At 45.5% G+C, this 205,088-nt stretch overlaps 6 protein-coding genes, 2 long non-coding RNA genes and 1 other non-coding gene across 18 annotated transcripts in view; 5 read left to right on the forward strand and 4 right to left on the reverse strand.

The window, feature by feature from the left end:
• Positions 1–69,971: 69,971 nt before the first annotated feature.
• AMOT (angiomotin) lies at positions 69,972–129,914 on the reverse strand. Of its 3 annotated transcripts, XM_027662332.1 has the most exons (14): positions 129,740–129,914; positions 109,013–109,123; positions 104,012–104,177; positions 100,626–101,544; positions 93,804–94,257; positions 91,871–92,015; positions 90,418–90,510; positions 87,641–87,786; positions 78,086–78,235; positions 76,381–76,571; positions 74,353–74,475; positions 73,470–73,702; positions 72,420–72,644; positions 69,972–71,378 (listed from the first exon to the last, which is right to left on the reverse strand). In XM_027662332.1, exons 4-14 carry the CDS (start codon positions 101,495–101,497, stop codon positions 71,278–71,280), a joined length of 2,733 nt encoding a protein of 910 aa, XP_027518133.1. In that variant the 5' UTR covers positions 101,498–101,544; positions 104,012–104,177; positions 109,013–109,123; positions 129,740–129,914; the 3' UTR covers positions 69,972–71,277. The 3 variants fall into 3 exon arrangements, with proteins under 3 accessions (XP_027518133.1, XP_027518130.1, XP_027518131.1); XM_027662329.1 differs by lacking the exon at positions 109,013–109,123; XM_027662330.1 differs by lacking the exons at positions 109,013–109,123; positions 129,740–129,914 and adding an exon at positions 117,433–118,086.
• Positions 129,915–132,767: 2,853 nt separating this feature from the next.
• On the reverse strand, positions 132,768–144,396 carry PGK1 (phosphoglycerate kinase 1). The gene is made up of 11 exons (XM_027662309.1): positions 144,216–144,396; positions 141,654–141,704; positions 140,813–140,968; positions 140,560–140,704; positions 138,306–138,409; positions 137,465–137,584; positions 136,397–136,511; positions 135,907–136,086; positions 135,197–135,374; positions 134,830–134,928; positions 132,768–133,225 (listed from the first exon to the last, which is right to left on the reverse strand). Exons 1-11 carry the CDS (start codon positions 144,278–144,280, stop codon positions 133,185–133,187), a joined length of 1,254 nt encoding a protein of 417 aa, XP_027518110.1. The 5' UTR covers positions 144,281–144,396; the 3' UTR covers positions 132,768–133,184.
• Positions 144,397–144,444: 48 nt separating this feature from the next.
• Positions 144,445–152,510, forward strand: LOC113956192. The gene is made up of 2 exons (XR_003530774.1): positions 144,445–144,775; positions 152,191–152,510. It is a non-coding gene; the product is annotated as an uncharacterized LOC113956192 (long non-coding RNA).
• Positions 152,511–154,564: 2,054 nt separating this feature from the next.
• Positions 154,565–183,393, reverse strand: ATP7A (ATPase copper transporting alpha). 7 transcript variants are annotated; one of them, XM_027662257.1, is made up of 23 exons: positions 183,320–183,393; positions 177,217–177,360; positions 173,811–174,300; positions 172,335–173,066; positions 170,812–171,018; positions 169,650–169,813; positions 168,852–169,013; positions 168,166–168,242; positions 167,767–167,992; positions 167,111–167,344; positions 166,730–166,821; positions 166,193–166,320; positions 165,888–166,042; positions 165,487–165,621; positions 163,487–163,681; positions 162,039–162,221; positions 161,529–161,742; positions 160,728–160,874; positions 160,121–160,263; positions 159,642–159,845; positions 158,939–159,056; positions 158,318–158,420; positions 154,565–157,963 (listed from the first exon to the last, which is right to left on the reverse strand). In XM_027662257.1, exons 2-23 carry the CDS (start codon positions 177,322–177,324, stop codon positions 157,687–157,689), a joined length of 4,494 nt encoding a protein of 1,497 aa, XP_027518058.1. In that variant the 5' UTR covers positions 177,325–177,360; positions 183,320–183,393; the 3' UTR covers positions 154,565–157,686. The 7 variants fall into 7 exon arrangements, with proteins under 7 accessions (XP_027518058.1, XP_027518059.1, XP_027518062.1 ...); XM_027662258.1 differs by having other exon boundaries at positions 183,279–183,392; XM_027662261.1 differs by having other exon boundaries at positions 177,217–177,353; positions 183,238–183,387.
• Positions 183,394–184,449: 1,056 nt separating this feature from the next.
• Positions 184,450–186,764, reverse strand: LOC113956083 (cytochrome c oxidase subunit 7B, mitochondrial). Its single transcript, XM_027662265.1, has 3 exons — positions 186,634–186,764; positions 185,195–185,319; positions 184,450–184,649 (listed from the first exon to the last, which is right to left on the reverse strand). The coding sequence occupies exons 1-3, from the start codon at positions 186,668–186,670 to the stop codon at positions 184,575–184,577; spliced, it is 237 nt and encodes a 78-aa protein (XP_027518066.1). The 5' UTR covers positions 186,671–186,764; the 3' UTR covers positions 184,450–184,574.
• A 37-nt stretch (positions 186,765–186,801) lies between these two features.
• On the forward strand, positions 186,802–187,203 carry LOC113956084. Its single transcript, XR_003530743.1, has 2 exons — positions 186,802–186,904; positions 187,081–187,203. It is a non-coding gene; the product is annotated as an uncharacterized LOC113956084 (long non-coding RNA).
• TRNAL-CAA lies at positions 186,939–187,055 on the forward strand. The gene is made up of 2 exons: positions 186,939–186,976; positions 187,010–187,055. It is a non-coding gene; the product is annotated as a tRNA-Leu (tRNA).
• A 1,758-nt stretch (positions 187,204–188,961) lies between the features above and the next one.
• On the forward strand, positions 188,962–199,074 carry MAGT1 (magnesium transporter 1). The gene is made up of 10 exons (XM_027662264.1): positions 188,962–189,072; positions 190,266–190,435; positions 191,288–191,405; positions 192,372–192,512; positions 192,944–193,084; positions 193,396–193,485; positions 194,869–194,932; positions 196,049–196,123; positions 196,586–196,676; positions 197,592–199,074. Exons 1-10 carry the CDS (start codon positions 188,974–188,976, stop codon positions 197,605–197,607), a joined length of 1,005 nt encoding a protein of 334 aa, XP_027518065.1. The 5' UTR covers positions 188,962–188,973; the 3' UTR covers positions 197,608–199,074.
• A 5,907-nt stretch (positions 199,075–204,981) lies between these two features.
• ATRX (ATRX, chromatin remodeler) overlaps positions 204,982–205,088 on the forward strand; it is a 78,661-nt gene continuing 78,554 nt past the window's right edge. For both annotated transcript variants that reach the window (XM_027662455.1, XM_027662456.1), the window contains exon 1: positions 204,982–205,088. In XM_027662455.1, coding sequence (XP_027518256.1) covers positions 205,071–205,088 — 18 coding nt within the window. In that variant the 5' untranslated portion in view covers positions 204,982–205,070.

Raw genomic sequence — 205,088 nt, forward strand, 5'->3', positions numbered from 1 at the left:
GTGTGTGTGCGGGGCGGGTACACCCGCCCCGCACACACACAGATACACCCGCCCCGCACACACACACCGATACACCCACCCTGCACACACACACCAATACACCCACCCCCCCCACACACACACGGGTACACCCGCCCCGCACACACACAGATACACCCGCCCCGCACACACACACCGATACACCCGCCCCGCACACACACACCAATGCACCCACCCCGCACACACACACCGATACACCCGCCCCGCACACACACACCGATACACCCGCCCCGCACACACACGGGTACACCCGCCCCGCACACACCCCAATACACTCACCCTGCACACACAGAGATACACTCACACCGCACACTCCCAATACACCCGCCCCACACACACAAATACACCTGCCCTGCACACACACAGGTACACCTGCCCCACACACACACAGATACACTCACACCGCACACTCCCAATACACCCGCCCCGCACACACAGATTCACCTGCTCCACACATCCCCCAATACAGCTGCGCCTCACACAGTCACCCACACACATCCTCCTGTCACACACTCACATGGATGCAGTCACCCCTCACACATGTGCATACACAAACACATATACATCTTCCCATCACATGCACACAAGTATCCTCCTGTCTCTCACACACACACACACGCACCCTCACACTCCCTACTCCCACCCAGAAACACACCCTTGCACATCCACACTCTCACACACACGCCCACATCCACCCACCCACACCCCCCTACACACCCCCTGCACATCCACACACACACACATCTGCAGACTCACACACATCCACACTCACATCCATCCACACCCAATTCCCTAGTTTGGGCTGGGATGGAGTTAATTCCCTTCGCAGTAGCTGGTGTAGGGATTTGTGTTGGAATCAGTGTAAGGATTGTGTTGATCACACCCTGATGCTGAGTTGTTGCTGCTCAGGGCTCACCCAAAGCCAAGGGCAGTTCAGTGTCCCCATGCTCTGCCAGCAAGCAGGTGTGCAGGGAGCTGGGAGGGAGCATGGACAGCTGACTCAAACTGGCCAAAGGGATATTTGATTCCATAGAGCGTTCTGCCCAGTATAGAAACTGGGAGAGCTGGCTGGGGTCATCGGTCACTGCCAGGGGATGGGCCGGGCATTGGTCAGCAAGTGGTGAGTGACTGTATTGTATATCCATCACTTGTGTTTCTTGGGTTTCATTCCTGTGTCTGTTTTGTTACCTTTCTTTTCATTACAGTTGTATGATGATGATGATTATTACAATATTTTATTTTATTTCAATTATTAAGCTGGGTTTATCCCAGCCCACACATTTTGCCTTCTTTCTAATCATCCTCCCCATCCCACTGCAGGAGTGTGTGAAGGTGAGTGGCTGAATGGTAATTTGTTGCTGGCTGGGCTTAAACTCTAACTCCCACGCCCCCACCCCCACATCCAAACCCCCACACCTCTCATGCATGTGTTCTCTCACAGCCTGGGTGTGGGGTTGGTCCCACACCAGCCTGGCTCATGGGAGGCTGAGGTGTGTGTGTCCAGGGCCGTGAGCACCTGTGGGAACAGCACCGAGTGACAGCCAGGCCAGGGACCAGCTCCTGACCAGAACTCCCCAGGCATCCTGGGGCTCTGAGTCTGTATCTTCCTCTTGTTTCCCAGGCACTTTGACACACAAGTGTCAAGTGAGACAACCGAGCAAGTCTCCTAACTTTTTTAAATCCACTGAAATCCAGCTTTTTTCTTTTCCCTGGCCAGGATAGCTTCCCTATGGCCAGCAGGGCCTTTTTCTCCTTCCTTTTCCTGCCGTCTCCCTCCAGGCACCACTGGTTATGCTGGGGTTCACTTCACCCCCTTCAGCACCTCAAGCTGAACACAGAGTTTTCCTTGCACTAGGAGAGAGGAAATCCAACTGCAGCACCAATCCAGCCTCCACACTATGAGTGCCCACAGCCAGATCCATTACAGAGAGGGTCACACCCATGACAGCATCCATGGGGGAGCATGTTCAGTTTCTTACTCTGTTGCCCCCTGTCAATCCTCTGTGGTTCTGTCATGGGCACAACATTATTGCTACAACGAGCCTTTCTTAGTCACTTCATGCTCGCAACTGAGACTTTACGCAGAAGAAAATTTGTAATTGGCCTTATAGACAAGTCAAAGCCACGTCTTTCCCTTTTAATGATCCAAATTGCCACCAAACTCCCCTAAAATTTGCTGAGATATTATTAAAAGATGAGTAATACATACAGTCTGAACCTGCTGCACCTCACTCGCACTTCTCATAAGGAAACAGTTTACTTGCTACAGCCTGTGTACAGGAAGCACTTTTTCTGACCCAGAGATGCACCCACCTATAAGGTGAAAAATGCAACAATGGCTTTAATGGGGCACAAAAACATTGTGCAGACAACAGGCTTCATGTCTCAAAGTGCCAGAGCCCACTGGCAGCCATGGCAGGAACACACCAGCTAAATGGGTCAGAGCACTGGGGCAAACACTTCTTCCCCTGCAAACAGCACAGCACAGAGTCAACTCCGTATTTTATCGTGCAGATGTTGAAATGCCCTCTTTGTCCTCTGAGGTTCTCTGAGTAGCGGCGAGTAAATAATTCACAGCAAATCATTTATTCAAAACTTCTGCCCGTGTTTTGTGTCAGTCCAAGAACACAAAACCATGTTCTTCTTGCTCAGATTCAGTCGACCCGTGCTTAGAGTTTGGGTTTGAAATCCGAAGGCTGGGACATGTAAGGAGCTGCTGCAGGGGTTTCACTGCAGTCTACGTGCTGAGTGGGTGAGGTTGGCTTTGTAAATGACATCCATTTGTCCCTGTTCCAGTGGGATGAGCTGAATTTACTGCCAGGGGATGGCCTTGCACCCAAGGAAAGAGTCCCTTTAGCGGAAAAGATTAGGTTCAGATCGTGGACAGAAAATAGTTTTAGTGAGAAAGAAGGTCATTTTATAGTGACAATATAGGTCAGGGCTTCTCTAGCCATCCCTTCTGAGTGGCGTTTTTAATGTCCTCTCCTATACTTTCTGTAGGATGTTTATTCTCCTGCATTTTAGTGCAAATCCTGGCCCTGGGTTCTGCCTCTTACAGGCTGACCACAGCATGGAAGAGCAAATGGTGCACATGTTACAGGGTGTTCTGCCATCCCAGGGGATAACAGGAAAAGCTGATGCTGGTGGCACAGCCACCCTGTGAGCTGCAGCAGCACTGCCTCTGTCCTCAGGCTGGGTCAGGGTGCTGGGCAGAAGGGAGCTTCATTCAAAAATCAGTGCAAAACACCCCCAAAAGCCCAGAAATGCACGTGATTAAAAAGCAGGGTCATGTTTAAAAAGCCATACTAATCCAAGCTCCATTAAAAAAGAATATGTATGTATATTCCGTTTGGGAAGTCACTCCTTTGGAGCCACCTGAGTGATTCTATAATTCTATGTATCTGTAAGTTCCCTTTGGGAATTCGCCCCTCTGGAGCCACCTGAACTAAATTAAACATCAAGGGCTGGATTTCCACATACACCAAGCTCTGGCAGTGATATCAGTGTCAGTTAAAATCATGCCCAGCAGGGCACTGGTGACCCATTTTGTCTCACAAAAGCTGTCTGGTGCCAGCAATCTCAAGAACAATATCAGTTAAAATGGACACAACTGTTTATTTCCCATTTCTTTGCCACAAACTGAAACAGGACAGTTGCTGAGCCCTAAAAAATGGAAAGGGAAGCAATTATCCTTAGAAATAAAGCCTCTGGAAAATGCCTTTTATCTCACTGTATTCCCCGTATGAATTCCTCCCTTCATGCAGAAAGGGAAATTTTGCATGTTTTAATTAGATCAGCTGAAAACTTGGGAAAAAAGAGAACCTGCTTTGCTGTGAAGCTCCTTAGTGAAGAAAAGTTCTGAAAGTTCAGGAACTTGGAGAGAGATTTAAATTTCCATGGCTAAAAATAATTTGTCCCTTAAGAAAATGCCATAGTTTTTTTTTTTAATCTCTGCCTTAGATGACTTCAGGTCATCAGAACATGGAAATTAAAGTAGGAAACTGGAAATGTTTTTCTTTTCAACTTTCTGCACTTCAGAATCTCTTTTTTGCTAACTGGGCAGGGGGTAATCCCTGCAGGGCTGCCATTCCACTTGGATTTGCAAGAAGTGGTGCAGCTTGATGAAATATAACTTGACAAGATGTTTGGAGCTACAGCTGGTGATGCAGACTTGAGCAGATTTCTGCACCTCCTCTTCAGTAGTTTTAATTTTTCTCTGGATTACCTTTATTAGCCTTATTTTGGATTCTATCTTTTTTTTTTTTTTTTTTTGCTTCAGTGAACACACACTGAGCAAACACCCCAGGCCAGCTGCTCCACTGGTGCATGGCCAGGACAGCTCGGTCCATGTTAGTGGCAGAGCACCAATTCACGTCAGGGGAAGATCAGGCCTCAGGGCTTACACCTGCTGCTCCCACCAAACTGTACAGGAAAATCAGTGTAATGCCCATTGTCACAATATTCCTTCCATTCTGCAGTGGACTACAGGGTCACAGAATCATTAAGGTCATAGAGTCCAACCACTAAGGCAAAACCACCATGTTCACCACTAAACCAAGTCCCCAGGTGCTACATCCACACACCTTTTGAACACTTCCAGATATAGTGACCACACCACTTCCCTGGCCAGCCTGTGCCAGGGCTTCACAATCCTTTCAGTGAAGAAATTTTTCCTGATGTCCAACCTAAACCTCCCCTGTTGCAATTTGAGGCTGTTTCCTCTCGTCATGTCACTTGTTACCTGTGAGAAGAGACCAACCTCACCTGGCTCCAAACTCCTGTCAGGGAGTTGTAGAGAGAAATGAGGTTCCCCCTGACTGTCCTTTCCTCCAGGCTGAGCACCCCAGTTCCCTCAGCCACTCCTCATGAGACTTGTGCTCCAGCCCCTTCCTCGGCTCCGTTGCCCAAGAGCAATTTGTCTCCATTTACTTGTTAGGCTCGTGGTCCTTTTTCCATTTTGCTAACACAGAATTCACACCTTTGATTCCTGCCTGCAGACAGACACACCCTCGGGCTGTTCGGCTGCCCAAATCGTGACGGGTATTTTCTGGCAAGGCTGACGCTGAGCCGCATCATTTCACAAGTGCTGGTACCTGCAGGAGCCGGCAGGAGATAGATAACCTCGAGCAGCGCTCACATCGATCCTTAAGTTGATGCCATTTGCTCCTTCTGTGTGTGCGCCTCTATCCCCCTGCAAACAGAGGGCGTGATGTGTTTGCTGAGCCCTCCCAGCGCTCCCTGTGCGTGTGGCCCGTGCACGGAGCCCTGCAGGACCTGTTGGTCCCAGCACGGCTCCCCTGCACCCGCCGGCAGAGCTCATGCTGGGGCACCTGATGTCTGTTCTCAGAAATGCCCCATCAATTCCCCCCACAGGCACAGATGTGGGTTTAGTACAGGTTTGAATTGTCAGAAAGGAAGCAAAGGCCTCAAACTGGCAATAAATATCCTGGGCAGAGTGTGCTGTAACAGCCCACAGTGCCAGGGACTGTGGAGTCAGGGGCACTCAGGGGCACTCAGGCATGTGGGACTGTTTGTATGAGACCAAAGGGGTTTAATTTCATCTTCCCACAATTCGCCTCTAATTTTAGCCTTTAGGATGAATACTTTTCAAGCTCTTATGCTCTCTTGTCCTGGATATCTGTCTTCAAACCTGGTCTTCTGCTTTGTATGCAATTTTTAATTCTTTAAGAAAGATAGTTTCAGATATTAGGAAGAAATTCTTTCCTGTGAGGGTAGTGGGGCACTGGGGCACAAAGCTGTGGCTTCCACATCCCTGGAAGTGTTCAGGACCAGGTTGGACAGAGGTTGGAGCAACCTGGTCTAGTGGAAAGTGTCCCTCCCTATGGCAGGGGGTGGAACAAGACGAACTTTAAGGTCCCTTCCAACTCAAACCATTCTGTGATTCTATGATTCTATATATAAATACCCTGAAACTGGTCACAGTTTACTTTGCATTAAGTGACTGGAACTATCTTACATTCCATCACTGCCTCACATTATTTTTGCTATGTTTGGTCCTTGGTTCACAGACTTCCTTTCCCCAGCATCTCTGAGCCACCCTGCATTTCAATAAAACCACTGAAATCTGTAGATAGAACTGGAAACTTACTGGCAAAGTCACTGCTTTCATGCCATGTCAGCTGGGCAAAAGCAAATGCTCTCAAATGCGGGTCTGAGAGGGCAGTGAGAAGGGTTTGCTGTCATCTTTACCTGCAGCAGCTGCAGCGTGTTTCCCCTGGCATCATATTCCCCATCCACAACTTCAGGACGAGCCCAAGGGAGACCCCAGAGGCAAGAGAGGTGTGGGAATTTGGAGTGCAAACTGCTTGAAATGCCAAGTAGGAAGGTGATCCCTTCTGTACTGGGTGGTTTGTGCCCAGCACTTTAGAAATAGAGGGGTCATTGCAAAATCCATGGTTGACTCTGGTTCAGACACTCAGCACTGTCAAAGCAAAGGTAAGGGGAAAAAAAGGAGGAGATCTGCTGTGGGTGGTGGCTGCCCAGTGACCTGGATTGGAGAGTTCAGTCAGAACTTCCCAGACAATATCTCAAAATGCTGTGGAACCACATAGCTCTGTACTGCACCTGTCCCAGTATAATTTATATATATATTTATGCTGCAATTGGATGCAGCATAGCCTCATCTCTATTCAGTTAGGATTTGCATATTGGGGATCTCAAATTTAGTCCCTCATCCATGTCAGAGCTCTATTCTAGCTGAGTTAGAGAGAAAAAAAGGTAGAAAAACATATTCTGGATGTAAGGGGAATAAACAGCCTGGAAAAAAGGCATCCTCCAATCTCTGCTGGCAATCAGCTGCTGTGCTGGAGCAGGAGGGATTAAAGCCCTTAGAGAAAGATAAACGTCCTCTATCTGACACAGTGGAGAAAACTCTCACAGTACAGATAAAGCTCCATCTTCAGGGCTGTTTATCCTTTATGCATCTCCCAGACTAATTTACAGGCAGTGGCTTTCTTTGAGTGCAGTGTCCTGCAGTTTTGATCCTTGTGCTCTTTGGTTTTACACACCCTGAAAATCATGGACTCAGGAAAAATCTGCAAATGCAGAATATGCAATAAACTGTTCATGTCCATCCTTCCTTCTGTGCATCTGAGTATCACCTCCTCATCATTTCTACCTTTTCTCTCTCCCCCTCAGCAAATACATGTATTTTAGTTCAGGATTTTGTTGGTTTTTTTCTTCAACCCTCAAGTCTTTCATACTGGAGGTTGCCCAGGTCCCACCAGTAAGACTGCTGGTGTACTCTGGAGTTGATGACCTGCAACCAGACTCTGATATCATTTATACCCAGGTTGAACCTAAACAAAATATTGATTTCAGTGGTATTTCTCGTGATTTACATCTGTGTGACAAAGTTGTTTCTGTTGCCAACATCCAATTTCTCTTCTACTTAAAGGAAATGTGGTTCTTCATGTGGGAATAATTTTGTTTGGCTTCTAAAACTGGCTGCACTGGGGATTGAGTTGACCAAATAAGAAACCCCCTGACTTTTCATAGTTCAGACTGCAAGTTATTCATTGGGAATAGGAACCTCTTATTTTTCCTGTGGCAAACTTTTACAAAAGGAGTTCATTAAGTCATATTTTCATACTTTACACAGTTATTAATGAGCTCAGAGATGGAGTCATAGTAGAGAGGTAATATGTTGATGATCACTTTTCAGTTTTATTGAAAACCTGCTAGCATCATGGGATTTAATATTGCATTTGAGGACAAAAAATTGTTTTTGACAGGAATCAGCATCTATCTGCAATTTCAAGCCATGGTATCAAAATAGATCCTTCAGTAGAAACCTTTACAATTATTTCCCTTTGCTTGTGCAAAGCCTCCACTACTTTACCCTTAGTGTTTCTATCCGTTATCTTTTACTGCCTTCTTTCCTTTTTATGACCCCATTTTTATTTACAGTACAGCCCTTAATTTAGTAGTGCTGACACAGTTACATTTGCAGCAATAGCTTAATTACCATATATTCATGAATAGAGTGGTTAGGGATAGTAGTTACCAACATGACAGATTCATTTGCATCATTGTCATTAGCATGCTGTACAAATGAGTTTATGTTTGTGAAGTAACTCTTTAATGGGGCTATATTGGTTCCATAAGAACCTAAGTCTGGAGGAGAACAGGGTACTGCCACTAGCACTGTGCTGGTCTGAAACTTCTGCAAATTGCACTATGATCATGCTGACAGATGGCATGCAATGCCATTTTCCAACTCAGCAGAAAATGGAAAAATATAATAAGGACATGACAGAGATTAGAGTCTTTATCAATGGGACTTGAAATCTAGTGCACCATATGCTTGGTATAAAAAGAAACATTCATCTGAAAAAATGAAAGCAGAGCATAGCCTGAATTTATCTGTTATTCTTTGTAGACCTCATGGATAGGTTTGGATCCATAATTTTAAATATAAATGTAACTGTAATGAATGATAACTTGGTGCTTTAACATCTTTGCTCCCTAGTAGTGAGACCCTCTCTCACTGTTATGAAAATGAGACTCTCCCTATGCTGAGGTGATTTTGCCAGCAGGAAATGAGCCGGCACCGGCTGGTGCTCCCAGACCTTCTCCCCATCCCATTTATTGATGGCAGACCTGATCCAATGCCCTGGGGCAGAGGGATCTCATCCAGCAGCCTCTGACCTTGCCACTGGCAAAGACCCAAAGACGCATCTTCAAACATTCACAGCCAGTGCTGGTGTTTCCACAAGGATTATTGTAGCTGCTTTTTATTGAGAGTTCCTTGGTGGCAACAAAGAGCTGCTCAACAGCCAAGAAGGACTTTGTATCTTCACACAGTGCTTGAAATCCAGGCTTAAAAATTCTGTGGATAAATATCTCCCTTTCAGGTAGCATGCAGGGATAGCCATCATTCCTGACAAAGTGCCCTTGGCCAGTTCAGGTGTAGTTCAGGTGTACAGGAAATGCTGAACTGTTTTTGCCTGCACATGTTTCATTTCTGCACAAAGAAAAAACTGCAGATCTTGAATCTCTGAGATACTCAGGTACATGCCTGATCCTTGGCACAGGAAGAGTCCCACTGGAGTTATTGCACTTGCTGAAAATCAGGTATTTACTGAAGTGCATCCCCTAATCTGGATCAGGATCAGGTCTGAGGGAACAGGGAAGCCAAAATACCACTGTGACTCTCCCTTGAGGACATGAACTCTATTTGTGTAGCCATGAGATAAAGGTGGTTGGGAAGGCTAGTGATAAGGACAGGAATGTAACGAGTGATGAGTCTGGTCCCCCCAAGGGCAAGGGGAGATTTATGAATTTGTGATACACAAAACTAGTACTTGGAAAATATATTCATTTTCCTTTCTCTTATCCTACCTGTTAGCTTGTTCTTTGGGGTAGACACTAGCCTAAACAATATCTGCTTTCAACCACTGCATGAGAAAACAGGAATTTGCTTGGAATAGACAGAGAGGCTATTTAGCTCATTTTCATTCTCTTCTGATATGTGAGAATAAGATGAGAGAAAATGAGAAATGTGTTCAGTTTTCTTATTCATCCAGATGAGATTGTTGAGGCAGCAGGACTACAAAACCCCAAAACTGTGTCTGGCTGAGCCCTAGGAAAGCTTCATCACAGAAAATAAATATAGAGACAGAGTATAGCTTGTGTGGAAAACTGGTCTGGGGGGAGGTGAGCTTGTTAAAAACTGAGCTCATCTGTGTTAGGGCACAGCAAGATGCTGGGTCTGTGCTTTCTCTAAGGTCACTCTCAAGTCGCTCCGTAAGAGAGGGCCTCCAAGGCATCACTGCTTTAGGCACCATGTATTCAAATCCTGCTTGCATCTGGTCTCCATGGCATGATACTAAAGATATTAATTCCTTATCTGCATCAGAGGTCTTATCAATTTAACCCAAACTCCTTGTTCTCTTTGTCCCTGAATCAGAAAGACCTGAATACTCAGCAGTGATAAATCCCATCATTTCTCGCTATTTTAGGTCCATACTGGTTGTGTGCAGCACAAGTGACAGAGGCTACTGAAGTCAGCAATGTCCATGCTGGACCCTGCTGGGCATCAGATTAGCAGACTGGAGAGACTGAAAATGTGGCAAGCAGACAGAAACACCTGCCTAGGAAATGGTCCCAGACTTCTACAGCTTTCAGCCCTGGCACTCCCCAGTCCAGAGATGTAGTCTTTGTGTTTTAGATCCAGCAATTATGTTTTCTTTCTCTAACTTTCCCTGCTTGCTTTCAAATTCTGTAGTATTCTAAAACCTGCAGCATCCTATTAGCAGTTACACAGCTAATTCACATTTGCTGAAAAAAAATAAATATTGTTTTTTAACTGATTGTCTACTTGTTATCTTCCATTCCTGGAGTCTTGATTGACTCCCACATAGGCAATCTGATGGCCCTGGTTGTTCATGGATTTAGGATGTGTCAGCAGGATGCACTTGGCAGGGTTGCAAAAGTGTTCCATTGGAATAAGACTTGGTCTCTGTGTTCCCAAGCAGCAAACTCCACTGTATTACTCAGCAGTATATTCATGCTATAAATACACTTTTTTTTGGCATTAATTCATCCTTATTTACCACAGCAGATAACAGAACTCCAGGCTCAGATTCATGTGGCAATAAGAAACGACAGAAATTTCTCCCAGATTATACAGATTTGTCATGTTGTCACTACGTTTATTTTCTCCATCTATTTCTCTCCGTTCTGTGCATTGCTTTATGCTCTGCAGGGCCCTCAGGGGAGGAAAAGACGGTATTGTTTTGAAAAATATAAGGGTTTTCTGATTAAAGGATACAAAATTAATTTGCTTCACAGAGCCTGGAAGCACATTATTTGACAACTGTACTCCACTGAACAAACACAGCACACATGGCCAAATTCATCATGTTGATTACCAGACCCTGGCCATTTGTTCTTCAACGGTGGCGTCTCTTTTGCAGTCAGAGAATATGAATTTGGTAAAACACATGGAACCACAAGTTGTTATTTTTTCACTAACTTGCACGAGGTTAAAGCCATGGTGTGGCTACAGCTCTCAGTGAACTGGGAAGAGCAGCAGAGCACAGCATTGACCACACTGCTGATACAGGACACTGTGAAGACCGGTGATGTCTGAACCCCTGAACTTAGACTGAACCACTTCTACTGGCAAACCCAAACTTACATTTAGCAGCAAGGCCCTAACCTTAAGAGCAGAGAGATCAGAAGAATCACAGTGGTTTTCTCTGAAAAGTAGATTTTTCCCATTTGAAAGACTGGGAAGCACCGACGTTCAGAGTGACATCTGGATGGACACCAGAGAACCACCAGTGCTCTTGTGCTGGTCCACATCAAAGCTCCTAGTCACTGTCCTCTGAGGTTATTTTGGTTATCTGATGCTCTCAAAATAGGGCACTGTCTGTCCTTTGGGCAGATACCACTATTAAGCTGGGAAACAAAGCTGAACACAGTTTGCTTTCTCGGGTATTTATACACCAGAAAACAGGGGACAGAAATCTGTGTGCCTGCCCTGCCCCAGGAAGGCAGGTTTGTACAGTGCTGTCCCCATGGATGCAGCTCCACTGGTCCCAGCTTGGGCATCCACTTGATGCACAATAGTTACATTGCCTGTTACACCTTCCCTTTGCACTGTGTTTTTGAGTGTTATAAGGAAGAGCCCAACGTTACTCATGCAGGCAGAAATGTCACTATGGAAACAAGGAGACGGTTTAGCCTGGTTTGGCCTGTATTGACAGAGCTGCTCTGATAACCCAGAAGATGGTGAGACCCTGGGTGTCAACAGGAGAGCTCCTGAGAAGAACAGATACTTGAATCTTCTAATATATGTATATATACTGGCTGTAAGAGACATTATCAACTTTTTCCTATTTTCACAGCTCCTTCCCATATTTAAAGGACTTTGGGAGTGCACAGACAGGATGAGACCTGAGCAAGCCATGTAAAGACATCATGTTTTGCCTGACTCAGCCTTTCTAATGGATCAGATATGACTCTCTGCATCAGCATGAGTTTAGAAATCATGTTTTGTTTATATGTGCAGAGCAGCTAAGGTCTGTTTTCTGCAGCCCCAGCGGGGCTGTGGTCCTGGGCTCAGGATGGAGAGTGTCCCATGTACTCATAGGCAAAAAACACAAAGGTAAAAAACACAACCAGCAGAGACTTTTGCCACAGCAAAACATCTCACGTGTACAGTGCAACCAGTTCTGTCAACCCAAGTGAAATTAAAGTTATAAAAACAAGTTGAAATCCTGCTGCTTGTGAGCCCTGGAGAGAGTGCCCTCCCACATCTCCCTTCTCCTTCTGCCATTTCCCTCCATTTGCTTCAATCCATGAAGAGTGCTTTCAGAAAGATGCTGCTGTAACCATTTTCTCTGTAGCTCTGTTCTCTGTGGGGTCTTACTCCATAGTCACTTGCCTGAAAGATGAGCATGAGGAATACATGGAGATGAGACTCTTCCTACAAATCAGCACCAGCTCTCCCTGCCAGCACAGACTCTCATACCTCCTGTGATATAAAACCAATTTGAGTTAAAAATACAATGAGAAGCAGTAAGAGTGTAATGCCAGTGTTTTAAATACCTTCCCCCATAGCCAGGGAGAAACTCAGTGTGTCATCCAACTGGATGGTCCCTGTAGGGTGAGTGGGAATATGCTCTCCAGGACCACCTTAGGGAAATTTTGGATAGTTATTCCTGCCAAAGGTAGGGAACACACTCGTGTCTCCCACCACATCTCAGACACCCTCAGCTTGAGGCAGTTTCCCTGTGGCAAACAAAGTAATTACTCTGACAGGGAGGAGTTTGCTGGTTTTTTTGTTTCCTAGAGGCAATTATTGATGAAGAAGGAATAGAGAAGGAAAAGCCAGTTTTTAACCACCTGTATCTTCTGCGGATCAAACCTTCTCTGTCCTAGAATAGCAAAAGTGCTTGATGGCCCTAGGCCTCCTGCAGTGAACCAGGACCTGGGAAGCATTTCCAGTAATGGTGGGAGCCACAGGGGAGACCTTCAGGGGAGGTGCTCTTGTCTTAATCCCAGAGCAACCCTCAGCTTCAGGTCAGCCTCTGAACACAAAACTTGATCCAGTGCTGTCAATCCACCGTCCATCCCTGAACAGCAGGTAAAAGCAAAAGTCTTCTATCTTTTCAAGACTTCCCCCAGCTCAAGTCAAGATTAACTTGGACAATTTTTCTCACTCATCTTCTCTACCTGAAAGCAGCTAAGCCCATTCAGCCATGGGAGCTGAATCTGGGGAGAGGTGTAAGAGACACACACACAGACACACTCCCACCCCTGATTTCCTTAGCATGCATTAGATGATACTTCCAGTACAACCAGGGAGTTGATCAAAAGTCTTTCAGAAATCATGTCTTTCAGAAAGACACGATATCCTCCAAAAATAGTTTTTAAAGATAATGAATTGATCCATTTCAGCTTTTTCTTTTATTCTTTTTTCTCTTGTCTGCTTTTTCCTCAACCCATCGTTCCCCATCTGTCATCCTCTACACAACCACATTTCTTTCAACAGGCAGCTTAAAAGAAAATTAATCCTAAAGAGTTAAATGTGTCTTGGTTCTTTTTGGGCTCATGTCTCTGATCTGACCCATTTTTTCCATGCTGCTCAAAAGCAGTGGAGACAAATCTTCCTGCAAATCACTGCCTCCTTCAGCCTGTAATTTCTATTATATGATTCATTTAGTTCTGTATATGAAATAAAATGAGGAAAGATGATAATTTTCTTCCCACTAAGGCAAGTTTATATTGGGACCTCTTAGAGTCCAGCACTTCTTACTCTTCTTATTCTCACTGTGGGACCATTAGAAACACACAGGGCAGCAGGAAGGTGAGCTGCCAGAGACAAGAGCTGTGAACAATATCAGGGAATCTGCCAGGTTCCTCCATGTTAGAAAACACAAGCATTTTGTCTCAGGCTGCTCTAGTAAACAAAATGTATAATACGTCACCCTAGAGCAAAAGATGGAATAAGTTCCCACATATAATATAATTTCTGTGGGAGGAAGATGTCTGCATCGTTAGTTATATTGAACATGTTCTTGTTTGCTTGCGTTGTGCTTCCCTTTCAAGTCTTAAGTCTCAGAAAGATTCCTCTTGGAGAACATCAAAATTAAAGAGTGAATTAAGAATGAGTTAGCTGCGTTCACTAATTGCAATGCTCGCGTTACCCGGTCCTTTGGAGCTGTGGGAAGAGCAGCTGCTGCTCCATCATGGCAAGGTTCTGCTCCCTGCAGCCAGGGAAGAATTCAATGTTTGATTTTAATGCTTATTTCAGTCTCCAGCATCTTGTGAACATGTGAAATGTTTGCTGATGCCAAAGTCGTCCCTATCCTGGGATGAGCCTGGGCACACTGCAGGGCCTGCTGAGCTCTGCCAGAGCTTTCCCAACACCTTCCCTGCTGTAGAACGACTTCAAATTTAGCCAGGAAGGCACAGGTGAAGGAGTGCCACATAAAATCTAGCTTTTCAGCTTCATTACATCAGCTTTCAGTCATGCTTCAGCTTTCCAAGTCCCTTTAAAGACTGGAGGTCACCCTGACTGGTTGACCAGGGTTGCCAGCAGTGATCTGGTTAACCTGGCCTCTGGTGACCCCTTCCTATTTCAGCATACCACAGCAGTGAAAGCTGGTGGCTGCAATTTAACATCCAGATAGTGCTGTGACAGCTGCACTGTGCCACTAAATATCATCCTTCCCAAGTGTAAGTTGCTTGCCACCACCTGGGGAAATTAGTCCTCTTTGTTAGACACAGTAATGTGTGTGGAGCTGGTGCCCTGGGCAGCTGTGGCAGGCTGCTTCTCCTCTTGGAGCACCATTTGGATTCACACACAGTACTCTCTGCACCTGGTTTGTGGCCATGAAACAAGTGGGAACATCTCTGGTGCGTGGCGAGTCTTCAGTGTCCCTCATGCTGGGGAGAGACTGCAGTGTCCCTTGTCATTGGATGTGCTGAGGAGCACTCTGTAAAATTGGATGTGAAAAAAAGGATAGTACCAAAAGGCATTTATCAGTATTATTCCTCACTAATCCTGCCTACTCTTACTTTTGGAAGTGTTTCTGCTATGCATGCTGTCAGCTTATCAGCTCTTTTACTCAGCACAGGCTGTCTTGGACTAGTCCAGAGGTTTCTGCACCGCTCAGGAGGTGCAGTGGGGGAGAAGGAGAGAGAAAAGATGTCTGTAACTTGAGTACTGCCTGCAAAGAAATGTTGTCTCTTACCCACAAATCAAGTGCTCTTTGAATTTCCAAGGTTCACCTCCTCTTCCAGAGTGGCACACGAAAGTCCCCAAACTCTCAAGAGAGTCTTATGTTCATTAACTTTGCAACACATTGGAGAGCAATCATAATGAACAGAGATTGTCAAAAAAGTCACAGAGTAAACATTTTGGTCAAGTCAGAAGATAAGCAGATACACACAGCCCAGTTTTTTTCATAAGAGTGTACTTTATATGAATGTCATCTCTATAATGTTTTTTTAGCTTTTAATGAGAAGTTTCACCCCTTTGAAATCAGCTTCACCTTTGACATATAGTGATGCAATTGTTCATCACATCTTTGATTCTACATTAGTTGCTGAAACAGAAAGCATTCCCTTTTCCTCTTTTTTGAGTGTCTCTTAATAGCTAAGTTCAGTTAACAAAAAAAAGAAGTTTGTCTTCATATGCATTTCCAATGCATGTGTAAAACACACAGCCTGCTTCAGAGCTGCCTCCTGAACTAAAAGCCCTCCATGATTTTTTATAAACTCTACAATATATCTCTGTCACTTTGTATTTAACAGCAGGTGCTATTAAAGGACATAAAATATGTCAACGTAACCCCCGGAGGAAATGGGAAAGGGGTGTCTTGGTTGCAGAGCTTTGTGAACAGAGGGAGAGTGACAAGTGGTGGGTGTGTGGTTCTGGCACGTTCCCCTGGCAGGCTCCTTGCCTTGGGGGGTGGAGAGTTACGGTACCACTCATGTGGCACCAGCTCTTTATATCTAAATCACAAATTTAGATCCTCCTTTTTTGGGGTAAGTTTTTTTGGGGGCAAAAGCCAGGGTGCTACTTCTAGTTCAGCAAACATTTCTTCTGATGTTCCCAAATGGGGAGAGGGGAGGGAAAGGAAATTCCTAATGATACAGGAGTCATCAGTCACTGTTTACACTGAATCAGCCGGGGTGCAAAGGCACCATTATCACACCAGTGTTACCCCTGGACTCCAGGGAGAAGGTGGTGACAGACATTGTGATGACATCAGAGAATCCTAGAATGGTTTGGGTTGGAAGGGACCTTAAAGATCATCTCATTCTAATCCCTCTGCCACAGGCAGGGACACCTTCCACTACACCAGGTGGAAGGTGTTGGAAGGTATTGGAAATCAGATCAATGACTTGTACTGAAACCTGGAAAATTTTTTCCCATGTAGTAAACTTTGAGCAGAAAGAAGCAGGACAAATTCTGAATTTAGATCCCGTCTCTGAATGGCACTTGCTGAATTTCACTGGATCTGATATATCCCCAAGACTTGGCAGAGCACAAGGTGCTGATATTACCTGCATTTCCTAAGTGTAGGATCTCTTATCTGCAATTAAATTTCAGACATACACTGTGATAAAAAAATTCTCAGTGGTTCTGTACACATGCATGTGTATATATACATGAATATACATATGTATATACACTCATCCTGTAAGTATTGCTCAGCCCTACTGTGAATCTGGAGCATGATGTGCCTGTAGCCCAAATTTAGATAAAGGGCAAAACAGCAGGGATTTTGTAGAATCATTGAAAGGTTCAGGCTGGAAAGGAACTTAAAGATCATCTTGCTCCAGCACCCTGCCAGGGGCAAGGACACCTTGCCCAGAGCCCCATCCAAGCCAGCCTTGAACACTTCCAGGAGTGGGGAAGTGTTCAAGTGTTCATGTCGTCTTGGCAATATCCAATGAAGAAGGATTTACACCTTTAGGAACCTTCTGTTACAACTAGGCTCTTGTTTGTACAGCACACAGAATGCAAGTTAATGTAAAATACTCAATAGAATTAAAAGCATCAAGGCTGTGGACCTGTAAAGTAAAGGAAGGAAAATGTTGGTTTTCTGGTAAAAAGAAAGAAGGATTAATTTCTGATTTCATATGTATTTAATCACGGATAGTATCGATGAAGACAAGATGGAAATGGCACCAGGAAGACTAGAAATTTCCCCTAAATCAGAGTTTCTTACCCTTTCAGAGGAGAGCAGTTCCCTACCTGAAAATTGTCGTGATTTGCTACAAGAAAAGAAAGTGCAAAGGATGGCAAATGATGTCAGTGTACCTGAGGCATGGGGTGTTCTGAGAGCACAGGAGAGGGAGGGTGTGTGCTCTTGAGCTGAAAGGTTGTCAGGAGATGGGGAGTGAGGGTTATAACAGCTGGAAACCTGCTCAGGACTGCCATGCTTTCCAGTCTGGTGTGAATCCTACCTCCTGTGCTCAGTTTGAAGTAATAAAAAGTAGGCTCTGGAGGACATTAATGACATTATTAGTTGTTTCTCACTCACTAGCTCTCTGTGCCTCAAGATTGCTGTCTCCCATGGACAGGAATTAGGAAGCATCACTCTAAAGAGATTGGGTGTGGGTGGCATATACATGTATGTATACACACACGTGTATATGCACATTTATATATACTTGGGCCTGTTAAAATGTAGAAACTAAATGCTGTTACAAAAAGATATTTTGTGATGTCTTATGTTCTCAATATAATACAGAGAACAACAGAAACAGGGCAGGAAATGGGTTTTTTTGCTCCAAGTGAAATAGCTGCAGCCCTTGACGTATATTTAACTGGGAAAAGGCAGAATGATATTTAAAAAATAATAAGAACAGAAAAGTAAAAACCCGCTTTTCAAGTTAATTAAACACATATAGCAGCCCACCTTCTTGGTAGACTCCTTTGAAATACACAGAATTATCATGAAATACACAGAATTATCACTCTTGCTTTAAAGCTGACTGTAAAGCACATCCTTTATCTTTACTCTCCCAGCCACCTGCTGTCTGTAGATGAGTCCAGCTGCAGTCCAAGGAATTTCAATAAAGCACTGCAAGTGGAGTAAGAAAAAGAGGATGACTCCGTGTCACATGTCCAAGGATCTCCTGGCACAATATGAGGTGTCACTCATGAGACACCGTGGGTGTTAGGTGCAGCTGCGTCCTCTAAAAGCCCCAAATATTTCTAGTGAAAGTGGCCCTCAAATAAAGTGGTCCCACTTTTACCTGTGCCGGGGTGCATCCAGAGCCATCGGGGGTGTTCACAACGGAAAAAATGGCGTTTTCACTGTCACTTACAAAAGCGATCTGTTTAACACAGTCTGCTTCATCTGAGGCTTTGCAGATGCTCCTGCTGTGCATTAATCACCTGCAGAAACCCTGAGGATGACTGGAAGAGCTCTCTGCTCCTGAGGGAGGCAAAGGGAAAGAGCTGGAGCGGACAACTGGAAGGTTTCTGCAACACAGCTTGTTTGCATCCATGCTGCAATTTTCAATGTATTTGTGATTTCAAATCATAGAGTCACAGAATGCTTTGAGTTGATAGGGACCTTAAAGCCCATCCTATTCCCACCCCCTTGCCACTGGCAGGGACACCTTCCAGGTTGCTCCAAGCCCCATTCAACCTGGCCTTGGACACTTCCAGGGCTGAGGCAGCCACAGTTTCTCTGGACAACCTGTGCCAGGGCCTCACTGCCTGCACAGTGAAAAAAACCCTTCCTAATATCCAGTCTAAACTTACTGCATGGTTTGTGCACCAGTTTGTCTCACAGAGTAGTGGGTGATACTGGGATTGGTGTTGGTAGGTGCCTAGCACTTCTTCTCTGTGGTGACCAGTGACAGGACCCAAGGGACTGAAGTTGTGTCAGGGGAGGTTTGGCTTGGATATGAGACAAAGGTTCTTCCCCCAGAGGCTGGTTGGGCACTGCCCAGGCTCCCCAGGGCAGTGGGCACAGCCCCAAGGCTGCCAGAGCTCCAGGAGGGTTTGGATGATCCTCTGGGGCACAGGGGGTGACTCTGGGGATGGGCCTGTGCAGGGCTGAGGGTTGGACTTGATGATCCTTGTGGATCCCTTCCAACTCAGCATGCTCTGGGGTTCTGAGTGCTTCAGACCAGCATTTGAAGCAGCAGATGATGTCTTGCCTATTCCTACAGCTTTGCACTTGGGTCATGTATTAGAGGCATGGTTACATGGTCACATCTGTCCCTGGTCTCATGGGAAGAACTGAGTTTGAGGGTGTCTGCATAAAAAAATAGGTGATGCTCTGGAAGTCGTCTCTGTCATTTTGTCTATCCCTGCCCAGCAGCTGGTGGGTGCAGTGAGCAGGTATCTGAGTGAAGCAGCAGTGACAGGAAGTGATGTCCCCTTAGGAAACGTTCCCCACCCTGCCCTCCTCCCTTCATCTAGTACAGCCAAGTGAAGACTCCCAAGTTTGTAATCCAGAGCCTATTTTCAGAGCAGCAGTTGACAGGGTCCAGAAGGGACAGGGGTACCACAGGTCAGGAGCTCTTCTCCTCTCTAAAAACCAGAAGGTCTTGATAAAGACAAATTCTTTCACTCACAATAGTCAAACTTGACTCTGCTTTACCTTCAATGCTGATATTTTCAGAAGTTTGCAGGCACCCTGTGAGCCCTCACAGGCCCTGTGGATAAAGCTCAGGGAGGAGGAAGCCAGCTCTACACGCCCAGCAGCCAGGCACAGGGCCATGGCTCCGTGCACACAGGGGCGATTCCCTGTGAGGATACCGACAGCCAGGGCAGGGGACTGGAAAGAGAGGAATTATTTAAGGGGTGGGAGAGGCACAGGAAAAGCCTGGCAAGGTCGGGGGGTGGATGCTTTGGCAGGGATGGAGCTGTGGGCAGAGCCCAGGGCACTGCTCGCGTGCCTGCAAACAGCCATTTATCCAGGTGGCAGCTTCTGCAGCTTGGCAAGGCAAGATCTTCATTATCCAACTCCGCTGAATTCCGTGGAAGAAAGCCAGAGGCTTTCTGGCTCAGCGGGTGCATATCACTGGCTCATGAAATGTCTGGGGGGGAATGTTGGCTTGATAATGCTTTCTATGCACGCTGGCAAGAGATATTTTAATAGGGTAGCTACCTGGAACAGCTGTAATGATACACTGTATATCCTGAAGGTATCATTTCTTGGAATTGTCACATTTATGGGAAAATCGATAACATTTTGAAACTGCTTTAATGTTTTATGTCACATGTACAGCTTAAGTAAAATAATGGAATTTATCCTCATTTACTAAGAATGATATCTTATTGGAAACCAATCTTTTAAAAAATTAATTTCCACATCAGATGTGAAGCTGGATATTTGATACATAGATATTAAGGTTTTTGATTAATATCTTAGTTCCACTATTCACAGAGCAGTGTTATTAATAGCGACAGGGAATATGGGGGCAGTCTTTCATGCAGGGTTTTTAATAGAAAATTTCACTTGAAATTTTATCTTCAAAAAAACAGGCGTTTCATACGAGAAGAAAAATTGGTTAATTTGCAGCCAGTTATTCTGCTAAAAACCTGTTGCTCAGAAAGGTTTTGCTGAGCTAGGGGCTGTTTCCTTCATCATTTCTCCTCGGAGGCAAGGGCATGGCAGCAAATTCTGCTGAAGAAAGCACTGACAAGAGATGTGGATTGACATTACAATCCAGAAAACTTCTACAAGCAGCTGTCACAGCATGTCCTTATTATCAAATCTTATATTTCATTATCATCCAAAACCAGATGAAACTTCTATGGCCCTCTATGACAACATTCTTATATCAAATGGGAGGTTCCTACTCCCGTATCCAATGAACCACAAAATGAGTTTGAAACCTGCTAGTGGCACTGGGCACAACATGGCCCAAGCTGGATTTCAACATGGAATTTTGACAGAAGATGTTACTTTTAGGTGGGAAGATGGGCATGTTTCTGTGAAAAGTGTCCTTTTAAATAGCCAGAGGAGAGGAAGCTGGAGAAGGAACTGGGAGTGCTGGGCTGGTGAGCTGCACACTGCTCTGGTGGTCAGAGGTGCATCAGGCATACAATCAAGCACATGGTTCTATAATTGACTACACAAATAACAATACAGGATCTGAGAACAAAACCAGCTTAGCTGTGATTTATATCTCCCACAGAGCCCATCACCACCAATTCACCATTCCTCAAGACACCTCTTTTTAAAGGTGGTGGAATCCAAAACCCTCACTTTGCCAAGAAAGTTTGCAAACTGGCACAAACCTTTCTTAAATCTCTTCTCTGCAGCAGATTTCCTGTATCCTCCCGGCCAATGCCTCGTGTGCTGTGAACGTTTTATTGGCGCAGTCCCTGGAGCAACCCACACTCAGCTCCTGTGCATCCCTGCTGGCTTCTGTGCCCCGGAGGAACGTGCCTGGAAATGCAAGAAAACCCATGTAAGGTCTCAATCAAGTCACCCTAGCATGTGTTCCATTCAGTTACACAGAGACAGGTGAACTGCCATATGAGTGGAACAGGAAAATGATAGAAAATGGTAAAGAAGTCCTATTTTTTTTTTTTTTGCTTAAAATACATTTCCAGGCTAAAACACACCAGGCAATATTGGTCTGTTAAAATGGCTTTCTCTCAAATTTTCTCTTGCTGGACCATCCTGGCTTGCTGGGTGCTGGAGATGCTCCTTGAGCAGCTTTGTCACAGGGTGGATGCAAGCCCAAATCCTGACAGCCCATCCTTTTCCTCACTGCTGCAGGAGGCAGGCTCAGCTGCAGAATTCAGTTAAATGAGGACTATCAGCCACACAGAGGTGATTGCAGCCAGAAGGAACAGAACAGAGATTTAATCAGGACAACGTGCTTTTAATTTGCCTTTTTTCTCCTTGTAACAGGCCCACTGAACAGCCTGGGAAGAGGAATAATTAATACATGAAGCCCGAGAGCAGCCTGGGTAGCAATTACAAAAATTTCATTGAAAGCCAGGTTTAACTGTGCCTGCCAGCAATCTTCCAGCTAATCACTGCCACACGAAGCACTTTGGAGGAAAAAGGGGACCATTTGCTGAACTACTTTGATGATCTGGGCTTTTTCAGGCTGCCCCAGAGAACATTTCATAGAATCACTGGTTTGGGTTTAAGGCACCTTAAAGCTCATCTCATTCCACCCCCTGCAATGGGCAGGGACACCTTCCACTAGCCCAGGTTGCTCAAAGCCCTGTTCCAACCTGGCCTTGGACACTTCCAGGGATCCAGGGGCAGCCACAGCTTCTCTGGGCAACCTGTGCCAGGGCCTCCCCACCCTCACAGGGAAGAATTTCTTTCCAATATCTAATCTAATTGGTGGATTTCTCTCTGCTGGGGAGCCACATATGGATCTAGCTTCTCTGCTTTGGTGTCTGAGCTGGAAAGGAGTGAGACAGGGGACATAAACCCAGAGCAGCACAAAGCTTTAAAGCATGAAGATAATGACCATAGGCTCAAAGAAAAAAGCTGATGTTCCTCCAGTCTTTTTGAAAACTAAACAATCACTTTTCTGTAGAATAATGTGTTTAAGTTGATGAAAATCTTGAATGTTTTGAACTCCTTCAAAAAATATAAAATTCTCCATCTCTGTTACTGCATGCCAGAGTTACTAGATGCACTCAAATGAGATTCACCAACATCAGCCCTCTGATCTGTTTTTATGATGAACAGACTATCTTCAAAATCTCCTGGGTCTAGGTGAGCCTGTAGGAAGAAATCAAATGAGCAGAAATTATTGCCTTCTGATCGTTATGCCATCATTGATGTGCTATTATAATAAAATAATGACCTGTGAAAACTAGATTGCCCTCCATCTGCCATGGCAGCTCCTTCTGGGCCCTGTTCTCAGAGACCTTGGGAAGGGATCTCCCATTGCCCTGCTGTGTTTGACCTGCAAATACTGTAAGTCTCCAGAGCACTTAAATCATGAAAGAGAGGAAGAAGGCTGGGAGCATGTTGTGCTGCACAGAGAATGCTGTGTTTCTTTGCACGATTTTCTTCAGACCCCGGGGAAGGCCCTTTGCTCACCCTTCAATTCGTGTGTCTCATAAAATTTCTGCAGCTATGCTGGAACAAAAATCACGCCCCAAAAGACATTTTAAGAGTAAAAGGTCCCAAATACATTCCCAGCAGGAAGCCATTACCCATAACAGAACAGCTTCCAAGCCCATAGTGCTGGGTTTCAGCTTTACTCGGGGCTGGGCATGAGCGAGGAGGCACTGCCAGGAGGCACTGCAGGAGCAGCATTTTTCTCTGATCCCAGAGGAAGCTCCCCCCAGGTCTTTAATTAACACCTGGATAATGAGAAATCTCATTGTGCAAACCCTCCAGTAGCACAGGGCAGAGCTAACATTCATCTCCCAGCGATAAGTCGTCCCAGTGTTGGGTCCTCCCAGCTGCACAGGTCCCACCACTGCTTGCTGCTTATTCCTAAAACATTTTAAGAATTGGCACATTGGACTTCCCAGTCAAGGCATTCCCATCCCTTGTGTTGGCAGCATGCTGATGCTTGGTCAGGCTCTAAGCCAAGCAGGGCCAGAGTAAAACTCAAGCTGGGAGGGGAAGACCAGGACAGGAGACACCAACTGTGCTGGCACCCTGGAGGCAGGTGTATCATCCAGGGAGGAAATAACATTCAGCAATGAAGTGGTTAGTCTGGGGACACCATCCCAAATTCCCCTGTGCTGCCTGAACTCAATAACTGATGGTAACAAATATGGCATCAGTTTTTTCCAACGTTCTCCAGCCACTTTGTGAAGCGTGCCCTGCTTCAGATGGGCATCAAAACCCAGACCAAGGCTGACTATTTGATACTCCTTTTCTGAAGAACTGGGGAATTATAACAGTGAAAGAAATGACAGGGGAGAGAGAAAAATGCACTTTCTGAGCAAGACATTGTCACCTGCAAGACCTGGGTGGGACTTTCCCTCCCCCACCACTCTCACTATAATGCACAGTCTCCTGCTGTAACAATAATATGATTTCGTGTTCAAACAGAACTTTTTAAAGGGGGAAACAGCTACTTGCCACCTTCAGGAGAAAATGGAGGTCAGTTGTCCAGGGTTGCATGGTGAGACTTGGCAAAGACAGCAACAGATGAGGGACATGGGCTGCCAGGTCCCCAGTTGGAATCTTGTCTCTCTCAGCCAAATTGCTGGTGACTCAGTATTTTTTTTTCCATTTTCTTCTGAACCTTCAGCAACTGTGAGCTGAGAGGCTAAGGGCAGTGTGACCCCCGGACCCAGAGTCTAATCAGGTTTTTTCAGTTCCTAAATTCTTGGGTAGATTAGAAAGCAATTTTTGTTGTCATATTTAGGTTCATTAGTAGCCTGTCAAATAAATTATGTCTGATCCTGCTGACGACACTTGGCTGGGCTCCAGCTTCCAGCACACCATGATGCTGCTGGTGGCTGCCTGTGTTATTCCCAGCCACTTGTCAGCAGGAGAAAAAAAATCATTACAAATTTTGTCACTGTCATTTGGTCCAGATTGGACAAATTATGATGGAAACCTTAATGTTTCATGAAAATAGACCGATTGAATATAAGTGGTGTTTGTTGGTGCTTCGTCTCTCTGCTCTTTAGAGCCATCTCTGAGTCATTTCCAAGCAGTAAGTGTTTGAAAGGGCTGTCTGATGGCAAACATGATCACAGGAGCTTTACCTTCACGTGGAGGTTCCTGTGGGAGAATGGATTTAAACTAAAAGAGAGACTTAAATTAGATATTGGGAAGAAATTCTTCCCTGTGAGGGTGGGGAGGCCCTGGCACAGGTTGTCCAGAGAAGCTGTGGCTGCCCCATCCCTGGAAGTGCCCAAGGCCAGGCTGGATGGGGCTTTGAGCAACCTGGGCTAGTGGAAGGTGTCCCTGCCCATTGCAGGGGGTGGAATGAGATGAGCTTTAAGGTCCCTTAAAGCATTTAATGATTCTATGATTTAAGCCACTAGCAGGTGGTTGTTCTCCACAGCAAAGACCTTGAGAGCAGGGAGACAAAATGAAAGTCAGAAGTGATCAGCACCAATGCCTCATGCCTTTCAATTTATTTGCCACCAATGACTGACTTGTTGTTACAACCTGCTCACACTTCAAACAACATTTTGGCGTGTTCCCACCCCCTCATATCATACAGATAATTCTCTCACAATGTACCAAATATAATGCAATTAGCATGGAGTTTCCATAGGCATGTTTTATATTATCTACTTAAAATAATCCTATTTCCTTGCTGTAATCTAATCTAGCTGTGACTTGGTGTGCCCTGAACAAATATATGGTTGAATATAAATAATAAACACAGGGAGGATAAATGTATCATTGTGTTTCCACTGAGACACTGTGGATTTGGAGTGGGTTCAGTACTCCTTTTGGCTTGGGGTGGTATCTTTGACAGTGCATATTTTAAAAGTGTTGCTGGTACAGAATCATAGAATCATTACGGTTGGAAAAACCCTCTAAATCATCAAGTCCAATCATTAATCTGACACTGCCAGGTCCACCACTAAACCACATCCCTAATCACCACACTTCTGAGTACTCCCAGGGACCGTGACTCGACCACTTCCCTGGGCAGCCTGTTCAGTGAAGAAATTTTTCTTCTCCAAATGCAGGAAGACCAAAGCATGCTGCTGGAAGAATGTGACTGAGCCCTTTTGTCAGCAGCTCATGGCTTTGGGAAGAAGGCAACGGGATCTGTGGATCTGATTCCTGTTTCAGAGGTGTGCATGACCTGCCAAAGTCTGCAAGAAAATAAGGACCTTAACTAATGTTCATGGCCTTGGCCATCGCCTCGGCCTTCCTCTGGCATCCAGCTGATCCTGTCAGTGTCCAGGGCATGCAAAGTGGTGAGCCCTCAAACAAGGAGCATCCTCAGCACTACCAGAACACAGCTTCCCCATGATAAACATGGCACAGGAAAGGCACGACTCAAAGTAAAATAATAACAGTTATTAATATTGGAACAAGATTTGACAATATGACTAGCAGGTTAAATAAGGATTAATGGGGCTTAGCTGACAAACTGTGTGTGTTTGTGATGGAAAACCCACATTCTCCACAACACTTGGGCTCCAAGCCAAGGACAAGTGAGCGGGCACATGGAAATGCTGTACAGAAATGCTGAGTTCATCCCTCACACAGCTCCATCACAAATTAATTACTGGGGAAGGGGACGCTTTGCTCTGCGTGTCCCTCTCTCTGGCAGGGGAGCTGTGAGAGGGTCTCAGCCCTTCTCCACGTCCCAGCCAACACTGTGTCCCGAAGGCAGGACCTAATGGCAGCATTTATCACTGCCATCACACTTCATTACAGCAGTTTAGCGTTTAATGGAGCGAAAAGTGCTCTTCGCTGCGCTTGTCCCCCGGCTGCAGCTCGCTGGGCGGGAGGGGGAGAGGCTCATTATGGGCTGAGGGGCTTTAAGCATTAATTTAAAGAGCCTGTCAGCAAGACAGAACTGTTTATCTTCATTTCCCATGAAGCCAGAGCCACAGCACCCCCGGGTGGGATGCCCAGAGCCCCGGAGTGATGGCACACCCGGGTGGGACGTGCAAAGCCCGGGATCCATGAAAACCCTGGATGGGATGCACCCCAGAGAGATGGCAGCCCCTTGTGAAACGTGCAGAGCCTTGGAATGATGGCAGCCCCAGGTGGGACAGGCAGAGCCCTGGAGCCACGACAGCCCTGGGTGGGATGTGCAGAGTTCCAGAGCAATGACAGCCTCCAGTGGGATATACAGAATCCCAGAGAAATGACAACCCTGGAAGGGATGCACGAAGCCCTGGAACGATGGCAGCCTATTGCGAGGTCCATGGCACAAATGAGGCAAAATCTGGCAAAAAGGGGATCAGGAGCCAGACATGGCACCCACTGCCCAAAGGGACCAGGGAGCATGGAGCTCGTGGTGCAGGTCTGCAGGTCTCATCTCTACCCCCACAGGAGGGATCGGAGCGTTCATGGCTTTTGCAAGTCTCCTCTCTGATCAGAGCAGCTTTATAAGAGTATTTATAAACATGAACACTGTGATGAGCAAATAATGAAAAAGTCTCGCTAAAAATAGAGAATAATATACAAACGGTTAAGCAAACAACAAGTGCTTTGGAAAAGTAGAGGCACTAGCCAAAAATCCTGCTGTGTGATAGCGTTTTGGATCCTGGCTGTCACATGCAAAGACACAGCCAGGTAATTTGCTGCCTCTAGAACTGAAACAACTTTATTTTTATTGCTTGAAATGTTATCTTGGTGCCAGTTGCACTTGTACTGCCTCTGTTGTGCTCTGCCTGCCCCAGCCACGCTGCTCTGCCGTGGGGTGATGTCAGTTTGAGAGATCCCATGATCTTTGATCTATTACTCCTTCAATTCATCCAAATTCTTCCAGCTACTTTGATCATAGGACCAAAGAGGGCATAGAGAGCCTCAAATTTGATATCCACATCATGTCATAATGTAAAAGAGCTTGGAGAGTTAAGCCAGGCTCAGCTATACTGCTTTAATTTTTCAAATGCCAAAGCTCCCCAGAAAGCATCCTTTAGAGGAGGATATGTACTTAAATCCTAAACACTCTAATAAAAATGCTATTTAAAGCATTGGGATATATGAAAAAGAGGCACTGGAAAGTGCATAAAACATTCAGCAAAGCTATTGTGCACACACATAAAACACTCACCCAGTGCACACTTCCCTGGTTTTACATTCTAAGCTTCAAATGATAATCCAAGATTTAATGCTGAATATAGTGTGAAGGTTACAGAATTAAATAAAATACAGTAGCAAAAAAAAAACCCAACCCAGAAAATAAACCCTGCCTCCTGTCCTGAGCTGTCCCCCAAACACATGTTCTTGTTTCACCCATGAATTGTAGTGCCTGGTGTATCATCTGACAGTGCTTTAATTTCATTATTTCATTGAGGGAAGATCATAAAACCTGATTTTACAGCTACTGTACAGAGACTGAAAAACACCCAGAGAAGAGATGGAGTACACTGTTATTCCTGATGGACTTGAGCCAGTTAGATTGATTTCGTCAGGAGGAGAATATTTATTAACATTTCAGCCACTAAATTAGCAGAATTATTTAGTGTCTGTGACTGTGATACAGGAGGTCACACACATCCTTGCCAGCATCCTGCCCTCCCTGGAACAGAGTTGGTGATGCTGAGGAGTCTGTTTCTCTGCAAGGGTGAAATTGTAATTTGTAGCACATTTAGTATAAAATATCAATATATTCCCTGCCCCATCTTTGCACTCATCCCCTTTTAGAGTCCACCTTGTGTATAAAATGAACTTCCATCCCATCTGCATCTTCTTTCCACCCTAGTGGCCCCAGCTCTCATCTCAAAGGCATCTTCATAAATAAATTGAAATAAATAAAAAAGAAAAGCCAGCCCAAACCAGCTCCAAATCAAGCTGCTATTGAACTACTGGGAAAAACTTAGAACCTCAGCCTTTTTAAAATAAAATCAGACACCTAATTTATTTATATTTTTTAAGTTAAATAAACTGTTCTAAATGTTTTGATCATTTCTGCAACTAAAAAACACTTAATAACTGCTGGTGTTTGGGTGCTGTGTTCCCCACATATGCCCTCCTCCTGGGACAACCTGGATGTGTCCCTGTGTCCCTGGATGTGTCCCAGCCTCACATCCTTGGAAAGCAGTGATGGGATGCTGCTCACAGCCATCACCTCTGCCTTCCTCCAGCTCGGATCCCAGAGGTGATGGATCTTGTCTGTCCCTGCTGCTCCCTCAGGCACAGCCTGCAGGAGACAACGCACCAAACTGCAACTGGCCTCGTGCACCAGGTTTAAGCTGAACCTCTTTTTCCTCTGCCTTTCAAATTATTAATGCCAATATAAATACTGGGTCTAATTTTTAGGCTTCTTGTTCCCTGTTTCCCAGATGCAAACTGGACTGGACCAGAGCAGCAGGTCAGCAGGGTAGAGCTCAGCTCTTGCCCTTCCTTCAGTCTTCATAACTGCTCCATCTTTCTAGACGGGATTTTGTTTCCTGCCTGTTGGCATACAATAAACTGGCTCCTGAAGGGAATTAACGAGGGACTATCTTCCTCAGTCACTTGAGAGATTTTGCCCTGTCCCTAATCTGTTACAGGCTATAGTGCCACAGCATTATCCTCTCTTCCATGGGAAAGGCATGATCCTGTTCCTAAACTGAAGGATGAGATTCGTTGCTTGAATGGCAAAATGGAAAGTTAGAAAAACCACCGGCTGATCTTCATTCCTCAAGGACCTCTTTAGGGTGACACTGAGAGAGGTTCAGGGCCACGCCTGAGTTCTTCAGCTCCAAGCCAAGTCCAGGCACTGCCAGTCCAGAGATGTCTGTAAGGGTTTGCTTGACTCACAGACAGAAACCATGCAAGAAATCCTAGCAGAACCCCCTGCTTTTATATTGAAAAGTGTTGGCTTAGGGCAGTGTTACCAACCCAGCTCTATTTTAGAACCTCCAGATAAGCTGGTGCCATTTAAAAGACTGAGCTGGATCTATGCTCTGCCAAGGTTCCATTCCTGTCTGCCCCTGCAGTTAATGTTTCCAAATATTTCTATATTTCTATCAATCATTGCAAGACTTCTTGTTTCTCTTAGCCTGCCATACGCTGGAAACATCCCCTTAAAGGGGAAAGCCAGAGTGAATTCAGAACCTAATCTTGTGGTGAAAATGCTTTGTAATGGCCTCAGGTTTCAATATATCAAAAATAAAGATCAAATTCTTGTTGACATTTGGATGTGCTAGCTTGATCCCTGAGTCACACTGTGCCCACAGCTTGCCCCGTAACTAGATTTTTTTCTCCTTTACTCATAGAATCCCAGACTGGTTTGGGTTGGAAGGGACCTTAAAGACCACTTTATTCCAACCTCCTACCATGGGCAGGGACAACTTCTACTAGCCCAGGTTGCTCCAAGCCCTGTCCAACCTGGCCTTGGGCACTTCCAGGGATGGGGCAGCCACAGCTTCTCTGGGCAACCTGTGCCAGGGCCTCTCCACCCTCACAGGGAAGAATCTCTTCCCAATATCTGACTGGGAAGAAATTCCTCCTCCCCTCTGCTCTGAAACTCACTGTGAAATTGTTAAACCAGATCAGGTTTTGATTCAGGTTTCCAACCCATCCACCCCTGTGCATCCCAGCTCCCAGCTCTGCAGTGGATTCTTTGTGATGATGGAAGAGGTGTATTTTTTTTCTGGAATGAACAGTACTTTGGTATTAATGTCTGGCACATACTTTCCCTCCAAAGGATGTGCTTCCTCTAGTAATAGGACTACATAAACAAGAGGGATCTCTAAGGAGAGCTATCAAAAATGAGAGGTCAGAAGGAAAGCAGAAGAACTCAGATAACTCTAAGCAGCCTATGGCATGGGGTGTATTACACTACAGCTGGCAAGATTAAACTGTTCAGAGAGGACCAGCACTTCTCACTTGCTGTTTCTCTGCACTGAGGAGCAGAGCTGTGACTCCTGTCTAACCCTGTCAAAGGAAACAGACACCCAGCCTCTCTTCCCAAATAGGTTTCTGCCAGATTAAAGGATTCTGTGACCTAGTGCTGGGATTTAGTTGCTGAGGTGAGCCTCACTGCCACCCCACCAACCCTGGGGATGGTTAGTTCAGAAATGGGGCATTTATGTCTTGTGGGATATCCCAGTCCTCTGAGTTCAAACAGCCTTTCTTCTCCCTGTATAAATTCTGAGGCCCCCATCCATTCCAGGAGCTGGTGCCCTCCTTCCTGGGTGTTCTGCTCTTCATGCACCACATGCAAATCAGCATTGGACTGTGGAGTTCATATCCTCCAGTGCCTCTGACACACCAGGGGTGGTGTGATGCCACGGGGTTGGGCATTTGGCCATGCCTTGGGTGAGAGATGCAAAAAGTTCAAAGAATCACAGCATGCCCTGTGTTGGAAGGGATCCACAAGGATCATCAAGTCCAGCTGCAAAGTTTAGTGCTTCTACTGAAATCTGAACCATGAAAATGGTGTGATAAGGGAGAAAACCTTCGGCCTCTCACCTCAATCTGCTGAGGAGAAAAGTTCTTTGATCTGTTTTTCTAGCATTTGCAACAGAAATGCAGCACAAACCTACTCCTGCAGGAATTTTCTACTTGAGATATTAGGCTATTTGAGATAAGCTGGGGCTAAGCTGCCTGGAAATCAACACAACAGATGCAGCTCAGCTCTTCTTTGCATTGTCAAAATACTCTCAGACATGATTTTGGGTCAGGAAAAGGTGTGATGGAGCAGGCAAGAGTCTCCAGCCTCTCCATCGTGCATGGAGGGGCTGCAGGGTGCCCTGTGATGGATGTATTACAAATCACCCCAGAGAAAACAATTGCAACCCACAATATTTTAGCTCCAGCTCTCACAGGAGTGGCTGGCAAACCTCATACCTCATCAATCCTTTCCAGTAGCCCCCACCGACCTCTGCTCTCAGCCCTCTCACAGCCTGCTGGGAGAATGGCACCAATTTGATCCCACTGTTCTTTAGTCTCTTGACAAACATTATTTCCAAATTACAACCCTGGAAAAGATTTTTGACATCCTCATCAGGAGCAGGGGGAAATGAGGGGGAGATTGTGAGCCCAGCCTCACACAACTGTTAATAGGTGATGGGGAAACTGCTGCTGACGACATTAAACCTGGCACTCACCTTGGGTGAGTTACTGTGCACGTGGAACTCCAAGGACTGGGAAAATTGATTTTGAGCTTCGTGGACTGTTTTCTCTGAAAACAAGTTTCGTAGTGTTTAAAAGTCTAAATATTATCGATAGATGTATGAAATTACCATCTCTGCTTACCAAGTAGAGAAAATCACAGTCCTCTAGGAGAAAACGATCCCCCTCTGCCCTAAGAGTGGGAGATGCCAACCTCTCTGTTGGCATCACGCTGCTGGCTCCTCCAGGTGCTCACCTCCCCCAGGGGACGCAGCTCAGGGACTCCGGGGTGTGACACTGCACCTCTTCACCTTCCTCTTAAACCTGCAATTCTTCCTCTTGCCCGACCAGGTTAATGTTTCTTAGCTACTTCCTCAGTTCTTGAATAATTGATACAGCTGGAAAATAAAAGTTATAGGTGTTTGTTTTTCTTCATGGGAGACTGTTGTTATTCCGTGTCATGGCTTTTTCACCCAAGCTCTGCCCACTGTACATGTGGGCTTTAGAAGCCCCCCTGCACATCCTGGAGGGACTGCAAACATGTTCAGGTGCTTAATTAGGGGCCTAATTACCTGGAAATCTAGCCTCATTTCTATTTTTTATCAGTAGCCCAAACTTAAGGTATTGCTTAAGGAAAACTCAAGGCAAAACCATTTTGGTTTCCTGCTAGAAACTGGAGGGGAATTGACTGAAACAACCTGCTAAACTGGGCTTAAAATCAGGGATAACTCATCTGTAGTGTCACTTCTGACACATGGAACACAGCAGGTGACTGCACATCCCAGCAAGGCAGGTCTGGAGGACAAGCATCGTTGCTGCATCAAGAGTAGAAACCCTCCCAATCACTCCTAATAGCCAAATAACTTTTAAAAAAACATTAGTGCTTTCTGGAGCAACGCTGGAGCTCCATTTCTCTGTCATCTTCTCTAGTCATTGTCACTTCTATGGGCCTGTGGTGGGTCAGCAGCAAGGATGGGTAGGCAATAATGTAGCAGGTTATTAATTGTTCTACTTTGTAAACTCTCCATCTTATCTACAAGCAGATCTTGACTCTGATGAGAAGCCTTTGCACACAGGCACAGCGAGTCACAAGGTGTTATTAATTGTACCACATCACTGTTTACAGAAATACAACCCTGTTTCCACCTAGAAATGGATTATACGAGACCTCTTCCATAAGTATGTGTGGAAAATGGACCTAAAATGAAATTCTTCACCGGGATGCTATTTTTAAGCCAGAATTGCATTTTCACTCTGCAAACACATCAGCCCTGCAGAAGGGGCATTAGATGAAACTGCAAAATTTAAATAAATGGCACTTTAAAAATGCCCTGAAGTCATTCAGCTCCCAGAGATGAGATGTCTGCAGGGAGAGATCGTCGGCTTGGCTGTGGTGTGGGCATCTGTCCTGGATGGGGAAGCTTCTCTGCCCGCCCCAGCCCAGTTCAGGAGAGCCCCATCTGACCCAGGGGTAGGGCAAAGCCTTGTCTTTCCCTGTGACTGTTTAGACATTCTTTACACATCACAAAGCAATTGGACAAGATGGAAATTTGCATTGAAGGTGGCCATGGCTCACGTTTCTCAGGTCAGAAATCACTTGGCACAAGAGCTGGCAAAGCTTCCTCTGTCCTGTCCTGCTGGACCAGGAGCCCATTGCCATAGTTTTCCCAACATAAATCCATAGAGGTTTTATTTCTGCTCCAGTCCATTATTTGGGTTTTGCACAGGCTCAGAAATTTGGTTGAAATATGGGAAGGTCCTCAAGACACAGAGAATATAATCTCAATAAACCTCTTTGTTCCCATTAGCATTTTACCAAGAAATGTTTCACCCTCACTGTTGGGCAAAGTGTCCTTATTTCCCCCAAAATACCCAAGCCAACAAGCAGGCTCCCCTCAGCCCCATCCTCCACACCTTGTGCCATCGTGATAACACAGATGCACTTTAACATAACAACTCACCGTTTCTGATGTCAAATGTTGCTAAAATAATCTTTTTACAAAGTTGTTCGATTTATGGCAATTTTTTACTGTTGGGCTTTTTTTTTTTTTTTTTTTTTAAAGAAAATCTATCCTTTTGTATTTTCCTCTTTGGAAAATTCTTTTGGTAAATTTCCTCCTCTGAATATCTGTGACAGAAATCCTGCCCGTTCTGCTTTTTAAGAAACGGGAAAATCAGAGACAAAAAATTACAAACCTCTGAGCCTCGTTGACAGAAATATGATGGTTCCGAAGAACAAATACTATTTATAATTATCACTATTTTCCTAATTTGTTTCTGTTTTTCACCTGTGTCTCCTGAGCCTGTGATACATCTCTGGGATGGTGTTTACAGTTTTTCTCATGCTGGCACTGCTACACGTGGGAATGGCACCAGTATTTTCCAGCCCTGTTTACAGAGGGGAACATGTTGGTAGGATTTGGCATCAGAAAACAGATGCAAAAAGAAAAAAAAAACAGTGTTTAAGGGGAAAAAAAAGCTAAAGTGAGTAAAAAAAAGATGTGGGGAGATGATTGCAAAATCTCGGTCCAACTGGGAGCTCTGCTGCCACGTCCTTGCAAGGAAAACCCACGGATTTTTCCAGGGAAGGACGAGGAGTGTGGAGAGCTGGGCACAGGCGGGCTGGAGAGAGATCGTCTGGTCGCAACATGATGATTTGGGTGTTGTGGTGCGAGATGAGGCTGGTGCTTAACACGAGGAGAGTTCTCACTTGCTCAGCACGGTCCTTCCTCGGGCTCCATCCCCTGCTCCCCTGCTGGTTGTTGGCAGTGACTTGGCTGAGGTGGTGTGGCATCTCACAGCCCTATTTACATGAGCACCCAGCGGTGCTACGCAGGAATTTCCCTCCTTGCTGCTGCTGGGGGAAAAAGCAAGTGGTTAACTGGGATTCCCAGCAGCTCCAGAGGCTGGAGGATGACTCAGTGTTTGCATCGGGCTGTGAGAGCTCAATTGCTTTTGTCCTTGTAGGGAACCAGTGTTATCAGCCTGGCTTTTGCTCATGACAAGCAGTTTTTCAATCATTTTATGCAAAAGTTCACAGTAGGACAGTTTTATTTTTGGATCTCGCAAAATTTGGCAGAGGGAGGCAGAATTTGGATGGAGGAAATCAGACAGGGCTCCACCCCACGTTTCTCCAGCTTGGGCAATTTTGGATTTGAGCAATGATGCCTTTTTTTTCATTGGACTGGGACTGAAGGCCCACAGTAGGCATCCATAAAACCAACACTTAGGAGGCCTTTGGGAAAGCCATGTTTCTTCCCCAGCCCCCTCTAACAGCCCTGTGGATGTCACTGGGGAGGGAGGACCCCCACCCTATCCCTTCCAGCTCACACCAAGTGTGAGGTCACCCCAAATCCTACCAACCAAACATCCCTGCTGGGAGATGATTGCAAAACCTCCATCCAACCAGGAGCTCTGCTGTCACCTCTATATCCATCAGATGCACCTTGTTGGAGGGGGAAAGGCACGAGATTAGATTGCACTGCAATCTTCAAGAAAAACTGCTTTTTGATGACAAAAATGATGAATTGCTATCCATCCTGGGAAGATCCTATCCATGTGCAGCAGCAGACAGCAGCCAGAGCTGTTCAGTACCTGTGGCTGAGGGCGATGACTCAGTGGAGTGGAAGCTGATATTCATCTGAGGAAGGAAAAATCGCTATTTTATGTATATATGCACATATATATATGTATATATATATATATGCATACACATACCTCCACACATAGGTATCTTGAGTTTGAAACCCACTTTCTGCTGCCCAAAAAACACCTGCTTTTTCCGTTCAGCAACCCTTTGCAAAATAACCCAAGATCTCACATACACCTGCTCACGGCTTTTTTTCTATTTGGGGGGTACAGGACAGTATGCTGTGATACAGGATGATGTAGGCAATTAATAATGGCCCAGATAATGAGGTTTCATTAACAAACTGTGGCAGCTCAGTGACAGATTTCTCTCAAACTGTAACTGGTCTAGATTGGGTGGGGCTTTGAGCAACTTGTTCTAGTGGAAGGTGTCCCTGCCCATGGCAAGGGGCTGGAACTACATGGGCTTTGAAGTCCCTTATGCTTCTGTGATTCTATAATTCTATGATTTTGTGGAAACAGCCCCTTCCCTGCCCAGCACTGTGGTTGATATATTAACGGAGAAGAAAGAGCCAATCTACTAAAAGACATCTGCCTTTAAAGATAGACCCAGCTCACGCTGCTATTTCCAAGGTCACTCTTTTATTCCCAATTTATTTCAGCCACCAGCTGAAAACTGCTTGAAGGTGGTGGGGGAGGAACAGGGGAGATCATTCCTCCTCTGCCTCAGCCCTGTGCAGCTGCTTCCCTGTGGAGAGGTTTGGCCAGGAAAGGGAAGGTGCTGCACTGGCATCTGCTAGAGCCTCGGCAGGTTTTAGTGCTGCTCCTCATCCGTGGTGGTGTTTGGCTGGTGGCTACAGGACCAGCTCTGGCTGCATAGTCTGTTTGCTGTCTGGGCAGGTTGCCATGTGAGAAGGGGTCAGGATATGCAAAATGTCCTCCAGCATCACTACAACAGCTTGTGAAATATTTATGGCACCAGCAAACCATGCAAGACCAGGATCTGACATGACACTGGTATTTCTGTTTCCCAAATAGAGGAAGAAACCAACTCGCTGTCAGGGCCAAATGTCAGGTTTCTTCACATCTTTTCAATGGCCTTAAATAATGCCTGGAGGTGGTGGTCTGTTTTTAAGCCATGTCATTGATCCCTTGGACAGAAGTGGCCAGGAGCATCTCCCAGGGGCACCTCAGCCCACACTCGTGGAAGGACGTCGGTATCTTAATACAATTCTTGTGTTGGAAGGGGCCTTAAAGATCAACTTGTCCCAATCCCTCTGCCACGGGAAGGGACAAATTCCACTAGACCAGGCTGATCTAAGCCCATTCAACCTGACCTTGAACACTTCCAGGGATGGGTCATCCACCACCTCTCAATGGGAATAATCCCATATGGATGGGAATGATCTCACTGAAGCCCGTCAAGTCCTTTGGGAAGCCACAGAGCCCACTAGAAAGGGCAAAGGTGGCCTCAGGTGATGAAGAGAAGCAAAGCTGAGCCCCTCAGGCTGAAGGTGCCACTTGCAGCATCAACACAGTCTCTGGTTTCCCACAATATACCAATCCCACTTGCACACACTATGCAAATGCCAGCCACAGCCACAAAACTATTAATAGTAATCATTTTCTCCTAGCTAATATAACTATTATTTGTGTGAGACTGATAAACGCTGTTCTCACTCTGATGGTTCTGCGCTGAATAATTGATTTGCCATCACATTCAGAAACACACAATGAAGGAGTTTTCACCTGTGAGATGTTCACAGTGGTTTCTTTAGCGCTTCCAACAGTGGCCTGGCCACACATCCCACGTCCCACTCTGGCATCTGTCCTACCCTGCACAAGACCTCCCTGGACCCCTGTCACCCCTTGCTGCACCTGCCTCCGTGGGCCAGGAGGTGCCCTGGGTTACACCAAGAGTCACTCATGGCAGCCTTGCTCTTACCCAGGCCCCACATACACCTGTGCATATACCTGGGGGGGCTGTGTGTACATACATACAAATAGACCAGAGGTTACAACTCTCTGGTGATACTTCAGAAGCATCCTTGCTGATCCTGTGTGCCACTGACACAGCAGGAAGCAGTGCCATGTCTCCAGGTACTGTCACAGATGTGCCCCACAGCCGGTGCAAGGGCAGGTGCCAGTCTGACCCAGAAGCTCCTACACCATCTCCACCACCTTTTCTCCCACATGTGGGCAAAGACTCAATTCCCTTCACTACCTTAAACACACTGGGCCTGTAAGCAATAAATCCTAAGGATTCAATCAATACTCAGTGTCTTAAACTCCCAGATTACTGAGGCAGGAAATCTTGGTCTGCTTATGCACAAAAGCCTGTTTCCATCAGGATGGGATAGCCCTGGGTGCCCAAGGAGGGGCTTAGCTTTGCTTTGGGTGATACTGGACCCCAGAGCCACCTTGGCTGCAGCCCCATGTCACTGGTGGGGATGGAGATGCTGCAGGGACACGAGGTCCCAGCAGCTCCATCACACTGGTGTCACCAGCGTGGCATTGGCCTCCAGGTGTCCCCTGTGGTCCCTCTGATGTCACCCCCAAAGCACTACCACCATGCCCCTCTCTGTCATCTGATGCGTTTTTCTCCCTGTAAACAGGGATAGGGGGACAAGGACAATGGCTTCAAACTGACAGAGAGCAGGTTTTGATTAGATATTGGGAAGAAATTCTCCCCTGTGAGGGTAGGGAGGCCCTGGCACAGGTTGCCCAGAGAAGTTGTGGCTACCCCATCCCTGGAAGTGTCCAAGGCCAGGTTGGACAGGGCTCGGAGCAATCTGGGCTAGTGGAAGTTGTCCTTGCCTGTGGCAGGGCGTTTGGAATGAGGTAATATTTAAGATCCCTTCCAACCTAATCTGTTCTGTGATTCTATATAGTGGAGGTGCCACTCTGTGCTGGATACCCCTGAACCCTATTTTGCATCATGTCCCTTGAACCAGCTTCTGGGTGGTGTCATTGCACCCCTCGGTTTGACCAAGGTTTTTGAACTGTTTACTTCACTAGACCAGGAAATTCCATGTCTTTGGAATGCAGTAGATCTACATACAGGCTGTCTTTATCGACCCAGCCAAGAGGTTTGGGTGGATAATTTATAAAGGACAATAATAAAACAGACTGCACAGTTTAGATCTTAATAAAACTGCAATGCCTTTTGTCTGATTTTATAGACAATTTTTATTAACTTAGTGCCTTTGTTCCAGAAAGGTCTGACAGGTTTCTTATGGCTGAGAGCTCTCCTGAGCAGGAGTGTGTCTTTTGAAGAATATCTGAAACATGTAGTGCCCAATAGCAGGAGATAACAAAGCCCTTGGAAACCCATCCTCCTCTGATGGGTCAGGGCTCTGATGGATCTGCAGGGAGGGGGCCATGCTGGGGAATCACAGAATCATGGAATGGTTTGGGTTGGGAGGCACCTTAAAGACGCTCCAGTTCCAACTGCCTGCCATGGGCAGGGGCACCTTCCACTAAAACGAGTTGCTCAAAGCCCTCTCCAGCCTGGCCTTGAACACGTGCAGGGGTGGGGCAGCCACAGCTTCTCTGGGCAAGCTGGTGGTCACTCCCTGCCCCTGGCTGCCAGCCAGCTGCTGCCCAAGCCTGGCACTGCACAGGGGACAGCGGGTGCCTGAGAGCACAGGTAATTAGAGACAGTTTGCTAACAAACTTCATTCCAAGCCATAGTCAGCAGTAGTGAAGTGTCCAACCACAGCATCCCTATATCCCACCCTCCAATTCACATCAAAGAATATTACCCAAAATTATGAGGATAAGTCCTGGCCACGTGGCTGTGACAGAGAAGGATATCCCTGCTGGAGTACTCATGGGGACACACAAGTGTGGGATGAGATCACGGCAGTCCCCTGGTCATGCTGTGGGTGGGAACCTCTCGAGGACACCCCAGGAACAGCCATACCTGTGCTGCCCATCCCTCCAAGGGATGAAGTCAGGTGAGAGCAGCAGGTTGCCATGCAGTGCCTTTCCTCCTCCCACTTGGTGCATAGATGTGTTTATCTCCTAATAATTATCCAAACTATTTGCATCTTCCCTAAGACTCAGCCCAAGTCCCCTTTGCGAGTGATTTGCTACCCATTTTTGCCTCACTTGATAAATCAGTTGCTCTGGTAGGTGAATTTCTGCAGTGCTGATTCTGACACTTGTGTATAAGAACTTGCACCCTCCACCCTGGCCATAACCATGGAATGGGGGGAAATGGCCTTGGGGAGTTTTCCCACCAGGAACAGCTATTGTTTTCCTTGGATAGCCTTCATCCAAGAAGCATAGGTCTGCTGGGGGAGGATGGGGCAGTACGAGGTCCACCGGGTTTAGCATGTTCTGGAGATTCACTAACAAAAAAACCAGAACAAGGCATGAAGCAGGGCTGATACAAACAGCTCCCAGCAAAGGCAACTCTTATCCCCAACCCATCATCCCTGGCTCATTTTCCTGCATTCACAAGAAATACAAGTATGGATTTAAAAATAGTTATTAACTGCATTGGCAGCAAATCTATAACCCCTAAACCTTGTGCTTTCTCCTCCCTCTGCCTCCCTGGGTACAGGCACAGTGAAAGGGTAGATTAACACAGGTCTTGATAGATCATTTTAGTCACTTTATTAAAGTAGATTTATGTCTGATCTATTTATGCCCTGCTTCAGCTGCTTCCCTGGCCCTTGCCAGGGATGTGTGCTGGGTTCTTATTTTACAGCAGGGTTTTAGAAGGTTCAGCACCTCACAGGTAAGGGCAAACTCTCCAAGACTGTGTTTGGGACACAGCAGTAGAACTCTCCTTAAAAACCTGGCCTGGGTAAGGAGGTCTGTAACTCTGGCTGGTTTTCCTCTCAGAAAATAAGAGAATTTGTGTGTCCAAGATCTTAGGAGGCCACATCCTGGAAGTAGCTTTTCATGAGTGGAGACAGCCTTGAAGAGCCCCTCACAGACCTTATTTCTGTGTCTCACTGGGTTTTGTGTCCTACACGAGCTGTTGGCTAATTCCAGCCAGATTTAGGCCTTTATTTCATTCTCTAATTTTTATCCCCAGATGACACAGAACAGTTAACATTCAAACTACTGGAAGAAGTTTCTACATGACATACATGCCTTCAGTCCTGAAAGATTAGGTGAAGGACCATGCTCCTTGATGCTTAGCTGGCTTCCTATGGTAGTAGCACAAAAATGAGGATAGAAATGATCAGAACAGAGAACAAGGCTGTGAGAGCACTGCTGTGAATGGTGCATGGTTGGGTTAACAAGGCAACTAAAGCATCTAGGGGTTCAGGAGAGGGAAAGATGTCCAGAGGGGTGTCAGTCTTGGAGATTCCTGGTGGACTCTCTTAGAGAAGTTTCTCTGTCTGCAGAAATTCATATTTTCCCCAAATAGGCGGAAGCTGCTCTTTCAAGGCCCTGGGTGCTGCCTGTGCCCCTTGCAGTGGGACAGTGCAGGATGCTTGGGTGGGATAAAGGGATTTTCATCCAGCCAGTGATAAGCAGCTTTTCATTTACCCCCTCACACATGTTCAGTGTAAAAAACGTCACATCCAGCCTCAAAACCAGCATGGCACAGCCCGTATAAAGATGTCATCTGTGTGTTTGCTCTACTCTTTCCTGCAGATAGGACAATGCCAGCAGATGTGGAAAGGTAATGGGGTTTGATCAGGACTCAAACCCCATCCCAAGGCATCCACGCTGCTGAAAAACACAGCCAGCATCCTTCCCCCTTGTATTACAGGGTTAAAAAAGGGGCGGGGGGGGGAAGCAAGAGAGAGAAACTGCATTCTCATTTTGTTGCCATAGCAGCCTTCTGGATTATTTAGACTGATAGCATTTGTAAAAATTCAACAAAGGGTAAAGAATCACTTGGAAATGGGAGTAGATATAACAGTGCATGCCATATGCCACTGGGAGAAAATCTATTGGCAAAGGCAACATCATCAGAATGAAAGCCTAACCCATATTGTGCCATGGAAAATGTCACTTTCCCTAGATTACAGGGTAGAGCTATAAAGCAGAGAAAATTGTGTTCACATGTGTAATTGCTGAAAGCCGTGCCCAGCGCAGAGCCGAGCGCTGCCGCCGGGAGGTGGGACCTCCTCCCCCCCACGACTTGATGAACCGTCATGTGATACAAAGGAAAGGTTGTTAACATTAAAAATTCATTAACCCTCACACGCAGCTTAATGGAACTCACTCCTGAGAAATCCTGCCTGCACAATAGATGAATTATAAGGGGCTCTGTGGGCGGGGTGAGTAATAGAGCCCTCAGAAAGCCACTGGCTTTACACCCTGAGCTGCTGCTGCAGCAACTGCTGGAATAATGACGGACCCTCTTGGAGCACAAGATGTAACCAAAGAGCTGCTAAAGGGGTTCAAAGACCTGGTGGTGCTTCAGAGAGTTATTCTGAACGGGAAGGGGGGGGACAAAAGACTCCCAGTGCAGAGGAAGGAGGGAATCAGGTGAAGGCTGGCAAGGAGTGGGGAGGTTGTGAATGAGGGGAGGCTGCTCCTTGTCTGCACCATCACCTCATCACTCATGAAAAGCATGGCCCAGTGCTGCCCTTATCCCCAGCTAACACGAGAGTCATGCCAGAAAGGTACACAAGGGCTGAACTGAGGCTGGCATGTCCGATAGAGGATAGAGGAGGTTGGATGGGGTTTTGAGCAACCTGGTCTAGTGGAAGGTGTCCCTGCCCATGAAAAGGGCATGGAATGAGATGGTATTTAAGGTCCCTTCCAACACAAACCGTTCTAGGATTCTATGATAATACTTTGGAGGGTGGAAACCTGGAGGGGGAAAGCTGTGGTTGCACCTCCAGAACCCTTCTCCAAAGCTCCCTGTGATGGAGAGGCAGAAAAGCAAGAGTTCTCATCACCGCTCTCCCAAGGCTGCAATAATCAGTTACTAAATGCAAATATTTCACATCTTACCAGGAGAATAAATAAATGGGTGAAGCAGCAGAGCCTTATCAGCCAGTACTGGGTGCCCACTCCCTCCTCATTGTACACCATGTACCTGGGGTCATTTGCTCCCAAACCAAGTCTTCCAGTTCCCTGAGATCACAGCAAAGCCACCTGCTCCCAGGCGTGATGTGATTTCACTCAGTACACGAGGAAATATAAGCTGATGGGGTTTTTGGAAGTCAGGTGGAGTGATGAGAAACCCTGGGGGAACACCACTGCCAGTTCCATCCCACCCCAGGTGTCATCATCCCACATGCAGAGCTGGGATGAGGCCAGCCAGGAAACCAGTAGCTGTGCTGGAATTACCAGTCTCCACATGAACAACAGCCCTGTGTCAGCTGAGGGCAGATATGATTAGTTGCTTTGTCCTACCTGTGTGTTTTTAGGAATCAATAGCCATAATGTAACCAGAGCACACTTCGGCAAAGCCTAATAAATCATTTTTTCCTTGTAAGAAACAAAGAACAGGTGTTTTCTTGCTGCAAGGACCATCCTGAGCAAGCCTAAGCAGGGGAGGTTCTGGACCACCACACACCACTAGCATCCCACAGGACCCCTACTGACCTTCCACCCTGGAGGGAGCAGCTTGGGACCTGCTGGGCCAGCAACCAGAGTTGGGGACAACCAGGAAAGGGTGTGCCCAGGACCACAAGCCACATGCCAGCATGTCCGTGGGCAGGAGCTGGAGGGACAGGCCCTTCTCAGCTTTCCCTGGGTCCACTTTCTGTACATTTCTTTCTCAGCAATGAATTTTTGAACCTGGATTTCATCTGGACAAGATCCCCCAGCGCAGTGTCAGCTCAGGTGATGCTCCTGCTGTGTCTTCAAACAGACAGACCTGGACAAAGCCAGGCTGTGAAGAACACAGGGATGGCCTTGGCAGCCTGGCAGGTGTCAATGTGTGTGAAGAGTAAAAGTTAAATCCCCACTGAAAGGATGGAATTGTCAGTCAACATGCACTGGATGGATGGGATGTGGGAACTGTGGGCATGAGCAGTGAGATGGGCACAGGGAAACTAAGTCAATAAACAGAAATCTTTTTCCTGCAAGAATATGTGCCTTTTTCACTGCTCAGATGAGCTGTTCCATGTGTCTGTTCCCTGGGAAGCAGGGTGACAGCAGCAACACAGAGGCTGACAAGTCCTGTCAAAGCAGACCCCATGGTCTGGGACCTAAAAGTGCCACTGTCACCCACTCTGGGACTTTGCTTCTGGGGCAACAACTGCAGACCTACAGGAGGGCTCTTGGGGAGCCCCCTCAGTGCTGAGGGACACGGGGCAGGCAGAGGTGGGCAACCAGGAAAATATTGAACCCAATCAGATCAACTCAGTGGAACTGAGGTCAAATAAAATAGCTGCAGCATTTTCTGTGGGGACACTGCAAGGGCAAGGATTAAGTTGAGGATAATTGGGCAGTTTGTCCCATATACAGACATGGACAAGGAGACATAGACCATTTACTGCAGAGGAGCAGGGGGAGAGAGCAGAACCACTCCCTTGGCCCTTGCAAAGCTTTAAACAATGAATGACCCTCAGGAAATATTTTCTTTGGTGGGTTTTATCCCTTTTCCCCAGCTCGGCACACACCACTCCCTCAAATGCTTTTTGAGCTATTTCCATGTACTTGTTTCATAAATAGTGATTTTAAAATACCTTTAGCATGTGACCCCACTGACTGCACTCTGCCATCCCTCGTGCTGCTTCCCAGGTCTGTGAAGAGTGGGTGAGAAAATCAGCCATATCTCAGGCCAGGAAAATCCTGGGCATGTGTGGAGCTGCACACCCCCAAACTGTGGATGCTCGTAGCCCATTGCTGTGGTGCAGAGACTCCTGCTGTCTCAGGTGCTTTACTGGTGTTAAAGGGATGCTCTGCAAGTGGAAAGCCTCTTTCAAATTAAAAAAATTAATTCACTCCCAATCATCACCACTCTTAAAGGGTTTTTCCATGGAGTGGGTAGGTTCTTGGATGGCCCCATGTGCTGGCAGGTAAAGGGCTCAGATCTAGAGGAGGGGTTGGCTCATCCCCAGGGCACTGCACTCCCATCAAGGGGAAACCTGACAGAGCAGCTACACACCATGAGGCTTAAAGGGTATTTATTGTCACTTATTTGTCAGATCCTCATTACCAAAGGGGCTATTAAATGCCCAGACCTTCCTGCTGCAGCTTGGGCAGCCGTCTTTGCCCTGTCCCCTTTCTTTCTGCTGTGGCAATTAAAAAAAAAATTAATCAGAATGGCCATGTAATTACATCAAATGAAGACACGTGTTAAGCTGGAGCAGTGGGGAATAATTATTTGCTGTCCTTCAACACTCAGCAGCAAACAGGAGTGGAGGGGAAGCTTACTGTGGGTAGGAGCAGGGGATGCCAGCTCAGCTCTCTGCCTGCCCAGTGTTGGGGCTGATCCCGGGGTTGCAGGACGTGTTCCCCATCTATGGCACCAGTACAGGACCAAGCACAGGCAGCCAGGAAGGGGAAGCAGCCACCAGAACCAGGGAGTTTGTTTCAACCACCAGAGCCAGAGCCACGTGCAGAAGGAAGGAAAGGACATGGGGGCACAGGATGGGCAGAGATGGGGAAAGGAGCTGGAATATTCCAAACTGGTGCACACAGAGCCCCTGAGCCATCCCGGGCAGGGAGCTCTCCCCAGCACCAGTCTCTGCACAGGGACAGCCCAAGGGCTCAGGGAGCAACCCCCACACCTGTTTGGGGTGTACATCAGGGTAATACAATGACAGCCTGAAGGCCAGCAAAAATTACTTCATCTGCACTTTCGATGGAAAAAGTTGCTTTATTGAATTACCAGTTTGTGGAAAAGGTATATCATGTTCCTCTCGACAGGAGAGAGGTACATTAAATTTAGGCTCATTTTGACAAGATAGCTTGAGTTAGTGTAAATCATTTGTAGGTTGGTTAACTGTCTTCTCCAGCAATTCTGCCAGTTAAATGACAAAGCTTCCCCTCATCCTAAAGGCTTTTACTGAACTTGTAATGAATCCAGGTATACTAAAGTCTTTTTTTTATTATTATTATAGAGCCAAAGCAGCACAGTGCCATTACTGCCTGGGGGCTGTTTGCCACCAGTACACTTGCTGTTTATCTTGTTTTCTCCTCAGATATCAGTAAATTTTAAAAAAAATGGAAAGAGAATTTTGTCAGCCATGACAAATAATGCCATTTTTAAATGCATATTCAAAGCAGCAAATTAGGCATTTTCTGATGTTCTTCCGTTTACGATGCAAAGGGGACAGGATGCTGGATATGGCCTCTGGCAGTGGCACAGGAGGGAGGGGTGGATGGGGTCACCAGAACCAAAATACGGCAAGAATATCAGAAATGCCCAGAAACCCCAGAAATTCCCCAAACTGGCCAGAGCCAGTTCATATCTGCGATAACAATGGCACCAAAAGCTCACGGGGCTGGGAGATGTGCAGGGCCCCCACCCATGGGATATTTGCCTCCCAGCCCCGACCAGCGTGGCTTCTCCCACTGAGACACCGAGGCACTAAAGATGAAATGCTTTGCAGGCTGCTCAGGGGCTGTTTTAATTCAAGCCATAATTATTTGAAATAGCAATTATGTGCTCGGTGGGACTCAGACAGAAACGTCTCCAAAGTCCTGTCTGAGGGGAACACTGAGCGTCGCAGGTTGTCACCCATGGCATTTGTGACCACCCTGATGGCCACAGGAGTGTTGTTCCCTTTGTGACCAAAGGAGGAGGATGAACATCCCTGTTCCTGGCTCTGCACACCTTCATCCCAAGGGATACAACCAGTGTTTGCCCCTGGGAATCTGTCCCCAGGATGGAGGAACCCCCTTCATCTCCTCAGCTTCACCTGCAGCACTTTGCCTGTGGAATCACGGCAGCACCATAAAAAAATCTTTGTGACCTTAGGTGTCTTATGTCTCATACCCTGCAATGTAAAATATAATAATTTGTAAGTCCACTTGTAGCAACATTTCTCGCATGCAAGGCAGAGAGCTGGGGCTGGGGCTGCTCCCCTGCTTCTCCTACCTGCAGAAATTCAGATAAAAGGGGGAAAAGAAATCCTGCAGCTTCCTACAACCAGGCTCAGGCAAATCAGGGATGTGCCATTAACATAGAGGCCTGATCCTGTGAGTGGCTGGAATGTTTTCTTGGATTGGCTAAGAATAAAAGCTAATTTTTCTGGGCTCTTATAAGAGCAGGGACTGCAGGAAGGAGGGAGGGATGAGCACCTGCCCTGACAGGAGCCGTTCCTCAGCAAGGCTGGCAATGCCTCTTGCACTGCATATAGAAAGTCCAAGTATCTCTGTGATATGTCAGATAAATGATAGAATACATCCTTTAAAATAAGTGCTGTCAAGGAAGGCTGATAGCAATAAAGGAGTTAGGAGAGGAAATTTGCCATTGAGAGAAAGATAACCTTGCAAATACTCTGTGTTCTTGCCACAGAAAGAACAGAACTGACACGCTCCCTGTTCTGCCTATTCATCCCTATCCAAAAAATCTGAGGACTTCCACAAGCTGCAAAAGGATTGTGTTTTATCTGCTCCTTCCCAGGTTCAGCTGAGGTTTCAGCAGGAGCCTGTTGAACTGTTGGTGCTTGCAATTAACACAACTCTTTTTATAGCAGGATCTGGGCTGAGTGCTGGGTCCCCAGATAGATGTTCAGATGAGCACTGCAGTGAGCACAGCTTTGGGGAGCACACTGCCCTGAGCCCGCAGGCTTCTCCCTCCCTTCCATCCCTGTGACGCTCATGGAACCCCGGAGGAACCCTGAAAATCTTTGATCTCAGCCTAACTCTTAGGCACCCTAACACTGGCCACCCCAAAGCCGGGGCTCACCGTGGTCCTCACACCCTGCTGTGAGCACAGCCAAGCGCTGCTGCTCTCTGGATGTCATCACCAGAATAGAGCAGTCTGTGACCTCCAGAGCCTTGAGCTGGAAATTTGTCAAAAAGGTGTTCTTTGGACTGCAAGGGAGCCAGCCTAGAAAGAAGAGGCTGGAGCCCAAGGGCTCTGCCATGAGCTGGGGGGCAGGGGAAAGGCTTTAGGCTGTGCAGTTATAAGCTCTCCTAGCAGAGACTAAATGTTTTTGAGAGCAGTAGGAGGCTGTGCAGGATAGCTGAGGGAGGCTATGAGAAACTGTCCTAAGAATGAGATCCTGATTTATTTTGTAGCAGAGTCAACCCAATGCAGCTTCAGCACTACTCTGGCTCCTTCAGCCCAGGACATGATGCCCACTGCAGGTGCAGATGTGTCCTCTTGTGACATGTTCACCTCTGCTTCGTCTGACATGTCAGATACTTTCTGTAAGCAGAAACAACAGTCTGGAATTGAATAGACCTTTGGCATTCCGAGGGCATTTCTGCTGTGACCAGGGCAATGGTGACCACAAACCCTGTGGTGATGTCCAGTGCTGTTGGCCAGGCTGAGGATGTGAAGCACAGCATGTTATTATTTTATTCCTAGAGTGACCCAAGTGTAGATGGCAGGCCATCCTATGGGTCACTCATAGCCAAGACAATGACATTTTTAACTCTTTCTCTACTGCAGGCTCTGCAGAGCCAATGACCACCCACCCTGCCCCAAAGGGTACTTGCTGGAAAACCACAAGCCTAACAAGAGTAAGTAAAAAAGCTTTCAATACAGGTTTTATTGGTATAAACCCAAGAGAAGCTGTACTGCCAGTGGAAGGAGACAGGATGGGAGGCACAGTATGGGAGGAAGGTCTTGGGGCTGCCACAGGCATTTCTGTCCCCCAGGAAAGCTCCGTGCACCAGCCTCTAACAAATGTAATTTGGAGAGAATAGGGGCTAGTTTTGTATTTAAAGCAGTATTTCACTCCCCTCTGATGGCAAGAAGGTACTCATTCTCCTCCCTCAGCAGTCTTATTCCCTGGCAGCCGCAATCCAAACTTCTGCTTTTTAATCTGCCTGGGAGAATGGGGATAATTAGTAATGAGGCACACGTGCTAGGAACATGCAATTATAACCACTGGGTAATAATTTATGTCTTGTCCTTCTGTGCAAAGTAATTAATATAGTAAAAGATTATTTGTACCTAAGTGAGTAGAAGGCAAAGTTGGCTCTGCTTTGGTGCTGAGATCCAGCTGAATGACTGCACTCGAACGTGGCCGGAGGCTGGAGACCCAGCAGGGACAGGGAGAGGCAGAGAAATTCCTGATGGAACAGGAACTGATGTTTAGGAAAACCTCCTCTTCTGGGTGCCTTATAGTGGAGGAAAAGAGAGATATAGCTGGTCCTGCTCTGCCTTTCCTCTGCTCCCACTGCAGCTCCTCTTCAGGGCAGGGGCTGTGGTGTAGGATGGGTCCATTGACCCTGATGAGGTTTTGGGTTTTATTTTGGGTTTGAGATTTGTTAAAGAACAATTTAGAGGCTCTGTTCCCCATCCAGTAGCCACTTTTCCTTGTCTCCTTTCCACAAGCCTGGAGTAAGCAAATCAAAGGCTGGCCTGTCCACAGGCTTAAAGCATCCAACAGCAAGGTGGGGTAGGGCAGAGTGTGGGGCTGCAGGGACAAGGGACCTCAGCCAGTGCCTCTGGGAAAGGAAACTGAGACCAGATTTCAGCTCTAAAAACAGTCATGTCTATGCCTGTGCAACAGTTTGAGTGAATTAGCAGGGACTAATTTTTTTCTGAGGATTCACAAGCAGTCAGGACCCTGCAGTTTAATGAGTTTTCACTCCTCAGCTCTGACCTGCGGCTGGTCCCCACCATCATCAGTTGGACATGCATATTTTTATCAAAAATCACTGCAAACTCCTGCCAGGTTACAGAAATAGGGAATTATTAACCTTTAGTGTCCAAGGGAAGGTTGCAACATGCCCAGAGAGCTCAGGGATGAAGTTTCTTTGCCCTGTGCCTGCTGTTTCTGGATCTGAAAGCCTCAGGGACTACGGATGAAGGCAGCAGGGATGAATGAAGCCCCTCCCCTGCCAGGGCCACCTCGGTCCCTGCTCACAGACGTTTTGTGTGCCTTGGCTCTGTTTCCATGGCAATTTGCTTGGGAGCACCATTGCAGAGGGAGCATCCACAGGGGATGCTCCCGGGAGCAGCATGGGCTGCAGTGCTGGACACATGGTGAGGTGAGGTGGGGCCACTGGGTCCAGCCCATCAGGCTGCTGAAGGCCTTGTGCATGGAAACTGTGGGAAAATAGCACGGACTTGGACTTCAATTTCAATTTTTGACTTCAGTTCAACTTTAACTTCAATTTGACTTCCAAACTGCTGCTCTTCTCCTGTGCTGGTGGGATTTAGGGCTCTGTGTTACCCCCAGCTCCAACCCATCTGGTCTCTCCCACCTGGGCATTAAGGAGCTGTTTTAGCCAGTAAGTCCCAAAGTAAAGGACCAAATGCTGCTGCCAGCCTTTGGAATGTACAGACCAGCCAGGCAGGAGCATGAAGACTTGGGCACCAAAACAGCTGAGGGCTTCACCACTGTCATAATCTAATGTCTATCCAAGACAAAACCTGCATGCTCAGAGAGCTGGGTCTGTCTTGCACCGCCATAACAGAGCTGAGGGTGAGCACGAATCCTCCCTCATGCAGAACCCCTCAGAGAGCTGTGATCAGGATGTGTGCAGGTCCTGCAAACAGGTTTGAATCTATCTGAGCTGAGAAAAGAAGCCTCTGCAGGTGGTTTGGTGGCCAGAGTTGGCATGAGAGACCTGCTGAGCCATGCTGGGGAAAATGTAAAAGACCAAGGTGTTTCAACAGCTTAACTGAAAATAAGAAGCTGGAGAAGTATTCCAGGGTTTGTCATGCAAAATAAAGCTGTACCAGAAACAAACCTTATCAGCAGAAGCTACATTTTACAACTACCAGAGTCCCCAGCTGTGAGGACAGAGCTGGAGCCTTCCCCCAAAATGCACATGCACAGTTGGTCCAAGGGGTGGTGGGTTTAGCCCATTTTGGGAAAGAGTGGAAGTTTGAGAGTTGCTCAGGTGTGTCTATGCCTGTCCTCCAGCAGCTCTGGCTGCTTTCTGATCCACTCAAGCCCCTCCAGCATCAGCCCCAGGCAGGATTCTGCAGGGGAGAGAAAAGAGGGAAAAAGGAGGGTGTGTGCTGAGCCAGCTGGCACTGTGCCAGATGACAGGTGACCCAGGGGAGGTCATGGCCCAATGCAGGTGGCAGGTCCCCCCATGTCCTGGCTGTGCAGGAGCCTCTCCAGCCTCTCTGCCCGTGGGCTGCTGCTGCTGATGTCACCCCAGGGGAGGATGGACACAGTTGTAGCCTGATCACTGGTTTCTGCTGCTGGACCAGAGCTGAGCATTTAATCCCTGAAGCAGGAACAGGTATAAGAAAGCAAAATTAGGTTGGAGCAAAATTAAGTTACTCAGGTGGCTGAGTAACAGCAAGGTTTAGCTATTTTTTTTTTTCTTGGTCCAGCCTGTATCCAGAGTAATTGCAAAGAACATTTTGACAGTCATTCATCCTCCAAGGACATTGGATTGTTTATGAATCATTAAAGGATTATTGTCCTTTGACAGTGCTGTAAACACGCAGGTGTTGCTGGTGATGGTGCAGACAAACAGTCGTGTCCATCTGGCTCTGAGGCCTCTGCCTCAGCTTCACCAGCCCTGGGATGCAGGGTTGGTCTGATGAGTGTGAGCATCCTCACCTGGTGGAACAGCACTTGCTCCTTGGCTTTGTCCACTGTGGCTCTGGGAGCTCATTGGCACCATGGCAGCACTCATCTTTTGCCTGATCCCGTGGCAGCAAGACTTCATGCATAAATATCTCATCTGAGGCACTTGTGCTCATCCTAAAGGTCACTGCTATGAATCAGGGGGATTACTTCTCCCTCCAGGCAACATGAAAACTCAGACAGGCCTCGAGAAATGCTTAAAGCTCATTCCACAGGGAAAGAGGAGCATTAATCAAGGCCAGAAGGATGTGGCAAACGCTGGCAGTGAAATTTATATTTTAAATTCTTTCCAGCATTGTGAAGATGGGGAATTCAGCAGCGGGCTCTCAGGGGCCCTGGCTGGTGGTGGGTTTTGCTGCTCTGTGATGGAGTGGGATCAGCAGAGAGACAGCTGCTCCCCTCTCCACCTTCCCTTCTCCTGCTCAGCAAGGAAGGATCAGCTCCAGCTCTGTGAAGTGCCTCTGCTCAGCTGCTGCCCTGGGCTCGAGTGCTGCTTGACAGTTCTGGTGGCCATGGGAGGTATTTGTCAGCAGATGCTTCTCACTGCTGCTTTCAGAAACTGTATTATAAAGCACTGTAATGAAAAATGAATAGATAAAACCCTCCAAACACCACTCTGACAGCAAATGCCTGCTTTGGGGTTTTTTTCTCCAGCCTCTTTTTGGAGGAGGCATCTGAGACAGTGATGGTGCAGAACTCTGCAAGGACCCAGATGCCAGCACTGGTGCCATGAAGGGTCCTTGCAGCCTCCTGGCAGGGCAGCAGGAGCTCTTTGTTCAGCTCTCCAGAGAGATGTTTAATCACAGGGAACCTGTGCAAACCCCTAAAATTTCCCAGCAAGTACCTGGCTTTCTCCTTGCCAAAGAGAACATTCCTGATGAGAGGCCAATGACAGGAAGAAGTGGAGCTTAAGAGAAAAATTGATGTGTCAAAGGAAGATCTCTGACTTAAAATAGAGTAAGTCACAAGTCCTATGAGGAGTGGCTGTGGGGGCTCAGCCTGGAGAAAAGGAGGCTCAGGGGTGACCTTCTTGCTCTCTACAACTCCCTGACAGGAGGTTGGAGCCAAGTGGGGGTTGGTCTCTTCTCCCAAGTTACAAGAAACAAGGACAAGAGGAAATGCCTCAAGTTGCATCAGGGGAGATTTAGATTGAATATCATGAAAATATTCTTCACCAAAAGCATTGTCAAACATTGGCAGAGGCTGCCCAGGGTAATAGTGGAGTCCCCATCCCTGGAAGGATTTAACAGTGCTGGCAACATGGGTTAGTGGTGGGCTTGGAAGTGCTGGGGGAACAGTTGGATTCAAAGGCCTTAGAGGGCTTTTCCTACCTTTCCGTGATCCTATGATTCAATGTCCAAGATAATCACAGCAGGACTTCAAGTTCAAAAATCCCTTATCCTGCAGCCTTTGGCAGGCTCTGGGCAGACTTCAGGAAGCGGTACATCCCAGGACCCACACCCAGCATGGGAGAGCCACTGCATGGGAGAAGCCTGTGAGCATCAGCTCCCTGTGACACAGGGTCAGCAAGGAAGAAAATCAGCTCAGGTGCGTCTTGCCTCTGGTTTAGGATCCTAGATCCCAACACTTGGTGTTGTTTGCGGGTTCAGGTTGGGGTTCAGTTTGCTCTTACCAGATACCAGTGCAGGGAGCTGTGGGGGGAGGTCCTGCCCTCTCACTCTGCCTCCCACTGTGGACACCTGTGTTGAACAGAGAATAGTGATGCAACAAGCTGTGGACAAGGATAAACCCTCACTTTTCCAGCCCATCCAAGATGTTGGATGAGTGGCAACTTTCCCTCTGGGTCAGTTGTCAGTCTTGGGTATTTAGTGCTGCAGAGTTTCTTTAAATGCCTGCTGTCCTCTGAGACAAGGGATGTCCCTGCAGTGTTTGTGGCTCGTCCCTGCCTTGGGGCAGGGAGGGCACCACTGCCTTTGGCCCCTCGAAGGACCATTCAGCCTCACAAGGGCAAACCTGCTGTGGCTTCTGCTGCTTTACAGCTGAGCTCAGCACAGGGCAAGCTGCAACCTGTGGCATAAAACCCTCTTTCCATTCATAGCCCTGCCAGGAAGCTCATTAGTCTGCTTTCTCCTGGAATAGATCTGTGGTAGAGCCTGTGGGCTGTGCGAGCTCCAGTGGGTGAGTAGGGAGTAAATGACTTGGTGATGCTCCTGCTGAGCATCAGCTTCCCTGTCCATCATCACCAGCTGGGTTTTTCCCACGTGGAAACTGAGGCAAAGTAATCAGTGAGCCTGGGATGAAGGAAAAGGAAGCAGAAACAGTGGATGAGCCCAGAACAGCCTGTCACTCCTGATAACAGATAAGCACTCAGTGAATTGATCCATAGAGAGAGGAAACTCTGTTAGGTCTGGGGTATAATGGTCTAATTTTCTCAGCTCTGCTGAGACTGCCCTGACCCCAGAGGACCTGCTACCCTCTCTGTCCCTACCAGTGCTGTCCAGGACCTCCCTGCAGGACCCATTCTTCACCCAGGTGCAGAATCTGGAACCAGTGGGTGTGGATTGGTGTCTGGGACCACACAGGTTGGGCACATGTCCAGCCACACCTGGGGCAGAGCACCCCATGTTGGGAGGGATGCGATAGGGTTTGATCCACAGCCAGAGCCTCCTCCTCTCCTGCATCCTCTGCTCTGACCAACGCATCCCTGCACATCCAACACCCAGATATCCAAAAAAACACTGAGAAGGGAAATATTTTGGAATATCATTTTGGCAGTGGCTGTAGGAGAGGCTTTGAGGCACTGAGGGTGAGTGCAGTGGGGACATGGGCAGGGCTGGGAGCGCCGGTGGCTCAGTCCTGGCAGTGCCAGTGGCTCAGTCCTGGCAGCACTGACAGCCACGTCTCCAAGAGGGTTCTCCAAAGCCAGCAGCTGCAGATGTGAGGGCAAAAGCCAAGCAGCACTCAGAGCTGATGGCTTTGCGTCTGGCTTCTGCTTCAAAGGAAATAATTAACAGGAATAATCACCCAAGAGCAGGAGCACACCACAGAGTGCAGCACGGTTTATCAATGCCAGCTGATGCTGGACAAGGGGACATCTGCCTTCTCCAGGGGCAGCAATAGCAAAAAGTAGATGAATGTAAAAAAGCTCTGGAAAAGGAGAGAAAAGGAGGCTCCAGGCAGAGCTTGGGGAGTTTTCTTCCACACCAGGCAGAAATTAAATAGTTCAGTGGTGGCCTGGCAGAGAAGCAACACTCTCATGTTCTGAATCCCCTTGCAGAGCAGGGATAAACTGCCCCAGTTCCTGGTGTGGTGACCAGAGCACCAAGAGGAAAAGTTTCCCTGTGGGATTGCTGCCTGTCCCCATCACTGTGACCCTTGAAGCACAGCAGGGCCAGCTCTGGCACCCACTACTACTTGTCCCATTTGTTCTGCAGCACGTTGGCATCTCCAGCTGCACGGGCCTTGCTGTGTGGTCATAAAATTCCTTCCCACCTGGGTGACATTTGCATCATCTACAAGGAAGCTGAAAAATCCTTATAAAGTGAAATGAAAGCACTGAAATCATTCCTGGGAGCTTGCAGGAGGGGCTCAGACACCACTGTTCCTTGCTGCCAGCCACACTGGGAGGTGGGCACACTCCCCACATCCCCCCCAGGGAGGGACACTGTCAGCAGGACCCAGCCTCCTTCATGGGAACATGGAGCCTTCTGAGCCCAGCAGGGAGTGGCAGCCACTCTGACTCCTCAGCCTTGCCAGAAGACTTGCAGATGGATGTAAAGGCATTCAAGTTTAAATTTTTTATGGTGTCTGACAGTTTATTTTTTAATTAAAGCTGCGCTGGCACAGGAAGGGCTGGAGCTGTTGTTCCTGCACTGCCCTGGCAGATGTTCATGGTCATGTTTCACCCACAGGTTTGGGAAAAGGAGTAGGATGGCCTCTGGGGGCACAGCCTTTTCCTATTTATTTTAATAAAAATGCTCAGAGTGCCATCTGTACTAAGCCAATTTTCTAAGAAGTGAAGAAAATTCTCCAAGCTTTATCACCTCCAAAATGCCAGACACAACAAGTCATTAAAATACATCTTTACACTTACAAATGACATTACACATGGTGCATCCCTGGAACGGCCTTTCTAGTACTTCTGGAGGGAAACAGGATGAAAAATCAGCCCAGGGCACAGGAGCTGCTGTTGCAGGTGAACACGTGTGAGCAAGTGCAATGCTGAATGGTTTGGCTGCCCTCAGGCAGCACGGAGCTGGCTGAGCTGAGTGGGGGCTGCAGGTGAGGATGCTCCACATGCCATGCTCTGGGCACAGCTGCTCCAGACCAAACCAGCAGCGACTGGGGAAGCTCCTGATGCAGCTCCCGATGCAGAGGTTGCCGGTCAGATCCAGACAAAGCCAAGCTGACTCATTTCTGGGAAAGAGAAGCAGAAAAGCTCTTGGTTTGGAAGGACCAACAAATGACAGTGGTGACTGCTGGAATGGTCCCTCCTTGCTTTGCCTGTCACACCAGCCCTGCTCTCAGCCAGTTGCTAAAACCAGGCATGAAAGAGACTTAATTACGTTAGCAAATGGCTCCCAGGAAATAATTGCCTCTTTATGGAAGTGACCTCATTAGGCACCGTTAAATCGGGCAGGAAGGGAGCCATCTGGTGCCTCTGACATCACTGCACCAGCAAGGGCTGGGATGCAGCCACGTCCGTGCTGCTGTTCCCAGGGTTCAGTTGGGGGTTGGTTTCTCTCCCAACAGCCTGATCCTGACCCACGTGTCCACGTCTGCACCGAAGGACACCCGAGTACCCAGCGCAGGCACGGGAAGGTCTGTGCCAGGGAAGTACAGGACTAATTTCTGGTCCAGGAGCTGTGAGCCCCACACAGACCTGCAGTTTTAACAGAGGGAAGATGGAACAGCACAGATGAAATCCCGGGCTGCCTAGGTTGGAAACACATCTAATAACCATGCAGCATAGCATAAATAGAGATAATTAATTACCTCTCACTGTATTATTTATTATTGCAGGGATTTATCATTTTCTACTTGCTCCCTTCTGCAGCTCTTTGTCCCTGGTGCTGAGTCAACTTTCAGCCCTCGGCAAATGTCTCACCAGGGAAAAACAGTCCTGCAAAGCTGCTATGAAACTCTTTGATGCTCAGCATGCCAGCAGGTCATCCTGTTTCTGAGCTGGGGGGAATGAGCAGCCTCCATTTTTTGGGAAGGTAATTGGTGATTGTGCCCAGCCGTGCTGGGTGATACACAGGGCTGGACGTGCTACACCTTCACCTGCAAATGGTCCTCAGAGAGTTAAAAGAGGGGATGCACCTTGGGGTTAGAAAGAGCCCAGACAGCTTCCTCGAGAAATCTGAACATACATTTGTGGAAAAGTTGTTACCTGGGAAGCTCAAGGTGGAGGGTGGCAGCGGGATGAGCCAGGGCTGCAGGATGAGCTGGGGCTGCAGCATGAGCCAGGGCTGTGGGATGAGCCAAGCCTTGTCCTTAGTTGGAGAAAGGATGCAGCAGATACAGCAAATCGAGGGTCCTCCTGGGAAAACCTGCTTGGCTGCCCACTCTGTAAGCAGCTCAGAAACCTGCAGAAAGCGGAGATGGGAATTAGGGAGCAGCAGTGCCCAAGTGTGAGCCTGAACACACACAGCTGGAAGGTGACTCCTGCTTTTCCCCATCTCCCATCGCTGAGGTTGAAATCAGCTGTGATTATATTCTATCAGAGAGAACAGCAATATTTTCCGTATTACCTGCCCAGCAGCTGCTGTGAGCAACGCCCGGGGCTGGGAGCACTCTCCTTTCGAGACAATAAATGCCATTTACAGCGCCCATCGCCGGGGACAGCCGATATTTGCAGTTTCCCAGCTCAAAACTTCTCCAGTCCCAGCGTCCGCAGCAGGATCCAGCTGGTCCCTGTCCCTCATGGCCCCACGAGGAGCACCTGGCGAGTGGCGAGTGGCCGAGGGCAGACAAATCTGGGGTGCCCCGGGCTCAGCCCACCTCAGCACCCACGGCAGCAAGGCAGCCAAGCCAGTCACTCTGCACTTAAAAAGACACTTTTAAGTTCGGATACAGAGGGGAAAGCCTTTTCCAGCCAGCTAGGAATAAAATGGGTGATTTAATGATTATTTTTCTCCAGGTATGTTGTGCCCCTGCAAGCCACAGGTGCTGATGTCGGGGCTGATGGCTCGTCCTTCTCGCTCCCGAAGCACCGTGTGGGGAGAGGGGAATCAGAAGGGATGCAGCGTCGGGGAGCTGCTGTAGCCCCCTGCACGGCGAACCAGCAGGGAGCAAGACATAAAGGATGCTGAAAATAACCTCGGGCTCTGAGCGGTATTCTTCAGGACGCGATAGCCAGGGTTTCTGGCAAGAACAAGGGGTGGCTCCAAGAGCCTCAATTTTTCCAGCGAGCTCCGGAAAGCGGCGGCTCAGCAGCGCTGCGAGCGATTGCCATCTAGAGGCTTTGGGGGAAGCTGAGCCCTCAACCCCAAAACCGCAGCCCGAGCCGTCAGCACCCGGCCAGATTGACACGGGTGACACGGGTGGCTCCTCCAAGGCTGGAGGTGGCCGGGATGTCCCGTGACACCCTCCCCGAGCACCGAGGCTCGGGATGGGGTGAGGAGGCTCCAGCGTCAGGTTGTGCCTGGTCAGACGAGGAAAGAAAGGATGACTGTGGCAGGGTTTGGCAGCCCCTAGGACAGAATTATACAATGTTAAGGGTTGGAAGGGACCTTAAAGATCATCTCGTTCCACCCTCGTGCTGTGGGCAGGGACACCTTCCACTAGCCCAGGTTGCTCCAAGCCCTGACCAACCTGCCTTGGACACTTCCAGGGATGGGGCAGTGTTGGAATAGGTGCACTTTTGGAAGAATTTGTAACGGGAAGGTAGAACTTCTTCTCTTCTGTATTTCAGAGAAAGTTGCTGGGAGAGCTGTGTGCTAGTGCTCTCTCTCTGGAATGCAGGAGAGATAATGTTTGCAGACATGTACAGGGACTCCTCGGGCCACAGAGGGTGGGGGAAGAGAGAGAGAGGACAAAAAAGCCCTGGAGGAGCACAGGAACTTGCCTTTCCCCTGATGCTCGGTGCTGTCTTGTGGCACTGCGGGGTTTCATAAGTTTTTAGTGTCCTTGCCTCTGGAATAAAACTTTTTGAATCCTTTCCACTGCCTTGGCACTTTTGAGAAAAATACCTGCATATATTTGTTTTACAGGCAGCCACAGCTTCTCTGGGCAACCTGTGCCAGAGCCTTACCACTCTCACAGGGAAGAATTTCTTCCTAATATCTAACCTCGATTTTTCCTCTTTCAGTTTGTACCCATTACTCCCTGTCCTACCACTACAGTTCCTGATGATGAGGCCCAAAGGGCTGCATGGAGAAGAGACAGGCTGGTACGAGCCCAGGTGATGTGGCCACAGCCTGTGTGCCCTGTTGCAAGGATGTTTTGTGTTTGTTCCCAAGCCGTGGGCAGCTGCTGTAGCTGGGTAACTCTGCCCAGGGATGGTTTGTGGGCTCTGCTTTGCGAGATGGCAAAGTGCAGAGATGCTCCAAAAAATATCAGCTTGCAGAGGTTCCAGCCCCAAGCCCACATCGTTTCAGTATTGCATTGCCTGTTAAGTGTTTTTTGTGACATGGCAGCAAACCTGCATCTGTCTTGCTTCTGTTCTCAGGTTTTGATGTGCTCAGTGAGACACAGGCATGGGGTGGGTTGATTTTTTTTTCCTTTAATTACATTTTAGGCTTCCCTGCTTCTTGGTGTTCCCACAGAGCCCCCGCCTGCTCTTGCAGGGCAGTGCTGCATTTCCTGCTTTCTTCAGACCAGGATTTTGCAGCTATGTGTAACCCAACAGGACACCAAGTGTGTTCAGAAGCACAAATGAATTCAATAAGGCTTTTGATGAGTCTTTGAGACCACGGCTGCCTTGTCACACCTGGGGCTGCATTTCCTTATCGAGCTGTTTATTGCCTGTGCAGAGAGCACTGTCCATCACTGGCACCCAAATTGAGTTCATGGGCACTGATACTGCAATTTAGGTGAGAAATGAGACATGCCTCTCATTAACCCTTTTGTGAAGCATGAAATACTAATTTTTTAAAAGCACAGATATCTAGGAAGATATCTAGCAGTCAGTTCCTTTATGTTCCTTTCTGTAGGTACAGAGCAACTGTAGTGAGCTGAAGGTTGAGATGCCCTCCCAAGCCCAGATGATGCTGCTAAACTTTTGTATTTTACTTGAACCTCTTTGGAAAAAATTCTACTTTCCAATATCCCGAGTGCTTTCCAAAATCCCAAACACCAGCTCCAGCAGGGGCTTTGCCTTGGAGCAAGGAAGAACAAAGAGCTGCAAGTTAAGATGAAGTTCATGTTTGGAGTGACGTGAGGACCTGTCCCAGGGTGGGCAAAGCCAAGGTGCCAGGAAAAAGTGGAGGGCAGGAAAGGAGTTGTGGTTTTCAGAAGAAATCCAAAATGGAAACCTGAAAACCTAAAAATTGTGGTGGTTTGGACCATAAACTAAAACACAAGAAATTCTACCTCAACATGAGAAAGAACTTCTTTCCTTTGAGGGTGGTAGAGCACTGAAACAGCTGCCCAGGGAGGTTATGGAATCTCCCTCTCTGGGGATATTCCAAACCCAGCTGGACCCATTCCTGTGTCACCAGCTCCAGGTGATTCTGCCTTGGTAGGAGGGTTGGACTGAATGATCTTCAGAGGTCCCTTCTAGCCCTAACAATTCTGTGATTCTGTGATTTTTGGGATAACAAGAAAATCTGGAGGAAAGCTGGGGGCGGAGATTCAGAGGAGCTGAAATTATGTGAAGCCAGAGATAAATAATAACAAGAGATCAGATAACCCTCAGGAATGGAGCTCTGAATTAGCCAGGAGCCCCTTGTTTGGGAAGCACAGCCACTTTTTATATCATCTCTCACCAGGCTGCAGATTTCATTTGAAATTTTGCTTTTCTGTGAAAACTGGGAGAAGAACCAATAAGGGACTATTTTCCCTGCTGTCCAGAACTAGAGCCTAGCCAACACCCAAGGAACATTTCCAGAAAAATCTCTGATTCTGGAGAGGTCCTGCCTTCAAGATTTTAGGAAATTTTACAAGAGGAACTTAAGCTCTCCAGAGAAGTTTGGAATTGGGCTTAAAACCCAATAAGAAAGGTGATTTCAGTGTAGCTCTGTGCCTCAAAGCTAAATATTACAGTCCCTCCCCAAAAGGCTCCTCTTTAAAGGGAGGAGGATGAATTTAGCTGTGAAAGCTGATGAAACACTTTGTTGGGGGCTAATTTACTCTCAGTGCTGTGGGATAACTGTGATAGCCACCTTAAAACAAAGACCAACAAGGGCCAAAAACACATGGAGACCAAATGCCAGTGAAATGTTTAATGCTAACCCAGAATAAAACTTTCCTGGAACCCATTTCTGACCTCCTCAAACATATGATTTAATTCCTCCCTTCCCTCATGTTAAAAAAAGAAAGTGGAAAAGGTGCAGCAGGCAACTCCAATGCCTCTGACACGGCCACTGCAGCACCAGGCCGGGGGTCTCAGGTGACCTGTCCCAGCTCACTTGGGTCTCCCTGAAGGGCTGGACACTGGAAAAGGTGCTTTTTTTGCTGGTCCAATGCCTGAAAGCTGGGTGATGCCCAGAGACATACCTGAACTGCCAAAGAGGGCAATGGGCAGCACTTGGTGCTATTGCAACAAGCAGTAAAGAGAGCCTTACTTCGCTGACAATGCCTTGTGGGCCCAGCATCCCAAACCCCTGGTTTAGGATTATAACAAATAAATACATACACTGGCATTGAAGCCTTTTCCTACACATGTGATGTGTGGTTGGTTCAAGCCTGATTTGCTCAGCCCCTCCATAAAGTGCTCTGGTTTTCCATCCATCCCTGGGATACACTTTCGAAGATTGGTTAAACCACCAAACCACTGTGTGCCAGTGGAGGCTGCTTATCCTCCCTCCACCTGGCATCTGAAATCAAACAGAAATTTAGGTTTCATTATTGTAACAGTCTGCAGGGTGAGCTAAATTTGGATTCCAGGTTTGTAACTATGGGGTGTCACTCAGCAGTCGTCATTTGGAGCTGCAGATGGGGGGGAGCAGATGCTGCCCACTGTGTCTGCACAAGTGAGCTGGAACTGTTTCAGTCTCCAAATAAAACCTGAGTTTGATTTGCAACACATGGCTGTGCCAGCTGGGCATCTGTGTTGTTTACTGAGCTTTAACCTCCATTTTCCAGTCACAGGGTTTTTTTTGCAGTTGCCACTAATGCAAATACTTTAAGGGCTGTAAGCTGACAGAGGGCAGCAGTAGATGGCATATCAGGGAGAAACTTTTCCTTGTGAGGGTGGTGAGGCCCTGGCACAGGTTGCCCAGAAAAGCTGTGGCTTCCCCATCCCTGGAAGTGTCCAAGGGCAGGTTGGACGGGGCTTGGAGCAACCTGAACTAGTAGAAGGTGTCCTGGCCCATGGCAGGGGGTGGAACAAGATGAGCTTTAAGGTCCCTTCCAATCCAAACCATTCTGGGATTAGGATGCAATTATTATTTCCTTCTGCAGTTAGGATGCAAACATTTGCATGTGTTCTCAAACTTCTGGAAACACTCTGGCATCAACAGGTGGAGTTTGTACCAAAAAGCAAAGGCACACACTGTTTGCTACCGCCAGGAACCTGGGAGAGCCCAGGGCAAAAGCTGCTGGGGCAGCTGGGGGCTCAGAGAGGATGGATCCACCCTGCAAGAGCAGCAAGGGAACAGACATGCCAGGAAGTGCTGACTCCCTGCAGTCAGCAAGAGGGTGGCACTATGGGTTTATAAACCCTGGAGCCAGGCTGGGGTCTGGGGACAGAGCAGGAGGGGTGGGTGCTTGGGGGCAGGTGCAGTACAAAGGCCTGAGGTGTTTAGAGGTCTGAAAAACAAACTGTTGGAGGAAGAGAGTGTCTCGTGTGATTGAACAGACTCAAGTGAGACAAGCTGCTCTTGGAGGATCCTGAAATGGTGTCGTGTCTTCCTGAGCTTCTCTTGTACACCCTGGGTGCTGAGTGCTCACCCTTCACCTTAAACCTGACCTCACTGTGGTGCCAGAGTCAGAGAGCAGGACAAGCAAATATACCTGTTTTCTTCTGTTCTTCTTTCCTGATATCAGCTCAGAGATGTTCCACCCCTGAGCTGTAGCAGGGCTGGGCTGCAGCATCTCTGGAGGGTGATATCATAGTGTGTTCACACGGGGTTGAAGCTGAGGCTCTTCTCTCCTGCTCTGGGACATAGTGAGGGTTATCAAATGCAGAGGAAATTCTCTCTTCAAGTGAAGGACTGGGAGATCTCTCCAGCATTCTGCAGTCCCCTATGCTTCACTCTTTACCACTGAAAGGTGCCTATTACCTTCCCTGCTAGAGCTTGGCAATGCTCTACTACCTAGATCCTGTTTCACTCTCTGCAGGTAGAGCAATACCAACCTCATTAAGCAACAAACCTGAGTGGAAAGGCTTCCTCCCAGCCTGTCCAGGGGCAAAACATTAGCACTGTGCCCAGTTCCAGCAGAAAATACCTTTCTTTGCCCACCTTGGGGCACACACCTGAAAACAAGTGGCCTGAAATGTGACTGGCATCGTTGGAAACTTGGAAATGGAGGCAGAGTCCTTGAAAGTCTCAGCTCCGCTGACCTGGTGAACTAATCCCAACATTTAACCCTCTGCAGCCACATTATCCATAATATGGATTTTGAAGAAATAAGATTTGTGAAGAGAGAAGGGCTGGAAGACTTCACGAGCTGCCTGTTGGCACTCAGCAATTAGTGCTGGACAATATGTCCCAATTAGGGCACTATTAACTTTCGTTCTCTGGAAATTCAGCCATTAATATTACTAATAATTCTCCTGACCTCAAAGTAATTGCAGAACATTAAGGGAGAAAACTGTTTCTAATTAAGTAATTCTCAATCCTTCTGTTTTCCCTTTTTCTAAGCCTTTTTCTGCTGGCCTGGTGTGGGGCTTGCCTGGCTTGGAGACAGGACATGTGGCAGGGCAGAAACTGCTGTCCCCCTGCTAAGAAGCAACATTCCTGGACCTCTTCAGCACTTAAAACCCCAAAGTCTGGACAAACCATAATCCTGCACTCTCTAGATCGCTTCTGATGGGAAATCTTTGTTTCACTGCCCAGTTAACTCCTCAGAAGGACACGTCCAGAAGCCATCAGTGGTCCCCGAATCACAGAATCACAGAATGGTTTGGGTTAGAAGGGATCTCATTCCACACCCCACCATGGACAGGGACACCTTCCACTATCCCAGGTTACTCCAAGTCCTGTCCAACCTGGCCTTGAACACTTGCAGGGATTGGGAAGCCACAGCTTCTCTGGGCAACCTGTGCCATTTTCTCACCACCCTCATAGGGAAGAATTTTCCTGATATCTGATCTAAACCTACTCTCTTTTAGTTTAAAGCCATTATCCCTTGTTCTGTCACTCCATACCCTTGTCCAAAGTCCCTCTCCAGCTCTCTTGGAGACCCTTAAGGTTCTGGAAGGCCACAATAAGGGTCACCCCAGAGCCTTTTCTTCTCCAGGCTGAACAATCTTAATTGCTGCAGCCTTTCAAATGCATCACTGCAGGTTAGAAAGCAGCAGAGCTGCTGGAACATCAGCTCCCTCACACTTGCTCAGCATTTGGTCTTTCCATCAGCTCAGGATTTGATCACAGAGCTGAATGAAAAGGGAAATATTTCCCTCTAGGAAAGCTCATGAGAATGATAAAACAGTCCAGACTTCTCCCAGCTTTGTGTGGGGAAGACAAAGAGATGGGAAGGAGCTGAAAGAAGATGAAAGCTTATCTGGAAAAAAAAGTCAACTGACCTGCCATATTTCCATGGGCTTTCCCTGAGCAGGAGGGGCTGAAGGGATGCCTTCCTGGAGCACACTGAATGCCAGGCACAGCCCCAGAGGCTGCCCCTTTGATGCTGGTTGGCTCCAGGAGGAAAATGCTGGTGGTTTTTGATTCCTTCTGCTGCAGCCAGCACTGGGGTCTGGGCTGGGACAGCTGGGCAGGGAGGAGAAACGCAACTCAGGAGCTGCTGGGAGCTTGTTAGGAAGGAAACAAGCAAGGAAACAGGTAGGAATGTTCCTCTTCCCAAACAGGGAAGAAGCTTCTCCTTGTGGGGTGGGAGGGGGTGGGGAATCACAGAAAACTCAAATCCTTGCAAACAAAAGAAACAAAAAGGTGGAGAAAGGGCTGGATCCCGTTGGGGTTTCTGCTGTGCAGCATCAGTGACCCAGCCCTGGGGAAGCCTCAGCGTGTGGCACGTTCCTGCCAAGCACCCAAAACGGTAATTTAACAAAAAAATGGTGCTGGCTCTCGTGATCTGAGAGCTCTGCCCCTCCAAATGAGAAGCCAGTGGAAGTAGTCCAGCCCCAGACTGTGCCGGGGGCCTGCAGCGATGGTGCCTGAGGGAAAAGCAGGCTGAGTGAGCCCTGTTAACACGGGAACCTACCGGGGAAAGGGCTGTGTGCTGCCCAGTGCCCCGCCCCGGCACTGCCGCTCCGGGAGGACGGTGCCTGGGTCCTGCTCAGCACACGAACCCCCACAACACCCCCGCCTCCACCTGCCCCTTCGGCAGGAGGGAAATCCCTGCTCTGTCCTTTTGTGGTTCGCCCCATCAGCAAAGGGAAAGCAACCAAAATATTGAAACAAAGAACTGAAATGATGCAGACGGGAAGGGTTCTTTCTAATTTTTTGGTTCTAATTTTCCGCAACAGGAAACAGAAGGGTAGAGAAATAATGAAGTTCCAAAACTGCCCACGTACGTTTAAAGAATGACTAGGGAGGAAAAGAAAATTTCATCTTGCACAATGAGGTTCTCAAAATTACCAGTTTATATAAATTGTATGTATTTACGTGCGTGTGTGTGTGTGTGTAAAAGCCTTATATTTAAAAGGTTAGTGCTGCTTTTGGCAAGGGATCAATGCGAAATTTTCCTCTCAAGTTTACTTCCAAATTACAAAGTGAAGATTATCTTATTCCAACATGTCACTAAACATAAATAGTGCTTTAAAAGTACCTTTACCAGCCAGTCTTTTGCTGCCATTTTATATTACTCTTTCTTGCAAAATTCAGATAAATGTTCCAGAATATATAAAATGCTCAAATTTTGTCTCGGGGAGCAGGAAGGGGAGGCACAGAGCTGTCTCTAGGAAAGGTCCTGTGGTATTGCGGAGTCTTGCTTTTCTCCAGAGGTATTTAACAGCAATAACATGCAACACTTTACAATAAATAGAATAATGCAACCCTTGGGACTGTAGTGTACTCACAGTGCCCTGTTTTAGCTTCTGACTCCCTTCTCCCACCTGTGGGGCTGTCATGGAAACAACCACTACCTGCATCGCACTTAGTGAGGATTTGGAGCGAAGGCCCTTTTTCACCTAAGCAAACCTAAACAGCCAACCTCTCAATTTTATTTCCCTTTTAAGCCCCAACCCCTGGCATGCCAACAGCAGGTAACAGGATTGCAGGAGATGGCTTTACCATGCAGGTGTCCCAACAGATAGATCAGCGGGGCAGGGGCTGGCGCCGTGTCCGCACGGAGAGATGGTTATGGGAGGTGGTTTTGTACAAGTCACCACACTTCCACGACAGGCAAGGGGGTGTGAAATCCCAAATGCTCCCTGCGTGGCTGCTCCCCAGGAGGCAGTGGTTGGATCTCTGGCCCCGCAGGGCCCAGCCCGTCGCGCTCGGCGGGGTTTGGGCAATGCCCAACCCGTCCCCTCACACCCGTGTGCACATGGCCCACGGTTGTTTTATCAAACACACCAGCCCTCTGCCAGCTTCTGTAGCTGGGGCGTTCTGGCTGGCTGGGTTTTTTTTTTTTTTTGGTCTTCTTGTTTCTACTCTGGCATGCCAGAGAGATTTATAGAAACAACATCAAAAGGCCTGAGAGCAGAGGGGATGGATGTGCTGAGCTGACCACTGGCCTCAGATTTGTAAAGCTAGTATTTATTACAGCAGGGGAGGTGACAGCTATGTTAAGATAAAACTCAGTGATAAAAGTCAACAGTGAAAATGCATCAAGGCTGACCACTTCCAAGCAGCTTCCCCGTAATCCCTGCTCCTTCCTTCCACCCCTGGGATGAGAGAGGAAAGATAAACTGGAGGCAACAAAATGCACCAAAAACACATGAACAAAAAGCACACGGGCCTGTTGAAAGGTTGTGATGTAGAAAATACTCTCAGGACTGAAGGCTGCTCACCCTCCAGGGTGCTGATATCCTCAGATGTCTGAGAAAGGGTCCAGGCATCAAAGGAGAGGCGACTGCACTGTCACTGCAGCTCAAAGTGCTGTTAATCTGGCTATTGAAAGGTGTGAAAGCTGTGGGCAGCTGCAGGGTGGGCCAGAGGGAAAAAGTAAAACGGGATGCTTGAGGAAAAAGACTGGAATGTCAATTATTTTATCCTGTAAAATCTCTAATTAGGAGTCAAAAACTTAAAGAGAGAGGCTGAGCAGCAGTGAGGAGTAGGTAAGGTGAAGATTGTTTTTGGTTTATATTCAACAAGCTTTTCATACTAAGAAAATTTACTGCAAAATAAGCAAAGCAGTGGAAAAAAGTTGAAAACACAGGATCAATTCTTTAAAAATATACAGGTAGACATTTACAAGGCCTCTTGGTGCATATTTACACTGACTATTTTGTTTTCTTTCTTAGAGTTAAAGCTGCCATAAACCTTCAAAGACTTTAGGGCTGTTTCAACAGCTGAATTACAAAACAGCTCAGTCACATATTACAAAATAAATCCGATGGTTCAAATAAAGAGAAGAAAACAATGCACGTGATTCACTTCAATATAGAGTTATATAGGAAATATCCTTCTCTTGGCACACTTTCGACACCTGTGAAATGGCAAACTTTTAGTACTGAATTTATACTTTGATATTTTGGATCCTGAAGAGAAGCAGACAACCGGTCCCCTGTTAGACCACGACCCTGCTGGAAGGGAAACTGGTTGAAGCCATTTGCACCCCAAAACTCCTCCTCTACAAATGGAAGAGACCAAAATGACCAGACTGGCATCCTGGGTGACAAGACAACCTCTTGGGATGAGCCCTGCTCCATGGCCAAAGCCACAGGGCAGCATCTTCCCCAGCTCTCTCCAGAGGCTCCAGGCTGTTCTCCAGTTATTTCAGCATCTCCACTGTTGAGCCTGAGCACAGCCCAAGCTGAACCAACCAAGTGTTCCAACACTTCAGAACTTGAGACAACATGGGTTCTGCTCAAGTCAGGGGGCAGCTGGTCATCTTTTCCTTATATCTCCATGGTTTAGCACACCCCTAAAGCTACAGTCAGACAGCACAATGCAAACCAGTTGGGTTTCAATGCTTCTGAAAGCCTATGAGATGATATTGGTGGAAGCCAGACTCTAGAATCAACTTAGAATAAGATCTTTTTGAAAAGAAATGTATTTTCTTCATAAATACAGTACAATTACATTTTACAATTTTTTTTTTACTTCCTAGACATAAAACCACTAGCTTTTACAAAAGAGTTCCTATACAAATACATGAAAAGAGATCCCCCTCTCCCCACAGCCCCCTGTCCGCCCGCCCCTGGCATGGAGCAAACCCACCAGCAGTGGTGCAGTGAATCCTGGGATAACCTGTGCCAGTCCTAGGGAGGGACACAAACACCCCCAGGGTTTTGCCCACCCTGACTGCACCGAGTTCTGGTCCCTGTGGGAAGAGCCCTCGGCCTGGCCCAGCTGTCAGGATTCACTGTGCAGGTGTCACACATCCCGCTCACCACTGCAGGCTCCTGGAGCAGGAGCTGCCCAAGGAAATGGGTCTGGCCTAAATCTCTGCAAGTCCCCTCACTCAGGCAGTCTCAAAACAAAGCAAAGCTTCTTTACAGCAAAGCTGCTGCAAACAGCAGCAGCACAGGCCACATGCACAGAATTTCGCCTCATAAGACATGCTGAGCTCAGTCCCCTGTGCAGACTCCTGAGGAGCAACTCACACAACCCCTTGAGTCCTCAGACACAAAATTGCTGCTCTAGACCCCGCCAGGAGCTGCCAGGCAGGAGCTGTGTAAGTTAATAACAACACTGGGCCAGGTGGGAACAAAAGCCTCTGGATCTCAGGCAGTTCCCCGAGCCGCCAAATCCCAAAGGAACTGCCCAAGGGAAGGACTTGAGAGTTTAGCCATTCTGTAAGCAGTGAAAGGAAAGAGGAAACATAACTAAACTTAATTTTCTTGTTTCGCTCTACAAAGAAGAATATGTGGCTTTCTTTATAAAAAGCTACAATTCTGCTTCTAATACCCGAGTTTAAGAAAAACTCTTAGTCTAAAATTTTGGTTTGCAAAGGTCATTGCAATCATTGTTAAAAATCACTTTCTACTAGAAATAAGCTCTACAGAAGGCAAAGGAACTAGGTGTGCAGTTTGTCTCCTTAAAGCAGTTTCTGTTTAAAAACACAATGAAGATCTGTACAGAGACTGAAAGCTATAGTACACATCTTCCTCAAAGCAAGGGGCTCGTTTACATTCACATCAGGACGGCTCGGAGGAAGCTCGAGGGACAGAATTACATTCCTGATGGCTCCTAGTTTGTCAGCACAGGAAAATGACCTCCAACTTCCACATCAAAAGGTTTTCGGGGTTTTGTTTTTGAAAGAAATAAAAGCTACAAAACAGGGCAAAGAACCTGACCTGAACAATGTAAATCTGCACCATTTTCTTCCAATGTTACTTCCACAGGCTCTTGCCAAGGCTCCTGCAATCCTGATGGTTTGGACTGTCAGCGACCACCTGGCTTCCATTTTTGGAGGAGACAGTTGCTGTCCATCATCTGCATTTTATTCACAGAAAGCTATTATGTCAGATTTTTTATTGGTAAAAATAAATCACAGTGGCACTCTGAAAACAATGAGCTGCAACAACCAATTACATTTACCTAAAGAGACAATATTGACTGGGGAAAATCAGTTTTCTAAAAGAGATTTTACCTGTAAAGGATCCAAATTTCCCCAGATGTTTTAGAATTAATGTGAATCAAGTGAGTTGGAACCTTTTATCTATAGCCCTACGGTTGTAAAACTTCTTTCACACTGTTGAGAAGTATTTGTAAAGATGGAATATAACTTTTCCTGACTTTAAAAGAACAGAAAAGCACTCAAACCTGCTCTGAGACAGACACTCAATGGCATTTTATCTCCCTTGTTCATTCTAAGCCAAAACCACAAAATATAATATATTTCTGCTGCAATGGCAAAAAGATGGGACACCTTGAGCTAATGAGCAAATCTCCTGCATTTCCAACAACTGTGGAGGAGGAAGAGAAATCACTTCAAATCATCCGGGGTGGACATAACTTCATATAATAGGATGGGATTAAGCCAAGAGAAATAAATGTAAGACATTCTCAGGGATGAGAAGGAAGAGGCTGTGGACAGTTTGCCTACAAAAAGGCAAACTCTATGAAGTTTGCCTACAAAGAGGAGAACTGATTCAGAGGGAAAGAAGGTCCATAACTGTCCAGAGAGATGTTGTCCCATGTGGCACAGACAGTCAAAGCCTTGAAGGGCAGCTCTGAAATGTCTGAAGTGGTGCTGGAAGGGGGTTTGTGCTGCCTGCTAGAGCAGTGACTGCTAAAGCCATACACACTTAGTGCATCTCTTACCTTACACACTTGGCCATCTCTGGCTTCTGGGGGACTGGGGATATGGCCTGAAGAACACTAACAAGGAGCAAATCTGCTAGAAATTATGGGAAGTGTTTTCCTTGCAGCTGACCTTTAGGCACCACCAAGTCCCTTGTGCAGCAGACAGAAGGCACCTCCTTTCCCCTCCCAACCCTCCACTGTGAAACTCATGTGGTGTCTGTTGATCTGATAAGGCCATTTCAATTGAACATCACAGCAGTAATGTCAACTAAGGAAGAATCAAAGACATTCACTAACTGTTTGATGATTAATTGCTTGATTTCCTTATTTCTGAGGTGAAATGATCAGAAACAAAAATCTGGCTACTCTAATGCTGCATAGAAAGCTGAAACTAGCCAGGCTCCCCATGTGTGAGCACTGGCTAAGGAAATATTTTAACATTCAAGTACAAAAAGAATAGTTTTTAATAGAAATTAATATTGAAGTGTTTTAATAAAATGCAAAGACAGTAACAAAAAAATACTCATGTACTTCTATTGGTCTTAATATCTCCTTATAGTATCTGTAACCAAAGCACTGCTGTGCTAGTTCCCAAAAATCTGAAAGTGAATCTCATGACTTAAATGTGTAACTTTCTTCTGTGATGCCTCTGGGACTTTAAGCCACTCTCTCCAGTTAGATGAACTAAAAAAGTATTTTGGAAGGAAAGAACCTTCCCTCTGAATCTCTACATAGAGTTTCTCTTTAAAGCTCTACCTCTGAGGCTTTGCTATAGGACAAAGAATCCAGTCTCTCCAAACAGGAGGGACATACAAAGTAGAGGGGCATTTGAAAAATAGAAAAATCTGCTCCAGAGAAACATCTCCACAGATGTAGTAGATTAAGTTGCTAATAATGAAAAGCAACAGGTCTTCCCACTTGCACTATGGTAAATTTGGAGTAGTTCCACCAAAGCCAATGGAATTACAACGACAGAAATCTGATCTAACAGATCAGGACCAGGCCTGTAAACTCTCCTCTTTTAATTTATGTAAAACATGAATGCAATATATTATTTACTATCCACTGTACAAATTACTGAAAAAGTACTTAAGTATAAAAGTGTGGCAAATCTTGCAATGAAACTAAAAATGTGAAATGCAACATAAATCACCGGAGTAATTTTTTTTTTAATAAAGAAATAATAAAGAAAGAAATTTGGGAAGTAAAAAAAAAAAGTTACTACACTGAAAATTGAAATCTTTTCAGCCTGTGAATATGAAATACCTATTCTGAGTTCTTACACTGAGAGGAAACAGGATCACAGCTGTAGTGGTTTATAAAAGCTTCTCAGAACACCTGATTCTAAAACCATTAAGTGATGCTCACGACAAAGTCCCTGGTTCTAATCATTAAAAGGCCATGAAGCTCAACTTACTGCATTTAAGCTGGACATGTAACCAACACCTGTGAGAGCAGGTATTTCTGTTTAAGAGACTTTAAAAATACTGAAATGCAATCTCAGATGTAGCACACCTAAGTTCTAGGGTTTTTTTCCTCCAGATATTATCAGATATGGTATTTAAAAAATAAAGGGGGAAACTTGCAAAGAAAAAGTGTTATGGTTTTTTATAATTTAGAACAAATTATAAATTAACCTGTCCATACTTTTGAGACATAATATACAAGAGCAAACAGATGACTGTTCTTTTATTACTCAGGTACTACAATTTTTCCCAGTAAAAATGTCTTTTAAAATTTCTTGCTACTGTTATCCAGCTCAGATCTTGGTACAGGCTTTCAGATGAGGTATTCTACCATCTCTCCATCTGGAAGGTCCTGCCCCATGGTCTGAACAGGGGCTTTTCTTTCAAGAGTGCTGGAGTGGAAGAGTGGCCCATCTACATGATGAGGAAAAACAAGAGAGAGACAAGACAATTATAACAAGAGAGTTGTAATTTCAATGAGGTTAGAAATATGACATTAACATTTTAAAAGTCATTTTCTATCATTGGCCAAAGACAGCTAACAACTTATTTCATTTTTAAAAATTCCGTTCTCTACGTATGTAGCCAGACAAATAAAGATATTTTATCAAATTCCCTTTGGGTACCTCCCACTGATACACAAATCCACACAAAACTGGAGTGACTGCATTTAAACCAATGCAGTCAGCATAGACTTTCACCACCAAACCTGTCCCCATCTCCCTCGATACCCATTCAATAGCACAGCATGGGCAGGGTGCACAGCAGCCCAGCCAAATGCACTCTTCCATAAAGAACAACATCATTGTAATGTGTCTGTAAGGAGAAGAGGCAAGGTTGTGTAATCTGCATTGATTTGGCAGAGTGGGCTGGAAAATGAGCAGCTCTTGCCAGCTCAGAGCTCTGTGGGAAGCAAATTCAGCTTCTGTGACAGTCACTGTCAACTGGATCTGCTTGTGCCAAGGCTGAGGCTGGTCCTGCGACCAGGGCAGTGAACTAGACAGTTCCATCATGATAGTTCCCTTTCCTTCTTCTTCCTCCCCTTTTCTGAGTCCACTTGTCTTTGAAAACCTACTCAATGCAATGGCCACTTTCAACAGCCCCTTTTCATATGCTGTTAAACCCCACATGCTGCTCACACTGACTTCAGAGTCAGCACTGACTCAGACACTGTCCTGGGATTTGCATCTCCCTGTTCCAATTCTCGGATCTCACTGTACCTCTCTAACCAGTGTGTCCATGCTTATGCTAGCACTCTTAAAGCTTTTTTTCCTTCAGAGCATTTGAGACCTCTCAGAACACTGCCGTGCTTGCCCCCAAAACCCACCTGCCCTCACAAAAACTAGCCCTGGTTTTCCTGAACTGAAAAAGGGACATCAGGGCTGCCCCACAGAGCAGCACTGATGGTGAGTGGGCAGCAGGGACCCCCCTGGGACAGCAGCTGAGCCCTGTTACCTGTTTTCTCTGCACTGTAGGTCAAGCTGGTGCTGGGGAGTCGTCCTGGGGCAGGAGCTGCAGGGGAAGGTGCAGCTTTGCTCTGTTCACTTCCCCGGTCTGTCTGGGTGCTGCAGTCTCTGCTGCCTGTTTTTGAGTGGGCTGACAGCAGTGGTGTGGAAGGAAGGACGGGAGAGGGGGTGGAGGGAATGGATTCGGAGCGATATTCTGTTCCCAGCAGAACACCTTCATGGAAAAAGGGAAGGAAATGTCACAATCACAGAAAACTAACTGGCATCAGTTCCTGTGCCCCTCTGCAGGACTTGCTCTAGGATCTTGAAAGTGCTCCATGCTTCAGGAGACAGCACTAATTTACCTTTCCATAGCACCTTTCACCACTGGGTGCTGAAGCACCTGAGGAATAGCAGTATCCTCGTGTTGCTGTTTGCAGGTGGGTACTAAGAGTTACCTGGCTCTAAGCACTGGCCCATCTTTGGCAGGGTAAAACTGCACACTGAAACCACCTGCAACAGGGTCTCATTCACATTTCAGGGTCTTTTACTCTCAGAGGGGCCTAACTTCCTCCCTGGAAAAAAAAAAAATCATCTAGGATTTGCTTTGTTACAACTCCATTTCTCAAAACAATGCTGTTGAGCCATTCCAGATAGGAGTCATGTTAGTGCAGGCACAACACTACAGGATAGAAATCCTGATTAGTATCTCTGCTCCTATTCAAGGAGAATTTACACGTCCAGCCAGCCACAACACCCAACCAAAAGCAAGTGCTTGAGAACTCTGAAAACTGTATCCCAAACATCCCTAATGTCAGGTACCAAACTGGGAATAAAGATCACACATTTTAATGAGAGAGCCTGAACATCAGAAGTCACTGTTTCCCAAAAGTGATTAAAACAAGCAGCTATTCCAAATGCTTCCCATCTTGCTTGCAGTCAGTTTTACTGCATGCCAGGCCAGCTGGTCTGTCTGTCTAACACACCTTCCTCTGCTGCTCCTCCTCCCCTCTAAGCAGTGACCTGCATATCTGAATTGCCACTGGTACTTGAAAATTACCCAGACTGCCTTTCCAGCTCTTGTCCTCCCTCTTCTCCTCCAGGATGGGAGTGCTGCTCAGCGTTGAGGAGTGGGACAGCAAGCCCGAGCCAGCGTTGGAGATGGACATGAGGGACTTGGCAGGTCTCATGGAGCTGAGCTGGTCTGTCTTGCCAGGCTCCTTCCGGGAGCGCTGCTGCAGGACTTTGATCATGGCATCCTTCTCAATGATCTGAGCATGGAGAGTCTTAATCCTTTTTGGGAAGTAAAATGAACAATTTATGAGTCTCCTGTCTCCTTGGACTGAGGCCTCCCCATGGCTGTGACCAAGACCCTCTTAGGCATTTTGGGAGGTGGAGAGAGGATGACAGCGAGATTGTTGTCCTGGACACTGGCTGCTCACTGGCCCACAGAGCAAATTATGCACAAGAGAATGCACTGAGACACCCACCCACCTTTGGCTCCTGGGAGCTGCTCTAAACAGCCATGGAAGTGGCTTTGAGACAAAGCTGAGAGTTATGGCCAGGACATGAGACCAACAGAAAGAAGAGCATTATTGACACACTCTGGGGAGTCTGCACTGGAGCTAACCCCAGGGAAAGCAGTTCTGTGAGACTGTTAAGAGGTGGTGGAGCCTGGGGTCTGATGAAGACGCCCTGAAGAGAGAAGAGGAACAAGCCAGATGCAAAAAAATCTAAGACAAGACTTTTTTGCATTGGCCCTCAGTATCAAGACAGATTTTGGATTGCTATGTAGATACTTCCTTGGCCAGATGAGTGTGTGTCATCCTACATCGTTGCTGTTGGTGAAGATACAAGAATTGCTGGTTCTGAGGTGTCTACCCAGACAATTAATGTAAAATCCCTGTCCCAAGGAAGCCAGATAGGGCCAAACTGCACTTTACCTTCCCTCCATGTCAAGACATCTCCTGTTGGCAAGCAGAATCTCCTCCTCCTCCTTCTGGATGCGAGCTTCCAGTGAGGTGTCATAGCTTGGGTTGGGCGAGTGGCTGATCACTGTCGTGTCCCTGAGAACAAGCAATACAGCAGATCAAGGACCTGATATCTTTGCTGCTTTCCTCCTAGCAGCACAAAATCATTGCTCAAAAGTAACAAACAAGAACATCCACTTTTTATGAGTTTAAGCTGGCTCAGTGTCTTCCAAAAATCCAACTCCCAACTTCATTAGTGTCCTAATGAAGATTAGATTATAAAAACATGCAAGTCATTACAACAATATCCTGTGCATCTCAGGCCAGTCTATAATCTAATGTAGATTAACTGCACTACTGTAAAGGGATCAATGAGACAAATCCAAGGACATGGGGAAAGGGAAGGATATAGAACACCAGGTGTTTTTCTTCAACTGAAATAGCACAAACTTCACTGCAGATATAAAGCTTTTTCCCTTCCCCTTCCAGTAGTATCATACAGGGAATGTGAGTATCAAAGGGAACAAGGCATGGAAGTTTCTTAAGCAGTCCTAAGCAGCTTGGTCCAAAACACTTGAAATGGGCTGAAAACAGTTTCAGGCTCATTCTGTGCAGTGCCTGATGTTAACACTGTCATAGTTGTTCAGTCCACTAACCAAAACATAATGAGTATTTCATTCTACTTGTGAATGTGAAGGGCATGAGAAGGTCATTTACCAAATAAACCCAATGTGACCCAGATTCCTGCCTGTGCTCTAAAGCATCCTTCCTGCAACCTCAGGATGCTAGTTCCCACTAGGAAAGAAAAGGGAAAGAAATCTGTACACAGCGTAGATGAGGTTGCCCCCAAAACTAGTGGAAGCCCTCCCAGCAGCTAGATGGAAAAGCAGAGGCTGGCTCTTTCCTGACTGGACAGCATTTTTGTTCATTTAACAAAAGCTGACCAGCAACACATGCCCTCTCATTCCCTGATAAACAATAGACCAGGCCCCTACTTATCAGCCCATGCTGAAAATATAACATGGCCTCTAAGGGCAAGCAGCAGCAAAAGCCTTTAGGGAATCTCTAGGGAGGCAGAAAACAGTGCACAAGAAGCATCAATATGCTGAAATAACAGCTTGCTTCTGGAGCAAGATAAGATAAGTCTTTAAACGCTAACACAGCAGCTCGGCAACTTCACCCCTGTAATTCCAGTATGATCTTACAAGCTGGAAAGCCAGTAGTGATAACAGCCCTATCTGGATCTGGCTCATGAAACAATCCACAGTAAAATCTGCCATCAAGAACCATAAACTAGAGAGCAATGAAATTCCACGTACGCAATACCCAACACCAAGGAGCTGCACTCCAACACAGCTCCTGTTCACCAACCAGCTGAGGCACTCGGGCCTATTTACAGCCATAATAATTGTTTCTGTGCAGTTGTCTTGGAATGTGAGCTTGTTACCAAATTTCAGACACCCTTCCCACCCCCACAAGCAGTGCTCTCCATACACAGCAGAATGTTTTGAGCAGAATTTCCTAGTAGATGTTTCTGGTTAGTAACCATGTTGAGGACAATACCACAAAATAATTTGCAAAAACATTCTGGAGAACAAGGAAGCCATTCAGGGTGAATGATGTGAATCACCAAGCTCACCCCATCTCACATGACTTCAGAAAGGACTGATTCCTGCTTTAAAAACAAAAAAAACAAGCCCTTTCTCATACACCTATTTTTGAATCAACAGCTTCTAGGAATGGCTCAGAACAATTCTAGTCTGGAAAATGGTTCCTGCACGTGGAGGAATCTTCCTCTGGAAAAATGTTTCTAATTGCTGGCAATTCCACAGCTCCCAGAAAAAGCAGCCAAGCTCCACTTACAAGAAGAAGTCTGAGGAGCCGTTCAGAACACAAGGCAAGCGATCATGGGAGGGTGGTATGACAACATTCCTTGGTGGGAAACATGACATTCAACTGGAAAAAGAAAACAATCCCAGTACTATGAAAAGTCTCATTTACCTCTGAGCAGCCACAGTTGCAGCTGCATCCAAAGCAAACTGTCTCATCACACTTTCCTCCAGGTATTTCTGTTCCCACTTGGTCATGTCAGCTTCCAGAGCCAGAATCCTTTCCTCCTTCTCCCGCAGGAGTTCCATGAGCGCCGTGGCGTTGTACTCGGAGACGTTGGCAGCCTGAGATGTGCCCTGACGCTGATTCCCGAGAGAAAAAAAGAACAAAACCAAAAATAGAACTCTCAGGATGCATCTGTAAGAATCAGGGTCGGTTGGTCTGCTTTTTATTTGAAGGACAGAGGCTGCTCCAGAGCAGCACTGCTTTGACAAAAGAACCTCCCAAGTGAAAACCCCCCAAGTCTGTGCAATGTTGGGCAGACTAATAAGCAAATGTCTGAGATAGAAAATACTCCTAAGGCCTTTTTCCATGTGCAAAGCCCAAAGTATGCATCCCAGAGCTAGATCATGCTATTCAGGTGTGATGTGTACAGCCCATCCATGATGCCTAAAGTAACATGGACCTGCTTCCAACAGTGTTTAGCAAACACTACCTAGTATACAAGAGCTATCACCCCTTTTAAAAAATACATCCAAAATATTTTTAAAGGATTTGGTCATTAAATTAATATTATCAGTGTATACCTGGGGATTAAGTAGCTGGGGATTAAAATAATTCATTTCAAAAGCAATATTTGGAAGACAGGCAGTGTTCCCTTTCAAAACAAGAGTGGAGATTTGCTGAGCTAATAGTTCAATGGATAATCTGGGATTAGCAGGATATTTGACTTTAAAAAAATTTTAAAAAAATTTAAAAGAAAAGAAGTTGGGTGGACAAGCTTTTTTAGGCTCAGCTCAGAATTTTTAACCATGACAAGAAAGCAGTTTATTTTGTTTACTCAGGCTCAATGTAAAAAGTTGTTTAGAGTTCTTAATCTTCCAAAGGTAACACAGAAAATTTTATCAAATTACTGTAACTCCTACTAAAACCAATACAAAAAACCCCAAGTAAGATTTAAATATCCATTTGGATGCAGAGGTGAAAACTGGGGGATAAAAATAACCTGAAAATAGATGTGATTTAGAACACAGGCCTGCATCCTATTTCTAGTAAAATTTACACACCTGACAGCTCACCTGTGTTTGACCCAGGTTGAAGTAAAACTTCACATCCAATTCATAACACCCCTGCACAATCTACTACTCATTCATCCTTTTCTCTGAAAAAGACTCACATTACACCCACAAGAATATAGTCTACATTTCCATCAACTGCATATATAGAATTGCTTTAGTCTTGTGTGGGTTTTTTTAAATGTAAAAGTTTTTTGAAGGGCCTCTCTTCAGACCAGTTGTTAATGAATTTTATATGAAATTCCAAACTGTGAACAAGATAATAAAAATAATTTCAAAGCAAATCTAAATATAACCAGGATACTTAATGATAAAACAGCATCTAAGCTATACAGCTGTGTCTGCACCCCGGCACAGGATGGATCCCCTATTGCTGCTTACCTAAAGTTTCTGATTAAAATAGTACAAAATCAGGTAAAACCGATAAAATAGCCAGCAAATCCATGACTCTAGCTAGCAAAAGAAACATCCCTTAATAATACAAGATGACAAAAACCCCACTGCCCTTCTTTTCTGTGTGGTGCAGGGTGTGGTGTGCAATCCTACGAGAAGCCCAGTCCAGCCCAGGGGAACAGGGGTACCTGCTGCATCCTCAGAGACTCCAGTTCCCTCTCCAGCCGTGTCCTCAGCCTGTGTTCCAGCTGTTCCCGCTTCTCACACGCTGCCTGCAGCTGAACCAAGGCCTGCTGCATCTTCTCCACCTTCTCTACATAGACCTGCTTCTTTTTGAGCTGAAATAAAGGAAGAAAATGCAACATAAATTAAATAATGAGAATGAGTGAGTGAACTTCTGGCTTTGCACAGCAGCCAGGAGGATGTCCAGATGACCTGCAGCACCTGAAGTGAGCCTACAAGAAAGATGGAAAAAGACTATTTACAAGGGCCTGGAGTGACAGGACAAAAGGGAATAACTTCACACTGCCAGAGGGCAGGGTTAGTTGGGATATTAGGAAGAAATTGTTCCCTGTGAGGGTGGGGAGGCCCTGGCACAGGTTGCCCAGAGAAGCTGTGGCTGCCCCATCCCTGGAAGTATCCAAGACAGGTTGGATGGGGCTTGGAGCAACCTGGGCTAGGGGGAAGTGTCCCTGCCCATGACAGGGGTGGGACTGGATGGGATGGGTTTTAAGGTCCCTTCCAATCCAAACCATCCCCTGACTCTATGATTCTATGACTGCTGTCAGGGAGCCTCAGACTCCAGCTCTAGACTCAGCCCTCAGGATTTTACAGGTCTGTCCCATCTCTGCTTTCCTGATGGGTATATTTGTCCTTTTTGTCCTCGGCAAGTCCATAGTAAAGATGGGGAAACTGAGGAAAACACCTGTTGCAAACTTCTGAGAGCAGCAACAGACCAGAAAGGGCACCTGAGTTCATAATATTGTTTGAGTGAACTGACACACGTTTCCAAGGTAACTGCAGCAAAGACAGTGTTTAGAGCTGGTCCACAATCTGGGAACACTTTCAGTGCAACACTGAAAATTGCTGGCAGTGTTTTTACAAGGTTATGCAGAAACTGATTCAAAACTTGTAGGATCCTATTCCAGTTCCATAATAATAAAATAATAGGATGAAAGCACACACCAGCCATGTCCTGTGCTCTCCCCATGCTGCAACCAGGTTTATTCCAGCAGCCTGGAATAATCTTGGCCCAGAGTGACCTGAGAAGTCCTGCTCTGTTCTTGCCCCTGCCCTTCCATCCTCCTCCATCATTCATCCTGCAAACCAAGCTGTCTCACAATAAGCAACAAAAACTACCATGCTGAGCCCCCCAATAACTGTACTAGCAAGGTTAATACACAGTTCAGGCAGAAAAAACCCAAACTAATATATGAATAAACAAAAAAAAGAATAAAAACACATCCAGGGCCCAGCTCAATTTTAATATAGGGAATACTGGACACCTATGGACATTACTTTCTATTAAGGAAAAGACTAACAATTGCAATTAGCTGGCCTTCTGCAGCAAATCTGGGATACTGCTTTTGTAGCTGTGATTGTCATAAACCCTGAAACACAAAAACAGCAGGAAGCAGGCAACTTTTCCCAACAGTCGGAGCTGAAGTCCAGAGAATGCAAAACACAGACTCCCTTATGTGAGTTCAAAGAGCTGCTCTACAGCTTCATGGAAGAAAAGTCCACTGAGGGATATTACAGACAAAAGACACCACTTTGGGCCCAGGAAGTCCTTCTTGGAAGTGGAAAGTACTCTGGGAAAGTATCACTGCTTGTTGGCCCCATTCTGATAACGCTCCCGAGGAATCTGCTCTAAGTTTCAGCAGACACAGGATACTTTGATCTGAACAACACGAGCCATTCTTACATTGCACCTTTGTTCCAAAAAGGTCTTATCATGTGTTTCTTCAAAAATTTTCCCTTTTCTCACTCCTCGTTCCTCGAGGCAATGCAGAGATTGCAATGTGAATAGTGGAGAGAGAAAAATCCCCAAACACTATTAATCCCAGACATGGTATCCTTTTCTTCTCTTCATAAAGTCAGCAGGCATCTAATCTCACAGCATGAATGTTGCTGCCTTAGAGGATTTTCCCCCCAACAAGTATTTTACAATAAAAGTTACAATAAACAGTGAGCAATCCAGCCAAAGGGCTTCCCACCAGTGCATGTACAGTAGAAAGGTATTTTTATTCGATTGCTCAAGATTTCAAGCTTGTTTGGAATGGGAGGGACAAGCAACATTACACTTAGATTAACAGCAGTCCAAAGTGGCCAAAAGAGAGAAACTATGGGGTTAGCAGCAGAACCTAGAAATGGAGAGCACCCAGTATCTTGGATTTTGACCTGGACAAGAGTAAGGAACAACCTGATAAACTCACTAGCAGTGAAACAGTATGCATCAAGCTGAATAATAATATCGTGCAAATCAGCTCTCCTCCCCCTCTCTTCTGGACAGGGGGATAAAAAAGTTGAGGATGAAGTGATGCACATTTGGTCTCTTATTACCTACTACAAAGCATTTAAATTTCTGAAAAGTTTTTTAACACACAGGTAAAATCCTCCCCTGCAAAAGCAGCCGCTGACAACATTTTACTGGTTTCAAAATGAACAAACCTGAGTATGGGTATGTGTGGATAAATGTTTTGGCCTGCATTCAAAGAACACCAAGAGACCAGCCAGAAAACAGAACCAGGACATAGAAATTCCACTGAAACATTCACTTTGAAAATGCTCCCATCAGCCAAACCTGCAGGTGGAAAGTTGCAACACAAGCTGTTGCCCAACTTCCTGCACTGCCTGCACATGCCTGACTTGGGCACCAGACCCAACGTACAAGCACAGCTTGTTCAGTGGCTTTGCAGAAAGACAACATTTTCTCCCCCTTCATAAGATACACCTCATCTTCCAGCATCAGGAAGAATTAGGAATGTTAGAATATTTGGGACTTGTGTATTTTTTTACCAATGTAAAACTGAGAATTAATTCAGGAATTCCTTAAGTAATTTTCAGGTTTTTGGAACCCAGATGTTCCATAAGCTTTAAAGGCACGGATGTGCTCCACACAACTCAGCTTTCCTAATGTCTTTTGTCAGAATTATCCTTTATCTATAAGATTGTTTCATTTCACACACTTCCTGCACTGTCAACTCACTGCATATTCTGGCACTTTCATTTCCAGCTCTGCCACTCTGTGAGTATTCGTGAGAACAATTTACCCTTCTGTGGACCAGGACTCTCCAGGAGTGGCAGAACTGAAATCTAATTTTTATATTTTTTATTTCTTAAACTTTATGACTTCATCTGTCCTCTCAAAGTAAAGAGGATTGGGAACGATTTTCCCAAGCACAGAGGGATTTCATTACCATAAACTGAGAGTATGATCTTGTTTTCCTAAGACAGGAATTGGAAACAATTTCCTGAGTATTGCCAGGGTGCTGAAGACATAAGTAAGTTGGGAGGAAGGAAGAAAAGGCAGCATGCTGAGGCTTGTTCTTGGTCATTTGCCACGGATTCCCCACCCTCTCTCTTCCATCGTAGAACCTTGGCTCAGTGCCAAGGGCCACAGCAACATCTACCACAGCAGAGATGGCATCAAAGGATGCTGGAATTCTCTCCTCTGCATCAGGCCTCGCAGTGAACACGTGCTCTAGGTAAGAGTTCATTCCCAAAGCTTTACAAGGATGCAGTCACACCCTTCAGTATGTAATTTTAAATAAATAAATTTGACAAGATAGTAACTTTTCTTTTGATGGTACAACATTTAACTAAGAAGCAAACTCATGTTCACATAATATATCATAACTGTTTTGCCTCAAAGGGTGCTCTGAAAATGCAGAGCATTTTGCTCATGAGGATATCTTTATTATAACAACTATTTAAGATGTAAGATCTCAAATAACCTCAGTGCATGTCTGGAAGCACAGCAGAGCACTTCAGCATGACTGTATCCCTTCCCAGCATTTCCTGCAGCACAGAGCACAGCTTTATTAATATCATTATCTTCTCCAGGTCAATTCCTGACTGCTTTGGAAAATGTCCTAACCAAGAATCAGAGGTCAGGCTATAATTTTATCAATAATATTTTCTAACTAAACTAGTGCAAACAAGAGCATTCACTCTCCAGTTCCCATTTACTACAAAGCTTATGTAAATTCTGCCACAGGACCAAGGACAAGAAAAATAAAGAGGACCAGGAGTGGCTTGGGCTCTGCAGAAATCTGGTACACGAAGTGCAAAGTGAAGCAGGGAATATCCCAGGATTCCCTGGCTGCCTGGTCAAGTATTTCTGGCTTCATTTTATTTTCCCATTCCCTGCATGGTCTAAAACCAATGGCCAAGGATAAAGTTTTCCTCTCAGAAATAGGGGTACTTGATTATTATTATAACTGTCCAGCAGAAGGGGGATTAACATTCTGAAAGCCAAACAAATCCTATTCCTCCATTTACTCAGGCTTTAACAAACCACACAATCTCGTTCAGGGATCCCAAGTTCTTGCAGAAGGAAGGCTGGGAAGGGGGCACAGAGGTTTCATGCACAGGGAGCAGGGGTACACAGGAACAATGAATTTTCACTGTCAAGTCCCAGGGGAGGCTGTAACAGCCTCTGACTGGAGCTGCCTGTGCAGGACAAACGCAGTCCTGGACACAGCAGGTGAGGGGGAAGGAAGGATCTTCTTTTTGTAGAGATCATTGCTTCCAGATGCATTACTCAGCAAACATTTTTTCTGGGGAAGAAGAGAAAACTTCCTGCATAGCCATCAATGATTCAGAACTCTCCCAGGCATTTTGTCAAACCCAGCCATTACCTTCTTCATCTTGGACAGCTCCTGTTTCAGCCAACTGGTAACATTCATCAGCATCTGCTTGTCTCCCACCCACAATTTCTGATGTCTTCAAAGTCCTTGGTTTAATATATTCAGGGTGTTTTCATTACATTCTGGGTTTATCCTAAAGCTGAATCCATTCACACACAGCTGAAAATGTGTTTTCCCACAAGAATTTGCCTGCTATGGCAGAAATGTAGTTAAAAATGAGACAGCAAGCACGTTCAAAGCACCTCTCCCTCATGCAGTTGGAATATATTCCTCTAGGATGCCTTTGAACCCTTGGTTGGTTTGAATTCAGGCCCAACAAGACACCACTGGCCCCAGTAAGAGCTCATGCTGAAACAATCTGGTAACACTATCCTCTTGCTAGGGAATAGTGTTTGTTGCATGGGAATGTCATAATGTCGTCGCTCCGTTTGTTTGTGCTAAAATAAGTTCTAACTCTCAGAGCCACCTCTGGAAAATCACTAACTGGCAGAATATGTGAGATAGTGACATAGCAGCAAAAAGCCAGTTCTGTTCTGTTACAAGAATGTAGGTCATTAGACACACACATATCAGTTACAGGGAAGAGAGGGAGTTTTCTCTCCTCTGCACCCTATCCATCCAGGAACAATAAGCCATCTAGAAAGGGTCCCCTTTAGAAGCAGCTCTGTCCTGAAAAATGTATTTTGTAGCTCTCAGAGTCTAAGCATTTATGTGGGAGAAAGCTATGGAGACCAGGAATATCTTTTTATAGACCAAGAAGTGACTGGAAAAAAAAACAGACAAGCCTTCAAGCACACAGCTCTCCTTTGGGTTTCCTCTTGTGCCAGAGCTCTGCTCTGAAAGTATCTCAGACAAAGCATATAAAGTACAGTAGATGTCATTGGGAAATGCATTTTCACATTTCCCCATAGACAGAACCCTTGGTGTTAGCAGAAATAGTAGGTTATTTCTCTCCTACCAATAGAACAGTGAAAAATGAATACAGTATCTTAGCCCCAACAGCTGTCTATGTTGAATTCTGATGGCTGAAGGACCTTATAAATACAAGCATTTTTAGAAAAGATATTTCATTCAAACTTGTTCTCTCTGTCAGCCCTCAATTTCCACCCATATGAGAGTACATCATTCTCCTCTTTTCACTGCAAGTTGTGTGAAAGAGGATGGCAAAAGAGTAGATATTTTTATCTTCCTGGAGGTAGTCACTATTTTTCAAAGCTGTCTCAAGGCACTCAGTAAAACAGTGGTTTGTAAAGTGGTGGAGCAAAGGAGTACAAGCTACACTACTGCAACAAAACCCACAAACTTTCTTTGAATTGAAGTTTGGTCTTCCGGGGTATGAATTTAACCAGAAATGACCAAGTTCAAGAAAAGCTCTGGGAATTCCTTTTCTTTTTTTTTTTTTAAAAAAAAAAAGTAAAACCAGTAGCAATCGTACCCTCTGCACCCAGCAGTTGTGGTTAGATAAAGTATTTGGCATCAAAGTCCTTCCTGCAACATTACAAGCCTGGTAAGGACTGGCAATAAGTCGGCATTTACTCAGCCTGGGGTGGGTCAGAAGGATCCTTTCTGCAAACACAGCCATTCTGCCTCTGGCCCACAGCAAAGCCAAGTTTAAATGCTCCAACTACTGAAGGCTCTCAAGGTGTATGTGAGCAGATGTTGTTTAAATCACGGTACCGTGACTATTTTACAAGCTCACACACCCAGGCCATCTGTGACCAGCCACAAACCTGCTGCCATTCCAGTGTTTCCATCAGAGTTGAGCCCATCACAGCAATCCATGCTCCAAAATGAGAATTTTCCATTGCTTTAGCTGCAGTTATTATCACTAACCATTTCCGACTGTGATATAGGTTTTTAAGTCAATGTACATATGTTCAATTTATCTCAAATGTATTACACATAATGAAAATAATCTGAAGTATTGATTTTAAAAACCACAGACTAATACTTCACTCGAAACAATTTTAATAGGCTGATGATTTATGCAAAACTGTGGAATATCTGCTAAAGGGAAGAATGAAAATGCAGAAGTGAAAATAGGGGGTTAATAACTGGGTACCTTTAAGGAGAGTAGGGAAGTATAAAGTTTAAATATCATATATAAAACATACATATGTAGCAGTTCTGTTCTTAGACATATTTAAGTTTGCTTTAAATATTTATGATCAATCACCCTCTTTTGCACTTTGCAGAAATAAACTCCACACTTTCAAAAACTTTAATGGTAGCTTGTTCTAAATTTGAAGAGTCATTTCACCCTTATAAACAGGGAAAGTATTCTGTGAATGTCTACTTTTGCTTCCAACTGCTTCATACTATACTTCAGTATCTCCAAGATCATCCCTTTCTCCATCACATTTAGCATCCCTTTATCTCTCCTTTTGCTCTAAGTTGGATGTTAAAATTCAATATATATAAAAACCCTCAAAGCACCACAGGGGTAGACAAGTATCTACATTTATAGATGGGTGGTTTTGTCCAAACTGGCAATTCAAGCAAAAGATTTTTAAAAGAATCTAAAGTCGCAATTCCAAGGCAATATTTAAATTGTTATGGTGATATAAGGCTTATAGCTCTCCTTAGAACGGAAATATTCTTTTTATAAAGAATCTAGTGCATACAAGGCAGGGTTACTCTGCTTAATAGGAAGTCAAAACGGAAAGGGAAAAACAAAAAAGCTGAAAACTTACATTACAGGATGCAACAACTGAAATGTGCACACCCCCCTCAGGCCCTGAGCCAGAGTAGCTGCCAAACCTGAGCATAAGAAACTCCACCCTCCTCAGCTGGACTAGTTACAGAGACAATTACAGGGACTAGTCAGTCAGATTAAGCAGGCACTCAGATGGCAGGAATAAAAGAAATAATCGACAAGTTGTCCATATCCTGGTCACTGAATGTCACTCACTCAGAACAATGTTTCCAGTCCTCTCTAAACCATGCCCTGAGCTCTGAAGAGCTTGTCTGGCTGCCTTTCGAAGATTTACCAAACAGCTTGGGGATTTGAGAACTTTCCACAATTTAACACTAATGAGGCAACAAATGCTCTATAATCCTAAGTATTTAATTCAAAAATGATTTGAGAAACCTGCAAAAGTGACTCTTTAACCTTTGTTTCCCATTTTTCCCCTCTCACCTTTAGGAGAGTTAATTCCTGCTCCCTCATTGAGATGCTTCCATATTTATCTGCAACAGGAAGGGTGGCACTTCCTGCACGCCCTGGGATTCGAGCAAAGGTTGGATGCATATGACCACGAGCCCTCATGCAGGGCATTTCACTCTGTGTTAGTGTACATGTGTTTTTTAAGCTATCATGCAATCTAGCCCAGAGTCACTTCCCTACTTTACCAATCTACTTAGGCAGCAATACTTTGCTTCAGCTTTACTGTGAGAGAGCCAAAATTAGTGCCTGCATTGAGGTTCAACCCAGGCATGTGCTGGTGCAGCTGATCACAGCACCTTCTATACACATTGACTCCAAGCAGGTGAATAGTTCCAGGGAAGTCACAAGGATGTCCCATGTACTTGGAGTTAGTGACACACCAGACTTTTAGTGTAATAAGGTGCTGAAATTTGAACGAAAGCCAAAGAGCTCCAATACATTGCAGAATCAATGACAGAATAGTTCTAGAGCCAAAGAGAATCACGTCACATGTAAATAAATTATCCTATAACCCAATGCTCCCTGTCCCCTGAGTAACCAAAGTGCAAGCCAGCCATGCCAGGCTAATAAGGTTATGAGAGCAGGTAACCCTACAGCAACATCCTGGATGAGCAGAGCAGATCCAGCAGGAGAGACATCGAGGGAAGGCTTCCATGAAGCTGAAGAGATTAAAGAAAGGGGTAAAAATTAAGGGCACCAGGTAAAGAGACACAAGAGAGGAAGGGCTATTGAGGCAAATACAGAGTCAGAGAAGAACAGGCTAAAACTAAGAAAGCAGCTACATCTGTACCTGGGAGAGGAGGATATTCCCTTTGTCTTTGATCATTCCTCCTCTCTTGGCACAATGGGATCCTGAACAGAGAGAAAAGTAGAAGCAGACAAGGGGAGGGTTTGAGGAATGTCTCTGAAAGCAGCAAAATTCAGGTACATGTAGGAACAGCGCTCAGCTGAGGGTGATGCTGAGGGCTGGCAGGCAGGGAGAGGGCAGAATTGGAGAACAAATCAGCAGTGAGGAAGTGTGCTTGGTCATGACATTTCCTCCTGAGACTCTCCAAGGAGGAAGAGTAGGAGTAAAGGAAGCAGAGGTTGAGAGTGGGAAACGGGGCCTTTGAGAGGAAAGAAGTAGGCAGGAGGAAAGAGGATGGACGCTGTGACGCAGAAGGGCAGCGAGGTGAGAGCCATGAGTGGCAGGGACAAAGCTACAAAAGCAACTGCTGTGAAAGCTGCCCAGCTAAGCAGCTAAAATGCATTATCCCCTCCTGGGAGGAAAGGTAGAGAAAACAACTAAGGTCATGCCCAGCTTATTACAAATGCTGGGCACATCCAGAGCTCTGCACTGTCCCCACACCTGGCAAGTGGACAAGCTGCATTCATCTGATACTATTTGAAAGTCCATCGAAATCTGAATTTCTGCCAAGTTCAGGAGGTTGCCAGGGCTGAGATCTCAGTTCCAGCCCACTTTTACAAGTTGAAACAAAAAGAAAACAAAATATGGCTGCTTAGACAAAAGCACTTCCAAGGAAATACAGATTTGTGGCTTATCTGTGCACAGCTCAGCGGTTTAGCTATTCAACACAAAGCTAAGCAGATATAAACAGCTTTGAAGAAAGCAGATCTCCTTAAAACTTCCACAAGACAAACTCATTCCCCCAGTCACTTTTACTGGAACCCAAGCTACCCTAATTTCTCTCTGCCAGCATCCTTACCTCCTCCTCCAGTTTCACCACCTTGGCCTGAGCGTTGTTCAAGGCCTGGTCTCGGATCTCGATGTGTCGTCGTTGGTCCTCGTTGGTGGAACGTGCAGCAGCCAGTTCTATTTCCAGTTTCTCTTTTTCCCGCTGTGTTTCCTTGTCTGTGAAAACAAAGAGAGAGTTATCAATGGGCAGCACTTGTCTCTGCCTAGCTTTCAGGAGTATTTCACTCCAGAGGTGAAGGAATGATTGTACTGGAACTTCTCACAGGAGGGAATGCAAATCTAGTGCTAAGGACAGAAAAAAAGGACATGGCTTTCAAGGAAGAGAAAGACTTATAACCCTGAAGAACAAGCATGGTACCTTCAAGTAACAATGTGCCACAACGATAGTAAGAAGGTATAGAAGGTGCATCACTTAGTACAGTTAGTCAGTGAGGTAATTTGCTGTGATTATGCAGATGGTTAGTGAAACTTGGCACCTCTTCACATCTGAGCTTTCAGTGGTGGAAAACAAACTGAGTAATTGTAATATCTCAGGCTGGGGAGAGAGATGGCAGACTTCTGTGCCTGAAAAACTTGTGCTCCTTTTTTCCACACTGACCTCACAAACAGGAAGGCTGCTCTGTCCAGGGCAACTGTCCCTTTTCAGAGGAACCCTCGGCTGTCCCACTTTGCTGGCAGTACCATCAGAGGAGTCAGAAAACAAGTGAACAATGAGAACTCCTGAGTCTTCCCCTTAAAAATGACACCCTGGGCCAGAACTGAGGCACATATATCTGTTTGGTCACTGCTCAAAGCAGACCTGCAGCTAAGAAAGCCCTTTGCCCAGCACTGAGAGTTCACGTCTGATGCTTTAAAGCCACCCCAAGCACAGCAGCTCATTCTTTTCTGCTGCTCCCCAGAAAGAGCTGGATCAAGTTGAAGCAGCAGTGCTGATTCAGGAACAGGGCAACTGCCTTCAGAAAAAACTAAACAGGATAAAAATAATTGTGGACTGGAGAACTTATCACACAGGGGTGTAAGGCAAAGCCGCAATGCAGAGTTGATGTCCTCTGTATGTTGTCATTCCCAGCTCAAGCCAACCAGCAACAATGACAACATTAACCCACTTGCTGGATACATAACCACAGAATACTCCCTGGAGTGATCTACACCCAGCACTGATGACACCAGAGAAACTGCATTCCAGAAACCGATATCCCACGACAAAGGAATGAGGACAAGGAGTGGAAGGCTTGAAAAACAGGAACTAGGTGCTGGGTGTTAGAACAGACTGCATACGGAGTACACGGGCCCGTTTGTGCAAGCATGTGCATAACTATATTTACAGCACCACAATTACTCCCTTTCTTCTGCCAGCAAAAAGCCAGGAGCAAAGCTTTAGCAACATGGAGAAGCTAAAGATTCCCTTCTGCTGGGAAATCAGCACAGCCCACACACAGGTTGCAAAACAAACCCGTCCACCACCAGCACCCAGAACTCTGCAGAGCAAACCCTGACTGCAGCTCAGAGCCAGCCCATGACACAAGACACAAGGACAAAGGCTAACATCACCTGTCTATTTTTTAATTCATCTTTTCCCAGCATTTCTCCTCTACCCAGGAATGAGTTGCTGACAGTGTGAGCACATTAAAGTGTGCTGCAGAGATTGAGCTGGAAGGAGACAGGGTGGCACTATGCCAGCAGGTATCAGTCAGTGCCAGCAGGCTGTTTTTTAATCTCTAAGTGCTTGCAGAGAGCCTTTTGGAGTTTTGGTGCAGACTTTTCCCCAAATGAGAACTGCTTCACTTGACAAGTGCCTACAGCACTCCTAGAAATGCTGGGACTGATGAAATGTAGCACTCTGGCTTTCATGTTCCTTCAAAAGCAAGAAATGGAATGGGAGGCCTCACAGCTTTGACCTTCCCATCTCTTTGGAGGCACCTATGACCCTCAATGTCCACCCAACCAGTCTGAAGGAGAGACTAAACTCACAGACTTTCCCCTACCACCAGGAGTTTGGAATTCACCCCCTGACAGCCATTTATTTGCAACCAGGAATAAGCTAAAGATGACACAAGACAGGAATACCAGCATTTGTCAGAGTAGCAGCAGTGTGTGCTGCACTACAGAAAAACTCTATTTTGCAATTTTATTGTGCTACCTTTTCATGTAACAACTGGAGAAAAGTGAGTGTTGTCAGAAGGGTGGAGTACACTACGGGATGACAGAAAAGTTGGCTCGTCACCATCAGCCTCAAGACATTTCAGTACAAAGGAAAAGCAGCATTTCACATCCGTCATTTTGGTTTGCCTTGTGATAAATCCGCTGCTGTGGACAGAATTCCTGACCCTCATCCAGCCCAGCAGACTGCAGGAGTGTTCATTCCCTTTACTTTTGCTGAACAGGATAGGGCAGGGGCAAATAAAAGAGGAAAGAGTCAGGAGACCTAGCAGGCTCCAGTCCCACTGGCCTTAACTCATGCCAGGACTCCTGTCATTCTGGGAAGGTTTAATTCCAAAGCTTTCAAGGAATAAAACAGGTGGATAAAAGATCCTGTAAATTATGGGGTAAACATTAATTTTACAGTTTAACTGCAAACTACCTTTGCTCCGCAATCTCTAATAAATCCCATCAGATGGACTTTACATACTGACAGAAAAGGAATTCTTGAATCTCTCCTCCTTCCTCCACTGCCAGTTTTGGACTGTCACTGAGCTGATTTCTGTCCTGATAATTAACCTGCTGCACTGTCCTCTGTCCCAGGATGGCTGGAGCTTTCCACTGACCCATTATGACTGTGCAACTCACTTTGTGCAAAGAGCTGAGAGATGGTTTTCCGATTGTCTTCAGACCCCTCAAACTCCTTCTCTGCAAGCTGCTTGTTGGCTGTCTCCATACGTTCTGCAAAAATTTTCAATAAAAGCAAACTAAATAAATAAAAACTTTCAAGCGTTAAGTTACATCTGCTCAGGGCATTTCTAATGCAAGCTGGGGGACTGGATCTCCTAATTCTACACAGTCTAAAGTAAAATGCCCATCAGAAGCTGGCACTCACTTTTGAAATGTTTCTAATTATGTCCTTGAAGAAATATGCTCAACGAGACAAAACAGTTTAAATGAAGTTCCAAAGAAATTACTTTAAACAATTATAACACAGAAGAAGTTTGGGTTTTCGATTTATACTTTTATTTCTTCCACACAATTAAAAGATTATCTTATAATTACCCACTAAAACTTAACAGAAGATTAAATCACTGTTGTCCAATTACCTGACTTGAGGGAGTAGTGTGAAATGCTAAGAACAGCTCCACAGCTCTGCTGCTTCAAGATGCTAGAAATATGTATCAGTCTATGAAAATTAGAATAAAATGTGTATGCTGTGTTCTACTCTGAATAAGATTATTTAATGCAGACATTTGTGTACTGTCCTTCTCAAGGGCACTGGGCACTGCATACCTTTACTCCCTGGATGCAAAATAATTTCTAGGAGCAGACTCTTAGCAAGAGACACAGACTCTCTCTTAGCAGTGAGAGCAGATGACATGCAGGACAATCAGAAGGCTTCCATAAAAAATTAAACTTAAGTTTAAAAGACTGTTTGTGCACCTTTAAACACCTCAAATGTGTTTTTCACCTTCACCTTTTGAACTAATGCTTAAACTTTTACTCCTGTTAAGGTCAAACACCACTCTGCCCTGCCAGCCATCATGCTGCTTCAGCCTCTCGGCAAGAGCCAGACACTAATAACATCTCACTCTGGAAAAGGAAGGGAGATCCAAAAACCAGATGCCTACATTGATAAGGAATGACAAGACCTTCAGGAAGAACAGACAGTCTGCAGTTTGTATGTAAGTGCAAAAGGGTCACTGGACAGGAAATCAAGTGAACACGCCCCGTGTGGGATTAGGCAGTCAGCAAAACCTCTTTCCATTTGTGCAAACTGAACAAATTGTACAAATTATCTCTAGGATATAAGACATGAGAGAATTCCAGGCTTGCATCTGGTTTATGGTATTTGGCTTATCACATGCTTCTTGTCAATGAGAAACAGGCTGGAAATGAAAGACTACAGCACTCTCCTAAACCTGTTTTTTCAATTCTTCCAGCAAGTGCTTCAAATCTCCAACTACTGAATGGTCCTGAGTATCCCATCATATTCCAGTTGTGTCAGACACAGGGAATTCTGCAGCAAAATGCTGTCCTGCCAAGTAAGTATAATAAAAAAACCAACACTGATGAACAGAAGATTTACTTCATTTACCTCTTAGATCCCTGTTGAAATCATGAAGCCTTCGAATTTCTCCTTCCAGTTTGTTTCTCATGGCCTTTTCCAGGGCATCCCGCTTAGAGGATGATTTCTCCAGGTTTTTGTATGCCTCTGAAACTTGCTGAATTTCTGTTTCCAGCTGCAGTGGAAGTGAAAACAAGCACTTACTATTTTATCACTAACAATATTCGTTCGGTCTCAGACGAGATTACTTTCTCTCAAGTGTTCTTTATTGAGAGAAACCTACACTTATAAACTAAGTAAAACAACACTCTCAGGTCTGGATCCATCTCTATAAAGAATACCAGTGTCTGAAAAAGAGTTTTGGACCCTCCTTCCAGACTCCTACTCTGGTTCCCCAGTATGATGAGAACACTGATATAGCAAACTGAAGAAATGCAAATGTAATCTATTTTTTTTCCAAGACTGGGGCAGTTTGACACTAGAGTTAGTTTGGGCAAAAAGCATTTATATAAATAGCTAATGCAATATGAGGTAAGTAAAATTAAAAAAAAAAAGGTAGATCAAACTATGCCAAAAAAACCCAGTGACATACCCTGCATTTCTGAGGAACTCTGTAGATAGTTGTAATGGTCCAAAATTCACAAAAAAATCTCCTGATCTTCTATGTTTACACTCCTACAACTTAGTTGTGCTTTTAAAAAATGCAAATTATAAATGGGGAGAGGGAAACTTTGCAGTAAAATATGTTCTATCCTTCTTTCTAGCCTTCAGTGTAAAGTTTCTCTGATCATTCAAAGCAGAAAGAGATTCACTCCTAACTCTCCTCACTAGGCATGGTTTGCCATGGAAGTGTGGGTTTATGTTACAGCAAACCCCACTAGCACTGTCTACACCAAGTGAGCAACAGGGAGGTGGAGGGAAGTGCATTTTTATCCTTCTGTCATTATCAGGAAACTGTCAAATACTTCTCTAAAGCATTTCCTTGTCAAGAACCCTCTAAAAATACAATAAAACAAACTTATGTCCCTGAAAAGAGGTACCATAGCAAATAATGAGTGTGGAAAGCCATGCTGGTCACCTGAACTCAAACACATGTTTCAAGCAGTCACACATTTTTATGGCCCTGGACACTGGGCAGTGCAAAGAGCACAGCAAGGCCCACAAAGTCCTGAGCTGGAAGTAGCATCAGCCTTTCCACAGCTGCAAAGCAAAAGCAAAGCTGACCTGCTGCACAGCTTTAAACCACTGGTCATTAAGAAGTTATTTCTGTGAGGCAGCATGAAAACACCTCCACACATGCACGTTAATGATGGGTCTCACTGGGATATTTTCTTTTAAATGTTTTAGCAATATATACTCTGCTTGTTTCATAAAGCCAAAGGTGGCAAATAGCTGGGTCCAAATCAAGACATTAAGTTTTCAGGGAAGTTGTGTGGCATTGAGACAGTGACAAAAGAAGGTTTAGTCCCAGTCCTGCAGTCCAAATGTCTTTAATGTAGCCATAGCAGCACTACTTGCATTGCACTCTGTCCTGACAACCAGTTTTGTAGCAATGTCCCCTGTGCCTCCAGAGTGACTATGGTCTGGTGCTAGTCCAAACAGGCCCTTCCTGCAGCCTCCAAAATCTTTAAGGGAAATGAAACCTGCTGCTATCCTGGACACAAGCCTTAATTTAACCAAGCAATTTAACTTTAATTTAGCCAAGCAGTCAACCTCTTCAGCAGCTGATGAGGATGTGCTTTTGAGCGTGGTCAATAAACTGATAGCTTTGCTTCTATCTTCTGACAAAGATAAGCTGATGCCCAAAGGGACAGGATACAGACCAATCAATCTGCATATGAAAGACTCTGAAGCAGTTAATAAATTTGTTAAGCAAGGAATGTAACAGTCACAGATTAGGTGATTCAATTGTGGACTATACCAGGCATGGGAGAGTGCCTGAATTCTTACCAAAAACACCCACCTTCTGCAGCCGGGCCACTTTCTCATAACACCCATCCAGCTCCTGCCGCAGAGACCGGTTCTCTTCTGACAGGATTTCCACCATTTGCTGGGCCCTGGAAACGATGGCAAAAGGATCTACTTGCATCTGCTGGTATGGGGAAGGGATCTGCTGAGCCCGGGGCATCACTGAGTAGGAGTCGCCTTGCTGCTGCTGCGGGCCAAGGAAGGGCTGGCATAGCCGGTACAAATCTCCCTGATGGACTTGGTTGGACAAGAAAGGCTGCTGGGTCCGTGGCAGAATGCCAGGATCTGCCTGGCTTGGAGTCAGAGGTTGCTGATGTTGGGAAGGGGACAGCCTAGATGGTGGTGGAGACTGAAGCAAAGTCAAAGATCCCAGGGACGTCAAGGAAGACGTCGGGCTGTGGTGGTGAGGTGGTCTCTGTTGTAACTGCAGTGGTACATCTGGGTTCTGCCTGGAAAAGAGAGAGCAGAGGTTCCATCACAGTCATGCAGAAGGTGCAAAAACCCAGTGACAAGGTGTGGGATGACCCAGGTAGCTCCTGTGCACAGGCCTTCCTACACAAAAGACTCATGTGAGGTTTTCTTCAATTTTATATGTTTGTTTTTAAAAATGTTTCAAAATAAAATCTTTATTGGAAAATATATTCTAAGTGCACAAAGGTCTTTTCTCTGGAGACTATTTTTCAGACAAACACTAACAGAAAGTCCAGCAACAACTACTGACCAAAATTATTTTCATAACTTTTCACCATATTTTGCAGATAAAACTGCTCGACTGAGGACTGTTAGGAACGGGCTCTTTTGTTCTGCCCTTATGGCCTTAAGTGCCATCTCTCATGAGAAAACAATGAATTTTTTCTTCAATTCAGGATACAGAGCTAAAAGGATTGGCTAAGCTTGATGCTAGTATGCCAGCACTACTGATCTGAGCTTTCTGAACTATCAATCAAGAGGCTGCAGCCTGGTTACATGAGACAGTTAAAAGATCTGAAAACCAACCTAAAAATCAGAAGCAGCCTTGTGATTTCAAACCCTGCTCAGTCCTATGCAGTGGGTATGTTTACTGTTCCTAACAATAACCTCTGCACGATATCAAAGACAGATCTAGCAATCTGAGTCCCTCACAGAACTAACTCCAAGCTACACCAGGTCACATTTCCCAGGCTCTGGAGATCCCCACCTCAACTTCTGCTGCTTTAGCCAAGTAAGAAATCTTTCTTAGGAGACTGTGTGGATTTATCATGCTTGCATGACCTCAGGAGGCAGGTTTTGCATTCTCCTCCCAAGACATTGAACCTTTAACTTCTCTGGATGTTCTTTATTCTAACAGTTGAAGTCACTCCCTCTCCATGCTGCAGCCAGTCTCTTAAGCACGGAGCTCAGCCTAGTGCAGACCCAGTCTGGCAGTTAAACATATTCTGAAACACTCCTGCTGCTCTGGCAAAATTTCCCACCCTTTGGGATGCAGTTCAACCCTGCAGCTGGAAAAGCACACACTGTTGTTCCACCTGGCCGTGGCTGCAACAAAATATCCCCACGGCTCTCTGTGCTCCCGGGAGGGACCCAACACACCCTGCAGGGACCCGGCTGGACAAGGCAGCTCCCGAGACACCAGGAGCCTCAGAGGAACTGACAACAGCGAGCATGAACCGGGAACTAAAGGGTTACACAATGGGCTTCTCAGCCCAAGTGCAGAGAAGCAGCATCATCCTTCCTGTTCTCCGTAGAAAGAAGGAATCCACTCCTCACCCCTGTCCAAGAGGAAGCTCCGGCATTACCGGCATTACTCACATCTGGCTGGCAGTGCTCGGGGAGTTCAGACATCCCCAGCCCAGCACAGGCTTCACCATTTCAGTATCATGCACCTTATGGCTCATTTCCCTGCTTCCCAGCAGACAAGGGGTATGGAAACCTCCAAGCTCATGAGACAATTCCTTAGCAGGGAAACAAATCTAGCCTTTGTCAGTTAGGAAAAAAACAAAGAATCACCGCTCTAGCTTCTGTTTCTCTCTTTCCCACACTCACAGGTGACTGTGGTCCCTGCCAGCAACATCATTTCAGGAGCTGTATTTCCCCAGAAATTATCATACGCAGCACGAGGATTTCAGGGGTCATGCAGAAGAGTGATGTGCAATTAATTTCCTCAGGAATGTTCAGTTTAGTAGCAGCAATTTGGTTCTTCCCCTCCCAGGAGGCCAGCTCTACTTATTGTTGCATTGATTTCATCAACTTTATTTGTCAGTTCTCATAATGAAGAATGAGGCAAAACCATCACAGGCCATGCTCAAGGTCATCTGGTTTGTCTTAGGTGGTTTCCAGCTCCATCCTTAGCTCACCCATTTGTATGCAGTTAAAACTTTGCATCCTCACAAACCACTCATCTCCTTGAGCTTATTCTTTACCTATCACCCAGCAGCTCTGCTTTGATGTTATAATCAATTAGGGAATAGCCTTGCTGTGACATTTAATCTATGAAGACCTACGGAGGTTAGATCAAAAGAATTATGCTGCCAGTGTGCCTCATGGATGCAAAAAAACAGTTTTCAAACTACAAAATACTCTCTTCCAGTCTGAAAACAACCCGAAGCAGTTACTCAGAGACTGATTCCACTGCTCTCAGTGAGTTAATCCTACAAGCCTAAGGAGGACTATTTAGATGCCAATGTTAACAATTTGAGCTATTTGACTAGAAACATCTGTTATTCTGCTCTCAGAAACCCAGTGGCAGAATCTTGCCATCCTGAGCACTAATGAAAGGCACAAAATGATGACCAAAGAAAAACAACAGCAGCACTTAAATTCTGAAGGGACAGAATGCTGACATGCCTAGCAATGATTTTAAAAAAACACCTATTGTAAAGAACAACTCTAGGAAATCATGGGTATTTCTAAACAAGATATATTTCCAAGATATCCAGCATCTTGGCACTCACATCCAATGCCTCCCATAATCTTGAAATTACAGCAATCTTGTGGGCTCAAGCTAAAACATGAGAGCTGGGAACCTCTAGTTCTGTGGCATCACCAACAGTATTAGGGCTTCTGATTGTCACAAATGCATTTATGTTCCCAGTAGAACAAGATAACATGGCTGGGCTAATACATCCCACCTTTAAAAAAATGTATTTAAAAATCCTAGTAGCCTCACAGTGACACTAGACCTTTTAAGATCTTGCATGTAAACTTTTACATACACATTCAAAGAACCTTTTAGCATCCCCACTACTTACAATTTTGTCTTATAAAATACTTACATATATTTTGTGGGTACAAAATACCTGGCTGTGAGATTCTTTCATATTAACATGAAGATGGAAGAATTTGTTCCTCTGGTGAAGCAATTTTGAGCTGAGAGATTCAGAAAAGGAAAATGAACACAACTGGACTTCTCAAGATTTTCAGGCCAGACTGCGAATTTTAAGGTTCAAATGACTACTGGTGTCACCCAACAGTATTGCTGATAGAATGGAAATAGAAAATTCCCTTCACAACAGAATGAGTCCTCGGGTAAACCTGCCACTAGTAATCAAAAGTTTATCTGAACTAACCACTTCAGAAAAAATGTAGTCTCTCAAAACACATGGAAAACAAAATTATGCAATCTGCTTCCATTTGCCTCAGTGTCATAGAGACCTGAAAAAGCCAAAGGCAAGAAAAAAGACCTCAGAGCAATAATTCCAACAAGTGTTTAAGTTTGAAAGCATAACTTTAAGCACCACTTCACTTTGCAGACTGTATCACGCAAGAATCTCTGCTTCTCTGACAGTTTCTGGTGAGTATCAGAGAAACACTCCGCATGGGCCAAGTACAAACCTGGATTTATGGTTCTGCAACTACAAGGGTCACCTCAGCTTTTAAGTGATGAAGACAGAGATAGGGAGTGAGGCAGCTCTGCAAGCAGACCCAGCTATCAGGAGTGCTGAGGCAGCCAGGACTGCGGAGTCACACAGAAAATCTGTGGGTAGAGCAACACAGTGGGGAAGGCAGAAAAATGAAGGGTTCAGGAAAGGTCTCTGGCTTGTTAAATTTTTCCTGCCTGTTTCGTGCTCAAGAAGCTCCAGTTCCCCTCTCTTCCCCAGCCCTCCTGCACAAACCAGGAAGCGCTGGCTGCGGGAGGGAGCAGGCTCCACTCCATTACACAGCCGAAATCAAAGCCAGACATTTTTGTTCTGCTTCCCAGTCATACCTGATTAGCCCCCACTTTGATGCTGCTCAGGGGAACGCAGTGCACAGAAGTGATTTACTAATTATGGGACAAATTCTGCAGACCTCCCTCTCAAAAACTTTCTGTGAAGTCAATGGGATTAATCACCACAGCAGGAGCTCAGTCGCTTGGGCTGCAAACAGAGGATGGCACTTGAATCGGAGCGACAGGAACTTCCCCTGCACCCAAAACTGCATCAGCTCTTGCTGTGCTCTCACAGGAGACCTTGCAAGCCCCTGGACACCGAGTGCAAGGCACCCGTCCTCCCCTGTTAGACCTGGAGGTTTTTTTTCATCACCAAAGTGCAGTGGAGATATTAGGGAAAGAACAGGAAAGATTTTGGAGCTTCACATGCAGCTACCCCTCTTTCTGAACCTTCCTGAAAATTTCCAAATAACAGCACACATGCCTCCAGCGTGCCTGGTATTTACATTAAACCGGCATCATTACCAACATACACTGTTCCCAAACTTACACCGCCCAGGAGCAGGTGAGGCAAACTGTTTGCAGACTGGTTTAAACTTACCACACAGCCCATTCCTTTCCCAGACTGGGGAGGGTGAAGCATGAGAATGCTGTGAATTCCCCAATGTTTATCTTGCTCAACGAGTTTTATTTAACTGCATCATTAGGTCACCCTCAAATTCCCCCGAACAATGAGGGGAAAAACCCGCAGAAAAGGGTGTGGCTTCGGGAGCAGAGAGAAGGGGCTTTGTTTCCTTGACGCACAGTTCAAAAAATGCACACATTTACCAACCCGAATGAATCCCGATAAACGCCGAGCTGCAGCACAGGAAAACTGAAGACTGCAAAGGCACCCCTCGTGCGAGGCAAACTCTCTCCCCAAAGCTGTATGCCTTTAAAATCCCCACACCGTCACCCAGCTGCACCTTTAGTAACACAGAAGGTTTCTTGTCTGAGTTTCTCTTAGAGCGTGTGGGAGAGGGAGGGGAATAGAGGACTCGTTCCCTTCCTTTGCTACGCTGCTCTGTAATTTATGGATTAGTCTTGCAATTGTTCTACTTCAGCATTTGCTTGCAAAGGAAACCTCTTCTCTGTGCAGCTATTTAGGTTAAAAAGTAACCTCATTAGATTCCCAATGCTTTGAAGACAAATTTCAGTTGCTTCCCCTACTGGAAACCTTGCCAGCTGAACCTTTCTCCTCCCCCCCGCTCCCCCCCACCATGTTCTTTCAAAGCAGCCAGGATCCATCCAATACAGACAAAAATCACCCTGTCTAGAGGAGCTGACTATTGGCGTGTTTTCAAATACCTCTCCCTTAAACGGCAAGCAGGCTAAGTCTCACTTTCACTGCATATATATTTGGAGTATTTCTGAAGCATAAGCATCGAGGATCTGTTTCCCTGTCCTGTGTGAAAGAGGTTTGAGGCCTTTGAATTTTCAAAAACATTTGCAACAAGCTTCTACAATCATTACCCCCCCTAAACCCTTTACTTCCCCTTTTCCTGGCCTCTTTATTATTTATTTAGCCAGATCAAAGGGCCTTTTCATCAGGCTTGTATGCTGCTGAAGTCATTTCAGATCACAAACAATGGTGGACAAACTCTGAAAATAGCTCCTCGTAGGACCAGGAAGATTCTGAGCAGATTCAAATTCCGCAAAGCTCAGAACCTGCCCCCAAATACTGACGGGTTTCTTCATCATGCTCCCCTCAGAACACAACATAATATCTGCAAACACAAACCCACAGAGACCTCACCATTTACTTATTGCAGCAATGCCATCCTGTTGCTCCTTTGTATTAGCCTTTTAGCTTCAAAATGAGCCCAAAATCATTACACCAAATCCCCCCTGGTCTTGGACAGAGATGGGATGGGATGGAAACAGGTAAAGTAAAGTAAAGCTGGGGTTTAAGCCCACCTTAAGAAAACTTCATTTTCCCCCACATGGACATCAGAGTTTGACTCAAGCCAAGTCCAGCTCCTTATCTAGAGCGAACCAGAACAGGCTGAGACTTCAAATGAGGCAAGGAAAATGAGCAAAAGCTAAACAAGCAGGTCTGGGATGAGGTACTAAGCACACTCCATTTTCCACTCCTACACTTCAGTCCACTGAAGACAAAATTTGAAAAACTCTACAGGAAGCTCAGGTGATTTCTGTTACCTGCACCTTTATCGCTTTCATTCACTTTCTCCTTTCCTATGTGATGAAGTTTTTAAAAAATCTTTTGTCTGGACAGACATAATTAAACAACAGCTTAAGTCTCGCAGTAACTAACTGCAAGTTTCTACAGTGAATCACACCATAACTTTGGCTTTCGTAGCAAAGCTTTTGTAAGGCTCTGGAGCCTCAGCATTAAACTTCCCCGTGCCATAAAATCAAGCTAGCTTGTTTTGAGGGGGTTTTTGGGGGGTTTTGTTTAGTTGGGTTTTTTTCATTTGTTTGTTTTCTTTTGTTTTTTAATAAAAAATAGTCAGTCCTCTCTAGTCAACAACTGAACCAGGTAACAGTCCTTCCAGTCAGTCTGTGGATGAACACAACGTGTCATCTCCCACAATAAAGATAGGATCTTTGCTGAAAGAAAACCTGCTTCAGGAGTGAGTTTTATACTGTCTTTCCCTATGTGGCTGTCATGGAATTTAAGGTCTTGCTTACCTGACTGACCCATACTCAGGGGGGTGCTGATACCTCATCATAGGCCCATCAGCTCTTCCCTGCTGGCTCATGCGATGGTCACTATAGAAATGTCCCGAGTCCTGAGGTTTGCAGTTCATCGACGGGGTGGACACATTTTTGTACGGATACTCGGGAGGAGGACCCCGCTGCTCCATTCCTTTCATGCTGGGCTGGGAAGGGGGCTGCACCGAGTTCTTGTAGAACTCATTGGAGCCAGAATTTTTATAAGGGTCGCTGGACTGCTGAGGAGAAAGTGGAGAGAGGGGGGAGAGCGGCGCGCTCGTGACCGGCGCGTGGGCCTTGACCCCGCTGGTGGCCAAGGACAGCTGCATCAACCTCTCGCTCAGCGAGCGCACGTGCCCTTGCTTGAGGTCCTTCAGTCCTTCATCCTGGTGGACCTTCCCCGGGCTCACCCGCTGGACCGTGGGCCGCCCCTCAGTCCTCATCTTTTGGTTGGTGACCCCCGTTACATAGAAGGCTGCCCCGACGCTGGCGTGAGGCTGACCCCGGAAATACTGGGACTGGACTTTGGCTTCCTCGTAGGTCGGGAGATCCTCGCTGTTCTGGAGCCGCGGGGAGAGCTGCTTCTCCATGATGCTGTTGTCCACCTGTATCTCCTGGCCCTGGGGCTCCTGACGGGCAGCATGAGTCACAAGCTGGTGGTCCTGGGAGCTCAGCCCTTCGTTCTGAGATGCTGGACTCCCGGTGCTGCTGAAAGGGGGGGCATTCCCTGTGGCCTGCTGGTGTAAGGCAAGAAGGTTACGGTTGTCATTTGGGTTTCCGTATCGGAGTTGCTCCTGCAGCAGGCGCTGTAAAACTGTCGTAGCTGCTTGCTCTTCTGAATTCCTCATCTCAAACTCTGGTGCCTTTTGGGTGGAATGTAAAAGCTGCCCTTGACCTGAGGGAAGGAGACACGGTTATTAGCACCTGGGTGGATCAAGCAAGAGATATTTAAGAGCAATGGCTCGAAATACAGAAAAGAAGCAGGTTCGATTACCAAAGGTTCCCACAACAATGGGAATCATTAAGGTCCTAAGAAGGACTTGCATGCCAGGGGGCAAAGCCTCAGAAAGGTGATGAACGGTGACTTGCAAGTTTATAGGCAAATCGATCAACTGCGAGCTGTAGGGATGCATGCCAAATACCTCAGACAGCATCTCGGGCAAAAAGGAGGCCTGGAATTCACAGGATGATGGCCAAAATGCCTGAGACCTGTTCACTTTACTCTTAGAGCTGCCAGTGCTGAAACACACTTCCCATATTTGCAGGCTGACAAGCATTAAAGGGTGAAATCAGTAATTCATCAGTTTTAAGGGTGTCATGGTTTGAAATTGGCCCCCCCTTGAGATTTCGGGGGGCTCAGGGGTGATTGGGTGCCAGGGCAGTGTTCCCTGGAGAGCCAGTCCCTGTCCATGTTGTTTACTTCTGCTCAAAATCACATATCACAGCCCCAGAAGCCGTTGGCAGTCTGTGTGTTGTGCTGTTGGTGTATGTCTGCTGCATGCAGGTGTAGGAGGCCAGGGGGTGGCTGGGCTCCTTCCCTCCCCCCGGGGTGGGGAGAGGGGAGCCCTGCGGCCCCCCCCAACTCTGCCTGAGCCAGAGTTGGAGGCAGCATTTGGAGTGTGTGCTGTGAAGGAAGAGATTCACAGCCCCTGAGGTAAGAGGAGAGAGGCAGGCTCTGCAGCCAGGCCCTCTCCCCACTCCTTTTCTGCAGTGAAGCTGTAGAGGGGCACTTTTCCTTTCCCTCCACTGTAAGTGGAGGAGAGGCTCAGCATTGAAGCTGAGCCAAGAGATGGGCTGGAGGATGAGGCTCAGCGCTTGGGAGAAGAATCCCAGGTGAAATTGGAGACGGGCCAAGAGAGGCTCAGGAGTTGCCCTGCTGAAGCTGACCAGGGGCAGCCGAAAACTGACTCGGAGGACGCTTGATAAGCTCAACTACACTGCAACAGCCTATGAACCGAGGTATGAGATGGAGAGGGAGAGATCACACAGCAGAAATGACACAGGATAGAGGAGAAAGGACTCAAAGCTATCTTCTTGGACTTCGTGAGGAGGAAAAACTGCAACAAACAGCTGGAGCTTGGTGAGGGGAGAGTGTTCGGGCCCAGAACACTCCCATGAGGGAAAGACTGCATTACATATCAGCCTTGAAAGGCTGCTTCTGGACTAAAGTTAAGGGGAGGAGCTTAAAAGACTGATAGAAATGTAAATATATATATATATATATAATTGCTTTTAGTTTGTACAGTATATTTATTTGTGTAAATAAATGTATATACTTCCCCTTCCCCTACAGAAGCCTCTGGCCTGAGAGTTTCTCTTTGGTGTTGAGATAAATTGTGGGAAGGAGGCCTGGAAATTGGATTTTGGATTTCTAATGTGGCTCAAACTGTACAAAGGGAAAGAAAAAGAAAAAAAGAGAGGCCCATTGAGATAGCATATGGTTCAAAGGAAGTAAAAAAAAAATCTCTTTGCTTAGATCGTTTAAAGCAATTAATGAACACCTCGTTAGCCAGCAGGTTCTCAGAGTTATGAAATGCCCAGAGTGAGATCAGCACCTATTCTCCCTGCTGCAGAAAACACCACGCACGGTGCAAGTGAGGACTCGGCAACTTCCTGCTACACAAAGGCAACCAAATCCTCACACATCTAAATATCTCAGTGGAATGCATGCAAATGCAAGGGGAGGAAAGAGAGTTGTCTGATCTAAGAAACAGAAAAAGACCTCCGAGTGGCAGGGAAAACCACTGTGTCCAAATGAGAGAAACACAAAGAGCCAGTGTCAAGCACATCCTAAGTACAGATTAAGCCAGTGACCAACAGGGATTACATTTCAGTCAGTCTCCCAGTGGAACCAGGAATTGGTCATGGAAACTCAAGCCCATTGGTATTGCATGAGCTGAAATATCAAAAATTAACAATACCTCTGAGACATCTAACTGAAAGCAGAGCTACTTTTGAGCTAGAGCAGCTCAGAACAGAGGGTATGCCTCACTTGTGGGCTAAACTGTGGCTCTGCCCTGACAGCAGAACACATGTTGGTATTCTAGCACTTTATTTTGACACCTTTTTCCTATATAACATTGTCCCTTGGCAAAAGGTAACTTGCTTCCAACAAGTTCCATGGCAGAATCAGGAATGCACTGCAGGAGTCAACACCTGAAGGTTCTGCTTTGTTCTGCATCTCCACAGCCAACCCCTGAAACACAAGGACTCAAATACAGAGACAAAAGCCTTCTACAAATATTAAGGAAGAGAAAGTTAAAATCCACCTTGTTCCGGGCTGTCTCACCAAGCTAGGAGGAGTCCAGGCCCTGTTACCTGGCCTGGAACATGACTCTTCTGAAGTCTGAAGAGGCACATACCTATGTCCTTCACCTGGAGTTTCCTGGTAAGGAGAAGCAGTTCTGCCACATGGGGGGACACACTCAGCCTTCCTCCTCCAAGTCCAAAATTTCCACTCAGGGATGGCTTCAGGCTCCTCTTCAGTAGGCCAGATCACTTGATACTCTCCTCCCTTCCAAAATAATTCTGAGGAAAGCATTGAAAACATCATTTTAATTAGCAGATGAGACCCTACAGATAATAAACCTTGGCCCATATTTCAGATTTTCCTTTTGTAGCTTCTTGTTTTCTCCCAGAGCCCAATAATTTTGATCCCTTTAGGATGAATGAATCCCCCTGTCCCTAGCAATCTACTCCAGCTGCTGCTTTAATCATGACCATTTCTGCTCCAAGATTAAACGTTGCCAAGTAATGCTCTGTCCCATCTGTGCCTCCAAGTGAAACAGTGATTAAAACCCGCTAATTCTTTAACTCCATTGTTTTATTTTTTGCTCAGAACGAAAGCTGCAACACAGATGAGGATGCCCTGTGCTTATGGCTCCTTTGCCTGTGGTGCTGTGCATTTCAAACTGTATCAGCAGAAATGCTTTGATGAACCATGGTGATAGTGAAATACTTTATAAACTTCAACACTCTGTGCCTCAGAAATGACTGTGAGAATGATCAGTATACGAATATTAGCTTTATTTTACAGACTGGGAATGTGAGGAGAGGAAAAGGACACAGGGCTTATGCCAGAAATATAATGCAGAGCACAGCTCTAATTCCCAAAACATTCTTTAATTACGTGACTTTTCTCTTTCAGAATATGAAGCAGTAAAGAAACTTTAACCATTGAGTGGAAAATCAGGAGAACATAAAAAAATGTGTATTTAGGTGTGTTATTCAAGCAGTTAAATCTACTACTGAAGGTGTCCTAAAGAAAAAGGCAAATAATGCAAAAGAAGAGAAAGATACTTGTGCACTCAGTGTGTTCATACTTAAAGGGAAGGCAATGAAAACACAACTTAAAACTATTCATTGATATGTATAATTTAACCTAATTTCCTGGAATGTTGCAAAAAATAAAATGAACAGATGTAGTGAAGGAATGCAGACGTGGATACTTCTGTCTCTGACTTATTATGGCACACATCCACACCCAACGAAAATTATCTCAGATCTGCAAGTTAAATACTTGAGGTGTCAACAGCAATTTCAAGGCACATGAACAATATCTAAGGAGAGAACAAGGCAGTGTTGTGTGGTGTGGTACTTCAAGATGGTGGTTGAAAAAAAAGAGCTAATGTCAAATTCTTAACTGGTGACTTAGTTCAAGAGGGATATATTGAAAACAGCTGCCAGCAAATATGCAGTAAAGAACCTTTAAGCCAGGCATTAAGATAGCAGATAACTAGAGCAATTTCCAACCTTTCCCAGTGTTACACAACCGAAGTTAGGGATTCCTCATCCCCCTCACACCAGGATCATCACTGACTCTTCTTTTTTTTTTTTATTTCTTTTAAACCAAGCTGCCCTGAGCAACCCTTTTTATTAGAGCATAAAAAGGCTTTTATTATGCAATATGATGCTGCCTTTCTACCCAAAGATTTCTTTTGTCTCAACTGGAAAAATCTAAGCGGGTGGGGGGAGTGTTATTTATTTTTTTAATACGAAGATACAACCCAGCTTGAGATTCTGCCTCTCTGCCTTACAGATTTTCTCAACAGACAAATCCAATCTGTGCATGTTTAACTCCTTCAAATGCTCGAGGAACCATTTCACACACAGAGCTTCACTCCTCAGCACTACCAGCTTATCCTGCTGAGCCGACGAAGGGAGGCCCCAGTTCACACCGAAAACATTTGCTGGAACTGAATACTACCAAATTTAATGTGGATGTACCTGGAATCAGCCTGGAAATCCAAGACAAAAGGTGGACTGAGATACACTATAACAATATTCTGGCTAACAAATACCAACTAAGAGCATTAAGGCTATTTTTTCCAGTTTTATCCCATTATGTTTAATTAACAAAGAAAATCTTGTGCAACTAACTTGGGTGGCAGTATTCCTGGAATCTGCTTTCTGAGCAAGCTGGAAACTCCTGGCAGAACCAGTGATTTAACTTTTCTATTAACAAAACACAAAAATGAACAGTACAAGTGATGTTGGAGCCCATGTGTTATTTATTTGGACCCAAACTCAATTTGTGTTAGGCTCTTCCAGCAATTTCAGTTTGCAGTGTGCCAAAGATGGAAATTAGTGAAATGCACTGGAAAGGTTGTTACGACAGACCTGGAAGGAAACTGGAAAGGTTCTGTAGACATTTTAAACAGACACATTTGGGAGGTTAGTCTAAATCTATTATGAAGGACAGGGCTGAAATCAGACTTCCAACAACTCTGCCAAACTGTACTGGCTTATGGATTAGATGGTGCACTCTCCATAGCCAAAAAGCCTAGAAACACCTTGCTTTTGCAGTGGAAAACTCAGGTTTAGATCAATTCTAATCCAAGGAACCACTGTGAGATCTCCCAGGAAGAACCAATTTCGCAATTTGCTCCGAGCATCGCAGTTCTATCGTCTGACACCTCATTCTAACCTCTGGTCTGAAATTATCCGTGGTAACTTGAGGAAAAAGCTCTTGAGGAAACATCAGAACCTAGAGCTGGTAGAACTAACAAAGGAATTGTAAAGAGTGTTTCACCAGGCTGAGATCAAGAACGGGCACAAAAGGGGAGGTAGTGTGGGTACTATTTAAGGAAGAAAAGCCTCATATTTGTAAGGCTTTGTATAAAAACCCAGTAGCTGAGGCTTCCAGTAGCTGAGGCTTCCATCCTAAAGATCATGTAATTATGCACAGGAACCTTGCCAGTCCCTCATGAGAAAGAAAGATTAATGAAGAATTAAAAATGATAATACTGCCAGGCTGTAGGGAATCAAAGCAGCACATTTCTGTACAGCATGCAAATATTTTTCAGCATTATAAAAATAAACAAGCTTAGACAAGTGAGCGACTCACCACTGTTTGATGAGTGCCTCTAATGCTATAGCTCAATTAACCTGCATGGAGCAATAATAACCTCACAAGCAAAGAGAAAGATCTTTCTTTAGCTTGTGAAACTAAGAGGAATGCAAGAGTCCCTGTGAGGACAGCCTGTGCATACTTGCCCAGAATTACTGCTTAGCCAAGGAGCTAATTATCTTATGCATCAGGTGGGACAAGAACAGGTTCACCACCTCAATAGGGCTGGAGGACAGTTAAGCACTTTCAGTTTTACTCCTAAATTTTGAGTCACTCATACACAAAACAATCCAGTTACAGACTTCAAACTCCAGCAGCAAATTCTGCAAAGTAATTCTGTGTTTTTCTTAGAAGATGTACATGTGATACTGTTTGTCCTGGTTGGCAACAGGTGATGGGATGTTATCAGCTAGATGAAGTCTGAGGTTGGTTTTTTAGGTGCAGAGTTATCTTCAGACATACCTGCACACTATAATAGAGGAGGGGAACACGAAACAGAGACAGCACAGAAAGGACTGGCTGTGAGGTCCCCAGGCAATTGCAGGGACCAGCTCCCATGCTGAGTCACCCCCTGGCTAATGGGAACACGCTGTTGCTCCATGGCCCACGCAAACCCCAGCAGGCTGATCGCCTGATCCTGCAAAATTCACTTAACCTCAGTGTCTCCAAGACCACTGGAAACAACATGGCTATTCTGCACACACATTCACTTTGAAGTGGCTGGGAGCACCAGAGTCCCAAGGGCGAGGTCCCAAATTATTTAATGAATACTGCAGGTTATCACTGAATGCTCTTTACTTCATTTAAGTCCTACCCAAGGAGGAGGAAGGGAGAGAATACTCACAAGGATAGTCCTTGGGAATAAAGGTCCCCAATGGCTGGCACCAACACCCAAACCTGCCAGGCAGCACACAACAAACCCCAGCGCTGTGAGAGTATTTTAGCACCTGCTCCTAACCAGGAGGAGGTTTCGGATCCCAACCATAAACATCTCCTCAGCTTCCATTCAACTGTCCCATCCCTGCTTGCCCTGATCTGCTGCCTCGGGCTCAGGTGATCTCAGAGGGTGGCACTGAGCAGGTGCATGGAGCAGTGCCAACATTACTCATCTTCATACCAGAAGGCCAGAGTCACTGGGCAAACAAGAAAAACTTCCTTCTTTTAACGAAAAACAAGAACAATGTCACCCGGAGGGGGACAAATAATATGCATACCCATTATATTAGATCATGGGGCAACTGTAGAGAGAGGCCACCACAAAACCCGAAGACTGATCACAATTCTAACAACTCCCTGGGCCAAACAAAGTCCACCTGAGCAAGGACTAGAACTGCCTCAACAACAGCCACTAGTCCTTCTCCTCAAACACTCATGGCACAGGGATCTGGGCACAGAACAGCACAAGAAAGCCTGACAGGCCTGAAGAAAAGGCAGCAAGTTGCTCAGCCTAGACTGAGACAAATAAGTCAAGATATCAACATAGAAAGACTCTCCCTAAATAACATTTCTGAGGAAAGAACTGAAAAGACCTTACTTGACCTTTGAGTTACTGCTCCCTCACTAAAAAGTATCAATTTCTTCACAGGGAAGTTCCTATAATCTTCAGCAACATAATTTAGGTTTCATATTACAAAGGGAGGAAAAAAAAAAGAGAAGAATAAACACTTACAAAGCCTGGTATAAATAGGAATGTGTCATGGCTCTTAAGCAGTTTGAGAAGAATGCTATGGAATTTCAAGTTCCTCCATAAAATTTTAAAAGTCACAGGGGCAGGAGGATTTATTCTGAATATACCAGTCCTAATAGCCAAACCAGTCCAGCTGTTCTTATTGGGAATATTTCTACAGGAACACGTCAGTTATTTAAACTCTAATGCAGAGCTACCTAACACTACTCACACATCTGCAGAGACACAACCCTTTAGGGGCAGGTACTGGAATTTCTGCATCATTAATGAAACACAAATTCCAGCACAGGAACTCTGCTACCAACTCCAGAAAGGCCCAGATCTCACCTTTTAGATGTCTTCTTGCTAAAACCAGCTCCTGCTTACAAAGGTTTGGTCACACCAGCTCTCATTTCAGAGTGCTGCCTCCCAGAGCAAGGAAGATCCGCCTCCTTTGAACTTCCCAGATCTCCAGTTATTATCCCTGTAGAGCTGGGGAACTGCTGCAAACCCGAGCTGCAATTTTGATTCGACATCAAGTTTAGTTTTGTCTTTCCCCCATGCTCCGTGCCCTGCTGCTGCTGGTGCTCTGGCAGCACCCCACTCCTGTCTCAGCAGCCCCTGCCCCACAAGTATCCCAGCTATGCCTCAGCACCATTTTCATTGCATTGTGTGGTTTCTCCATTCCTTCCCTGATTTAGTCCAGGCCTCTCCTCAGGGCTCTCAGATAATGAAAACCATGTGAGAGTAAAATGTAATCTTCAAACACACAAACCAGTTTCATGTGCATTATCTGAAGGGAGCAAAATGTTGACAGTGCATCATTTGTCCCTACTGATAGGATCAGGCTCTTTTAATTGCTGCTGAGATTAAAAAAAAAAAAAAAAAAGAAAAAGATTGGAATCACCATCTATGTTAAAAATAAAGTCAAAATTCAAACCTAAAAGCTTAAGTAGTCCTGAAAACAACCCAGATACGATCCCCAAACAGATATATCCATTTTATACTACCTTAAGGGAGCTTTTTCTCATATGTCAGTTGTGACATACTGAAAATTTATATATTAAGTTGACATAAATAAAAACCTCAGGTGGAGAAGGATGCAGAGAAGAAAACAATGACTATTGCCTAACTTTAGAATTGAATTTTCTAGCTTTTTCTAGCAATACCACAATTTGAACTATTCTCTTCTTATTTCACAAAAGAGTTTCACAGAATTTAACAGGACCAGTCACAGAATCCAGAACACAGGCAGGCAGGGCCCCTCCTTTTTGTTAAAGGGCTGAGTTTTTTTCCTTTATAAAATCAAACAGTTAAAATACAGGTACCTTATCAGTTGTCAGGTACCTTATCAGTCAGTCAGCCCAATAGAGTTGGTAATGCTCTTTCTGAGATGCTGTGGCTCAAGGAAGGGCACAAACCTATTGCAGTATTGGTATAGCCCAGTTCCTCAAAGTGATCTCAATGGGTGCCATGGATCAGCAAGATGAATTACAGTGAAACCCAACAGAAGATCCAGAGCACCAAATTTTTAGAAAGCGGTTTTAGTGTTGTTCTTTTATCATAACCACCTGGGGGTTTCATGTGCACCTTTAAAAAAACCTTTAATTACTCGTAAGATGATTAATTGAGCCTCACCACCACACTGGGAGGAAGATATTAGTACATCCATTTTAGCTCAGCAACAACTGGCTAAGTCCTGGCCTACATTTATGTTTTTTGTTGCCACAACTATGTCACTGAGGGAATTGATTTCTTTCAATGTAACTCTTCCAACAACCACTGCAAAGCAGATGCAGTTACAGTAGGAAATAATTTTTAGGTGTATTGCTTAGGAAACCTTGTGTAAACCATCCCAGCACAACCTCTTCCTTGCTGACAGAAACTTCATCGCCAGTTTTCTGCAGTAACTGCAACAGTGAGTACAGATCCTGCCTAAGTGCTTTGGATCAAGGATGCTGGCACCCCACACCTTGTGCAAGCAGGAGACAGGGGAACCTTCTGAATGTTTTCTACAGCTGGAGAAGATACTTCTGCCAGGTCTCCCTAGTAGCTGCAGAAAACACAGTTAAAGATTTAGAGGTGTGCAGTATTCCCCTCCTGAGCAAACAAACCTGGCCGAAGGCACAGAGCCCACAGGTAACACGTGGCCCCTGGGGCACAAAGCCAGCGTGAACACCCTGAGCTGCATTCCACCACTGGAGATTGCTCCATGGAGACATCCCTTCAAAATCCACCTGAGCAGCACGGGATGGGGCCAGTGGCCTCTCACACAGTTTCTGTTGCCAGCCCTCCTTCCCCAAATCAGAAAGGTACTGGTCTTTCACCAGGTGGTAAATCCACTCTTCCCGCCGGGGGTGCTAAGATTTTTCTATTATTTTTTCTTTTTTTACAGAAGATTCAAATTTTCCAAACCCAATTCCAACTCAACAACAGCAAAAGCTGCTTTTTTCCATGTAACTCTGGAGTGCTCTTTTCTGCCTGCTCCCCATGGCCCTGATCTTATCCAAAGGAAGGATGGGACAGGCTACATAATTGCTCTCAGTCTCTTCAGCCTTCATCATTCTACAGTAAAATGACTTGCAAATTTGTTCTTACCCAATAAGAATATCAGCACTCAGTGGGGATGATTTCAGAAAATTACCTATTCCTAATTCCTTGTGTACCTCCACAGGCTGTCCCAGGATCCCAGACTGGTTTGGGTTGGAAGGGACCTCAAAGCCCGTCTTGTTCCAACCCCCCACCATGGGCAGGGATGCCATGTCCCACTGGTTTTAAGTTCTGTCTCTCCAGAAATACCAAGGAGGTTTCAACTTTGTTTTGTTTCAAAAAGACAATGGGAAAACTAGGAAGATATGTTTTTCCACCCTGTTTTTCCCAAGCCCCACAACAAGACAGGCTAGCCCTAGTATGAAGCAATCAAATTTGTTTCAGCTGAACACAGAACCACCCAAATTACAACAGCAGGAAAAGTCCACCAAACCCTGATGGGAACAAAGTCACTGAAATGTGGAATTACTTTCCTTGATGGTTACAGTAACTAATCCTAAGAGAATAAATAATTCTTTTAAAAAACAAGTTGTGTAGAGACACAAAACATTTTAAAGCAAACAAATATTGCTGTGATACAACTCTTAGACAAGGTCTTACAAATGCTAATTAATTCACTAAACAAAATCCTAAATTAGCTTAATTCATAAACATTCTTATAAGGGAACTGCTCAACAACATCTTGGTCTACAATCAGACACTGTAAGTGCTTTGCTAATGCAAATAGGTCTTTAAAAAACAATTTTATTAGATCAGTGAGATTTTTTGTCACTTAAAAAAAATATGGTTCTATATTGAAACCAATACTGATGAACCTTATATAGCCCAACAGTAGTTACCACGGAAAATGACCAAAGATTTCTCCAAACTCCCAAAGAATTTCAGATATTTAGTATTTTAAAAAATCCAAAAGTTTATTTTAAGCTTAGACACAACCAAACCAGACAACAGTCATTCTCAGAGAGGATGAGAAAGTAAAAAAAACAAGTGTGAATGGCAGCATTTATGTCTGAAGCCCTTCTTCAGGACCAAGAATGCAGACTGCATGCCAGTAAAACAGGAGACACTGAGCCACTAGGAACAGGAGGGAGCCCTCACTTTTCCAGTGCCAACCGAGCAATATGGGAGCTGCTCACAACAGGGAATGACACATCCAACAACCATCAGGAGAGATGACCAGTGCTCATGACCCCCAGGCACCACAGGAGACTCCAACACATGTTCCTCCTTCCCTTAAGATGAGCACCTCACATTAACCTCCCTACTCTACTAAGGCAAGATTTTAAGGCTTTGAGAATTTTGTTTCCACAACCTTTTTATTTTGTTCTCAAGGGTTTTTTTGTTCATGACTCTTCCATTCCTATTCATTCACCTATTCATTCCTCAGTCACTGATCTCCTGCTGACATCAAATGTCTGGTTTGCCCTGAATGGCCATTTATACACAGAATTTCAAATATATTCTTACATAAAAAATTACATCCAAGTGTCTATGTAAACACGAATTTCATCAATCCTGAAAAACTCCTTTCACTTACAGGCAAAGTAGGCAAGTAAGACAAAGATTATATTGCAGATTTAAAAATTAATTGCTCCTAGAAGCAAGTTTAAACTATTATTCCCCAAAGCTGTTGAGAGTTTTTTTCTGTCTTGAAGATTACATTTCAAGGCTACTCTGGAGAGCCAAGTAATATGCAAGACCTGGATATTTGCTGACTTTAGAGTTCTCCATACAGTCCATTACTTTTACATGGATACAATTTCAGCATCAGATCTGTCCAAAGCATGAACCAAATACTTCTGCAAAAGCTGAAGGCACGGCCATAGCACAGAGGTTGCAGCGTGCAATCCTTCCTGTGGCCAGCACTGCATTCCAGAGCTGCTTGGGAATACACTCTCTCCTGTGTAAAAGGGTTTAACAACTGAGGAGCTCCTGCAGCCACACTGGACTCACAGGGCAGCCATGTGCCTGCTCCTTCATAACAGACAATGATTTAGGTCCACAGCATGGTGATGGTGCCACAGACACGGGCAGACACCGAGGATGAGGCACAAGAGTAGGTGCAAGTCTCACCAAGAAAGTAACTACTCCTCAGAAAGTGAGAGAAGCAAAGAAGTCCTGAAAGCAACGAGCTTACAGAAATGGGTTGTGGCCCAGATTCAACACAACAGACTAAATCACTTTGACAAATCCTCTAGTGCTTCCTGAAACTGTATAACCCCAGTAACAGGCAATTTGGAACACTTCTATGAAGAACTAAGAGATCCAAGTCCTCTCTTGTATTTCGGGGGACAGAAAAGGAGAAAGAGAGCCTTGAACCTTTTTGCCAATCACCAAGAATGGCTTTTCTCACACTATTACAAACATTTGGTCTCCATGGAAGGAGAATACCTAGCAGCAAACACTGGCAACCAAGGACATTCCACTCCCACTATATTGTCCCCAATAACAAGGAGAAAAAAAATCCATAAGGCTGTTTTGATTAGGAACCCTTTGAGAGGACTTCCTCAGAAGTGAGTGTCTGAAAATACCTTGAAAGATGGGAATGTGCAACAACAGTCAGATGGGGGAAAAGAGGCATCTTACTTTATTCTGAAAGCATTTACACTTCAGCCCAAAGTGGGAACACCTACTAATCCATGAACCTTTTTGCCAAGAACAAGGTCATTGTTTCCTTTCTAATTCAGAACAGAACCTAACACACAGCACATTCTGCATCTTGGCCTTTACAGGTGTTTGGAGCCAGGTTTTAGTTCAATACATACTCTGAACGTGTCAGAACTTTCTTACTGGGCTTTGTCTTCCCAGTAGGGTACAGTTCTGCATCTATTTAAAAGTCATCAGTAAGAATGAAGCAAGAACTGCACAACGGAGTTCTGCCCCATGAGGGGTATGAACAGACAAATTCATTCACAGCTATAAGTTAAAATAATCTTGGACTGTTGCTAAATCTAGAATTAAAGACCTATCTTTGTGTATACATTAATACAGCAACAACCTAATCTTACATCAGATTTTGCTCCATGTTAAGAAAATAAAGCTTTAATGAGCTCAAATTTTACTTGAGCTGTTCATTCATTGCAGTGACAGTGAGCCCCAGCACAGAGCAAGGCATCATTGTGCTGGGCCCTATAAAGAATTAAATACTGCAAATCGTTCCATTAAAAAAAAAACAAAAAAACAAACCAACCAACCAAACAAAACCAACACAAAAAATCCAAACCAAACAAAAAACCAACAAAACCCAAACACATTACACTTAACTGGAGACTAAAGGAAGGGAGAGAAAAGGGAGAAGCATTTATGCTTTGAGGATATGGGGATTGCAAATTCTCAATTTCACTATCAGGGTTAGGAAAATGTGGCAGTAAAGCAATGCAACCTTATCTCTAAATAAACAAAAAGAGTGGTCAGTCTGCTGATGCAAGACAGACTAAAGAGAACAAGAGAACTATTAAACTATCTTCACTTCTGGGATTCTGGCTATTCTTTTGCAAAGTGAATGGCTTATGCTAATCAGGATGCATCTGAAATGCATCATTCAAGCCTTCTTGTACAAATATAGTTCTTATTTATCCCAAAAGATCCCCACCAGCTGGCCATGTTTGCATACAATGTTAAACCCAACCTCAAGAGCCCGTGCATTATGAGTCATTTTACACTTAAAAACATTAGTTCCCTTCACTGTTCTTGAAGATCCCATGAGGGGATTTTCAGTGGAATTCAACAATAATATACTATATTACCATCCAACCTCCTCCAGCACAAAGAAGTTACAAGTTTTCTGCTGTTTGATGGGTTTTATTTTCCTAACAGTGCTTTTTCTACGGAACATCTTTGGGGAAGGGACAAAAGGATTTGCACCAATCCCTTCTATATGAGTCAAATATTTATGCTATGCCCTCTTGAAGCACTTTCATCTAGTAACCTGTGGAATGTGATCTCCTGACCTTAACACTCAAGCACATCTAAATCAGCTGCCCTTTGAGCTGTATTACAGACTGCAGAGAATTTTTATACATTTGTACTCCAGCCATATGAAAACCTTGTGGTCCAGCTGTAGCATTCTCTGCTACAAAGCTTTAGTCCACAGTGGCCTGAGCGTGCTTCAGGAAAGAGGAACACTTTGGTTCTCCCACATCTGTGGCAGGATCTCATGGTGTGTGTCACCATGCACAGGCAGAGTGGTGAACCACCCTATCAGTACATTAACCAGCCTGCACAACTGAAATAAGTGTCATGGCAAGCCAGGCCCCAGTGATGAGGTGCCAGCACCACTCCAATCCCACGTCCCACTACATGACCCATTTTGCCCACTCCCAGCTTCCTTTCTGCCTCCAGCCTCCTCCCCAGGGCAGGCAGCACTGCCTGCAAAGCATCTCCAGAATCAGAAAGACAAGGAGCTTGGGAGAAGACCAGGCACCCCCTTTCCTCCATCTGTAAATCCCTCGCTTTCCTCAAGAAAAAGAAATTATTCTGTGTTGTGTTTGGGGCTCCCAGGAATGTTTTAAGGAGAGGGGTTACATTGCATGTAAGTGTCCTGGAAGTAAAAGAGAGGGAGACCAAGTGTCCCAGATGAATCTGCATCTTCAACCACGGGACAAATTTTTCCAGGGTCAGCTCATGACCCTATTTCCCTTGAGGAGCAGTCACTGAGGTAACCCTGGTGAAAGTCTGACCCAAAGATTTAACAGGGTCACGGTCCTGATGGTAGGGTTCACGTTTTCATATCAGCCCTGAAAACCAACCTGATGCTGCCCATCACTCACACAGGAGCAGCACAAGGGTGCAGGGAAAGCTCGAGAATATGGTTCTTGTGTTCCCACCCAGATCTGGTAAAAAAGTTCAGTCCACAGAAGAAGTCAAGGGTGGCAGAAAAAAGTGAGACGGCAGCCAAAACCTACACCCTGTCCTCTGCCCCGGAATGGACAGTGGAGAGTCACCTGCCCCAGTCCCCTCATGCTCCACCTCAGCAGAGACTGAGTTATCTGAAGGTCTGGCAGCTCAGAGCATGCTGACTTGTTGCCTCTCCTCTAAGGAAGGAACAGGACACCTTTTCCACTATCTTTTCCCACAGAAATCCCTCCACAGAAGGGGAAGGGGAAAAAAAATTAAAAATGAAAGAGGAATGAGGACCAGGATCAGGATAGACTACAGTGTAGCATTTCCTGTATCATCCACAGGAAAAAAACCAGCAGTGGGGAAGAGCTTGATGTTAAGGCTGGTTTCACCACGTGAACAGGCAGTTCCTCCTGCTGGGGGATGCTGTGTGTTTCCACAGGGAACAATATAATCCTCCCTGACACAAGGAGTCCTACTACCAGCCACACAAAATTCCACAGGTCCTTTCCTTGCAGGAAAGGCCGATAGTGATGAAACTCTGGCCTTTGGGAAGGAGGTATGCGGTTACAGAGCTGGGGGAGAAGGAAAATGACACAATCTCAGCAGTATTATCAGTTGTAAACGAGGACACTTCCAGCACTTGGCCCCTACAGAAAGGAGTATTCTGCAAAATATGTTTCCCTGCACGGAGACTGGGCCTTCATCCAGTTATTATGTGCATGTCTCCAGTGCATTTTCAGTCTTACTTTGAAAAAAAATCTCAAAACAAAGGAAACATCTCCTCATACTCTCTCTGCACAACGCCAAGCGTGTTCCTAGCCATGTTCAGTAATCTGTCAAGGCAGGTTAATTAAAGATCCAACACTTTTACACCTTGTGACACAGTAGTAAAGCACTTAATGTAAAACAAATTCCAGCGTGAAACAAGAAATGCCAACCAATTGTGGCAGCCCTGTTTGCATGTGTGATACATAAAGGCACATACGTGCTCCTCTGTGGAGCACAACAAGCAAAGACAATCTCAACACGTGGATTACAAGCACAATGATTGTGATTATTTTCTCCAACAAAAAGAGCACCACAAGAAGTGCAGCTGCTTTCAAACACAGCCTGACACAAAACCACTTCAGCGACTTCCACCGAGTTTTACTCGATCCAGTTACACTCAAGTACATCTCTATTGATTTGGCAATTTACTACCAGTGGTAGTGGACAAGTGTAATTTTTTTTCTTGCAAGAATTTTGCAAGATGAAAAGTAAACTTTACAGGAAAGAGAAGTGATGGGCAAAAGCTGACAGAGGAGAGCCAATTTAACTCCCAGGTTCAGGCTGATGAATGAATGCAGAGTCCCTTGTGCAGTGAGCACGTCTCTTACCTACTGATCTGCTGAAGACAAAAGGGTTTTCTTCTTTTCAGAAACTGGACACTTGTAGCTCGTTGGGTCAGTCACACAAAGCTTCCCTGCTGCCAAAGGTATTCTTTTTCCCCTCGGGTTTTTGTTGTTGTTGTTTGGTTTTTTTACCCCAGAGAGTAAAGGGCAGAACAGTGGATTCAGCAGGGGCAAAGGGTGGAATTCGAGACTCAACAGGCTGGAGAACTGCAGAGCTCTCTCCAAAAGATGCTGTATTTCAAGGCGCTTTCATTTGCAAATCCTTCTTCATCCTCAGTGTCAATAAAACTAGAGGGGGAGTAAACTTTTTTATCTGTAGAAATACACCGGACTCCACAGAAAGGGGAATGTTATACGAACTGGATTTGTGGCCGGACTTTTTCTTTTATTAAAAATAAATATATTTTCAGACAGGAGACCGAGACAGAAGGGTAAAAATCCAACACGGTCAGCCGGGACCTGCCCGCGGTGCCCGGGGGGAGGATAGCGGTACCTCGCGATCGGCGGAATAAACAAAAAGAAGGAAAGTCGTTGTCCCGGTGGCAGCGGCGCCGCTGTGCTGTCAGCGGCAGCGCGGCGCGGGGCTCCCGCGGCCCCGGCAGGGCAGGGCGGCCCAGGGCATCGCGGGCTCCGCTCGCTCGCTCCCTCCCCGGGTTACCTGTGCGCGGCGGGGCCGGGCTCACGGGCGGCGGCACGGCCGGGACGGACCGGGCAGGGCAGGGCAGGGCAGCTCCGCTCCTTCCGCTGCTCGGGCTCGGGGCCGCGGGACGCGCTCGGCGGGGCGGGCAGGAAGCGACCGCCGGGCCCGCCCCGCCCGCGGCACCGCCCCGCCCGCCGCTATTGTGTGCGGGCACGGAACCGCAGCGTCCTGAGCGCGGAGGGACGCGCGGGGAGCAGCGAGTCCAGCCCCCGGCCCTGCACAGACACCCCAGCAATCCCCCCTGCCCCTCAGAGCGTTGTCCAAACGCTCCAGGAGCTCTGGCAGCCTTGGGGCCGTGACCACTGCCCTGGGGAGCCTGGGCAGTGCCCAACCACCCTCCGGGGGAAAAACTTCTGTCTAATACGCAATTTAAACCTCCCCCGACACAGCTGCAGCCGTTCCTCAGGTCCTGTCACTGGTCACACAGAGCAGACACCGGAGCTGCCCCTCCACTGTCCCACGGGAGGATGTTGTAGACCACAACGAGGTCTCCTCTCAGTCTCCTTCAGGCTGAACACACCAAGTGCCCTCAGCTGCTCCTCACACGGCTCTCTCTCAAGGCCCTTCCCCATCTTCGTTGCCCTCCTTTGGGTGCTCTCGAATGGCATAGTATCTTTCTTACACTGTGGTGCCCAAAACTGCCCCAATATTGCCGGTGAGGCCGCCCTAGTGCAGGGCAGAGTGGGACAATCCCCTCTCGATGCTGGGCCTGATGCCCCTCAGGACCACCCTGGTCCTTCCACAGAGCTGCCCCACCAGTGTCCCCACTGCTCCCCGCAGCTGCTGAGCGCTGTCCCTGCCCTGGGGAAGAGGCAGAGCTCTGGCCCAGCCTGAGTTTCAGCCGTGCTCCAGTCCCAGTGCTCCGCAGAGGGGCTGTAAGGGCTTCACCCTACGAGTCACCCAGGCACCTGTGGGAGCATCCACAGAAGTCAGACCCAAGGTCTCACACCTGACCCACCGAGCCAGTGGAGTGAAACAGGTTTATACCAGTGTACACCAGCCAAGGGGCTGACTCACACACTTTTTCCTGGCCAAATGCTGAAAATAATTGAAAGTGCAGCAAGAACTGATCATGACTAACTGCACACAGGCAGTATATTACAGGAGTTCCCCGTATGTAATGTTCTGCTTAAAACCAAAATGTACATCATGGAATCTTCCAAGGCTCAGCTTATCCTAACAGGAATTATCCACAGACCTCTACCACCCTACCACAGCTGGATTGAATGGTCAGTGTGGGAAGAGGAGGTGGAAGAGACTTCATTTCTTTTCCCCAAATACAACCATGGTTTTGCTTTGTTTCAGCATTTTACCACATAATAAAAGATGATGGCCACGCTCAGAGATATCTTCTGTCTAAGGCTTCAAAGCCTGGGATCACACTGTAGAATTTCAACTTCTAAAATAGCTTATCTTTAAATATGTCACAACCTTTAAAGCAAAGCATGCCTCCCCACTCAAAAGCCAGTAAAAGGACCCCAAAATAATAATAAAAAGAAAGACTTAAGCCAGTCTCCCTCTTTCAGATCTAACAGGAGTTGGGAATGACAGCAATACTGTCAGCTCTGCAGTGGAACCAGCCTCTGCATCAGAGAGGCAAAGCTCTTGCTCTGAAATGGGGTAAGCAACACCAACTTTTCCTTGGCCCATCCCTGTAATCAGGGCAAATTCCCAGCCTAAACAAAGCCGAGATAACAAACTGGTCCTTCAATTGGGACTTACTTGTACACAAACAATGGTACCCTGTCTTTCTCACAATCCACCTCCAGCTTTTGCATATAAAGCAGTAGAATCCTTCCCCAGTGAGGTCACTCCTGTCCTGAACTCAGGAGGAGAATGATCTCCCAGTGACAGCTTTCACTTGGCTCCTGGTCACTAACTTGGAATTTCAAGAAAGAGAGAAACAAAAAAAATGAATGAAACTGTCACAGTGTGTCCACAGCTGATTCAGTACATAGAGCATAACCATGCAAATATGAAGCCCATTAAGTAGTCCCAGTATAACAAGGTGTGGCCATAAGATGCCACCAGTTTCCAAAAGTACTAAAAGTGAAAAAACTGGCCACATGTCAAATCCTTGCACTGTGAAATTCTGCCTTCGTGTGAGGAGACATGACATGATTCAGCCATTTACCTTTTACTTGCTCTGTGCAAACGAATCCTTTCTGACATTCTCAACTCTTAACATTGAAAAGAAGCTCTGGACAAAAGTTCAGGAAGTCAAACTGCAGAAATCCCAAATGCAGAATATATATAAACATCTATTTTTTCGCCTCATAACCGACATTCATTCATTGGAACATTTCACTGGAACAAATGTAGATACACACATGTAACCAGCTCATTGACATCCTGTAACCCTACAGTTTGAAAACGCCAAAGGAAAAGGGCAAGGCAGAAGGAGCTACTGAAGCACATATTTGCTTGGATGCTGTGGGGTAGAGCTGTAAGGGAAATACACAGCTACAGCGAGGGGAAGAGCTAGAAAATGTGCCTCAGTCACACATCCTGTCTCCCTCCCACATGCTCAAAGAAAATATGGGAGCAAAGCGAGAAGGCAGAGTCATCAGGAAAGCACAACTCTTGCTTCATGCAGGCACTGGGAAGGGGTGAGCCTTGCCTGAGGCGTGTTAACCCCAGCTCCTCTGCCGCTGTTTATTCCAGGAGCACTGCTCGCGTTTAACCCACAGCTGGAGATACCAGCACTATCGAACTGCAAAAGAACAAAGCTGCATGAAACCCAAATTCCCTTCCTTACAATACTGTCCCGCTGTATCCTCCCTTCACCCAGCTCCCGCCCAGCGCAGCCCTCAGGAGCTCCAGCGCTCATCTGAACGGCTGCCAGCAGAGGAAGTGAGCGGTTTCCACACACACATCACGCCACAATGTGGGAATTCAGGAAACAACACAAGAAAGGGGTTCCTAATAACTGTTCCAGCGTACTGGGGCCAATTTATGCAATCACACAAAGGTGACAGTAGTTGTGTTAGAAAGCACAGAAGATAAACTCCACATCGGCAACTAAGTTCAAAGCAGGAAAATAAATCTTGGGCTTAGGAGCTGTTTGGATGTGGGAATCGCTCCACCCACAATTTTTTAAGAGGTCGTCCTTCACATTCTTTAAAATTCCTCCATCTTAAACTTCCTCCCTCCAGGAATCACTGTAGCTCTGCTGCCCTTTGTCCCCAGCAGCTGGAGCTCAGGAAGCTGCTGATATTATCCCTCCTGTACAGACACCACCGCTCAGTCCGGCGCTCAGTCAGTGGAGAGGGGCATAAATTAATTTCCATGGATCTCTGCTCTTGGGCCAGTTTAACAGAGCTTTTCTTCTTACACATAAAAGTAAACCCTGAGCAGGGCTCGGAAGTGCCATTGTCTCTTGGGACCAGACAGTACATCCCCACCACCACCAAAGCTGGATGCTCTTTGCCCAGTCTGTAAACACATTGTTGGGTGAAATAAGGACCCTACTGTAAATAGACAGTAATGCAAGAAATAGTAAAAAAGACAAAGAAGAGGAGCTGAGTACATTTACTATGTGAGCAGGAGCAAGGAACAGACATTTCTGAAAAGGGAGATTGTATTTCTTGTCACGGATGCAAAAGTCACAGAATGGTTTTGGGTGGAAGGGACCTTGCCATGGTCAGGGACACCTTGCCATGGTCAGGGACACCTTCCAGTAGACCAGGTTGCTCCAAGCCCCATCCAGCCTGGCCTTGAACACTTCAGGTCGGTTTGACAGACAGATTCGTTAAAGAAAAAGAAGTGAACCAACACATTAGGGGATACAGACCAAAACGAGACTAAAACATTTCAAAACCTGGTAAGAAGCACAAGAAACAGGTGAAGAAAGTACCAAGGTATAGGAGTGGTTTGTCCAAAGTCAGTTCAGTCTGGACTTGGAGAGTCTCTGAGAGTCACAGGGCACAGGCCCTGCCTTGCTGCCCACACATATGGTGAGCCTGGACCTGCAGCACTGCAGCTTTTGCTGCAGTTTTACCACCTGGTTTTAGCACTCAGCCTTCAGGGTGGTCATGGCCATTTCAGAGCCATATGCAGAAGATTTGGTGTTGCTGTTGCATCCAGCCCTGAGCTGTAACAAAGCCTGAAGGACTCCCTCAGGTCCTGCCATTGGGTACAGCTGGAGACCAGCTGTGACTTCTGAAGAGAAACAGAATCCATCTGACAGACACGAGATTGAGGCATGAATTATATGTAAACCCAGTTATCATTCACCAAGATGGCAATGACAGGTATTCACAGACCAACAGCACCAGAAATTACTACCATGAAACTTGACATGCACAAAATCACTAGAAAAATTCTCCTTCTCAAAACACACAAGCAGGAATAGTTACACACTATGCACTCCTCTGGCCTTCACTGATTGCTGTGTCTTTCTACACAAATGTATTATTTTGCCCATTCTATATAATCAAACTTTGATGACCACATAACTTCTCGGAGGGATGTAACTGATACAGAAACTTTTGCACAGCCAACTTAATATCCTGTCTATATTGTGATTTAATTTGTAACACAGCTCCTGCTCATCTAAGGTTTTGCACCCTACTGCCTGTGAAGATTTTCAAAAGTATGTCAGCTTGGGAGGTACCTCTAATGGAGTGTAACTCAAGTGCAGCATGGTTCCTGGGAGAAGAAAGGGCCTGCACAGGAAGGGGCAGAAAAGGAACAGCTTACACAGTGAAATGCAATATAGAGGTCAGCAGTCTCATGTCACCCGTGAGGTGATTGATCAGGTACCACCTGTAAGGAGAATTATTCTAACTGCTGAACTCTGGCCCCTTTCTATGCAGAATTTCAGAAGAAAGACGTGTAACCAGGAGAGTGATAAACAACTGCCAACTATGAAAAAATAAACGTCTCGGCTTTGCCCTAAACACATTCACACCCCAGTGCCCCACAGCTAAATGTACTTGGGGCAAAATAAGGACAGCAGGGTTAGTCTGGACACAGGGATTTCCCTCCAAGACACTATTCTTCTCCCAAAGAGGGTTCTGTAAGCTGTTAACTAATGTCTATTATATATTAACAACCTTGATGTAAAAAAGTTGACCATCTCCCTTGCTTACCTGCACTCTTGCCTCTCATGTCTCTTTAAAAAAATCTGCTGAAATGAATGAAAAGATTCCTTCAACGTCCAGTGGATTCAGACCAGAGTAAACCCTTAAGAGTAAGACATGGAGGCCCTGGACTTCAACATAGCATTTGTTTGGCCTCAGTGACTAAAGAACGATGAAATTAGACAAGAACAAGATGCACAGCAGGTTCTGCAGCAAAAAACAGACTTGATAATCCTGATATTGCAATGATCATAAAGACTGTGAGGGGACAACCACGGCTGATTTAAACCAAAAAGCCTAACCTCTTCCAAGTGTCCAGGCCTTGCAATGCTGCAACTGTATTGATAAACACCATGGGGATGGGGGAGAGGGGGTGCTTTTTGATTTTTAAGCTCTTGCAACTTCTTTTTAATGCTGATGTCAAGCAGACTCAGGACTGAGAAATGAAAGAGGTCCAACCAACAGTAATCTTTGGCTGGAAGCAAACTTCCATAGCCTGTGAAGTTTAAAGGTATGGTCTCAGTGAAACACTGAGTGCCATACACATGCTAGAGCTCTACGAATTGTAGGAGCAGGACCATCTTCCCCCAGCACAGAGAAGCTGTACTGAAGAGTAAACAGCTTATTTTGAACATGAAATTAAAGAACAGAAATTAAAGGAGAAATAATTTTATGAACAAAAAAGGTCAACACATTGGAACAAAACAGATTAATTTCTGTTAAATGACTGCTTCAAAAAGTGGCAATTAGAATTTTTCTGAACATAGTTGTGGTCCTAAAAACAATCCTGTAGTAAGCTACAAAACTACTGATAATTAGAGACAGCAAGGTATCAAGTTACAGGTAATTGATTAACATTTTGTTTTCACATAAATGAAAAACTAAAAATAGAATTATTGAACAAAGTCTGATTAGATTTTAGAATCGAATTCAGAAGCTGCTGCCACATTCTTGAAGAGCCACAGCACTCTCTGCTGGTGATCTTTGTTCAATAGTTATTGAGAGAAAAATGAGGAATGAAAATGCATTATGTTCTTGATATGAAATGCCATTTTTTTTAAATGGATGATTAATTAGATCTTGGAGCTAGATATGTTTTTGGAAACAACACAGTCATTACTAAGAACTGCACTTACAATGGGCAATCATCACTCACTGAAATAAATTTCACTGTCACAAATAAACTTTTGATGTACATGCTTCTCTCAGCAGAAAGCACTTCTGTGGTGCTGTAGCACAAAGACAAGCTGGTATGAGAAATTCTCATAATGCCAAATCCTTAGGCTCCACCCTGACTTTCCATCAATTTTAGAGTCATGCCAAGAAAAACAGCTCTCCTTAAAATTAAGTCCTAGTACAGCTCCAGCATCTTCCCCGACAGGAGTCACAGTGGAAATGCTGCTGCTTTAATCAAAGCAAACCTGCTCCCAAACCTGTCTCTGTTCCACCCTTTGCCAGGAAGCTGGAAAGGCTTTGATTTCCTCTCCCCAGGATGCACCCAAGCCTTGTCCACACCTCTCCTGGACTACCTTACCACACCTGAGCCTGCACAGGGACAAACAGACCAGCAGCAACAAAATAAACCTGAGGCCAAGTACCCAGCTGACAGGTGTCCCAGTTCCCAAACTGCTCAGATCAGGGTAAAAACTGGCAAACTGAATCCGTGTGCAGCTCATGGAAGTGTGGGAAACAAAAGAGACAATGTGAAGGACAGAGTATTCATTAGCAAAGGGCTTGAGTTTCTTGGCTTTTGCCATCTGCTTCCCAAAGGCCATTTTTCAAGGTAGCTTTTTGTTCTTTAGTTTCAAATGTACTCATGGAAGGACATCATACTCCTTCTTAGCTGATGAACTAAAGCTCAGTACACACTGAAGGGCTTAAAAGAATTGTCTTTAAAATCCCCGGGGGCAGGAGGGGAAAGCAATGTCAAAGATGAGGTTTTTCTGCTGGACTACAGTGGGATTTGCATCAGATTTGCACCTGACAAAACTGATCTAAGGACCTCAGCCAGCTCCCCAAATATTCATTTACACTATGGTATTAAAGACATAAAGAAATCCAATGTTTACCAAAAAACAATACATGAGAGTTCAGAATGCAGTCCTATGAACCTGAGTCACAGCAAAGCCAGGGCTCAGCTCTGCAGGGCTGGGCTGGACCTGCCATCACAAGGACCTTTCAGTACCTGCAAGGCACTCAGGAGCTTCATAATGAGGATGGCTTCAAGTACTTGGGATGCTGAAGAGATGCTTTGGGAAAAGGGGTCCCAGTCATTCCCAGGTCATTCCTGAGGTCTCTGGTTTTTCCACCTAAAGGGACAGAGTTGGCCCTCTGAGCAGGCAGAGGGTGCAGCCACAGCTGCATTAAATGGCGTGGGAGCAAGAGCTCCCAAAGCCCCGTGGTGGGTCTGTACCCCTCCATCACATGGGAGACATCTGGAGCAAGACTATGAATCCCCTGGTGCCCAGGCCAGGATTCTGAAAGCAGCTTCATGTCTGGTAGGACATAAATATCACCTCAGGATCTGCTTCATTATGTCCCCACATATAAGCCAAATTTTGAAAATCTGACCTTTGCTTCTTCAGAAAAATCTGAATTTTGCTAATTCTGGAACTGGTGTAGTGCTCAATCCAGAAACTGCAGCGATTACGGTGAAGTTCTGGAAGTTCAAACAGGGGGTCAGAAATTGAAACCCAGGGCCTATTTCACTGTTTCAGTCAGTAGATATTTGAATATTCAGTGCAGCAAGATACACAGCACTTTCAACCATTTTTCTTTAAGAAGTAAAAAGTGGGAAGAACAGAGAGAGAGAAACTGCAGAAACAGCTTAGAGCCTTAAAAGGAATACACACAGTGGTAAAAAAAAGTGAGTTTTAACATAGTCGTAAGTCAAAGTCAGGAATAATTGTTGTAATGCATTCTGCTCCTGACAAATCTCAAATTTAGAAGAGCTTCACATCTGCTGAGAGTCCCAAGAAACTTTTTAAGCATTCAGGGCTCACCGACACTTGGCAGAGTAGGACAGAGTGACAGCCAAATGCCAAACACAGCTCCCAAACACTGCAGGGGGAACAGACATTCCTGCCTGAGGGATCGCAGCAAGTTTCCCGTCACAGAAAAGGACAAAAGGTTTAAAACCTGAAGTTTTCTACTTTTCAGGGAAGTTAATATTGTGGACATAACAGCACCCAGCAAGAGATCAGTGCTCTACAAGGATGAGAAGATGCTCAAAGCCTTGAGAACCTGAGTAACTACAGGAAATTACCATGATTACTTTTTTAATGTTATTAACTATACATGCCAGACTGCTCCTAAATATTCTCTTCCCACATTTCTACCCACACCTTTACCTTAGTACCATAGGAATTCTGTATTCAGCTCTGTCCCTTGATCATTAATGCACAGACTCCTAAGCTTCAGACTTCAAAGCAGTGCACGGCTAAGAGTCACAGGCACAGGACTGGGACAGTGTCAAACTCTCCCTCCACCTTCTGTTTGACTTCACCATACAAACACCTCCTTCTACAGGAAAGCCACTGATTTATGTGGGGCTTTCCACAGATTAAGTTAATAAGGGAACCCAACAGTGCTTCACCTCCTTCCACCTTCCAAACGCTGGAAAATCAAAGGAAATGGGAATGTCTCCTGGGGTCAGAGAAAAACATGAGCACTCCACAAATATGCAAGGGAAGAAACCAAAGGCTTCATTGTGTGGATATGCACTTCTCCAGGAGCCCTCTACCCTTCTCCTCCCTCCCATAAGTCGCATATAATGTTCTTAGGGAAACCTGGTTCAACTGCAAGGCCTCACCCACACTGATCATCACCTACAACGGTGGTGCTTTAGTTTTATTCCTGATTTTTCTGTTAGATTTTTCTTTCCTTTGTCCCTCACTACTTTCTTCTGTTCCAACCCTCCCTCTTTCTGCTTCTCAAAACGTCTGCATTCCCTGCTTATTTCTGCAGATTCTCTCCTCTCATCTGTAGCACATTTCCAGCACCACCATCATTACTCAAAGCTCCAGTCAGGCCCCACTGCTCAAAGCTTCCAGCACATGAGAAAGAATTACACTTAACACAATACAAATGAAGAAATTACAGTGCAGATATATCAAGATATAGGTCTCTACAAGACCTAGGGGACCTAGGGACTCATTTTAAAGTAACTTGCAATCAGCCTTCCTTTGAGCTACATTTGAAAATTACACCAGCATTCCCTGGCAAAGATTAAGCCCCATCAGGGTCAGGCAGAACAGCAGTCTGGGCTTTTCCAGCTTGATTTGTAGCTGTTCTTATATCACCAACTTTCAAGGAAATTACACACCACCAGACTAACACAGGTGCAGTTCTTTAGTGGTAAGAAAGCTGCTACAGGTCATCAGATGCAGGAATTTTCATCAACAAGATGTGCCTGCTCTGAGCTGTCAGACATTGCAATGGTACAGTGGGAGAAGTGTTGTAGATACACACACTTCAAAGTGCCTTCACCGCTCTCACTGTCCCTCATAAAACACTGGGCTAAAGCAAAGTACTGATGCAGATGGTGTAACAGAGGAATGATTTACTTTCTGAGAAGGTGAAATGTAAAGCCCAACTCAGAAATTTCTCTGCCTAATGAGAACGTTGCAATTAGGTCATCACTGAACACTGTGTAACCGCAAATCGGAGCAAAAACATTCCCACAGAATAACTAATATGTGACAGGAGGTATTTGGAATGAGAACAAGATTTCATCCACGTAGCCCTGCTGCTGAATTATACAGATAAAGAGCAGCCCTGAGATAGCCAGCTCCCCACACACAGGTGTCGGGATACACAGACCCAGTTTAGCAATCGAGAGCCTAAATTCCCAAACAGGAAAGTTCATGTCCGACTTTGATGAAATCTGACAAGGCATTCAGAGCAAGTTTCAGGGTCAGAACTCTATTTAGGTCATGGATGAACTGGATCCAGGCTACAATCTTCTTTATATCTCTTGGACTCTGGTATGAGCAATGCTTCTAATTTCCAAACCCTATTTCTGCTAAAAAAATCCAATCAGTTCTATGCCCAACCCTGCTCAGCTCAGGCTGGACATTCTGGTAAACACGAGACCTGTATTCAAATGACAAGATAAGGGAACAACAGAACAGTCTCCAGACTGCTTTGGTCACTGAAACACCCTGCACTTGGTCCTGCACTTGGAAGTACCTGTTGCTGGGGCAGACAAGTCAGGAGAGGGAAGATTTGTGGGATAATGGGATACTCTTCTGATCAGGGAGATTAGGTTAGAAGGCCATGCCTTGTAACCTAATTTTTCATGTTTGATGAAAAATTATCATTAAAAAGTGGAGTAAAAATGAAAGACGAACTAAAGCGGAATTTGCTATTTTATACTGCATTAGAGCTGAAATGAGGATCATTTATCAGAGGCAACACTGAAAATTTTAACCTGAAAATTGAGTGGGGATCTTCTTGATGCATCTCATGATGGGAGAGTGCAGGTGGGAATGCCAAGGACCAGAGTCTGGGCCTGGATGTTGTGAGAAGTCCAAACAGCCTGCCAGGAGCCTAAAATACGAAAGTGCTGGGCTGTCCCACCACGTGCTGGACATTGGTGGGAGTCTGGCTGGTTACAGCACCAAGAAAAGCAATGAGTGTCTGGGATCACACAAGTCCCTGTGTCCACCACGGCTCCTCCACATCAAAGATTTGGCCTTCCAAGCACTCACCTTCCCCAAAAAGTACCCTGGAATTGAGGCAGAGGGGATTTGAGCTGCTTAGACCATGTGGCAAATACCACGGTGAATATTCATGGCCCTACCCGACTCAGCCTAAGGAAAGGCCTGAGGGCAGAGGGAGCAGCAGGGATGGCCAGAGCCAGAGCCTCGAGGGGGCTGGGGTAGGATCCCACTCTCCACAAGGCAAAGCCTTTAACTCTTCGGGGATTATCACCCTCGGACTGGCATTCTGCTCTCTCAGAGATCAAAGCAGGAGGATTTGGAGACGTTCCTATTAATTTGGAGTTGGGTCAGGTGCGGATGAGCTCCTGTGGGACCGGGACGAGCGCGGGAAGAGGAGGGCAGAGCAGGGGCCATCTCCCGCAGCTGGGGCAGAGGCCCCGGGCTGTGGGTAACAAAACAGCGCCTGCACTGTCCGGACTTGAAAATGGAGCTGGGAAGGGGCAGGATGGCTCTGCGTCCCCTTCGCACCGACCCCGCCGTCCCCACTGCCACACACGCCCAACAGCCGCCACAGCCCCTCAGCGCCGCTTCCCCACGACCAGACTCTCCCCAGACCACCGGGGGTGCCCGCGGCGACCCCCGAGCAGTGTCCGTGGTCCCGGGGGCTGCGGGATGACCCACCGAACCGCCCCACAGCAGCCCTGGGAGGAGGACATCTCCGTCAGGGCAGCTCCCCTCCCCGCCTCGGGGGGACCGTCCGGGCGGTGCGAGGAGGGGACGGCGCCGGCCTTCAGCCCCCTCGGAGCGGCCTCGCCCGGCGGCCGCAGCCTCCGCTCCGCTCTTACCCCGCGGGCGCCTGCCCCGGCGGCCGCCCGCTCATCCATCCTGCGCCGCTCCCCTCCGGGCTGACAAAGCCGGCATGGCAATGAGGGACACCGGGGAGCTCTGGGAAGTGCCCACCCCAGATCCAGTGATTAACTTTCACCAGGCGGCTGCAACTACGGCACCCGGCATCCCCCGCCGGCCGCGCTGCGGTGGCGGCCGGGAGCTGTAGTTCTGCCCGCCCGGGCCAGAGCGGCCTTGGCTCGGGGGAGCCGCCGCGGGCAGCCACGGCTTGAGCGAGGAGGAGTCCCAGAATCGATTAGGGTGGAAAGACCTCTGAGATCATCGAGTCCAACCTGTGCCCGATCCCCACCTTCTCACCCAGCCCAGAGCACTGAGTGCCACGGCCACTCCTTCCTTGGACACCTCCAGGGATGGGGACTCCACCACCTCCCTGGGCAGCCCCTGCCAATGTTTAATCACTCTTTACATGAAGAAATTCCTCCTGATGTCCAACCTGGCCCTCCCCTGGCACAGCTGGAGGCCGTTCCCTCTCCTCCTGTCCCTTGTTCCCTGGGAGCAGAGCCCGACCCCCCCCCGGCTCCCCCCTCCTGTCAGGGAGTTGCAGAGCCAGAAGGTCCCCCCTGAGCCTCCTTTTCTCCAGGATGAGCCCCCCCAGCTCCCTCAGCCACTCCTGCTGCTCCAGTCACTTTCCAGCTCCGTTCCCTTCCCTGGCCACACTCCAGCCCCTCAATGTCATTCCTGAACTGAGGGGCCCAGAACTGCCCCCAGGATTCAAGGTGCAGACTCACCATTGCCAAGTACAGAGGGACAATCACTTCTCTGGTCCTGCTGACCACACTATTCCTGAGAGGCCAGGATGCCATTGGCCTTCTTGGACACCTGCTTTTAATGTTTCTTCTACAATATTTCTAACTAGGACCATTCCTTGCCCCAGAAAGATTCTCAACAAAAGCAGTAAAAATGTAAAAGCCAGACTGTCAAAGATTCATGTCTAGAAAGGTTGCCATGTCAAAATAATTTAGGAAGACCAGTATGACTCCAGAGGATATAAAATTTAATAAGAAATTTCTAGATGCCTTAAGAACATTTTAGCACCTGGCAATAGTCAGGTGCTAAAAGGTATTAATAGGTAAAGCTTAAAAAAATCTGGAAACCCTGTCACTCAAGTAATCAGCAGCTGGTCATTAAGTGTACAGCTCTTGTGATCTCATGTTGAAGTGTTTCATCCATTTTTATTTACAACCCGTAAAGTATCTCTCTGGCCATGCAAGGTTTGCTGTGTTAAGCACACAGAACAATGCATAAAACAAGCCATGTGGAAATAAAAGGACATTTTAGAGATGCGAGTACGAAGCCTCCAAAGTCAGGTGGAAAAATGCTTTTAAGCAGACATGTCTCTGTACTCACAGAACATTATTACTCTTTGCTGGTTTTGATTAAAGGCAGCTTTGTTTTGTTACTTTGGATGAAGAGAGGAAAAACCCAGCAGAGTTAGTGGCCACACACCAGCTTCCACTGTAAACATGCAGAAGGGAGGGATGGAGGGAAAGGCTGTTACTGCTCCATGGGAATCCAGCAGCATGGGGGCATAAGAGTGACACAAAAATGGGCTATGCTGTCACAAGGCCTTGTTTGCATAAGCAAGACAAGGAGAATGTATTAAAAAACATGGTGGAATGTTTGTTTTTGTAGTACTTGATTTCCAAAATCCAGTCTTTTTGTGGCTGACAAGCTCCCTCCTTTCTTTGCCTCGTTCCTGCAGCTGTCGGGGGTCTGCACTCCCGCCTGGGGAACACGAGTACAGCAAGCAAGCCCTCCCAGAAAAAACCTGAATCATTCATGCACAATCAGACAATGCTTGGAAGAGACACAAAGGATGGGAGGAGGAGGAAACCACGGCGCTGTAGTCATTTGCATTATTTCTAGTTTCTTTGCAATAGTCACTTTCAGCTGTAAAATGTAACAATTATGTATTTCATACTTGTTTCACCACTACTGGGCTTTAATTTGGATCTCACCATGAACAAGTAAAATCTGGCCAATAGGTTGTGACTGTTGAAACGTGTGCTTTTATTTTGTTTTGGTAGAATCAGGTACATTCATAGAAATTAACTTAAAAGTACAGTCTGTGTTGTGGCCTCACATTCCCTCCATGGTTCATCCTGGCTGCTTTATATTGTGCAAAATCTCATGGGAAGAAACACCACCACTGCAGGGGATACACTAGGAATCAAAACAGGCCATCTATCACTGCTTCCACACCACTCCTCTTGGATCCAGCAGGAAGACACACCAGTTCAGCTGGAGCACTGCATCTCCTCACAGCTCTCGGGAGCAGAGCTGTGCCTGCTGACATTGTCCAAACCCAAAGCCAGGCTGAGGCTGAAGAAGTCTCAAGTTTGGTTTAGAGCCACCCTGTGCTCACATTTGGGTCCTGCAGCAAGCACAGGAGCCAACACATGACAGCCAATATGGGAATGCAGCACAGGACCCATGTTGGTGGGCTCCCACTGACAGTCCCTGTGGCTCTGCATGTGCTTTAAGCCACACTCAAACCTCACTGTCCAACTGTGCAGTTTAACTTTTAGTGCTTTTAGGACCACAAACTTGAGCAAAGGCTCATTGCATTTGTTTGCCTGTGACTTCATTTTTACCTGCCTGTTTTCAAAATTTCCCCTACATTGACATGAAATACATTAGTTGCCCACTATTAGGCAAGTTCTCTAAGTGAGAAACACTTAAACTTGTGGGGTTTTTTTTTACTTGACTTACACTTCAAATTGTCATCTTACTTTATTACTGGATGGTATGGAAGTTTTAACATAACAGCACATCTGTAACAATTTACTTCCCTACCAACCAAGTCCCCTCTGATGATGACTGGGTGCTTATAGATCCACTGGACAAACGTAAAAAGGAGATTTAGAAATATAAGTAGTTCAAGTAGGAAAATAAGCTCTGATTCCCAATGCTAGGAAGAAGAAATTTTAATTGTAAAATCTGAAATAAGGACAACATACAAACTGGGAGCACTTTAAATATGTTTATTCAGCAGCTATTACAACCAGCCTCCAAAAAACTGGAGTCCTCTCTTGTTTCTGAACCGTGTCAAGTGATGAAAATGCCTCTAAGATGGAAGCTGAACAGTGCACTCCTTTCTGAGATATATGTCTAACAGGGATTAATCTCTTTGAAAAGGCAAAATATAAATATATACACTCTAAATTCACAACAACAGTTTCAACTCACTACATTAATTTAAGTGGGGTAACAGTGGACAAACCCACATCATGTAAACTGCAGCTGGAAAATCTCTGCTCCCTCCTCCTCCAAGCCTGTCCCGTTTACATTCTGGGATGTGCCTCTGGCAGAGCTGGAATACAGAAGCTGAAGTGTTGGATCTCAGGGGCTGTGCACAGGACGGGACGTGGGGCTCTCTGCTCTCTACACGTTGCTCAAGGCATCCACACCAGGAAGAACCTTCCCTGTGAGCAGTTAAAACACACCAACAAAGTTAAGAACCCCTCCCTGCTCAAACAATTAAGCTTTCCTTTACAGCTTGCAACTGCAACAGTTATACATATTAAAAACAGAAGTAAATCAGAATTCCCAGGCTGAGAGTGGAGGAGCTTGGCTCCTGAGGACCACTGTGGTTACATGGACACTGCTGCACACAGCAAGTCCTCCTGCAGCCCCCCACAGTCCCAGAGCACAGCTGGATGTCAGCAGAGAGATTCCCAACACACCCAGCCATCAGTTCTCAACTAACAGTAAGGGTACATTCCTATCCAAGTCTCTGCTAAAGTCACATCCAAACACTCAGCATCTTTTTCCACTACATTTGATGGCAAACGGATTTTTTATTGGATTTAAGGAGTTGCTGCATGTTTTCTTCCATCCCTAGTGGCATGTAAATTAGAATTTTGGAGTGTGCAGTGGAAATGTTAAGAATTAAGGAAAAAAAGCCTCCTACAAGTTTAAAGTCTTTTACTAAGACTAAAACACCCAGATCAAGATATTTATGTGTCTCAGTCCAAGTGATGGAAGCAAGGAATATGCTCATCTTTGAGTATGAGGGCCCAGATTATTCAAGTGCAATGTTTTCTAAAGCATTTTTAGCTTTTTGTCCTACTTTAATAATGAAGAGACACCACTCTGGTTTTGCCTTTTTTCAGAAAACTGACCTTCTAATGCTCAAGCTGTGCAACAGGACTGAATTTTAACATTGTTAACAACTCATGGTTTGCTGGGGTTTCAGGGATTTTTTTTTTCCCTTTTTGATCTTCAGAAGCTTTTCTAATTAGCCAGACTTCCGTTACATTTAGAAGATCACACACACAAACCCACATTTTGGGCCAAAACTTAGCCAAGTTTGTCCTTTTGAATACACAGTGCTTCCTTCGAGCCACCCGCATTCCTTCCCTTTCCCACCACTCCCTAGGCAACAGAAACAAAAGCTCTGTCTCCCATCTAACTGCTGGAAACAGCAGCTGCAAGGCAGTTTATTGCAGTTGCTCCTCTCCAGAGAAGCTGACAGCATTAGGTGATTTACACAAACTGGGAAACAGCTAATTAGCAGAGGAAAGGAAAACTCCTGTAACTCGTTAGAAGAATGCTGCCAACCCTCACCATTTTGAATTCCAAGTACCCTCGTGCAGGGTTGTCACTGGGCACTAGAGGGCTCCCCAAAACCAGGGAATTCCATACGAAGGGCTGAAAAGACCTCTGAAGAATTCCAGACTACTCTGATCAGATTTCCTTAACAGAAACCAGGCATTTTAACAGGCTGCTTAGCATGTCCTGGGGAATCACCTACAAAAGCCCACTCTCAGTTTGGTTTTCTATTCCAGCATTTTTGTTTTCTGGGAGAGGCAGACTCGGCTGTTTGCAGGAATACTCCATTTTCCTTCCTCTATGAGGACTACAAAAGAGCAGCAGGAGGAGCTCATTGCTCCAAAGTTATGTCCAAACTCCACATGGTTGGACAGAGAAGACATTCACTCTGTTGTTGTGCTTTCTTGACTACCAACACATAATAGAGCACCCAGAACTTTGGATTTACTCATAGAGAAGATAAAAGAGCAGTTACCCTCTAGCAGCTCCAGGCTGGCACCACCTCCTGTGCTGACATGGCTGACTTTATCCTCAGTGTTCCACTTAGCACAGCAAGTAGCTGTATCTCCACCACCTGTAGCACAAACAGAATCAATGAGACACACAAGAAATTCAGATTTGATTCACCTGAAGGCCCACAAGCCTTGCTACAAGCTGGTGTTGCTCCCAAACACTCAGCATTAGGACATGCAGCAGTTTTTTAAAGTCCCATCTCCAAGCTGAAGAACTAATGAAAACATGAGGAAGGGAAAAAAAATTTCACAAGTATTTTTAACATGATGCTGGCAAACAGAAGCTTCCTTGAGGTGTTTAGAAAAACAAGAATAAACACAACTACTAACCAATAATGGTGATGCAGCCTTTTCCAGTTACTTCTACAACTTTGTCCATCAGGGCTTTGGTTCCTTTGGAAAACTTGTCCCACTCAAAGACCCCAACTGGACCATTCCACACGATTTGCTTGGCCCTTCCCACAACTTCAACAAACTTCTTCACACTTTCAGGGCCGCAGTCCAGGCCCTAAGGAAGGGAGAGAAGCCACAGATACAGTCACTGCCAACCTCACATGACCCATGTCCAGCTGGATCTGTCATCCTGGATCTGAAGCAAGAGTTTCTGTATGCACTGACAGATTTGCCAGCAGTTGCTGCAGGAGAGTAGAGTCTGGTGTGGTATTTATCTTCCTAATACCAGTAAGTGAATTTTAAACCAATGCTTGAAGCCTTAGTTAGAAACCTTTGCCAACTCTACCTAAATTCCAAATAAAAGGGATTCCAAATAAAAGGATTTCTACTGCAATCAGATCTGAAAGTTGTAGAGGAATTTTGCTGTTTTAATCCAAATCTCACAAAAGCTACTTTAGACTTAGAAATTCAGGACAAACAACAGGGCTTCAATTTCACTAAACCAACCAACTCTACACAGCTCGAGCGCCCTCAGAAACATTCACCACGGATCACAATTACTCCTCCTACTGCTTCAGGAGGTGTCCTGCCCACCCCATTGCTGCCTTTCAGTGCCTCCTTTCGGTCCCTTGCCTATTCAAACCTACCATCCAGCCAGCAGGGATGCCTGAAGCCACTGTGGCTTCCCCAGTCTGTGCATTCTCATCAAATTTGTCAGCAGTGATGAAGTCAACAGGCAGAGTAATCTTCACACCGTTCTTCTCTGCCTTGGCCATCAGGTCCTTGACAATTTTTGACCCCTCTTCGTCAAACAGAGAGTTGCCAATCTAGAGAAATTATTTGAGAAAAGAGAAAAACGTTTGTTTAGTTCCTGGTCATTACAGAAGAGAAGAGCAGCAGCCAAGCCCAACTGCTCAACAATTCTGGAAAGCCTATTTTCTTAAAGGATCTAGTGAGTAGATTTTCTTAAAGGATCTAGGCAGTAATCTGAGTTTTGCAAAGGGATTTTCAAGTAACTTCTCAGTGCTTCCTACTCTTCCACAGAGCCAAGATAGCCAGTGCCCCACATCAGGACATACAGGGGCACTCAGAACATGTTCTTTACTAGGAGTGACCACAGGATTGCTCTCTTCTTACCTCCATGTTGTTGAGCACTTTGAGGAAGGTGAATGCCATTCCACCACCTATGATCATCTCATTGACCTTATCCAGCATGTTATTGATCAGCTGGATCTTATCCTGAACTTTGGCTCTGGCAAGAGAGAAAAAGAAAAGAATGAATAATGTAGCCACAGCCCCAAACTCCTCAGATAAAACTTACTATCCAGTAATCTTTAGCTAAGACAGAATGAAGCCTTGTAAGGACTTTTTGGATCAAAGCTGAATTAATCAACTTGCTCTTTGGTAATGCCAATGTCGTGATTGTGGCATGTCATGGTTGTTTTGAGAGAATGAACCAACAAAGGAGTTGTTGGGAACGGGCAGAAAGGGAATTTGGCGAGTTAGCAGGCCAGCATTACACATCAACTTATCAGAGCATTATTCAATTCTCCTTTTTTTTTCTATTTAAATAATAAACCTCATTTGGCACGTTAGAGCCTGACTTCCCCTGACTGTCCAGCAAAGTTAATTCACCTGATGACATACACCCCCCAGAGCTGCCCCCTAGGCTGGGCACAGACGTGACGAAAATGGCCTCAACTGGAAAATATTTCTGCACAAAAGCAGTTACTTGGTTTGCACCTTCAAGTCCCTTTGCAAAGCAGCTGCCAGGGCAGAGCAGGACCTGCCCAGCTGCAGTAGGGCACTGTTGCATAATGCCAGGTCGGGTCAGTTTACAGAGTGCTGAGCCTGCAGCCTGTACCCTGCACTGGGGAGGGAAGGTCACTGCCCATGTCCCAGGGTGGTTTTCTGTGGCTGTAACTGCTCTCCCAGTGCAGCAGGACAAGCTGCTGGGCACTGTCTCTGCCTGGGGAATGCCAGAGGTCAGGAGATGATGAACAGACCCTGATGGTGTCCACAGGAACAGACACGGTCAGGTAGCTCCTCTCTAATGCACATCCCACAGAGATCTCAGGACTCAGCTACAAATCTGAACTGTAGGTATGCTTGAAAGGAAAGCACTTGTTTGAAGCAAGACAAAACAACTTTTAATTTCTTACAGAGGAGCTAGCCAAATACAGTCACTATGTTGTTGAGTCTTACCCTCCAAGGATTGCCAAGAAGGGTCTCTCTGGACTCTCTAGAGCCTTGGCAAAATAATCCAGTTCTTTCTTCATCAGGAAGCCAGCAGCCTTCTGAGGCAGATTGACACCTACCATGGAGCTGCAGAATAGAAGTAAAAAGTGAGAAAAGGGAAAATTTTCTATCAGTACAGGTGCAAACATCCTGGTGTCTCACAGCATTACAAAGCCAATCCTTCAGTCAGCTGCAGCAATAAGAACAGCTGCATGAAAACACATACATGCATGAAAACACACACAGGGGCTTTGTTTTCCTAGTTTGATAAGATGGCTGTATGTGCTTATGTTCTGAGATTGGTTTTGCCCACAAATATTGATATGCAAGACATTCATAGCATTAACTAGTGATCCGAAACACTGAGGGACAAATAAGCACAGCGAGAGCAGAGATTTCATCTTCCAAGACAACCACTACAGTTTGCAAGTACATGTATCTAAACACATCTCATGAGAATAATCACCAAGGAGAAATAAATCTTTTGGAGAAGATGTTTGTTGTAATTGCAGGACTATTTACACAAGCCCTAAGCAAGTAATTTTTATATCTTCAACGTCTAAAAAGTCACTGCAAGTCTTAGGCTCTTGTTTCAGCTGTCTCCTGTTCCCAGAGGCAAACTTGAAAGAGCATACACTGATGACAAATACCTCCAGTAAATCTATTACTTGAGAACAAACACAGCACAACAGTACTGGGATAAGGCCAGAAGGAAGTTAAAACTCCTTGTAGGCAAAGCTGTCTGTGTTTCCATGGCAGCCATGGTTCTGCAGTTGTGCCTGTGGAAGGGAAATGGGTACACACACACCTGTGAGCCCGGTGGGCAGTTCCAAAAGCATCGTTGACATAGACATCTCCCAGTTTGGAAAGAGAGGCTCTGAAAGCCTCCACTTTCGGGGCATCAGCCTTGATCTAAAAAGAGAAATAAGGACAAGTTTGTACACTTAAGAGTTGATTCTGAATCTAATGTCAAAGTCAGCAACTTGACTCATAAGCCCAAAGCAAAGAAGGGTCAACAGGAGGAACTCATCAGCTCATCCAGTGGGTCACTGTATTTCAGACCCTCTTTCCCAGTCCAGTAGGAGTAACAAAAAGGTTTAAGTGGTTTAAATTCCAAATTAAACTCCCTGAGACTGCTCCACTTCAAGTTTCCATTCCATAAACAGAGCAGGAATGAATTGCAGCACTACCAACCTTTCAGTGTCTCTCTCCAACAGGTTTCCAGCTTTGTGTGGTACACACAGGTAACACAGGAAGGGGCAATGCTGAGATCAGACTAAACAAAGTCATGCTCCATTACTGAAGAAAGCAAGCATAGTCTCCAAGTGCCACAAGTAAAAGGATGAGCTCCTGGAGGACTGATTTAGCAACTGCACTGAGGATTAACTGATAAACAGTCTGATAAATAGCCTGCACACTACAACATGCCACAGTGAAAGCAGCCAGCTCTGGAAAGCTAGAGACAGGCACAGTGTGTAGTGGGCAACAACAGATATATTTCTGTTAAAAGACTTTTTCTCCATCTCTCAAGCATCCTACCAAATCCTTCTGGAATGGTTTATGCAGTAGAGTTTTCCTTCCCATCCCAAAGAGACAGCAGAGTTCACTGGGACAGCAAGTGACTGCCCAGACCTAGCTTCAGCCACTTGCTCTTGGGGAACAGCCCATTCTGGCAGTGAAGCCATCACCTCTCCGAGTGTTTTCTGCTCTAATCAGCTCTCCATCTCACGTCAGGCCCCTGCCAGCACCCAGATGTGACACCACAGGAACAATGGCAGGAAGGCACTGCAATATATGGCAGGTGGGTTCAGCCCAGCTTTGGGTGCCCTTTGTAGCCCAGCCTGAGCAGGACACAAGCCAAAGGGACGACACAGATTCTACATCAATGCTAACAACTGCTCCTTCACTCAGTAACTGCCTGGCTTTCTGCAGAGACTAAGTGCTCCCATTAAAACCAGTACCATCTGTGAGCAGAACACAAGAGGTTCCTGTGAAGGAACCACAACCACTTGCTTTGGAAAGCCACAGCTTAAGCACCAGTCAGTAACATGGAGTCTTGTGCTGCATCGCTGTTTCCACAGCACAGCCTTTGAGCTCCTGCAGGATGAGAAGCAGGTCTGACAATGGCACGTCTCTTGTGCTCAATGCAGTGTGTGTCTGTATGCAAACACCCAGCTAAATCATTTGGGAATTAGAGAAATGCACAAAACCAAAGGACTGCTTCCCAAAGGAAACCAAATCCTGACCCCGCTCTTCTCCCTGCCACAGTTCTACCAGTGAATAATTCCTGACTTCCTCATTTCTCCTTGCCATCTGCACAGGCCCACTAACTCTCTGAGCTGCTTTCCTAAGGTACAGGAGTCCTGTGTCAGCCCATAAAGGGCACCACTCCGTGTCACATTCCGCTCCACACACTGGATCTGAACGGAGCCAAGGCCTGTGTAAAGCCAACGGGGTCAGCACTGCTAAGAAAAGCAGCTGTCTGGAGCAAGCACCCTTCCTGACCTTCAACAAAAGGTCAGAGGTGCAAGGCAGCCTGCTTCTAGATGACTGCTCCTAAGAGTAGACAGGCTTAAAGAAGGGTTTGATAATGCCTGTGCTGCAGAATGTTTAAATATTACATTAAAATATTGGCCACGTAACCAAGAAAGAAGCATCATTCTTATAGGCCTAGTGATAATAAACTAGATAATAAACTATGTCCAACAGACCTTGGTTTTCGTTCTAGACATCCAAAAATAAAGTCTAACAAGCAGCAACCAGTTTCCTGCACAGTCCTATTTTGCTAGTTTTTCCTTCTTTTACAGACTACACCACCTTCCACAGAGTCATCCATAGCCTTTCACTTGAAGTGTTTCATCTTGGAAACTCAATGCATTCCACTTAACTTTTGCATGTCCCATTTTTCAGTGGGACACACTGAACTAAAGATCTGTGGCATCCTTCTGAGAGGAAAATCATAATCAGTGTTTTAGACAGGCTGCTGGTTCCTTGTCAATCTGCAGCAAAGGAGGTGGTAAGACCAGAGCAGGCACACAGGAAAGCCAGACTTGAAGTTTCACCTTGTTCCCTGAAGCATCTTTCCCTTTCCCTTCTTCTTCTACATGGAATCGGAGGTTCTCTAGCAGGATGACAGAGCCAGCAGCAGGATTAGCACAGGCTTTCTCCACCTCAGGGCCAACACAGTCCTTCAGGAATAAGACCTCCCTGCAAACACAAGATAGACACTGTGTGACTCTTCCTGCTGGAAAGGAAAGCATCCAGGTCCACTGCCAGGGAGGGCCTGATGCCCACCAGACTGCTCCTCCACCTTACCTGCCCAGGAGTGCCTTAAGCTCCACAGCTACGGGGGCCAAGGAGAACTTTTCAGGCATGGGAACACCATCCGGGCGACCCAGGTGACTCATCAGAACCACTGATTTGGCTCCATGGTCCAAGCAGTGCTTGATGGTAGGAACAGCTGCCTTGATTCTTTAATGGTATAGAAGAACAAATTAAAAAGGATTCAATCAGTTTACCAGGCAAACAGACTAGAACAATTCACACAAGAGCCCTGGGAGTTGTCCCTCAAAAATGATAAAAGAAACGGAGCAAAAGAGCTGGACAGAACAATTCCTTAAAAAAGCATCAACAAAATTCCCCATCCTAGCCTGTTTCACGTTTCACTGTTATGTTCCAAGTGATGGAGGACACAGAAGTAAAATGTGTTTTGTCATCTAAAGTCTGCTGATTGCTCAGCTGTCATAAGAAATGCCAGGACAGACTTGAACATTACCAGGCTTCCTGGGTTAGTCTGTGATCCTGCACCAACAGAGAAATTATGGGAATACTGGGCAGTGAGCACAAAGTGGTGAACAAAACTGGCACCTGCAAGTGGGAGACCAGCAGGACAAGACATCTGGTATCACTGTTTCTAACCCCCAAGTCTTTGTGTGCTGCACTGCAACAATTATTCTAACATAAGCCAACAAGTTAGTGTAGTTTGCTAATAGTTGCAGGAGGGTTAATTAACAATTGTTGGACTTGCTCTGAGACACCTTTAATATTCTGGGATGGGTAGTGGCAGCTTAATCACTGTAATGTTCCAGGTACTGGGCTGAAGTAAGAGAGGAAGCAGACTCTGGGGCCTCCATCTGGGATGGAAATTATGGCTCACCTCTGATTGTTGGTTATTTTGTGATCCTTCATTGGAACATTGAAGTCAACCCTAGAAAAAAAAGCAATCAGAAATAAAATTACATATTCAACAAATTTATTTAATAATGAGTGAGGGAACCTGTCAGTAAAGGTGCTGGCTAGATCAAATTAGAGTAAGATGTTCAGCTCTGCCTGGTACTCAAGTTCCCTTTTGAAATCAGTGTGTTATCAACCATTTCTGCTTGTCATAACAAAACACAGAGAACAAACCCTGCTGGAATGACTCAGTAAAGCTGGGCCACCAATACCCCCTATGCACCTCAGTAGCAGTGATGCTGAATAGGAAATAAAACTGAGATTGAACCTTTTATTTCTAAACAGCATCATCTCAGATCCCACATGAGGAGCTTCCATGGGAAAGAAAGTGAATAATGACAAGTGACCTTGTGTTCTCTAAGGAGGTCTCTAAAATGCTTGGCTGGACTACTGTGGCGAGCAGGCAGTTCAAGGAAGCTTTAATTTCTGTTCTCTGCAGCTCTAATCTCCCTCCAGCTGAGAGCTGTGGCTCAGCACATTCTCCCTGGAAGACCTGACTTCGATCTAGAGGTAACTTCCTCAGTCGTGCCAGCTGAAGGGATGGAAGGGAGGAGTCTCACAGGCATCCCTTGTGCCCATGTGCAGGAAGCCTCGTTGCGTAAGCACAGAGGCAGAAATCGCTGGGAGCTCCGGAAGGAACCCCCAGGACTGCAACAGTGCACCCGAGCGAGGAGAGCCAGCGTGTGCTACAGTCCTTCTCTCGTCCTGTACACTGAACAACAACCGAATTCAGCAACGTGCACGGAAGAATTCTCTGACAGCCTACTCAGCACGGGAAACAAACGGGAAGATGGAGAAAGCTGCCAGCAAAACAGGACTGGCTGAGCAGAAAGAGATTGAACTGGCAGCCCCAGAGCACAGTGAGCTGATTCTAGAAAGGGGAAGAAAGGCACCATTATCGTGCCATTATCCTAAAAGGAGAGAATAAAAGAACAATTTGCTTTACAGAGCCATCAGAACTACAAAAGAAAGACCCAGCTCAGCCTTCTTCCCCACTGCAGACAATTGAAATCTGAGCTCCCCTGAACCCTTTCCCCTCCCCATTCCCAACTTCTCCTAATGGATCGGAAGCTAGGCAGGGTGTGAGTGTACCTAAATTATGCACCTAAATTATGATGTACCTAAATTATGATGGACATGAGCAGAAAAAGAAGAGGTATCGATTTTAGTACTACTGAGAGCACATGGTGACTCGTTTCAGGGAGATGAAACACAGGCAGGAAACACAAAGCTTGGCAGGTCACCTGCAGTGTTTGAATAGCCCCTCACAGAATTGTAAAGGTAGATTTGTGCATTAATTATTGGAGATTTCAAGGGGGCAAACCCAGCCCATCCTCTGTCAAGGCATGGCTGCTCTGTAAAACGGCTCAGAAAAGGGAAAAAAACAGTCAGAGAGAAAATAAAAATCGGGTGCTACAGAGATAGAAAGATCTTTTGTTGTACCAGCTTTAGGAAGCACATAAAAATCCTGAGCAAGCTTCTTCAGTACTCACTACAGGGGCTGGTTTCTGCTAATCAAATTTCTAGGGAACTACTTCAAAACAAGGTTACAGAGACAAGAAAAAAAGAGCAAGTTGTCTGACAAACTACAGGTAAAAGAAATTATAATTTTGCTATCCCTGCCTACTCACAAAATAGTTAACGGACATGTAGTAGCCACATCATAGTGACCTTGAACAAACTATCCCCTAATAAGAGCATTTCGAGCAACATGTATCACGATGTCCCTTGCTGCCCTTATCTCCCAGGATCTGGCAGCAATTCCAACATTAGACTTTCAGGCCTTGATACTTTGTAAATAAGCTATGAACTTCGATTTTATGGTTTTAGAGCAGGATGTGCTGAATACCTGCGATGATGCCCCATCCCTGGAAGTGTCCAAGGTCAGCCTGGATGGGACTTGGCGCAATCTGGTCTAGTCAAAGTTGTCCCTGTCCATGGCAGGGGGTGAGTTTTAAGGTCCCTTCCAACCCAAAGAGGATGGAAAGATAAGAACTTTAAGGTTCCTTCCAACCATTCCAAGAATCTGTGATTCGACTCCTGCTGCAAAAAGCTGAATTATTTGGGTAGTGGGACAGAGCCACAGTTTCACTTTTTTATTACAGTACTTACTGAATTTGCAGTAAGGAAAAAAAAACCTCGGAAATAAGTCCTTTTGGGGTAGTTCTCCCGCCTAAAAGCAGGGCAGTCTGGCTGGGTTTACCCTCAGGCCGCCTGTGGCCGACACACGTGCGAGCGGAGCGATCCGGGGCGGCAGAGCCGGGCCGGGATTTACACCCTGCCCGGCCGGCACGGCCCATCGCTGAGGGACGGGGGAGCCTCTACAGCAGGCGACGAGGGAAAAAAACGAAACCAAAACCGCACAGATCGCAACGTGCTGGGCCTGGGCACAGCGCTGCTGTCTGGGGACACCCGCCCGGCCCCAGCGTGGAGGATGGGGCAGGGCGGCCCTCGGGAGACGCACGTTCCCCCCACAACGCCTCACCTCATGACGACCCGCTTGCCCTTCACATCCACCTTGTCCAGGGTGAGCTTGTTGGAGAGAGACATGTTTGCTACCGGCCCGAGTCGCTCAGCTGCCGCTCAACTCCCGCTCTGCCCGCTCGGCTCCGCCGCCGCCGCGTTCTGCCGCAGCGCCGCCCGCGCCGCCACCACCCCGCCCGCCTAGCCCCGCCCCGCCCGTCACCGATTGGCCCGCGCCACCCACCGCGCGTCGCTATTGGTAGAGCCGCCTGCTCGTCAGCGGATGCCTCGCGCCGCGGGGCGGGGCTGCGGCGCCGGGTCCGGTCACGTCCCGCACGCAGCCGCTACTCCCTGAGGGGCGTCCGGGGCGCGCGGGGTGCGGGCGGAGAGCGGGCGGAGAGCGCCGGAATTAACAGTTCTGCATCTTATCTGAGCGTAAATTACCCATAACTGTGGCAAAGAAGTGCGTCGGTTGGTGGGAATCCTTCAGATGAAGGGCAGGCACCTCCGCAGCTGAGCCATAGGCCTGGGGCAGGCCAAGCATCGCCACTAAAGGATGAACAAAACCCGAGATATTTTTAAGTAACTTACATAAATACCTTCCAAGTCAACTGGGGAAAAAACAACTGTTTGAAGGGATACACTTTCCGGCAGCATGGTTTCATAGAATCACACAATCGTTTGGGTTGGTAGGGACCTTTAACCTCATCCAGTCCCACCCCTTCGTGGGCGGGGACACCTTGCACTAGCCCAGGACACCTTCCACTAGCCCAGGACACCTTCCACTAGCCCGGGACACCTTCCACTAGCCCAGGACGCCTTGCACTAGCCCGGGACACCTTCCACTAGCCCGGGACGCCTTGCACTAGTCTGGGACACCTTCTACACTTCCAGGGATAGGGCAGCTACAGCTGCTCTGGGCAACCTGTGCCAGGGCCTCCCCACCCTCACAGGGAAGAGTTTCTTCCTAATACCCCATCTTACCCTGCTCTCTGTCAGTTTGAAGCCATTCCCCCTTGTCCTGTCACTCCACACCCTCGAAAGCAGTCTCTCTCCATGTTTCCTGTAAGCTCCCTTCAGGTATTGGAAGAGCACAATTAGGTCACCCCAAAGCCTTCTCTTTTCCATCCCAAACAATCCCAACTCTCTCAGCCTTTCCTCAGAGCAGAGCTGCTCCCTCCCTCTGATCAACTTGGTGGCCTCCTCTGGACTTGCTCCAACAGGTCCTTCCTATGCTGGGGATCCCAGAGCAGAATGCAGTACTAACCCTACCCTCTGCCTGTTCAAAGCTGTTCCCTGTTATCCTGTCACTCCATACCCTCACAGTAGGTTTGTGTCAAAAAATCACCTGCCCCAACATACGTGCAGCCCCTAGTGCAGTGCAGAGGGCTGTGCACTGGGTGACAATAGCACAGTGCAATGGACTCTACTGGTTGAAAAAGGAGCTCATGGTCTTTTGTCTTTTCCCCATAGGATAGGCCTTTCTGTTTGCTGACGGGGTTATTTTTCTGCCACGCTCACAAAATGTACAGACACTGCTGAGAAAATGGTGATGGTGAGCTGAGTGCCTGAAAAAAATCGGTTCTCTGCTGACAGCCAGGGCAAATGCAAAGGGAGAGTCCCCAAAAGGTAAGCAAAGTGCAGGCAGGATGAGTGCTGTGTCCAGTTCTGGACCCCTCAATTCAGGAACGACATTGAGGGGCTGTACATGTCCAGAGAAGGGCAACAGAGCTGGAGCTGGAGGGGCTCAGCCTGGAGAAAAGGAGGCTCGGGGGGACCTTCTCACTCTCTGCAGCTCCCTGACAGGAGGGGGGAGCCGGGGGGGGGGGGGTCGGTCTCTGCTCCCAGGGAACAAGGGACAGGACAAGAGGAAACGGCATCAAGCTGTGCCAGGGAGGGCCAGGTTGGACATCAGGAGGAATTTCCTCATGTAAAGAGTGATTAAACATTAGCAGGGGCTGCCCAAGGAGGTTTGGAGTCCCCATCCCTGGAGGTGTCCAAGGAAGGAGTGGCTGTGGCACTCAGTGCTCTGGGCTGGGGGACAAGGTGGGGATCGGGCACGGGTTAGACTCGCTGATCTCAGAGATCTTTTCCATCCTAAATGATTCTGTGATTCAAACAAGCATGCACTGACAAGAAATTAAATATGAAGATACATAGAAAGCCAGACAAATGCATTGCTCACATGTGGGTGAACACACTGCCTGTGTGGCTCCGGGGCAGAAGGGTGGGAATCTCCTGCTTCAAGACTTGTCAGGAGGCTTGGAACAGCCTGGCTGGGCTTCCAAGACATGATAGAGATGTCAGTTCACTCAGGTGATGTGCCAATCCCAACAGCACCAAACACTGAAATGCACAACCGGGAACAAACTGACAGGTGATGTGAAATCACCTCTCAGGTAGTGTACTGGGTTTATGTGGCCAGGTCTTGGCAGTGGGGAGGGCTACAGGGGTGGCTTCTGTGAGGAGCTGCTGGAATCTTCCCCCCATGTCCCACAGAGACAATGCCATCTGGACAGACCCACCTCTGGCCAAGATCGAGCCCATCAGGGGTGTTAATAACACCTCTGTGAAAACATGTTTAAGAAGGGAAAGAAAAAAGGTTGTTGGGCAGATGTAAATTGCAGCCAGGGAAAAGCAGAGTGAGAACGTGAACAGCTGTTCAAACACCAAGGTCAGTGGAGAAGGAGGGGCAGGAGGTGCTGCAGGTGCCAGAGCTGAGGTTCCCCTGCAGCCCGTGGTGCAGACCAGGGTGAGGCAGCTGTGCCCCTGCAGCCCAGGGGGGAGCATCGGGGTGCAGAGACCCCCCTGCAGCCCAGGGAGGAGCCCATGTCAGAGCAGGGGGATGCCCAAAGGAGGCTGTGGCCCAAGATGGAGCCGGGTCCTGGCAGGGACCTGCTGATCCCCGGGGAGAGGAGCTCTGCTGGAACAGGTTTCCTGGTAGGACTTGTCACCCTGGGGGGGACCCAGGCTGGAGCACCTTGTTCCTGAAGGGCTGCACCCCATGGAAAAGTGACCCATGTTGCAGCAGTTCGTGAAGGACTGTTGCCTGAGGGATGGACTCACCCTGGAGAGGTCCATCAAGGACTGTCTCCCATGGGAGGGACCCCACGGGAGCAGGGGAAGGACTCCAGCTCCTCTCCCTGAGCAGCGACAGAAACAACAACTGACAGTAACCCCCATTCCCTGTCCCCCTGCACAACTGGGGGGGAGGAGAGAGAACTTGGAAGGAAGGAGTGGTGAGGGTAAGGTGTTTTTAAGGTTATTTTACTTCTCTCTTTGGCTCTGATCCTCTTAGTTATAAATTTAATTAATATCCCCACTTTGAGTCTGTGTTGCCTGTGATGGTGATCAATAAGTGACTTCTCCCAGCTCTTCTCTCAGCTCATGGATCTTTCATTGTATTTTCTTTCCTCTGTTCAGTTGCAGAGGGAAGGGAAAGAGTGGCTTTAGTGGGTACCTGGCATCTAGCCAGGGTCAACCCACTACAGGTGGTCACCTGTTCAGATGGATGAGACCAGGAAACTTCAACTTAGTTTGTCAGTGTGTCACCCTAGTTTATCATCTATTGCTATAAATCATACAATCGGGGTTCAAATTAAATTAGGCCTGGTAATGGCTTGACTGCAGAATAAATCTGGGGTGTGCCCAGTGGTCCCTCCTGCGATGCAGCAAACCAGCCCAGACCTTGCAGTCGACCTCACAGGGACCAAGTGGGTCCTTGTGACCCGGAGCACCTGGACAGTGCTTGCAGCCTCACCCACGGGCAGGGACATCTGCAAGTGTGGATGCTATTACAGCCTTCACCAAGGTCCAAGAGTCAAAGCCTAAACTGGTCCTGGATGCAGCCTTCCCACGAGGCGAGAGCACTCAACCTTTGGATCCTCTGTCAGGGTTTATTGAGCAGAAGAGCTCAGATGAGCATGGCTGCCCAGAGCCACTCCTGTCTGCTGAGCCAGAAGCACGAGTGGCAGCAGGTGAACAAACCCTCACCTTAAGGGACTGCAGGTGAGGAGATAAGGAAGGGGTTCTGCAGATCCATGGGAGCTGTAACTATTTAACTTTTCTGAAATTAATCCATTTCCTTCTCCATGTTCTACTTTGTGCAGTGCTGTTTTCTCCAAAGGCAAAGGTTAAATTCCTTAATGCTGACTCAGAAAGGAAAGCTCTTCCCAGGTGTAGTCCCCAACCCAGTCCTTGTGGTACCTAGTGCTTTCCCTGGGAAATGGATTCATCCATTAGTACCAGACTTTATTTTCAAAAGCTTGCACATCACCTCCTAGGGGGAGGAAAGCACGGACCATTAATGTCCCGGTGTGTGGCACACAGTAACCTGAGCACCCACAGCAGTGAGGGACAGCTGACTGAGGAGAGGGGACAAAGGACACTTGGGAATCCCCAGGTAGATGTGGGCATTCAGGAATAAAGGACTAAGCAAGCCATAAATAAAAGTCAATAAATAAAAATGACCAAGAGTACTCAAGAGGACTAACTCTACTATGACTATATCCACCCAATAGGTTAGGACAGTACTGGGTAAGAAGTCTGTAGTAATCTCAGTGCATTTATAAGGATCACTGTTCTGGCAGAACTGCAGCCATCGTTCATGAGATGTACTGTGGTTTCATCCTTGCTTGCTTTTTCTCCAGCTTTGTTTTGTGAAGAACATGAGGTAGGGGAATAGGGAGGATGTCACACGAGAACTTGCAGTGGCAGAACGTAATTCCAGATAGGATATGGCCAAGACACCTGAATTTGTGTGTTATAAAGAAGTTACAAAGAAAGGGGGAAGTAATCCAGACACTCATTCGAGACACAAAGCTCATTTCCATGTTTGAGTCACCTCTCTGTCCTTCCCTCCTGTTGTGAAATATTTAGAATATACTGCAAATATTTAAAGAAAAAGGCCCTTGCAAACAGTTCAAACCCTGTACTTTTAAACTGACCAGTGCAGCAAAGCCAGGAGGGCAAAAGGCTGGTAATGAAAAACCCACAGCAATAACAAAGGTCTGGGGTTAGACCCGTGACCATCCTGGGAAGTCATTCCCAGCAGCAGCTGTACTTTACACTGGCATAGCCCTCACCTGCACGATGCTGCCAGCTCTGTTTGGCCAAGAGGAGTGGGACTGTGGCAAGTTTAGACAGACCAGGCTTTGGTGCCCTGGGGTGCACGTTTGTGTGAGACAAACTGGAGGCTGTGGTTTGGAGACCAGTAATCTGCATCTGCATCTGTGTCCTGTGACCTGGGCTGCAGAAACTTCCTGCTTTTATAACCACCCACTGCAGTTGAAGCTTCCACTTAAAAACAGGCTGCAGCACAAGGTCTAAGCTGTCTTTTTTCATTGTAGTAGTGTGATTTTCAAACACAGGGATCTTGTGGGAAGGGTAAGAACATTCTAGAGAGAGAGAGATGGAAATAGTTCAGAGGGGAGGCTGAGAAATAGCACACTTTTTTCCCCTAAATACTGGCTCTTATCCTTCTGTGTCCAGATTCCAGAAACAGAGTATCACTGAAGGAGTCTGGAGCAAGACCAGTTATTTTAAAAGGCTTTTACACACATATCATGTATTTAACTATGGAGATTTAATACCACAGTTTAAAAAAAATTTTTCTAAAAGAACTATTATTTAAGATGTCTTGAACTGATTTGTAGTAGAGATTTTCTTGGATAGTCAAAGCTGAGTCTGTTTGGGGCATGTATTTTGATATTCAACATAACTATCATACTCCATCAGTCTTAATTGCACATTTATCTATTCTAATGCATCAGCTCCTGTCCTTTGGTTTAGCCCTTAATAGTGTCTGCTTAAAAATGGGTAATAAATTACTCTAACACTGATCACCAACTAATGAAAGGCCAAATCCCCAGTTAGACCCTCCAGTAGATTTGCCACTGAGCTGGGCTTTCAGTGAACAGAATAACCCGGGGGAAGAGTGGTTTGGGGCACCTGCCCCCTGCCTGCTCCCCACTGGATGGAGCTCCAGCACAACCACAGCACTCTTGGGACTTAGGAATTTCTGAAAAGATGCCATTTCTGGAGCTTTGAAGAAGCAAGGCCCTTCAAGGGAAGGTGAGCAAGGACTCACTGGGAAACATTTATGCTCCACCAATATTTCATAGTGGTTTCACAGTACCTCAAAGTGCAAGAGAAGGCTTTTTTCTGCCCCCCAAATTCCTCCTCAGCCCTCTCCCAGGTGCTCTTTCTCTGCACTTCCCCTGTTTCAAGTTACCTGATTCGCTTTATTTTATTAAATATTTCTTTAATTGTGCTTTAAGCTTTGGCACTCACATGTCTGCTTTGCTAAGTTGTAATTCACTGGGTTCCCAAACCACCAAGCACTGAAAAAATAAGCAGATTGTATTTTTTCTCCTCTGTTTCTCTCTTACCTCCTTAACGTGGCAGTTTCTCACAGCACAAGCCAGTTTGGGTGCTCCAGGGCAGGCTGTGAGGTGACACCCCGCTGGGAAGCCATCCCAGCACCCAGAGAAAGAGGAGACAGGAGGAAGCACCAACCAGTTCTGCCTGGATTTTGTCTCCTGAAACTGCCCATGGGAAGAGGCTCCTCAGGTGCTCCGGCGGGTCAGGCCTTTCCGAGAGAGGAGCTGTCACTGCCTCGGGCTGTTCTGCACCTCCGTGCTGCCTCCACCCGGGGGGAACTCCGGCATTTCACGGCAGGGGACGTTCACCCAGCTGTGGCTCGTGGGATCAGCAAAGGCTGGGAGGAATTACAAGGATTTGTGGCAGTGTGCATGCACAAGGTCAGCTTCCACCTTTTAATCCTGAATAAGCGCTGGAGTTGACTGCTCCGTGTGTGATTGTGGGCACTGTGAGCATTGCCAGCTTGGGAGCATCAGAATTTAAGGACAAACTAGGAAAAAATATTAAGATTTGTACCCCCAAACTTGCTGCTGCTCTGGAGATTAAAGATTAATGTGAATGCACATTCCATGTGTTCTCACCTGCTCTTGCTTTGTCTGGGTTTTGTAATCATTCTCTGCTTTTCCTTTTAGTCATCTGTCGGGATAAGGAGTTGGAGCAGCCAATCTGGGATTGTGGGAAAAACTGCCTGAAGAATGGGCACAGATCTAAGAGAATAAAGGTCAGTGTGTCCTGGCTGCTGCCCTCACCTGCCCAATGCCAGCACACAGTCCCATTTCTACCATCTGCAGAGACAAAGGGCTTCAGGGCTGTCCAAGGATTACATTCAATGGGGAGTTAAACCAAAAATGCTGAAGAATCCCACCCTGTGTCTCCTTTTCCTGCATCTGAGTGTGTGTGTGTGTGTGTGTGTACAGCTCTCCAACTGTCCTTAAAAACTTCATTTTAGAGATGTGTTTAATGGAATACAAACAGCCCAATCTTACCTCATCAGCAGTTTTCCTTCATGACTGAGCAGATGTGGTACAAAGTCACAGCTACTACTTAAATTATCCAGTCAACTGGAAGGAAAAAAACCCCAAACTCTAACACTGCCAGTGGCACAGCTCTGGTATCAAGGCAGATGCTGAATTTGGAATCAGAGCCTGACCTTAAGGGCTGGTTGAACTGTTCTTCAGAGATGTGCTCTAAAAATGCTACTAAAAAACTTACTAAAAAAGTAAAAAGAAAATGAAAGAGCACTTTAAAAGATGATGCAGCCATCCTGAGATGAAAGCATCTAGGGAGTGGTTAAGAAAATTCATGCAGGAGCTGCATGCTGGTAAAACTGATCCTGTCAAGCCTGAAAACGATGTTTGAGGCATCAGCTGCAGAGGCTCCAGTATTAACCCGTGGAGCTCCTGGCTACGACAGGCTGCAGGAACACAGGACTTCTCTGTGCTTCTGCAGTGCCCAAGAAAAGAAGTTTTAAACTAACATTAATCCTACCATTATCTATGATAGCGTTTTCCACCAGAGCCCTAGAAATTGGTATTCGGTCCACTGATTTTGTACAGTGTAGAATGAACTTATATTTGATCCAAATAATTTAACCTTTCTCTTTTTTTCCCCAACAGAACAGTGATATGGAATGCCAGAGCTCTGCTCACCACTCAGAAGGTGCCTGCTGCCACCAAGGGACGTGAGGCAGGTGAGAGGCTGCTGTACTAGACACCTGTACGAGCTAAAGTAAAACTGGAATCAGTGGCTTGTAACAGCATTTACTCTGGGGTAACTCAAAGCTTTCACTTTGGAAATGTCATTGTCTTATCAGATTTCAGGAAAGGAGAGGCATTGTCAAATTCCAGGAGGATCCTAATAATTTCTAATTCTGTATTAATCTTGAATCACAGGTGATATACATTGGCCAGATGAATAAAAAGATTTATGTATCATACCTTGTTCCTAAGAACATTTGACACAGTATTTGGGGCCTTCTTGCTACCTGATGAACATGTGAGTGTTTGGAGGTTTTTTGTTGGTTGGTTTTAACAAGAAGATACAGGTTGCATAAAGAAGATGTTTCAATGAATCCAGATCAGAGTTCTGCAGATTTATCTTCCCTGAAACTATGGAACCTTCAGTTGAGATAATCTTAAGATGCAGATGTGTTAATTTGTTGAGTTTTCTGTTCAGAGAGGTGGTGCAGCCTCACATCAGGGTAGTGTGGTACATGGTAGGTATCGTGTCCATCCTGCAGTGACAGAAGCCCAAGGCTGCAGACCAAGATGCTTTAGATCCATTTCCCTAAACAATCTGCCACAAAACTGTGGATGGATAGATACGTTAAAAAATAAAATAAAATTCTAGCTAATTTTTGTTGGTTTGGTTTTTGTTTTTAATTCAGTCAGAGCTAAAGTAGAACCATTCAGACTGAAACAAGAAGGTTCACACACTCTCCTAACCCAAAATGACTCAAGGCCTAAATTAAACAAACCCAAATGTTTTGGTTACTATTTCTGTGCGACAAACACGTATCTTCCAAAACACAAGTGCTAAAACTGCAGGTTTCCACACCTCTTGGGGCACACCAGGCCAAAGACACAGTCCAAGAGGAAGAAATTACAGGGTTGTGTCCTAAGTAAAACTAATCTTGGAAAGACTTGGATGCAAACTTCTACACACAGCAGAGCCGGTGGTAAAGACTCCCTCTGCCTAAAACGAGAGGCCACTGAAGGTGCCTGCAGAGCCCGGGGGATCTCCCCTGCCCGGCTCGGTCAGGCCCGGGCTCAGGGATCCCCCTCCTGTTCCCACTGCCCGGCAGCAGCAGCGCCGTCCAGGGCTGCTCCCGGCACAGCGGGATCTGCCCATCCAGCTGCAGCCAAGCACTGAGTCATCTGGGGAGGGAAGAGCCTTCAGCACTCAGATCACACCAAAACCTCTGCCCTGTGTCCAGCTGAGACCAGCACTGGGCAGGGATGAGCTGAGGGCCCAGGGAGAAAGTGGAGCTGTGCGGGACCCCAGCCTGAGCAATCTCAAAAAAACAGACAGGATTTCTTTTTCTGGCCATGCAGCCCGGCCAATCTACTTGTGAACAGGCACAAGGCATGGGGGAATGGACAGAGCAGAGGGGGTTTTTTAGTTTGTTGGGGGTTTTTTTAACGAAAATAAGAAAGCAGCTCGGAGAAGTACTGGAGCATTCACTCATTGTTTAGTTAAAATGCTTGAGAGCTGCTTCTAGAAAACTCAAAAATATAAGACCTGTTCAGGCCTCTCACCTTTTTTCTATCCTGACAAATTGGAGGTATAAACCCCCCTGGAGCTGTGCTGGCCCTCACAGACCACAGCAGGGCACGACAGGGGGGTAAGGGCTCTGCATTCCTTCAAACACTGCTCAGGAAAGGGTCTGGGCTTTGGCAGATTTTGACCCAAATGCTTATCCTGAGGCAGGGAGCCCAGCCAGCTCCATGAGAGGAGCACAGGAACACTCACAGGCAGTTTTCCCCCCCCATTTCACACGTGGCACTTTGCTTTGGGACACAGAACTGCACTTCAGCCTGACTGCTCCGTGACACCCACTGAGAGAACAAGGCAGGGGGCACAAACCAAAACACGGGAAATTTCATCCCAGCACAAGAAAACACTTTTTTTACTGTGAGGGTGACTGACCCCTGGAAAAGCCTGTCCAAAGGTTAGGGAGAAGCTGAAAACCTCAGTCCTGGGCAAGCAGCCCTGGGTCAGCTGCTGGGACAGGTTTTGATTCCGTGACCTCCAGCAGCCTCTTCCAGCCTCAGCTGCTCCCCTGATCCCTGACACAGCGCTGCTCCCACAGGGGGATTATCCCCCCATCTCCCAGCTCTCACTGACAACACTTGCTCCCAGCCCTACAGTTCCATGCAGGCTCAGTGTTTGCTTAAGGCTGTGTTTAAGCAGGGCTGGAAACACACATAAACCCCAACCCTTGGCCTTGTGCTGACCAAGCAAAAAATACTTAAAAGAGATCACAGAACATGATTTAAAACAGCCTTCAGTCACATTTTTATTACATGACTTGTAATTGCCATTATAATGTCTTAAAAGAACAGAAAGCATGAGAAAATGTTTCTAGATGCAAAGAACTGTAACAGCCCTGCATTAACATTCCACACCAGCATTCACTTCTCCATTCTTTGTAGCAAAATTGAATAAAAAAAATTCTGAAGTTTAAAACATTTTGTTGGAAGTTCTAAGCAAAAAAATAGGCATAGTTTTTAATAAATAAAAATGTTTGCTTGCTTCAATTGTGTTGTCAACTTCACGTTCTTTTTTTTTGGTATAAAATTTCAAGTGTTTTGAACTGTTAGAAGTTTAAATAAGTTTGGTAAGAGTCAAAGAGCAACTTTTAAAACCTGGAGCAAATATACTTTTTTATTAAATAGAGCACAGGTTTTATAAATAGACACAGAAAACAATAAAATAGACAAAGGAGTAATACAATTTTGTTTGTAACTGTGTGTTTCCAAGTGATATTTTAAATTTCTGAATCCAAACTGTCTACAACAGGAATAAACCTATTTACATATTAAAACATTTACATTTAGCTCCCACATTATTCCATTTGCACTGTACATTCAAACTGAAAGACATTTTGGTTTTTCAACATAAAGCACCTTATGTAATATTTTAATCACAAGATAAACATTGTGGAAGTCATTAGCACACCTTTGGGGAGTGTTGGACAGACAACCTGCTTTCAAAGATCTGGGTTGAATTTATCACAACCCCCTTGTCCCCATCCATCCTTGGGCTCAGTTATTTCCTCTCCCCAGGGTCTGGTCCTCTGGCTGTCCCTACGAGCTGCTCTCACATCCCTCCCAGCCAGCTCCTTATTCCCTGATAATCATCTCTGCACATCATTAGGTATCCTGGTTTGGAAAAGGAGCCTTATTTTGATGTAACAGGATCAAACACTGAGTTTCACAGACAATGGTAAACATGGAAAAACATCTGTGTTGGGACAAAGTTGGAGATAAAGGCAGCAGTTTGCTGTAACCATTCACCTACCTACAATTTGGACAACAAGAGGCAAAGTGCTCTAAAAATACACTTGGAAAGAGTTTAACAAGTTCTTCATGCTGCTTTATCTACCAACCAGGAATTTAGCCCTGAACCACCTCCCCATTTCCAGCAGGAAGAGCCTGACGTGTCATTTCCATGCCACCCACTCCACAACCAGCACCTGCAGCCTTGAAACTCCCGCCAGGAGCAGTGACTGAGACCACCCACAGCACAATCACAACCAGCTAAACACTTCCCTTTCACCTGCAGAACGGTGCCAAGAACAACACCGAGAACCAGGGTGCATAAACAAGGAAACTGAAATCCTTGGAAACAGTTTGCATGACTGTGAAGCACTAAACCCCATCATAACATGATTAAACAGCTTTCAGGTAACAATCTGCTTTGTAAGAACAGCTCTGCTGCTGCAAAGTGAGAACACCTCATGGAATGGCTTTGCAGTGATGTATCTCAGCATGTAACAACACTACCTATTACATACAGCTATAATCTAATTTTTAAAAATACTGTTTTCATTAGAAATATTAAAAATCAAAAATCCTGCAACAGAAATATTTTGTTTCTTAAACTAGCAGAAGCAACACATGATGTTGTTCTCCTCACTGCAATGTGAGTACACTGATTTACTGACAACAGCCACAGCACAGCTCTTCTGCTCTCACACAGCAGGACTTTTCTAGTAGTTCTCAGATAAAATGCAAAAGGTGTTTACTCATGACTTTTTACATACACAATCTACGCCCTGACATCAGGCTTCAAGTTAAGAACCAAAACATTACAGAGATCTCTTTATCACATGCCAAACTGAACTGAGTATTTCTCCTCCACAAGCACGACTGGTGCATGTTTACAGCATGGGCTGTACTTCCCAATGAAATCCAACTTTACCGATCCCAGGAATTGCTGCCAACAGCCACCTCAGCAGCAGGCTCAGGGAGTAACCAACAGGTAACCAGCTACTGGGTGATGAACACCTCTTTTCTCACCAAGGGTATTTTTAGTATTAATGATTTCATGATCAAAACCTGCATTTTGATATTGCAGTTCAGCAGCAAACGAGGACTGTCTCAATTCACAAAGCCTGGATCTGAACAGTGCAAGCAAAGGGGGTTTGCACCAACCCACGGAGGGATTCTGAACCATTCCTGGTATACAGACATTTATCTTTAGAAGGAAAGAGTGAACTGTAAAGATTTTAAAGGTAGTCTGTGTGACAAACTCTCCTGATTCATTTAAGGAGTACCAGCAGCCACTGGTGGTGAGCAGCAACTACACTGCCTTCCTAAATCTGAACACTTTGGCTAATACCACATCACACTGATATTGCATTCACATGTTGCAGAAGTTTTTGGCTTAGGATAGGCTGGGAATGAACAAACCTCCCAACCCAGCCAACCTTCAAGCAGTGTCAGTAGCAGGAGTGTCCCAGGGCACGAGGTGCAGAGCTCAGTGTGGGTGTGACCCCAAAGCTCCCTGGATCACACGGGGAGATCATCTGAAGCTCAGAGTGTGAAAAGCTGAAACCAGATGTTTACAAAATGAAACGGCATTTGAGAGGAACCACTTCTGGCAGAAGGCAGGCTATGGAAACGAGAGGGGTTCAGGAAGTTCTGAAGTAAGGCACATCTCTCTGCAAACAGAACCTCCAGATATTGCAGATGCAGTAATTCACACTTTTTCAACACAGTACTGAACTCAACTATGCATAAAGCAGCCTGGTATAAGGCTGGGAAATATTGTTCTGGTTCCTTGGTTTCCTTAGTTGTATTTTGACAATTTGCCAAAATAAATGCTATACTGCAAGCTTCATGGAATGGGAACACAGCCCTGTTTGTCAGCATCAACAGCTATGCACCAGATTTTTTGGTAAGTCTAGATTAAAAAAAAAAAACAACAACAAAAAATACTCTGGAAAGTCATTGCAAAAAGTACCTCTACACTGAAGAAGAAAGACCTCCAGAGGGATCAGTACATGCACAGACCTTAGACAGCTGTTTTGGTTGTGTTTTCATTTTGTTCCAGGTGTTTTTCTTTGTTTTGCCCCAGTGGGGGTGGGAGGAGAGGGTTCAAGTCTCTCATAAGGCCGTGTCATCGTCCTCTCCAAAATCCCCCACCAGCAGCGAGTGCTTGTCTGGCTCGTTGAGGACGATGCTGTTCACGGAGCGCTTGTCTGAGAACAGGGAGTTTATGGAGGCCCTGCTGTAGTGCAGGATTCGATCCATCAGGCTCAGCTTGGGGGAGCCAGGCCCAGCCTCATCAATGCCAACGTGGACACTGATCTCTGACGGGCTCTTGTGCCTCATTTGGCCACGGGCCCTGAACTCCAGTTTCTCAGATCTTGGTTTCTGGTACCTAGGGAAGGAAAAAACAAAATAGAACAAACACCTCTCAGGTTGAAGTGAAGTACACTGAAATACAGATAAAACCTGCCTATGTGTATGATTGTGCCCAAGCCAGAGCCATTTATAATTTGACTGACAAGGTTTCTCACAAATCCACAAAGGCCAAAAGGAATTTTCCATTCTGAACACACTTCTGATTTGTACATCCCTCTTCAAGTCAGAAATGACATTTTTAAGTGCTACTGCCTGCTAAACAGACCTGCCTGAACTGTTGTTCAAAAGGCTTTGAAATCTCTCATAGTCCCACCCTTATCTTCTGCCACTCTAAGTGAAAGATCCAAGCTTCCAATCTGTCCCAACTCACATCTTTAACAGCAAAGAAGAAAGCACAACAGAGACAGAGGAGGCAGCCATTGCTGCAGATCCCATCCAGGGCTGCAAAACCAACCCAATGGGCAGGAAGACACCTAGAAAAAGCAAACAACAAAAAGTTCAGAGCAGGAACACTCCATTATTCATGTATTAACACCTAAAATTTCACACAGACTGCCTAGTTTTAGTTGCATCTCAATGTGTTAATAAATAGGATTTTAATTTAAACAACAAATATTTAATACATAAGGATTTGTGTTCTATCTCAATTGGAACTTCAGGTGAATTCACACCCGGGCGTGTCACCTGCACACTCTGAAACTCAGAGGAGAAATGTCCTGCCCACCCTGCAGTAAACTGCTCGTTCACAAGGTCAGGCTCATTCAATAAACCTTGTATCTCGAAGTTATTTTGATGTGTTGAGCATATCCAGAGTAGCCACAGTGTGGGAGGAGGACAGCTCACAAACACCCACTGCAACGTGCCCAGGCAGAGACCTCTGCCCTCACCAACAGCCAGAAGCAAAGAAAATGGAAACTCTCCCACACAGCAGTAAATCACTGCAATCTGCTACTCACTGGGCCCAATCTTCTTAGTGCAGGGAGACACATACCTGCAGCTATGGGAACTCCAATGAGGTTATAAATCAGAGCAAAAACAAAGTTGATCCGGATCCTCTTCACAGTTTTCCTTGATAAATCTATGCTTGCTACCACATCCATCAAGTCATCCTGCAAGTTATGTTTATTGGAGAAGTCAGAGAGAAAGAAAGGCCCCCATGCAGTGTCTTTGTACTCCTGTTTTAAAGCTAAGTCCCACACACCAGGTGTCACAGACTGTAGTAAGTACTCTGTAGGCTGCTCTAGTCTGTCTGCAGAGCCCATACAGTCAGTGCCAGTCTTATTCCAGATGTCATCATAACCCAAGTAATGTACACAGCACCTCACAGTGCAGTTCTAAACACTGACCACAGTCTCTGCCCAGGTGTTGCTGATATGTAACCTCGTGACTGTAAACCTGGAGGTGCTGTGGGACAAATACAATTTATGTTTGCCAAAGATTAGGTCACTGTTTCCTGTTTTTCCCATTCTCAAACTTTAATTACCCCAAAAGGTGCAGTAGCCAGAAGATTGGGGAGTTCCCTTCACAGGATAATCACCACCACACTGAACAGACGTGATGAAAACAAGCTCTGCTCCTGTTCTCCTGGTTTGTGGAGGCTGTACCCCTCAGGGGAGATCTGCATCATTCAGCACATCCCGAGCCTTCCAGCCCCTCCTGTCAGCTCACTTCAACCAAGCACTTTTCTCTCTCACCCTGATGAGAACCACGTCAGCTGCCTCGATGGCCACGTCGGTGCCCGTGCCGATGGCAATGCCCACGTTGGCCATGGCAAGGGCTGGGGAGTCGTTGATCCCGTCCCCCACCATCGCCACCCGCTTCCCCTCGTCCTGGAGCTGCTTCACTTTGGCCACTTTGTGGGAGGGAAGAACCTCTGCGAACACTTTGGTGATGCCAACCTGAAGAGAGAGAAAGGACACGACCGTGTGGCAGCTCTCCCAGCACCTGTTAAAGCTTCTGCCTGGAATAATGTGAGTGGGAAGGGTGAAACCCATGAACTCTTGAGCTAAAGACAAAACCCATCCACTCAAAAGGGCTCCTTGCATTTCCTCCTTATTCCAAATGTTTTTACGTTGCCATCTTTCACAACAGACCAGTTCTATGCCAGCCACCAGCAGCATCAAGTGCCACAATGAGCCTAGCTTCAAACCCAGGCACAGGAGCAGAAGCTCACCTGAGAGGCAATGGATCGGGCTGTTTTGCTGTTGTCACCAGTCATGAGGACAACTTCTAACCCCATGCTCTTCAAAGTGTAGACTGCCAGCTCAGCCTCTGGCTTCACAGTATCAGCAATAGCTATCAAGGCACACAGCACTCCTAAAAACAGAAGGGAAGTATTTGTAATGAAGATGTTTACTGCTTCAGAAGGAAACAAAAAAGTAACTTTTTCCCCCCCCCGTAAGACCAGTTCCAAACCCAGTTATACTGACAATAAAAAGCAGAATGAGAACAGGTATCAGGGCAGCAAAGTTTAAAGCAATACAGACCATGGACTATCCAACCAGAATAAAAAAACCCCACCTTTTCTCTCCTCTCTTCCCCTTTGCTCTCTTTGAATTCTGTGCTCATGTCCAACTCTCCTGTCAGCTAAGAAAGGCATGACAAGGTCTTTCTCATAGGAAAGTGCTGCAAAACTAGTTAATGATCTCTTTTCATCTCATTATTCTGCTTCAGGTATAACTGCTATTACATCACTAGTTAATAATTCCTACTCATGGGATATTTCAGATGGTATTTAGTGACAAATCAAGCTCAGAACAAATCAGCAGCACCACACTCACCATCCACAGCTGCCAGAACGGCCGTGCGGCCCCTCCGCTCGTGCTCCATCATGGCTTTGTCAACCTCACTCCTCACAAGGAGCCCGTTCCTGGTCATCCACTCCCGGTTCCCAATGAGAACAGAGTATTTCTGAGAAGTCATGGTAGCTGAAGGAAGAAAACACAGTCCTACCATCATATGGATTAACCAGGGAGCTTCCCTTCAGCTAATCCCATCCGTGTTCTCTCGGCGTGCAGCGAAACAGCACTGCAGAGAATTCAAACAGAAACAGTCTTTCTTAATAATTCCTGCCCTCCTGAACTCCTCATGTGTTCTTGACGGGAGAGACACCAACATTTCTTCAGTGCTGGGTAGTTACCATGTCAGAGGACCAAAAATCCCAGGTCCAACAGCAATAAAGGACCAAGTCCCCCTCTCAGCCCTTCTAATATCTATGTAACAGCCCAATGCAGTTGAAAGAGATCTAACAATGAGTGAAAACCACTCAGTAGTGCAAATGTACATAATTTTGGCAAGCAAGTGGTAACTTGGGATAAAGTAAAGTAAAACTAGAGAGAGTTGACAGAGAACTCCTGTATGATTTTCCAGCCCCATATTCAATATGTAACTTGAAATTGTATTTAATTTAAACGTTTGGAGTGATGTGTGAGCACAAAATAAACTAATGACCAACTAAATAATGTGTGCCTTGATGCCAGCCCAGTTCTTCAGGACAAAAGTAAGTGACCTTACTCTTGAGGATCCTAAAGGCACAAAAGCAAAAATTCTTCATTTTATCCTCTAAACCAGAATTAACTTACTTGGTAGCTCAGCATCAATAATCAAAGCAGGCTGCACCGATTCATCTGTATTTTCCTCAATTTTCACGAGAGTTGCATTTTTAATATTGTTTTCTTCAACCATTCTATTTTTCCTGTAGAGCAATGCTTCAATATTGGTGACTTTACAACTAATGCCACAGCCTGGAACTACCTGAAAATCTGTACATGTTCCAAGGGTTTCCAAGTCCAGTTCCTAGAGAAAAAGGATGGAAACAGAGGAGGTTTTTAAACATATATAAAAGCATGTTCTATTTACAAAGCCCACAAAATAAAGTGCACTCAAACAAACAGGAGGAATCATCAAAATCTAACTTTGAGTACCCATCTAATATGGCATGAAGTGCTTTATGTGGTCCCAGAATTTTCAGATTTCCCAAATAAATACAGTAACTACTTCATATGTATGAACAGTCTGGTGTTATTTATGAAGTTCTGCAAGAGAGGTTCTTCTGTAACACAAGCAGCTCTTCCCCTGTGTAACTAACTCACCTTTTTGCAGTACTTGGTTATTGCTGCTCCAAGGGGGTGCTCACTGTTACTCTCTGCAGTCCCCACTATTGCCAGCAGTTTATGACAAGGTAGTTGGTTACCCTCCACCAGGAACTTCACCTGCATCACTTCTGGAGTCCCGTGGGTGATGGTCCCTGTTTTGTCAAACACAACCACCTTCACCTGCAGCACAACAGGAAGATTTTTTTTCAGTGAAACAAACTTTAAGGTACAGATTCCTCAGGAAACCACCGCTTTTAGAGAAACCTGCTGACACGGACTGACGACTGACACAGAACGATCCCGGGGGTCCCTGCTTTCAGAGACTGAAACAGTTAATGATTTATGCATTCTAGGATTGCCAAGGGACTTTTGCAGGCTTCTGCAGGACTTTTGCATTATACCTCTGGTGGCCCATCAAAGCCCATCCCTCCCCCTCTGCCAATCTTGAAAGGCGGGAAAAACCCTTTGGCCAGAGCCCTCACGGGAACTCAGCACAGACCCAGGAGATGTTGGGGGCTCGTGGCATGGCCTGTGACACCAACCATGGATACAGTAACTCATAACTTCCTTGAATGTGGGGGCTTCCCTCCCCCACCCCCCACGGATCAAGGCCACCACTTCAACTGACAGATGTGGAAGCTGCAACTCCCAAGTTCCATCGCTGGACCCCGTGGGTGGTGACTATAGGCATCTGTCCACTCTCAGCTTTTCTTTCCCTTACTCTCCCTTAGCCTTATCCTGTCTTTCCTTTCTCTCCCTTATGCATTTTCCCCCCAGGGGTTATCCCTATGATAGATATTATAGATGACAACACCCAAAATGCTAACATACCTGTTCAAACAAAATTGTTAAAATAAACCCTACCTATCTATGTTTTCAGACACTGATTATTCAGTGTCCTTTCACTCTAATCCACCCCAGGGGAATTATTGATAAGAACCTGGGTTAGCCCCCTCCCCTTTTTCTGGGGTCAGTGTGGGGTGAAGTCGCAGCCCCACAATTGAAGCTTGAGGGGTTTGGAATATTACAAAGTGTTGGGTCGTTTTCCATGAGAGCAGTAAAGCTAATTAGATGGGTCCCATGGACACAGCCTTGAGTTATAAAGAGCACAAGGTTAAAGCTGTTTGGCTGGGTGCAGGTGCTGCATGCCTAAATGTTTTTGCAAGAATATGTTTATATCGTATGCGCGAGAAAGTTGAAGGGAGTGATCTCAATAAAAGCTGCCTGCTACGCTGAGCAGGCAGACATCTCTCTGTCTCATCACCCTGTTTATTGTGTGTCGTGTGTCTTTCTTCTCCCACGGACCAAGACCTACCGACAGACCCCCAAGACAGGCGAGTGGTAACACCTGCCCCCTGGGGATATTCCACAGCCTGCTCCAGCAGCAGCTGGCACACAGCAGCGAGCCCGGGCTGGGCGCCCCTGCAGCAGTGCCCCCCGCTCACCTTGTGTGCCATCTCCAGGGGCTCCCCCCCCTTGATGAGGATGCCGTTCTGGGCCCCCACGCCCGTGCCCACCATGACGGCCGTGGGGGTGGCCAGGCCCAGGGAGCAGGGGCAGGCGATGCACAGCACCGTGATGGAGGCCTGGAAGGCGAAGCGGACGATCACCTCTGCCGAGGAGAGGCTCTCGCTGTAACCCTGCGGGCGGGACAGAGTCTGCTCAGAGGAGAAGCTGGACAATAAGACAACACGTCCAACTGCACATTGCCCTGGGTGTTGGAAAAACCTGCAAATTTATCAGCTAAAGTATTAATATTAAAACTGAAGCACGGGCAAATTATAAAATAGCTCAGAGTAATGAGTAAATTCATGACTAACTAACCAAGATCTGAATCATGGGTCATCCACCGCCACCACCTGCATCTCCTCGAATGCTTCCATCAACACTGCCTCCATTCAATCCTAAACATCCACTGGTCAGATTATGTGACCAATACATCATCCCCACATCACCATTGGCCAACCAGAGCTCAAATCAGTCCAGCAGTTTAATTACCCAGGCAGCCTCATCTCCTCGGATGGTGAGATTGACGGGGAGATAGACAACAGGTTAGCAAAGGCATATAGTGCTTTTGGAAAACTCCACAAAAGAGTCTGGCGTAATAAACACTTGAAGAAAGGTACAAAGCTCAGTGTTTACAGAGCCATAGTGCTGTCTACTCTCTCATATGGTTCCGAATCCTGGGTCATCTACCGCCACCACCTGCGACTCCTCGAACGCTTCCATCAACGCTGCCTCCGTACAATCCTTAACATCCACTGGTCAGATTATGGGACCAATCCATCTGTTCTAGAACAAGCTGCAGTCACAAGCATTGAGGCCATGTTGCTGAGAACACAGCTGTGCTGGGCAGGGCACGTCTCCAGGATGAAGGACCAACCACTGCCTCCCTAAGATCCTGCTTTATGGTGAACTTGCCACCGGCTGCCGCAAGAGAGGAGCCCCAAAGAGCAGATTCAAGGACTCCCTGAAACAACATCTCAGCCTTGGCCATATTGATCAACATAACTGATCTACTCTGGCCTCCAATTGGGAGGTCTGCAGACACACCATCTATAACGCTGCTGATGCCTTTGAGAACGCAGCAGGATCACCCTTGAGGAGAAAAGGCAACGCAGAAAGAATCGTGCCTTGCAGAATTTACCACCTAAGGAGTCTTTCTGCTGTGCCTTTTGCAATCAGACATGTCTGTCTCATATTGGCCTTTTCAGCCACCAACGTGCTTGTGACAAACGTGGGTAGAGCCCTCCCCAAATCTTCGTTCGCGAAGCCCGGCCATGAGTGAGAACCAAGTTCTGTTCTGTACTGCATATACCCATGACTGTTTCATTTACAGGACATTTTCCTAAACAAGGTACCCCATGCCATAACTTTCACCCTCTAATGTAATAAAAGATACTGTATCAACCAGATATTCCATGAAGATTGCTTTCCTGAAAGTAATAAATTCTAATCAGAAGTAGTCTTGAACCAAGAGACCTGTGATCTAAGCAACCCTAAAGTCCAGGCTGGGATCCTGACCCTCCTCTGGCATCTGTAATGAAGATGAATTCCAGGATTCCCAATATGAATTCACCTAGAGCTCTGCTAACAGAGCTGGATGCAGACTTGGAGCTTGTGACACAAGGGACCTCTTTTCTCCACAGAGAAGGGAGGGATGGTGGGAAATTCCTGATGTTAGTATTTACATTTTTTAATTAACTTTTTTTTTTTTAAATACTAACTTCCAGGAGTTGGTTAATTACTGTGGATTCTTTCTTTAAGTATAAATGTAGGAGTGATACAGTGTAAAAAAATACGTAATGTAAAACTGCAATAACAAGAACAATAATAGTCAGCAACTGCCTGCAAGGACAATTCAGAGAGGGAACCACTGCAGTCTAACAGAATTATAAGGCTATTTATTAAATATTTCAGAAGGTGTTTAAGGAGATTTACTTACCAGAAAGTATTTTTCCACTATTCCAAAATCCACAAACCCAATTATAATCCAGGCAAGAAGGGTGACCACAGAGACAGCCACAATAAAAGGAACAAAGTAGCCACTAAGTTTGTCTGCAAATTGCTGGATGGGAGCCTGGGAAGGAGAAACAGGTCACTCAGCAGCATCATGGTGACTCCCTTCTGTGCCAGACACAGTCCCAGCTGCTGCAGCACACTTGGTTTGCCACAGTTTATAATTAGAGACTGACTTCATAAAAGGATGAGGTTTGGCACAGGAGCCTGTATCGAAGTCCTTAATCAGCAAGAACCTTCATTATGCAATTCAAATCTAAACAAACTCAGCCACTCCTCAAGTGATGTGGTGTGCTGCTGTCTAATGTGAATTTGACAACACTCTACCTTTGAGGTCTGGGCCTCCTCCACGAGTTTAACAATCTGGGACAGAGTGGTGTCAGCCCCGACGTGGGTGGCGGCGATGAGCAGGGACCCGTTCTGGTTGATGGACCCTGCAATGACTGTGTTCCCAGGCTTCTTAGTCACAGGCATGGCCTCACCTGAGGGAAGGGCAACAGCAGAGCGCTGAAAAACAGACCTTTGTAACAGCCACCAACTCCTCATGAGAGTGAGAACATCAGTTCCACCTTCCCTTCTTCACATTTGTCTAAAGGAGAACGTTTTTACATCTGCAGAAAGCAAATGCTCACCTGTGATGAGAGATTCATCTACCATGGAGTGGCCTTCAATAACACGACCATCCACTGGGAATTTGCCTCCTGGGACCACCTTGACAATGTCACCCCGCTGAACCAGCTCAACATCGACTTGCTCTTCACTGGAATGATGGAAATGTTTTTTAGTAAGAGATGTAACTGAAGTGACCCAGTGCAAAAGGAGCTGTCACTACACACAGAGCACAATCCCACTGCTTGACCCAGTTAATGCATACAAAAATTAAAACAGAAAAAAGGCCATTTTAAAGAAGACTATGACTTTTATCATAATTTTATTTACTTTCCAGTTAAGAAAATCCACTAATTGTCTTATCACAGCAAAAATCAGCAGTAAGTCAATAAACTAAATTAGAGCAGTGTTAATTCTTCTGCATTTTAACATTTTTAACTGCCAGCAAATCTGAAGTTATTTGCTTCATGGTTCTATTGAATAGTAACATTTATCTGTGAATTAGGCATATTAACAGCAAAAAAGGAACAACAGAAAAAGCAAATGACAAAGCAAGATACCTTAAAAGAACGTTATCAGGGCCCAAGGTAACAATAGTAGCTTCAGTAGCTTGTAATGAAATTAGTCTTGCCAGGGCTTCTGAGGTTTTACCCTAGAATAATAATTTTCATATTTTTCTGACTATACTATTGAAAGAAAAAAAAAAAGCTGGGTAAATGACAACTGCATGTGTTGCAATTTACCCTGTTAAGAAAACACAGACTGATAATAAGTCATTTCATGTTTTTACTAGTTCAGTTACTAAAGATGATTTTACAGCAAAGAAGGTTAAAAGAACCTAACAAAGCTTTTTCACGGGACATTTTTTAAATGCACAGGACATTCTGAAATGATTCCTAGTCTTGCAGCTTGTAGCTATCAGGGATTTTCATTTTCCTTACCTTTGCCACGTGCTCCAGCCACCGGCCCAGCGAGATGAACACGAACAGCATCGGGGGCGTGTCAAAGAACGTGACAGGGTTTACTTTTGCTTTCTCAGCCATTGCCACCAGGAGAATAACGAAGGAGTAGAGGAAGGCAATGGATGTGGCCAACACAACGAGCACATCCATGTTTGCAGTGCTGTGTTTCAGTGCCCTGTACGCCTGGATGTAGAAGTGCCACCCTCCAAACACCTGCAACAGAGTGTATTTTACACACACCCGTAACACACACAGCAGCATTTCCATAAGAGAGGGAGACACGTGTGATTTGTGTTATCTGCCTTCACCATCTCTTCCTGAGCAAAATCCCAGCTCTAGCCAAGGGCTGTGATCTCCTCCACAGCGCTCTCAGGTACTCCCACCTCCTCCCCGTGCCCACTGGTGTGGCTCAGCAACTGCCTCAGGTGCTTTTTGGGTGCCCAACCCCTGGGCACTGACTGCCCTGCCCAGGACAGTCTCTAGCACCAATTATTTTGGCAACAGCAAAAGCACGTAACAACCTCAAAAGCGTTTTGCATCAGCATTATACTCACTTTTCAAATTTACTTTCTTCATAGTCTTCCAGTTTGAGTGTTTAAACCCAACAAACCAGGAGTTGTCATAATCCCACTTACCTGTACAGGGACACAGAGCAAAAATGACAGAAAATTCATAACAGACAATCCTGGCAGGAGCTGGTAATCCAGGACCATGGAGGAGTGAGAGGCCTCCCTCTCCTGACTGCTCATGTTGTGATGTGTGTGAGCATCCGAAGGATGACTGTTCATCACCATCATGTAAATCATCAGCCCCATGACAGGGATACAGAAAACAAAGCTCACAACAAAAGACCTTTTCCACCTTTGGATTTAAAAAGAGAAAGAAGAAAAACAACTTGTATTGCAGTCAGGTGCTGGAGAACTTTTTAACCAGCAACTCTGGACAGTCACAAAAAACCCCCATAGACTTACGTGTGATTAAAAAAGAAGAATCAAAGATATTTACAGAATCTAAATATGTTTAGGAATACTTACTGTCTGATTTCCTGTTTGTGATCCAGATGACTAGCAGATCTATCCTTTTTGACTAAGGAAGTAGTGAAACCTAAATCCTAAGGAAAAAAAGCGTAATAAAAAAGAGAACAGTCAGTTTTAAAATACACTTTGTGGTCAGTTATTGCCAGATTACTGGTATGGTGCCAGCCTTATCTTTGATTTACTTTATTAACATTTCTGATACAATAGTTACTATTGTTTAGTTACCTTGTAAAGAGAGAAAAGCAATTTGTTGTAAAAATCAACCTTTCTAGAATAAAATGCTTTTTTAAAATGTGGCTTTCCAAAATGGTTTTTCCTGAAGCACAGACATAGAGAAATGGAGGGAGAAAGCTAAGAAACATATTTCACCTCTCACCTGCTACAGTATTAATTTTTAAATAAATGTGATTTATTTTTCTACGAACCTATAGCTGGTATCTCCAACTCTACCATAGCCTATTTTTTATAGTATTTCTGTTTAAGGGTTTTAGGCAAAGTTGTAACAGAGCATTTCTGAGCCAGAACATATGTATTAGTTACAAAAACCTGCACTAAGAAGAAAGCAGATGGAAGAAGCAGACCTATTTTTTTGCTTTAATAGCCTTCCCTTCTGTTTCTGGGGTGTGTAACTCTTCAAAGGATACTGGATATTTTATGAGACTTGGCACCTGAATGACTCTCACCTTTATCACTTGTATAACATCTCGAGGACCAACAGCCTCAGGGTCATATTTGATGTGTGCTTTGTTGGTTGCAAGAGCTACTGAGCAGTATAAAACACCATTAGTCTTCATGAGGGTGGATTCTATCTTGTGCACACAAGAAGCACATGTCATCCCTCTCACCTGAAAAACAAAGGTTCCTTCCTGTTATCAAAACCACAGCTTATCTGGTAAATGCACCTTAAAAAGCAGGAACAGTCCTTATGACTATCCTTCCTTATTTATTGCTTTGCTCTGGGGTTTGAAGTGGTGAGATGGAGCTCCAGCTAAGGATGAACTGTAGAATCACAACAGTTTGGGTTGGAAGGGAGCTTAAAGACCATTTAGTTCCAACCTGCTGCCATGGGCAGGGATGCCTCCCAAAAATTGCGTTGCTCAGAGGCCCATCCAACCCTCCTAGAGGAAGAAGAGCATAGAGACAAGGTTATTAAGCCTCTAAGGCTCTGTTGGCTCTTCAAGCTCAGAGCTGGGTACACAGAGCCAGACTCACCTGCAAAAAGTAAATTCTGGCAATAAGCAGAGTAATCAGAAAAATACAGGAATATTTCTCCGACTTCACTGTAGTAGTAGTGAGCCAGAAGAGTTTGCAGGACCAGATACCATTTGTGATACATACCTGAGGTACTCTTATATTTTAATTTTTTGTGAATTAAGCTCTATTATATGATTAAACTTTAGGAAGTGGAACACTTGCACAAGCACATCCAGTAGATAAAAGTAACAGAAGCCGAGGGTGTCAGGTTTTAATTACTGACTTACAACAAGTTCCAGAATTCCATCTCCTTCACCACAGTTTTCCATCACGGTGGCTCCAAATCCCAGCTCCCGAATGAGCTCTGCAATAGCTGAAGGGTGTATGACAGCAGGATTATACCTCACTTCTGCCTTTCCCGCCATGAGGGCAACAAGGATTGAATGTATTCCTGGGAAACAAAATGTGTGAGCAGCAGATCAGGTTTAGGAAAAATCCTGCACTTACAGAAACAGGAGGGCATGACACAATTTGAAATTGGGAAAGGTACCATATTGCAAATCAAGAAAAACATGTTCATTTTTGGAAGATACACCAACAACACAACCACAGCACCTCAGTGTAGGTGTGACTGATGAAAGCATTGCTCCCTGTGAGTGGCATGTTTCTAACAGTCTAATTACAAACATTCTGTCCATGCTATATGAAAAGATTATCTATTTTTACTCCAAAGTAGTTCTTCTAAAATACAGTGCTATATCTTTTTCTGATCTGCATTTACTACTTCTAGAAGCCTTTTCTTCAAGGGAGAACATGCACGAGAAAGGGCAGATCTAACAGTCAATCCTATTGTACACTGAAAGGATTTGGATTCATCCATTTTCTAGGATGAAAAAATTAAAATCCAGGTTAACCTGGAACACATCTACCTTCATTACAATAATTAAACACAGTCTGCATTAATGACTGTTTGCTACATCACAGTCATGCAGCCATTTGTTCCTGCAAATATAATCAGACATGCATGCCCTGACTGCCAGAGCTAAAATTAACTTGTGTCTCTTTAATCCACACTAATACCGTCCCCCTCTAATAACTGTCTCCCCAGCACACACAGCTGTTTCTGCCTTTCAGCTGCACACCTGGGCACCTCCCTCCAGTAGGAAAGATTTGTTTTCCTTTCAAAAGGATCCATATTTGATCCCTACACTCTCTGGAGCACTCAGGTGCTGTTTTTGTGAGGGTAGTCCCTGGTCAGCACGTCCATAAAGCAGCAAGAACGACCCTGTTCCCCTCCCGTGGGCCAGAGGTGAGCAGGCTGTTCTCACACCTGGAACACCTGCAATGTCCTTCTCCTGACAACCCAGCCATGAAAAACGCTGTGCAAAAGCCAGATGGATTCTCCAAAACAAACAGAAATGTAGCAGCTCACACTGACACACATCTTACCATCTTCCCTTCTCAAATTCCTCTCGATGTTGGCTACACACGAAGCACATGTCATTCCTGTGACCTGGACATAGCACTTGGAGATGGTCTTTGTCTCCTGCCTCCCGAGGTGGGCTGGGGGCACTTTGGAGGATGGCTCAGGTTTGTGAGAGTCCAGCTGTGCTTCAGGTGAGGGCTGAGCTTTGGCCACAGGCAGTTCTGCCTTTGCTGGAAAGGAGATTGCAGTTCATGACCTCAGGAGCAGCCATTGCAATGAGGTGTGAGCTGGCATCACAGACTGCTCTGCACTTACACTGAAAATGGAAATTGTATGTGCCCTGTCAGTCAGACCCACCCACCTGTCTGTGGATTCAGAGTCAGCAACAGAAAACAAGTTGGGCCACTGATTAACTCACTGTTTTGTTACTGGTTTTCCTTTTGCCTTTCCTCACTGTCTTTGTTCTGTTGCACATCCTTTGTCCTCTTCTCTAGGCTGTAAGTGGAATGTCTGCATTGCAACCTTAGTTTTACACACAGTTTTATTTACTTTACCTGGAGCACAAAGCTGAATCTGTAAGCAAGTGCATGTTTGATTTTGACCTTAGAGAAGGGCTCTGGAACTAGAGACATCTGCTCCTTACAGCAATTCAGGGAATGCTGTGTTTGTGCAGGAGCAGCACAAAAGGAACTAAACGGGAGCACCCAACCACTTCTTCAGTTATTGCCATAAAATAGCTCATGTGCTGTATTTACTGATATTTAATCTTACTGAATCAACAAGTGGAGCTTCCCTGTTCCCTCAGGAAGCCTCTCTTCATATTGCTGGAGGTGGGGGTGAGAATCTGGGAGAGGCCCAGCTAGGACAGCCAACCCACAAGGATGGACAAACATCTGCCTGCCCATGGGAAGTAATTAACTGATTCCTTGCTTTGCTTACAGGGGCAACTTTTGCTTCACCTATTAAACTTATCTTTATCTAATCCACAAAGTTTTTCTCTTATACCCTTTTCTTCCCCCTCCCACCATGGGGAAGTGAGCAAGTGGGTGGTTGGTGCTGAGCTGCTGACCAGGGTTCTCCCACAGCATCATCATTTTAACATTCTGAGTGATGTCCACTCTCTTCAGACTCTTATCACTCCTCAGTCATGGCTGAGCCTGGTTAAATCTCCCTTCATTAGTTAGTCCACAGGAGCCAAGACTTAGATAATTCAGTATTAAAGAAACTTCAGCACAGCAATCCATAATATTCTTCACAGCTAGCAAAGCTACAATTCCATATTCATCCCATGAATATTATAAAGCAGCAAATAGGAACATTGAACATCGATATTTATCTGACATTTATATTTCCAGGCATCTCAATTATTTTAATTAATCTGATGTATCAAAGGTTGTGCACGTATCTCTAATTATCTCACTGGCAGAGAAGACAGAAAGCTTGGCAAGCACAAAGTGTGTCAGCTACTGAATTTTATCTTGGGTCGTACCAAAGGCTGAAAAAACTGGACAATCCTTTTGAATTTACAAGTTTAATATGTTATTACCTGGAAAAGAGGCATCGAATCCCATGTCCTCTATTGAGGACCGCAGGTCTTCTGGGCTTGTTTGCAGCGGGTCATATTCTATAGTCCCGCTTCCATTTGAGAGAGAGACATGAATGGATTTCACACCTGGCTTTTGGGATATGACTCCCTCGATGGACTGCACACAAGAGCTGCAGGTCATCCCCTCAATATTGATCACAACAGTTTGAGTAAGTGGCTGGCTGGGATCCTTCAGAGCTGTGTGAGATTTCAGGGGAGACGCCAGCGGGGGGAAAAGTGCCAGGTTTTCATACTCCTCAGGAAGGCTGACTTTGAACGTCTCAGGAGACACGGCCTCTATGGCTCTCCTCAGCCTGTCTATGCTAATTAAGTTTGGGTTATAGTTTATAACAGCAGATTTCTTCTCTAACGAAACCACGACCCCTGTCACTGCCGGGAGTGCTGACACAGTGCCCTGGATGTTGAGGACGCAGGAATTGCAGTGCATCCCATCGACTCTGAACACAACCGTCCTGGTCCCAGTCCCACTGGAGTTTTCCCTCTGTGCTGGCTCAGAGCCTTTGGGCTGAGCATTCCTCAGCCTCTCCAGGTCAATGGCACTGAGCTTCAGGGCTCTGGGCTGCTTTTTGAAGGATGCTGCGAAACCCGCTGCTTCTATTTGATGTTTTATTTCTTCTGCTGTAATTAGGTGAGGCTGGTAGATAACAACAGCTTCCTGGTTGTCCAGAGACACTGAAATTTAACCAATAAAATAAATTAACCAATAAAATAAATGAACAAAAGTGTGTGTTACTGCCCTAAACATAACGAGCACATCAACAGGTCTTGTCAAGGCTTTCCAAGAACACTTTAAATGGTCATAGAAGCAAATGCAACAGAAAGGAGATTTCATTTGTTTGGTAAATACCAAAAGTTAGTTCTTCAACCATTTTTTTGTCTAGTACTACAATAATTTTCAATTCCTCTTTTCCTCAATTTTTTGCTCTTTCCCCAGGACTTTCACAAATGGCATCGGTACTTATTAAATTTACCCTTTTATTAGGTTCTGTGGCAATACATTAATGCCAAAGCTAATTATACAGATAAGTTGATCTTGCCTTTTAGATACAATTATATACATGACAATAAAAATTTTTAATTTACCAGAAATAAATTAATAATAAATTAATATTAATTAAAACATAAAAACAACATCTTGTATTAGAGATTTCTGTAACTGGTAATAAAGTTATGGAGCACAACTGCTCCCAACCAAGATACAAAGCAACCACTGAATACTGTCACACATGTAACGGCAACAGCCTCCCCACAATTTGGGCCCATTTCTTCACTTCTAGTTCAAATTAAACGTGTAACTAAACAGCCAGTACCACAAACAGTCCCACACTCAGCTCTCTCACACAAACACAAGGCATCTCCACAATGCCATCAAAGAACAGCATGGCCAAATGACATGAAGATACACCAAGGTTTCACCTCTAACCCGCTGAATTCCTTGCAGTTTTCCAAGCCTGCCCTCGATGGTGCTGGTGCAGGAGTGACAGGTCATCCCGTCCACTTTCAGGCGCAGCACAGCACTGCTCGCCTGAGACCAGACGGGATCTTCCCAACTTCCAGGGGTCACCTCTGCTGCAGAGATATTTAAATCTACTCCTGGGACCATCTGCATAATCTGTTTGCCGTTTATGATGGAAGAAATGAAAGTCACCACTGCAGTTTTTTGGTCAGAGGAGGCTTTCACATCCAGGATCCCTTTGTTCTTCAGCAGCGTGGTACAGATCTGTCTGGGTGTTAGGGCTGACTGGGGAGGGATGGTAAGGAAAATAGTGTCAGGTACAACAGGTTGTGGGTTTGAATCAGCCAGTGTAGCATCAAATCCCATGTCATAGATGGCTTCCTGCAGTGTCCCTGGAGTCTGGAGCTTGGAGTCATAAATGACGACAGCATTCTTATCCTCCAGAGAGACCTTGGGAGGCAATAAACACAACAATTTAGCAAACTGCAATACAAAGAGATACTAATACTGCATGGGACTAGAAATTGCTTTTACTTGCAAATATTAGTAACACTTGTCCAGTATAACTTCATCCCTCACTCCTCACCTTGAGGAGCAAAGCCATATCAGCAGCCATCACTGAGTGACTTCTCTTCTGTGCAACAGCCGGGCTGGAAAGAAGAGATCCCACCCCTTCCTTACTCCCAGTTTCAGAATCCTTTCCAAGTCTGTCTGGCCACTTTTACTTATGACATCCAGACAGCACCAACGCATTTAATGAAACTTCCAGAGCCAAATTCTCCTGAATTATGATGATGAACCCAAAAGAGCCCACAGCAAAAATTCAAATCAGTTAACAGTAATTCTAATGCAGTTAGCAGTAATTACCCTCAGGCTACAAGGATGGAAGCAAACAGTCTTTGAAAAAAACCACAGCTTTAAGTAGCAGTGGAAGGAACCCAGTATTTCCAGGTATGGGAGGCACAGGTTGGTAACTTGCTGTGAGCAAAAACCTGCATCAGACTTCACTGAACAAAATTCAGTTTGGAAATCTGATATATGACAAACATTAAAGAAGCTGTTTTCCTCTCTCTCTACATTTTGGTGATCCAGACACGTCCTGATTCGGTATTAACCTTTCCCATTAGATGGTACAAATATCCTCAACTTAATTTTCTCCCAAGGGATGATAAATCAAATATAATAATTGCAGTTTCCAAAAGGAAAAAACGAAGCCTGCCAGAGGCCCAACACATTACCAATTCAATTCTCTTTTTCCTCTGGGCAGAGGTACAGCCTAAACATCACAGTCATGATTAAATTAGACCAGTTAAATCATTTTAAGAACAACCTCTCCTCATTTCTGTCCCAGTTATGGGCCCTTGTAGAATTAGCAACATGGACATTTATTGGTTTCATTGCAGTTGGAGGCAAAATAATCAAAGAGCAGCTGTTTGTCTGTATTAGCCATCTAACATTCCCACCCCTTGCTGACCTTATTCATAATTACTAAATAAAATCCTGTTTTACTGTTCTCAGAGAATTTTCTGAGTCAAATGATCTGACTGAACCGTAGTTCTGATGCTATAAAGAGGATAATTACTAAATATGTCCTCTTAATGTTTCTTAGAGTCCTGTTCTACTCAGACTACATTTTTGTAATACAGTTTTTGAAACAGTGTTCAGCTTTGGGATAAGGTATTTACCTTAAAATCTAAATATAAAACTCTTAATATTGTCCTTGAAAAATCTGCTTCATTCCTTATGTAAAAGACAGTATGGGATGCACATTGTCTTGAATCGAGTTAAAGCAGAAATCTCTCCTCCCTCTTCTATCTGAAGTCAACTGTATATTCTCAGAAATAGCTGAGAAAACACAAGGTTGACGAGATTATATTTTCTGCTAGAAAAAGGAGAAAGTGAGGATTCTGAAATCCAATTATCTGGGGGTATTTTACAGGCTGCTTTTAGCCTTCCTGTGACTCCATGCGGGCAGACACCCAGTGCCTGATCTCACCAGGTCCTGGTGGTAGAGCACAGACACACATTAAAGCTCCACTACAGTTGAAGGAAGATGAAAAATTATGTGTCTTGTAAATATTGCTGCTCTTCACCAAAATTTCCATGTGTGTACAGGAACATCTACTTCAGGCAAAAGGAAACTGCACTGAACTAGTGCATCTCTTGCCTCTGCAGGGAAAGTGCACCACAACGAACCCTTCAAAACCAGCTACAGGTAATGATCACATGCAGCCCAAACTAAGATAATGTGCCCAGTCCTGTGAGAAAACTATTTGTTAAAGGCATTTCTACTAAAATAGAAATTAACTCTTGATGAAACCAGGAAGACAGTGCTTTCTTTGGAGTAAAATCAACCACCATGCAATGCTACGGCATGTTTTCAGAACACAGATACTCAATAATTCAACTTTGCAGTTTTCTGTTGCTGATATTGATAAGACTGTTCTTTCTACCACAGATTGGGTCACAAAATTAACAGCAATCTCCCAGCTTTTAAATTGTTTCCATCAATAAATCTACTGTAAAATTATGTACCAGGTAGGGATAATCAGCTCACTCTGGAATACTCTACAGTCCATTGTTTTGCCCATGACAAAAAAAATACTAACAAAATACTGATCTCTCCTCCAAGCTAAGAAAAAAAGTTAAAATCAAGATAGGTCAGGGAAACCTGGATTAGGGCAAACCTTAAGCTCTGTGAGCAGTTCAAGATTACAGTTCTGCTGCCCTTTCTCTCATTTCCTCATGGACAGTACAAAGAAAAGAAACCTTCTAAGACCTGTCAAGACTTTCCTATGTTATCCAGATTTCCTGCTACTCTTATTTCATGGATCACAACAGAACAGTTTTTTTTTCATGGTGAGTCAACTACCCCACAATTAACTGGACACCTCAAGCCCACAAGCACGTTGGAGCCTGTGCAAGTGACCTCCTTGCACCATCAGCTGGACAGAAAAGGTCTGTAGGCTTTTGAGCAAATACTGACATTTGTGCAGTATAAGGGACAAGGACAGTTCCCTTTTTTTCACCAGTGCAAGTTCTAGGGTTTTTGCTTTATTTTATTTTAAAGTTTAATGTTCTTGCCTTTTTTAACTTTTTTTCCCTTTACTCCACAACACTGAATTAACTGTAAAGCAGAAAATTAATTAAGAGCAACAGGTAATGACTTAGATCCCACTGCAGGAAAGTAAGCACTTGTTTTCTCTTATATACCAGAACTACACTAATGGATCTCCAACATCAGCTTCCCCTGAAACATTCAGAATATACTCTTCTCACATCATTTTCCTCCCTTGGTGCGAAATTTTATCGTGGTTTCTCATATAAGAACAAAGCTTTGTAAGAAACAGTGACAGCATTACTTACTTTAATGTTATGGATTCCATTCATCTTCCCAACATGCTGCTCAATGGTCTGAACACAGGAATTGCAGGTCATCCCCTCCACACCTATGACCACGGATTTGGCCTCCATTGTGACTTTCTACTCCAGTCTTCTCATTGCTGTTGGCTAAAAACAAGTAAGACATTAGTTCTTAAATCATTTCACACAGACTGAAATGAAAATAGGGATGTAGTGGAAGGTGTCCTCATGGCAGGGGTTGGAACAAGATGAGTTTTAAGGTCCCTTCCAACCCAAACCATTCCGTGAGTTTGTGATTTAACAAATGTCATACTTAGCCACATGTAACTCTAGTAGACACTAAAATATGAGCAAAGCTGTACAGAAAGATACTCTGAAGAGTATCATTATTATTTTTTCTCATAAAAACATGCCCAGAAAAAATTACTGAACCTAAATGAAATTAATTTGTAGAAATAACAGCTAATGCAAATGACTCCTTTTGCCAAATGAATAAACTGTTTAGTGACCGAGGGAGAAAGAGGGCAAAAGAAGTGATTTTCAGATTTTTTTCTTAACATTTTGAAAATTTGCATTATTTTTCCAATGACAGAGAGGTTAGTGAGCAAGAAAATGATCACAGTTAATGTCTGGCTGCAGTGGAAGCAACAGCAAAATGTGATGCCTAATTGAAGAGCTTAAGTTAAGACCTGCTTAACTCATTTTTCTTATCCTGAAGACCTGTCTTGGAAAACTAAATTACATTAACAACGTTGAGTAAAATTAGTTTTCTTGCTCCTTGGTGACATTTCCAAGCTGTTCCCTGTTCCAGAAGGTCTGGGAGTTTCTGGTTTCACTTTGAGTTGTGTTACAAACCATGTAAGAACACAAGAAGTTTCATCATAGAAACAGGTTTTACCTCCCTGATGCACAAAACTAAATGTTGAAACTTAATAAACAAGGAGCAAAGACAGTATAAAACTGGGAATTAGTAACTTCTTCAATAGATGAAATACATCTCAACCCTACTAAGAACAGAAATAAGACAAGTACATCTGAAGAGTTATTACAGATCTCACTTCTCACACACACACAAATGTTTGTATGTAAATATTCACACATTACAGAAATACAAAATTGTCACTTGACACACAAGAATTATCAATCAGCAGAATTGAGTGTATTTTAAGTGTATCAGAGTGTATTTTAAGCAAATTTCATATAGCAGGTCCTTTCTCAGACTCATCTGCACACTGGGAGGTACTTTAAAAAAACTGTGTAAGTCACCCAAGAAAATACTTGCTTTCATGTCATGTTGAAATGTGATCCTCCCTGATTACCTCAGTTCTTCCCTAAGGAATGCTCAGTCCACACAGAGCAAACAAAGACATCATTGTAACTCCACAGTCTGGGAGAAACTGAATATTCCCACAAGCCTGAAGTGCAAATAAAGTTGCAAGAAGTACTTGACTTAGAGTGCACTTTGTGAACACAGAGCTAACTAAAATGAGACACAATAGACTGTCATAGACAGAGACAGCCTGTCCTCTAGTCAGCTTTGGATAGACATGAGTTTAAAAGCATTTCAGGTACATGATCAACTTGAACTGCCCTGACAACTTGCACAATTACTGTATTTTGAAAACAAAAATAAGGAAATACTGTGAGTTGCTACCTAAAACAAAGGTTGGCAAGATGCTGCTTTAGAACTGGGAAACAGCTCTAAGCCAGAGCCTGCTGACTTGCCTGTTCTTTGGCAAACTACAGTATAAAAATATTCATTTTTACAGAAACTAGGATACTGTGTTAAAGGTTTTTTCGAGGTCCTATGAGGAAGTAACAGCAGCCTGTGGCTAGTGAACCAGCACTGTTAAAGAGATTACATTCACCATCAGCACTGCTACCAAATGCCCACCAACACACTAAAAACCCAACTGCTTACATATGTGAAAATAACATTACACTTTTTCCCTATCTATTATTATCATAGTTTGTATGCACAAAGTATTTCCTCCATTTTCTCAGTCTGCTTCCTTGCCCTTCTGCTGTTCATTCATAAACACAGCAGAGAACACCCTGTCCTGGAAGAGACTGCAATTCAAACATGCAAAAAGCATAAAGACCTAAGGAAAGAAAAAAAGGCAAGTTTCATTTTCCTTTTTTACCCCTCAAGGCCCCAGAATACCAGGACTGAATCCAGAACTTCCACCAACAGAATTCCTCTGTTGGACCAAGCTGCCTCTTCTTTTTGTTCTCTGACTTTCAGTTCAGAGACACCCTGGCTCTCTGTGACATGTGCATCACTCACAGCTCTCTGCTGGCGGGGAATACCACCACCAAGGACTTTTACTGACATTGTTGAAAGTTGCTAACAATTTTTATATTAATTTTAAAAACAGGCTGTTCTCTAAAAAATGAGACGTGTCCAAATCTAAATAAGCCATTTGAGAGCATTACTGCCTCTTCACATCAGTCACATTATATTATTAACACTGAATTAAGAACCAGCTCATTAACAATCTCAGTTTTCTGTACAGCCTTAATGAAATTTCTGAAGACTACATTGCCTGAATTTCCAGTGCTCCTGATGCTTCAAAGAAATCTTGTTCTCAGAACAAAGTATAGGGTTTACACAGTGACTCTAAAAATACACACATCCTTCCCCCTCCCCTTACAAAATGCCCAGGACAAGCAGTTAAATACATGCTTACAGCTGAGGCAGTACCTTGTCATATTCCATTCCATTTCTAATGCTCTGCCTCCCTCACAAGTGCTTCCTGGAGAAAATACTTCAGCTGAAACTTGAAAGGAATATTTTTGTCATATTTCCTCCTCCTGACAGCATGAAATTAAGAAAACTCATAACTAAGCAGACGGAAAAATACCTGTTGCACCAATACATCATAACTAGATGCACACAAGAGGTGTATGAATAATAAGAATTTAATCCTAGTTTTCCTTGTATGTGTTAATATTTTACCAAGTTCACATTAAAGCAGATGTAGAAGTCAAAAGATTTGCATGAGACTGTGCAGCAATCCGTGGATACCACAGCAATGGCTTGAACTTGGAACACGCTGTGTCCTCACTCTTGCCATCCATCACTCCATCTGTGTGATTCCTCACTCCAGTTTTTATACATATTTATACACACATACATATATGTACATATATATATTCATTATCTGAAAACAGAACCCCATCCTACAAAGGACAGCTGTGGTTCTGGCAGGTGCAGCTGAAACAGCCAAGAAACTTCTGCAACACCTGAAAAGCTTTGCAGGTGCTGAGAAGTATTTTAAAAGTTGACCAAAGCTCTCAACTACTGACTTCAAGGCAAATGACTGCTAATAAATAAATTTAAAGTTATCATGGATATATCCTTTTAAGTTAGAAGCTAAGTTATGGATTGCACATATTTTAGAGAAAAATAAAGGTTCTATCTTAAGCAAGGCATTGCTTCGTCTATAAAACACCTTAACCATCAATTAGTAAAGCATTTTAGGATTTGACAACACAAAGGAATGGCAGTTCCCCTGACAATTTAACAGCTCTGTATTTAGTTTCATTTTCTTGAAGAAAGTCAGCTAGTGTTTCTACGAAGAATGAAGCAATTGAAAGAAGTAATTTCTACTTCCAACAGAAATTTCTTCCTACGGAAAGGAAATTTCAACAGTGAAAAAGCACAAGGTGACTGAGACACTCATATTCATCTCAATATTTTTTGGGGATGTGCTAACAGCAGTCACTGTAAGTAAAATATCTGAAGCAAATAAGTTTGATGAAGTCAGAGGTCAGTAATTCATAAACCCACACTATCAAAAAAAATTAAAAAAAAAAAAACATAAAGAGGCAACACAAAGAGGAAGTTACAACACTGGTAAAACCACAGAGTCCCACTGAACCCCACAAAAAACACTTTGGTGTTTCTCACATCCGAGCTCACCCAGGCAGCACAGTGTTCTGTTCTGGGATCAGCAGGGACACAGAATGGGGAAGGACACCACACTTCTGGCTAAGTGTACAGCACCAGCTTCCACCAAAGTTCTCTGTATATAGTTAGATTTTATATTTTTATATGTAACTTATAGCTGCTGAAACTTAACTTAGAGGTAAATATCACAGAAACACCAGAAACAGAATCTGTCAGGTTTAATTACAGCCTTTGGATTTTATTAAATTTCCAAATGGCCAAGTGCTGCTTAGCTCACTGTATTAATGGCAGCAGAAAGCTAAATTGCTAATTACATTAAATGGAAAAAAGGTGCCTGTTCCTAAAGGTCTGCAAGGACCTGTGGAAAAGAGCAAAGGGCAGCAAGAAAGGAAAAAGCTGCATCATCTCACACTTGGACTTAAAAAGTGCTCCAGAAGATGGCACCCAACACAGAATGAGATCTTATAGGATTCATGGGCAAACAGAGCCATCTGAAAGCATGACTAGATAGGAGATATTCTGGATACTCTCATGGATATATGAGGCTTAATCACTGAGAGAGAAACTGTGCATCTGTAATAAATGTCAGAGCTACATGACTCTCCAAACAGGCTGTATTTCATGTTGCTCAAGACTCTAACAGCCTTGCTTGGTCAGCAGACAATGGAAATTGCTCTCAGGGAATTTATTTCTATTCAAACTGCGTGGGGAAAAAAAGTACATATTGAAAACATTCTGCTTCATTTCTAACAGGAGTTTTATAGCACTTGAGACAAATCCTTTGCAAATCCTTTTATTTTTGTTGTAAGCTTCCACTACCTCTCCAAGTCAGATTCTTGGAGAACATGAACGTTCCCTTGGAAGAAACACAGCAAGTATTAGGAGTAGAATATAATGTACAAGCTCTTGTTATGTGAGCATACTAAGGCCAACTAGGACTTCTCACTCTTCAGCTTGGCCTCAAACTACTTGGCAGAACAATGTGAAATGCATTATACAAGTGAAAATAAGAATAAAAGAGTAAATGACATGCAATACTAACTTTCGCTTCCCTGATTTGCCACCTTGAAAGTAAAACACCTTCATGACTTTTCTCTATAAGGAAATACACTATAATAATTAATTTCTAATCAAATTGTGTTTGTGCTCACACAGTGCATTGTACTACACACAGCTACCACCCACATTACCAAATCTTGGCCTATTTACTTCCAGAAACACAATTCGACAAGTATTTAAGCACAGAAATACAATCTTTGCTGACTGCATGAAAGATTTTAAGCAACTTTACACTAATTATGTGCAATTTCCAGAACATGCACACAGAGAGACAACAGTTACAGCTGTTTCGCTCTTGCTCATTTTCACAAGATTTTACCCCAAAGCATCACGGGCAACTTTCTGCTCTTTTCCAGAACATTTATACTATGCTTTTAATGAAAACACTGGAAAAGAGGTACTCGTGCAGAGTGCTGCCATCACAAGGTGGCATAAGGCGACATAAGGCAAAACGCTAAGTCAGATGTTTCAGAGGGACAAGTTGAGCAGCTCAGAACCGGAAAAAGGGCCCTGGGAGCAGAGGCTCCGTGTGCCTTCACATTGCCGACGAGTCTTTCTCCGCCGACTGACGAGAGCTGAACGGGGCCTTTTCGAAAGCACCAGTGAGAGTGCACCAGACATTCCTGCGTCCCAGGGAGAAGGATATGTGGGTGCTCCCCGAGAAGCAGAGCCCGCCCGCTCCCCGCCGGGCACAGCGGGCTGAGCAGGGCTGAGCAGGGCACCGGGATGGGGTCACCGGAGACCCTCACACAGCCCACGGCCCCTCCGCGGGGCTGCACAGACCCCGACCGAGCCAAGGGCTTCTGGGGCTCGGACCCTCCTCGGGACCATCTCCCCTCCGTGTCCCGGCACCGCGTCCCGCCCGCGGGAGCGCCGGGAAAACCTCCCCGGGACAGCGGGATATTCCCCTGCTCCGGTCCGTACCCACCGGGACAGCGGGATATCCACCCCGGTCCGTACCCACCGGGACAGCGGGATATCCACCCCGGTCCCTACTCCCCAGGATATTCCCTGGTCCGCACTCTCCGAGATATTCCCCCGTCCGCACTCACCGGGATATCGCCCCCCCGGGATATTCCCGGTCCGCACTCACCGGGATATCGCCCCCCCGGGATATTCCCGGTCCGCACTCACCGGGATATCGCCCCCCCGGGATATTCCCGGTCCCGATCGCCGCTCCCGGCCCGGGCCCCGCCGGGCCCTTCCCCCGCACGTGACACGCCGGTCACGTGACGGCGGGGGGCGGGGCGGCGCAGCCGCGATCGCTGTGGCCCTGTCGCGACAGGCGCCGCGGAACAAAGGCGGGCTGGCGCTGCGGGCTGGCGCTGCGGGCCGGCTCCCGCACTGAGCCTCGGGAGCAGCCGCTCACAGCCCCGCACGGGGCCCGGGCAGGGAGGGCTCGGCAGGGGCAGCAGCGCTCGGCGAGGAACCCCCGTTACAGTCTGCGGGGAGCGAACGCTGCCCTGTCACACACCTCTGCGGTATGAAAACCAAACCCCTGGTGCTTTGCAGGGACTCACACTGAGTCGGAGGTTTACAGAGTCTGCATACACCTCAGATCTATTTCCTGACAAATCTTGAGTGCCCACGGCCAGGTTGGACTGGGCTTGGAGCAACCTGGGCTGGTGGAAGGTGTCCCTGCCCATGGCAGGGGGTGGGACTGGATGGGCTCTCACGTCCCTTCCAACCCAAACCATCCTGAGATTCTCTGATAATCAAGTACCAGCATGAACCAGTAACTGTTGTTTTTCCACCTCATTTCTCTAATAACTTTGACCCTACACAGAAGTTAAGTGCAGAGGCAGAGGGTTGGAACAAGACGGGCTTCCAGGTCCCTTCCACCCCAAACCAGTCTGTGATTCCGTAAGAGTTCACTAGGAAAGTCACATTTCTCAAAACTGCCTCTTTCCAAGGAGTCTGACTCAAAATTGAATTTAGTTTCTTCACAACTCAGAGGCCACAGATGCAATTACTGGCAGAGTGATTCAAGACATAAGAGTCCTTCTGTTGAAAAAAAAGGGATCTCAGCTTTGTCATTACAAGTCAGAGGTAAAGGGATGTGCACTCTGCAGTGAGAATGCAGTGAGGCTGATTTACACACACATCTGGCCAAGTGGCCAACTCAGCAATGTTCTGGATTTGTCCTTAATCCACTGGTGAACTTTACAGGAACAACTGGGATTACCTAAAAGTACTTTAAATTTTTACACTACTTCTTATACTTCATCAGACTCTGACCATAGAGGAAACCTGGAAGAGCCAGACAGGTTACTAGGCATGTTTATTAGACCAGGAATGCCACTGCACAAGTGGTAATCAGGGAACAAATGCCATTACAGGACCATTTTCTCAGTGAAAGTTCAGAGCAGTTCATTAGAAGCAGAGGCTGTTACTCCCTCCATTCTCTTGGAGTGATTCTGCCAACAGGTGACAAGCCCCACTCCATTCCGAGCTGTGTTAGCACCTGTAAGAGCATAAAACCCAAGATTACTACCTCTGAAATTAAGGAAACCTTCCAAAAGAGGGCTATTTCTATTGTTTTCAGTTTAGATTTCTTGTATTAGAACACAACACCTCATTAATTTTCTAATAAAGCAAGTGGAATATATTTATATTGAACAGTATTTAAATATTTTGGCTTTCTCTTTCAAAATACCCAGTTTTAGCACAAAGAATCTGGAATTTAAAACCCCATCACCATACTGGTATTTTAATCTAGAAATTTTTCTAGTAAAACTCGTAGCTGTATAGGTTAGATATCCCAAGCAAAACAGAGATCACTTGTGTTTCTCATCAGGCAACAGACTGACACAGAAATTCATGTAACAACTCAAAATCAGGACATGAACTAACACAACTTTCACCTCTAACACATCCCTATCCATTTACAGCAGAAGCTCCTAAATTCTGACCACTGAACTTATTTGAAACAAGTAAGCCTTCCTGAAACTTGATACCTTTGAAGTTTACAGCTGGAGTCACAACTGGCTAGTGAAAAAACCAACTTACATATCCCCAGACACTGACGCAAACGGCAGCTCCACCAAGGAGGACCAAGTTTCCGTATTTATCGTGGAAGTTCGGCTCATGCTTGCGATGAGCTTGTCTGACTGCAGTGTGCTGGATGCCACGAGCTAAGGAATGATAAAGAGAAGCACAGAAATCAGCTAAAGCACACACTCAAACCATTCACAGTCCTCATTTTCCACCAACGGAGAGGAAAGCATTAGCATTAAAAGACTAAAAAAAGCTGAAAAAAAATTAATCTTTTGGACTTAGAACTCTGGAATGACTCCAAAACAAAGCATATGCACAAATCCTTTACTTGTTTGTGGGTTTTTTTTTTTTAGCCCTCTCAATTTCTCACTAGAAAGTTATTCCTTAAGTCTAATTCCAGTAAAAAAACCCCAATCCTCTGAGTTACCTTTTTCATCGATATGTTTTGTTTGGGCCTTCAGTGTGGAAGTACCTTTTTAAATATTACTGTTTCTCTCATAAAACATTTTGCTTAGCACATAACATTTTCAGATTTCCATATATAAATATCTATCCTGTCAGTATGGGAACTAATATAAGCATTTTCAGGATGAAATTCACCATCAAATTATGAGGTTGAATATAGCAGCATTTTTTAAAGGAGGGGAGGGAGGTGAAGAAGGAAGTGGAAATAACTATGGACACGAAGTAAATAACAAAGAATAAAATACAAAAAGGTATCTCCAGATGATGTACATCATAAATGTACACTATAAAGGCTACATTTATTAAGGAGAAGACAACAGTGAGGAATCAAACCAGCTACAAAACAGAGATATTGTTCATAGTTGTGTACAAAGTCTTTGATGAGATAGTGACATGTGCATAAAGATAGACTTTACAAACTATAATCTTTTAGTTCCAGGTCAGTGGTCTGCATTTACACAGCCATGAACAGAGAAGATGATGGCGATACACATCATGTTATTACAGCCCTCGCGTGCTCTATGAGGCTGCACTAGGGTTTTTTAAAACGTAAAAAAGCCTGAATATCTACCGAGACACGTTTACTTTAAGTGCAAACACCTAGGGCTAAGCACATCATGAACCAGGACCAGATTTTAGAGGGCCAGATTAAGCACTGGGGAATCTGCATCACTGAAGAGGTAACTTTAACCTTGAGTTTAAGGGATGCGTATTGACTATGCTTTGTCACCTCAGGTTACAAGATCCAGATGTGCCTCCAGTTACAAGAAAAAAAAACCGCCGAGGAAGGGAATCCAACTAGAGTCAGAAAGAAAAAAGAAAAAAGCAGGAGGCGAAGGACGCCAGAGCCCCTGAGGTGCCCTCACGACCCTCCCGGGAGCGCAGCGAGCCGGGGCTGTGAAGGACAGCCCTGACGGGGAAGGGCACAGACCCGGAGCAGACCCCCTGCGGGACCCCCCGCACCCCCGGGGCCGAACTGTCCTTACCGGCGAGGTTCAGCGCGGCCCTGGCCACGGGGAACATGGTGCGAGCGGAGCGCGTACCCTTCACGGCGCTGAAGAACAAAATGGTCGCGGCGGAAGTGGCGGCGGGCGGGGGCCTGTGGGTAACGCCGAGCTCCTCCTCGCGGCGGCCGAAGCTCCGCGGCCGCGACCAAGAGCGCGGTTACCCGGAGACTCTCCGGCACCTCCCCGGCACGGACGGGCTCTCCGCGAGAGGCCGGAGGATGTAGGAGCGGGCGCGGCCCTGAGAAGCGTGGTAAGGCACTCCCGGTCAAGGTAGTAATCGCAGTGTCAGGATGGCCGAGTGGTCTAAGGCGCCAGACTCAAGGCGTTCCGCGCCTTCCCGCCGCGGGTTTGGGTGTTCTGGTCTCCGTATGGAGGCGTGGGTTCGAATCCCACTTCTGACACCACTTTTTGTTTCCTGTTTTTAAGGTGTGAATTTAAACGCATGGAAGTGCCGAGCTGCTAGAGCCAAGGATTTTAGTGCGAACAGAAAGCAGAAATAATTTTCAGAATGTGCTCGAATAGACAAATAAAAGCCAAAGCATGAGTAAATCGCCGTGTCTCTGGCGATTTTGTTTCAGAGCTATAACCTACCACACACCAGCTGAGGAATACCCCAGAGCGGTTACAATTTTAACAATATTTGTCACACACAACCCAGCAAATACGTGCATATATAAGCTTAAGCAAGTGCATCTCTTTTGGGGAGCTACTAATTAAGCTCCGTGGAGTTTTATTCAACATTTCTTTTCTGGTCTTGGGGGTTTTTTTGGAGTTACTGATGTGCAATCCAGCCCCTCACCCCAGTGCTGGGGCCCTGGGCAGCCTGAGCAGCAGTTTGTGTATTTAAAGAGCGACGGGGGCTGCTGAGGCAAGCTGGGCTGTGCCCTCGTCGTGAGGGAGCTCCTCAGTACAGGAGCTGCTGGCAATGGTCCAGCAGAGGCCACAAAGATGATGAGGGACTGGAGCATCTCCCTGACGAGGAGAGACTGCAGGAGCTGGGCCTGGTTAGTCCAGAGAAGAGAAGACTAAGAGGGGATTTCATTAATCTGTATAATTAATGATGGGTGCCAAGAGGATGGTACTGGACTCCTTTTGGCGGTGCCCAGCAACAGGACGAGGAGCAATGGCCATAAACTAAAACACAAGAAGTTCCACCTCAACGTGAGGAAGAACTTTACACTGACAGTGGCAGAGCACTGGAACAGGCTGCCCGTGTCTCCCCTCCTGGACACATTCAAAACCCACCTGGACAGTTCCTGATGTTGTTAAATGTGGAATATGTAAAATTTCTGAAGCAAGGATGTTCTTTGATGTTTGATCTTTGGATATTTTCTAGCCTAATCAACAAGAAGGGAGATTTAATCCGTGAAACAGGGAGTAGCCAACAACCTGTAAGTGATGTCCAGGTGTTATAAAATTACTTGTTGACAGAATTGCATGGTTAAAGTCTAGGGCTGGACATGCTTCAATGACCTCAGACCTGTGGGGAAGTTAGCAAGCTTCGGAAGAAGGACATACCATGGATAGTGGGAACAAAGAATACAGGATTTACACAAGGCCACAAGGACATCTGGTGGAATTCCCAAGAAAAGGAAGAAACTAATAAACCCAACTCAGCAACTGTGCTGCATCAGCTCTGACTGGGTGATTGCGGCAGGGACAGATCCTGGCCACCGACTCACAGACCACCGAGCTAAGAAACCCACCAACCCAAAAGAAGAGAAAAACCGAGCATGTGGACTAATTAGCATGAGAAGTGAGAGAATAATTAACTAATATTAATTAATAAGAGACTATGTAACTTGTAGCCTCTGAACACTGATTCATTTCTTTGCTAAAATGTGTAAATAGTAAAAAGTTTTGATAGCTGGGGTGCTTGATACCAGCTGGTACCCAGGCTTGCACAACTCTGGAACAGATAACCAGTGTCTGTCCCGAGTGTGTCATTACTGGCTTGTTGCAGACTGGGTAACGAATCCGATTTTTGTGGACAACACTGTGTCTGTCACCCGTTCGGAACACGCTGGCGGGGTGTTGGACCGGACGCTGTGCAGCGTTGCCCTGCAGCCCCGGCCGCGCCGTGCCGGCTGAGGGGCGCTGGGCAGGGCGGGCTCGGGGGCGGTGCCGCCATCGCTCCCCTCCCTCAGGGCGCGCGCGCCCTCCCCTCAGGGCTCCGCCAATGGCGCGGCTCCAGCTCGCCGCGCTCCCGCAGGCTCAGCCAATGGGAGGCCGGTGCCGGGCGCGTGCCGGCGGCTCGGCCAGTGGGCGCGGCGCGGGCGGGGCGGTGCTGCCGGCGGGGCGGGGCGGAGCGGGGCGGCCATGGCGGCACTGCCGGTGCCGCTGCCGGTGCTGGCTATCGCCGCGCTGCTGCTCTTGGGCTGCCGCGGGCCCGGGGCCGCGGGCCAGAGGCGGAAGGAGGTGAGACCTCGCTGGGAGCCCCGTGGGCAGCTGCTGGGGCGGGTTCCCGCCGGGCCAGGGGGGCTCGGGGCAGGGCCCGGCGGGGCGGCCCGGCCCGGCCTTACAGCGGCTCCCCGCCCTCAGGCGCGGCCGGCTCTGAGGGGAACCCGCGGGCGCGGCTGCGACCGAGTGTCTTTAATTCCAGGTTCTTCGGTTCTCGTTAGGAGCACTGTTCGAGTGTTGTCTTCCTCCTGCACGGGATTTGGGGCGGAGAGGATGGGTGGTCTTTGGTTGTAATCACGAAGGTGCAACTTATTTCCACACTTTTGACTCCTAGGGTTTGGAAAGATCCCTCTGTATAAGTGTTTATACTTGTGTCAGTTTTATATATATATATATATATATATATCTATTTAGTCTTGTATAAGTTGTAAGTCAAAGAAGGGTAGTTTATTATTTTTATTATTATTATCATGGTGGGATTCTTGGGGTTGCCCTGTGCAGGGCCAGGAGTTGCCCTTTGATGGTCCTACTGGGTCTCTCCAAATGAGGATATTCTGTGATTTTTTCCACTGAAGTATTTATCTCAAGAAGGGTTTTAATAAAGAGTAGAGGAGTGCTTTATGGTAAATGTAACATTTGGGAGTCTGTCAGTCTAATACATCTTTGTATAATGTTATAGAATTGGTTGGCTCCTTTTTAAGGAATGTTTTAGTGTTGAGTGCTCCTGAGTTCCTCAGATATGTTCTGAATCAAATTTTTTTTCCAGCAGTGCTGAAAATGAGATGTTGAGCTTACTACTGTAGAGCTTCTATCTCTGGTGTTGATTCCACTGCGACAAGTTTTGGAATCTGAAACAGTTTGATGCTTGGTTTTGAATAAATGCAGCGGAGGGATTGGGGCAGTTTGTACAGCTGAAAGAAATCTTGCAGTTAGCAGCACAAGGGAGGACTAGTGAGCTGAGGGACTTCACCAGCATGTGTCACACTGAGTGCTTAGCTCTGTGTGCATTACCAAGTGGTTGAGATCACAAATACTGACACGAGTGCCAAAAGCATCTGTGATTGCCTTCCAGAGTGAAGTATCACATCGTCTGGCCTGTGTTGTTAGGAAATACAGTGCACATATTTGTTACACCAAATCTAAAAACCTTCAAGGTTGTGCTGTGAGACTGGAAAAAAGAAACAATGATGTTCCTCTGACTTTGTTTTCAGATGGTGTTATCAGAAAAAGTGAACCAGCTGATGGAGTGGGCCAGTAAAAGATCCGTTATCCGAATGAATGGAGACAAATTTCGGCGCCTTGTGAAGGCACCACCCAGGAATTACTCGGTGATTGTGATGTTCACTGCTCTTCAGCCTCACAGACAGTGTGTTGTGTGCAAGTATGGGCTCCATTTGGTCGTAAATTAGAACTTGAAAGTCATCAGATGCTTTGTAGGAAATGAAATTTAAGAATAGGGTTGAACTTTCACATGTGTAGGAGGAATATAAATGGCAGGTTATAATAGGATTGTCTTTGAAATTTAATGTGTGGGAATATATGTGTAATGTGTATGTAAGAAAACAACATAATCCTTAGTTTTATCTCCCTCCCAAAATATAATCCCTGCATTGCAGAAACAGTATTTACACTGATAACTGCTGGAGAAAGGGTGAAAGCTCAGCTTTCCTGGCACGAGCTGCTGAAGAAATGTTTGTAGAATTACTGCTGGCCATACAGCCTAAAAGTTGTTTGGCACTTATTTATTTACAGTTATAATTTCCTGGATCCTTAACCATATTATGGCTTTCCTGTATTAATCTGGAGGTGGCAGAGGTCTGTAAGGGTGATTTTTATACCTTGTCAGTTGAAATTACTGGTTTGCCATCCTCTGACATGGAAAGGAGGGCACACCCCGCCGTGTTTTGGTGCTCTGTGGACAAACAAATCAGGAACAGCTGGGTTTCATTTCACATTTCAATTAGAAATTCCCTCTGCCTGTGCTCACAGACTCCACAGATCTTGCCCTTGCATTTGAAAAAGCAGCAGTGCCAAATGCTTCACCTGACTGTAGATGAGTGTTTGAGCTAAAACTTTTTCTTAAATCCTGAAAGTAAAACTTCCTTTTTAACAGTAGAAACCTGGGGGGGGAAATACACCTATTGATAGAGTGGGTAGGCACAGCTCCCTCAGCTTTATAACCTGTGTTCTGGACAAACCCATGATACAGCATCTCTCTCGCTGTGTTTTCCAGGCAAGCTGATGAGGAATACCAGATTCTGGCAAACTCCTGGAGATATTCCAGTGCATTTACCAACAAGATTTTTTTTGCTATGGTGGATTTTGATGAAGGCTCAGATGTGTTTCAGATGGTAATGTCTTTCTCTTTCTCTTCTAACATGGTTTTTAACTTGGGTTTTGGGCAAGAAGGTAAAGATGTATACAAAATCGAGTGTTACAGTAATTAAAGAATGAAAGGTTAGAGGCTGCCACTCAGAATAGGAGAGCAGAGGACTGGAGCATGGAGTTGGGAGGAAAATTAGCAGAACTGACAGATCTGGAATAGGCACAAGGAATGGATTGGTTTCTCTGATTGTTCTTTTTTCCCCTGAGTTTGTCTCCTGTAATTCTTAATGGAATTCTCCTGTGGTACGTGAAGAGCCAGGATATAAAGCACTGATGTCGTTAAAAACAGCTGTTGCAATTTTTAAATTAGTAGAGAATAATAGATTAGGCTTTTGGAATGGTTTAACTAATTTCTTTCCAAGTACCCAGTCATTTTTCTCTTGTGTTAACGTTATGTTACCACATTTTTTCTAAAGGTGTGAGAACATTCCATGTACACTTGGAATTGTAGGTCACATTAACAGTTCATTGTAGTCTTGTAGATGTTAATTTTTTTTTTAAGACATACTACTGTCTATTTAAAAGCTACAATTTAGGCAATGATATTTTAGGAATTGGAAGCTTTTGGACTGGAGAGTTGGAGAGGGATGTCTTTTTATTATTCCTGTTAATTTTTTCCTTAGTATTAAATTAAAAATGCATTCATCAAGGTATGGCCTTTACAGATTTGTAGAATCATGAATTCCTATTTTGCGGATTTCTTTATTAAAAGTAGAATTTAGAGAAGACACAGATTAAAAAAGTGTGTGAACTACAGAAATGCAAGCTGTGTGCTGTCTTTACTTTTTTAAAAAAAAGTCACCATCAGTTCAGTCGAGCAGTGACTTTTTCTGATTCAACGAGTGCCAGCGTAGCAGGATAGATGTGGAATGGAATTTTGTTACTGAGGCCTTTTCATGGTGCTGTGTTCCCCGTGAACTTCCTCCCTGCAGCTCAACATGAATTCTGCTCCCACCTTCATCAACTTCCCGGCCAAGGGGAAGCCCAAGCGGGGCGACACCTACGAGCTGCAGGTGCGCGGCTTCGCGGCGGAGCAGCTGGCGCGCTGGGTGGCCGACAGGACAGACGTCCACGTGAGTGCCCGGGGACAGCTCTGCCCTGCTCTGCTCTGCCTCCTGGGAAATGGGCCACTTGTGTCCTGTGCCTGACGAGCTGCTCGAAAGAGCTCTTGCCTACAACACCCAGCTCAGACACGACTGCGTCTTGCAGTTTCCTCACATTGTGTCGTTCTGTGTTTGAGATGGTAAAACTCATCGCCTTCCTTCTCACTCCTCTGTTCCTGTGGAAAAAAACCAGTCTTTTAAGAGAGTAAAGGCATGTAACACTGAAGTTACAGTAGTGGGGGAAGAAGCATTGCTTACTTCCCAGGTCAGAATTATTATATAAAAAAATTTGCGTGTGTGATGCTTTTTCCACTCCACTATGTTGTGAGGCTTGTTGGCAGGAGTGCAGCTGTGGTGTGTAATCCTGCTGAGAGGAAATGACTCCCGTGTGCTCTGCTCAGGTCCGTGTGATCAGGCCCCCGAACTACGCGGGGCCGTTGATGCTGGGGCTGCTGCTGGCTGTCATCGGGGGCCTCGTGTACCTGCGGGGCAGCAACCTGGATTTCCTCTACAACAAAACTGGCTGGGCTTTTGCTGCTTTGGTGAGTCATCACAGCTCCTGCCTGCCTCTTGTCGTCAGTCTTCAAAAGCTTCTGTGTTTAAAGATGCTTAAACGGGACAGAGGAAGATGAGGTGCAGTTAATTTTACTTTTTCGTAGACTGATTATTCGATCTTGGTCCTTTCAGCTCAGTGTATGTTTGATTAGATGCCTTTTGTACAAATAAAAGGTAGGACCATGTCTAAACTAAGGTTGTATTCCAAACCAGTGCGTTTTGGCATGAAATGAAAAGATACTGGGTTAAATTTAGAAAAAAATTCCTTATGAAATAGTGTTTCTCCTTTCCTTTTTAGTGTTTTGTGTTAGCAATGACATCAGGCCAGATGTGGAACCACATTAGAGGCCCCCCCTATGCTCATAAGAACCCCCATACAGGACAAGTGGTGAGTCTTGGCTTTGTTTTCTTTTCTGTATTCCTGTTGTATTTCTGTAGAATAAGGCTGATACTAAGAGACAAATCAGAGTGCAAATTCTCCACTTGGCTTCTTTGTTTGTGAGTGAGTGAGGCTCACCTGTGCTGCAGTGAGCAAGGCAAATCAACATATGTCTTGTATGTTTGTTGCACCTTCCACGATGAAGTGATGGTTCCAAATTTCTAACAGCAAAATAAAGGTGTTTGTGTCAAGTCTTGCATGATAAACAGTCCTATTGCTGAGCCTGGCAATTTTATCTTCAACTTGGTCCTGTTAACTGTACACTCATTGAATGACCTCCATATAAAAGCATCTTTCTTCAAGATTCTTGAGGTAAATTAATTTTTAGTGACCTCAGATTGTGAAATTTCTTTCTTGGGAAAAACGAGTTTTAACATAATTTGAAATGCACTGTTCTGTTTGTAATACAGAATGAGATGCACTGTAGAAGTAGTCAGAATGCTTTGAGAGCATTGCATCTCCTCAGGTGCTTACATTTCACATACTGGCTTTACTGATGCTTTTACTCAGGGAATTAATTGGGTGAAAAATCCTTTTGTGGATGGTTAGATGGGTCAGGCACTCTTTATTCTTCCATGGAAAGTGGAACTGCTTATCAAACCTTTTTGTTCCTGCTTAAGTACAACATCACAAACAGTAATGTAAATCTTACCATAAAGGATACAAAAATAGTATTCTTTCACAAATTTCAATCTGTTTGTTAACCCAATTGGTCAGTAAACTATTAATGTAAATAAACTGAGCCAAATTACTCAGTGGAAGTTCTCATTTCAAGTGTTTTCTTGAGAACACTTCCTTTTGTTTCTTCTGTTTCCATCATTTCTCAGCTTTCTTGAGAGTGAAGAATGAAGCTCCAGGGGCACTGGTGGTGATGTTTCTTTTCTTGATATGCCATGACAAAGATTTCAGATGCTTGGCTCTGGAGCCGAGCGAGGCGGGTTCACAGGGTGCTGCTCCTCGGTGCCAGCGGGTGTAACCTGAGCATCTGAGGCAGGGAATGGCTCAGGTTTGGATCCCCGGGGGTGCAGCAGGGCCTAATCCTGGGATTTGCCCAGCTGAATGGAGTCTGCACCAGGAAGGCAGTAGCTGCACTTGCACATAATCCCAATGGTACTCGAGGCTGATTGTCCGTGTTAATAGAAAGAGGATTTTTGATGCTGTCCCAACTCCCCCCCAAAATCAGTGCTCAGCAGTTGAAATTGCTTCTGCTCCAACTTGCACTCAGTCTCCTGAAAGAAACGTGCAGAACCCAATGCCAGGCTCTGGAGATGTTATTAATATGTCAAAGTCAAGCCCAGTCTTTTCTAAATTCAGTTGCTCTGTCTCTTACAGAATTATATCCATGGAAGCAGCCAAGCCCAGTTTGTGGCAGAAACCCACATTGTCCTGCTGTTCAGTATCCTTCCTGGGAGAAGCACCTGGATGATTGTTTGGTCACTTAGGCTGCTGCCTTTCCTATGGCACTTTGTCATGGCTGTAACTGGCACCCACTGCTGATGCAGGAGCTTGTAGAGCCTTTCTGCATTGACAGCTGTGCTTTCCCGTGCCTGTGATCTTTCAGTTGAATATGAAAATGTTTGCAGCTTTCTCACCACTTTCTGCTTAATCACCAAACTGAATACAGCCTTAAAAATCTGGATCTTTGTGGAATCAGAAGATTCTGTTCCTCTGAGCATGTCTCCAGTCTCACTAATTTTTTGCTTTGGTGTCGAGTTCATTCCTCTGGTACTGAACTTTCTTCTTTTATTTCTTTGCTTACCTTCTTTACTAACAATTTGCTAACCTTCTTTACTAACAAAATGCTAACAAATCAGGATTTTTTTTGAAATGGAAATATTTCTTGATGGTCCTATTGCAGTCAATGATAAATATTTCTCCTTTCATTAAGAGGAGACTTGTGACTGAACATCTGTAGTGAAATGCAATGCAGTCTTTGGGAATTTTGACTTTTGTTCCATTGGATTCACTATTTTGCTTTGCTAGGATTCATTCTTTGCAAATGTCAGATTTTTTTGTGTTATCTGTGCTTCCTTAATTTTACAAGCTTTTAATTTTTTTTTAATGGAAGAATTAGAAGAGAAATCTTGCCACTTGAAAGATAGCCTGTTAGAATAAATACTGTGTTTAATTTGTTCTGTTAGCTGAGTAAAATGCAGAGGCTGAATTCCTTTGGGGATTTTCCAGTGGAGTAGGAGTGGACTGAGCTCTCTGGAAAGGAGTGCTGCTTCATTACAAGCTGAGATAATAAATGCACGGGTTTCATTTTTTCCTCGAGACCTTCCAGTTTGTATTTTAACCTTTACATTTATCTTCTCTTAAAAGTTGACATCGTGAATACTTTTCCATTGCTTTTGTTCCCCCCGTAGTTACTGGTTTGGCTGAGAAGCCTTGGATTTTTTCCAGTGAGTTCTAATGCTCCAGGTATGGTGTGGGAGCTGAATTTAGGAGATTAGGAATGTATTCTTTGGAGTCTATTGAACTTTGTTGGTTTATCCTTAAACAGTGTTTGTAGATGGTGGTGTTACTTTAGGAATGGTCCTTCTCCATGAAGCTGCTACTTCTGACATGGATGTGGGGAAAAGAAAGAGTAAGTGCTGATACTTTTCTCTCTAAGGGAAGGCATATTCAGTGAAGGTGTTTGAGAGGCTATGTAACAGAAATGCTTTTGCACTGTGGGGTTTTCTACACTTTCCACCCCTAAGCCAAAGAGAACCCTTTAGATTTTTGACAGTATTTGGAGTTGCTTAGCAAATTGCAAGGTAAACTCCAAGCCCACTTGGCAGATGGAAAGATCTAAAGATGCTTTGCAGCACTTTACTTAGCAAGGGGGAGAAGAAGGGACTTTTTTCTTAAAGCAGTTGTATAAAATTGATTTACAGAAGGAATTTGAAAGCAAATGGTTGTAAATTTAGTTTTTCTCAATGACTCTAAGAGAGGCCTCATGTGGCCAAATCTGTAAATATCCCGGGAGGCTTTTGAAAACCCCAGTGACTGTGGTGTTTGTGGGGTCAGCTGTCAGGTTACCACTCTCACTGTGCCTCTCTTGCAGTCATGTGCATTGCTGGCATTGGCTTGGTGGTGCTGTTCTTCAGCTGGCTGCTGTCTGTCTTCAGATCCAAGTACCACGGCTACCCCTACAGGTACAGCACTGGAGCTCTGGGACCTCGGCTGGGAGGAGACACTCTTCTAAAACTGCTCCACTTCTTTCCTAAAGAGTGGCAATACTGGTTGATATAATCACCAGAAATAACAGAATTTAGTGGATACTGTGATTTTTTTAGTCTGGCCAAAGGAAAGATTGTGGAGCTCTCCTTTTCATGCCATTGCATATAATGAAATATTTCTATTTTCATAATGGTATCTCAGCCAGTTTATGCTGAAAACAAGTCTCTTTTTACCTCCACTTTTCTCTCATCTTGATTATTAATCCTTGTTTGTGAGAACAAGGAGGTTTCCTGATGCTTTAAAGCTTCCTACATTTTGGATTGCTTCTGTAGAGAGTCTAATACTATTAATTGGCTGCTTTATATATGTATATGATCAATATAGATATCTTAAGTGTGCTTACTACCTTTTATGCATTTTGAAGGAATAAATACATGCTGAGGGACCAGCTTCTAATCATTTCACCTTCTGCTAGGAGTTTAATTTGTCAGGAAGGCTAATCTCATAGGCAGATATCTCCTTTCTATGAGAAATCAGTTTTTATTTAAAAATATCTAAACAATAAAACTTGTTATTTCATGAATATGTTTCTCAAGACCAGAAAAGGGCTGAACTTATTGCCTGTTTAGTAACTGGTCAGCTTTTATTCTGGTTTGTGCAATGGTTTTTTGTACTCCTGCTGACTTTGTTGAAGGGAAGATGTGGATGTCTTTGTATTTCAGTTACTAGCAAACACACTTTTGAGCAACTTCACAGCTGTTTTTGTTGTAGTTGCATCAGGCCCAGTTTCTCATTCTGGTTTTCTTGGCATACACGACAGCTGAGTGGAATGTTGCACACCTTTATTTCTTACAAAATTAATAACAGTGTTTGTTATTTTGTTCTTGCAGTTTCCTAATGAGTTAAAGGATTCCAGAGTCTGTAACATCAGGAAGGTGGTGGCTCTGAAGTTGGGTGTAATGGAAGGAAGAGCTCAATGTGTGGTTGGTGCTACCTCTGCTTACACTGAACGAGATAGTGAAACACTGAACCAAAGACCACGTGTAGTGCCTTAAATAAAACAAGCAATTTGCTCTGAAGGACACAGAGTATTAAGATGCAATCTCTCTTTCATAAGCTTTACATCTTCTTAAGCAACTCTACTTGTAGTGAAATTCAAAATGTAATGCTTAAAACTGCATTTCCATAGACTAACTAGAAACAGGGCTTTAAATTCACTGGGATAATCTGTTGCTTTTCCCCTCAAATATTTATCGCTTTATTTCCTGTTTGTACATAGCAGGTGACAGCAGCATCTCTTGTCATGCCTTTTCATGGCTGAGGAAACACCATCATGTACTTGGAAATCTTTTCCTTCAGTCTGTGTGCAACCCTTGGAGCATACTACAGATTCCAGTGTGGAATGTGCATATCCTAGAGCTGTGTCTCATTTTTGAGAAGAGTTCTTAACTGCTGTATGATGCAAGAGGTTGTTTCACAGATGAAGGGAGAATTTTCAGTGGGTAGAACTGAGTTAATAATTCAGTTATTCATTAAAAACTTCTTTTGCCAAATGCTGAAACTGCAATGTTTAAGTTGTAAACTGAGTCTCAGCTGAAAAAAGTGTTCTTATGCTGACCAACACTCAAAAATACAAACCAAAACTACAAAGGTAACTGGCTATGTGTGGCATGAATTAAAAGTTGCTAACTGGCTTTCAAGTTGCTGCTCAGAGCTCTGGCAAACCAACAGATACCAGATTTCTGGTCTCTTTGTAAGTTCTTACATTTTCCACTTATTTTCTCCGAAGTTTTTACCCTTGGGGAGGACGTGGGAGAGAGGAATCTGTGTCCCAGGATAAATGTTGCTCCCCCAGGACAGATTTGTTAGCCTTACAATGGAATGCATGTGCTTTTTGCTCTCTCCTTTTGTTCTCTCACCTTACAAAGATATTTTGCCTTAAGAATTCCTGAATTAAGAATACCTTGTGCCTCAGCCCAAACTGCACGTGTGCTACGGGAAATCTTTGCAGCCTGATTCAGTAACACTTCCTTCTGCAGGCTGTGGTGGCCTTGGAGGTTACTAGAAAATATGAGACTTTTGTCTCCTGCTTCTTCCTCTCCCCTGTCTTAAGGGGTGACAGAATTTGGATGCTTTAGATTGACTCTGGGAAAGGACAATATCATTCCAAGTAGAATGTTATTCTTACGCAGTCGTACTAAATTAACACACATCTCAAGTGCCTTAACTTCACTAATTTAGTTGTTTGATGTTTCAACTTGTTGAGATGCATTTTTCTATGCCATACAGAATGATAAGCCTTAGTGGAATGGATAAATTGTGTGCCTGGCTGGATTTTGGACAAGTCTCAATAAAATTTTTTAGTCTAATCCATGCTCCTGTGTCTTTTGAACTTTAACATAGAACAAATCAAACCAACCTCTTTTCTTCCACTGTTGCTTCAATGTGTTGATAATAGACTGTATAAAGACCCCCAGGATGGCTGAGTGGGGTGTGTGTGAGTGGCATGGATGCATTTGTGTGGAAAATTACAGCCCAGGATCTCAACACCAGGGAGCTGCTCATGTAGCCAGCTAATAACATAAAGATTGCATGGTTGTGACTTGTCTTTGGCAGCTGTCCTGTGGTGAAAATCTTGGCTTCCTGGAGTCCTAGACAGATCAGCTAACAGTGTTTCTGGAGGTGGAATCTCTGCACTGTAAATTTGCCTGGAACAACTTGGTACTGCTGTGCCTGTGGCTTGTTTTCCTGCCCTGTTGGTAAAATGTTCCCAATAAACCTTTAGGTTGGTGGTACTGCAGTCATGAGCAGTACAGGTGAAAGTGGCTTACAGTCTCTTTCTAAGGAGATAAGAGTTTTTCTAAAACTTTCAGAATTGTTTCTAATTCTTCTGACATGGTGCATAATTTATTCTGTTCCTCTAAAACCATCTTGTCATACATTGACTAAGGTTAAACAGTTGCACATCATACAGGTGGGTCATGTTCCACTTAAGATGGTCAAGACACTGAGAGTTTTGGATTTTCCTCCTTTTCCATGCTGACATATGAGATGAAAGTAATGTCTCCTTTCTCCAACAATTTTTCTGCTCTCTAGGCTGAAACTGAAGTGCATGGAGGAAGGAACAAGTGTGGTAGTGGAGCAGAAGATCCAAGTGCAGGACTGGTAGCAGGTTTAGAGAGGATGAATTCTGGAAAAATTTGACTTGTGCAGCAGTTGGCAGGTAATGGGCAGCACTAATTGGTGCCAGAGTGACTCTTTGGGACACTGGCTCTTGCAGCTCACTGGTCAGTGTGACACAGCCTGGCCCAGCAGAACAAAGGTGGATGAGGCACTCGAGATCTGGTGTGGGAAAGCTGGGTATTGCTGAGGCCATCTCCTCAGAGGGTGAGTCATTAAACAGCTCAGAAATGCCCTAAAAGCTCACCTTGAGAGAACACTTAAAGGGAGGAAATGGCATATTCTGTAGCTGAAAATGAACTGTGTGGTTCCGTTAATGTGGTTGGTCTCAGAAATTGCTACTTTCTTCTGCTTTTGAGGTGGAACTGTGGTGTATTCAAAAGATATTTTGGAATAATAGCTAGAAATAATTTAGGGAGTTCTCTGGGTTAAGTGCAAGGAAAGATAGTAAATTTAATTGGATTAATCTGTGTAATGGTTTGCGTTATGTACAATTTGCAGTAAGCTCCTGTCTTCAGACCATTCTATGTGCTGCTGCATGAGCCCTGGCACAGGTTGGGCAGAGAAGCTGTGGCTGCCCCATCCCTGGAAGTGTCCAAGGCCAGGTTGGACGGGGCTTGGAGCAACCTGGGATAGTGAAAGATGTCCCTGCCTGTCGGAGGACAGAAATTGTGTGAACAATTTCTATTGCATTTCTGAGACCTTCACCTTGGCATGGCTGGGTGCAGACAGTACAAAAATACTGCGCCACTAATATGGCTGCAGGCCTTGTGCCAAGGTGAAGGAGGAGTTGTTCTGGCAGGAAAACAAGTTTTATGGACACCTGCTGTTATCCAATTGGTGCTGTACACCACAGTATGTTTTCCTTATGTATCCAATGTAACCTGGGGAAGAATCACATGTCTCTGTGCCACAGGCAGCATATAAGCTGCCTTTCCTCTGATAAAGGGGACATTTTTGCCAATCATATTGATTCGTGTGCAATTCTGTCCGAGCCTCTCCACCGTTACCTGCCCGTGGTGGGGGGTGGAATGGGATGAGCTTTAAGATCCCTTCCAGGCAAACCATTCCATGATTCCATGATGGTGGTGCCTAGTGGTCATTCCTGCATTTAATCCTTTAACATGCTCCTTGAGCAGGTGCTCTTCAGGGGCAGTATCGATGGGGAGGCATGAACATAATGCTCACAGGCCATTATGGTCGGCAGTATGTCAATTTATTATTTAAATCAGTTAACTTTTATACAGTTTAGTTTGTTTGGGGCACATGCTTACAATAAGGTGATTGGATAGCTCAGTCTGTGCACATGTCTCATGTCTCCAGTTCATTGGACCTGATGTTCTGTCCACGCGATCTGAAATCATCCTTGGCATAGAAACCTCCTTCTAATTAATCTGCTTTTAGAGTTTTACTAAATTTGCAGGTGTTTCATTGTCTTCAGTTTCTCAAGGTTTTCTTTCTATAAACATATTATGTTCTCAAACCTTATGATTAGACACACAGCTAACAAGTATAAACATCACATATTTTCACACAGTCTATAAGTATACAGCTTGTCACTTCCATGGCAAGCAAGGCCAATTGTTCAGAGAAATCTCTCTGTTCTGGCGACAGGGCAGAACTGCTTAGTCCTCCAGCAAGATGGAAGATGTGCTCAGCTCTGCATCAGTCTGTTCTTGGTGCTCATGCAAATAACCTTAATTAGTCACCTGGCTGGTGGTGTCTGTGGCTGAGGGTACAGGTGCAGTCACTGGATTAAGATTCACAGTCAACCATGAGGGTAAGAGCAAGTTTTGCTTTTTGGCAGGTAATGGGAGGCCCATCCATGTCTTAATGAGAGGATGGCTGGCTAGAGGCTTCAGGAGGAAAATGGAGGTGCTTTTATGGTCACAACTCTTCAGTGATTTTACAGCAAGGCTTGTTCTGAGCCTCGTTAAAAATGTGTAACAGTAAATGCAGCAGGTACTTTCTGCTTCCTAGTCTATATTCCTGACAAATCAAAGTAGGAGTTTTAGAAGTAGTGAAGAAAGTCAATTGCTGAACTTCCTAAGCATTTGGAACATCCAGAGAAAATCAGATGCCTGAACGGCTTGTGCCTGTTTGGATGTGCTGCCCAGGACATCAGATTATGCCAAATCTCGTGGCATTTTGTAGCTAAACTTTGTTGGGAGAAAATAATGATCCATAGTGTTCCTTCAAGATTTAATGTCAGTGGCTTGTGGTAGTCTGGTTTTAAAAATATCCACTTGATAACGGAAAGCCATTTAGGCTTAAATCAGGTTTAAGAAGTAAAAATTTACACGTGCTTTCACCTGCTGCGAGAAATAATTCTCACAGAGCATTTGGAAAAGTACTGGCACTTGGTTTCTGTGTTGAGCCTTGATGTTTGCTGCTTTCTAGTGCTGAAAAGGTTCAATTCTCAACTACAAACCACTGCTCAACTGATTCCATGCTGTCACTTTGAGCTTTACCGAGGGGAATAGAGTAACAGCAAAACAAAGAGCAAACCCAGGCCCCTCAGTGAGCATCATCTGGTTTCAGTTTTGTCATGCTTTTTGTCTGATGAATAGAGAAGGAATTTCATTGCACATAATCTGTTCCATTTAACAGCTCAGATCTTGTCCATTCCTACAAAATTAATTTAGGCATAGTGTTTTATTGGTCTGGATTAATTATGCTGCTTTTATCACAGATAATGTGCAAAAGATATATATGTAGTTTGTATTTCTAGGTTAGAAGCACATCAAGTTATTAAAATATTCTCTTGTCAGTTTATAACTATACATGTCTTTCAGCCATTTTCCTTAAAAGTAGGCTAATATGTACTTAAGAAAACTAATTACTATCATTATGAAAAGAAATAATCGGTGTGATGAGACTTTACAGTGGCCCTTGGTTTGTCCTGAAAACTGAGCTGTGATTCCTGGTTCTCCAAGGTCTGCTGGAGCAGGCAGCAGTGTGGGAGTGCTGGGGGAAGGGGGTCCTGTGTGCTGGGCAAACTTAGCTGGGTGGAGGCCTGGTGGATGGGCAAAGTGTTTCCCTACAGATGCACTTGGTATCTGTCCCATGGCCTTCAGTGTGCTTCTACCTTCTGGTTTTTGACAACCTCCTGACAATGTCAGGGTTTGTCTACTGGAGTAATTGCTGGGAGATGGAAACATTTCCACTTTTATCTCAAACCTTTTCTCATGTTAGGATCCCTTTTTCATGTGTGACTTCAGATATAAGGTATGAATTGGAGACAATTAAATATGGGCTTTAAACTGCTTTCAAATACCTTCTTCCATCTCCCAAGGAAATAGTAGAGGAATAAAATATTGCAGAGTAATAGTAATGAAGCTGTGTTGTTATGCTTAATCAGTCAGATATTTGTCAGCATTATGGACTAAATCCCTTGAGGAGGAAAATGAATGTTTTGTGTTCTTATTTCAATCACACAGTTGGAATCCTAATGCAGAGCTAAGACCAGGTAATGCTTCCGGTTTCCTTCATCTGACTGGTGGCAATTTGTGATGGAATTTGCAGCAGTCAGTTAACAGGGATTTAGTTTTTTCCTTCTGAAACTGAGTGAGAATGCAGGCAACATTTGGTCTTCTCCAAGCGTAGCATTGGCCACGGGGTAAGTTTGGTAACAAAGCTGCAGTTAAACCTCTGGTATTACTAAATTGCAATTACAGGATGTAGCTCTTGGGTAAAATGTTACATTTCTAACGCGAATTGTGGTTAGACCCATTTGTAGAATCTCCCTGGAACGTGTGAGCTTGTACGTGCTGAGGTGTGAAAGTGCTATTGATTCTGATATTGTTGCCTCTGCAAATGAAACGGGTGTTTAAGGATGATTTGCTTGGATGTTTTCTTATGTTTCATACACTGCTTTATGAACACAGGCGAGTTGGTACATTCTAGTTTTTCTTTAGTTTCTGCAGAAAAATTAATTAATTTTCAAAACTGGTTTTCTTTATAAAATGAATAATACTTGTCACCTCCTTCAGATTCTGTGTGATACTGGACGTGGTTTTGGTGGTTCGTTCTGGTTTGGTCGTGTGGGGAGATGGAATTTCTCACAAAACCTCAGCCAGTGGAGTCTGGTCACCTTCTCACGAAAGTCTGTGACTGCTTTCTCTTGGAATAGGGCTGTATTCCAATCCCCCTCCTTTCACACATAACATCTGACAGGAGTGTAGAAGCTGCTGGTACCAGCAGGGACGATGGTCTTGGGGTACTCAGGTGAAGCTGCCAAGGATGGGTTTCCTTGTCTGTTTAAAGAAAAACGTAGCCAAGGTGGGCTGAGGCTGCAGCAGGAGGGGAGACTTGGGGCTGCTCAGGTGAGACCTCGGCCGTTCTCAGTGTCGGTCACATCACCCCAGTCTGGCTGTCTCTACTTGGGGAACTTTCCTCCCAAGCTTCATGTCCTGGGTTCATGTCCTGCTGAGCTGTGAGTGCAATGGTTGATCGATCCCCGCAGGGGAGAGGGTCATTCTTGTGATCCCCATGGAGGAGGAGGGTCATTTTGGTGATCTCTGCAGGAACCAAGGGTCATTCTTGTGATCCCCATGGAGGAAGAGGGTCACTCAGGTGACCCCTGAAGAGGCTGAGCATGATCCCTGTTGAGGAGGAGGATCGCTCTGGGGCTGTTACTGGAGTTGGGGCTCTAACCCTGAGTAACTGTGTTACTCTTTGTGCGGGTGCTGTGTTTTACCGCGGTGATTCACTCGCTACAGCTGCGTGGGTGTTGCAGAGTGGCCCCGGTGGCCTCTGTGCTGCAGTGGCTCCCGTTGACACCAGCTCTGTCCCCGTGTCCATCCCGTCCGGGGCCGGGCCGGGCCCCCTGCTGGGCACAGGGGGCAATGCACTTTGGTGCGAAATGACGTCACGGGCCCCGCTTCGTGACGCCACCGTGACGTCAGCTCCCTCTCAGCCAATCAGTGCAGGAAAGGTTGGGACGGTGACGTAAACTACCCTAGCAACAGTCGGCGCGGCGCCACCCAATCAGAAAATAGCAGTGGGCGGCCGTGAGCCAATGGGCGCTGTCGGCGGAGGCCGGCGGCGGAGGCCGGCCCGCGGGGCTCACTCCGATAAGATGGCGGCGGCGCTGGCGATGGCGGCGGCCGCGGCTTTGTCTGCGCCCAGCGCCTGAGCGCGGCCCCGGCCCGGGCGGTCGCTCCGCTCCGAGCAGCGGCGGCGGAGTCATGACCGCAGAGCCCGTG

This window comes from Corapipo altera, unplaced genomic scaffold (genome assembly GCF_003945725.1).
Source record: "Corapipo altera isolate COAL_440 unplaced genomic scaffold, ASM394572v1 326, whole genome shotgun sequence".
NCBI lineage: Eukaryota > Metazoa > Chordata > Aves > Passeriformes > Pipridae > Corapipo > Corapipo altera.

Coding starts and splice junctions, on each gene's coding strand:
- AMOT (XM_027662329.1), bottom strand. CDS start 101,497: ATGAGGAATTCAGAAGAGCAAGCAGCTACGACAGTTTTACAGCGCCTG. Junction 92,016..93,803: donor AAGTGGCCCGGCTGCAGAAG/GTGGGTGTTTTT, acceptor CTTCCACTGCAG/CTGGAAACAGAAATTCAGCA. Junction 71,379..72,419: donor CTACAGTGCAGAGAAAACAG/GTAACAGGGCTC, acceptor CTCATCATGTAG/ATGGGCCACTCTTCCACTCC.
- PGK1 (XM_027662309.1), bottom strand. CDS start 144,280: ATGTCTCTCTCCAACAAGCTCACCCTGGACAAGGTGGATGTGAAGGGC. Junction 140,969..141,653: donor AAAATAACCAACAATCAGAG/GTGAGCCATAAT, acceptor ATACCATTAAAG/AATCAAGGCAGCTGTTCCTA. Junction 133,226..134,829: donor CAGCCTGGAGCTGCTAGAGG/GTAACTGCTCTT, acceptor AACTGCTCACAG/GGAAGGTTCTTCCTGGTGTG.
- ATP7A (XM_027662257.1), bottom strand. CDS start 177,324: ATGGAGGCCAAATCCGTGGTCATAGGTGTGGAGGGGATGACCTGCAAT. Junction 169,814..170,811: donor GAATTTGAGAAGGGAAGATG/GTAAGATGTGTG, acceptor TTTGTTTCCCAG/GAATACATTCAATCCTTGTT. Junction 166,043..166,192: donor AGATGAATCTCTCATCACAG/GTGAGCATTTGC, acceptor CCCTTCCCTCAG/GTGAGGCCATGCCTGTGACT.
- LOC113956083 (XM_027662265.1), bottom strand. CDS start 186,670: ATGTTCCCCGTGGCCAGGGCCGCGCTGAACCTCGCCG. Junction 185,320..186,633: donor GGCCGCGCTGAACCTCGCCG/GTAAGGACAGTT, acceptor ATCATTCCTTAG/CTCGTGGCATCCAGCACACT. Junction 184,650..185,194: donor GCGTCAGTGTCTGGGGATAT/GTAAGTTGGTTT, acceptor ATGCTCTTACAG/GTGCTAACACAGCTCGGAAT.
- MAGT1 (XM_027662264.1), top strand. CDS start 188,974: ATGGCGGCACTGCCGGTGCCGCTGCCGGTGCTGGCTATCGCCGCGCTG. Junction 190,436..191,287: donor AGACAGTGTGTTGTGTGCAA/GTATGGGCTCCA, acceptor TGTGTTTTCCAG/GCAAGCTGATGAGGAATACC. Junction 192,513..192,943: donor CCGACAGGACAGACGTCCAC/GTGAGTGCCCGG, acceptor TGCTCTGCTCAG/GTCCGTGTGATCAGGCCCCC.